This window comes from Dreissena polymorpha, chromosome 14, assembly GCF_020536995.1.
Source record: "Dreissena polymorpha isolate Duluth1 chromosome 14, UMN_Dpol_1.0, whole genome shotgun sequence".
NCBI lineage: Eukaryota > Metazoa > Mollusca > Bivalvia > Myida > Dreissenidae > Dreissena > Dreissena polymorpha.
In genome coordinates this window covers 65,473,347-65,755,576 of record NC_068368.1, presented here as the reverse complement: position 1 = coordinate 65,755,576, position 282,230 = coordinate 65,473,347, and the positions used below count along the sequence as shown (strand labels likewise).

Here is a 282,230-nt window from a genome sequence, read left to right as displayed (position 1 = left end):
CCTAATCATCATGTAATTTTGTAAAAACATTAGTTATGTGGATGTTTCGGACGAGTTTGAAAATGGTCATGATCAGTGAAAAACATGACCGCCAGGGAGTGGGGCAGTTTTCTTTATATGTATAAAGTGACTACATGTGAACAGTCTAGAAAACACATTTTTTCCCCAATCTTCATGAAATTTGGACATATCTTGGAAGAGATAAAAAATGGTTCAGGTCTGTTAAAAACATGGCCGCCAAGGGACCATTTGTTGTTCATTCTTCATGATACTTGGTTAGAACAATTGTTCCATTGATATCCTGGGCTGCAAAGAACAGATCATTTGTTTTTATCTCAGGTGAGCGACTTTGGGCCTTTCAGGCCCTCTTGTTATGTTTACCATATCAGTTTTAAATGGGCACACACTTGAAATTTCACAGGTATATACATCTTTATGAGCAGAAGTGCTACGCGAAAGAACCAAAACCCCTTTTTACTTTCAAAGTTATTGCCCTTGTGAAATGTCATGCTGAAATTTTGCCCAGGACATATCTCTTCTATTAAATGTGTTATCAGGACGAAATTTCATAGGTAGGAAGTAAGCTTTGTTAGAAAATCAAGTCTTAAAATGTAAGTGCCTAATCCATCTGGCATAGCTACATGCGGGTGTATTTCACTACTACTATTTAAAATCTCTTCTGCTGAAAGCTTGATGTGAATATACAAAACAGTATTCGAATCAATTGGATGTCTTACTTATGCGCGAACACATTTTTAAGACACATTTCTTTCGGATGTATTATATTGTCGGGATTTATGTTGTATATATAGTTGTTATTTCATGTTAATGGTCTACTTGTTTGTAAACTGTTATGAAACAATAAACACGTTTGATAGGGATTGAAACTGAGTGAATGAGTTTAAATGCATGTGATTGTCATGGTGTTCACTAGCATTATTACATTTCAATAAATTATTATTCAAATTAAATAGTACAAATTAATTTATATTATATGAATACAAAGAAGAAATTTAATAAGAATTTGTTAATTTGGTATCTATAAAATAATATGTGTATATTGTGAATGTTATATTGGATTTATTATTATGCAAGTTAATTTTTGCAAACATAGATCAATTACCGATTTTAATGAAAGCTTTACGAGAAATGCGTATCTCTAAGACCAGTAAATATACATTAATTCATTTGATGCTATACTTTTCAAACACGCAAATATAAACTTACTGATTTGCTTATCTCTAGCAAAGCAATATTTATAGGCAAATAAGTGTTTTGTTGTTGTTGTTTGTTCACATGAGAACAAGATTTTCATGCTAAGCTTGTGCGCATATTTGTATGCAATATTGAAGAAACTGTGTTCAAATTTTTAACTTGATGATATCTAAGTCGCTTTCAAATCAGGATCATGGCGTGCATCCCAAAACTTAGCCACCGTGTCAAATCTTTAAAAAGTTTTAAAAGTTGTTACCACTATAAACGCATCATTTATACATCAATCGGGATAAAACTTGGTCAGAGTTGTTACCACGATAAACGCATCATTTATACATCAATCTGGATAAAACTTGGTCAGAGTTGTTACCACTATAAACGCATCATTTATTCATCAATCTCGATAAAACTTGGTCAGAACATTTATCTTGACAATAACTACACTCAGTTCAAATCGGGGTCAATTGCATGAATCACCATAAATCACCATCTGGCAATATCTTAATCCAGTTCGAATCGAGTTTATGTTCATGAAATCATGTCAAATTCTAGAAAAAAAACTCGTAATCACCATAGACCCTAAAATTATGACTCAGACTGAAATCTTCACGAAACTTGGTCAGACTATTAAGTTTGCTAATATTGGAGTGCGAATCAGTCATGCGTAAACACGTAGGAAACCAGGTCATAGAAAACTGTTTATCATTCTTGCGTCTACATTTTTTTTCAATCTCGGTTAAACTTCATAAGAATGTTGATTTTGAAAATTTAGAAAACACGTTTAAATCTGGACAACGTGTTTCCAAAATACTAGGTCACCAGGTCAAATCTTACACAAACTGTATTTCCACTCCAGAGGCGACATTTATGTATCCGACTTGGTAAAACTTGGTAAAGATAAATATCTTGAAAATATATATGCAAAGCTTGAATCAGGGTAACGCGGCCCCAAAAATAAGAAAACCAATCTTACCACTGTATAAACCACATGTTTGACTCGAACAAAAGAAGACCCATTTATTACTCAATCTTGATAACACTTAGTCAAAATGTTTCTCCAGACAATAATAAGGCTATGATTGAAACTGGATCAAGTGTGGTCAAGAAGTATGCCATTTTGTCGAGTCTTTGACAATTGGTGTTCCTTGAGCTAATATAAGCACGTCTGCGGTATCATGATCCTCCCGTTCAATTTATAGTAACACAGACCTGACTTCGAACTGACTAGCCCCAAATACAAAAACTCAAGTTTGCTACTATTACGCGCGAAAACAGAATTGTAAAGGTGAAAATTGTGACCAAGTTCCATCAAGATTGCGAACAGAATTCGACATCAAGTATGGTATCAAGCTTTTACTTATATATGACATTGAGACTTGATTTTGAGACGCATGCAAAGTTACAACAATATCATACACGTGGCGTCAAGAGTGGTAAAAGGGTTTTTCTAAAATGTCAACTCTCGACTTAGTTTTTAGCTGCATATGGCCCAAATATGAATCAAACAACAACTTGCTACGATAAACATTCTGACCAAGTTTCATGAAGATTGAGTCATACATGTAAGCTATTGTGGTATAATTAAGATTTCCCTAAAACTTGATCCCCGACTTATTCTGACTTATTTTCATGCAGATCGCGTCATAAATTTGGTCTCTATAGGGATACTATTTTTTTTAAATATTTGATAAAGTGACCTAGTTTTAGGACGCACGAGACCTACACTCAAACTCGGCATGGGATGTCAGAATAAATATTCGGAAAACATTTCATTTTGAATATCAATTCACAAATATGGCCTCTATAGCCAAAACGATTTTTTTCTGAGATTTTCTGAGATTGATCCGGTGGCCTTGTTTCTGGACGTATATGACAAAGAGTCGAAATCTCTCTTTATTTGGTCAAAATAAACTTTCTGAGATAAACATTCATTCAGTCTCCTTAAGATTTAGTACTAAATGCGGCCGCTAAAGTGATAACCAGGTTGTACCTGGTGACTTAGTTTAAGTACACACTTGACCAAGATTCTCGATTCTCGATATTTTCAAAATACACAGTCTGAGCTGTTTCCAACTAAAAGATGATCCACATGACCAATGCCGACGGTGCTAACACTAGCAAAACATGAGCAATGTGTGCTTAGGTAAAAATGCTCGAGGAAATGGTGAGGCCTATCAAAACGTAGTCCGCACAGGTTAATCAGAGACGAAACGTTCCGCTTTTATGATATTTTCTTTTTAAAAATAGTTTCTTTTTAGTTAAAATCTAGGTTAGGCGGAAAGTGTCGTCCCTAATAAGCATGTGCGGACTGCGCACGTGCATTAAACCCTCTTTATACAGAGCACGGCCAAAATAAATCCTTCAACCACCGTGAAATGACTCATTCTTTGATAGTCGTTGTCGAGTAATACCTCTTTCAAACATGTAAAATGTGACTGCAGTTTACAAATCTTAGTAGATCATTATTTATTAAAGGGGCTTTTCACGTTTTGGTAAATTGACAAAATTTAAAAAAGTTGTTTCATATTTCGCACATGTTCGATTTAGTTATGATATTTGTGAGGAAACAGTAATACTGTACATTTATCATGCTCTAATATAGCCATTATATGCATCTTTTGACGATTTAAAAACCTGAAAATTATAAAGCGTTGCAACTCGAAACGATTGAATAATTTGGAGAGTTCCGTTGTTGTCGCTATATTTTGTGAAACTACGATGATTGCTTATATATAGCATAAAATACTTTCGACATTGTACGTGGAAGAATGGTCGTGGGGTCTTAGTCGCAGACTTTTTACGCCAGGACTCCAGGGGTCAGTGGTTCGAGCCCTGATGAGGGTTCCTTTTTTCTTTTTTAAATTTTATTCTTGATTCTTTACCGGAGAAAATATTTTCATTTCTCAATAGAAAGCATTTAATTACAAACTTCAAAACATGCAAAAATCTGTGAAAAGACCCCTTTAAAGGTGTGCCATCAAAGCTATATTTCCGTGGTATCATAGTTAAAATAAAAAGATGTAGGTGCACATAAAGAACCATACCGTTGAACATTGAACGCTAAGGTAGCTCTTCTTTCCATCAAATAATGGTTATAAACAATGTTTATAAAATAACGAAAGTTACGTCAGATTAGCAACTTCTTGTTAAAGAAATAGCGTACGTTCAAGTGTTGTTTATTTCGGCGATAACCAATGACTTGGGGTTGCGATTCGTAGGAAATTAACAACGTAGGAAATAAGCGTTTCAGAATATAATTATATATTTTGTCAAAGTATACACTAAAACACATACTATGACACATTTTACTAAGAGCAGACTGTCCACTGACACAGATATGTGTTGAATTCACTCCCCTGATAGTTTATATTGAAGACAGTGTACAGGGGAGCTTACTGTGATCAATTCACTCCCCTGATAAATTGTATCGAAGACAGGGTACAGGGGAGGTCACTGTGATCAATTCACTCCCCTGATAAATTGCATTGAAGACAGGGTACAGGGGAGGTCACTGTGTTGAATTCACTCCCCTGATAAATTGTATTGAAGACAGGGCACAGGGGAGGTCACTTTGTTGAATTCACTCACCTGATAAATTGTATTGAAGACAGGGTAAAGGGGAGGTCACTATGTTGAATTCACTCCCCTGATAAATTGTATTGAAGACAGGGTACAGGGGAGGTCACTGTGCTGAATTCACTCCCCTGATAAATTGTATTGAAGACAGGGTACAGGGGAGGTCACTGTGTTGAATTCACTCCCCTGATATATTGTATTGAAGACAGGGTACAGGGGAGGTCACTTTGTTGAATTCGCTCCCCTGATAAATTGTGTTGAAGACAGGGTACAGGAGAGGTCACTGTGTTGAATTCGCTCCCCTGATAAATTGTATTGAAGACAGGGTACAGGGGAGGTCACTTTGTTGAATTCGCTCCCCTGGTAAATTCTATTGAAAACTGGATACAGGGGAGGTCACTGTGCAAGTGTCATCTCATAAGCGATACAAGTTTTCATTTTGCGGTTCGTAAGACATCTGGTGTCACCACTGTCTAAGAAACGTCTTAGTTGTCTATCGTTAATTAATGCAAGCGCATTTTACATCATACTTAACAAACCTATGTTATAAATATAAACGTTTTTGCATGCGCCCGTACAATACATTCCAAATGATATACCTTATATGTACATTACAATAAACCTTAAGGTAGCTCATTGATGTTGATGTAATTATATCGGCATATTAGAAGCAGTCACTATTGCTAATCAATACTTTTTGCAGTCAAATTATATATAATTTAACAAATTCCACTCGTTTTAACTCCTGTCACGTAATTACACATTGCTCGTGGCGAACACACAGTAACAAACAAAGTTCATTTCTGTTTTCATCGAGATTTATTTCTGTTAAATATTTTCTAACACAACGCTTGCAAATGTTCACGAAAAACAATTTTACAGCGCCGCGGTCAGCATGGCCGCCACGTCAAGAAAACGTGACAAATCTCTAACCTCAGACTCCTTCTACTAACTAAAACACTGCATTTTATCCCCAGGTTTATTTACATAAAATCAAATTGTAATTCCCATTGTTCACCAAGGTCTGGGCTTATTACGGGTTGGTTACATTGCACCTTGGGAATTGACCGCCCGAACTGTTCGAGTTCTTACATGCTCATAGAATATTCTAAAACCTCATTATTCGGTGTGACATAAAACTTAATAATTGAATGTAACTTAATGTAAAACTTAATAATTGAATGTAACTTAATGTAACTTAACTTAATGTTGTATTTGCCTGTGAATGCCTGTGAGTTAACTTATATGGCCTGTACAAATAAGATTTTCTGTTGACCCCTTTCATGTGTACCGTTACAACGATAAATGAGGTAATAACAATCCTATATGTAAATAGGTTGACCTGTTCCGTCAATCAAATATCTGTCAGTTATATAATCCCTCAATTTCCTTATCTAAACATATGGTATTAAACTTTTCAAATTATTTACCCCACACTATATCATGTTTACTTGCTTATTGACAAACCTTCCAATATTTTAACTAGTCTTTACATGCACGAGATGAACTCTCAAATAGTTTGACTATTTTAACTTTTAACTTCTGCTTATGTATAAGATAGAAATATTGATGTAAATAATCTATAAACATTTCCTTACATATTAGTAATTACAATAGTTACTAATCAATTACTGAAACATATTATTAAAATATTTCCCTATTATTTAATCTATATGAACTTATTGTTATGTCACACTCCGATGTAACAACAATGAAACGTACGAATCACTGTTTAATAAAGTTTCAATAAAGATCATATAATGTTCATTTATGTACATATATTTTCAAAGTATATTTTCAATTTTCTTACATTATCACACATCTTTTTAATATATCCATAGCATCATCAAATGTGATCATGCTTCCTTCCGAGATCGTATTCGAGATCGTTTTCGAAAGGACATGTTGTATGTTTTCATCATGCATTAATTCATGAATTTTTTTCTGTAGTGCACGTCGATACATATAATCAGATAAATCATATGCGTTGACTTCTAGATACAAAAGCTCCAGTTCAGTTTTCCTCGTGTTGTACCAGAGAAGAGGCATCGGGTGTGCGATAATGGCCTGTCGTATCTTTGGCAGCCTCCGAATTATGTTCGCACTATCATCGATCATGTCCGTAAGAGTTGCTATCCATGTTTTTCCCTGCGCATCCGTTAGTGCACTGGCTGCCATAAGGTCCCTGTCTGGGATCATATAGTATGGCAGTGTTTTTGTGGACAGTGCAGTTCTCAGCTCCTGAAGTGATTGGCGCAGCCAGAAAAACAAACTCCTCTCATGAAACATCGACTGTGGGTTGTTCTCCGCTATCCACAAAACTATATTTTTCAACATAAACGATGTAACTTCTTTATGGCGTGGTTTGAGTACATCTTTTGCAATCATTTTTATCAAAACATATACTTTAACTTGTGTGTCGTTAAGATTTATCATCAATTCTACCTCACCTGTGTTGAAGCAATTCCTCCATTCAAAAATCTTATTTTCGCTTCCTTAAACCCAACAGGAGTAAGAAATGCCCCCATCGATACGACCTTTGCCACAATATCCGGTGGCGGCCAATGTCGAGATCTGGCTGCCCAATTCTGAAGTATGCTTGGACAACGACAGCGTAGTGCAAATACTGCGTCAACGTCCTGACCTCCAAAAGTGTATGGCAGAGACGGCCCCGAACGTTTATGGAAAAAGGATGTATGGAAAAAGGATGAAACCTGTATGGTTAAAATATTTAGAAAATATTCACTGCTTAACAGAACTTCCCCATGTCCATTATCGTACCCAGCAAAATACAGTAAGGGAGAGAAACCACGCTCACGCAGCAGTATGCAGTGACCAGGGTAACATCTCAGAGTACCCATTCTAAACACGTCAGTGTTCTCTGGAATCAAGTCTACGTCACAAGCAGCTTCTATGCAGTGGATAGATTTACACACAAGTAAGACGTCTCTATCACTTTCAAAAAATCGTGAAGTTCCCTCTGCCTTACTTCCGACAGTGATAATCTCGAAATCGCAGGGAAGAAGTGCATTGAAATTTATATCACATTGTCTATGACATTCCCGGCGTTTCTGTCTAAGCTCCTTTCCATACCCCAACATGTTCAAAATATTGCTTAGTTCGAAAGATGCATCTTCTTCGCTGATCTGAATAGAATAGCATTAAACGTAAATTATGTATGAATTGTTTATTCTTATACATATGGAAATTATTATCTTCCTCACTCGTACGAAAATAGTTTGGACTCTGTAATCATACATATTCATAATTGAAAATGTTGTCATTGCATTTGTTCGATGAATACTGTTTTGTCAGAAATAAGCTTGCATACCGAAAATAGAAAACGATTTCAAATCTTTGCGTCATGTTAGTTTTACATTGTATATTGTACATATATATTGGGCGATATAGAATGGCGTTCGTTGTCATTATGCCATTTATAATGGAATTGTTGTAATCAATATTTCATAGGTGTGTTTACAAAACCGATTGAAATGGTTTTGACGATACTTTCAACTTAATAACTAAATGCGTACCCGGCTACTGATAAGAATGTTGCAACCAGGCGTCCTGTCAGTTCCGGGAACATGTGACTGCTTAGCGCCTTCTGCCATCTGTAAAAGAATGAAATTTTATGCATATGTTTTAATGAAGATTAATATTTGTCGGTGGATTAGTAGTTGCGATACCAATTTCTGACCCTGTCCGAATTGGCTGGCTGCCAAAAACCAAATTCCCAAAACTCCGATTTACCACTTAATGCATGCGCATTAAAAGTAGTTCTTCGCAGTAATCAATTACCCGCCTTATAAATACAGAGCATCACTATATAAAATTACAATGTCATAAAAAGTGTAAAAAAATATTATTGAAGCAAAATTGCAAAGCATTGGCTACGACATTATTTGTTTACATATTCATGCGATAATAAGTTTCTCACTTGACGGTCTAGGCCGAAAAGAAACGAGTGTTTACGGAGATGGTAAGACGAATCTTTTCTGATACATTTTTTAAAGACCTTATATTTGGTTTTTATAAACATATTTTAAATTATTACTATTTTATTTTGCGTTAACAAGACATTCCAGAAAAAAGAAAATGAAAAAAAAAAACACACACAAATATTCACGATTATTCTCGGAAATAGACGAAGTAACCGGATATGGTATTTCACTACGCATATCGAGCGCGCAAATCGAGCGCGAAATGTTCTACGTGAGACAAAGTACACAATCTGTACACCGTTCTATATAAGGGAAAGTGGATTTTCTTTTGTATACACATTACAACGGAAGTGTGAGTGTTTTCCTGATCTGTTAATTATGTAATAAAAAGATATTTTAAGCTTTTGAAAATGATTTATTTGACGCCAACAATAACATTTTTTGCGGCCATGCTGTTGATGTTGTTGTATATCTTCACCGCCTATGTACACGAACCTCTACCAGATCTGTAGAGTTTAACAAAAGGTTATCGTTTCCACCACCAGTATCGTGTAGTCCTCCACCATGTCCACCGTCTATGTACACTTTGGTATATACATTAATATTGTCGTTTCTTACAGTCTCTAAGCTTCTGCACTCGACCGCTAGGGTCAATCCGTATAAATTCGGACAAAGGGAGAAATTCGGAAATACTTCTGCCCAAGCACACTCAATCTAGTCCCAGGCCTTCAGCGCCTACAGCGCTTTGATTTGTTAATACTTTCAGTTTGCAGTAAGAAAGTGTAAATTGAATTTACGAGAATCGAATAGTCGAATGTTTAACGCATGACGACCGATGTCGCAAAGTCATTTTTTTACAATGGCATGCCCAATTTGCCATAATGACACGAATCGTATTAACTAAGTGAATACAGTATATTATGTGGCGAATATAGCAAGTCGGTTCCATTATACTATCGTCAATTCAACCGTCTAATAACATGTGATGAAACAACAACAAAGTCGCGATGAATGACAGTCCAATTTAATATTCATTTCAAGTGCTTTATGTTAAGGTAACTTCTCCAAATATACAACAATTTTACATTTACAAATTCATCCATGTTTAAGTAAGAAAACAAACAGTTTTATTCCGTAACTGACTACATGCCTGGACGTTTTCTCTGTGCGTCCGCGTCTCATTCTATTAAGTAACTTGCCTAATGTGTCCATCCAAATCTATGCGCAGAGGGTGTCTTTTCTAACAAATCATGCACATATTTATTGAAAGATACCTGACAATCAAACAACATTCTGTATTCAATTTTTCGATTGGTCAATATAACGCCGCCATTGCACGTGCTCATTGTTGGTTGGTTGATTCTTTATTTTACTGAATAAATCATATACTATAATACTGTAGAAGGCATTGTCCTAGATCACATGAGCTTGTGCTTTGGTGTTTATTAGCGAATAATTTTTTAGAGGCATGGCAATTGCATTCTGATCATTTAGGTGTCTAATATGTATACTAATTAATTTTGACATCTTTTATGTATAACAAACTTAAGGAGAATGTGTGTTTTACGTACAAGTCATATTGCTGGTCTGAAAGCAATACATTCCCAACATATGTTGGCTATATGGGACTTGGACACTCTCAATCTAAAGCTGAAAACCCTGTTTGTATAATCAAATGTTAAATTTAAATAAATATACAATATAAGTAAAATAATAGCCACGAAAGTTGCGTTATATTACATTGCAATCATAGTCTCAATACAAATATAAGATTTAAAAAATTGTACTTAATAGTGTTTTTCACTAATAAAATTTATATAAATATACAAGTATAACCTTACTAACATTAATATAAGTGCTTAAAGATTACCTCTAGTTTAACCGCTGATACAAAATGTCAAAACTTCTTCAAATAGCTACTCATACTTAAGCGGCCATTCAATAAAACCACGTGACAAGGACTATCCAAATGTAAAGCATGATTACAGTGATTTCCAAAATATAAACCAACCATATGTAAAGTATAATAAGCAGTATTTTGACACGCCGTGTTAAATCCAAAGCAAATCAATAACAACTGACATGTACTGAAACTTAATAGCCTTAGAGCTTGAGGATTGTATTGAAATTTTCGGTAGTTGAATGCAAACGAATATACATCAAATTGAAAGGATTGTAAAGATATGAAATCCAATTTTAGAGACCTAAATACAGTTCCGTTTTGGCACAGAAGAAAACATATCGGATTTTTGTTAGATTATCGATTTTGCTTAATTTCTTCAGTCGATAATGTATTAAGCACACACAATGATCATTCAGCAATGATCACGAAACAGCAAATGGACCGTTACTGAAAAACGGTTTTGGTCGTACGAATATCAATCATTTTTGACAGTGGATATTTTTGAGAATCATTACTGAGTCCATGTCGTTCTTTCACATTTACCAAAATATGTATGCATTCATTGTGATATTCTTTAAATGTTACAACACCTAGTATATCATATATTGATATTGCCCTGTAATGTAAACACGCATGCACACACGCACACACACACGCGCGCGGGCGAATGCTATCATAAGGCACACACCCAGCGTTCGACTAGTGTAAACCTTTCTTATACAGCCTACTAGTTGTATTAATTAATAATTATTTACTACACCTTAATTAACCTGCATTATAACTATTTCAGACTCTTTTTGAAAAGAAAATTTCGCCAAAAAAATCAAATAGTGAAGAAAAAAAGTGTGATTCCACTGGGGATTGAACCCAGGACCATCTGCGTGTTAAGCAGATGTGATAACCACTACACCATGGAATCAGCTATCGAGAGCGGTTGTAAAAATTGTCTATATCGGAAAATACCGGGGACAAGCAGGTTACGTAACACTATAAAATGCATGGTTTATATTATCGGATTTAAATTCTAATAACATACAAATTTTGAAATACATTTATAAGCGTTTGATTGCATTATGATTTAAACTCTATATGTAATATGTTTTATGTAATATTTTGCGGTTAACCTTTTATATGTACTGACTACTATCTACAAACTGTAAAGGTGGCACAATTAACTAAAATATCTTCGGTTTATTTAGTTGTATTGGCAATTTGATGTTGTTGTTTTGTCGATTAATGGACGGCGGATTATTTTAATAATAAACACAATGATTTGCATATGTTGCAAACACATGTAGTTAACGTGTGGCTATGATATTAATGAGTGGAAACATCATTTTGAATGGGAAAAAAAAAGATAACAAAAATAACTTTTCTAAAAAAAATCACTATCAAATATATTTGATATCTCTAGTCTTATTTTTTGTCAGAAAAGTTGATACTTCGTAATAAGTTGATTATTTTTCATTCAAAATTATGTTTTCACTAATGCGTATCATAGCCACACGCTAACCACCTGTGGTTGCAAATAGATTTATTCATGTTAAAATATACAAATTCGTAACACATAAACCTTGTATAGTATAAGTTATAGCTGTATACTTATGATTGGCAATTCGTTATGTATTTAAGCGTTATCAACATAAAACAAGCACAAAACATAACTGTCTTTTATTTGTACATTTTTTTGTTGTATTTAATAGTAACATATTTCAGTCTCAATTACAACCTCGGTCAATGTACTTTTGTACACTTATGCTGGGTGATTTAAAGTTAACGAAAATAAGTTTGGCCGACCACCCTACCGTTTCTTGACGGTATTAGTTTAACAAATAACTAACGTTTTTGCTTTATGAATTCATAACCTTTCAGTTAAAGTTAGAACGTAAATAGTAAACTTAGATCTTATTGGCTAAAAGGGGGTAAAGTGAGCGCCGCCGAAAATAAATTTGTAGCCAGTGGCAATTGTGGCCACTGTTAACGCTATCACATATTCAGCATGTACCTTGTATTATTAATTTAGCATAGTTTGGAAACTTGGCTTTATGCATATGCGTGGAGTATCGTCCCAGATAAGCCTGTGCAGCCCGCACAGGCTAATCAGGTAAAATAATGAAATATTGTGTTTGAAAGAAGTTTCTTCTAACTGAAAAATCCAGTCTAGGCGTTCAGTGTCATCCTGATTAGCCCGTGCGGACTGCACAGGCAAATGTGTGACGAGACTTTATGAAAAAGCGAGGCTCAATTATTTAACAACACGCAGAGTTCAATGAGGCGTTTTCGCTGTTTGGCAAGGACGCGGACGGCACGACAACCACACGATAAGTTTATTACTTAGTTTAAACCTTTTTCCTGGGTTGAACCAGTACTTCGTGTGTTTGGGAAAGATCGCTCCCACTGTGGGGACCCGCGACCTTCCGGTCTCTATTACTTCTAGTATTATCTGATGTCGTTACATGCTCTCACATAAAACCTCTGCCATCGCAAGAAAATCCTACCAGAATAGGTAGGATGTAATATTTTTGTTTAAGTATAATATTATGAAAAGAAGTATCATCTTTCAATTATATTTTGAAAATAGTGTATAAATTTATGTTGATACTAGAGATAAATTACCTTATTCAAAAAAGTAAAAATAACAACGGTAGAATTATTGTAAAACGAGGCTAGGATATCATCACGTGGTAGATTATGAAGACAGAGATTTAATCCAGCTATGCAGGTTCCAGTCAAATATCTGCGCGGAGGTTGTAAAAGCGGCTGTAACTTCTCGTTGCAAATAAAGATCCGTCTAAAGAGTCAGTAATTATGTTAATTTGTTTTTTAAACTTAATACATGTATACGATGTTATATATGAATAGCAATCAAAATTTTAATCATGTGGTTTTTAAAAAATAGTCAGGGATGTTGCGTTTTCCAATATTTTAAAAATATTTGCAAATTTAATATTCTAACTAACATGACTGTTAACATGAATATATATCATGTCTCGTGTGTAGCGCTGATTATTTAGCCTTGGTCGATATCTCCTCGAGCAGCTAGACTATATCCCGTGCACAAATATGCCTTTTTCTGTTTCATAAAAATATATAATTTCCACATTTATGGGTCCGTCATGTAGATTTCCTCCAACTTTTTTCAACACCTGAAGTAGCACATCCCCATTTATCCAAGTTGCCGTGTAAAACACGACGCCATCATACGCAGGAATAACGAGCTGTTTTGTAATGTGAACAGCTGTCAATAAGCCCTTTGGGCATTGTTTCATAAATGTTTCATTGACATATATCACATACTATAAAGCATGTTCATATCGTCTCTGTGGCGCAATGGGTTAGCGCGTTTTGCTGTTAACCGAAAGGTTGGTGGTTCAAGCCCACACAGGGAAGTTTCTTTTCGAAAACTCCTGAATGCATGTAAAAAATATATTTTTCGTTTAACCTCCTTTTTGGTAAACATAACAATGTTGTTTAATTAATACATTTATATCCGAGAGCGAAATTATCAGATGGGTTGTTAATCAGATGGGTTGTTAATCAGATGGGTTGTTAATCGGATGGGTTGTTAAATTTGAGTAAATTGATGTCAGAAGCGTTCCGAGTGTTCGACAAAGATGGAAACGGTCAGATTAGCGTCTCGGAATTATGTCATTGGATTAAGGCTGACAGACACAAAAATGAGGCGGATGTAAATGGTTAATGTAAAGTGAACTACGAAGGCAACAATAATAACATTTACAACATTACCTACTACCACTAATGCTACTACTACTTCATCTACTACTACTACTACTACTTCTACTACGACTTCTAATACTAATACTTCTACTTCTACTTCTACTACTACTACTACTACTACTACTACTACTACTACTACTACTACTACTACTACTACTACTACTACTACTACTACTACTACTACTACTACTACAACTACTACTACTACTACTACTACTACTACTACTACTACTACTACTACTACTACTACTACTACTACTACTACTACTACTACTACTACTACTACTACTACTACTACTACTACTACTACTACTACTACTACGACTACTACTACTACTACTACTACTACTACTACTACTACTACTACTACTACTACCACTACTACTACTACTACTACTACTACTACTACTACTACTACTACTACTACTACTACTACTACTACTACTACTACTACTACTACTACTACTACTACTACTACTACTACTACTACTACTACTACTACTACTACTACTACTACTACTACTACTACTACTACTACTACTACTACTACTACTACTACTACACTACTACTACTACTACTACTACTACTACTACTACTACTACTACACTACTACTACTACTACTACTACTACTACTACTACTACTACTACTACTACTACTACTACTATACTACTACTACTACTACTACTACTACTACTACTACTACTACTACCTACTACTACTACTACTACTACTACAACTACTACTACTACTACTACTACTACTTACTACTGACTACTACTACTACTACTACTACTACTACTACTACCACTACTACTACTACTACTACTACTACTACTACTACTACACTACTACATACAACTACTACTACTACTACCACTACTACTACTACTACTTACTACTCCTACTACTACTACCTACTACCAATTACTACTACTAATACTACTATACTGCTTGCTACTAACTACGACTACGACTACTACTCACTACTACGACTACTAACTACTACTACGAGCACTACTACTACTAATACAACCACCTACTACTACTACTACTTACTACTACTACTACTTACTAATACTACCTACTACTACCTACTACTACTACTACTAATACTACTACTACTAATACTACTACTACTACTACTACTACTACTACTACTACTACTACTACTATTACTACTATTACTGCTTATACTAATACTTCTATGCACCCAGTCTGCGAATATTGCACCCAGCCCAAGTTTCAAGAACTAAGTCCGAGTATAATGCAAGCAGTCCGAGCATAATAACTCAGTCACAGTAGTGCATCCAGCCAGATTATGATGCAACCCGTTTGAGTATAATGTACCCAGTCCGAGTATAATTCAGCCAGTCCAAATCTAATGAACTCAGTCCGAGTATAACTCACCCAATCCTAGTATCTATCATGCAACAAGTCCGAGTATAATACACTAAGTCGGAGTATAATGCACCCAGTCCGAGCATAATGCACCTAGTCCGGGTTTAATGTATCCAGTCCGAGTATAATGCAGCCAGTCCGAGTATTATGTACCCAGTCCGAGTATAATGCATCCAGTCTGAGTATAATGCAGCCAGTCTGAGTATAATGCAGCCAGTCCGAGTATAATGTACCCAGTCCGAGTATAATGTACCCAGTCCGAGTATAATGTACCCAGTCTGAGTATAATGCAGCCAGTCCGAGTATAATGTACCCAGTCCGAGTATAATGCATCCAGTCTGAGTATAATGCATCCAGTCTGAGTATAATGCAGCCAGTCCGAGTATTATGTACCCAGTCTGAGTATAATGCATCCAGTCCGAGTATAATGCATCCAGTCTGAGTATAATGCATCCAGTCTGAGTATGATGAACCCAGTCCGAGTATTATGTACCCAGTCCGAGTATAATGCAGCCAGTCTGAGTATAATGCAGCCAGTCCGAATATAATGTACCCAGTCCGAGTATAATGCATCCAGTCTGAGTATAATACATCCAGTCTGAGTATAATGCAGCCAGTCCGAGTATAATGTACCCAGTCCGAGTATAATGCATCCAGTCCGAGTATAATGTAACCAGTCTGAGTATTATGTACCCAGTCTGAGTATGATGCAGCCAGTCCGAGTATAATGTACCAAGTCCGAGTATAATGCAGCCAGTCTGAGTATAATGCAGCCAGTCTGAGTATAATGCATCCAGTCCGAGTATAATGCAGCCAGACTGAGTATTATGTACCCAGTCTGAGTATGATGTACCCAGTCCGAGTATAATGCATCCAGTCTGAGTATAATGCAGCCAGTCTGAGTATAATGCAGCCAGTCTGAGTATAATGTACCCAGTTTGAGTATGATGTACCCAGTCTGAGTATAATGCAGCCAGTCCGAGTATAATGCATCCAGTCTGAGTATAATGCATCCAGTCTGAGTATAATGCAGCCAGTCTGAGTATGATGCATCCAGTCTGAGTATAATGCAGCCAGTCTGAGTATAATGTACCCAGTCTGAGTATAATGCAGCCAGTCTGAGTATAATGTACCCAGTCTGGGTATTATGTACCCAGTCTGAGTATGATGCAGCCAATCCGAGTATTATGCACCCAGTCCGAGTATAATGCAGCCAGTCCGAGTATGATGCAGCCAGTCCGAGTATGATGCAGCCAGTCTGAGTATAATGAAGCCAGTCCTAGTATTATGTACCCAGTCTGAGTATAATGCAGCCAGTCCGAGTATGATGCAGCCAGTCCGAGTATGATGCATCCAGTCTGAGTATGATGCATCCAGTCTGAGTATAATGCAGCCAGTCCGAGTATTATGTACTCAGTCCGAGTATTATGTACCCAGTCCGAGTATAATGCAGCCAGTCTGAGTATTATGTACCCAGTCCGAGTATAATGCAGCCAGTCCGAGTATTATGTACCCAGTCCGAGTATAATGCAGCCAGTCTAAGTATTATGTACCAAGTCTGAGTATAATGCAGCCAGTCTGAGTATAATGCAGCCAGTCTGAGTATTATGTACCCAGTCCGAGTATAATGTACCCAGTCCGAGTATAATGCAGCCAGTCTGAGTATAATGCAGCCAGTCTGAGTATTATGTACCCAGTCCGAGTATAATGTACCCAGTCTGAGTATAATGCAGCCAGTCCGAGTATAATGTACCCAGTCCGAGTATAATGTACCCAGTCTGAGTATAATGCAGCCAGTCCGAGTATAATGCAGCCAGTCTGAGTATTATGTACCCAGTCCGAGTATAATGTACCCAGTCCGAGTATAATGCAGCCAGTCTGAGTATAATGCAGCCAGTCTGAGTATTATGTACCCAGTCCGAGTATAATGTACCGAGTCTGAGTATGATGCAGCCAGTCCGAGTATAATGTACCCAGTCCGAGTATAATGTACCCAGTCTGAGTATAATGCAGCCAGTCCGAGTATAATGTACCCAGTCTGAGTATAATGCAGCCAGTCCGAGAATAATGCAACCAGTCTGAGTATAATGCAGCCAGTCCGAGTATAATGTACCCAGTCTGAGTATAATGCAGCCAGTCCGAGTATTATATACCCAGTCCGAGTATGATGCAGCTAGTCCGAGTATAATGTACCCAGTCCGAGTATAATGCAGCCAGTCCGAGTATTATGTACCCAGTCCGAGTATAATGCAGACAGTCCGAGTATTATGTACCCAGTCCCAGTAAAATGCAGCCAGTTCGAGTATTATGTACCCAGTCCGAGTATGATGCAGCCAGTCCGAGTATTATGTACCCAGTCCGAGTATAAAGCAGCCAGTCCGAGTATTATGTACCCAGTCCGAGTATAATGCAGCTATTCCGAGTATTATGTACCCAGTCCGAGTATAATGCAGCCAATCCGAGTATTATGTCTCAAGTCCGAGTATAATGCAGCCAGTCCGAGTATTATGTACCAAGTCCGAGTATAATGCAGCCAGTCCGAGTATAATGTACCCAGTCCGAGTATAATGCAGCCAGTCCGAGTATTATGCACCCAGTCCGAGTATAATGTACCCAGTCTGAGTATAATGTACCCAGTCCGAGTATAATGCAGCCAGTCCGAGTATAATGTACCCAGTCCGAGTATTATGCAGCCAGTCCGAGTATTATGTACCCAGTCCGAGTATAATGTACCCAGTCCGAGTATAATGCATCCAGTCCGAGTATTATGTACACTGTCCGAGTATGATGTGACTAGTCTGAATATAATTCATTCAGTTCGACTTTAATGCACCCACTCCAAGTATAATGCAGCAATTCCGGAGACTGAACCAGGACTCCCTCATGTTCAGCGGATGGGATAACCACGGAACCATGTAATCATTGTGCTTTGCCAGCTCTGTACTTATATAATAATGTTCGAACCAATGTGATGGTCCAATATTACATATAACATAGATGGACATATTTAACAAATAATATGTCACACATTAAACTATGTAAAACAATTCACTTTGGGTTATTTTTAATACTAAATTTTTGAGATAACTAATAAGTTTATGTAAATCATTATAATCGAACAAATTAATCGATCGCCTCTGGGTGGGCTTGAACCATTAAGCCTTCGGTTGACAGCCGAGTGCGCTAACAACATAGGTATTATATTAGACATTACAACGCTAGTTGAATGCGGTTTGCTTTTTGATTGTTGTGGTGAGTAGTAATTATGAGAATAAACACTATTGTCATCAACTTGTCGTTATCACATTAAAGAGTGTGTGTCTTTGAAACGGCCGAACATTTGTATGTCCGGTCTAACTCAGTAAGGTCCAACTGTAGAAGCGCTATATGAAGCATAAATATCTCGCTAACGCTTGGATTTATATTCAATATACAGCTGCAACGAGCGGGTCTATACTATACAGCACACTTGATCGCTGCAAATAGTTATGGTGATAATAAATAAGTCATGTTCATAAACCTAATTCCACTGGGCATTTAACGTAGCACCATCCCCGTGTAAAGCGTATGTGATGGCCGTTGGCTCAGTCCCACGAAATAGTAGGATGTAATGTCTTTCTGTCACATTATAAGTAATAACTACGTGAAAAGTTTCAGTGGTTTAAAAACTTGTTAATTAATACGTTCCGGTACATATTTTCACAAATGCATTGTACATTAATTTATGATATACACATTGACAGTTACCTGAACACATCTGAACATAACAAACAATTCTCCCTTCGTGGTCTTAGAGATGAAACGTGCGGTTAACAGACGAGTGCGCTAACATATGGCCCGGCATGGTTGTTTGTTAGTCATTTATACATCTATTGGTGTTCTTTTGCTTAAGATTAGCAACACGTCTTACATATGTACGTTTTATATATTCGGGAAATATGTTTGCAACTTCTCGTAAGTGTCCAGTATCTGGTACACAACACACTATTTTTGGAATATAATTAGCACATAGTGCGGAGGAATGTTTCAGCAATACATTATATGCTTGCAAATAAGCAGCTTTGCAATCTGACCCAGCTGTAGATTAACCTTGCTAATGTTCACTATACACTTGGATAATATACTTCACACAATGTAACTTTCACAATTTATAAACGCAAACAGACACGATAGGAACTGCAGAGTGGGTATATGCGTTGATTATGAATATTTACATTAAGTAAATGCCCACCAATGCTCGTTCGTAATAAAATTCATAATGATATCATATATGTATGTATATTTTGTATAAACATGTAAAGCACAGTCCGATGAAAGGCATCGACATAGAGATAAAAACGGTTTATAAGCGACTCTGTCATTAATTGTTATGCTAACGAGGAAACATTTTAAGAAACATCGATACCATCTATTTACCCTTTCTTTGAAAAAGTATGTTGCATTAATGAAATCAACTTACAGGCCATTTAAGTTGTGAAGGCTTTTTATATGTGTACGTGTTTAATTTCAAAACGAGAGCGTGGATACGCGCATGTCATCTGTACCAAACGCTGAAACATAACAGGCATTTGTTAAACATTTTTAAGTTAAATATATTCTTAGTGGTCTTTTATTAAGATGCATTAACACATATTAAGTTGCTCGCATGTGTTGGCCTTTTTGTAGGTTTGTCGTTTTATTGACTTTGTTTATACAATAGATAGATTCCAGAGGGGGTAATCACGTGATAGTCAAGATGGCGACGTCCATGCCGAGACAGTCATTTTTTCGCCGTTTTATACCCTTTATTACTTATGTATTCCGCTCACTTTCCAGCCATATTAGGAAGAATGTTACTGGCTTTTATTTCATAGTAATATTCGATCTATATCTCAGCTTTACTCGGTGCGAAATTTCTTAGCGGGATGACCTAATAAGGGCTTAACTAAAAAACATTTGCACCGAGTAAAGTCGAGATATAAAGCGAATTTAAATACGAAATAAACGCTAATCAACGTTTGACTGATATGGCTGGAAAGTGAGCGTCATTTAAATTACGTACATTCCACTTATTAAGAGGGAAGGATGAAACATATGAGTTGAATTTAGTAGCGTTGAGTAAGGCCACCGTGTCGTAGTGGATAGGATACCCGCCTAGCGACCGATAGGTCACGTGTTCGATACCCATCGTGGGGGCATTTTTTTCATTTTATTTTTTTTGCCACCGTTTGAATTGTATTCTTACTTATAAATGTACACACTACCTTCGCGTGTTATGTTATATAGCTATATGTTATATTCTTTATGAGATGTGCAGATGATATTAACCATTATTAAATGCAAATGTTTATAACACGACGATTATCATTAAAACATTTTATATTCGTCGATAGCAGGATATATCCATGAAAGAAAATGCTTCTGATTTAAAATGATACAGGGAAATTGAGTCTTAGACTATTTTCTTTTAATATAACTATTCTACGTCTATTCTTTTAAGACATGTATATAATCAACGGGAAACTTTTTTAAGTTTATTTATATGTTACATTTAAGTTGAAATATCGATGTTGAATGTATCTTGAAATGCTTTGCATATGGCGTTCAGGACGTAAAACTATGATTCTCATTTTGATCAGTCAACCACTGAATACATTGATACGTGTGATGACATCAAAGAATAAACAAGTGAAACGGTTCGTCCGAATTTTACATATGAAAAACATTATAGGTTATTAATTACTTCGCATAGTTTGCACATGTCGAATCAGTAATTGTTGTATGAAACATCTAGTTACGTATTAATGTTGATGTTATTTCTTGAACACATTTCTTGCATTTTATTACGGAGGGTGGACACATATATTTATACTTAATATGTTAGAACCCGTTTCAATGAGTTTTAACATAAAGTGATATTGTGAAAGGCAACAATATTTAACGATTTTACATGTCCTTCTATTAATAATGAGAGAGCTTATAAAACGTAATATTAATTTTTTATCTTATTTTAGACAGTCATGTTTCAATAGAGGCTAAATAAAATATCGCTTGTAATTGAAAAGAGATCTTTTTCGGATTACAAACGTGTCTCTTCAATAACTTTCGATTAAGGAGTTATGTTGTTTGTCCTTTTGTCAACATTCTTGTGCCAATCATAAACGTATAGCATTTTAATTAAAATCGAAAGGAATCGTCGAAAAGCTAAAATAATGATATGTAACATTATGGAGCGTGCATCGAACAACTCTGAAGTAACCGTACAATTTTATATTAAAAACTACACTAGGATTTATCTTTGACACTTGATATATACGGTTCAGTCAATCGAGCAATCTACCCTATAACTTCATGGAGATGAAGCGTGAATGATGCATGCATATCTGTAAAGAAAAACAATTATTGCAGATAATATCAATAACCCCAACTACAAAAGAGATTCGCTATAACTCTAAATAAGTGTTTTAATGTTTTAAATATTGTTTACCTATAATAAGGTTAAAAACACCTAAATACCATGTGAATTTGAGTCTACTTTTAGCGCGTAATTCATTCATAATAATAGCAGTGTTTTATAAGTATTCTTATGTTTTATAATTATTACAAGATATCAGAAATCAGATTGAAACAAACTCACATGTAGGCCAATAAGCAAACGCCATTAACGATGTCCCGACAGAAACAAAACGCACTCCCGTCTGGTAAAACTGTTCGCATTGGTTTAATGCCAATTTAAGGATTGATTGTATAACTGTATAAAACACATGTGCAACTGTAGCACATTTAACTTCCGCAGGTGGTGTTAACAAGGGCTGTCAAAGAAAAATGTATATTGTTACAAGAAGAGTAAGACCTTAAGCTATTAAATACACACAATCAAGATGCCATTTAATCACTCATCTAAGTTAAATGATTTCAATAGCTGAAGACTTGATCCGATGATCTAGGTTTTTACCATACCCAGCTTCAAACATGGCTTGTATTCTGTCAGAATAAACATTCTGACCAAGTGGCATTAATGCTGAGTCATATACGTGGTTCAAGATGGGTAACATGCTATTTTGTTAAACATTATACCATGTCTGGGTCATAAATGTAAACCCCAAGAGTGGTAAGAAGTTTATTTAATTTGATCGAGTTGCCTTTTGTTTCACGCACGTGACCCATATTCAAATACAGTCAATGTACTGTTAAAATGAAGATACATGTCACCTGGTAACATAGCTTTGGATATACCTGATCCAAACTCAAACTCAGCCTATAGTAAATCAAAATAAATATTCTTACCCAGTTATACCAGCATTTAGACATAGAGGTTTTTATCTTCTATGGTTTTGCAAAGATGTGACCTATTACCTAGTTTTTAACGTAAGAGACCAAGATTTTAACTTGGTCTTGAGAGTATTAAAACATTTTTGTATAAGTGTGACCTGGTGACTTTGGTTTATGACATATGGGATCCCGACTCAAACTTTGCCTAGAAAAAGTCAAGATAAACCTTATTATCAAGAATAATCGAAATCGAATCATGCATTTTGGTCTGTACATTGGTAATGGTGTTTTTACCTAGTTGTTTGGCCAATATTTTAACAATCAAAGTACTGAAAGTACTGGTTTGACGATGCTTTTGAAGAGGATGGATATATAGAAAATATTTGTTGGATTCGGTGGCATATCGATTTTCCCAGAAAAAAAATGCGAAAAATATCGATATTTTCACTGTTATTTTTCACTGTTTAAAAAAGTGAAATACCAGTTTATTTCACTGATAATTCTGTATAAATCACCGGAAAGCATAACATAAATAAGCATCCATTTAAGTTAATCTACATCACCGCAATTGTGTAATTTTTATTGCTTGTCATTTATCCACAGGCCAATAGTTAATGGTTGTGGTGCAATCGTTTTCGTTCTTGGACACTGCATCCCTTCAATCAGTTCAATGAAATTTATTTACCTAAATATCTCATATTTGAACTTAAAATTCTTTTGGGAGAAATGGTCCAGACAACTGGATAAAACAGCAACAATATGCTAACCCATTGTTTTTCGAGGAACATAATTTAGAATTCCTGTGCTAGCCCCCAATCACAGTATGTTGGGGTATAATAATAATCAAACTTTGTTTTTCTTCTCAAAAGATTGTCGTAGATTACAAATTGATGAATATATCATCCAAGACTACAAGTTTTAGAAAGCCATTTTTTTCATTTATTTTTATTGATAAACAAGGTTTTGTAACAATCTATACTATACATAGATAGCTTTAACAGCACAATGTGGCTCACATGAAACTGATTGTTTCCTAGTGGTGTTAACTAATTTTTCATGAAGATCTAGAAAAAAATAAATTGTGAGTATGAACAAACTATTTGCGTCTATCAGATCTAGTTGAGTCTTGTTACCAAGATCCTACTTTTATTTATTTGAACATTCTGATCAACTGCCATGAAGATCAGGTAAAACATGTAAGTTTTAACATGGATTTTAATGATTTTAGTTATGGTTCAACTGCTTGGAAGCACATGACCCACTTTGGAACGTGACCTGTTAATCACTGAGACTAGACCTTGTGACCTAAATGTTAAATATGCTACTTTCATGCTTGACTTTGAAATCATTTAAAATAATGTTCTAACCAATTTACAAGTGGATCAGATAGAGAATGTGACCACTGAAGTATTAACAGACCTTTTCTTATATTTGACCTAGTTCCCTAATTTTTGATAAAATATGAAAACAAAAATGACATAGAGGTGACTAGTTTCATAAGAATCTGGCAAAGAGGTGACACCCAAATTATCTTATGTGTTCACAATAAACTTTGGATAAAATACAACAAAGAGTGATAACAAAAAGTCACCTTGTCACATCATAACAAATGAGCAAAATAACCAAAACTATGACATCATATAATTGCTCAGTTACTTCCAATAACAATAAAATGTTACTTTTGAAACAAATACAATACCTTCCCTTTCTTACTACAGGCTGTTCTAAAACAAGATAGACCTGTATCGCTCACCCAAAACTCCTTCTATAGTGTCAACAACTTGTGTATGATTTGACTAAGTTGTAACTTAGCTTTAGCCTGCCAGGACCAACTTGCAAATTCAGCTTTTGATTTGATAAAGATCATTGTAAGCAATTTTCATGAAAATCAGGAAGATAATGTGACCTGTAGAAAGGTAAAGAAAGTTTTCTATATTTTAACCTAATGACCTAGTTTTTGACATACTACCAACTTTCAATCTGAAACTTTATTTCATCGGGATAACATTCAATTCTGTCCAATTTTCATGAAGATCTGGAAGAAAATGTGACCTCTGGAGTGTTCACTAACCTTTTCTGTGATTTGGTTTGTTGACCTAGTTTGGACCACATATGACCTACTTTCAAACTTAACCTAGAATTGACAGAAATGAACATTTACCAACATAAGACAAACAAGGGCTGTTTGTAAAATATGCATGCCCCCCATATGGGCTGTCAGTTGAAGTGGTAGCCATTGTGTGAATACATTTTTTGTAACTGTGACCTTGACATTTGATATGTAACCTGAAAATCAATAGGGATTATCTGCCAGTCATGATCAATTTACCTATGAAGTTTCATGATCCTATGCCTTGCTTTTCTTGAGTTATCATCAGGAAACCTTTTTACTGTTTGGAGTCACTGTGACCTTGACCTTTGACCAAGTGATATGAAAATCAATAAGGGTTATATACCAGTCATGATCAATGTACCTATAAAGTTTAATGGTCCAAGGCGTAAGCATTTTTGAGATATCATCTGGATACTATTTTGCTGCTTTGAGTCACTTTGACCTTGACCTTTGACCTAGTGACCTAAACATCAATAGGGGTCATCTGCGAGTCATGATCAATGTACCTATGAAGTTTCATGATCCTAGGCGTAAGCTTTCTTGTGTTATCATCCGGAAACCATTTTACTGAGTCAAGTCACCGTGACCTTGACCTTTGACCTATAACTCAATATGGGTCATCTGCGAGTCATGATCAATGTACCTAAGAAGTTTCATGATCATAGGCGTAAGCATTCTTGACTTATCATTTGGAAACCATTTTTCAAAGTTGAGTCACAGTGACCTTGACCTTTGACATAGTGACCTGAAAATCATTAGGGGTCATCTGCGAGTCATGATCAATGTACCTGTATAGATTCATGATCCTAGGCATAAACGTTCTTGAGTTATCATCCTGATACCATTTTACTATTTCGGGTCACTGTGACCTTGACCTTTGACATAGTGACCTGAAATTAAATAGGGATCATATGCGAGTCATGATTAATGTATTTATAAAGTTTCATGATCCTAGGCATAAGCGTTCTTGAGTTATCATCCGGAAACCATTTAACTATTTCGGGTTACCGTGACCTTGTCTTTTGACCTAGTGACCTCTAATGGGGTCATAATTTTATGCGAGTCATGATCAATGTATCTATGAAATTTCATGATCCTAGGCATAAGCGATCTGAGTTACCATCCGGAAACCATTTTACTATTTCGGGTTACCGTGAACTTGACCTTTGACCTAGTGACCTGAAAATCAATAAGGTTCATCTGCGAGTCATGATCAATGAACCTATGAAGTTTCATGATCCTAGGCATAAGCGTTTTTGAGTTATCATCCGGAAACCATTTAACTATTTCGGGTCACTGTGACCTTGACCTAGTGATCTCAAAATCAATAGTGGTCATCTGCGAGTCATGATCAATGTACACATGAAGTTTCATGATCCTAGGCATAAGTGTTCTTGAGTTTTTATCAGGAAACCATTTTAATATTTCAGGTCACCGTGACCTTGACGTTTGATATAGTGACCTGAAAATCAATAGTGGTCAACTGCGAGTCATGATCAATCTACATATCAAGTTTCATGATCCTAGGCATAAGCGTTCTTGAGTTATCATCCGGGAACCATTTTACTATTTCGGGTCACTGTGACCTAGACCTAGTGACCTGAAAATTAATAGGGGTCATCTTCGAGTCATGATCAATGTACCTATGAAGTTTCATGATCCTAGGCATAAGCGTTCTTGAGTAATCATCCGGAAACCATTTTACTATTTCTTTTTTTGTTAAACGTCGTCAATTATTAATTGTATATAGATTTCTCTATAGTTTAAAAAACATAAAGGCAAATATTTCTCATGTAAGATAAAATGCAAATAATTAATAAAATATTCCCTTTTAATCAGTATGTTGGTTTATCGGTCAATAACAATATCACTTTGAACATTGAATTATTTAAAAGTTATAACAAACATTTAATGTTCTCCGAACAAATGACTCATAACACATATAACAGATTGATAGGAAGATGTGAACAAATCAAGGTTGCTAGGTTGCCCGCCTAGAATGGTCCTGTTAGTATGGAAGTACTTGATATATAAATGTATTAGCCTGTCGGTGTTGTAAAGACATAAAATATTTTATGAATGTCTCAAAGTGTAGAATCATTTTGCATTTAGTAAAAGAAAGGCAACATATAACCCTTAAGTGGCTGACAAGAACTTGTGGCTAAATACAACTAAAAAGAAGCATTATGATTCTTGAAAATAAAAGTAAACATCATTATATATGAATTTTCTGATCGAAAGTGTTATTTTTTTGTGAACAGGGGAAGAATAAACAATATAATTATAAATGTTTTGGCGAAGTGATAGTATTATCATAGTACAGTTTTAGTCTAAAAATCCCGTAACATTTTTTAAATTTCATAACACCTTGTTGCCAAAAAAAATCATGAAAAATAGAATTTTCAGAGTAACCTATTAAAATAAAATAAACAAGGGCTGTTTGTAAAACATGCATGCCCCCCATATGGGCTCTCCGTTGTAGTGACAGCCATTGTATGAATATGTTTTTTGTCAATGTGACCTTGACCTTTGACCTAGTGACCTGAAAATCAATAGGGGTCATCTGCGAGTCATGATCAATGTACCTTTGAAGTTTCATGATCCTAGGCCCAAGCGATCTTGAGTTATCATCCGGAAAACCACCTGGTGGACGGAGCGACAGACCAACAGTCCGACCGACATGTGCAAAGCAATAAACCCCCTCTTCTTCGAAGGGGGGCATAAAAATGCTTTATATGACCTTAGATATTATTTTTGCAATCATTTTTCATCAATTACAAATATTTAAAAAAATACATTGTTTCATGCTACTCATGGTACCAGTTTTTTGTCAGAAAATTAATCACATTTAAAAAAAATGCATTACCCCTTGTTGCCAAAAAAATCATGAAAATATAATTTTCAAAGATATCCTTTAAAACAAAAAGCAAATGCCTTCTTAAACCTTAAATATTATTCCTTCAAGCATTTTACATCAATAATTTATGTTTGAAAAATCATTGGTTCATGCTAAATACTGTTTGATATACTGTAAATAATGTAACTACACATCCAAGTAGTGAGTCCATCAAACTATTGCAACCGAAACACCTGGTGTGCCAAGGCACCAGCCGAAGTCAAATGCCTTCTGACTTGGTGCATTTTACTATTTATATTTGTATGCATTTGTATGTGTTTGAAAAAATGTATAATCTTTAATGACATCTTCTGACCATGCATGTCCTAGATTTCAAAATCCAGGCCCTGGTCTGACACATTGGTAACATTGACGTTAAACTGTTACCAGGCTTCTGAATTTAATTAACCAGGTCACAGGAAAAGGGCAGTCTAATATGTATCCAATTAAACTATTTGTCATTGTCAGAAACCGCTCTTAAGCAAACAGCTTTCAAGCAACTGCAGGCTGAACTGGATCTAAACTAGCCACAATCGCCTCAATGTCTCTTTTACTGGGATATGGTTCATTTAACAATTCAGATTTGCAAATTTTCATTTTAGTTATGTTATTTTTAGGAAACAGTTTGACTGAACAGTTACCATGGTCTAATATAGCCATTATATGCATCTTTTAACGATTTAAAAATTATAAAGCGTTGCAACGCTAAACGATTGAATAATTTGGAGAGTTATGTTGTTGTTGTTTAATTGTGTGAAACTACGAAGATTGCTTATACTAGGTATAAAATACGTCAACCATTTATACTTGCCAGAATAGTCGAGCAGGCTAATGCGTTTTTACTCCAGGACTAAGGGGGTCACTGGTTCGAGCCCTGCTGCAGACTACTTTTTTTTTTAAAGAATTTCATTCTGGATTTTTAACTGCTGGAGCTTTTAATATCCAATGTTTACATTTATCAATATAAAGCATTTAATGACTTACTTCAAAACATGTCAAAATCTGTGAAAAGGCCCCTTTTAACATAATATCTACTCCTATAAATATGAGGTCAATATACATGGACTAAACGGTAAAATACGTCTAATTATTTGGACTGTAATGACATCAACTACTTAAATAGAAAGAAGAAAGAATTCATACTTACCAGTAATTTGAGTAAAGAGTTTGTATTCAATGTTGTATTTCAGGACAGCTTGGTGATATGCAAATCCCATATGACATGTTGATATCGGGTATCATAGCCATTCAATAAGTCGCAAAATGCTTAAACAAAATTTATAAAGCAAAATGTGACTTAAATTGATAACTACACGAGTGTTATCAAGTCTCTCGTGGGCGAAGCTATAAAAAGTGATCCATTCACATCGAATATATCCTTCGAATTCCATCCTTTGTTGTCATTAGCGGAGATTTAGTGAATAAATAATTCATATATCATAAATGACAGCTTCTAAATAGCGAAACAAGCCAATTTATGCAGTAAGAAAGTTTTGACTCGAGACTCTCATGGGGGCAGCTATTGTTGAATTTTGAAACACGAACGACAACTCTGCTAGGAGAATGTAATCAATGACGAGCAATCTCCTACGCAGTGGCGAATGCAAAAGGGAAGTAACTGAAAAATCGAGTTATCTCAATCGGACTGGCTCGGTCTTTTACATAGGTCGCCATTGTGAGAAATTTTTCTACTGGTTATGAAACCTTGGACGACGCTGTTCCAGCATCGTCAAAAAGCAATGGCGATATTTTTCTCAGCCACATAATTGTTAATAGTTTGATATCACAAAATGAAAGTGAAAGTAGAACTGTCAAAAATGACAACCTGTCAACGTGTTGTTTTTGCTGGCACGAGAGGGCGATTACACTCAATGTGTTTACATTTTGACCATAGGCTTTGTCAATGACCTTTATAGTATGGGTAGCTTTGATATTATTTATTGCTATCATGTAACTGCATGATTGTGTATATGTTTACAATACACAAAGCATAAATAATGATATAAATATACTGATTGAGCTTATAATAATCTGAGAACTATAGCCAGGTCAATTAAGGACTTTAAATACAATTTTGTGTCCTGATTTCATGAAGAAATGACCATGCATGTCCTAGATTTCAAATTCAAGGCCCTGGTGTGACACATTGGTAGCATTACCGTTAAACTGTTACCAGGCTTATGAAATTAGTTTTTATTGAACTATTTAAGGAAATCTAAATCAGGCACTGATTTTTCTTGTTTTAATACAGTCACAGATCAGTTGTGGCCTCTGGGTAATGACCATTTTTTGCTTACTTGTCACACCCTTAAAACTTTCCACACGTCTATAATAGCGAATCTGGATTTAGGTGATCTTCAGTGGTACATTTAAACTTTAGCTCTGTTACAAGAGTGCTGGTAAAGTCCAGTCACATATTTAAATCTAGGCCATGTCAGAATCAAAGTGTCAAAGACAAATGAAAGATGCTGTCATTAATTATTGTCCAGTTGTTTACTACTGCTGTAAGTTTTTATATAATATGACTGATGAACATCATGTGAGAGAAAATTCACATTATCATTGTAAATCAGGTTTAGCAACCTTTTAGATGACAAAGAATGCTAGTTTTCAATGTCGCTTCTGAGGATCAAACCCGTAGGGCTTATAGGAAGATTCTGAAATTTTCGATCCCTCGAGAGCAACAAAACCAAACATTAAGTCAAATATTGCCGACTCGGTTTTTTGAGTCGGTTCATGAGGGATAATGGAGCTTGATTGGTCATTGTCGGCTCTGGTACTACTTACATGTACCCCGGGTACTCTTAAGTATACTTATATGTACCCTGGGTACTCTAAGTATACTTACATGTACCCCAGGTACGGTAAATAAACGTAATTGTACTCGGTCCATATTAGACTGTAACCGAGTTGTATTCGCGCCCAAAATCCGATGTCGGCGCAACCGATTATCTTAAACACACTTTTATTCAAAAAACACTGCATCAACATGCTTTTTGAGTATGTGTTCCGATAATATAGAGGCCATTCTACAGAAAATTGACATAAATGTGTATATATAATTATTACAAAAAAATAGTCGACAACGACTGATTTAAGGTTAAATTTCCCGGGTACATTTTAGAATATTTACCGTACCCGGGATACATGTAAGTATACTTAAGAGTACCCAGGGTACATGTACGTAGTACCCGAGACGACAATGAACAATCGAGCTATACTGGAAGGTGCAACATCTCTCACGCCCCCTAGCATCGCCTTTAGCAGTATTCAATTCTCAACAGGAAAGTGCTGGAGTCATTGATCCCGAGGGACAAGAAAAACAATTGATTGTTGTTCGAAATAAATAATTTGATCAATGACAATTCTGTTATTTGAGCCAGGTCACAGGAAAAGCGCAGTCAAATCAGTATCCAATTCAATTATTTGTTATTGTCAGAAAAACGCTTTTAAGCAAACAGCTTTCAAGCGACTGCTGGCTGATCTAGATCCAAACTGGGCACAATCGCCTTAATGTCTCTTTTACTGTGACACAGTTCATTTAACTTTAAAATGATAAAAAGTACTAACACTAAGAAAGAGTACTAACCAGTAAAGAGTTTGAAATCAATGTTGAATCTCAGGACAGCTTGGAGATCTGCAAATCCCCGATGAAATGTTGATATCGGGTATCATAGTCATTCAATAAGTCGCAAAATGCTCGAATACAATTTATAAAACACACTGTGACTTATATTGATAACTAAAAATACCAGTAATCAGTATGCCAGTTTTGCCGTGTCAAGCTGTTACGATCCAGAAAGTCCTTCATTCACATCGAGTATATATCCTTCGAATTCCAACTATTGTTGTCATATGCGGAAATTTAGTGAATAAATAATTCATATATCCTAAATGACAGCTTCTAAATAGCGAAACAAGCCAATGTATGCAGTTAGAAAGTTTTGAATCGAGACTCTCATTAAGGCGGCCATTGTTGAATGTTGAAACACGAACGACAACTCTGCTTGGAGAATGTTATCAATGCTTCTACGCAGTGGCGTATGCAAAAGGGAAATAACTGAAAAATCGAGTTATCTCAATCGGATTGGCTCGGTCTTTTACATAGGCCGCCATTGTGAGAAAGTTTTCTACTGGTTATGAAACCTTGGACGACGCTGTTCCAGCATCGTCAAAAAAAGAGAAGAAGCTTTTAACACAGTGTTGATTTTGTCAAGATTGACATTCCTACGAAGTTGTATTAACATTGGGTCATAAAAAAGGCCAATTGATTTGTAACGAGATTTAATTTGGCGGAATAGTGTTTGAGGTAATAAGCTTATTGTAAGATTTTACTTGTTGATTTAGAATTTGATCGAATGTAACGTATAGTCAAACTCAGTATGGAAAAATGCACGAAACACATGCTGAACCATTTTTATCTAAATTAATTAATACATTTTGACTACTTATTAAGATGTATTTGCATTATTTGACTGGCGTGGTCTATGTTTAGACGCACGTTACCCATAATCAAACTATATGTAGATTAAGTCCAGATAAAAAATGACAACTTTTTCTTCAGAGTGTGTCATAAGAGTGATAATTAAGTTTTTCTAAGATCATAACACGATCTTAGGTATTTTAGCTATCTTGGGTTTTAGAAACAAGTGACAGATTCCATAAATACCTAGATATTTTCTTGTTCGAGTTATATAAAGATTGTGAACTAATTGTTCGACACGATTTTTGTGTGAAAGATTTTACAACGTGACCTAGTTTTTCAACAAAGGTTATTTAGCTTCAAGCATATTTTAGAAATGTACATATTTTGACGCGGTTTATCAAGATTGAGTTATATATGTGGCTTCCTGAGTTGTAACAAGGTTTCTCAGACCTGTTGACTAGAGGTTGGATTTAAGTGATTGTCAAGATCAACATGTTAACAAAATTTTAATATGATTCGAATAACGAATACAAATTGATGAATCACACTAAACACAATAGCTTACGTTGAGCACTTTTGCTCCGGTGAGCTTACAATACAATTGGTGACTCACATTCTTTATGTGTACTTTACTTATCATGCAACAAAGTAATTCAACACATATATTCGTACTACCTAGATTGTGAAAAGTAGCGAATCGGTAATAGTTGTTGATGTTTAAAATGACGTCATTTATTGTTTCCGTCCTTCTGATGTATTTAAGTATTTCAGCTATTTCAGCTAGAACATACAGACATTACTAATATTAATTTCTCAATCGACCTTGCAACTGTGGGGTTTGTTTTGTTTGGATTTAACATAAATATCTACGTCGGTTTCAACTGAACCATAACTTAATAATGTTTATATGCGGGGTCCGTTGAGCTGAGATCGCCATTTTCAATTTGTCGACAATTAGGGCTTACCTATACAAATGGTACGACCTGTTCAAGACCGCGTTATAGTTCGAAGCATACAGGTTAATTAAATATTGGCGATATTTAGTCACACACTATACATAATTTTATAATACTCGTTTACATATCACATATTATATCTTTATGTAAACTGTACTGTAGCGCATTTCTTCTCAAATTGCTTACATGATAAATTGTTTCTAAGTTATAACTTTGAATCAATGCGCCTTATAACACAGTTGTATACTTTGTCGATGAATATGTGTTATTGCTAGAATATGTTAATATGTTTAAGAACTTATCTAGTATATACAAATTGAGTGAAAGCGTTGCAAGTGCTTATATTGCTGCATATGTTATTTGTTTTACATTTGAACGTAGTGGTTGTATTCACTAAGTACAAAAAATGCTCTAATATTTGATCACGTGCTCGTTTTGTTTCCTTTATTTCAACAGCTAGTATACTTAAGTTAAAATAAGGCACATTTAGAAATTTAAAAATTGATACAAGTATATAATATATCAGTTCATGAATTTGTTAAATATCCTTACTAAAATTGTATATTAATCAGGTCATGTCCTTCAACAAGTATATTTGTGCATATACAATTAAAATCTTGAGGACCGGACGTCGGTAAACCTCGGCTTAATCATATGTTGCATTTGTTAGTGTCATTTGAAACATACTAAGTGAAATTTATCACACACATTAGTCTTAATTTCTGTAAGAAACCTGTTGTCAAACGTTGACATAACGTGCTTGATATGGCCTGCATAATTCCATGTTCCGAGTTGAATACCCGGTATGTTATTGTTTAGGAAAACGGACTACAATACGTAAAGATTCACCAAATAATTGTTTAAGAACTAAAGCAATGCAAAAAACCCACCACCAACAACAACACTTAGTTTCTAGAACAAACTCATAGATAGAAATGTCACTTGCGCGCACATGTTTGTCAAATACATGAAGTGCATACATACCGTCAAAAGTGTTTCAATTCAACTCAAATCAACTCAAGTCATGTTATTGAAAAAATACAGGTCGTTGACACAAAATACACGGTATTTGACACAAAAGATAACACTTGTTTGTAGATGCGAACACACCATCTTAATTATAAAATATTTCACTGTATTACATTGTGTTCATATTACAATTAAAATAAATCAGCTTATTGAATTTGTTTTCAAAAGATGATTTCAATAGTGTGTCATTCTCTGTTTTGCCCATCAGATTATAACAGTCATGTACAGTATTTCCACCCATTTACCAGTTATATTGAAATTCTCTACGGACAACATTACCACATTAAAAAAACATGTGGTATTTATAATCAATGATTTATACATCATTGTCGTAAAAACAAAAATAACAAATTCTCAAATTATATGCAACATGCAACTGGCTAGTAACGTCAATATTTCATGTGCGATTGGAGCATTTAAACTTGGCATAGGCTTGTTGATATTTTAGCGGAATTTCCAACTGCAACTAGGTTTTGGTATTAAGTAGCGATTTATAAATCTTATAATGGTTTCTCAAGATGCATTGCTAATGTCATTGCGCAATTTCGGGTGATCAATTATACGGTGACAAAAATTGCATACAAATACAAATACGTCGCCAACATCCTGAGAGATTCAGACGAAATCGAAGCCATATGTATATATTCAGGATTATACATTCGTTGTTTAGTAATTACGCGTTATCTACTGATATTAACATATAATAGGTTTAAGAAATATGTTATATGTCATCATTAACAGTTTACACCAATATTTAATGCAATTAACAAAATATGTTAATCGGCCACATTCCCCAAGGGAGATACATCTTTAAGTATTTTTCCTTATATGCACAAGGCGTTTCTAATTTATTTTGGACAGTTTCAATAGCATTTACATCTTCATATCCCCATATTTATTAGCCGTTAAACAATATTGGACCTACATGCTATCAAAAAGTAAAAAAAGAGTTCTTCAATAGGGAAGGTTCAAAAAGTCATTTTATAACTGTAATTGAGATTAATGCTTTTCTGCTTGTGAGCGCAGTTCATCTCGCGCCGCGTTCCACGATAATTTGGTTGTGAAAAATAATCTCATGTATTATTATGCGGAGCAGAACTGGTATTTATTTGAGTACCACGATATGTCCAGCTCTCGTTATTTCTTACAGCCCTACATTCCTAAAAACAATTACTTCGGTTTAATCTAAATTAATCTCCATTCAAGTGTTAATGCAAAATTGACCAACAACGTTTACCTGTTGTTGAAGTTAAAAGGCCCTTTCCGCACAATTAGCAATATCGTCCGTAAACGTGACGCATATATTGTCAGGTATTTCATTTGAAACATAAATTCCAGACCCACGTCTTTCACGTAACATTACTGATAATTGATCTATAAATATAGCAAATATGGTAGAACCGGTCTTGTCCCCCTGACGGATACAAATATTACATTAGACAACTCTGATATAGGTTTCTCTTCTTTGCAGCAGAATAAGAGACGGTTCAATTATGTACTTTAACACAGTAATATAGTGAGCTGTACATATATTTTAAGAATTTTAATGATTAACATTTAATTCCCTTTCTGTTAAGTGCTTGAAGCATTACAGAGTGGTTTATTTTATCAAATGCCTTTCTAAAGTCCATCGCTTGAAGGCAAAAAAACATCATCAATAGTTGAATTACCGGCCCGAAACCCTACTTGAGATTCATCAAATTCATTCTTTTCTTCCGTCCATTCATATAATCGTTTATTTTATATACCGGAACATATTATGCACATTATATTAGTTAATGAGATTCCACGGTTATTTCCAATAATATGTGTAGGTCCAGATTTGTGTATTGGACTTTATATTATACTGTGAACCTAAGTTTTAGGAAATCAACCAGAATCAAACATTCGATTAAAAGTAATACTAAGAAAGGTGTAGTATTGTGTTTTTTTTTATAAAACTCAGCTGGTATTCCATGTATGTCACTGCTTTTATTATATATTAAATTACGAATTTGAAATTCGAATTCTGAGAGTGTTGAGGGCTCATTTAAAGAAATAAGCAACAATGCTTGGTGATTGATCGCTGTGTAATAAACTACGAAAGTGGTCGTAGTATTAAGCTCTATTTAACCTGCCAAGTTTTATCTCCAAGATTGCAATTTTCTTTGAGATAATATTAATCCCACAAAATTATAAAATATAATATATTATTGGTTCTTGATGCTTTCTCTTAGAATGTATTGGCATGTTAATTTCTTATAGAGCCATAGGCTACATTAAATTTACTTAAGTGCTATGTATATTGCATAATTAAAACAAAATATTTAGAGGAAAGAACGGTAACGGAGGTTTAGTTTGAAAAGAAATTTCGATTTTTTAGAATTTGGAACGTCATGCAAAAGATTAAAGCAGGCGGCGCCATTCTTTGCATGGAAAGCAATATATGGTTAGTTTGCTTTTTTTATAAGTGCACAGGGCACAAAACCAGAACGTTGGTGAACGCTACATTTCGACGTTTATAAAGCGCCGACTATCCTGTCTAGCTAATAAATATTTGCGTCTGTCAATTTAGCCGTCCCTAATCATATATTAATTTGAGCAAAGGTATGTTTATTATATTAACACTTTCTCTTTCGTCCGTATTGCAGCGTAATATGTTAACTTAATTGCTTCCGATTGAATGTAAATACGGATTTTGACGAGAATGGAGTGTGGCATATTTTCGTATGGTTAAAATGTCACAAATGTAGAATGATTTAAAATATAACATCGGAAATAAAGGCTAATAATTATAATATCACTATTTTCTCTCTTTACCGGAATTCGCACTGAACCCCGTTGGGAGCAACATTTACTTCGCTATCTTAATGCTGTTTAAACTAACATAAGTACTTCATGGTGTATTTTAAAGGCAATTCAAGTAATGCAGACTTTAAATGTACTTTTTCGACAAGCATCGATGACAAGCATTGCAAGCGCTGAATGTATATATTTTTTGTTAGGTATGGTATTACTATCCAACCGCTGATTCTGTAGAATGACCATCAACATATAATATGCATACACTAAAATACAAACAAAATACAAACGAAGTGCTCCATGTTAGCTTATTTGGTGAGTCTATGTTCGTCGATTATTGTCGTTTGTGGTGCGTCGAACGGTTATAAGTTTTAAATTGCTTCTACTCTAAAGGCCACATTTTAAATCCAAGCTTAAAGAAACTTGGGCATAATGTAAATCTCTATAACATCTAGGCCAAGTTCGAATCTGAATCACGTGAGTATAAACCTAGGTCGCCTGTTCAAATGTAATAAGAACTGTGTTACCATTATATAGGTCGCAATTATGGCTTAATCTTGATGAAACTAAGTTAGAATGTTATCTGGAAAATATCAAGGCCAAGTTTGAATATGGGTCACATGTGTCCCAAATCTAAGTTATTGTGTCAAATCTTACGAAATACTTTTCAATAAGCAATATTCATGACTCAAACTTGGTGAAACGTGGTCAGAATGTATATTTTGAAAATATCAATGTAATATTTGCATCTTGGGTTAAGTTTATCAAAAATAGATTACCAAGTAAGAACATGCTAACCAATTTAGAAGCCATATGTATAATTTAATCTAGACGAACCTTGTTTTAGCCTATTTATCGAAATAATATATGTGCCAAGTTTGAATTTGTGTCAAATATGCTTAGTTTGTCTCATGGTTAGCTTAAAAAAACTTAATTAGAAATATAACTACCTTAAACTGCTATGATGTATGTACTGCTAAATGAGTTGAGTCGAGTTGGATTTATGATGAAACAACCATTTATGAACACAGCATACCAACTATAATACTGAATTCTGTATGTGTGTATAGAAAAGTAAAGAAAAAGTGTAGATAATGAAAACCTTTGTTTTAATAATCTTTAGTTAATTATAATATTATGGTGACAATTAGAGAAAAACAACAAGATAATTCCTTTATTCTCGAACATGATGTGGATGCAAACGTTGTCGGAAACAGGAAAGACACGGTCCTGTTCATGCGCAAACAATCAGCAACGGACATTCTACCAGTATACGGTCCCTCACTTTGATTGCTATGAGCTAATATTTTAAAACGTAATAATTCTAGTAACATACCGATAACAAAACTAGCTAAACATTTTAAATATTTAATAAACAAATCAAAATGTTCAACATCAATAAATTTAATAGTTGGTTCTCACTTTGTTCGGTGACTCACGCCAAGCAATACATGGATCAATTATAATTTAATTCGGAAACGACAAGAACAAAAGCACAACCTTGTTTTTGGCCTGGGGCGAAGCCCCTAGGCCAAAGTACTTAAACCGTTTTTTGGAATAAGCTGACTTGGCTGGCTGCCAAAACAACCGCGAATGAATGAATTTGGAAAAGTCCGATTTACCACTTGGCGGTCATTCATGCGCAATCAAAGAAGAGGGACCTATACAAACAAATAGGTCCCTGCAAAGAAGTTCTCAATAACCCGCATTGTGAATACAGAACATAACTATATAACATGAAAGTGTCATAAAACGTGCAATAAAATATTATTGAAGCAAAATTCCTAAGCATTGGATACGGCATAGGTTTTATTATTGTTTGCATATTCATGCGAGAATCTCACTTCCGTTTTATCAATGAAATTCCATTTTGATGACGATATTTTACGTTTCTAATCACGTGACCAAATAGTGGCATTTGATTGGTTTACTTTTAATGAAACGCTAAACAACCGTACAACTGTTAGCAATTATTGTATTCTTTTTCTTTTACGATGATTTAAGAAATGTCTGCAAAAGTGACGACGGTTGGGGGTTTTTGGTTGTGTAATTTGAATGTATTGGATTACGGCGAAATGTGTAAAAAGAGTGTGACTAGTGTCCACTTCTCGAAGAAGTTGACACTGGCTCGATGGACTGCCGACTGCGACAATCAAAGACACGGTTGATCAGCTGTACAAAGGCGTAAAACCTCTTGTATCTTGATCATTTTGGTGAGAAGTAAGTAAAATCCTTTCTTTCCGATTTCCTTGATATCGGGGGCTTCCGCCCCAAAACCCCGCGTTTTGATGGACTAAATGAATAATGTTGTGCCGGTGCCCGGTCTACAAAATGCGCACATACCTCGTGATTGGGAACCAGCGACAAATCGGAAAAGTGCATGCTGGGTAGCACGAGTTTGTACGGTCTCTTGTGCACGGGACGTTGATGTGAGTAGATGTGTTTATGTGCCTATGTCCCAATGTGAGTATTGTGTGAGGAATTGTGAGCCTGTATATTTTATATGGTATTGTATTGTATATGTGTGTTTGTAACTGTGAGCCTGTAACTGTGAACCTGTGCGTGTAACCCTGAGTACGTTAGTAGTTCCAGGGGGTTAAGCCTGTGCATGTTAGCCAGTGTCTAGCTGTGAGCCTGTGGGTATTGTATTATATTGTATTTTATGTGTGTTCGACACGTATTTACCTGGTAGGCCATTCCCAGAAGATATAAGTGAGTCTGTGACTGTGTATGTGAGTCTGTGAGTTGCCTGTGATTGTGTCAATGACACGCATTTCCCTGGAGGTGTATTCCCAGAAGTATATGTGTATGTAAGCCGGTGACTGTGTGTTTAAGTACGTATTTGCCTGGAGGTGTATTCCCAGAAGTATATGTATAGTTCCATTTGTGACGTGGACGAGCCGTAGCCGACGTGTGTCCACCCGCCGAGTCGACGAGTATAGCCGACGAGTATAGCCGACGAGTTCCCTCGAAGACGACGAGGACGATTGGTGCCATCCTGACGAGCATTCCAGTTGATGCCCATGTGAGTAGTTTAGTATCTTGTCGTTGCTAGTAATTGCTGTAGTTGTTGTGAAAGAACCCCAAAGAGCTAACCGTAAAAACGCTACAATAAAAATAGCGGACGAATTTCCTCTCAATATTTAGCTTGGAAACCTGAACATTTTCAAATATCTTGGGCCATCACTAAACATATTTTCTTCAAACTTGTACTCGTTGTTTATACTGACAACACATATTTGTTAAACATGTTACACAAAATAGTGGGCAGTATTTTCACAGTTATGCCCCTTTTCAACTCAGCAAATTTCTTTAAAAATGCAATATTTTCAAATATCTCCTTCCATATAAGGACATTTTCTTCAAACTTGCAATAGGTCTTTATACAGACGAGGCATATTTGTATGAAAAGTTACATAAATATTTGGGCAATATTTTTCAGTTATCGAGTTATGCTAGGGCAACAAACAACTGCAGTTAAGCGTTGGCACCCACAAGCAGTACTCTTGTTTGATAAATTACATTTGTTCTACTTATATCTTTGCAGATGTCAACCTTAGAAGAAATCATGAACATGGACCAAAGCATGCCCTATGACAAGTCTGCAAGGGGCAGAGTTGTGTTTGCAAGCAGTCCAGAGACATATACTAATGCCAATGGTGAGACAAAGCAGTCAAAGTCTGTTGCTATAGCAGATGACAAAAAAGCTGTGAAAGTTGTGTCGTATGACCCAACCCAATTCAACAAACTTGTTGAAGGTAAAACAATAATGTTGAGAAATTTCATCCGAAGGGATGGGTATATCATTCTAACCCGAACATCTAGACTGTTCCCAACACAAGAAATTGAAGTCCCTGACAGCAGAGTACAAGAGGGTAAGGCTCTTGTCAATCCACCAGCGGCTCCTGTGGTTTCATTGAGAGAAGCACTAAGATCACCTCCAAAAACCAAAACGACTGTTTGCGGGAAAGTCATTCAGGTATTTATATTACTTCTTTTCATTGGTTTATAATTTCATTATACCCCCACAAACGAAGTTAAAGGGGGTATATAGGAGTCTTGTCTGTCTGTCCATCTGATCTGTATTGGTTGTCCGCTCTCTGACTCGAATTGTCTTCATCCGATCTTCAACAAACTTGGTCAGAAATTTTATCTAGATGTCTAGGTCAAGTTCGAATATGGGTCATGCCGGGTCAAAAAACGAGGTCACGGGGTCACATACAGCATGTTGTATGCTCTCAAATTAAAGTAGTTTTCATCCAATCTTCACCAAACTTAATCATAAGTTGTATCTATATGATGTCTAGGCCAAGTTCCAGTCTTGGCATTATTTTTTTGAGGCACTAGCTTGATCAGACTACCAGCTTGGAAATTTCAATAGCCCGAATCAATTCTTACTAGCCCGAATTAGAGTTATAATTCTGTAACATTTGTAAAAATGTTAGTCTTGGACCTAATCCACTCCATCCGGTAATAATACTAGTGAAAGTGTCTAGAGAGATCAACTTACTACACTGTTCAATAAGCATCTACTCAATGAGTGCCCAATGGAGATTACCGATTTACTTCTGAATAGGCTTCTATAGCAGGGGTGTCAATTGTCCCAAATGTGAAATCTGGAAAATAAGACTGAGGGTCAAGTGTCGCACGTCCCCAACCACAATAAAGGGCAGAGCCCTTTATCTTTCTAGTTGCAATTACTGGTTAACCCTTTCAGTGCGGGAACCGAATTTTGAAGGCCTTTGCAAACAGTTTGGATCCAGATGAGACACCACAGAACGTGGCGTCTCATCAGGATCCAAACTATTTGCTATTCTGATAATATTCTTTGAAAAAAATCAAAGAAAATGCTAATTTTAGAAATTCAGCAGACAACATTTTAGCAGACGCCAAATTTCCCATCATGCAAAGGGTTAATATGTATTCTTTAATCTGATATTGTCAACTATTTGTTACACATCAACTGAAACTGGTAACTCAAGGATACAATGCAAAATAGTATAAACCAGACCATTCGTATCACCGCATCTGTATTCGTCATTGTAAATGTTATAAAGAAAGTCGAAAATAAAAAATAAAATAAGTAACATCGACGAAAAACACTGTATCCAAAAAAAGAATGCCCGAAAGATGTATGTGTTTTGCACATGAAGTAAATGTGCATATCGTTTAATTTCAGACAATGAAAACAAGTTTCTTAGAAAATCCGTAATAAATAGATAATTTTGTTAGCATTTGCTTTACAATATGTTAAGCTGATAGTGCAGTGCTTTACTTTGCAAATCGATCACTTAAAATATTTTAAGATGGTGGACATTGTTAGATTTTAGGAAAGTAGCAAGGACTTTTCGTCAGTTATCGTTCATGTATGGCCATCACCAGCCAATCAAAAATCAATAAATAAAAACCTGGGCACAATCGGTACCGAACAAACACAGGCCTTGAAGAATCCACTCGACCGCTCGCATATGCGAGTGAAGTTGACGGTCGGGCAAGTAAAGTTTGTTAAATACTCGACCGACCGGGCGAGTGCTGTTTTTCAAGTTGAGAAATATAAATTCAGTTCAGTTCAGAACTCCTGCCACATCGATACAAATTGCGAACAATTTTTCGAACGAACAAAAATAGGTTTAGTACACAAAGAAACTGCACTTTCGTTTTGACAATGAAAAATGATGTCACAGGCACATTAAAAATAATTCTCGAAATTGGCTGCACTCTTTTCATAGGTGTCAGCGCTCTATAGCTAATCAATTAAAAGTGAAAAAAAAACAGTTAAATATGATGGTCATTTCGTGAAGAATAAAATTTCATTTTAATGTAAATATCAATTAAAAAAATATACATTACTGGTTAATTATAATACGTATTATATTTAATTAAAAATAAACAGAAAAAATAATTATCAATTAACAGAATAATTCGTGATCAAAAGCCTTAGCCAAAATTGACCATATTGTAACCATTTGTCAATCAAGCGTGTCATTCAGTAAAAGTTCGTCTGAAATATTAAAACTCAGCATAGAAAAGGGTTCTATTTTGAAATATCTGAAAGACGGTGGAGACAGGGAACAGGAAGAAAGGTCATCAAAACGAGAAGCGGAAAGTACGGAGAAAAGGAAACAGGTGCAGAAAACATAAGTAAAGCAAATATAATCCATCAGATAATGTAGTTAATTTGTTTGCAGTTTAATGTCACTATGTTACGTAGGTTAAAAAGGTTCTGGTTGATCATAACTATAAATATAGATATATATTATTTTTAAATGCAGGGCGAATAGATTGAAATGAAAGGCGAGTGTTTTGTCAACCTACTTGCCCTGCAGGGCGAGTGGCTCTGGAAAAATTCTTCAAGGCCTGAAACAATTTCCGGAATGCCGAGGAAGCTATAACAATAGGAAGCTATTTCGGCCATGTAACTAAGTTCAAACACGAAAAAAGCACTTATACGATCGGGCTACTGGCTTGGAATTTTAACTCGACAGACGCAAAAATCATAACTCGGTCATCAGTCGAGTGGAATCCAAGACTGAAGTTCGAATGTGGGTCATGCCAGGTCAAAAACTAGGTCACAGGGTCACTTAGTGCGTTTTTCAGCATTCATCAAGGTGCTTTTGTGAAGGCAACATGCAAAACATTCTGTGTCCATACAGCATGTGGGGGTTTTCATCACGTCTGTGACAAAGCTCTAGTTTTCTCAGTTGTAAACCTAATTTAATTATACTTCCTAATAACACAGTATTTTGTGGAGTTGGAATAGGACATCAATATGGGACTATATTGTTTTTTCAACAGTGCATAATATGCAGTTTTACATGTTGTATTGATTTAGTTTGACAAATAATAATTAAAATAGATACTTTCATATATAATAGCATCATTTAAAATGTTTTTTTTTACAAAACTGTTATGTCTTCCACTTAAGTGGGGGACATATTGTTTTTGCCCTGTCTGTTGGTCTGTCTGTTGGTCTGTCTGCGCCAACTTTAACATTTTGCAATAACTTTTGCTATATTGAAGATAGCAACTTCATATTTGGCATGCATGTGTATCTCATGAAGCTGCACATTTGAGTGGTGAAAGGTCAGGGTCATCCTTCAAGGTCAAAGGTCAAATATATATGGCCAAAATTGCTCATTTTATGAATACTTTTGCATATTGAAGATAGCAACTTGATATTTGGCATGCATGTGTATCTCATGGAGCTGCACATTTTGAGTGGTGAAAGGTCAAGGTCATCCTTCAAGGTCAGAGGTCAAATATATGTGGCCCAAATCGCTTATTTTATAAATACTTTTGCAATATTGAAGATAGCAACTTGATATTTGGCATGCATGCGCATCTCATAGAGCTGCACATTTTGAGTGGTGAAAGGTCAAGGTCAAGGTCATCCTTCAAGGTCAGAGGTCAAATATATGTGGCCCAAATCGCTTATTTTATGAATACTTTTGCAATATTGAATATAGCAACTTGATATTTGGCATGCATGTGTATCTCATGGAGCTGCACATTTTGAGTGGTGAAAGGTCAAGGTCATCCTTCACAAGGTCAAGGTCATCCTTCAAAGTCAAACGTCATATAGGGGGACATTGTGTTTCACAAACACATCTTGTTTTTTTTAAATAATTTTCATAAAATGAAACTGTCCATGCCACACACAGTTGAAAACTACAATTAAAATGAACTTAAAGCTTAATAAGCAATATCCTATTACTTATTAAGCTTGAAGTTTAAATAAATCATTACAAACATAAATTCAATACATGAAAGGAACAGTTTTGTTTTAGAATATCAACAACACAATGTCCATTCCCAGTTTGATGTCTAATTCCAAATTCACATAATACAGTGTACTTATAATACCTTTGGAATTGGTTGCAAAACATGTCTAATTATTGCGATGGCGCTCATTTCATTTAAGTCCCCTAATGTGTTCCATACAAAATTACATAGTAGCTTACTGTATAAATATGCACCAACATGTTAAACCTGTTCAAACATGGTTACAAAATAGTCATCTGCCATATTTTGGATGGTGATTTTATGCATTTGTAACTAGCACATTTACCTTACACCGAACACAAAAACATGTATGTTTCCGGTTACACACTCAAAACAATGAGGGTCAGTAGGTTCGGATATTTTTTTAACCAGGTTTTCCGAAGGAAAAACTGGTTATAAGATTGGCGAATGCGGGCGGGCTGGCTGGCGGGCTGGCTGGCTGGCGGGCTGGCGGGCGGGCGGAACAAGCTTGTCCGGGCCATAACTTTGTCGTTCATTGTGAGATTTTAAAATCATTTGGCACATTTGTTAACCATCATTAGACGGTGTGTCGCGCGAAAAAAATTACGTCAATATCTCCAAGGTCAAGGTCACACTTTGAGTTCAAAGGTAAAAAATAGCCATAAATGACCTTGTCTGGGCTATAACTATGTCATTCATTATGAGATTTAAAATCATTTGGCACATTTGTTCACCATCATGGGACGGTGTGTCGCACGAAAGAATCACGTCAATATCTCCAATGTCAAGGTCGTCACGACTAAAAATAGATTTATTTTAAAACAAACTTACAAAGGGGGTTAATTTTGTTTGTTCATTTCAAAAGTTCAGTTTGAGTTGTCTCCCTTTATCAGATTTTTTTTCACAATGAAAACCTGGTTTTGTGACAATTTTGTCCCTTGTTTATATTTGGTTCGAAAATGTTCGGAATTATTAGATGTTCGTACTCATATTGTACCAACATGATTCAAATAGTTTAAATCAAAGTTACGAACAAAACAAATCAAGATATTACAGATGCTGACCATCTTGTGATAATCAAGTACTGTTTCACACTGGAGGTTACCGCACAAAACAAATCAAGATATTACAGATACTGACCTTCTTGTGATAATCAAGTACTGTTTCACACTGGAGGTTACGATTTCATTTAATAAAACACGGAAACATTTACATTTAAATGAATGCAAAGCTGTCAAACTTCGCATCGAGGGAACGATTGGTTTTTATAATTAAATAATAAAAAAACTACCGAAAATTAAATTACAATAATTTGAAATAATGTTTAAAATGTATTAACATTTTAAAACAAGTCGGGTTGTATTAGATATAAACATGACTGTGCCTTGTCATTGGATTTTTTTCCCCTACCCTGAATTCCAAAATGGTGGAAGATAATGGCAGCTCTGCCTTCTTGTCAAGCCACTACGCTTGAGCAGTCGGCCATTTTCAAAGATAGCGGCGTGGTTTAAAGTTCAGGCCTTTAAAGATCTTCATAGGGACCAAATAGTGTCAAACAATATCGTTGTTGTCCACTCGCGATTTTTTTATAAAAGAATTGCAGTCATGGGTAAACTCTGACGGTCGATCGGGTAACCGGAAATAAACATAATTTTTCGTTAGGCCTTATACAATTAACGCTCCATAAAAACAGCTCGTAATGACTAATCTTAACCCTTTTACACTCCATTTTTAGCTCATCTGAGCACAACATACTCATGGTGAGCTATTGTGATCGCCATTTGTCTGTCATGCATCATGCAGCGTCAACATTAACCTTGTTTACACTCTAGAGGCTACATTTATTGTCCATTCTTAATGAAACTTGTCTGTGGGTGTGTCTGTCCAAAAATGCTGCGTCGCGTGAACCTCCAAAATGCTTGAGCTAAAGACATGCAACTTAACAGGAATATTGGTCAGCATGTTGTATATCCTTCAAGTCATGCACACCATTTCTGACAGCTGTTGTCATTTTGCTAATAACTCAATATGTATGTAATCATGTTATACAGGATGAAGAAGAGCGTGACATCCGGGTAGGAAAGTCGAAAAGTCCGACAAAGATGAGAACAATTTACATACAGGATGAAACGGTGGACAGAGTAAAAGTGGCTTTGTGGAGAAACACTAACAAAAACGTCAGAACTGGGGATTTCGTCAAAATCACTTATTTGACAATACACACTTACCAAACAAAGTACACAACTGAAACCAGCTTCAATTCTACCTACACAACTTCAGTTACTGTAAGTAAACATTTTGACTGCATACTTTAAGGATTTTTCAAATAATTTAGCTAAGATGCACTAATGGTGGGCAGAACACCATGACAAGTTGCCTATTTTTGTGCCCCCCCCCAAAAAAAAAACAACCATGTCCGTCTGTTTGCTGTTCTTCCGTGCGTCTGAAAAAAGTTTGTGATATGCATATCTACACAAGTATAAGACCTTCACCCTTGAAACTTAAAAAAAATTATTGCTTAAAATGTAAATTTGTGCACCTGTGGTTTTCCATTTGATTTCAATATCTGAAAGCAGAGTAATGGCTCTCGACTTAGTAAAATTATACTTAATAAAGTTTGCGCATATCTATTAAAGTATAAGGCGTACAGTCTTGACACTTCAAGAAAGAAAAGACCTACAGTCACTGTCTTGAAACTTCTTAGCATTATTGCTCACTATGTGAAGTTGTGCATCTGAGTTTTATTTAGTTTTGTTTCAATTGGTAAAGCAGAGTTGTAACCCCTGACTTAGTAGAATTATACTTAAAAGAGTTTATTCCTACAGTCCCGAAACTTAATAGGCTTGTTGCTCATCATGTGAAGATTCGCACCATGTAACATTTATGGCCCTTGGTTAATTTATGTTGCTTTTAATATGAGAGACTTAAGACTTGTAAGATTTTTGCTAATCATGTAAATAATAAGCTGTGAAGGGAGGCACCCGTGTCCTATGGACACTTTTCTAGTCTATGTCAAGTCAATGCTAAATGTCACCTGTTGTTATTGTATAAAACTTTAAAAGCCAATGTAAAAGGCCTACTAATGGTATCTTGTTCCTGAGTAAAAGTATGTTCTATTTAGGTTTTTCCCAAATTCTAGATTTCACAACACATTCCTTCCCATTTGAAAGAATCCATCCAGTACCTTCCCCAAATTTTTTTGAAATCCCCGAGTTGCTCTGTCTAGACATAAAAATTAATTAGTATTCTTATAAAAAATCAATCTGATTCTACACAAGATTATCACGATTTAATTTAATTCAATTTAAGAAGCGTTCGACATTGTGTGGCTGACTTTAGATCACTTGCCTCTCACAGATGTAGGTTCCATCCTCGCTCTGGGAGTTGAATTTTTACGCCCCCCTTCTAAGAAGAGGGGGTACATTGTATATTGCTTTGCACATGTCTGTCGGTCGGTCGGTCCGTCCACCAGGTGGTTTCCGAATGATAACTCAAGAACACTTGAATCTAGGATCATGAAACTTCATAGGTACATTGATCTTGACTCGCAGATGACCCCTATTGATTTTGAGGTCACTAGGTCAAAGGTCAAGGTCACAGTGACCCGAAATAGTAAAATGGTTTCCACATGATAACTCAAGAACGCTTAGGCCTAGGATCATGAAACTTTATAGGTAGATTGATCATGACTCGCAAATGACCCCTATTGATATTCAGGTCACTAGGTCAAAGGTCAAGGTCACAGTGACCCGAAATAGTAAAATGGTTTCCGGATGATAACTCAAGAACACTATGGCCTAGGATCATGAAACTTGAAAGGTAGATTGATCATAACTTGCAGATGACCCCTATTGATTTTTTAGGTCACTAGGTCAAAGGTCAAGGTCACAGTGACCCGAAATGGTAAAATGGTTTCCAGATGATAACTCAAGAACGCTTATGCCTAGAATCATGAAACTTCGTAGGTAGATTGATAATGGCTGGCCGATGACCCCTATTGATTTTCAGGTCACTAGGTCAAAGGTCACGGTCACGGTGACCCAAAATAGTGAAATGGTTTTCGAATGATAACTCAAGAACGCTTATGCCTAGCAGGGTTCGCCAAAACTTGAAAAATCTGTCAGTCATTTGGACTGACAGACTTGAAATTTTTGTCAGTCCGAATCAGTTTCTGTCAGTCCCACTGTCCGACTAAACTATAACAGCAAAACACAACAAAAGAGAGTACCTTTTAGGTGTAAATTGGTTTTTATCAAATTAAAATACAATAAAAACATGTCCAAAGTCGATATAATGAAACAATTATTATATTAATAATAAACCACACATAAACCAAAGGCATGTCAAACTGTGTTTAGCCTCCACAGCTCTACAAATCCGTGTTCTTGAAAAGTTAGGGTGACATCCAATCAAGTTTGACTTAATTGCACACACCCATTCACACTACTTTGGATGACTTCAATTTCCGTTTATTAGCCAATTTCCCAAGTTATAAAACAACACCTATCGTTAAAATATTTTCTCTTAGCTGAGGTGGTTGATATCCAGGTTCAATTAAATTAATGTCTTTCACACCTATTACTTGATAGAAAGGCCCATGATAATTACCACCATCCATTCTTGTTGTCGGAAATAACACAAAACATAATGCTACAATCTACCAACAACAAATAAAGTTTTTAATTAACACATGTCCGAATTTTAAATTATCCGAAATATAGTACATTGGGTGGAAAAACTTCGTTTGATTTCAGAAATTGTTGGTATGTCAATTAAAATATATCCTTCCCAGAACAGTATAATAATGAAACTATTTAACAGAAATGCTCACAAATGACTGTTGAAACAAGTTTTCATGCGGTTTTTGTTGTGGAGAAATAAAATGGAACAAACAAAATGGCGGACGCACCCGGATGCTTTTTAAACAAAGACCGTTGATTTTGAACTCGCATGCGATAGTCAATTCTAATCCAACTTTAAACATCAAAACATCAAAATGAAGGTAACAAAAAAAGGATTTTGACAGAAGTTGAACAAAACGCATCTACCTTCTATTAATCCATTAGCACATTATACACTTTTAGTGATCTTTTTGAAACCATTTTTCATCCGATTGTGTCGGTCAGTCGGACCGATTATCTTAAATCACTTGTCGGTCCTGAGCAAAATTTGCCGGTCAGGACCGGCGGACCGACGGTTTTGGCGAACCCTGGCCTAGGATCATGAAACTTCATAGGTACATTGATCATGACTCGCAGATGACCCTTATTGATTTTCAGGTCACTAGGTCAAAGGTCACGGTCACAGTGACAAAAAACTTCCACCCAAGTGCCCGCTCATGATTAAAAACGCTCAAGGGGGAACCTTGGGTCTTTCTCCACCATGACAAGCGGGAAAAGGCGCCATATAGCCATTAAAAGTGTCAATGCGACGTTAAAACAAACAAACAACTTGTATTGTTTTGTTAATGTCTGATGCTGCCTTATCCTTGAAAGGTAATGTTTGTATTGCCATATGAAGTATTTCCTTATTTTTCCAGAAAGTCGAACAACCAACTGTACATGTGACACTTACAGTAATTGGTGCCTGTGTACAAGATGACGTTACAGAACTTCTCCTCAGTGATGACTCTGTGAGGGCAATTCCTTCACAATTATTAATGGCTGCCCTTCCAAAAGAACTTGAAGAAGACTTGGATCCAGAATCTTTCTTTGCAGAGCGAAAAACAAACTTAAGGCTGCAATTAAAAGGATCGGAAGTACTTTCAGTGAAACTTCAGTAAACTGTTATACATATACATGACATTATTCAGCATTCCTAGTTTACCTTGTTTTCCCTAGTGTTTTTAGCTCATCTATTTTTTGAAAAAAAATTATGAGCTATTGTCATTACCTTGGCGTCGGCGTCGGCGTCGGCGTCGGCGTTGGCGTTGGCGTCCGGTTAAGTTTTGCGTTTAGGTCCACTTTTCTCAGAAAGTATCAATGCTATTGCATTCAAACTTGGTACACTTACTTACTATCATGAGGGGACTGGGCAGGCAAAGTTAGATAACTCTGGCGTGCATTTTGACAGAATTATGTGCCCTTTTTATACTTAGAAAATTGAAAATTTTGGTTAAGTTTTGCGTTTAGGTTCACTTTTCTCAGTGAGTATCAATGCTGTTGCATTCAAACTTGTTACACTTACTTACTATCATGAGGGGACTGGGCAGGCAAAGTTAGATAACTCTGGCATGCATTTTGACAGAATTATGTGCCCTTTTTATACTTAGAAAATTGAAAATTTTGGTTAAGTTTTGTGTTTAGGTCCATTTTATTCCTTAAGCATCAAAGCTATTGCTTTCATACTTGCAACACTTACTAACTTTCATAAGGGGACTGTGCAGGCAAAGTAATGTAACTCTGACTGGCATTTTGACAGAATTATGTGCCCTTTTTATACTTAGAAAATTGAAAATTTGATTAAGTTTTGTGTTTAGGTCCACTTTATTCCTACAGTATCAAAGCTATTGCTTTCATACTTGCAACACTTATTAACTATCATAAGGGGACCGTGCAGGCAAAGTTATGTAACTCTGACTGGCATTTGGACGGAATTATGGGCCTTTTATAATTAGAAAATTGAAAATTTGGTTAAGATTTATGTTTTGGTCCACTTTACCCCTAAAGTATCATAGATATTGCTTTCATACTTGGAACACTCAAAAACTATCATAAGGGTACAGTAAAAGGACAAGTTGCATAACTCTGGTTGTCATTGTTACCGAATTATGGCCCTTTTTTGACTTAGTAACTTTTAATATATGGTTAAATTTTGTGTTTCAATCCACTTTACTTCTTAAGTATCAAGGCTATTGCTTTCAAACTTCAAATACTTTCATGCTATCATGAGGTTACTGTACCTGGCAAGTTGAATTTTACCTTGACCTTTGAATGACCTTGATTCTCAAGGTCATATTATTAAATTTGGCTAAAATTGCCATAACTTCTTTATTTATGATTAGATTTGATTGATACTTTGACGAAACTACTCTTACCTGACATACCACAATAGACTCCACCCAAACGGTCCCCCGTGCCCTCCCCCCCTCTCCCCCCCTCCCCCCCACCCCGCCCCTTCCCCCCCCCCTATTTTTTTTTTTTAAGATCATCTCACAAATGACCACCACACCCTCACACTATGACCCCACCCCCCCCCCACCCCACCCCCCCCCCAATTTTTTTTTTTTTTTTTTTTTTTTTTTTAAGATCATCTCACAAATTACCACCACACCCTCACACTATACCCCACCCCTACCCAATTTTTTTTTTTAAACGGTTATGTTTGAAATACCGTCCAACCATCGCACCCAAAAAATCCCCCCCCCATCGCCCTTCCCCCCCACCCCCACCCCCCCCACCCCCCCCCCCCCCGCCCCCGATTTTTTTTTTCGCTTTTTTGGAAGATAATGTAATAAATGTCCACAACCCCACACTATACACCCCTCTTCACTCCACCCCTCCCTCCTTTGTGATTGAAAATGAGAGTCCTTTCACCTTTAAAAAGAAAATAGATGAGCGGTCTGCACCCGCAAGGCGGTGCTCTTGTTTTTTATAAATCTCCTACTTTTTCATACTTTTTACAACAAGCTCCTACTTCTCCTAGTTATGCCCCCCTTCAAAGAAGGGGGATATTGCTTTGCACATGTTGGTGTGTTGGTCTGTCCGTCCGTCCACCACATGATTGTCTGATGATAACTGGAAATAGCAAAATGGTTTCCAAATGATAATTCAAGAAAGCTTACGCCTGGGATCATGAAACTTCATAGGGGCATTGATCATAACTGGCAGATGACTCTTATTGATTTTCAGGTCACTAAATCAAAGGTCACAGTGAAACGAGACAGTAAAGTGGTTTACTGGAAATAGGAAAATGGTTTCCAGATGATAACTCAAGAAGGCTTACGCCTGGTATCATGAAACCATCACCACCTCCACCACCACCTCAGTGACAAAAAACGTATTCACACAATAGCTGCCATTACAACTGACAGCCCATATGGGGGGCATGCATTTTTTATAAACAGCCCTTGTTCTTTTTCAAGTAACAAGTTTTAAAAACTTTTAATGGGCAAAAAATAATTTGATTTTGTTAATTTGATGTCACCTGGATATGTATACATGTATTCATAGGGTTTTAAATATAGTTGTGTTTGCTGTAGGTATAATGGCATTTAACATACCTGAAATTACGCATATAATTGCTTGATTTTGACATTTGCAAAGATTGCCAATATACAACACGAAGAAGTGATTAGGCAAAATTATTTTTACAATACTTGAGGCTGGACCCTACACATTCAGTTTAATTGGGTCTAGCCACTCATTAGTTATCAATAAGAAAGCAGGGAAATTTAATATTTGAGTTTCATCTACAGATCATGTGATGTAGCATTTATAGGTACAGGAAAAGATCTTTCAGTTATAAAATTAGAAGTTTTAAAATTAATAACAAGCTTGATCTTGTAAACAGAAAATCATTCATTGAGTACACGACTTTCCATTGATTAAATCTGGAACTCCTAACTTAAATTCTTCTAATTCATCATGTATGCTACTGGTTTCTCTTATATGATCAATAAGAATACTTGTAACATAATCAATGACTTGGTGCATATTTGAGGATGTTGATTGCAATCCACAGTCAATAAATTTGTTTGGTAGCATGTTATATTTAATACCTGACATACAGTTGTCCATTCTTATAAATGGTTAGTTTATTCATGTAATCAGCAAGAAAATTGACCTGATCCATTGTTGTAGTGCCGAAAAGTCCTTTTGAAAGTTTACTATGAAAGGCAAAAGTGCACTTTTACTTCTAGATAAGATTATGGTTGATTAAAGAATAAGACTCAATACTCGAAATTGTACACTTGTATTTTGCTCCTGTTCATTGTCTGAGGCTTTTTATTCGAGTCATCATGTGAGATAACATGTGACACGATTGATTGTTCACTTAACAAGCTGGAAGTGCAGGCACATCAAATTATTTTGTGTTCCCTTTAATTAAAGCATATTGTCTATTTATTAAAAGGGTGTTATTTTCAACTGCTAATATGTAAAGGTGATTTTCCTGTAAAAGACTATTTTTCGTCTTAACCATTTGAAAATTTAAGTGCGTTTGCCTTTGTTATTTAGCCCTTTTACATTTACAGTACATATGTTAATACTCATTCAAAAGACAGAGAATTACATGATACTATTCTTGTTCCAAACATTTAAAAATCATTTTGTAGAACTAGATTATTAGTTAATACTTCATTATACAAAGTTATATTAAGCTTTGATGTTTAAAACCATCAACTTCCATGTTCTACAAGTTGTTAATGCATTGTGTTCATTAAATTCATCTCAGCACTAAATACTTGTTCATTTTTATGCCCCCCTTCGAAGAAGAGGGGGTATATTGCTTTACTCATGTCGGTCGGTCTGTCGGTCTGTCGGTCTGTCGGTCCGTCCACCAGGTGGTTGTCAGACGATAACTCAAGAACGCTTGGGCCTAGGATCATGAAACTTCATAGGTACATTGATCATGACTCGCAGATGACCCCTATTGATTTTGAGGTCACTAGGTCAAAGGTCAAGGTCACGGTGACCCGAAATAGTAAAATGGTTTTTGAATGATAACTCAAGAACGCATACGCCTAGGATCATGAAACTTCATGGGTAGATTGATCATGACTCGCAGATGACCCCTATTGATTTTTAGGTCCAAGGTCACGGTGACCCGAAATAGTAAAATGGTTTCCGGATGATAACTCAAGAATGCATACACCTAGGATCATGAAACTTCATGTGTAGATTGATCATGACTTGCAGATGATCCCTATTGATTTTGAGGTCACTAGGTCAAAGGTCAAGGTCACGGTGACCCGAAATAGTAAAATGGTTTTCGGATGATAACTCAAGAACGCATATGCCTAGGATCATGAAACTTCACAGGTAGATTGATCATGACTCGCAGATGACCCCTATTGATTTTGAGGTCACAAGGTCAAAGGTCAAGGTCACGGTGACCCGAAATAGTAAAATGATTTTCGGATGATAACTCAAGAACGCTTTTGCCTAGTTTTCGATGTGTTGGTAACTCTGCCCTGCCTTCATTTAGATTGATCTCGGTACAATTTATAAACATTTCATTATCATTAGCACTTTGCTTTTTGAGTGGTTACTCCTCCGTTGTTATATGAATAATTTAGTGAAAACGTTAAATGTGTTAAAATATTGTTCCAAAATATTTTATAACACTCAATAGTGATGCCATCAGATTCCGGACTTTTGTTATTTGGCATTTCTTAACGAGCTTGTCAATATTCATATTCAGTTTGTAATCCTTCACATACTTGTTATTCCACTTCCTTTAAAGCATGATGTGTTATTTTAAAGAGGTTGTTATTTTCGACATTCTTTCGTTTATAGTGTTTCGCAAAATAGGCTTCTTCTATTATTTGACTTTTATTTGTTATGTCTTTGCCATTAACTTCTAGTCTGTGTATAGTTTTGTGTTTGCTACTACGTTTTAAAATGTTTGCACAGTATTTTGTATTGTTTTCATTGTGTTCAACATGCTGTGCCCGTGCTCAAAGTAATATGCCATTGAGGTGTGTGCGATAAATTCCTTCTATTATTTTTTTTTGGTGTGAAAATTTTCTACTTCAATGGAGGTGGTATAATTTGTGTTTCTTTTATGCATCTGTTTTTCAAGTGCTTCAATGACTTTTATGGCTTCATTTTCAAGTTTGTGTGTTTCTTTTTTTTTTTAGCTTACCTGAGCACAACGTGCTCATGGTGAGCTTTTGTGATCGCCTTTTGTGTGTCGTCTGTCGTGCAGCGTCAACATTTACCTTGTTAACACTTTAGAGGTCACATTTATTGTCCAATCTTCATGAAACTTGGTCAGAACATGTGTCCCATAAATATCTTGGACGAGTTTGAAAATGCTTCTTGTCGTTGAAAAACCTGCGTGCCAGGGGGCGTGGCAGTTTTCCTAATATGGCTATTATAAAACCTTGTTTAAGACTCTAGAAGTTATATTTTTTGTCCAATCATCATGAAACTTGGTCGGAACATGTGTTCTAATAAAATCCTTGACAAGTTCAAAAATGATTCCGGTTGGAAGAAAAACATGGCCGCCAGTGGGCGGGGCAGTTTTCCTATTATGGCTATAGTAAAACTTGTTCACACTGTAGAAGTCAAATTTATTGTCCAATCTTCATGAAACTTAGTCAGAACATTTGTTCTAATGATATCTTAAACCAGTTCGAATATGGTTCCAATTGGTTGAAAAACATGGCTGCCAGGTGGCGAGGCAGTTTTTCCTTAAATGGCTACAGTAAAACCTTCTTAACACTCTAGAAGTCACATTTTTAGTCCCTCACAACATGTTTCCCAGTAAAATCTTAAACGAGTTCGAAAATGGTTCCAGTTGAATGAAAAACATGGCCGCCAGTGGTCGTGGCAGTTTTCCTTATGTAGCTTTAGTGTAAAGTAAATTTTCAACATTCTTTCGTTTATAGTGTTTCGAAAAATAGGCTTCTTCTATTATTTGACTTTGATTTGTTATGTCTTTGCCATTAACTACTAGTCAGTGTATAGTTTTGTGTTTGTTTCTACGTTTTAAAATGTTGTACAGTATTTTGTATTGTTTTTATTGTGTTTAACATGCTGTGCCCGTGCTCGAAGTATTATGCCATTGAGGTGTGTGTGATAAATACCTACTATTATAATTTTTATGTCCCCCACTATAGTAGTGGGGGACATATTGTTTTTGCCCTGTCTGTTGGTCAGTTGGTTTGTTTACGCAAACTTTAACATTTTGCAATAACTTTTGCTATATTAAAGATAGCAACTTCATATTTGGCATGCATGTGTATCTCATGAAGCTGCACATTTTGAGTGGTGAAAGGTCAAGGTCATCCTTCAAGGTCAGAGGTCAAATATATGTGGCCAAAATCGCTTATTTTATGAATACTTTTGCAATATTGCAGATAGCAACTTGATATTTGGCATGCATGTGTATCTCTTGGAGCTGCACATTTTGAGTGGTGAAAAGTCAAGGTCATCCTTCAAGGTCAGAGGTCAAATATATGTGGCCCAAATCGCTTATTTTATAAATAATTTTGCAATATTAAAAATAGCAACTTGATATTTGGCATGCATGTGTACCTCATGAAGCTGCACATTTTGAGTGGTGACAGGTCAAGGTCATCCTTCAAGGTCAGAGGTCAAATATATGTGGCCCCAATCGCTTATTTTATGAATACTCTTGCAATATTGAAGAAAGCAACTTGATATTTGGCATGCATGTGTATCTCAAGGAGCTGCACATTTCATTTTTGTAAGAATTTCCTTCTACAATGGAGGTGGTATAATTTGTGTTTCTTCTGTTTTTCAAGACCTTCAATGACTTTTATGGCTTCATTTTCAAGTTTGTGTGTTACTTTTTTTATTAGCTTACCTGAGCACAACTTTCTCATGGTGAGCTTTTGTGATCGCCTTTTGTGCGTCGTCTGTCATGCAGCGTCAACATTAACCTTGTTAACACTTTAGAGGTCACATTTATTGTCCAATCTTCATGAAACTTGGTCAAAACATGTGTCCCATTAATATCTTGGAGGAGTTTGAAAATGCTTCTTGTCGTTGAAAAACCTGCGTGCCAGGGGACGTGGCAGTTTTCCTAATATGGCTATTATAAAACCTTGTTAAGACTCTAGAAGTTACATTTTTGTCCAATCATCATGAAACTTGGTCAGAACATGTGTCCCAATGAAATCTTTGACAAGCTCAAAAATGGTTCTGGTTGGAAGAAAAACATGGCCGCCAGGGGGCAGGGCAGTTTTCCTATTATGGCTATAGTAAAACTTGTTCACACTGTAAAAGTCAAATTTATGGTCCAATCTTCATGAAACTTAGTCAGAACATTTGTTCTAATGATATCTTGGACGAAATCAATTATGGTTCCAATTGGTTGAAAAACATGGCTGCCAGGTGGCGTGCCAGTTTTTCCTTAAATGGCTACAGTAAAACCTTGTTAACACTCTAGAAGTCACATTTTTAGTCCGTCAAAACATGTTTCTCAAGAAAATCTTCAACGCGTTCGAAAATGGTTCCAGTTGAATGAAAAACATAACCGCCAGTGGTCGTGGCAGTTTTCCTTATATAGCTTTAGTGTATAGTAAAACCTTTTTAACACTCTAGAAGTCACATTTATTGTCCAATCTACATGAAACTTAGTCAGAACATTTCTACAACCCATATCTCAGATGAGTTTGAAAATGGTTCTGGTCTGTTGAAAAACATGGCTGCCAGGTGGCGGGCCAGTTTTCCTTACATGGCTATAGTAAAACCTTGTTATAACGCTAAAAGTCACATTTGTGGTCCAATGCTTATGAAACTTGGTCAGAATATTTGTACTAATGATATCTGGGCTCAGATTGAAAATGGTTTAGGTCCGTTTAAAACATGGCCGCAAGGGGGCGTGGCATTTTTCCTAATATGGCTATTTAGTAATGTTAACACTAGAAGTCGCAATAATTATCCAATCTTCATGAAACTTGATCAGAACATTTATTCTAACAATAGCTCAGCTGAGTTTAAAAATGGTTAAAATACGTTGAAAAATATCGCCGCCCGGAAGGGGGGGGGGCAGTTGTCCTTATATGGCTTTATTGAAAACTTGTTGACACTATATTAGCCTCATTTATTGGCCAATCTACATGAAACTTGGTCAAAACATTATTTTGTCCCAATGAAATCTTAGCGAAGATTGAAAATGGGTCATATGAGCTTAAAAACTACGTCACTAGGTCAAATATAAAAAAAACATGTTGAAAGTCACTTTTTTGGTCTAATCTTCATGAATCAGCTTGCATTTGTCCAGAATAGTCTAGTTCCTTTTGCTCTCAGGTGAGCGCCTTAGGGCCTAACAGCCCTCTTGTTTTAAATGACTTGCATCTTATTGTTGTGTTAAGTATCTTGCCTTTAATTATTTCCCATAAGGTGTGTGGATTTGCATCTTTGTTATCTTAAACTGTATTGATTATTACCTGTTATATTTGTGTTTGATATTGTGTATCTTTTCAAAAGCTATTATTTACTTTAAAAAAAAGAACATTTTGAATAACATAATTGAAAACTACAATTACATAAACATATGGCATACAGTTAATCATAATGAAAAAAAAAATACACCTGGCACTCAAACACAAAACCAGCAATATTTTGGAGATAAGATTTTTTTAAATATGCGAGTCTATTGCAACATTATCGAAACATGCAACATAAAACCAGGATTTATGACTGATCACTCGATAGTTGAACTTTAACTGCATGAAATACAACCTGAAATAGCCCAAGGTACTTTTAAGGTTTCCATTTCTTTTATCTCTAATAATGGGTTAAGAACAATATTGAAATCCTCTCCGACTATCTATGTTCGGACCGTAAACGTTCATTAATGTTAATTGTGTTTCGTGTATTTTTATATCTATACTTGCTTGTCTGCCAATCATTATTACGTTCAAGTAATCCACTGTTATTCCTGTATGACTTTTACTCAGACAAGCAATGCCTTGTTTATTTGTATGTTGTCCGCTAAGATAAATATCTCCGTCCCAACCACTTTTTAATGTTTTTGCTAAGGTATGTTTTAGGTGACTTTCCTGTATAAAAAAGACTTATAATACCTTTTTTTGTCTAGCCATTTGAAACTTTTAGTGCATTTATCTTTGTTATTTAGCCCTTGTACATTTACAGTACATATGTTAATACTCACACAAAAGAACGAAAATTGCATGATACCATTCTTGTTCCAAACATTTTAAAATTATTTTGTAGAGCTAGATTATTAGTTAGTTCATTATGTCAAGTTATATTAACTTTGATGTTAAAAACAATTACCTTCCATGTTCTACAGGTTGTTGAAACATTGTATTCATTAAATTGATCTCAGCACTAAGTACTTGTTCATTTATTACGATGGTATTGGTAACTTTGCCCTGCCCTCAGAGTGATCTCAAAACCATTTTCAAACATTTCATTATCATTAGCACTTACCTTTCAAAATGCCATGATTGTCATTATATTGACTGAAAATAGTCTACCAGTCACACATAACTTAATTAATATCTCCCTTTTTAGCTCGACTTATAGAACAAAACCACCGCTATTGTCATAGCCAGGTAGACGGCGTCCGCGTTTGTTTAGTTGTCTGTAAATGTCAATTTCCGCAAAGACTATCAAAGATATCCTCTTCAAACTTACAATACTTGCTCAATTTCGCCTGTTTAGTCCATCCTGACAAGGCTGGACCATGCTCTAACTTTGTGGTTCATGATTGGATATACTTTATTTTTGTCCAAAACTCCCCTTTGGACAAGACCTTCCCACTGACCTATTTTATGATGACCTTGACCATTGAATGACCTTACCTTAAAGGTCGAAGTGTTTAAAACTAGATAAACATATTAAGCACGAGTATCATATAAAACCTTCAACTTCATAACATCAGCATACATGTACACTGTATCTGGCAGCAAAATAGCGTGGATCCGTTTACATTTACTACAGTTTAGTCACTACACTTCTTACCAAGCACCCTAAATCTAGCCCCAGGCCTTCAGCGCCTACGGCGCTTTGATTATTTTTGTAAGGGAAACAAAACGATGCCAGCGATACTGATAGCAACGAATTAAATTGGTATTAAGTCTGTTATATAATACGAGGGTGTGTGGTGATATTTGGGAAGGCAATATCCCGAACGGCATCATTAGATGGCAATATGAATGACCCGCTGCTGCGGAAAAGGAGATTGATTATCTGTGTTTTTCGACGCGATACGACGTGTCAAAAATGTCTTCTGTGTACGAGTATTTTCAAGTACATGAGGTCATTCCACGCCTAAGGCTGCACTGTATGTGGACCCTCAGTATGTTACAGCACTACCTAATAAACTAACCAAATTCACGAAAGTTGGGCGAGTTTTGAATTAAAGCTGCAATTTTCAGCTATTTAGTTTTGTTATTGAAGAAATAATCGACGGGCAACCATTGGTTATTGTTGTAATAACCAACGGTATGGAGTTGCGATTCGTAGGAAAACATGGTATTAGATCGAGTTGATAATAAAGGAGAGTCACGTGTATCTCCAACGTTTCTTCAAATAAAATATATAAATAAGTGGAAATTGTTTAATTCAATAAAATTATGTAACAAAACTAACAGAGCAAAGCACGTCTACCGCACTCTATTTCAACGTATTTTTCATGCAACGTGTATTATTGGACATGAAGTTGTTTGGCATCACCGGCTAAGTTTGAATGGAAGAAATTGATATAAATTGATTTAACAAAACAAGCTATAGGCGACAGCTCCGAGGAAAAAGCATGAAGGTTAGACATCACATAATCGATCTCCCAGCTGTTTCGTGGCCGTTCAGTGACTGGACTAAACATCCCGCCAACGATGTATCCATATATGCCTGAAGTGCAGAATAAAAACATGATATAATGCGCATTTGAATTGTTATCGTCTATCAACTATTCGATCGTCATGATGATAACGTTACTGCTCCTCGTCCTTCACCTCCTCCTCCTTTTCCTCCTCCTCCTCTTCCTCTTCCTCCTCCTCCTCCTCCTCCTCCTCCTCCTCCTCATCATCATCATCATCATCATCATCATCATCATCATCATCATCATCATCATCATCATCATCATCATCATCATCAGGTAGCGACTTTAGTTGAGGAGAATCAATAAGAAATGCACAGACCGCAAACCACCACCTTTACGGACTTACTATACCGCCCCTTATCTACCCACGGGGTTTAAAAGCGTTTTACATCCTTTGAACTTTAATGAAATTCATGAATACAATATAGAGATAAGGCAACAATAAATGCGCTTATATTAATGGTAACCGGGAGATCGTAAATATCCTTTCAAGAAAATGATTTCACAGGCTTTCGTTTTCAATGCTATTTAGACAAATTGTGCTACACGGAAAAAAGTGCGACGTGAACGACATTTTTAAATATCTTAGAATCGACCTATAAATGCATGATTATCTACATTTTGTTTTATATCACGGATATTTTATTTTCTCCGATCATGGCTTTAGTTGTTCATAACTTATTTTCCTAAAATATCAAAATAGATAAATATCTTAACATGTTGGAAAAGCTCTCAAGTAAAACGGAAATATGTTCTTATAGTTGATGCAGTATCGCGAAAAGTACAGCTGGCGAATATATATGGTACGATTGCACTCATACATTGTTTGTGTTAAAGCTCTAAGCAATAAAGTAAATAAATATGTGTGTTTTCTATGATTATTTTCTGTGTGAAATTAAAATCGTAAATTGTAAAATTCTGATTAGCCGGCTATTGAACAAATATATTCAATGGGAGAAAACTTGTGCTTCCTGCTATTTTTGCTGCCAAAGCAATAGTCTCCCTTGACAGCGTAATACAATCCAAACCAATCCATTATATTGACAGTAACATCCAATTACAACCTCGAATTTACGATCTTCATGTGATGATATTGAATCGTGCCGAGTGTAATAATTTTAAAACATTCCTTTGATAGTTTATTTATCATAAAAATCTAAGCTGATTTTATTTTTTTAGCTTAGTAATACCGTAAACACTATTCTAGCGATTGTAGCACAGTTTATGTGCGCTTTCAAACTTACAAGAAACAATCGACACATCAGCTGTATAAAGAGTTTTATTTTCTGCGAAAAGTGTATACGTTCGAAAAGATAGAAAGTATGTAATTTATTTATATTTACAAAATTCAAAAAGCACATTTAATACTTGATAAAGCACAATATGGATACAAGTTATGGAAATGTAGTTAATGTCTATAATAAAGCGAGAATTCAAGAGCAAACTATCATCATAACTCTAACAAAACAAAAACATAATTCATCATACAATGGTCGTTTTGTTACAAACATATACATTTACATGTTTCCAACTTTAAACTATAGTGCTCAATCTTAACAAAACCACATACACCGGACTTCAAACTACATTGTAAATTAGCGTATGAAATTAAAAAAGATAAACACAACTCTAAATTACGTATATGTTGTCATTTAGAATGGGACCAAGCAACGCACATTCCCCCAAACGCTTAATACTACCCAATACCCAAAATATACATAAATTGATATAAATCCGATGACATATAAAAAGAACGCAACGTCATAATTCATACATAAGTCCGATAATAAAGCATCACGTTTAATATCCACATTTGATATTTACTCGTACAATTGCTAATGTCTGACAAACATAAGTAACAAAGCAAAACATTGACATAAAGAACGTCCATAATCATGAATAACACCTTGGTGTCGCCGTAAAAAAACGTGGCTATGAGGCAGGACTTTTGAAATGGAAACAAGTTGCGAATATTCGCTATAGACAAATATTACATACATGCGTTGAAATAAAATCATTGAATAAAAATCTTCACAAACTAGTCTATGTAGGTTGTGACTTCATGTGAAACATTAACATTATCATGAATAATGTTAATGCGCTACAATACAATAAACTTGTACACATTTACACAAAAAAGTGCGCGATTTTCGATACACATTTATATACATACAGTATTTTACCCTGGTCAATTGTTCCTAGAGTATATATCAGTTGAATGACGTGTGTTATAGTGTCGTTATCCAATTCACAGGTGGTTAGCGTGTGGCTATGATATTAATTAGTGAAAACATCATTTTGAATGATAAATAATCATATTATAACGAACAATCAACTTTTCTTAAAATCACTATCAAATATATGTTATATATATATTTGATAGTAAAATGATTTTTTTTATAAAAGGTTGATTTTTCGTTATAATACGATTATTTATCAATCAAAATGATAATTTTACTAATAAATACCATAGCCACACGCTAACCACCTGTGATCCAATTCAACACTTAATAAAGCATGTATTCTGTTAAGATTTACAGCTATACAATAAGAGCTTTTTTGAGTTCATTCATAAAAACAGGCGTTCCAAATCATAGATAAATCACTGTTTAAATCAAGTCATCAATGGGAGAGTTCAGTTACGGCATTAATTAGAAAAGCACTATGTAGTCTATCAGTAGCACTTTCCTGAGGGCAGCAATGTACAGTCAGTACTTGGAGGTAAACCAGCGAGGTTTGAGAGAATTTTGATGTTATTTTTATGTAATCTTGTCAGCAATCGGAAAGGGCAGCAGCGAAATTGGAGTAGTTGTCAAAGCAACTGTGAATAAAGCAAAGGACACAGTCATGACAGACAACTTGAACTCCGCCTTCGGAGTAGTTTGAGAATTTTTGAGTGTAGTCTAGTCCATGGCAGACTTCCTGAAGTCAGCGAAATCGGAGAGCTCAGCGGGGAAATTGGAGTAAAAGTTAAATGAATGAAGTCAAGGACCAAGTCGTTTCATACAACATGAACTAAGTAATTGGAGAGCTCAGCGGCGAATTTGAGTAACTGATGAAGCTCTGAATGAAGTCAAGGACCAAGTCGTTTCATACAACATGATCTCAGCAATCGGAGAGCTCAGCGGCGATATTTGAGTAGATGTTGAAGCTCTGAGTATAGTCAAGGACACAGTCATGGCAGAACTGAAACTGCTCCTGAAAAATGAAACCTGAATTATATGAATGGTCTATGACAAGTAAAATAGAAAAAGCCCGCTAAATGTAGGTAATCTGATAAAAAGGTTCATTTTTTTCTCTTTTTTCAGATGCGAAATACTAGTAATATAAATATGTACGCATTGCATATACAATAGCGTTAACTAGAAAACCACATAAAACGAACGCAAATTATAAGGCGTATTTACAGTTCAGTGTTTTGCAAAGATTGTTAAAGATTCATGAACTAAATCAGTCTCATACAATGTAAACATAATGTGAACACATTGCTTATGAAAGTGTTTAAGAGGCATTCAAGGACTTACTAAGTTAGGGATCGCGCCCTTTCTTCTTGTCTTAACCTTCCGCACAGCGTTCGCTACGCTGACTTCATGTTCCATCTCCATCTTCTGAAGTAGATTGGCAACCACACAGAATAGGCCGCATTTACTGGCACCATCCCTGTAAACAAATGACTGAGCAATCAGTACACAAATATCGTGTATAACAACGTTGAAACAACGAGAAAAAAAGACGCCTTTACCTGCATAATTACTGTAATGCTCGCATGATCATTGAAAGGTAAATTTAACGGCCTAACGTATTTAATAGTTTTGAAAGGTAACATATGATATAGATTTCACATTAAATATGTAGCATGTAATAATTGTTTTGAATGTGTTGTCATTTATTTGGTCACTCGTCATACATGAAGGACCGGTTAGAGATGATAAGTCGATGTTCAATCTTTGCTTATAAGTGTTACTTTCGTACGTGCGTATAGTTCTGGCAAATCGCTGAATTTCATCAATATAGAACCTTAAGCTGCTAATAAGTGTTTTCTTTTCTTTCGCTTCAACTGAAGTTTGACTTAACTTATGTTTAAAGATAATATTTATGTATGGTAATAAATCTATAATATTGAAACAAAACATCGAATTATGGGTACCCTATCGCTGCAAAACAACAACAACAAAATGCGCTTACAGACAATGTATCAGAACTGGACGATCAGAGCTATTGGCTGTTACTGCGTCAACTTCTGCAATTAATCGGCGGAAATTAGCAGGAGAATTTGGTATTCTCTCTTCCGTGTTCCAGTCTGTAAACTCCAGGTACGTTAAAGACAATGACTCGTTGGCCTAGTGTGAGACAGAGCAAATAATTATAATTATTACATCAATCTTTTGAAAAAAAGTTGTATATGTCCTGTATTACATGAGTAAATGTCATTTGAATTCATTCTTCATAATATTTTTTGCGAATACATACAATGCACTGTAATTACGTTTTTGTATGACTTCAAACCTGATTTGCTCGATGCTCAACGGTCAGCATCCGTTTATTTCGGTACTCATTTGCATCTGTCTTCGAACAACGGACGCTGAAGATTCCATTCTTCAACACGTGATTGTCCGCAGGTAAGTAAACACCGATGTCCTTAAATTATATGTTTTACAGTAACAGCAAGTTGTTAACCCGCAAGCGTTCACATACACACAAGTCGATTGGTACGTGTTTACAGTTTTACTTGCATATTATTACCAATGTTACTATTAATGGTAACTATTTTAATAGTTTTAATTGTTATTTGTTTAGTATGACTTGTGTAGTGTGCCATATCTGAAACGTGCAATGGGTTAAACAATAACCGATGGGTACTGGTAACAACTATGTTGAACTGAATGTCATTCAATTAGTTTTAAAGCAGCACTTACCACAGCGTTCATATTTCCCGATTCCAAACTTACAATGCACGCACAGTTTGTTTGGACAAGCAATGCGAGGAAATCGATGACAGTGTTTGGTAAAGGTGTCTGTGCAAGGATGTAATTATTCTTTTTTTGGAAACTCTAAAAAGCATATACACAATATTAAGATATATTTATTTATCCGAGATAATACATTATACTATATCTATAACAGATAATAAAAAAGACACCTGATGTAAATCAGACCTTCACTTTATTAAATGACTTCGCTACGAATAACGATAAAGACCAGTATTTTTGTAAAAATCCAAAATAACATTCGTTAATGCGATTGATTTACAGATTGACAATATCTGTCATATAATTGTACTAAACTGCACCAATATAAGCAGCCCAAATCCTATTATTTGCAAAAACTATTCACTTGCATCAAATGTATACCTGCTTAAAACAAAAGGTGATTTGATACCGATATACGCAGCATACAAATTGCTCATCACATGGTAAATATAGAATGTTTAAGACAGCAGTCTGAGTGATGAACGTTTTTATTGACGATTTTTAGAGTTCGATGTTATATTTTCAGCCTTCAGAGGCTGGTAACGGTATTGTTATTTTTATTATTTTTAGAGCATATAATGAGAATGCAATACTGCTCCAGCTGCTGGAGTTTCACTTCTTTATATTAACATATACGTTTAATTATGTGTATAACTTGCGTTTAAACGCTAAGAAAATGCCTGTATACATCGTATACTTACTGAAGACTGCATTTGTATAATAGTATATAATGAGAATGCAATACTGCTCCAGCAGCTAGAGTTTAACTTCTTTATATTGAATTGCACACCAGTTTGATGTGTGCTGCGTGGATAGAGTAAACATATATGCTGTATGATGTGTATAACATAAGTTTCGACGCTGAGAAAATACCTGTATCCATCGTATACTTACGTTCCAAAAAACTGCATTTATATAATCTGTGGAACCTGGTTTCCGGTTTAGGTATAACTTTGGTCGATGCTCGTCACCTGTGATAATTGTTAATACTGTGAACAGAAACTATGATACGCATGTTTTGTGTTAACACATTTAAATTAAGACGTTATTACTGATGCTAATTTTGTTGCATATCATCCTAAAGATATCTGCATTGCAGTACACGATACAAGAAGTTATAATTGATGTTAATAATTGTTTTAGATGAGCGTTTATTGTTATTCATTGCCGTACAAGATAACGGGATCACTGTTATGTATTGTCGGGGATTTATACAATACCGAATATATAGTGGTGTGCAACCGCCTGGTGACTGTACAGGAAATTATACTGTTGATAAATATATAAACGCGTTCCTGTTATTTGCTTGTTATCATCCTAAAGTCGGATACACAGCATATTGGCGACGAGATAATAATACGAACATAACGTAAACTTCGTCATTTAAATCACACATGGACAGCAGAGGGGGTAATCACGTGACGAACAAGATGGCGACGTCCATGCCGAGGCAGGTATTTTTTGTCGATTTATACCCTTTATTACTTGTATTATGTTTTCTTATTCCGCTCACTTTCCAGTCATATTAGGAAGAAATTTACTGGCTTTTATTTCATAGAAATACTCGCTCTATATCGCGACTTTACTCGATGCGAAATCTTTTAGCGGGATGGCCAAATTAGGGCTCCACTTAGAAAATTTGCACCGAGTACAGTCGAGATATAAAGCGAATTTAAATACAAAATAAACGCTTATCACCGTTTTACTGATATGGCTGGAAAGTGAGCGTCATTTAAAAAATAAACAGAAGTAATAAAGGGTATAAAACGGCGAAAAATGACTGTATCGGCATGGGCGTCGCCATCTTGACTATCACGTGATTACCCTCTCTGTGGACAGTGTTGCGCGAAATTAACCGCTAGAGAGAAGGGCGTTGCCGAGAAGGGCGTTGCCGGTGACACAGTAGAATTCTACTAGTTAAGTTAGTCCGTTTGTGATATTGTTGCTGAATATGGTGGATGTCTCGATAAAAATGGCTATAGCTATTGGGAAAATAGACGTGTACGACCCCAGTGAGAACTGGATGTGCTACAAAGAAAGGTTAGACCAGTATTTTCTGGCCAATGGAGTTGCTAATGAAAAAAAAAGGTTCCAGCCTTATTGGCTCTGATTGGACCAACTACCTATCAGATTTTGCGTGACCTTACAACAACCGATTTGCCAGAAAGACAAAAGCTTTGATTTCCTTTGTGATAAACTCTCTAGTCATTTCATTCCTAAACCATTAACCATAGCTGAACGTTTTCGTTTCCATAAGAGAGATCAGAGGGAAGATGAGTCGCTAAAAGATTTGAACAAAAGTTTGAGGCAATTAGCTGAACACTGCAATTTTGGTGCAAATCTGAATGATCATTTACGTGATAGATTTGTCTGCGGACTGAAAAATGAAGGTATTCAAAAACGATTGCTCACCGAAAGTGATTTGGATTATGACAAAGCTGTTAAAATAGCATACACCATGGAAGCTGCCACGAAGGATGTCCTCGAGTTACATGGCAAGTCTGAAGATATCCATAAATTGGACAAAATACGCTACAGAAATAGGGACAAAGACAAAAGTCAAAATAAGGAGAAGTCCAATTCAACAATCAAACAAAAATTGCATTCATTGTAAACGCACGAACCATAATTCTAATGACTGTCGTTTTAAAAATGCTGCTTGTTTCGAATGCAAAAAAGGGTCATATTGCCCCAGTATGCCCAAGGAAACAAACGAAGTTACATCACATAGATGAGCATTCTTCACATGAAGACGACCAAAATAAGCATTCCACAGACGAAGAAGACTGCCTTTTCAGTTTGTCAAGTGCGGATAAAGAGGCACGAAGCGTGATTTGGGTTACCCCTATCATCAATGGAAAGACAGTAAAAATGGAATTAGATACTGGCTCCGGAGTTTCTGTCATGAATGAAGAGAATTGCAAAAAAAAAAAAATCTTTCCCAAAAAGAGACTATTACCAACTACCTTGACTCTAAAAACCTACAGTGGCGAGGTAATTATTCCAATTGGAGTTATGAAGTGCAAAGTGGTACTAAATGGTCAAAGGACAGTGTTGGACTTGTATGTTGTCAAAAATGGTAGTAGACCCTTACTGGGAAGAGAATGGCTGAAAGTATTAAAACTGGATTGGACATCAATCAAAACACTTCAAATTGATGCGACAATCAGGAAAGTTGAAGCTCTAAAAGATAAATTCAGGTCAATTTTCAACAAAGACTTAGGTACAATCAAAGGTGTTAAAGCACATTTACAACTAAAAGACACGGCTCAACCAAAATTTGTAAAAGCCAGAAGTGTCCCTTAAGCGATGAAGCCGGAAAATTGAAAAGGAGCTTGACAGATTAATCACTGAAGGAATATTGGAGAGTGTTACACATAGCAATTGGGCGACACCAATTGTGGCAGTTCCAAAAGCAAAAAATGATGAAATCCGAATTTGCGGTGATTTCAAAGTAACAGTAAATCCAGTACTTCAAGTGAATCAATATCCATTACCACGAATTGAAGAAATTTTGGATCCTTAGGCAAAGGGAAACGATTTACAAAAAAACATGAAAAATGCTTATCTTCAGATGGAAGTTGATGAAGATAGTAAAGAGCTCTTGACATTTAGCACTCACAAAGGATTGTTTAGAAGCCACAGATTAATGTTTGTTATTGCTTCAGCTCCTGCAATATTTCAGAGAACTATAGAGCAAATAATATGTGGAATTCCTGGGGTAAGAGTAATCTTGGACGATATGATTATCACTGGCAGTACTGAGGACATTCATTTAGAGAACATTGAAAAAGTGCTATACAAATTAGAAGAGTACAACATCAGAGTTAATCCTGACAAACGTCAATAACTCCAGAGAAAAATTGAGTTCTGCGGTCATGAAGTTGAACAAAAAGGGTTACACAAAACAGAAGACAAAATTATAGCGATAGTTAACGCATCAGAAATAAACAATGTCAAAGAATTGAGAGCTTTTCTGGGATTAGTACACTATTACTCAAGATTTATGAAAACTCTCTCAACAGTGCTACATCCGTTGCATCAATTACTTAAAAACGATGCGCAGTGGAGTTGGACAGAAAAATGCAAAAATGCTGTAAGAAAAGTTAAAGAGATGATCACATCATATTTGGTTCTGATAAACTTTGATCCGACATTACTAGTAATGCTCGCGTGTGATGCAAGTGCATATGGCATAGGAGCAGTTCTGAGTCACAAGTTATCAGATGGATAAGAAAGACCAATAGCATTTGCTTCGTGAACTCTCAACTCAGCTGAAAATAATTACAGTCAAATTGACAAAGAAGCTTTAGCTTTGGTGTGGGGAGTAAAAAAGTTTAATATGTACTTGTACGGGAACAAATTGACACTGATTACATATCACAAGCCACTGTTATCAATATTTAACCCAAAGAAGGGAATAAATCCCACATCAGGAGCAAGATTGCAAAGGTATGCCTTATTCTTGACAGGATATGTGTATGACATACAATTCAAAAACACTAAAGCTCACGGGAACTGCGACAGTCTGTCCAGATTACCGTTGAATGAAACCGAAGTGAACAATATAGACGCAACAGAAGAGTTTCTTAATCATATGATGGAGAAACTTCCAGTAACCTGTTAGCAAATAGCAAATGCTACAAGAAACGATCAAATTCTATCGCAAGTGTACACAATGGTAGCAAATGGAATGAGTAACATGGATATGTATGTAGTTAAAATTGAATTGAAACCGTACATACAAAGACAAAATGAACTTTCTCTTCACCAAGTTTGTATTATGTGGGGTTAAAGAGTTATAATCCCTGCAGCATTACACAGAAAAGTTATTGAAGAACTCCATGAAGGACACATAGGTGTGGTGAAAATGAAGTCTTTGGCTAGAAGCTATGGTTGGTGGCCCAATTTAGACTTTGAGTTGGAAAATGTGACCAAAAGATGTTCTGGTTGCGTGGCCAAAAAACCTAGCCCTCCAGAAGCACCCATCCATCCATGGGAATACCCTACAAAGCCTTGGTCAAGGGTACATATTGATTTCGCGGGACCATTTCATGGATATATGTTTTTGGTTCTGGTTGATGCATACTCAAAATGGCCAATTGTAAAGGTAATGAAAAAGACTACAGCCATGCATACCATAGAAGTGATAAGGGCTATATTTGTAGATTTTGGAGTCTGTCAAGAAATTGTGAGTGACAATGGTCCACAATTTGTCAGTGAATCATTCAAGCATTTTCTGAAAATTAATGGTGTGAAACATATTCGCAGTGCACCATATCACCCAAGAACAAACGGATTGGCGGAGAAATTTGTTCAGACTATGAAACAGGCGCTTAAAGCGGCTAAGCATGATCAAGGAACAATTCAGACCAAAGTTTCAAAATTTGTGATACAGTACCGTAATACAGAGCATTCTACCACAAAAGAGACCCCAGCCAAGTTGTTTATAGGTCGATCTTTGGTGACCAGACTGGATTTAGTAAAACTAAGTCTAAAAAGTCGTGTTGAAAATTAACAATAAAAGATGGTGCGATCAATCAACAATCGGCACTTCGAAATTGGTGAACATGTTGCAGTGCGTGATTACAGAGTGGGATGCGAAAAATGGACATCTGGTGCAATTCGTGGGAAAACAGGTCCGGTCTCCTACGAGGTGGAAATTGAGCCTGGAGTCATCTGGCGTAGGCACACAGACCAAATTCGTGCTTATTCGGAAAATATTCCTATATCGCGTTCCATCATACCCATCGATATACCAGTTACTGGAGCAATTAACACCGGTACTGATCCTTAAATGGTTCCTGAGTCGCATTCTAGAGTCACTAGTCCACCATCAAAACCGACTGAGATAGAAGCGTCAGTTCCATGCATACCACAAGAGTCATCCTCAAGTTAACGCTATCCCTTGAGGGAAAGGAAGAAGCCAGATAAATTAGATCTGCGACTTGATTACTTGTGTAAAGGGACATAATAATGCCCTGGGTAATCAAGAACGTTTGTCAGATGTTCATAGTTGATAAATTAAATATATTACTTGATTACTCGTGTTTAAAGGGACATAACAATGCCCTGGGTAATCAAGAACTCTAGTTAAATGTTCTTAGTTTTATGTTTTTAGTGTTGTTGTTTTTTTTAGTTAGATTGTGATGAATATTAGGAAATGTATTAAAAAAAAACAAACAACACACACTCCAAACTATAGTCAATGTAATAAGAAGAGAACATCTGACACTTAACGTTTGCCTCATGAACATCGATGTTTCAGCATGTTCAAAATATACACTGTGAGTGACTATAATACAGCACACGTATTATGTTCACATTAAAAAATACATTGTTTTATCTTAAAGACTTAAAGAACAGATTGACTATGTAACCTCTATAGTGGAAATAATGGTAATTTTATCTCATATAAGGGGGAAAGTATGTGGCATGTGGCATGTCGGGGATTTATACAATACCGAATATATAGTGGTGTGCAACCGCCTGGTGACTGTACAGGAAATTTTACTGTTAATAAATCTATAAACGCGTTCCTGTTATTTGCTTGTTATCATCCTCAAGTCGGATACACAGCATATCCTAAAGTCGGATACACAGCAATCACAGAACTTTGTTTGCATTTGTTTCGAAAAAAAGTAATGCTAGAAACAGTTATATATAGTCAACTTTCAGTCAGAAAGTATGTACCAATCATAAAAATTAGACATAATAACAGAAAGCCTCAAACGCGAAGATGCGGTGTATAAGTACAATTTATATCGAAGCCAAGCGCAAGTCCTTTGTTAATTTTTGGTTGTTGTTCTGTATTGTTTTCGTTTTAAAGCACACACATCTTTCAATGCTACATTTGCCAATTGCTCTAAAACTGATGGCCTATGTAACCTCTATAGTGGAAATAATGGTAATTTTATCTCATATAAGGGGGAAGGTATGTGGCATGTGGCATGTCGGGGATTTATACAATACCGAATATATAGTGGTGTGCAACCGCCTGGTGACTGTACAGGAAATTTTACTGTTAATAAATCTATAAACGCGTTCCTGTTATTTGCTTGTTATCATCCTCAAGTCGGATACACAGCATATCCTAAAGTCGGATACACAGCAATCACAGAACTTTGTTTGCATTTGTTTCGAAAAAAAGTAATGCTAGAAACAGTTATATATAGTCAACTTTCAGTCAGAAAGTATGTACCAATCATACAAATTAGACATAATAACAGAAAGCCTCACACGCGAAGATGCGGTGTATAAGTACAATTTATATCGAAGCCAAGCGCAAGTCCTTTGTTAATTTTTGGTTGTTGTTCTGTATTGTTTTCGTTTTAAAGCACACACATCTTTCAATGCTACATTTGCCAATTGCTTTAAAACTGATGGCGTATTTAGAGGGATAATGTAACTGATCATCAACCGAGTTTATACCTGGGATATCAGCTCCATCTCTGTTCTTGTCAGTACGTTTGGCGTTTCTTGCAACTGCTTCGGTTTCATCCGATGACCCGCACGACGCTGTCTCTTGTAATTGCTGAATAATATATGAGCGGATGATAACAGAAATATAGCTTATTGTGTCATCAACAGTTTACTATGGCTTAATAACTTCGACGGAATAAAAGCAAACACATATTACGTGAAATATGTTCCTGATTTTATCTTTTGATGTCGTGTCCATGTACAATTGGAACTTTCCACTGGAAACTGGCTGACATTCAAATGTGAGTGAATGGACAACGGCATGATGAAGATAGGCGTACTGTCCCTGGAAATGCAGGTATTGAGGTATAAATGGCATTTGCTGTTATAGTTTCTTACACAAAACATGCAATACGGTTTAGTTTGTACATGTACGTAGTTAGTTTGTATTAAATACGCGATTGTGCGTGAAATATTCCATTTGCGATAAACTGTTATTATCTGTATAACATAATAACAATAATGTGATGTCGATATGTTATCAACTTAGATAAATTATGTAAAATAGTTTTTGTATCAAACGTTTCCTACAAAGAAATTTCTGGCAATAGTCATATAGATGTACATGTAACATTGTTTTACATCAAACACAAAGAGTGCTTGTATTAGTTTTTAATAATATATTTATTATATATGATTAACGTTTTGAAGCTCCGTGTCGTTTTTTTTAAGGTTGACGATTGAATATTTAAATAAATACTTACCGCTGTCTGTACCATATTGGGCCTGTTTTGTCGCATGTTCAATACACAGCCAGGAATATCTATAGCTCCTTCTGCTTCTCCCTCTTTTGTGAGAATATCGATAGCAATGTAAGTACCTGTGCGCCCTATGCCTGCACTTTAACGGAAACAAACAAACATGTAACAAATGACATGCGAAATTGATGTTTGTTTATCGGCGTAGCTGGTAAACCCAGCTTTTCATATTAAATATTCGTTACATAACGGCAGCAGACCCGAACGAATACATTCAAAAAATACATTGGCTTTTTGAGAGAAATCCTCCACAACTTCTTTTATTATTGGTATACAGCGTATACGATTTAACACTGTTCAGTGTAAGGAATTCCTGACTACTCTTTGCATGTTAAGACGTCACTTAGACACAAATGTTGGCACAGTTTCTGTTATCTTCCCCGTATCCTTCTCGCAGAATTTCAGGGTCAGTACTCGGACATTAAAGGGAATACATTATGGACTATCGATAAACTTTGGAAACTTAGTATCGCTTTAACGATGAGAAAACAACAACTTCCGAAATAGTGTTGTGTCATGAAAACTACCGTTTATTTATCTAGCTACAAATGTTTGCAGTACTCGGCCAGTCCGTTTGGACATTGTTCCTTAAAGCCTGAATGGGCTGCCAATTTATTGCTATAGTGCTATAACACAGTTTGACTTCAATTTTCTATCGAAATGTATTGCGAAAATGGATCTTCTGCTATATGCGGCCAGCGTAGCTAATGCCCAGATTGCCTTTCTCGAAGTCTGGTCAATATATACCTAATGAGAGCATGAAGGCGTGCGTAATTTTGTAGCGGACAGCGTTCTTTTTACCAGACTGAGACTGGGCTTGAGCCACGCTGATCGAAACCCTTTATACCCATTTTCACAAGACGCGGAGCTGAAGTTGTGATTTGAATGTGTCGATAGAAAACTGCGTTTTAATTAAATATAAACATGCCAAATATTTGAATGCTGAAGGAATAAAATCATAATAAGCCTTGTGATGACACATCTGGTGTGATCTCCAGTAGTAAATATTTTATCTACGAACACTATTGTGTAGTTCAAATGTACGGGCACTGAAAAACAAACCTTTCATGCGGCGGATGAGCGACTTACAATAGAAAAAACTTACATTAAAAATAAAACCAATGTTTTCAATTTTTTTTTTGAAACGTAAATGTTCTAATTCTATTTTAAAGTCAGGAGTGCGCCGAATATATTTTAGATATTTATTTAATTGCTAATTATTTAAAAAGATAGAACATACCAATACCGTTCTCGATGAATGAGTGGGGGACTTTCATTCTCTTGTACGATTGAGACACACATACATATCTACACTCTCTGTCGTGTACCTGCAGTGCACAATTGTGGGTCCTTCAAGTGTCGCCGGAGCACGTAAAACATTCTGCCTGAATTCGATGATTGATGAAACATCTTCTGGAACATCTTTATCGGGCCACGATGTGAAATGTAACTGAGTCAAAGTCCGCGTTTGTCTTTCCTGAAATTCGTGTTAATGTATGTTATATATGCTTGCACATGCACAGTTTCCTTAACAAATACTGTCTTGTTTCTATTGTATCTTAAAATATGCCAGTTCCATTATGTCGATAACTTCAATGATAGCTCGTTGGTTTATAAATGATGTAGAATATGAATTAGTGCTAAACCATTATACCTTAATAACAGTAAACGTTCGTCGTGTAAATTCGGCATATTGGTGTTCACTCTGACATAACACTTGAATATCATCGTACATCTGAGGGGCATCAACACTGGGCCAGTACTTCTCGCACTTGTCTTTCTGTAAGAAAATATTCACGGGATGGATATATTTGGAGACACATATATAGCAATATAATTTCTTTAAAGCGAAAGAGCTCCTGATCAATATTTTGAGTGTATTATAATTTGTCCTTATTGGGGTTTATCAAACGAGTATGAAATTAAATATGCCTATAGTGAAGTGTTATTTTCATTGAATTCACCACTAATAAAAACATTATTTTTAGGTTAATACTTTCAATTTGTGTTTTTAATCATGCCATATATATTTAAAACTATTAAATCGGTCAAATTTCAAAGACATACTCACCCCTTCCTCTACCAGATTTGTGACCATAACGATTGTCTCCACGTTGTGTTGCCATGCCATTCTCCAGAAAGTCGCAAAATTGCCTAGTTGTTTAGACATGGGACCTTATATAGTAATAGTAAAACCAATTAATAATCTTCATATATGAATAAAAATACAATTCGCTTCAACTTAATCTATGGGATAAAAATATATATATTCCAAAGTATTTCATTATTCATGTAAAAGTAAAATAGCAATTTACCTAATATACAAAAAAATAAATAAATATAAAAGTCATATGTTAAAGCGGGTATATACGATTTTTTATATGTGTTTAATTGTAATATATTGATAGAATATGTTACAATTACACAAAATAGGCAAGAAAAATTATACATTAAAGCCGAATTTCATAAAATGCAGCAAAGACAAATTAGCGGCCCGAGCCGATTGTGACGTACATATTTTCCTACAATAACCGAAGCATTCGTCTTTGTATTAGGATTGGAGTTCGTGTTCGTGTGTCGTATGAATAGATATCGTTGCAGGAATTCAAATAAACCGTTAATCTAAGTTTAGATTCACATCTAACATGTATGATATACATGCTGGCGAATTCGGCTGTACAGACGTTTTCAATTTCAGAATTAAATATCTGGCTTATTTCGCATTTTTCGACACATGTTCTTCTTAACTTTTATTTTAATTTATATTGAAATATATATATAATTCGTTTTTTACACATTTTATATAAATTCATAAATATTTGACAAAATCGTATATACCCGCTTTAAGAGTGCGTGAGTAATATTTACCCAATGTTGCGATGTATTCGTTTCGCCTTTTGTAACCCTGACAACACAGCAAAACTGATCATAATTAACACTGAACGTATACATGTGTTTTCGTATTGTTTTCATTAGCAATGAGTTGTTCTTTACAACATGCTATACCCTGTTTCCAATATAATTCAACCATTACATATTTTTTATATTGCACATGTGTAATACAACATTTTAAAGCGTTGTCATTGGCTTTGTTTTCGTTTATTGACCAATCGCATTTTGTTATTTTGTTTTGTAAACGCCGAGGCATTCCAAATGACGTCAGGAAATGTAAACAACATTCGAAATTTATCATTATGTTTGCGTAAATATTTATTTAATTTGCTATTTAAAAGCATGTGATAAAAAAGATCTGACATTCGTTGTCATATCATACCATATTTTATTAAACTCGTCCAGGAAATTCGTAAGTAAGCTCGCCAAAGGCTCGCTTACGAACAAAATTCCTGATTTCGTTTAATAAAATATGGTACGATATGATAACTCGTGCCAGGTCCTATATATATTGAAAGCTACTATACATCAATTTCAAGTTTACTAAATTCACATGTACGTGTTGTGGCATAAGTATGAAAAGTTATCAATTCAAAATTCAATATTGCTTTGAATCATGTATTATACAGAACCAGACAGAATCAATTCACATCAAAAGCAAATAAAATTATTGTAATGTATTAAGTTAAATTTGATGATAACGGTGTCTTACGTCAATGAAACTAGCGTTGATATAGTCGGTGTCTCCACCTCGAACCTTCACCCTGCAGTCGTCATCTGTGATTATACCATTAAAACTAATGATTGTATACGTTTATGATTGAATGTTTTATCAAGTATAACACAAATAAAAGTATTGTTTCTCAGTAATCTGTGATGTGTATATTTTACCATTATTACGAATATCCAACAAGATGACGGGGATTTCATATTTGACGCGTTTTCTTTTTCCTAAATTTCAGTTGTATAGAGGATATCATATATATTATATATATATATATATATATATATATATATATATATATATATATATATATATATATATATATATATATATATATATATATATATATAATATATATATATATATATATATATATATATATATATATATGTATATTTCTGTTAACCATAAATCTGCGTCCCCATGTTAAGAGAACAAAAATTAATATAAATGTGCGACGCTGCATTTTTAACGGTGATGAATATGCTGTTAGACGTGTTTATAATGATGTCATTAGCACTGGCGCTTAAACATGTAACATATACGTGTTGCTGTGTTTGTTACTTGTGTATGTATACAAATAATATATGACATCTTGGTATCAAGTTGTTTGATTTGATGAGTGTGAATTTATTTCACCAACAAATGATGGCTTATACTGGCTTCCGAGTGATGTGACCTACCTCCAAACATAACTGATATAACAACTTCCTGTTAAGGGATTAAAATTGTAACGTAGTTCTAAATACACGATAAACGTAGGCAAAGTCCACTTCAGATTTCTTTGCGTTAAATTTCTACTTATTAACACAACACAACGTTTTCAATTGTTCGAGCAATACTCAAGATAAAACGCGGAGACCCGTAAAGGGCCTCACCCGCGACAGCAAGCAATAATGCGCCTTCTTTGTTCGGCTGCGCTCCTGAGACTGACTATTTACTAACAAAAAACGGAAGTAGATTTAACGTGTGCAATTCTGATTGGCCGTTTGTAAAGGTAAATATGAAGTATGTAACGGATATATAACGAATACATACGGAGTTAACCGATTTTTGCCGATCTTTATGATACGTAAATATACAAGGATTCATCAAGTATGATAAAGATCCGAAGTGTCCGAAACTAATTGACGTTTGATAACCCGATGCTACTGAAATATTGATCTAGTGAATGCCTTTTGAAAAAAGTATGAAATTTGGTTTCTTTGATACAAATTTCGATTATTTTATTTATTCAATAATTCCCCAAAGGGTTTGTTACGTTAAAAAATATATAACAGATAGCGTTTTATCAGGCAAATATAAATGTAGTAGTATGATAAAATTAACATAAAGGTATCCATAATCTTTAGAATAATCAACAAACAGTCATGCATTGATTGATATAATGTCTTGCGAAGCCCGATGAAATGAATAATCAAAGAGAGTGGGGTTTAAAATGAATTTCAAAATTATATTCTTTATTATATTAAGTAGCAATTTACTTACAAGGATAAATGCCTTTGTATCTGTTCTTGGCAATGTTTTCCTTCATTTGCGAAACCCGGTACTCTTTTAGAAGCCCGTACGGAAGTTTCTGCAAAAATAAACGAAATACGTATACCAATTAGTAATTGGAACTCATAAACTAAACCTGGCAAGTAAAGACATAATATGAGCTTATGATTTAAAGACCCCCATTATCGGAAACGACCGAAAAGCAGGACAGAGTGAAGTGCCATAACGAAATTACAAAACAACCACAAAACATACCTTTTAATCAAACTGGGTTTATTGCTTTGAAATGCTTAATTAAAATATAAATTTCAAAGGGTGGATGTTCCAAATTTTTTTATTTAAAGTTGAACAAGCATCACCTCAAACTCTTTCTTGAAGTAGTCCATATTTTTCGACATCACAAATTTATACAGTTCTGCAACTGATATTTTCAGTGTCTTTACTTTCTCGCTATTGTTGTAGTACACCCCTCCGTTTTCTTCAAATATGACCGCATTATTGCGAGCGATACTGTCCCACTCATCTAGGGATATGAGTAACAAGTGCAGTTGTTACATGAATAACTCGCCTCCTATAGTTTTAGGAGTTGCAATGTTACTATGTTTAAAAGTTATGCGTTAACTTAATTAATCATTTCACGTTCCCAGGATATGGAATATTATTGCACTTCATACATTAATGGAAAACAAGTATAAATAATAGTAAATATGTGTACTATATTCATCAATTCACGTTTTAGGATATGGACTAATAAAAAATGGACAGATAAGAAACAGATAATAAGAAAGGATAACAAATATGAATATGTGTATAACGATCTATGCTTACAAATTCAATTCGTTCACGCTATCCATTTAGAAACATAAGAAATAATAACGCACACATTACACGTACCGATTTCTAAGCTGTCTTCTGTTGTTATTGAAGTACCATCCCTTGGGGAGACCGGCTCAAGATGTCTTTTTGTGTAACCAGGGTTCTGCACTTGAACTGTGGTGTTATTTGCTTTTACAGATGACGTGTTTTCATACACCGAAACTGGATGCTCTTTGTAAAAAAATATTATGAGTATTGTGCTTTGATTCCGTAAAGCTGCACACATATTCAAGTTAAGTTTTAAAGTTTAAGTTTAATGTGAAGTTTTGTTTAAATGCCTACAATTCTACAACATCTCTACCAAACGCAAATCTTACCCCTGCGCGTGACAAGTGCATACATTGGTGCAGACGCGTTGCTTTCATTGTTTGATGCTACTGGAATGGTTTCATTCTTTGGGCCAGGACGTCTGCAAACGCATTTAATAGTAGTGTCACAATGCCATTGACACAATTCATGTTCAAATCTAAAAACTTAGATATGACGTCAAACACGTTTTATTTATGCCATAGAATAAAACCTAATTATTATAAATCACTATTATATTCAATTATATAAAAACTGAAAGAAAACACTTATAATACACGTATATTATGAACTTTATCATTAAACTGCAACCATTTTCGATGTGACAGTAGTTTAATTACCTTCTACGAAAGTAGATAAATAATACAATGATCACCACAAGAGCAGATATCACGCAAGCTGCAACTCCTCCTCCTATTGCTGCTACTGGCAATGTATCTTTACTATTTTCAAACTTGGGGGCTATAAACACAATCATACGTGTGTTATAATGCATAGTTTATTGCGTATAGTACACCTTTATGTATATTGAATCAAGGACAATTTTTCTGAACTGCTACATGGGCAACACATATTTCTATCGCGGCGTCCATCAAATCTGTGTTTGACTCACATTACTCTTGTTTCTTAAATTGTGCAAAACAAAACATCATATGATCTCAAGCATAATACACATCATATGTTTATAAGAAGTATGATTATTCAAACCTTCCATGCAGTCTTCTCCTTTAAACCCTTCATTGCACCCAAAAAGACATAAACCTGTTGCATTTGAACACCGCGTTTTGTTATCACTATGTCCACAATTTGTAGGGCATGGCTTCTCACAAGATGGTCCATAGTAATCATAAATGCAACCGTTTGTGCAAGTTCCATCAATTAGACATGATGCATTAACACATGTGTCACTGCAAAGCATATTGCAATCAGTACCATACATACTTGGAGATGAGCATTGTAAGCAATGTCCATTGTTCTGGTCACACACTGAGCAATTATTTGTGCAGGCAATGTCACATTTTGAACTCCAAAATCCTTGTTTACAACCATGTTTACAATTTCCATTTGAGTTATTACATGGATCATCCACACATGATTCTGAACATTTTGTACATAAAGCGTTTTTGCCAGGAAAATACCCTTCTTTACACGTTTTACATGCAAATAGGTGGTTTGCTTCCAGAATACAAACACTGCAGAAAAAGTCTCTATCGGAACATTTGAAGTCACATACTTCGCCATAATACCCATCTACGCATCCATGTGTACACTGCAAAGCTGTTTTACAAACGGAATCTTGACAGTTTGCGCTACACGGGCAACATGCCTCTCCATCCAGATAGTAAGTAGAATTAGTACACGACTGGCAGAGGCCAGAGGCGCAAAAACGTTGTGAACATTGACAATCCAAATTTGGGTGAGAGAAATCCGATTTACATATCGTACATTTTCCGTTGTTGCTGCAAGTTTCACAAGTATCAGGGCATTGGCTTTCACACTTTGAGCCGTAATATCCACTAACACATGCTGTACAGTTTTCCGCCGATAAACAGCTTTGACACTTAGGGGGGCATTGCGACTCGCAACTGTCTCCATAAAATCTGATTTTACATCCGTTAGTACACTTTCTGTCGTTTTGGCCACATATATTGTTCAAACACCCGTAAGCGCATTGATCAGCGCAATTGTATCCAGTGTAGCCATTCATACATGGTGAACAAATGCCGTATGGGGTGCTACAGAACTTATTCGCACACCAACTGCTACAAGACCGTTTGCAATCATCACCATAGTATCCGACCTTACACCCATATGAACAAGTTGAAGTATTCTGGTTACACATGTCATTGAGGCATCCATTAGTACATTCGCTGTTGCAATAGTATCCAGTGTAGCCATTTACGCACCCTAAACAAATACCGCTTGTTTTTTCACATATATTATTAGCGCATCTTATGCTTGGACAATCTAGGTGACAACGACTTTCATATTTGCCTGGTATACAAATGTTGCAAAGATCACCAGTATAATTTGATTTGCACAAACAGTTTCCCGAGCTTTTGTCACACACACCAGTGCAGCCTGGTGAACACTGCATAGAACATTGTGTACCGAAAAAACCATCAGCGCAACCCCAAGTACATACCAATTCATGGGGCCCGGTAAAATAGCAGTCGTTGTACCGACAATTTTGGCATTGTCCATGTACTGAAGAGAAAAAAGAGAGAACTATTTATACATATCGATATGAGTATATAGTATTTATCGAAATAACTTTAGTTTGTAATGTATCTAACAATTTAGTTTGAAATCGATTATTATATTTTCTTATTGAACACAAATGTATATAATTTTACCATTTCTGCTATTGATTATGTACAAGGAAAAGAGATACAACAACTTCATCTCGACCACTTGCCAGTTCTGAAAAAGATTAAATACCAAAACAAGTCCTCCACAAGAATATCAATTTAGGAAATTTTTGGAATATAATTTATACTCAAATTCAAATCACGATTTTCATAACATGTTTAGGAACCTTTATTGCACTGATAATTTTAACAAGGACACCGCATAACAGGTGCCACGCTCGGCTGCGAAAGCTTGTCAGCTTTTTTGTGATTTTTTTAGAGGTCACAATGACCTTGACCTTTGACCTAGTGACCCAAAACAGGTGTGGCGTGTAGAACGCATCAAGGTGCATCTACATATGAAGTGTCAATGTTGTTGGTGGAAGCACTTTGATTTTAGATGCAATGCAAAGGTTTTAGCACGACGCCGGCGGACGGCGGCCGTCGGACGGCGGACGTTGGACGGCGGACGGCGGACGACGAGCAGGCTATGACAATACCTCGGGTTTTCTCCGAAAACAGCCTCGCTAAAAATTACACACAATATTTAAATCGTTTTTCTAGGTCTAGATAAAGATGCAAACACACGTATGTCCTGTTGATTTTCCATTTTTGTTTATACAACAGAACAGAACAAAGCGGCGTGGATGGTAAATTGTAAACATACATATAACTTCTAATATGTTCACAGACCTCTGCTCAAGATGATTTAATTTGTCGATTTGTGTAGCATAAATTCGATACACTATACAAGGAAGATAAAGAATATGATTATGATTCTTTTGCTGTTGATGGAGATGTTTATGATGATAATGTGTCCAGTTATGGTAATTTTTAATGTAGCGTAATTGCACATTGTTCGTGGAGAACACAACGTAACAAACAACATTCATTTCTGTTTTCATCGCGATTTATTTCGGTTGAATATTCTCTAATACAACGCGTGCTAATGTTCGTGAAATACATTCTAACAACGCGGCGGCCAATATGGCCGCCACGACAAGAAAGCGTGACTGCTTTACTCGATTGTCTAACTAGGACTGTAGAATGTATCTCTTACAATAACACAACAACATTTTATTCCAAGGTACATAAACATAGAATTTAGATATTTCCTATCCCATTCTTGATTGGTTGACTGTACTTTGTCCTTGATCCACTTAACCCCACCCTTGAATAACTCTTGTTGATTGAATGGATGCTCATGCATCTATCACACGTCACAGCAGAAAAGTGCAATACACAATTTTCCACATTTGACCAATGTGTTCGTGATGGCCATGTGCAGATAATAACCTTTGGGAACAGGAGACCTCGTTTCAATACGCATACTCGACCATATAAACAAATGTTCTCGATGGCCAAACCACATTGGGAATATGAATCCACACTTCTATAATCAATTATGCAAGCCCCGATACATATTCAATCCGAACTTGCATCGTTATGTACCTTGGGAAATTGGAATAACACTATATACTCAATTATTTAAATTTCATTATATATCATATCTGAATTGGGACTTGTTATGTCTGTTATGTATTGGTTTGAAGTAATGTTGACCTACGAGCCAAATCGTTAATCAAGAACTAAGACTTAAACACCCGCAGCATACAGCTACGTTACATAAACGAGAGCGCCGAGGGCGTTAAAAGTCCATTTGCAAGATACCGGGAAATATAAGTTATGTAAAAGGAAAAAATGACTGAATGAAAATCTAAATGGCTTTCAGAAATATAAGTTTTTTTAAGAATAAGTTCACATCAATGCAACAAAAAGTGGTGAAATATTGCAAACCATCCTATATCAATCAGAAAATCAAAAATATGTATCAAGGGAGCTTGGTATTCTGCGAGTAAATAAATGCTAATGTTTTTCTTATTGGCTAGATATTTATTTATGCTCTTGTTTTAATTAACATTATCATAACATCATTACTATTTACTAGACTGAACGACCTTTTCATTCGGAAGCTAAGGTTAAAATTATCTTTGTTTTTCTTGTGCTGTTACTATTAATTTATTCATGGTTATATTGCTACGATTGCTTCATTTTCATTTAATAAAAAATGAACAATTCCTTGTTGTTTTTGCTGTTGTTGTTATATTTACCGACTTCTTTACATACGCAAAATATTATTATTTGACCCCCTCTTTCCGTCCGAAATCGCACGGTAAATGTTTGACGTCACAAAGTTTAACGATATTACAGCCTTGAAAAACTCGAAAGTCTTCAGCAAGAAACAAGACAATTATCTATCTGTTAACACTATTTGGAGTAACGTATCCAATGAATAAATACTTTGAAAATGTATGTTATCTCAAATTCAAATACGACGATATTCACTTTAAAAAAACAACATATAACTGAGCATGCACAATATATTAGGAACATATTTATTGGAAAGATGGCGTATATGGAACAAGTGGAACTTCGATAATTTAATAATAATCTAGTTTCCATCTTTGTTTTAAGGGAATAGTTCACCACAGATTTTGGCATTTTTTCAAATGACATTAGAAAGGATTGCTTACAATTATTTTAATGTTTTAATAGAATTTGTAATGTAAGTAAAAACACACATATGTTACCGGTATTCGAACTCGTGATGCCATGCACTGTAAACTGATGCTCTACCACTGCGCCACACAAACTTTAATCTTACAATGCGAAACATAATATCTATGAGAGAGTGGGTAATTACGTGATAGTCAAGATGGCAACGTCAATCCCGAGACAGTTATTTTTCGCCGTTGTATATCCTTCATTTCTTTTGTTTAATTTTTAAATGACGCCCAATTTACAGCCATATCTGTAAAAGATGATAAGCGTTTATTTCGTGTTAAAATACGCTCTATATCTCGACTTTTCTGCCCGCGAATTTTCTTGCTGTAATTAGGTCATCCTGCTAAGAATTACGCATGGAGTGAAGTCGAGAAATAGAGCGTATTGTCATACGAAATAAACGATAGTAACTTTGTTGCTAATATGGCTGGAAAGTGAGCGGCATTTAAAAAAGTAATACAAGTAATAAATGGTATAAAACGGCTACGACTATCACGGGCTAACCCCCTCTGTTTGAATCATATTGTTTACAATCGGAATTTTCCATGCATGCGCACTGACTGGTTGGTAAAAACACTGGTTTCAGTTACGTAAAACATGTATAAAGGGCTTTTGATCAGTCAATAAATCGATAAAAAAAAATCCAAAATAAACATTAAAACTTTAAAAAAAGTGCAAATATATATCATATTTAGTACCAATAAATTTATAATTATAAATATAATTTCCTTTTTCATAAAAAATACGAAGTACTTATAAGCATCAGAGTAAACTTGGTCGGAAGACCAAATACTGACAATTCCACAAAACAAAACAATAAATAATAGTATGACTGAAATAAATGATATTTCAAAAATAATTTAAACATATATTAATTTGATTATATATATAAATGGTGTAGATACTGTTATTTTTCACCAGCGATGAAAAGTGTAATAGGTGCATTTAATCAATTATAAAACAAATCCCTAAAAAGCGGAATACATTACATTTTTTAAATGTTAAGGTAATATTCTTTTCCATTGCATAAAGTTTCGTTTCGTTTATATTGAATGACAATATTAATAAATTTTAACATACAAACGGGAAAAAACCTGCATAATATGCAAATTGAACTGTTTTTGCGTGTGAACTGTCTTTGCGTGTATATTGAAATCTCTTTACTAGTGATAATATTTAATATATTTAACGCTAGTATGTTCGCCCTATTGTGATTGTTGTTTTCATGATGGTGTTTCTTACACTGCAGTAAAGAACAACCTTTACACGTACTAGCGGAGTTTACATTTGCCGGTACCCGTTTAATACCTTAATTGCGAAGCAATAAAATTACACGCTCTTTTAAATTTAAATTTATTAAACACTGCATTATTATGATTTAACTGGCTAATATATATACACTAGTTTTTGTTAATCCATTTCCGAAAAATGTCTTCATTTTGTTTTTAATTTTTAAATAGTTTATTGAAGCAACTATTCAGTATTTTGCTTTTAAAATTTGGCTTTAATGGTTGCTAAATAAGCGAAGAGATGACAGGGAACCGGACATTAGACCCCAAGGACATAAGCCCCCAATGCAAAAATGAACATTTGAACAATTGCCCCCCAGTAGAAATGACAGGTATGACATAATCCCCCCTATGCTTATTTTGCATCTGGACATTTTCACCCAGTGCTTATTTTAGAAGTGGACATTTGCCCCCCAGTGCTTATAACATATGTTGTTTCCATGAGTATATCTCTGTATTCGGATTCAGTATTGTGCCATATTGGGTGGGGGTGTGTGTGGAGAAGGGAGTGGACATGTTTTTCAGATTTATATAATTTACATTTATGTTTTTACATGGATATTGAGATTTCTATTAACTGTTAAAATTGACAATAGAAGGAATCTTATTTTAAGTTTAAAGATTTTTATTAGATCTACATAAATGGTTCCAGTCACACAATTAAATTTGGAATTAATATATATTTTTTTATTTATTTGTAATGATGATATAAGCATGATATAAGCAGAGGAAATGAATGGCTTGAACATGAGAATGTTAGTTTAAAGAAAATCATTACTTAGTAATGGTTCCAGACACATTATTTGGAATTAGTCTTTTTTTCTCTTTTAAAATGATGATATAAGCAAAGGAAAGTAATAACTAGTAATGAAAAAACACCTTTAAACTCAAAATAAGAATCCTTTTATTTTCAGTTATTGTGCATTGAATATAAATCTGAACTGTCCAATTTTCGATTACATAACTCGATTGAGCAGATAATCATGTCCAATTATCACCACATGATTTATCAAAACCTTTGAGATGATTATCCAATTACCACCACTGAAACATTAATTAGAGTTGTACATACTTTAATGCAGTTTATCACAAAAATGCAATTTATAACAACAAGTGTTTGCCTTTAATTGTTGTGATATGTGTTCACTTTTATCATCATTATTTGTACTTAATTATGATAATTATTATTTGATAATATAATCCTTTTGATTGATTAATAAAAACACAATTAACATTCTTTAAGATGTTTGTTTTATTTAAGATTAGGCAATTTAAATGAGTTTCTGGACCTTTTTATTTTAAATTATAATGGTCCAAGTTTCTATGATTATATATTTATGAGATATGACATAATACTGAATCCAAATACAGAGATATAGCCATGGAAACACCATATGATATAAGCACTGGGGGCAAATGTCCACTTTAAAAATAAGCACTGGGGGGGGGGGCAAATGTCCAGATGGAAAATAAGCACTGGGGGGCTTATGTCATACCTCTTATTTCTAGTGGGGGGAGCAAATGTCCAAATGTTCATTTTATCATTGGGGGCTTATGTCCTGGGGGCTTATGTCCTACAATCGGGATGACATTGTGGTATCATAAATTGTGTTTAATGAAAAGACACTCGTCTGCAACATGTGGTTTATGCAGGGACCCAAGTATAGGTCCTGGGTGTATAACACCATGTTTTCTTTGTAATTGTCTGGACAGTATCTGATCATAACGAGATGATCGGTTTGTGATGAAGAAAGGTGAAATTAAACATCGGGTTGAAAAATGCTGCAACAAAGAGTGTCAAAATTGGTGTGAACAATTAAATAAAACAATTACATTTATCAAGAGAATTTATTTAAATTGTAACAATGTTATTGTTTTCAGACATATAAAGGTTCAAATCAGTTACTATATGTTGCGTACATAAAATCGATCTATTTGCTGTTTGTTTTCATTATTATTTGTTTGCGTTTGTTAAATTTAATTAATGCTGAAAGAATTTCAATTTTTGAGAATGTTTTAACTTAAAATGGTCGCGAAGACGTGCCAAGTAGAGAGATTTTTGTGGTAACAACATAAGGAGCTCTTAGCTCTTAAAGAACACATAATAACAACAATATAATCGTTCCAAACAAAATATTTCTTTGAATGCTAATGTTTTATTCAGGAAATATAATAATAATAATTATAAATTATATTGATATTGTGCATGATTATCAATAAAAAGATGATTTTGTCAACCTTCTCCATATGCGCTTATATATATTCAACCTTCTTTTTGCAAACCACCGGGCGGAGTCTAAACTTTGCAGGTGCGCGTGACTACACTCGTCAACTGGTCTATAGTAAACGTTAAAAGCATTTGTAAAAAATAGAATTGTTTTACGAACGCCATTTGTTTTATTTTCTAAGAACGATTTTTTCACTAAACATTTTCTAAGACAAATTCACTAAAAATTGTGCTAGAAATAATATCATAAGAAAATCTTCGATAAATTCGTCTTTTTGATTTGTGGTTATTAAGTCCATTGGCAAGCCAATTGACAAAAACCATGAAGTAATAGGTTACAAAAAATGATTGAGATTATCCTCGCATTTATAGATAGAAAGTATCAAAGTATGAAAGAAATAGTAGTAAATGTCAGTTTGCAGATAAGCATGCATCTGCATTGGCACGCCGCATAAGCACTGCGTAAGTTGGTCAGATTCAAGTGCTAAACTCGTCACGGAGTTCCGGATGAACGGGCATTAAGAGACGTAAAATGCCTATTCGACAATGAGCAGTTGATATCCAGATACGCAGATCGAGAGTTTTTCAAGGAATAGCAACGTGATAACTCGTTTTTATTTTGGGTTTGGTGGCCGTTCTATGCGAGCAAATATATCGGCCTGAAAATGTTGTTTAACCTCCATACATTTAATTATGAATCATTACATTGATATAAGCCATCATGTTGACCCGGAACCGTTTTCGAAAATTTGCATTTATTCTAATATAAAGCGTACCCTGCGTTTCAAATGCGACGGCATAATTATAACATGTCAAGCTGTGCTTACAAAAGCAATTTTGCCCATACCATAAATATACTGGTCCCACAACGGCAATGTATGTTTTGGGTTACATGCGGACGTTCCTAGGTGTCTTTCACAGCCATCATAGTGAGCACAACATACTACAATCGAACCCATAATAAACAATTTGAAAACAGTCGAATTTACGTCAAATGAACACCGAACAGTAACAAGGTCCGGTTTCTTTATAATAGTTGCCGCCCTGAAATTTGTTTACAAAAATTGCTGGCACTGCGGACCATGGTATCCTGTTAGGCAAACATAGTATTATCTGTGCTCGACGTATATAACATCTCTGAACCAAGTGCTTTCAAAACATATTTTAAAGTTAAAATAGTTACAATACTGCAAAAAATATCAAACGTCTTAGTATAGCGGTTTTTATATATGTTTGATGTGCACGTTTATTTTTAGTGGCCAATATAAGCACTGGGCAAGAACGATTTGAGCAAACTTTGAAAGAGGGCCATCCAATGATAATTAATGTTACGTGTTTTAAAAGCGGCACACGACGCCTTTTAGAAACACACAATGATATCTCACTATTAGCACATGTTAAGCATGAATTTTAATTTCAACGAATGGTTAGGGCATCTCTTTGTTCTTAAGGGACGGTAAATACAAAAATAAAAATACTAATAAGGCTATTAAGGGTATATTTAGTACAAACCGTCAAGTGACGCTTTGTATAAAATTTAGCGGTTATTTTTATCCAAAAAATCATATCAGTTGTTTTAAATATTTGGGTAATTTAGTCGGAAAACAACACCACAAGGCTACATATGTCTACATTTATCATATCAACTATTTGAACTCAAATGACAATGTTTATAAAATCAACACAGTCAAATTTGCTTATAAGATTAAAAGGCTTCTTAGATCCTTATTATCACATTGTCTGCATGAACAAAATGGACGTTGTGTATTTAAATTTGGCTACGTTATTTCATAAAATCAAATTAGCTATCTTTACGGACTATGGACTATACAAACAGAGATCAGAAGGGGTAATCACGTGATAGTCAGGATGGCGACGTTCATGCTGAGGCAGATATTTTCCTCGTTTTATACCGTTTATTACTTGTATTTATTGTTTAAATGCCGCTCACTTTTCAGCCATATCACCAAGAAAGTTAGTAGCGTTTATTTCGTGTTGATATTCACTCTTTATCTCGACATTACTTGCTGCGAAATTTCTTAGCGGGATGATCCAATTAAAAATCCAACCTTCATTTTTTATACGCCCGTATAAAATACGGGACGTATTATGTGAAACCCCTTGGCGGGCGGGCGGGCGGCGGGCGGCGGGCGGAAGGCATCACTTTGTCCGGACTCTAATTCAAATTGTATTCATCCGATCTTCACCAAACTTGGTCAGCAGTTGCATCTAGTTGATATCTAGGCCAAGTTCGAATATGGGTCATGCCGGGTCAAAAACTAGGTCATAGGGTCAATAAGTGCATTTTCAAAGGGGCCACTTTGTCCGGACTCTATTTCAAATTGTATTCATCCGATCTTCACCAAACTTGGTCAGCAGTTGCATCTAGTTGATATATAGGCCAAGTTCGAATATGGGTCATGCCGGGTCAAAAACTAGGTCATAGGGTCAATTAGTGCATTTTCAACGGCGCCACTTTGTCCGGACTCTAATTCAAATTATATTCATCCGATCTTCACCAAACTTGGTCAGTAGTTGCATCTAGTTGATATCTAGGTCAAGTCCGAATATGGGTCATGCTGGGTCAAAAACTAGGTCAAAGGGTCAATTAGTGCATTTTACTTTGTCCGGACTCTAATTCAAATTGTATAAATCTTATCTTCACCAAACTTGGTCAGTAGTTGCATCTAGTTGATATCTAGGCCAAGTTCGAATATGGGTCATGCCAGGTAAAAAACTAGGTCATAGGGTCAATTAGTCCATTTTCAACAGCGCCACTTTGTCCGGACTCTTATTCAAATTGTATTCATCCGATCTTTACCAAACTTGGTCAGTAGTTGCATCTAGTTGATATCTAGGTCAAGTTCGAATATGGGTCATGTCGGGTCAAGAACTAGGTCATAGGGTCAATTAGTGCATTTTCAACGGCGCCACTTTGTCCGGACTCTAATTCAAATTGTATTCATCCGAAACTTTTAAACAACTTTTTATCCTGCGTCAAAGTGGTATGGGGGTATAAGTCACATTCAGTGACAAAGCTCTAGTTTGCAATTGGGAAGCAGCCGAATATCGGCTGTAATTTCTGGCAAAAAAAATCACTGAATATGGGTCATGCCGGGTCAAAAACGAGGTCATCAGCTCACTTAGTGCATTTCAAGCATTTAGCATGGTGTCCGCTCTCTAATTGAAGTAGTTTTAGTTTGATCTTCACCTAATTTGGTCAGAAGTTGTGTCTAGATGATATGTAGGTCAAGCTCAAATATGGGTCATGGTAAAGTTATCGAGTTGTCCAAAACCTTCAAACGGGCGTATCTTGTGACAGTTTGGCACTCTTGTTATTTATGATAACATTTGAACTTTTAGGTAAGGTTTATTGTACCCATGTGTAAGAAGGCAAGGGATAACACAATGATGTTTTATATGATTGTGAAGAATGCTCGTTTGTAGATTTTTCTTTAATTTACCGCAAAACATAATCAATAGTCATGTCTATTTTATTGTTCATGATAAAATAACAGTTTAATCATAATAAAGCTTCTTTTTTTTATACTTTTCTCATCAGTTTTGCTTAATTTTGTCTTTTGCGAGGCCATCCAAACATTGAATATGCGTAGTGTTTCAGAACCACGCGTGAATTTTAAACTGTAACTCTTTCAAAACTGCAAATGATAAATTATGCAAATGATTACAATGCACTATTTTAAAGATTGCAAACCCGTTAAGCGTGCAATGAATATGAAAATATGTGATTTCACCCTTTGAGATATTTCAGTCAACTGTTTACAACTAAATTCACAAACCTGTTCTGATAAATATACTCTTTTAAGCATAAAATAATTAAACAAACCCACTTACCTGTCAATACAACAGCGTGATAGATAATTTCTAAATAACGATAATACTCATTCCCAGCCATAATATTGAACATATTTGATTTGAAAAGTAGCACGTACGTTCTTCTTGATTTATCACTTTTTAAAGCAGATAAAATTCGTCCCAAAAGTTAAAGCAGTGTTTTCATGACAAATTCTATATGCCATATCTTATGCGATTGTTCGCAATTAATAAAAAGTTGGTTTAAGTAAATGATAGCTCCTAGGAATTTACAATGCATTCTACTAGTCTTTTTGTATTTTTAATTGTAGCCTGAACAACGGAAAAGCGAATAAAATTTATGTTATTGAGTGAGTTAACTGATAGAACGCGATGAAATTTCAGATAAGGCAATTAATAGAATAATCTACTTGTGTCGAAGTTGATCCCAATATAATATTTAATACACACAGCGATTACATTTAAATACATCATAGATAAACACATTCTTATGATCGGGCGTTTGAAAATCCCGTTTAATTTCCAAATGGTTATGCTGTTAATCTTCCAATTTGGTGGCTCACATTAAAAGATATGGTATAGTTGTTATAAACCAACATGTAAACAATTGCCATACACATACTTACAATCTTTTTTTATAGCAGATTATTAATGTAGCAAACAATAAAAATCCAGAAACAATATACCGTTTGTAAACGTACTCTTTGAACGTGACGGTGACTTGGTAAGGATTTGTGTCGGGAAAACAGTATTTGGACAAAGCGTTGTCCAGAATTGATGGGTTTGCAAATATTTTGACAGACGAAATAAACATGGTGCGAATGGATGCTGAGTAAGTAAAAGATGTAACGAAGTCTTTTGCATATGTGACTAGGGTGCTCATATGGGAAAACATCTGTCACATATAAGAACTATATCGGACAGTCTAGATCACATCGTATTTCGGCACAGATCAATGTAGATTCAAAACAGCAATGTTAATGCTGGAATTTATGAGGCGATGGGTAATACGCAACGACATAGTCTTTCATCTAAGACATAGGCATAGGTTTGAATGTAAATGCCAATACACGAGAATGGAAGTAAATAAACATTGCATTAATATATTTGGAATAAGATTCAGGTGAAGACATATTAGAAAAAATCAGGAAACAAATATCACGAGTAATAAGCAAGCATCCTTTGTTGTGTGACATTTATAAACGAAGATTAGTTTTGCAAACGGTCACTGGAAGTAATCATGGTTAAGCATTGAACAGAAGTATCTCGACAACTTGAAAGCCAACCAGCTTTATAATGAAATATGGCATATTAGGACCAAAATATATTGTTTGATGGAATTTTATCGCACAACTATCTAACTTTATTACGGGCAAAGTTGACGTCTTTGATAGCAGTTTATTAAGATTTCGTGAGCTTTCTGAGTTATTGTCTCTCTATTTAAATATTGAATTCGTTGATTTACGTTTATAGTACAAATTCAGAAAGTTGGCATCAAACATTATATGTCTCGTATTATAATATTATAAAAGTGTGTTTTAGCACATTTTCTCCAGTACCCCAGTCATTTTACTAATACATATGTCTATTCGTCATGTGTAATGGGGACGTCCATGAGAGTCGGTAGGGTGTTCGTACAAAATGTTTGTCTGCAACTACACTATTTGTATAGCTTGGATGAGTTTCCGAATGATTTTGAATAAGTTTTAAAAACACGACGAGATAGCATGATTTGCGCAAGAAATAGTTATTTAGTGTCCAGATCAAATCATAGCTGTGTGACAGTGTTCTAGTGGTGAGATGCTTGTGTAGGAGTCGAAAGGTCCCTGGTTCGACTCCCGCTCAGGCCACGGAATTTTCCTCAGCAAAAATTAACCCCATGCTTGCCCCTCTCTAACCAGAAGTATAAATGTGAAACTGTGAGGGAAATAAGCCAATGTGACGCGGCTTCATATTGCGCCGAATGTAAACGGACGACTTATATCTACCAGTGGTCGGGGATTAAATGTCAGAGTCGGTTGAATATGATTATAGTATCATACGAAGACTATACTACAAATGCCTTTGTCTTAACCTTTACAACAAATGTGAAGCTGTGTTTAACGTACGAACGTGATTTATTTATCCATGTTAACCCCTGACCTATATATATTAAATATATTTATCATTTTGTATTATTGTCTTGACTTGTAGGAAAATGTCAATAATATTTGCGTTGTGCGTTTGTGTTTCAAGTTCTCCTTACGTCAATTATCAGCATAAGTTATTCCATGTACTTACTCACAGAATGACGAACATTGGGTATAGTCTCCTCTCAAATATTAAAAAGTCATACTTTATCCCTTATGTGCCATTATTGTCTAACAAACATACTTTTCTTGTTAAGTGCTCGTACAAAGCAATAACTAGAAATAAACATATTAACTTATATCATATAAATACCAAATTTTATGTAATTTTTTGTAAGAAAATGAATATTTGATGTACTAGCTTTTCTAAACATTCATATTTGAGGCAAGCCTGTTTCCGAAGCCTTGGTTTTCAAGTATTTCTATGGTTTTCTATGAAAAAGTTTAAATTCGAAATTCATTATTTATTTATTCATTACAACCTTAAGTTCTCGTTAATTGTTCTTTTCAACTTATGAGTCAATTTGCGTACAAAAATAGTTGTTTTGTGAAAAAGAGTTGAACCATATTTTCAAGAAGGTCTGTTAATTTGATGGCCCACTTCCATATAACAAGTGATATAATTTGTAAACAAAACGTATGTCAATACGCAGATGAAAACTATACCATAAACTCTCTAATTATTTGTAGACTCGCAAAGTATAAATAATAATAAGACACTGTTGTTTTGCAAACCCATAATGCACATTATATACATTTAATGGGATCCCAAAGTAAATATAAATTGATCAATATTCTTTTTGTAAACTAAGACTAGTTTTTAAGACTTGAATCACACGCATTTTCGGAAGTTGACTCTTTTTAACAAATAAAAACACAATGAATGAAACAAACACACATAACCGTGAATACTGCAAAACTACAATGAATTTTTTACTTGCAATTATACATTAACGGTTATATATTTATATTAAAATTATTTTGGAATCAAATCTCCCCCCTGATTAAGCAATTGTGAAACTGCAGTTAAGTAAAAAAAAGTGCAGCAAAACTGTCTGCAAAAACGGGATTTATATTTAGACCGAACCGATGAAAGGAGCGTTTAGTAAGTTTATTCGAAATCATTTGCAAGCATGTCAAAAGAACACATACCGTCTGAAATCTGTTCTATGTTTTAAAGGGCTCGCTAACGTTTGTAAAATGTTTGTACTAGCTTTTGATCACGTGTTTTTGTTTCGTTTCCTTCATTTAAAAACGAGACCATTTTAAATGCAACACACCTTGATTGGAATGATACACCGAGAGGAAAACGATATAAAGAAAATAATAAATGTTCATGTTAAAATAGATCCGAAAATTGCCAACATCGGATACAGATTAATAAATGAGAAGACTAGTTGGGACCATTCGGCCGGCAGTAAACCCCGTTTTAAATCCCAAATAGTTGTATGCTATCAACGCTCTGATAGAGTGGACCACGTTATAAATTATTTAGTATGGTGTGTATCGCTGTATATGTTAAACAACCTCTGCAATGACTACCAATTAAAACATTTCATAATTTGAATAATTTTGCAGCAATTATTCAAATGATGCGCACGTTTGTCAAGGCCGAATCCTCCTCGTCAAAACAAACCTTATATATTGTCAATACGAGTCCTTACCGGCAACTGCCCAATCAAAACGTAGTATCAATTTCCATATGCCGAGCAAAATGAAAGATAATTATATTTGTACACACGATACTTGCCTTTAAATATGACGCAGTTAACAAAAACACAAACTAAATCATAGCATTTACATAACTTCCAGTACAGTATCGGTATGAACACTTACTTTGAAAATAAAATATACTAAATGATATACTTTGACTTTTGGCTACCCTCCTTTAACTATATACTGATGGGTGAAGGTCGAAAATATATAGCGGAAGATATATTTTGTATTTACTCCCACGAAAGGTTTTAAAATAATAAACATCCCACGTTTCTCGCTCATAAAACGCTGTACATCTAGTTCTTCATTAGTTGTTTCTCACCTGTTGAAAAAGTATTAATTGAATTAATGTATTTTTATATCATATTGTATATAATGCTTCTTTATATAAAGCGTTTCATATAATAAGGTGCTATTGCAATAAGACGTATGCTTAAGTAAACTACTCGGTTTTTCAAAAATTGATTTGAAAATTGCAAACAATAAATCAAAGTACTGACACTACTGGTGTGACGATGCTTTTGAAGAGGATGGATATAGACGAGTAAACGCGTGACGTCACGCCAAAGTTTAGACTCCGCCCACTGGTTGACAAAAAGAGATGGAATTCAAATAAGCGCATATAGTGACGATGAACATAATCATCGATTTTATTGATAATCATGCACTATCTCAAATATAATTTTATAAATTATATGTGAATAAAACATTAGCATGCAAGGAAATGCATTTTAGGATAGATTATATTGTTGTTATAATTTGTTTTTACTAAAAACGAACTCGGGAGTAGAGCACAATCTACGAGCTCAGTATGTGGTTACAACAAATATCTCTCTGCTTAACACATCATTAAGATTTTAAAAAAATCTCAGAAATGTAAATTCGTTAAGAATAAATTTAATTCAATGAAAGAACACAATGAAGATGAAAACAAACAACAAAAAGATCGATTTTATGTACCCAACATATAGTTCTGATTTTAATATGTCTGTAAAAACTTACCATGTTACACATTGAATAAATTCTCTCGATAAATGTAATTGTTTTTATTTAATTGTTCACACCAATTTTGACACTGTTTGTTTCATCATTTTAACCGGGTGATAAATCGCATATTTGTTCATTACAAACCGATTATCTTGTTATGATCGGATACTGTCCAGACAGTTACAAAGTAAACATGGTGTCATAAACCCAGGGACCTATACCTGGGGTGGCTGCATGCATAAACCAAAAGTGGCAGATGATTTTATGGTCATTAAACACAATGTATGATACCTCCATGTCATCTCTTGACATATTGAGCAGTTGCTTTAATAAAATGTGTTAACATATTTAAAAAAATGAAGATATTTATCCGAAATGCATTAGCAGGATTAAGTGTATATATATTAGCCAATTTAAGCATAATATACAGTGTTTAATAAATGTATATTAAAATTTTTTATGCAGTTTTACTGCTATACAATTAATTTATTTAACGATTACCGGCTAATATAAAATCGGCAATTACTTGTAAACTGTGTACGTTATAGCAGTGCATAAAACACCATCATACAAAACAAGCAATCAAAAATACTTGCGGGAACTAAATTAAATATATAGTGTTTTTTATCATGAAATGCTTGATTGTTACATGTATCACTCCTTATCACTTAGTAAAACAATTTCAATATACATGCAAAGATATGCACACTATGCAGGTTGTTTTCCATTTGTATGCTTAAAATTATTTATATTGTCATGCAATGGAAACGAAACGAAAATTCATTCAATGGAAAAGAAAATGATAAAATTTAACAATTGTTATGTATTCCGCTTTTTAGATCTGTTAATTGCACCTCTTACACATTCGATCGCTGATGAACAATAACAATATCCACACCACTTATAATTGTGATCAAATAAATATATGTTTCAATATTTTCGAAATATTATTTTGTAAACGTCTAATGGCGTACTATAAGAAAGAATACGGCTTATTTATTAATTTATTTTGTTTTGTGGGATTTTCAGTATTTAGTCTTCCGATCACGTTTACTCTTATGCTAATAACTAGTTCGTATTTTTATAAAGACGAACATTTATTTATGAATAAACAATATTGATACAAAATATGATATATTTGCGCTATTATTGAAGAGATTTGATGTTTATTTCGATTTATTTTATCGTTTTATTGACTAAAAAAAAGTCCTTTATACATGTTTTACATCACTGAAACCAGTGTTTTTGCCAACCAGTCAGTGCGCATGCGCGGAAAATCCCGAATGTAAACAATAACAATTTACTCGTCTATAAACGCATCAATTTAAGTTGATCTACATCACCACAATTGTGTATGTGGATACGAAAGAAAAAATTGGTACGAAAATTTTGGATACGAAAAATTTATGCCAAACAAAATTTGGTTAGGAAAAAAAATTAGAGTACAAAAAAAATGGTTAGGAAAAAAAATTGGGTACGAAAACAATTTGGGTACGAACAAAATTAGGGAAAGACAAAAAATTAGGTACGAAAAAAATTGGGGGTACGGGGACGTAGTACCCCTGGGGAACTTGACCCATAATCGCACATTCTTGGCCCTTTCCGGCAAACATCAGATAAGTACCTCGAAGGCAATAGTATGAATACACTTTATGGCGAAAGTCAACAAGACCTAGTAGGTAAAAAGAGAAATGTACTTTGACGTACAATATGTACGTCGAAGTACATTTTTTGTACTTCAACATACAAAATTGTAATTCGACTTACAATCTTTACTGACCCTTGAGTGTTAGCCAATCAGAAGACGCCTTACATCTGTTGCTTTTAGAGATATTTGATATTGAACATTATTATTATTATTATTTCTACCAAATGATGCGACTATCGACCGCAAACTAATAGATATGGATCGTATTTATTGAACATTATATTTTTTATTTATACCAAATGATGGGCTATTGACCGCTAACTCATATATAGTGTGTGTATTTATTGACATGGCGTGGCGGAATTATCCTCTGACTTATGCAAATAATGGTTAACAAATAAAACGACCAAACCAGGGAGGTTATTGTACATTTTTAATCACGTAATCGTTTGGTAACTGTTTGGTTACTGTTGGGAATTTCCTACACAGTAATGCGCTGGACCGCGATATTCCGTCCTGCATGGTAAATAAATATTCACAATATGCTTGATCCTTGTAATTTAAAAAAAGGTAACATGGAATCTTCTTCTAATGGGTGTATAATCTATTTAAATGCATTGAATACTCGAAACTTCTTTGTATTTTTTTTCCATTGTGATATTTTTATATTTTTAGTCCTCAAATAAAAAAAAGAGATTTTAAACATTTATTATGAATAAATCTGAAGGAAAAGCGGCTCATGAGACAAGTGTTTTGATCGGCTCTTAAGAAAATTTGTAAGTCGAAGTATAAACATGTACGTCGAAGTACAAATTGTACTTCGACGTACAAATAAAAACTTCGAAGTGTATTTCATTTTGTACGTCGAAGTAAATTTTTTGTACTGCGACATACATATTGTACGTCAAAGTACATTTCTCTTGTCACCAAGTAGGTCTTGTTGACTTTCGACCCAAATGGTACGCCATTCACATTTCGTAAGCGGTAATGCGGTCCTACCTTTGCGCGTCAAAATGTTAGCGAAATATGTAAACAAAGTGGTAGCCTGTCAGGAATGTTTGAATTAATGAAGAAAATCGTGTATTGATGTAAGTTTATTGAAGAAATGTACAGAAAATATGTTGAAGAAGCAATGGCGATATTTTTTTCAGCCACACACTTGTTTATAGTTCGATATCACAAAATGAAAGTGAAAGTAGAACTGTCAAAAATGACAACCTGTCAATGTGTTGTTTTTGTTGGCACGAGAGGACGATAACACTCAATGTGGTCACATTTTTTACCATATGCTTTGCCAATGCCCTTTATAGTATGGATGACTTTGTTATTATTTATTGCTATCATGTAACTGCATGACTGTGTATATGTTTACAATACACATAGCATAAATAATGATATAAATATACTGATTGTGCTTATAATAATCTGATAACTATAGCCAGGTCAATTAAGTACATAAAATACAATTTTTTTCCCTGATTTTATGAATACTTGAGATACTTAAGCACATAGAGTATCAAGATATGGGGTGATCAACAAATAAAAATGTATTTTTGATCTGTGTTGTGCCGCGAGGCTCTTTTTCCATGACTGTGAAAGTTAAATTTTAATGTGAAAAGGATGTCAATTTTTTTTCTGAAGTATTTCATTCAACCATTCAATAAAATGAACTGTTCTGCATATAATTTGCCATTTTGATAGGTGTTTGGAAGGTGATCAACAGGAGATGACCAGGGTGCCAGAGAAAAGGGATAAACATTTGAGATCTGGGGATCAGGGCTTCATATTAAAGAGGTTCAATGGTATACATTTAATGGAAATATTCATTTCCTGAAGCTCTGACGCTGGAGCTATGTTTATATATATTTAAACACACTGATTAAAGAAGTAAAACAATACAATGATACAACTGTGGGAAAATCATCCCCTCTAAACAACATGATACATATTTATGTATAATATTTTTGGATCTGGATTGGTACACAGCAGGACCTTTAGGTATGCGCCCTGCGGGCGAGAGATGGCAGTGACTTACATTTTGGATTTAATTTAATCACATAACATAATTAACATAATTAAAAAATACAAGTATAAAGTACTGTCATGATTTCAGTATCATTTAAATGATTTCTGTCAAGTTTATCATTCATATACATTAATTTTGTAAATATTGTCAATAATAGTATACTAGATGCAAACATATTTGAAATAATGCAGTTTGATATACTGTATATAATGTAACTACACATCCAAGCAGTCCATCAAACCATTGCAACAGAGCCACCTGGTGTGCCAACGCACCAGCAGACAAGTCAAATGCCTTCTGACTTAGTGCATTTTACTATTTATAACATCTACAATAGTTACAGATACATGTTTGCATTTGTATGTGTTTGCAAAAATGTATAATCTTAAATAACATCATCTGACCATGCATGTCCTAAATTTCAAAATCAAGGCCATGACACATTGGTAGCATTAACGTTAAACTGTTACCAGTCATCTGAAATTAATTTTTAGTGAACTATGTAATGAAATCTAAATCAGGCACTGATTTTTCTTGTTTTAACACAGTCATATATCAGTTGTGGCTTCTCGGTAATGACCCATTTTTGCTTAATTGTCACTACCGTAAAACTTTCCACACTTCGATAATAGCAAATCTGGATTTAGGTGATCTTCAATGGTACATTTACATTTTAGCTCTGTCGCAAGAGTGCTGGTAAAGTCAAGTCACATATTTTAAGCTCGGCCATGATAAATTTAAAGTGTCAAAGACAAATGAAAGATGCGTTCATTAATTATTGTCCCATTGTTTACTACTGCTCTGAGTTTTTATATAATTTAAATGATGACCATCATGTGAGAGCAAATTCACATTATCTTAGTATATCAGGTTTAGCAGCCTTTTAGATAACAAAGTTGGCTAGTTTTCAATGTCGCTTCTGGGGATAAAACCCGCAGCACAACCTCCTGCAATTAAAGACGAAACTCTACCACTAGGCTTTTAGGAAGATTCTGAAATTTTTCGATCCCTCGAGAGCAACCAAACTAAAATTAAGTCAAATATTGCCGACTCGGTATTATTGAGTCAGTTCATGAGAGGTAATGGAAGATGCAACATCTCTCACGCCTCCTAGTATCGCCTTAAGCAGTATTCAATTCTCAACACGAACGTGCTGGAGTCATTGATCCCGAGGGACCAGAAAAAAACACTTGATTAATGTTCGAAATAAAATCATTTGATTAATGACAATACTATTATTTGAGCCAGGTCACAGGAAAAGGGCAGTCTAATCGGTATCCAATTAAACTATTTGTTATTGTCAGAAAACCGCTTTTAAACAAACAGCTTTCAAGCGACTGCAGGCTGATCTGGATCCAAACTGGCCACAATCGCCTTAATGTCTCTTTTACTGTGACATAGTTCATTTGACTTTAAAATGATATCAAATAATAAAATAGAAAGAAGAAAGAAACAAACCAGCAGATTGAGTCAATACTTTGTTATCAATGTTTTCAGGACAGCTTGGTGATCTGCAAATCCCATGTTATATGTTGATATCGGGTATAATAGTCATTCAATAAGTCGCATAATGCTCGAATACAATTTACAAAGCAAAATGTGACTTAAATTGATAACTAAAATACACCAGTTTTGCCGTGTCAAGCTGTCAAGATCAAGAATGTCCTGCATTCACATCGATTATATCCTTCGAATTCAATCCATTGTTGAAATTAGCGGAGATTGAGTTAATAAATAGCTCATATATTATAAATGACAGTTCTAAATAGCCAAACAAGCCGATGTATGCTGTAAGAAAGTTTTGACACGAGTGTGAACATTCTCTCATTGGTGCGGTCATTGTTGTATGTTGAGGCACGAACGACAACTCTGCTAGGATAATGTTATCAATGCTAATCAGCGAGGTATCCCGATTAGAAAAATCGAGCTATCTCAATCGGACTGGCTCGGTCTTTTACATAGCGCGCCATTGTGAAGAATTGTTTCATGGTATGATAACTTAGATGAGCTGCTGAAGCAGCATCGTCAACAATCTTATACAACTGTATCTTGTGTTTGTTCGCCCTATTTAATGTTTTATTGTCATATTAATATAATTGTTGCCGGTCTTTTAGTATTTTAAACTTGTGTTTCTTGCCCAAACACGGTTTGTAGTTGGTATTAGTTTCAGCCGAATTATTTCTAGATTGGTATGTCTAACTATGTTCTGAATAGACCAGTTTCACAATACTACCGCTGTGGCTATTTTTAGATATCACGTGACGCGTCGAAATTCAGAACGAGGCTGAACGTGTACAGATTTGGCGGAGCATATCGCTGATTATAAACCATTTGATTTTTATTAATTACAATCGGGATTTTCATGGGCACTGACACTGGTTACAATTACGGCAAACATATGCATACATGAATGTATTGTTTAGTCAATAAATTGATGAGGGGTTATGAAATAAACATTCTCACACCTAAGTCATATTTCAAAGCCATAGTATATAGTACAACTAGTGTATACGTGAATATACATTTTATTTTATCTTGATTCAAATTCAAGATACCCATTGCCGTCAGAGCAAATGTGATCTGAAAAATTAAAATTGATAATTCACAAAACAAAGATATAAAAAAGTCGTATAATATATATAACTTATTATATAACTTAAATTCTCAAAGGAATGTTTTTTGGTCTGTACTATTTTTCACGAACGATCGAACGTGTACATGTTAAATGTGTGTTGACTCAATCATTAGAAATAGCAATAGAAAATGCAAAGCAAATTAACTATTTAAATATTGTGTCATTTTTCGTTTAACTTTAATAAATGTTCTTTTACAGTGAAGGACATAATTGAAGATTTTTTTTATACAGGTGCAAAAACGAACGTGGTGCAAACTGAACTGTCTATGCATGCACCTTGATTTCTCTTTAAACGTGATAATGTGTGATAAATATATGTCACATCATGTCAAAAATCTCTCTTGTGTGTGTGTGAATGTGTGTCTTTATTTTTCGGAAACATTCTTTAACCACGTTGTGGTCAATGAAAATGCTTTTTTAAATTGTGTTCTTCCATACACTAACGAGCACTCTTTATAAGACTATGTTATGACAGAGTTTTATTTTAGCTATACCAGCTAAACAGGTTTCCTGTTTAGCATAAGAGCTTATAAATATTTCAAATGTATTTATAAGTATAAAGCATATAATTATGTATCCGAAAATTCTTTCACAAGAAAAATCGTTCCTGCGCTTATTTTGACAAGGAGGATATTCGTTCATACGTTGTTTAACTACTCGGACATTCATTCCCACGCTATTTAGACATCCAGGGCAATCATTCCAACATTATGTTGACAGACCGGATATATATACTCCTACATTATTTTAACGCCCAGATTTCTGCAAGGTTTGGCAAATTACAGAGCTCAGTGTAAGTCGATATATTCGATTATGTTTTAACGTTTTCATTCTCATGATCGCGATAAAATCTTACACCAATATAAAGTATAACACAAAATATGAGAATATTATTTTTTTAACTATTTTAATAATGACATATTAAAATACCGGATAAAATGCCAGAGTGTCATATTATTTTGATAAAATGTGATAATAATGACCGGGATAGCAATTATTCAGGAACGAATCTCCGGGCTGTCCAAATAACGAAGGAACAGATGTCCGGGCTGTCAAAATCATGTAGAAACAATTATCCGCATTGTCAAAATAACGAAGGCACGAATGTTCAAGTTTTCAAAAAACATAGGAAGGAATGTCCGCCTGTGTGAAAAAATAGGCTAGGACGAATGTCCAGCATTTACTGTATTATTATGATTAAACTGGCTAATATCTCTACAGTATTTAGTTTTGGCGTTACATAAGTCTTAGAAATTACAACGTAATACTTCTTATCAAGATAAAACATCGGGGTACCATACATGGTGTTCAATGACCAGGCATCTACCACGGGTGGTTTATGACACCATGCTGTTATTTAGTATTGTATATGAGCATAACGAAATAATTGGTTTATCCGGAACACAGGGACTATTAAACCACAGATGCATCAATAAACAAGATAGATCTTTATTTAAACAGCGCGATAAAAAAGCTTTAACACAGCGTGTCAAATGTGTGAAAAATGGAGAAAAAACAAGTAGGGGCATTCTTTAATTAAGACAATTTATTTAATGGATTGACACTTAATATAATGTGAAGTACATATTTATAACTTAATCTGACAATGTCATATTGTGTTTTCTAAGTCGTTACATTGCCGAATGTTCAAACGAGTGAAAGGTTGAAATCAGATGCGGCGTTGCGCGGGACTATTGGAAATTTATACACGTTCAGTCTCGTTCTGGAGTTTTGCGAGTCACGTGACGTTGCGCTCTTATCAATTTTGGCTTATTGTGAAAAGGGTCTATTTCTAAAATATCACATTCAAACTCATTAGTTGTAACGTGATATCTACCTAAGATAGTTGGCATCATCTCAGTAGTTAATAAAACTTAACTTAAAAGATAAACTTTAACAAAACATGATTTATAGTGCTGTTTTCGTACTGATTGTCCTATGTCCTGCAATTGTGTCATCAAATAATTTATATTCGCTCGCTGATGTACCTGTTTGTCTGTTAAGCGGAGCTTGACGCCGCGTATAAAATCTGTTAGAAGGCTTGACATCGCGAATCAAACCTGTTAGGAGGCTTGACATAGCGCATCAAGCATGTTAGAAGGCTTGGCATAGCGCATTAAACCAGTTAGAAAGCTTGACATAACGCATCAAACCTGTAAGGAGGCGTTGAATTACGCATCAAACCTGTTAGAAGGCTTGACATTTCGTATCAAACCTGTTAGAAGGGTTAACTTCGCGCATCAAACCTGCTAGAAGGCTTGTCATTTTACATCAAACATGTAACAAAGCTTAATATCGCGCATCAAACCTGTTAAAAGGGTTAACACCGCGCATCAAACCTGTTATAAGGCTTGAAATTTTGCATCAGACATGTAACAAGTATTGAGACACAATGCATCCAATCTGTTTCATACAATAAGGCATTTGAAATAAACACGATTGGTTTACTTTCTTGGAACGGTTGATGACAGTGAATATTTTGTGTTGAAATAAGTTCACCGGCATTTCAAACCTCATATTTAACAATGCACTTCTCACATAAAAGGTAAAATACATACTGGACAAACTTGAAATACCAGATAAATTACAGAGACACACACACACGCAGGAAATAACTCTAAGATCACCGCCGATAAAAGGTTAATTAAAACACAAACGTCGGCTTAAACCTGTGAAAGGCATGTCAATCCCCAAACTTTGTCCGTAAATCTCAAACCACACTCAACAAAAACGTGTCATTACAAAAATCTTAAAGCACCGAGTTTTTAATCAAGCACCAATGAAGCTTAATAAAAACCGATTGAATTTCAAATTAATACCATTCAGATACCTTCGATTGTCATTTCGGGTGCACATTGTAGTACCTGGGCATAAATAAAATTCAACGCATCCTCACTTTTTGTAACAGTTATTCCTTCTAAACATCAAACTTTAAGATAAAACACTGTATTTATTTCTGCACTAATATTGTAAACTAGCTGGCATTCAGTGCTTGTTTATAATGTTCTAACTTACAATTCGATATCCGTTTATAAGTTTCACCTTATTAAATCTCAAATGCTTTAAACAAATATATTATCTAATATATTCAAGCAATCAAGTTTTCAATGTCATTTTTTGTACGACGGATTTGTATTGATTCAACCTGGTTTTTCATACGAAATTGCTGATAAACACATTTATTACAATCATGCTAGTGTTTTTTTTTCAACCATACATTAAAATACTGTTATCACATTCATATTAGCGAATAAAAGAACAATCTAATTTCAGATATTTCAATTTCAATACCGTCACTATATAATTTCAACAATTTTGAAAGAAATTAAGAGGTATAGTATATTCATTTATTTTATAATAATGTAGATTGAGACGTATTAAATTACACATAAACGTGAGCTTTAAAAAAAGTTTTCACAAAACAAAAATGATACATAAACACGCATACGTACTTAATATGTTTGTAAAGAATTTTACATACATGTTTTGTATAATATGTAATAACGGCCAAGTTCATACAATTTTGAAGCACTTACTCTTGCACTGTGAGATTGACACTTTCAAATATCAATAAATATAATAGTGCATACTAAATTAACATATTAAAGTCAAATACAAACATACACACATGGAATAAACTTTAATATGGGTGTAATTTACAGTAGGCGGTTTGTGTTATATGACACGCATCTACCGCGATTATAACACGTGCTTTCATAATTTTGTAAAATCGTCTGCTTAAAACGTTGATTTCATGTGATATTATCATTGTGCAGATAGATGCACAATGATAGATTTTAGTTCGCATTTTTTTTATTTGTACCGATCGGATAACAACCTTTTTAATATTTGAATTTGAATTATGTTTGCAATTAAGTTGGATTTGTAAATTTCTGATTTTTTAAAATTAACAATAAATAGAAATAATAATTTGGTTTTTAGCAATAATGAAACAGATGTTAATGAATCACATGTTTATCCTCCTAAAACATGAAAACAGCGATTTTGTTTCAACGATTTACTCACCTTTTTTACCTTCACGGCATATTTGTGACATTACTTAGTTGTGATGTTTGAAGTACAACTCTGGTTACATTAGATATTTATTTAGTTTATTTACAAAATATAGCTAAATGAAACTACCAACACATGAGTAATTATATGCGTAACAATACTTAAAACAGACACGTACTTTCTCTAAAAGGAAATATAAATAGCTTACAAAATATAATTCTTACAGCAGAAATAGCGAAAACACTTACAAGGTTCGATCACCGCCTTTGAATGGCCGATAGGTCTGTTTTAAAATTATGATAAAAAGGATGTGAACTATTACAAAGGGATAACATTATTAAGTTCGTTTGGGAAAAACTTCAATAAGGTCATCAACAATAGGCTTAAAAATTGGGTATAACACTATCATGTCTACATTGAGGCACAGGCAGGATTCAGGCAAACTATGGGAACTGTTGCTAACTTTTTTGTATAACACGGTGTCATAAATTATTTATTAAGTGAACAAAAAATAGTGTATGCCATATGTGTTGATTACATAAAAGGGTTCGATTATTTGGTGAGGAAATCATCTGGTATAATCTGATAAAGCTAGGCGTTAGAGGAAAAATGCTTGATATAATCAAAGCTATATATACACATGTGAAATCAAGAATTAAATTAGGTAACACAATAAGTAATAGAGATTTTTCCTGTGCTTTAGGAGTACGACAAGGTGAATCATCATCATCATCACCATTCCTATTTTCTATTTATTTGAATGACTTAGAAGAACATAATATGTTAAATGTTTTTAAAGGAATAGATATTGATATGCTGAAATTGTTATATGCAGATGATAGAGTAATTAAGGCAGAAACTTAAAAAGAACTAATTAAAGGTTTGGTCTTGTTAGAGAATATTGTGATAGACGGAAATTATGTGTAAACACAAATAAAACAAAAGGTATGGTTTTCCAAAAAGGAGGACAACTTAGGAGGGATATAAAATGTGTGTTCAAAGACCTAGCATTATAAATTGTTAAATCATTTACATACTTAGGAAGTGTATTCACTACAAGAGGATCGTTTGCAATTACTTTTGAAACACTTTCAGGCCATACCTCAAATGCTGTTTAAGCTTAACTCATATTTTGTAAATTATCCAACAAGTTCATTATATACCAAATTGGAGTTGTTTGATCAGCTTGTGTTACTTATTTTAAATTATGGGTTAGAAATCTGGGGCTTAACCGAGTCAATGGCAATTGAAAGCGGTCACTTTAAATTTTGAAAACAAACTAAAAGGCGTGAAAATTTTAACACAGAATAATGTTGTATATTGGGAACTTGGAAGAACATCCTTGATAGCTAAAAGAGCCAGTAATGTAATGCGGTATTGGTTTAAAATTATTCAGTAAGAATAAGTGTGTAAAGTGTATTTATAGCCACATTTGTGAAAATCTAATAAATAAACCAAATACGCATTCCTGAGCAAAATCTGTTTGTTATCTGTTGCAGACCTTAGGCTTTCACTATGCATGGCTAAAACTAAGGTGTAGAAGATGAAACAAGTTTTTATCCTTGGTAAAGTCTAGATTAAATGATACATTTATCCGAAATTGGATGTCAGAACTCAATTATTTTTCAAGAGCAATAAGTTACAGGCAGTTTTGTTAATTTGAATTGCATTTTACTAAAACAATGTTAGTTTAAATACGTTTATATCTGATCTTTGTAGATTAAGGGATTCATCTCATAGATTAGAACTCGAATTAGGCAGATGGCATATACCTAAAGCTATACTTTTTCAAGATTGAAATGTCAACATTGCAATGTTTGGAGGATGAATATAATTTTGTATTTGAATGTTCCTTATATGATGATAGTAGGAAATAGTATATAAATGAATATTTCTGAAAAAGACCAAACATAATACAATTTCTTGAATTAATGCAATCGGATAAAACATGTACCAACAGAAACTTAGCTATTTTGGTGAATAAAGTCAAAGTCAAAGAAACCTTTTTAAATATTATTATGATTAATTGTATATAATTCATTACTCAAATTTGACTTGTTGATGCGTCTTTGTTGTTTTTGATGTAACCAATAAATAGCATTGTTAAATGGATTCTAAATTCTGTTATCCAATTGTCCTAGACCTTTCCAGGTATTGATACTTTATTTAACAAATTACGAAATTCAATACTGATAACATGGCATGCCTTTATATATGTTATTATGTTTTGATTATGTATGCTCATGGACTATATGTCTATTGTATACACTTAATAAACCAATAAACCAATATTCTATTATTATAAGATAAGTTATACTATAAATTGACTCATTTTGTTGGTGAACAGAAAACCACCGGTTCAATAACCATGTAAGCATTATCTCAGTAAAGTGTAATATATAATACGATTTAATGAAAATATTGTACTATGAAATGAATGCTTTTATGGGTATGAATTACACTTTTAAGACCGTTTTCCTAGACGGTAACATTATATTTATTTTTATGTGTGTTATATCACAATGATAAACGTATAGGAATTTATTTGAAATACAACACGCGATATTGTTTATGTTATTGTAAGCTCTTAGAAGCAAAAAAAGAAAAAAAAGGAAACTTTAGAAATATTACAATGGTATTTTATGAACATGTTGAGCTATATGTGATTGTCTCAACCACATATATGGGTTTCTTGCATAATGTTTGTTTTCGTTCGCAACAAACCGAACAATTTAATCCATGATATTATATAATGCTTGCAATTATATCCGTCACAAAAAAACCGTGAATATATATAAACATAATCATCAAATCAGTACAAGAAAAAATAAACCTATATACGTTTAAATACTACAACGTCACAGACTATTTCTTTATAACGAAAATACACATTCTAAGCTATGTTAATTATTGAACATAAGTTTATTCGAACGCTTATTAAGTTCCGCTTGAGTTATCTCTTGTAAAACTGCAGTGAATTTAACTACCGCCTTTTGTTGTTGTTTTATTTAAACCATTCAGATAAAAAGCAGATACAATTCCTACCGAAATTTGCACTAGCAAAAGCATATGCCATGCAATCTTCCTCACTTAAATCGAGTGTTTGCTTATTAATGTAACATGTAGTTACTAGTTAATGCGCTCTTTTAGTTACTCGTCTTTTGTAATAGCAGCGTGAAGAGAAGAAAAACAAATAACACTGAGTTTGTGGTAATTCATTGATAGCACAAGGCAATTTTCAGTTATTTTTTTTTATAAATTTACTTAAGTCGAAGTTGATCACACCAGAATATATAAAACACACAGCGAATATACATGTTCTTAAATAAATCATACGTATAGAATGACAAATGCCTAGGATCGGACGTAATGCCCCCTTTAATTCCAAATTAATTGTGCAGTAGATCTTTCAAGTCATATTTTATTATCTGACTGGTATTATCGCTACTTTTATAACAGAAAACCAATTATAGATATAAAATGTCACATTAACACGGTGCTCATTATAACTATAAAATACATTGCATTTGGAGTTTAAAGCGGTTGGAGGACAATCTGAACTGTCACACATGCCCTGGTTTAAACCACAAACCATATTCACGTATAAACTAAGCATCGCACGTATCGAAAACTTTCAAAACGATATATTTTTCAGAAATCGCGTAGAGCAACATGGGCTCTAAATATGTCAGAAAATCGTAGGTTTCTATCAAAAGTTTAGGTCAACTAGTATTTTAAGGCTACTATACATATTTACAAATTATTAGTTAATTACATTCCTTAATATCTTTACTTATTTCCTGCAAACCGTTGCAACTATTTGGCCAGAAGCCTGACGGAAAAATAGTAGAACTACTATCTCTTAAATGTGTTAGTTTGGTTGCTCTAAAGCGTCCAGAGAAAGAAATATTATTAATGCCGGAAATAAATGCTTATCACAAAAGTTTGTGTTGGTTTCCTGTGTAATAACGCTAAAAACTTATCTGTAGGAAGTGAGTAATGTTGTTGATAAACATGTAAGAATAATGGAACTTTCGACAAATTATCAGGTGAAACATCCTGATAAACACCTGCCATTTTTTATTTCAGGCACGTGGCAAAAATGGCTTATACAATACAGAGCAATACATGCAATCCGAAATGTTAAAGAAGTCTCAAGACATCGCTCTCGACTTTTCATTTAATAGTAAAAGGCACAATTTCTGTACGTGACCAAATATAATGACCACTTGAACATTCCGGAAGTTTAATATCTATTTAAGTTATATAGAATATGTAAATGGTAACATAATTTAAATTATAAATTAAAACAGGAATCGTGACAGTGCCATGAAACTATATAGTAAATTTCTCAACGAATAATTAATTAATTAATTAATTTTCTGTAATATAATTAACTTTGCTGGCAACGAATGGATATAACCAAAGAACACTTACAAATACAAGACAACATTTCCATATAAACTCAAATTGTTTGGCGGAAATGAAAGTTAGGGCACCTTATATAAACAATAACAAAGCAAAACCTCCACCTCAAGTCAAATTAGTGTTTTTGTTGAATATCAATAGTATATGATAAGATAAATACATGTTGCTCGCAACATTTTACCTAAATATCATCTTGAACGCAAACATTTACCCACTTTTCTAATCGCAACAAGATAACATAATTCTTCTAAAAGGCCAGTCAAAACACTACTCCGTGGTCATTGACTCTAAATGACAACCCTGTTCACAAGTTAAAAGGTATAGTTCAATATATATGCAGTAGTTGTAGCGATATGGAATTATTGCACGAACGAAGAAAATAGCCTTCAATGATGATCCCGAATAAAAGTTTAATTCAATATTTGGAGAGATGAACTATGTATTTAGTCCTCATATGCAAATAACCTTAACTATATGATGTACTCAAAACTAAACCTAATCTTTCTAAGTTCAAACATCGGAATAATTTGACTTAAAGGTTTGCCACGATAATAGGTCTTAATCAGTTTATAAAGACTAAAAAGTATGTAGAATTTCATTCCATTATAGTTTGTAGATCTAGAGGTATTGAGTTGCTGCAAGCGAACTACGATGTCTAAAAAAGAACGAGGCACAACTCTGCTGAATTTCAGTTGGTATCGAACTTAGTCAGTGATCTCAAAAATTCTCATTGAATAATTTAATTGAGTGAAGTGATTATCTTTATAAGAAGCAGTGATATGTTGCGTGTTAACATTAACCACAACATTTTAACGACGGCAGCAAATAGCTGTAACGATTCTAAAAATAGTCGATCATGTTTCGTTGATGATTAAACCCAGGTAGCCAACACAGGTTGATATTACATTACTCGCTTGAACTGTCATTTCAAAATCTTAAATAATGGTTGAGATATTGGCGTGTTTTTTCATGTAACAGCACAATACTTGTGTATTATTTGAATTTCCCATTTACCTTTAAACAGCACAACTTGCACAGGTTTGTAAACAAAATTCCATAATACATTTATTTGTCAGTAGGAAACAATGGTAATGCGCCTTTAACATATGATGCGGTTAACTCCTTGCTAAAATGTTCGTATTTAAAATTAAAAAAAAATAAAAATGATTGCAATGTTCATCCTAATGAAATCAACTAGTGCTCTTTACTTAAGGACTTGCCATGTAACTTTTGATTGTACGAGGTATGGCTTTTTCAAGATGACGGACACGAAAAGGCATTTATTACAAAGTAAAACATAGATTTAATGACAGTTTCATTAAAAATTGAATGCGAAATTGTGTAACAAAACAGAGCCAATGTGTTTTAAAATATTGCCATTTTGAAATGTCAGCCTTATTTATACAGTTGTGCTTAATTAAAAAAATCGAACTAGTTTCGAAATTAAGATGCTCTTCATATGGATTGTATGTAGAAAGTGGGAGATGGGCTAACCCTTATTCCGTTTGCATAGGCGAAAGCAAGTGTAAAATGTGTTATAAATTAGAAGATGAGTTCCACTTTATTTTTATTGTAGAATGTTTTCAGAGTTAAGATCGCAGTTAATAACATTGAAAAATTCTAAATGCTAAAATGTATTGAATAAATTACAACTAAAATAAAATTGTGCTACACAAATAATGCTGCTATATATATTATACACAAATAATGCTGCTATATATATATATATATATATAAATCAATTAAAGTAAGGGATAGTAATACAATGTACCGGGTTGAATTATGAATGTGTTTAACGGTATTTCTAAATTCTCTCAAACATCTGCATACTGTCATGTATACTAGTATCAAAAGCAGGTGCTTCATGCAATGAATTGTATGTAAACTACAATATATTTGCTACATTGTTGTTATTAATTAGATAAATCATAAATTGACGTAATTTGAAACATTAAATTATCGATATACAGTCGATAGTGATTTATAGACGAGTCAATAATACATATGTGTATTGTTGTAATCAAACGTATTATTTCTGCGTATAATCATGAGCTTTTTACTGTTTAAACACTGTGCGCTTATTTTGCACACTTGGGCGTTTGGCTTCGGGATGTTATGTTAAGTTAATAAAATTAACACAAAAACTATCAATATGGTATTTCTATTGACCGATGCGTTATGTATTTAACGATGTAGACATAATTAATGGCAGTTGAAAATGAAATGACGGTTAGAACCAATTCTACAAGGCTTAAGCATTGTTTTATTTACAGGAGTAGTCCTCCATCGTATGTTTTAGACCTTTTATATATACTATGTTCTGTTTATAATATACAGACAGTTATATTGTGGATGTCAATTTAGATATTTATAAAACATTATAATCAGTATGTGTGATAAAAAAAATGGCGTCAATAAGTTACAAAAAATAAACCAAAATCACATTTGTATACAATGGTGTTCACTGTGGAGCAGAAATCAAGCATTTCATTCGTGTTAAATTTGAAGATAATGGCAAACATGAAACTAGGAAAACACAGGATTGTCATAATTTATTAAGTAAATTTACCAAAAGAAAAAACGGCGTCCATGGCACTTTTAAAGCTCGCTCATAGCTCTCTAACCTTAATAATTTTTAGACATTTAAGTTTGCTATATAAGTCTATACGGTGTATTCTAACAACAAAGATATGGCCAGTTTTTACAAAATGCTCAGGCTTTTAATAAACCTGGCAAAGGATAACTAAACTATTTATGCCATATACCAAAACATTCCGCTCTTTGTCTTTCATTCGAATAGGATTAGTTTGATATATAATAATGACCCCTTGGATGTGGCAAGCTAGAATAATTTGATCACAAGTTTTAGAGAACAACTAAACGATATTTAATAACATACATGAGACATCTGGCCATAGTGTTTTCAAATAAGAAAATTTTAAAGGTTGTCATGATAAATAAATTGATCTAAAATATGCAAACACCTGGGCATACTCAGTTCTTAATCCAAAGGAATTAGTAAAACACATTATGTAAGGACCACACGATAACTTTAAATAGAACTGTACAACTGTATATCATTGAAATTTAAGTGATTAAAAGGTGTGCGATTTAAAGTCTAGAGATATAAACAGTAAACTGGAACGATTTAAACAACTTTGACAGAGGGTAATCAAATTATAATTATGGTAAAGTTTTATGAAAAGCATTTTAGAACATGTCGTTTAACGACACTTGTTGAAAACAGACGGCATAAGACGACCGACGCCTTTAAGCCTTATGCTACAACTGCTCACTATGAGTACTTTCAACGAGTTTCGATTGCAGCCTTGTTATTTTAAAGGAAAAATATTTCAGATTCACAAAACGTCCTTTAAGTCATAATATTTGCGAGATAACAGTAATACTGAACATTTACCATCCATTAAAATATTAAATATAAGCATCTTTTGACGAAATAAAAAACCTGAAAATTATCAAGCGTTAACAACACGAAAAGATTGAATAATATGGAAAGTTCTGTTGTCACCGTTATATTTTTTGACACTGGGAGGATTGCTTATATTAAGCATGAAATACACCTCTCATTGTATCATCACGGATGGCCGAGTGGTTTACGTGCTACACTTTTACTCCAAGGGTCAGTTTGTCAGCCCATTTGAGGATTACTGTTATATATATATAGTTGTATTCTTGTTTTTCACTCGAGCTATTTTGTTCCAATAGTTGCATTTATCAATTTAATGCGTTTAAAGCCAAATGATAATATATGCCAAATCAGTGAATAAAATCCTTTAAGGGACGTTACATACACTTATAAGATTCTTCTAAGACAAAGAAGAGACTATTTATTATCTGCCCTCAAGAGATGTTGCGAACAAAGAGGCTACTTTGATCCATAAATCGTATCATTTGTGTACAATCCTCGAGTAATTTAGAACAAAGCAACAACAACAAGAGGTCAACTATGTCCTTTATATCATATCGACTTATTTATTATCAAGAGGCTAACTGGACACAACGGAATATGTGTCTTATATCAAGATATCAGGATGCTTCCCCAATGAGATATATGTGTTATTATATGAACGGGGAAATTAGTTTAAAAAAAATATTGAGCAACTAGGAACATATACGTAGGTAATATTCCATTTCAATCTTTATAGACTTTTCGATTTCATTCTACATTGAACACATAAAGTGAACAGACTATCATGGTGGCCTTATGTTTGCTCTTCATTGGCCTATTTTGGGATGACCTTTGAACCATTTGGCTTATGTATATTAAATATATTTTTGAAAAGGTAAGTTATATTGTTTTATATAGAGGTTTAGTATGTTTATTTGCAAAGTTCATGTTGTTTTCTAATTTACAGAACTGGTGACCCTCGGTGTTTTATTTCAGCAAAATATAGCTCAATCAAACTACCAAAAATATCAAATTGTTTATAGTAATTCCTTAAAAAGGAAATAATTACAATTTACTACATATGATTTTCGCAACAGACATAACGAATACACATTTTCTTGTTCGTTTACTACCTTTGAACGGTCGATAAGTCTTCGATAACTTGTTATCACTGGCATCTATTAATTCATTTTTACAGTTTTCATATTTTATAAATCAGTACAGCACAATCATTCAATGCATATTAACCGGCTTTCATTTCTGAGTAGTCGGATGATCATTAAATCTTGATTCATTATTTGATATTGTAAATATAGCGGTTGATTTCTTTTAATTCTGTGTTTAACACTGTCGTGTACTTCTGATTTAGTGCTTAGTTTCAAATGTGTACGTTAAACTTATAGCGCACAGAATGTTTCATAATTTTTTTAACCTAAAATTATATCATAAATAGTATGTGTCTCTCAATACTATTATATATTATTATTATTATAACGAGCATTTGGTTTCTGATTAGACACCCATCAGTTGAGTAATTTTATTGCTATTCATTTAGTTAAGTTTTTTTTTCATATAATATGGTATTATAAAATGAATTGTAGCATTAAATTAAACTTTTGCTAGCTTAAAATTGCGAATAAAGACATGTGTTGGACATTTCAGAATATTCAAATGATATGCTATTTACAAAGTGAGCTACAGGCGATTTTCTCAGGCAAATAAACCTGTTTTCGTGTAGTATGTTTAAACCTGTTCAAACAAACTGCATACATTTATCCGTGATATTATATCATTGTGGCAATTGTATTCGTAACACACAAGCCATGTGATAATTTATTAGAATATATCTATATTTTGTTATTTTAAGTTTGTCAATAAACTACTGTTCGTGATTAAAGTCAAGGAGCCAACATAATAGTATAATACATGCCACGCTTTAATCGTCGTTTCCAATTCTAGTTAAACTGCAAATAAGAATGTATGCAAATGATAACAAGACATTAATTCAAAGATTGAAAAACCAGTAAACGTAATATGACCTACACAAGTATGTGATCGTAATTTTGATATATTAAATACAACATTAATAATACTGCTAACAACTATATTCAAACACCTGTTCTGAGTATTCTTCTCTTTTTAACAAAAAATGATTTAAAGAATAAAATATCAACACACCTGTCAATATTACATAGTCGCCTACACTTTCTTCATAACAATAATACGCATTCCCAGCTGTGTTTATATATTGAACATATTAGGTTGATTTGGACAGTAGCACATTAAGTTCCGCTTGATTTATCTTTTGTAAAACTGTAGTGAATTTCACTTCTGCCTACTGTGGTGTTTCAATATTTAAACCGTTCAGATAAAATAGCTGACACAATTCGTCCCAAAATTAGAACAAGCAATTTCACAACATATGCCATGCGATTTTCCATAATTAAATTCAGAGTGTTTGCTAAGTATTGAAACATGAAGTTTCTATTAAATGACCATGCGCTCATTTAGTTTCACGTCTTTTGTAATAACAACGTTAACCATATAAAACAAACACAAATAAAATATGTATTTTTAGTGAATTTATTGATAAAACGAGGCATATTAGAAAAACATCAATGTTAATTATCTTATATATTTCGTTCGCCAACATCCTACTACATCCTGGCATTTCACCGCATTTTCACACGTAACCGGCCGGACCGTCTTTTCGATGTGTGGTTATTAAGTCCATTGGCAAGCCAATTGACAAAATACGTGAAGTTATATGTTACACAGCATGATTTTCCTCGCATCTATAGATAAAAAGTATCAAAATATGAACAAGATAGTAATAAATCTCAGTCTGCCGATAAACATGTGTCTGCATTGTCCCGCCGTATCAGAACTGCGTAAGTTTTGTGAGATGCAAGTGCTAAACTCGTCACTGAGTTCCGAATAAATGGGCATGAAGAGACGTAAAATGAGCAGTTGATATCCAGACACGCAGAACGAGGGTTTAAGATGGAATAGCAGCGTGATAAAACAATGACTTGAATGTGAATTACGCATATTCGTTTTTATTTCCCGGTTTGGTGGCCGTTATATGCGAGCAAATATAGCTGCATGAACATGTTGTTAAGCCTTCATACATTTACATTTGATGAATCATTACTTTGATTTAAGCAACCATGTTGAGCCGGAACCGTTTTCGAAAATTTGAAATTTATTATAGTACAAAGCCTATCCTACAGTTCACATGTGCCAGCATAATTATATGTCAAGCTGATTACCCCTGAAAAAATCAACACATATTTCGTACAATATTTCGAAATATAAAGTTAAAACATAAAAAATAATGTTCCTTATAGCAATAGAAAAAGTTCAACGCTAAAAGTGGTCTGGTAACATAGATTTAACGAGATACAAAGTTAGTGTTGTTGTGTCATATGAAAAGATATTGCTGCGGGCAACTAACATGGCATATGTTGTGCCACATAAAATAAAAACAAGCATTTTGTTATTCGTTAAATCTGTGTTACCATCCCACTTCTAGCTTTGATATTTTGGCTATATTTTTAAAGAACACTGAATTTTTTATAGGCTAACTTAATTTAACAGAATATTTTGCGAAATAGTCGTTAAATGCACAGATTACACAAATTAGGTTGGAGTGCTGGGACACACTCCGGATTTTCACATGATGCAGCCTCTGGTCCGGAAGGACATCATAAACCTCGAATTACAGACTTTTGCCAAACATGAACCTAGGTGAGTCATTAACCTCTAATCGGTTAAAGGTGGTTTTTAGATGTAGTCGTAGTTGTGAATTTGGTTAGCTTTCGTTTTTTGAATAGCCAACGTAACAGGGATAGGTTAACAACTTTGAAAAGAAGATGTGGTATAACTGTTGGCAGAATGTACCTAATTAGTCTACTACTCAGTTATTTTAAGGGTGAGAACAATAAAATGCTAAGGTGCTTTTTAGCGTTTTTTTTTCGCACGGGTGTGACGCTTGTATACCATTGACAATAAGTTCAACAAAACAAAAAACACCAGTAGTGCAATAGGTGTACGTTTTTGCGGAAGAATTTTTGCTTTGATATGAATACATGCAATCAAAATATTTTGTTTATATATTTTCTTGAACGAATTTATGCACGACGTGCAATCCTAAACATCATACTGAAATTTTAATAGGCCTGTACACATGCATGAAAAAACCCAATAGTCAACATACTAGCAAATCATGGGTTCTCACTGTTATATATGTGTCATCCGGACAGCAAAGTAACAGGTTCACCTTCATACAATTGATGTCATTCGCCTTAAATTGTTGTTAACTGTGTTACTTTTTAAAATTATAAATTGTGCAGATGTACTGTAATTGTGAACAAACGATCCCGGTGACATTATTTTAAACCTTCATTTTTGACTCGATAACATTTGTACTTTTTTGGGTAAGTTTACTGAATCCATGTGTAAGAAGGCAAGTAATAACACAATGATGTTTTATATAATTGTGAAGAATGTTCGTTTGTGGATTTTGTTTAATTTACCGCAAAATCTAGTCAAGAGTCATTTCTATTGTATTGTTCATGATAAAATAACAGTGACTAGTCATTTCTATTGTATTGTTCATGATAAAATAACTGTTTAATCATAATTGAATAGAGCGATTTCATTTTTTGAATAATTTTCTCATCTGTTTTGCTAAATTTTGTCTTTTGAGGCATATTTTTGAGGTCATCCAAACTTTGAATAGTCGTAGTGTTTCAGAACCACGCGTGAATCGTAAAATGTAACTCTATCAAAACTGCAAATGACGAATTATGCAAATGGTTAAAATGCACTATTGTGAAGATTGCAAATCCGTTAAGCGTGCATTGAATACGAAAGTGTGTGATTTAACCTTTTGTGATATTTCAGTCAACTGCTTACAACTAAATTTACAAACCTGTTCTGATTATTATACTCTTTTAAGCATAAAATAATTAAACAAACCCACATACCTGTCACTACTACAGCGTGTAAGACAACTTCTAAATAACGATCATACTCAATCCCAGCTACAACTATGTTAAAATATTTAACCTATTCGATTTGACAAGTAGCACATTAAGATCTGCTTGATTTATCACTTGTAAAACCGTAGCGAATTAAGCTTCCGCCTTCTCTTGTGTTTATATTTAAACCGTTCAGATAAACAAGCGGATAAAATTCGTCCCAAAATTGAAAACAGCGTTTTCATGACACATCCTACACATAGCTTCTAGTAATTTACAATGCATTCTTTTAGTTTTTCGTATTTTTAATGGCAGCGTGAACAACGGAAAAGAGAATAATTTTTTTAAGTGAGTTAACTGATAGAACGCGACGAAATTTCATTTAAGGCAATTACTAGAAAAATCTTCTTGAGTCAAGGTTGAGCACAAAAGAATATTTAATACACATATCGAACACATTTAAATACATCATAGATGGAGAATTTCTTAGGATCGGGCGTATGTAAATCCCGTTTAAGTTCCAAATGCAGTTAATCGTCTTATTTGATGGCTCATATTTTAATGTATGATAATGTTATATTTGTTATAATCCATGCCAATATATAAAAAATTGTCATACACATACAATATTTTTATAGCAAATTATTAATATAGCAAACAATGAAACTCCAGAAACAAAGTAACGTTTGTAAACGTACTCTTTTAACGTGACAGTGACTTGGTAAGGATTTGTAAAGGGAAAACAGTGTTTGGACAAAGAATTGCCAAGAATTGATGGGTTTTCACATATTTTGACAGACGATATAAACATGGTGCGAATGAATGCTGAGTAAGTAAAAGAGATGTACGGAAGTCTTTTGTATATATGACTGCGATTTTCATAGACCGATGCTCATCTGGGAAAAGATCTGTCAAATATAAGCACTATATCGGACAGTCTAGATCACATCGTAGTTCGGCACAGATCAATGTAGATTCAAAACAACAATGTTAATAATGGGAACTATGAGGAGATGGGTAATACGCAACGACATAGTCTTTCATATAAGACAAAGGTATCGGTTTGAATGTAAATGCCAATACACGAAAATGGAAGTAATTAAACATTGCATTAATATATTTGGAATAAGATTCAAGTGAAGACATATTAGAAAAAAATCAGGAACCAAATATCACGAGGAATAAGCAAGCATCCTTTGTTGTGTGTTATTTATAAACGAAGATTAGTTTTGCAAACGGTCACTGAAAGTAATCATTGTTAAGCATTGACTAACAGAAGTATCATTCGACGTATTAGACAACTTAAAAGCCAAACAGCTTTATCATGAAATATGGCATACAAGGACCAAATAAATTTTTTAGGGAATTTTATCGCACAACTATGTAACTAGATTACAGTGATAGTGGACGTCTTGGATAGCAGTTTATTAAGATATCATGAGCTTTCTGAGTTATTGTCTCTCACTTTAAATATTGAATTCATTGATTTACGTTAATAGTACAATTTCAGAAAGATGGCATCACACATATATAGGTCTCGTATTATAATATTATAAAAGTGTGTTTTAGCACATGTTCTCCAGTACCCAAGTCATTTTACTAATACATATGTCCATTCGTCATGTGTAATGGGGACGTCCATGAGAGTTGGTAGGGTGTTCGTAGCAAAATGTTTGTCTGCAACTACACTATTTGTATAGCTTTGATGATTTTCCGAATGATTTTGAATAAGTTTTAACACGAACAGTTAGCATGATTTGCGCAAGAAATAGTTGTTTAGTGTCCAGATCATTTCATAGCTGTGCGACAGTGTTCTAGTGGTGAGATGCCTGTGTAGGAGTCGGAAGGTCCCTGGTTCGACTCCCGCTCAGGCTACGGAATTTTCCTTAGCAAAAAATTAACCCCATGCATGCTCCTCTCTAACCAGAAGTATAAATGGGAAACTGTGAGGGAAATAAGCCAATATGCCGCGGCTTCATAACGGAGGACTTATATCTACCAGTGGTCGGAGATTAAATGTCAAAGCCGGTTGAATATGATAATAGTATCATAAGCAGACTATTAACCCATGCCTTTTTCTTAACCTTAACAACAAATGTGAAGTTGTGTTAAACGTACGAACGTGATTTGTTTATCCATGTTAACCCCTGACCTATATATATTACATATATTTATCATTTTGTATTATTGTCTTGACTTGTAGGAAAATGTCAAAAATATTGGCGTTGTGCGTTTGTGTTTCAAGTTCTCTTTACTTCAACTATCAACATAAGTTATTCCATGTACTTACTTACAGAATGAAGAAAACATTGGGTATAGTCTCCTCTCAAATATTAAAAAGTCATACTTTATCCCTTATGTGCGATTATTGTCTAACAAACATACCTTTCTTGTTTAGTGCTCGTACAAAGCAATAACTAGAAATAAACATATTAACTTATATCACATGAATACCAAATTTTATGTTAATTTTTGTAAGAAAATTAATAATTGATGCACTATCTTTTCTTAACATTCATATTTGAGGCAAGCCTGTTTGCTTTCCACAGGAACATAAATAATCAAATAAAAATGCAGACATATAATGCATTTGTTACGTAGATGATTACAAACATAAAAGAAACTCGACTCGGTAAACACAAATACGTAATAGTTTGGTATAATATTGCACACCTAAAGACGACAGTGTTTATTTGATTAAATTTAAAATAAAGTATATGCATTTATCGGGTATCTGTTGAAGGTGAATGAGACATTTGACTCGATATGCATCGAGGTATGTTGTGCGAATTTAAAGCTTTGGCAGTAAAAATTCATATAATTTGAAAGCAGTAAATTTATATCAGAACAAGCTTTTGTTTCCATTATATCCGCGTTTTAAAATCTTAAACTAGTTTTAGCCATATTGAAACATGCACAGTTCGTCCTGAGTTGGTAATAATAGTTATACATACACTTTCCTAAGCCTTGGGGTTCAAGTATTTCTATGGTCGTCTATGAAGAATTTACAATTCGAAATTCATTATTTATGTATTCATTACAATCTTAAATTCTCGTTATTGTTCTTTTCAACTAATGAGTCAATTTGCGTACAAAAACAGTTGTTTTGTGAATACTATTTGAACCATATTTTCAAGAAGATCTGATAATTAGATGGCCCACTTTCATATAAGAAGTGATATTTGTCAACAAAACGTATGTCAATACGCAGATGAAAACTATACCATAAACTCTCTAATTATTTTCATACTCGCAAAGTATAAATAATAATAAGACACTGTTGTTTTGCAAACCCATAATGCACATTATGGCATTTAATGGGATCCTAAAGTAAATACAAATTGATCAATATTCTTTTTGTAAACTAAGACTATTTTAAAAGACTTGAATCACACGCATTTTCGGAAGTTGACTCTTTTTAACAAATTAAAGCACAATTAATGAAACAAACTCATATAACCGTGAATGATGCAAAACTACAAAATGAATTTTTTACTTGCAATAATACATTAACGGTTATATATTTATATTAAAATTATTTTTGAGTAAAATCTTCCCCTGATTAAGCAATTGTGAAACTGCAGTTAAGTAAAAAAAAAGTGCAGAAAACTGTCTGCAAAAACGGGATTTATATTTAGACCGACCCGAGCAAAGGAGCGTTTAGTACGTATATGCGAAATCATTTCCAAGCATGTCTAAAGAACACAATACCGTCTGAAATCTGTTATATGTTTTTAAGGGCTCGCTTACGTTTGTAAAACGTTTGACTATTTTAAATGCAACAAACCTTGATTGGAATGATACACCGAGAGGATAATGCTATAAGGAATATAATACAAAAGGCTTGAAATAACGCATCAAACCTGTTAGAATGCTTGACATTGCGCATTAAACCTGTTAGAAGGCTTGGCATAGCGCATTAAACCTGTTAGAAGGCTTGACATAGCTTGATATAGCGCATCAAACCTGTTAGAAGGTTTGACATAGCGTATCAAACATGTTAGAATGCTTGGCATAGCGCATCAAACCTGTAAGAAGGCTTGACATTACGCATCAAACCTGTAAGAAGGCTTGACATTGCGCATCAAACTGTTAGAAGGCTTGACATTTCGCATCTAACCTGTAAGAAGGGTTAACTCCGCGCATCAAACCTGTTAGAACGCTTGACATTTCACATCAAACATGTAACACAGCTTGATATCGTGCATCAAATCTGTTAGAAGGGTTTAATCCGCGCATCAAACCAGTTATAAGGCTTGTCATTTTGCATCAGACATCTAACAAGACTTGACATCGTGCATCAACCATGTTAATAGGCTTGACGACGCGCATAAAAGCTTTTAAAAGTCTTAAGACACATCCCATCTAACCTGTTTCATACAAAAAGTCATTTAAAATAAACACGATTGGTTCACTTTCTTGGAACGGTCAATGCTAGTGCATATTTTGTGTTGAAACAAGTTCACCGGCATTCCTAACCTCATATTTAACAAAGCCCTTCTCACATAAAAGGGAAAATACATACTTGACAAACTTGAAATACGAGAACAATAACAGAGACACACACACAGGGAATAACTCTAAGATCACCGCCAATGAACGCTCAATTAAAACACACATCGTCGGCTTAAATCGTATGAAAGGTATGTCAAACCCCACACTTTGTCCAGAAATCAAAAACCACACACAGCAAAAACGAGTAAATACAACAATCTAAAAGCACCGAGTGTCAAATCAAGCAGCAATGAAGCATACCACAAACCGATTGAATTTCAAATTAATAACGATCAGATAACTTGTATTTTTTTATCATTTCGGGCGCGCATTTGAGTACCTGGACATAAATATTCTTCAATGCATCTTTAATTTTTGTAAAAGTTATTCCTTCTAAACATCAAATTTTAAGATAACAAGAGATGTGTTTGTCAGAAACACAATGCCCCCTTCTGAGCCATTTTGAAGCCATATATTTGACCTTTGACCTTGAAGGATGACCTTGACCTTGACCTTTCACCCCTCAAAATGTGCAGCTCCATGAGATACACATGCATGCCATGAAGTTGCTATCTTAAATATTGCAAAAAATATTACCAATGTTAAAGTTTTGGGACAGAATGACCGAGTGACAGAGTGACAGAATGACAGACAGCAGACAGGCCAAAAACAATATACCCCCGATCATTCGATCCGGGGGCATAACAAACCATGTATTTATTTATGCACTAATATTTGTAAACTATCTGCCGTTCAGTGCTTGCATATATGTTCTAACTTACAAATCGATATGCGTTTATAAGTTTTACCTTATTAAATCGCAAATGCTTTACAGAAATATAATATCTAATAGTTAAGCAATAAAATGTTAAATGTCATTTTTTGTACGACGCATTTTTTTTTATATTCAACCTTACTTTTCATACGAAATGGCTGATAAACACATTAATTACATTCATATTAGTAATTTGTTTTCAACCAATACTTTTAAAAATGCTGCTTAACACAATCATATTAGCGAATACAACAACAGTCTTTTTTCAGTTATTTCAATTTCAATACCGTTAGTATTCACTTTATAATTTCAACAACTTTTAAAGACATTAAGAGGTAGAGTATATTGTTTTATTTTATTACAATGTAGATTGAGACGTATTAAATAACACATAAGCGTGAGCTTTAAAATAAGTTTTCAACAAACCAAAATGACACATAAACACACATACGGACTTAATATGTTTATAAAGAATTTTACATACGTTTTGTATGATATATAACAACGGTCAAGTTTATACAATTTTGAAGCGCTAACTCATGTACTATGAGATCGACACTTTCAAATGTCAATACATATAGTAGTACATACTAAATCAATATACTTAAGTCAAATACAATTATGCACACACATGGAATAAACTTAAATGTAAATGTAATTTACAGTGAACGGTTTGGTTTATATTACACGCAGCTTCGGCGATTATAACACGTGTTGTCATAATGATGTAATATAGTCTGCTAAAAACGTTTATATATGTGATATCATTATTGTGCAGATAGATACACTATGCTATGATATATTTTAGTTCGCAAATTTTATTTTTTGGACCGATCGGATAATATGTTTTTAGTATTTGTATTTAGTACGTTCGATTTAAGAAAATTGATGAGCGATGCGTCCCTACTCGTACCGCACATGCAACGCGACACCCACATTACGTCAGTTTAAATGATCATTTGCTCTGCTATTTGACTTTGCAATAAACATATTTGTGAATATTCGATGTCTATGTTTTGACTGACTGAACTACTGAAAGAACGAAATGCAATCCTGCGTAGCACACGGGAACTTGAATCAGCCTGTTTTAATGACTGGAGAAAACCCAGCTTTCAACATACGATATCTTTGGTTTTAAATAAGAGGATTATACACGGCTGAGCCGGGCCGGGCAGCGATAATCGGACCGCAGGGAGCATTACGGCCCAAGGGCTTATTTATAATGACCCCGCAATGGTGATAATGGCATGAAAAACTGTACAAATGTGTTGCTATACATAGTTAGGTATGTATTATTGAGATATGTGTTTCAACTTTTTTAATTGGAAAAACATTCACCTGCATAACAGTGAGCAACCAGGAACAAACATTTATGCAATACCTTTTTAATGGTTGTACCAGTTTTTTTTTATATTTTACTCTACATTCGGCAGATGTAAGAAGTTGAGAACAAACAATCCTGGTAACTTTATGTTTGCAACGAAGTTGCATTTGTAAAGGCTAGATTTAAAGAAAATTGACAATGAAAAGTAAAAACTATTTGATTTTTTGGTGAATATGAATCACATTGTAATGAATCACATGTTTATCCTACTCATAAATGAAAACAGCGATTTTGTTTTAACGATTTACTCACCTTTTCTTTATCTACATTGCATATATGTGACATTACGCAGTTGTAATGGTTGAGGCACAACTCGGGTGACATTAGATATAGAGAATAACAGGTAACTGTCCCATCGTTTTGTAATATATCAGGCGAGGCTTAGAATAATATAACGGCGAGGCTTGCCGAGCCGTTATTTAATTCTCACCGAGCCTGATATATTACAAAACCATGGGACAGTAACCTGTTTTTCGGTTTATCATACCACATTTTCCTAAAAATCTGCAAAACAATCCATTTTTTATATTTAAAATGTACGGATTCCCGCTGATTTGGCTGATCCGGCCTTTACATGTTGACATGCATGTAGCAACGGCGTTCGAAAAGACGACACGAATAATCGCTTATTTTAAACATCGTTTAGAGAAAAAAAGGTTGCACTACGAATGGGAAGAGTACACCCGCTTTAGTTGTAAACGTCTTGAATTGGAGATAAGGAATGGACTGCAGCGACAAATTTAATCGAAAAACACACTTCACCAAATAGTTTGGAGACGCCACTTTGAAGATGTGTATTGAAATGGACATTTTGATGATGGGGTCAATATTGACATTTAGCGTGTACAATTGATTGTTTAAATACTTGATGATTAGCATACAGTTATCATTTGTCGTGGCTTTCTGTGTAACACTTGCGAGTGCAATGACTATATCGATATTTACGATTTATTGCTGACGTCATTTAACTTATGTAGTGCGGGCTTTTGTGATTTTTTTATAAAAATAAAGGTTTGTGTGATTTATAAGTTTAAACCAGAATAAAATATGTACGTTCTTGGTATCAAATTATGTGTTTTGTTGAACCTGATTCATGTTGATAGAAATTGTTGACTTTGTTGCAAATGCCACGTAACTCCAAACATTGACTGATATAAGAACTTCCTGTTGACCATTAAATATAAAAAAATATATCAGGCAGCGTTATATCAGGTAGATTTCAATGCGGCGGTATGAGAAATAATAAAGCTCGATCCAACTACAAACACAGATTAACTATATGCGTAACAATACTTAAAACTAACGATTACTTCATTTAAAGGTAAATATAAATAACTTACTAAATATAGGATCTGGCTCGAGTTGTCATATCATACCATATTTTATTAAATGAGTTCAGGAATTTTAAGGCTCGCACACTAACGAATTTCCTGGACGAGTTTAATAAAATTTGCTATGATATGACAACGAGTGTCAGATCTTTTTTATCACATGCTTTTAAATGAGCAAATTAAATATTTACGCAAACATAATGATAAATCCCGAATGTTGTTTACATTTCGTGACGTCATTTGACGTTGCAACGTCATTGCAGCAAAATGCGATTGTCCAATCGAACGAAAACTAAGCCAAATAAAACGCTTAAAAAGTGTATTACACAAGTGGAAGATAAAAATATTCGTAATGGTTATATTACATGTGAAACATGGTATGGTATGTGATAAATATAATTCTTACAACAGACATAACAAATACACCAACAAGGATCCGTAAACGCCTTCGAATAGCCGATAAGTCTATGCTGAAGTTATGATAAACAGTACGTTTGGGAAATTATTCACTAAGTTCATTAACACTAGGCTTACCTATTGGGCGGAACAATATTATGTCTACATAGGAGCTCTGGCAGCATTCAGGCAAAATATGGGAACTATTCATACCATTTTTGCATACATGTTGTCATTAATTATTAATTAAGTGAACAAAAAAGATTGAGTGCCGTATGTGTTGATTGCATTAAAGCGTTCGATTATTGTGTGAGGGATATCATCTGGTATAAACTGTGGAAGCTAGGAGTATTGGTAAAATGCTTGATATCATCAAATCTATGTATACAAATGTAAAATCAAGAATAAAATTAGGTAACACAATAAGTAATGAAGATTTTTCCTGTGCTTTAGGAGTAAGACAATGAGAATCATTATCGCTATTTCTATTTTCTCTTTATTTGAATAACTTAAAAACAATTTTTTATGTTAAACGGCTTTAAAGGAAGATATATCAGTATGCTATAATTATTTGTATTGTTATATGCAGATTATATTGTAATAATGGCAGAGACTGAGAAATAACTAATTTAAGGTTTGTCCTTGTTAGAGGAATACTGTTATAGATGGAAAATTTATTTGTTAACACAAATAAAACAAAGACTATGGTTTTCCAAAAAGGGGGAATACTTAGCATACTTAGCATTCACTCAGTTAAGTGTAAAATATTATACGATATGAAGAAAATATTTTTCTATTAAATTTCTATTTTTATAAATAAAACTGAAACTTTTAAAGACCATTTTTCCAATACGATATATGTATATATATATATATATATATATATATATATATATATATATATATATATATATATATATATATATATATATATATATATATATATATATATATATATTTTGTTTAAGTGAGTTATATCACATTGATAAACGTGTAGAAATTTTGTTTGAAATACAATACGCGATATTGTTAATGTTATTGTAAGCTCTAAGAAGCAAAACAAGAACAATCGGAAACTTCAGAAACTTTACAATGGTATTTTATGAACATGTAGAGCTATATGCGATTGTCTCAAGCAAAGATATCGGTTTCCTAAATTATGTTTATTTTCGCTCACAAAAAGAGCTTAATTTAATCCATGATAGTATATTATGCTTGCAATTATATTATGTCCAATACTCTTTAGTTAGTCATTTAAGGCAGTAGGAATCCAACACAAGGAAAAAATATAAAACGCTTGAATTATTATTTGAAACTCTATTAAAACTGCATAATGTCGAATTATGCAAATGATTTAAATACATTATGTTGCAAATGCATTAAACATACCATGAAATTCAAAAGCATGTTATCGTTATTTTGATATATATAAAATACAACTTAATAGTTCTGTTAACAGATTAATTCACGAGCCTGTTCTGTTTAGTTTACTTCTCGATACTTAAAATCATTACAATAAAAACTAAACCCACATACCTTTCAATACCACAGCGTCACATACAATTTCTTCAAACCGATAAAACACATTCCCAGTTATGTTTAACTATTGAACAAACGTTGATTCGAACACTTTTTAAGTTCCGCTTTATATATCACTTGTAAAACTGTAGTGATTTAAACTTCCGCCTACTGTTTATATTTAAACCGTTGAGATAAACAAGCAGATAAAATTCGTACCGAAATTGCACCAACGTTCTCATAGCATACAGTTGGGGACTTTTTTTAACGCAACACTTTTCAAACTTGAATATCTCTGTAATGAGCGAAGATTTTGATTTTAACTCTTACATGTGATTATTTGACTACATTCTGAGCAAGTTTATGATACAAATATTCACTCGTGACGATTGGACGCTTTAGCGTGTAGGGTATGTATTGTTTTGTCAGTTTGCACGTGGACATGGTGAAACGCAATATGAATCTAAATTTTATTTGGGTTCTTACACCAGAAAAACATAATACAAATTAAAACTATGTATGGCTCATATGAATATGCATAAGCACAACCGCGCATTTCGGCAGATTGCAAGCTACCTACCCCACGCGCTAAAGCGTCCGATCGTCACAGATAAATGATTTTATCGTTAGCTTGCACCGAATGTAGTCAAATGATTAAACTACAATTTTAAATGTACATCTTTACTAAGAAGAGATATATTCAAGTTTGAAAAATGTTGGGTTAAAAATGTATTCAATACACATGCAGGTAACCTGCAATTTGCCAAAATATTCGGTTGCGCTTCTAAATATTAATATGAGTCATACATTTTTATGTTTTTCTGATGTAAGAACCGACATTAAAATATGAAAGTGAAATAAATTTAGAATAATATTGCGTATCACCATTTCAGCGAGCAAACAGATGAAACCATACATATCCCACATGCTAAAGCGTCCGATCGTCAGGGATAAATGATTTAATTGTTAGCTTGCTCAGAATGTTGTCAATTAATTACATGTAAAAATTAAAATCAAAATCTAAACTAATAACCGACATATTCAAGTTTAAAAAGTGTTGCGTAAGAAAAGTCTACAAGTCGTCGCTTTATTGCTATAGTGCTCTATCTCCTTAAAAAAATGAGTTTTTTTGCTGTGTTCGTGAGAACGAAATCTTTAATATGACGTAATCGGATTCAATATTTAGTCGCCACAGAAGCTTTTCGATTTCATTTAGCTATATCTCCCACATTTTTACAAACGGGTGAATGCTGTTCTGCACCATCTCCCGGAGCAAAGTAGAATCCACGCTCAGATTAGCCTATCAATTGCCAAATATCTCGATATATAAAATTGCAAATAAAATGAGCATATAATTTACTTAATTTTAATTTAATTTAATTATATTCATAGTGTCCGTTTGCTGATAAACATTCCGGTATATTTGTGTCCACATACGTGCATAAATAAATGAGAAAATAAAGGTTAAACCTTTACATGCGTTTTGAATATTATGTACATTGTGATCTTGTTAAGATTTTGATCGGAAAGAAAATCAAATTCGTATTTATAGCCAATTTTGTTCCCAATATTATCTATGTAAACTTTTTAGAATTTCTTTTGATATTCACCACATGTACAGTGTTCCCAACGAGATAATATTTTTTCAGGAATATGGTAAAATAAGAAATGTTAAATATATTCCGATCCTATATTGCTTAAGGCATAACACTTTTTATGAATAAGCTTAGTACTAAATTAAGTTCTCACACCTTTCGATTCACATTTCGGTATGACCTGTTGATCACAGTTCGTCCTTGACTCGGGCCTCTTTCTTGTACAGAAAGTCGCATACGGACTGCAGACGACTCTCGGATAGCGCGAGAATGTCGTCACGTGACAGGTTTACGGCGTCATCAAGTGGAAGACCTCGTTTGGCGTCGGCGTTATCATCATCATCATCATCATCATCATCATCATGATCATCATCATCATGATCATCATCATCATGATCATCATCATCATGATCATCATCATCATCATCATCATCATCATCATCATCATCATCATCATCATCATCATCATCATCATCATCATCATCATCATAATCATCATCATCATCATCATCATCATCATCATCATCATCATCATCATCATCATCATCATCATCATCATCATCATCATCATCATCATCATCATCATCATCATCATCATCATCATCATCATCATCATCATCATCATCATCATCATCATCATCATCATCATCATCATCATCATCATCATCAACATCATCATCATCATCATCATCATCATCATCATCATCATCATCATCATCATCATCATCATCATCATCATCATCATCATCATCATCATTATCATCATCATCATTATCATCATCATCATCAACATCATCCAGAGGAACGCATCCAACTAGCTAAGACAAACGATGCTCGCATGTAAAGAAGTTTGTTGAGAAAAATCAATAAGAGATGCACCGACCGGCAACCACCACCTATACGGACTTAATATCATGCCCCTTATCTACTAATGAGGTTTAAAGCATTGAACATACTTTCTACTTTAATGAAATTCATGAATACAATATAGAGATAAGGCAACAATAAATGCGCTTATATTAATGGTAACCGGGAGATCGTAAATATCCTTTCAAGAAAATGATTTCACAGACTTTCGTTTTCAATTTCTATTTAGACAAATTGTGTTTCACATTAAACAAGTCCGACGTAAAATATATTTTATAATATCTTAGAGTCGACCTATAAAGGCATGATAATGTACATTTTGTTTTTATATCACGGATATTTTGTTTTCTCTGGTCATGGCTATAGCTGTTTATAAGTTATTTTCCTAAAATATGAAAAACAATCATTTAAATATCTTGAAAATTATCTAAAGTAAAACGAAAATATGTTCTAATATTTCATTAAGTATCACGAAAAGTAAAGATGAGCGAATTTATCTGGTACAAATGCACTCATACATTGTTTGTGTAAAAGCTCTTAGCACTAAAATAAACTGTCTGCTTTTTTTTCTCAGAGAAAGATGAAATATATAAATGAGAAACCAATTGAAACATGACTTTTTCATTGTGATGGCAAAATATAGCGTCAATTAAATATGATCATCCCGCCGTTGAACCAATATATATGCAATGGGAGAAAACTTTGCTTGCTGCCAGTTTTGCTGATGCAGTTGTCCCCCTTGAATGCGTAATAAAATCCAAACAATCCATAGATTGCAACTAACAAACATCTCGCACACGACCTTCATGTGATGATATTGAATCGACCCGATTGTAATAATATTAAAAACATTCCTTTGATAGTTAATTATAAAAAAAACTAAGCATGTTTATCTGTTTAGCTTAGTAATAGAGTTAACACTATTTTAACGACTGTAGCACAGTTTATGTGCGCTTTCAAACTTACCAGAAAACAACGGACACATATCAGCTGTTTAAAGAAGTTTTATTTGTTGCGAAAAGTTTAGATGTTCAAAAAAGATAGAAAGTACGTTATTTATTTATATTTACAAATTCAAGAAGCATATTTAATCCTGGAGCATAACAAATTATGGAAATACAGTTAATGTCTATATCAAAGTGAGAATTCAAGCGCAAACTATCATCATACCTATAACACAACAAAAACAGAATTTAACATGCAATGGTCGTTTTGTTACCAAAACATACATTTACATGTTTCAAACGTTCACCTTTATAGCTAAAACTTAACAAAACCACATCCACCGAATATAAAACTACATGTACGTTGCAAATTAGCGTATTAAAAGTTTCCTGCAGTTAAGGCACACACATCTTTAAAAACGTATATGTAGTCACTTAGAATGGGACCAAGCAACGCACATTCCCCAATACTAAATACTACCAAACACTCAAATATACATAAATTCACATTAATCCATAGACATATAAAAAGAAAGCAACGTCATAACGTATGCATACGCCCGATAATAAAGCATCATGTTTAATATTCACATGTGATATATACTCTTACAATTGCAAATGTCTGAAAAATAAGTCACGAAACATTACATTGATATGAAGAACGGCTATAATCATAAAGCACACCTTATTAAAGATGCCGCAGGAAAAAACCGTGGCTATGTGACAGAACTTTTGAAATGGCAAAAAGTAGCGAATATCTGCTCTAGAAGTTGAAATAAAATGATTTAATATAATTGTTGACAAACGAGTTTACATAGATTATTACTTCCTGTAGCACATTACAAGTATCACGAATAATGTCAAAGCGCTCAAATTAAATAAATTCGGACACGTTTACACGCACACTATTGCGCGAATTGCGATGCATTTTCATACACATACAGTCTATTATCCTAGAAAATTGTTCCAAGAGTATATATCAGTTGAATGACTTGTATTCTAATGTCGTCATTCATAGCAACACTTAATAAAGCATGTATTTGATTAAGATTTAAAACAGCTATACTAAAAGAGATTTTATTAAGAAATTCATACAAAACAACAAGAATAGTTAAAAATCATAGAAAAATCACTGTTTAAATCAACTGATCAATGGGAGAGATCAGTTTCGGCCTTAATTAGGAAAGCACTATGTTGTCTATCAGTAGCACTTTCATTAGTGAAGCAATGTTAAGTCAGTACTTGGAGATAAAAACAGCGAAGTTTGATATGATGTTGATGTTTTTTACGAAGTATTGTTAGCAACTGAAAAGAGCAGCACGAAATTGGAGTAGTTGTCACAGCAACTGTGAATGTATCAAAGGACACAGTCATGACAGACAATTTGAACTCCTCCATCGGAGTAGATTGGGAATGTTTGAGTGTAGTCTAGTACAGGGAACAGTGATGTCAAACTTCCAGAAGTCAGCGAAATCGAAGAGCTCAGCGGCGAAGTTGGAGTAAAGGTTGAAGCTCTGAATGAAGTTAAAGACCTAGTCGTTTCATACAACATGAACTCAGCAATCTGAGAGCTCAGCGGCGAAGTTGGAGTAAATGTTGAAGCTCTGAATGAAGTCAAGGACCAAGTCGTCTCATACAACATGAACTCAGCAATCGGAGATCTCAGCGGAGAAGATGGAGTAAATGTTAAAGCTCTGAATGAAGTCAAGGACCAAGTCGTTTCATACAACATGAACTCAGCAATCGGAGAGTTTAGCAGCGATATTTGAGTAGATGTTGAAGCTCTGAGTATAGTCAAGGACACAGTCATGGCAGAACTGAAACTGCTCCTGAAAAATGAAATCTAAATTATATAAATGGTCTCTGACAAGTAATTCGAAAAAGCCCGCTAAATGCAGGTAATCAGATAAAAAGGTGCATTTGTTCTCTTTTTTTAGATACGTGCTACTATTAATATAAATGAGTATGCATTGCATACGCACTAACGTTCAAGAAAAAACTAAATAAAACGCCCAATATCAGGCGTATTTACAGTTCAGTGTTTTGCAAAGATGGTTAATGATTCATAAACTGAATCAGTCTCATACAATGTAAACATAATGTGAACACATTGCTTATGAATTGTTTAATTTAGAGGAATTAAACAACTTACTAAGTTAGGGATTGCGCCCTTTCTTCTTGTCTTTACCTTCCGCACAGCGTTCGCTACGCTGGCTTCATGTTCCACCTCCATCTTCTGTAGGAGATTGGCAACCACACAAAATAGGCCGCATTTACTGGCACCATCCCTGTTAACAATACACTAAGAAATCAGTCCGCACATAGCGTGTATAACAACGTTGAAACAACGAAAAAAGTGCGCATTTACCTGCATTATTAATTTGAAGTTCGCTTGATCATTGACAGGTAAGCTTAACGACCGTAAAAATTGTTTTGTTTTGCAAAGAAACAACTGATATCTATTTCACATTCAATATCTTGAATGTAATAATTGTTTGGCTTGTGTTGTCATTTATTGGATCACTTGTCATACATTAAGGACCTGTTAGATGAAAATCGATGTTCACTTTGCTTATAATTGCTACCTCGTATTGTTTTGGCAATTAGCCAAATTCCGTCAATATAGAACATTCAGCAGCTTATAAGAGTTTTTTTCTTTCGGATCAGCTGAAGTTTCAATTCACTTATCTTTAAAGAGAGTTAAACATTTTTGCAATGAATTTTTAATAATGAAACAAAACTTTGAATCAGGGTTACCATATCGCTACAAAACAACAATAACAAAATGAGCGTACAGACAATGTATCACAACTGGTTGATCAGAGCTATTGGCTGTTACTGCCTCAACTTCTGCAATTAATCGGCGGAAACTAGCAGGAGAATTTGGTATTCACTCTTTCATGTTCAAGTCTGTAAGCTCCAGGTACGTTAACGACAAAGCCTCGTTGGCCTAGTGTGACACAGAGCAAATAATTATAATTTATACATCAATATTTTGAAAGAAAAGTTGAATTTGTCCTGTATTACATGAGTAAATGTCATTTGAATTCATTCTTTGTAATATTTTTTTGCGAATAAATACAACGCACTGAAATAAAGTTTTTGTATGACTTCAAACCTGATTCGCTCGATGCTCAACGGTCAACATCTTTTTATTTCGGTACTCGTTTGACTCTGGCTTCGAACAACGGACGCTGAAGATTCCATTCTTCAACACCTGATTGTCTGCAGGTAAGTACACACCGATGCCCTTAAATTATATGTTTTACAGTAACAGCATTTTGTTACCCTAGAGCGTTTATATACACATATAAAGTCGAGTGGGATGTAGTTTACTGGTATATTTATACTAATTTCAATTATTTTGATTGATATTTGTTGAGTATTATTTTTGTGGTGTGCCATATGTAAAATTTGCAAGGGACGAGATAATAACCGATGATGTAATTTTTACAATTATGCTGAACGCAATGTCATTAAAATTGTTTTAAAGCAGTAATTACCCCTGCGTTAATATTTGCTGATTCCAAACGTACAATGCACGCACAGTCTGTTTGGGCAAGCAATGCGAGGACATCGATGACAGTGTTTGGTAAAGGTGTTTTGCAAAGATGTAATTATTCTTTTTTTGGAAACTCTAAAAAAGCATACACACAATATTAAGATTGATTTTTCATATTTATCCGAGATAATATCTTATACTAGATCTATAACAGACTATAGAAAAAAGACCCCCGATGTAAATCAGACCTTCCCTTTATTGAATGATTTTACTACGAATAACATTAAAGAACGGTTACTTTTTTATCCAAAATAACACTTGTTAATGAGATTGATTTACAGATTGACAATATCTGTTATATAATATTTTACACTAGCATTTTACAACTGCACAAATCTGAGCAGCTCAAAACGTATCATTTGCAACACTATTAACTTGCATAAAATGTGTACCTGCTTAAACCAAAATGGGTTTTGATACCGATAGACGCAGCACAAAAATAGCTTATCACATGGTACATATGTTTACGACAGCAATCTAAATGATGAACGTGTTTATGGCCTTTTTCTAGTCAACATATTATGTTGTATTATGTGTCTAACTTAATGCGTTTCAATGCTCAGAAAACGCCTGTATACATCGTATTCTTACGTTAACAAAAACTGCATTGATATAATATGTTGATCCTGGTTTCCGGTTTAGGTATAGCTTTGGTCGATGCTCGTCACCAGTGATAATTTTTAGTATTGTGAGCAGAGACTACGCATGTCTTATGTTAACAAAATTAAATTAAGACGTTATAACTGATGCTTATGTGTGTTGTTTATGATACTTAAGATCTATGCACTACACTACACGATAAAGGAAGTTATAACTGATGTGAATGTTTGTTTTAGATACGTGTTTATCGTCATTAATTGCTGTCATTCAAGATCACAGAACTTTGTTTACATTTGTTTTGAAACAAACATCCGTAATGCTAGGAACATTGATAATCATCAATTATTAGTCAACAAGTTTGTACAAATCATAGAAAGAAGACATAATAACAAAAGCTTCAGAAGCGGAGATTAATTGTATAAGTAAAATTTAAATCGAAGCCAAGCGAACGTCTTTTGTTAATTTTTGGTTGTTGTTGTTCTTTATTGTTTCTGTTTAAAAGCGCACACATTATTTCAATGTTTCATTTGCAAATTGTTCTAAAACTGTGATTGTGCATCTAGAGGGCCAATTTAACTGAACATGAACCGACTTAGTACCTGGCACATCAGCTCCCTCTCTGTTCTTGTCAGTACGTTTAGCGTTTCTTGCAACTGCTTCGGTTTCATCTGATGACCCGTACGACGCTGTCTCTTGCAATTGCTGAATACTATTTGTAATAATGATTTTCCAAAATTGTATCATCAATGCATAGATTTGAAAAGGTTTAACAATTTTAACGGAATAAAATTAAACAAAAATTACGTGAAGTATGTTCCTTATTTTATCCTTTGATGTTGTTTCTATGTACAATTGGAACTTTTGTTTGGCCACTGGCTCGTAGTCAAATGTGAGCGAGTGGACAACAGCATTGTGAAAATAGGCGTACTGTCCCTGGAAATGCAGGTATTGAAGTATAAAATTAAAGAATATGGTCAAGTTTCTTCACTTTTACATGTGATACGATTTAGTTTGTGGGTAATTGTTTTGTATTAAATACGCAATTGTGTGTGACATACCCCATTTGCGAATAACTATAAATATCCGGATAACATGATATAAATGATATGATGTTGATATGTTATAAACTTAGATACATTATGTATACTAATTTTAAATTAAACGTTTTCTACAAAAGCAATTTCTGGCATTAGCCATATAGATGTACACGTAGATTTGTTTTAAAGTGTGATTGTATTTGTTTTGAATAATATAGTTATTAAAAATGAATATCGTTTTGACGCTCTGATGTGTCTTTATTCGAAGCTTGAAGATTAAATATTAAAACGAATACATACTTCTCTCTGTACCATATTTGGCCTGTTTCGTCTCATGTTCAGAACACAGCCAGGAACTTCTATAGCTCCTTCGGCTTCTCCCTCTTTTGTGAGAATATCGATAGCTATGTAGGTACCGGTGCGACCTACGCCTGCACTATTACCAAAACAAACAGAAACATGGAACAATTTCCAGGCGAAATTGATGTGTTTTTTTCGGCGTAGCTGGTTAACTCAGCTTTTCACCTTAACTGACCTTTACATAACGGCAGAAAACCCGAACGAAAACATTCAAATATTTAATTGCATGATTCGAGAGAAATCCCCTACAAATTCGACACCATCACTGCGTTGTTATACAGCACATTGGATTTAACACTGTTTAGTGTAAGGAATTCCTGACATTTCTCTGCGTGTAAACACGACACTTAACCACAAAATTTGGCACAGTTTCTATTACGCGTTAAAATCCATCAGACAGAATTTCAGGGTCAGTACTCGAACATTAAAGGTAATACATTATGGACGATCAATAAATGTTGGTATCTAAGTATCGCTTTGATGATGAGAAAAAAAAAACACTACCGAAATAGTTCAGCGGCACGATAACAACCGTTTAATTATCTAACTACAAATGTTTGCAGTACTCGGTCAATCCGTCTGGAAATTGTTTCTTAAAGTCTGAATGGGCTGCCAATTCTTTGCCAGTGAGCTATACATACCGCAATTTGCTTTCGATTTTTTATCGTAAAGGATTGCGAAAATGGGTCTTATACTATATTCGGCCAGCGTAGCTGATGCCCAGATTGCAAATAGCGGAAAGCGTAGTTTTGGAAAAGACTGCGCATTTGCACAGCCTGTGCTCTCGCTGAACACAAACCATTTAGGCCTCTTTTCGCATAACGCGGCTCTAAAAGTGTGATTTGAATGTTTCGAGAAAAAACTGTGTAAAAAATATTAACATGTCATATATTTCGATGGTGAAGAATAATTTCCCAGGAAGCCTTGTGATGACATATAGAAGGTATCTCAAATAGACGCAAAATACATTACAAAAAATATGTATTGTTAATTGTTAAAAGAGATGTTATCAACTGATCCCTTTCTCGGAGAATGAGGGACTTTCATTCTCTCTTGTACAAACATTGAGACACACATATACATATCTACACTGTCTTGTACCTGCTACGCACGATTGTTGGTCCTTAAAGTGTCGCCGGAGCACGTAAACATTATGCCTGAACTCGATGATTGATGTAACGTCTTCTGGAACATCTTTATCGGGCCAAGATTTTAAATGCAACTGAATCAGAGTCCGCTTTTGTCTGTCCTGAAAATCGTGTTTATTTATGTGATGTATGCTTTAACATGCATAGTTTTCTTAACACATACTGTCTTGATTCTATTGTATTATAAAATGCGTAAGTTTAATAATATCGATGACTTCAATGATATACTTCTTGTTTATTAATGCTTTATACTTAGAATTGGTATTAAAAAAGTATACCTTTATAACAGTAAACGTTATGTTAGTCGTTTAAATTCCGCATAATAGTCTTCACTCTGGAATAACACTTGAATATCATCGTACATTTGAGGGGCACCAACACTGGGCCAGTACTCCTCGCACTTGTCTTTCTGTAGGTGAATATTCAGGGTATAGAATATGTGGAGACAGATAAATAGCGATATAATATATTTAAAACGAAAAAACTCCACATCAATATTGTGAGAAAAATATGTCATAATTTTGCTTTTTTCCGTTCAGTATAGTGTATTCTCCTCGTGAATAGGTGTGGGTGGGTCGAGGGCATCCCACTTCACACCGTATTCGCGATTAAGCTTTATCAGACGAGTCTGAAATAAAATGTTATGTTGCTGTAGTGAAGAGCTAATGTTTTGGATTGAATTTAGCACTAATAACAATAAAATATTTGTTAAGGTTCATAATATAAAAGACAGTTTATTCATACCATATATTTAAAACGATTAAATCGGACATACTTCAATGGTATATACTCACCCCTGCCTCCACCAGATTTGTGACCATTTCTATTTTCTCTACGTTTTGTTGCCACACCATTCTCCAGAAAGTCGCAAAATTGCCAAGTTGTTTAGACATGGGGCCTTATAGTAATAGTAAAAACAGTTAATATACTTCATGTATGAATACAAATACAATTTGCTTCATATTAATATATATGATAAAATTATTATTCCAATTCATTGTGTTACTCATGTAAAATTAAAATAGCAATTTACCAAACATACAAAATATTTAAAAACAATTATTTATCAGTAACATGTCAAGAATGCGTGAACAATGTTTACCCAATGTTGCGACTTATTCGTTTCTCCTTTTGTAAACCTGGCAATGCAATAAAACTGTTCATAATTAACAGTGAACGTATATATTTATTTAACGTATGTTTTCACTTACAATGTGTTGTTCTTGACAACTAAATGTTTTTGTATAAAAACGTGTACATATGATAATATATTGGACGCTAATACTTATCAATTTCAAGATTACTATGTACACCTGTACGTATGATGGTATACATATTCAATGCATTATTAGAATTTGTTTGAAAATGAATTAATCGAAAAATCAATATTGCTTGGAACAATGTATTATACAAAACCAGTCAGAATCAATTCACATCAAAAGAAAATAAATTTATTGTAAGGTATTAAGTTAAATTTGATGAGAACGGTGTCTAACGTCAATGAAACTAGCGTTGATATAGTGGGTGTCTCCACCTCGAATCTGTGGTTAGACCATTACCTCTGATCATTGTTTACGTGTATGATTAAATGTTTATCAAGTGTTAAACAGCTAAAATTATTGTCACTTTGTTATCTGTGATGCGTATATTTTAGCATTTAATATAAAAAAGTGAAACTCCAGCTCCTGGAGCAGTATTGCATTCTCATTATATACAATTAGTTGGTCCTTTATTTAACCCATTATGCTTAGTGGACTCTCCCGTCCTTCTAAATTAGATCAATTTATTACCAAAATAAGAGATGTCTAGTATATGTTTTATATATTTAGAATATTTCTTACAGAAATTCCTTACAGCAAACAGCACAGACCCTGATGAGACGCCGCATCATGCGGCGTCTCATCTGGGTCTACACTGTTTGCAAAGGCCTTTTTTTCTACACGCTAGGCATAAATGGATAAAGGCAAGTGACACATTGCAAAAACAGTACAAAACAGCACAACAATAAACATCATAAACACATATACGAATAAGGCGAATATCCGACAAGGTGACGGGGATAACATATTAACCGCCTTTACTTATTTAATTTTAGTCAGAGGACAACGGGTAACTGCGCTAACATTGTGCATGGTTTCAGTTAACGCGTAAAATAAAAGAACGGCGAGGCTTGCCGAACCGTTGTGGTATTTTAGCCGGGCCTGACATATTACACAACAAAAGTTCAGTAACCTGTTTTTCTTCTGTTTATCATACCTATGCGTCCCTATTTTATAACAAATAATGAAACATAATTGCGCGGAGATGAATTTTAAACGGCAATAAATATAATAGTTGACCCTTCACGTGTTTATAAAACTGACATGAGCACTGGCACTTAAACCATGTTAAACTGTTCTTTGCTGTGCTTGTTGCTTTTTTAATGTATTGAACTATTACATAACAGATTGGTACATGTATAAAGCTTTTTGATTTGTTTATTCTGAATTTAATTTACCAAAAATGATGACTTTGCACTCCGAATGATGTGACATATCTCCCAACATGACTGATATATAAAAACTTCCTGTTAAGGTGAGACAAATATATAACATATAGCATTGTATCAGGCAAATATAAATGTAGTGGTATGATAAAATTAACATAAAGGTACCCTTAACCTTTAGAGTAATCATCAAACAGTCATGCATTTATTTATATAATGTCACGCGAAGCACATTGAAACGAATAATAAAAAAGAGTAGGGTTTAAAATGATTTTCAAAATTATATTCTTTATTATATTAGATATCAATTAACTTACACGGATAAATGCCTTTGCATCTGTTTTGTGCAAATGTTTGCCTTCATTTGCGAAACCCGGTACTCTTTTAGAAGCCCGTAAGGAAGTTTCTGCAAAAATAAACGAAATACTTATGTCATTTAGTAATAGGAACTCATAGACTGAACCTGCCAAATAATGGTATAACATAAGTTTATGAGCTGGGGAAAGCTACTAAAAGTATCTAATTTTCAGCAACGACCGAATAGCCGAACATAATGTAGCAACGTACCGTCAACACAAAACAATTCAAATACCTTTCTATACAAACGGGTTTATTGCTTTGGAACGCTAAATTAAAATCTGAATTTTAAAGAAGTTCCTAATCTAATTGGTAAGGAAATGTTAAAATGCTTCACCTCAAACTCTTTTTTGAAGCAGTCCATATTCTTTGACATCACAAATTTCTTCAGTTCTGCAACTTGAATGTTCAGTGCCTTCACTATCTCGTTGTTGTTGTAGTACCCCCCACCGTTTTCTTCGAATATGATCGCCTTATTTCGATCGATACTGTCCCATTCATCTAGAGATATAAGTGGCATTTGTATAGGTAACATGAGTTACTCTCCTGCCTTTGATTTATAGTTTCAAATTGACTATATTCAACTATTAATTAGTTTATGGAATATTATGAACTGCATAAATGAATGGACAAAGAGTGTAAAAAGTAAAAATATGTACTGCATTCATCAAAACACGTTTCTGGAGATATACTAATCGAACACTTCATAAATGAATGGAAACATATTACAAGAAACTATGACAAGTATACATATAACGATCTGTGTAAATATGCCATTCACAAACAAACAATATAATATTAAATGCATTCATTAGACATACCAATTTCTAAACTGTCTTCTGTGGTTATTGAATTACCATCCCTTGTTGAGGCTGGAATAAGACGGCTGTTTGTGTAAAAAGGATTGTGCACTTGCACTGACGTATTATTGGCTTTCACTGATGACGTGTTTTCATACTCCGAAACTGGATGCCCTATGTGCAAAATAATGTTTGGATTATATAAACACATATTACATTAAGTTTTTGAAGTTCGATAGGAAGATAAGTTTAAATGACTACGAATACAATTATACAATAGCTCTACCAAACGCAATGCATACCTCTGCGCTGGACCGATGCATAGACTGATGCAGACGAGTTGCTTGCATTGTTTGATGCCTCTGGGATGGTTTCATTCTTTGGTCTATGTGTTCTGTTAACAAATTTGATTACGATGTCATGCATTGTTACAATATATGCTGCTTACTTATTACATATATGTGGACAAATCACTTATTCAATATGTCATAGAATGCAATCTTGTTATTCAAAATAATTATGCATTCAATCAAATGCAAAACACGTGTAAACGTATTTTATGAACTTCATCACTAAAATGCCACCATTTTCGAAATGAAAGTAGTTTTCGACAATATACTATGTTTGCAACCCTTTCGATATAGGGTCAATTACCTTCTACGAACGAAAATAAATAATCCCACAGCTACCACAATAGCAACTACCACGACCGCTGCAACCCCTCCTCCTATTGCTGGTCCTGTATCTTTACTGTTGTCTAACTTGAGAGCTATGAATACAATAATAAGCTTTTATAAGGTATCACGTAACATATTGTATATGACATTGTTAAGGTATATTGAATAAAAAAAGCTTCCTTAATAAGTCTAAAACTGCCACATTAACAACACATATTAAGATATAGGTTTCTGTTTGTGTCGGACTCAAAATACATTTGCTTCGTAAATTATGTAAAACAAGAACAACAACAGCAACAGACGAGCGATTAAACATAATAAAATATTATTTTTTACAATAATTGTGTGTCATTATTTTAACCTTCCATGCAGTCGTCTCCTTTAAATCCCTCGTTGCAGCCAAACAAACATAATCCTGTTGCATGGGAACATCTGGTTACGTTAGCACCACGGGCACAATGTATAGGACATTGCTCACAGGATGGGCCGTAGTAATCAGAAATGCAGCCGTTCGTGCAAGTTCCATTCATATGACACGATGCATTGACACATGTTTTACTACATGGCATATCGCAGTTTGCACCGAAAACACTTGTCAGTGAGCAAGTTAAACAGTCTCCGCTATCCTGGTTGCATACTGCACACTTTTCACTGCAATTTCGATCGCACTTTGGATTCCAGAAACCATATTTGCAGCCCTTTTTACAATGTCCATTAGAACTATTACATTGATCTTCCACACACAATTTTGAACACTGTACACATGTACGCTTTGTATCAGGATAATATCCATTAGTACAGCTTTTACAAAAAGATGACTCAAGAGAATCCCCACTACACACAGAACATTCTTTGTTTATCTGTGTGCATTGGAACTCACACTTGGGTCCAAAAAAGCCATCTTCACATCCGTCTGTGCATTGATAAGCTGATGTGCATGTGCCATTTTTACAATTAATGTTGCACGGACAACATGTAGAGCCTTCTGCATAGTAAGTTGAATTCGCATAAGATCTGCACTCCGGAGACATACACAGAGTACTTAAACACTGACAGTTTGTATCGGGCCTCGAAAAATCGTCTTTGCATGCGTGACATGTGCCATCATAATTACATGTCAAGCATTTGTCAGGACAGCGCCTTTGACATGAATCTCCGCTTTATCCGTTCTTGCACGCAGGACAGTACGAGAGCGATGTGCAAGTTTTGCACATTTCAGGACAATTTTGATTACATTGCGATCCATAAAAAGCCTCTTTACAAGTTTGACATTTCGTCAAGGATGTACATGTAGCACGGTTTGTGGGGCAGTTTATCTCACACGACTATCCAAACATACCCGGCTGACAGCAATATGCACTGGAGTATCCCGGTTTACATCCCAGTGTACACACGGCATCGTTCTGGCGACATAGCTTGTCAATACATCCTTCAGAGCAATTGTGTGTACATTTAGTATCACGGTACCCGCCCATGCACGGTGAACACGCTCCGGATTGCTTGTCACATAATCCGTTTAGACATCCAACACCACATGAAATTTGGCACGCAGTCCCATAATATCCCGATTTACATTGCAAACATTCGTCGCTTGATACACATGTCAAGCAATTATTCGGGCATACATTACCGCAAACAGGTCCATAAAACCCTTGTGTGCAGGAAAAACAAGTGTTTTCTTCCATACAGGATTTGCAATTCTGTCTACACGTTTGTGTGCAATATTGCCCATACCGTCCTTCAATGCACGTCTCACACGACGGGCCTGAATGTGTTGGCTTACACGAGCAAGTTCCACTGCTTCTATCACAGGTATCTTGGCAACCGTATGAGCACGGTCTGCATTCCTTTCCATAATAACCGACCAGGCAAGTGTCGCATTTGTATCCAGTGAATGCTACATAACATGTACATGCTCCAGTTTCTTTATTACAGACGCCACCTTGGCAACCTGATGAGCAAGATAAATCACACTGCCTACCATAATATTCCGTTTTACATTCATTGCAATTTGACAAGTCTGTGCAGGATATACATCTTTCACTGCATTGATAACAAAACTCATTATATCCGTAATAACCCATAAGACACGTGTCGCATTTTCTACCAGTATATCCTGGTTTACAAGAATTGCAATAGTTCCGGGATGTGCATGATATACAGCTGAACCTGCATTGGTAACAATATGCGTACCATTGGTTACCACTTCGGTAATAGTCCAAATAAAATCCATCATTGCAATGTGTGCATTGCCCGTTATTACAATACCGACAGTTGGAAATGCATTGTGATTTTCCTTTAACCCAAGGCAGTCTTGGGTGGTGGGTAGGATCTGATAATGCAACAATTGAATGTTTGGTCACCTAAAACGCCTCTGGTGGATATTACCCGAATCATGTAATAACAAATCAAGACCCACTGAACATTTTTACGATACATGTACGTGTAATTAATTTCCGTGGATTTTTATTATTATTATACAATAAAAGGAGAGTAGGCACAAAGAAGTTACGATTGTGAAACGTAAACGATTACAGTGACACATTATCGTTTTTATTTCAAATGCATTCCAGTCGTTACTACGTATGTGTGCATTAGTTGACAATTCATTAGCAAATACGCTTGAACCGAACTGGAATCAATATAACCCGATACGGTAACTATTTACGCGGATGCATTTCCATATACGCCTCGAGGTCGTGAGAATGTAGTAAGAAATCAAAAGATCACTTAAATAACATCGTATCGCTTACTGACGAGTACTAAGAAATTGTTAAGATCGGGGCGGAGAGGCCCTGCACACTCGCCCAATACAAATATGACATTTATTTTACTGTATGCTATAATGTGAATACAGGCTACATCAAACAACTTTTGGTTTTATCGTCGTTTTCGTTCATCTCTATGCATTACATTGAACTAAAGCGTCTTGCACATCGAAAAGAACGGATGAACTGAAAACGTGATTAAATGTATGACTGACAAAGTTGAAATGCCATTAATAATATACATATGCATAATGAACTGACGGTGCCTTAATTTCTTTGATTATTTAGCAGCTGACATTGTTCTGTCTCACGATTTTCTAAGAATTCTATCAATTGTTGTTGTTCCGCAAATTTCAAGCGAGTCAGCTGCCTCATCGCGTCTCAGCGTGCTAAGATTCTGTTTACGAAATAGAATACCTGCACATTTATGAATACTGTCTACTACTCAATGGCAAACATAACCAAAAAAGTACATTGCGAACAAAACACATACTTATCGATACTACAGTGCGACAGAAGACTTCTTATAAGCAATTACATGTATATGCATTCCGGGTAATCTATAAATATTTTGAATGTGTTTGGGAATATTTCCCACTCGACAATTCACTTTTATAACAGCAGTGAATTTAATTTCCCCATAAGGGTGTGTGTGTATTGAAATCGTGGGTATAACAAAGAGCATTTTGAAAGCATATTCGAACTTGTATAATTGCGTTCTCGCAATTCATTCGGTCTTCAATACATGCTCATTCGTTTCAGTTCTGTTAAATTCCCAGCGGACACACTCATAAAATAAAAGCTGCGCCATGAGCGCATGATACGCCCGTCGTTCGCCAATGAAGTAGTAAGGTAATAAATAACCCTTTGAATCATTTTTTTACTTCAGTTTATTTGTATTTGAATACATGGTTTATTTTATAAGTACATGAGCATGGAAATCACGAAATTTTGACGAACAAAGTCCCATAACTCTGGAACGACAATTCAGAATTCCGTCAAAAACGAAAGGGGATCAGGGTTTATCAATATTAAGATTGTGTTGAAATTTGAAAAAAATCCATCGAAGGATATTTGAGCTACAGTAGGACATTCAATGAAATCACGAAATTTTGACGAACAAAGTCCCATAACTCTGGAACGACAATTCAGAATTCCGTCAAAAACGAAAGGGGATCAGGGTTTATCAATATTAAGATTGTGTTAAAATTTGAAGAAAATCTGTCAAAGGATATTTGACGTAGCGTACGACATTAACAGACGGACGGACGGACGGACGGACAGACGGACGCGGGGTATACCATAATACGTCCCGTCATAGACGGGCGTATAAAAAATCCATCGGGGGATATTTGAGCTACGGTAGGATACATGAACAACAATAACATTTAAGGTCACAGTGACCTTGACCTTAGAATGAATGACCTTGAAATGACCAGTGGTCATCTAAGTGTGCTTGCAAACCTTCATGTCAAGTTTGAAGACTCTATGTCCAAGCATACCAAAGTTATAACAATTTTAACATTTTAACATTTAAGGTCACAGTGACCTTGACCTTCAAATGAATGACATTGAAATGACCAGTGGTCATCTTCTAGTACTGGCCAATCTTTATTTCAAGTTTGAAGACTCTAGGTACAAGCATACCAAAGTTATAACATGAAATAAGAACTTTAACATTTTTACATTCAAGGTCACAGTGACCTTGACCTTCAAATGAATGACCTTGAAATGTCCAGGGGTTACTTACTAGTTCTGGCCAACCTTCATGTCAAGTTTCAAGACTCTAGGTCCAAGCATACTAAAGTTATAACAACTTTAACATTTTTACATTCAAGGTCACAGTGACCTTGACCTTCAAATGAATGACCTTTAAATGTCCAGTGGTTACTTACTAGTTCTGGCCAACCTTCATGTCAAGTTTCAAGACTCTAGGTCCAAGCATACCAAAGTTATAACAACTTTAACATTTTTATATAGCTACAGTAGGACATTCAATGAAATCACGAAATTTTGACGAACAAAGTCCCATAACTCTGGAACGACAATTCAGAATTCCGTCAAAAACGAAAGGGGATCAGGGTTTATCAATATTAAGATTGTGTTAAAATTTGAAGAAAATCTGTCAAAGGATATTTGACGTAGCGTACGACATTAACAGACGGACGGACGGACGCGGGGTATACCATAATACGTCCCGTCATAGACGGGCGTATAAAAAATAAGGAAATTGAATTTTGATGCATTGAGGGGAAATGTTAAAGTGTTTCGCGAAATATCTATTTATCGAGGATATTTTAACCTTAGCTCCATAAAATATGCTATTAGGATATCGTAACTTTTTTCAGGTACACTCTGGAATTGTTAAGTCAATTACGATTGGTTTAAAGGGGATTTTATACGAAAATATTATGTTAACGGTTTATAATATCTGTTCTGCTGATATTATGATATGAAAATATAAAACAACAGATACAACAATTGAATGTCGTACTTGATCACATTTAGGGCACACAATGTTGTATTTACAGGAACGTCGTGTATTTGACGATTTTATTGTTATTTAAATGCTATAATTCCACCAACCAGTCTAGTATTTATTCTGTTTTAATTATTTCCCGAAATGTTGCACTTAAGAACGTTGATGGATTGATTTATTTTATTAAAAAAGAATTTTGATTAGTGCTAACATTTTTGGAATTAAAAAAATATGCATTCACCTATAGTGTTTTATCCGGTTTCATTAGGAAACACGAAGAGAAAACATTTAAGGACTTGGACACAGTTCAATTATTAAGAACTTTCAAAGTCCCAAATATGTGGTTCAAATGGTATGATTCAGCTTGACAAAAGTGGTCTACAGAAGTGCACTATACGATCGGATGTAATGTGTTGTATGCTCCATAAGATGATATAGAAGTACATTTGGTCCATACATAATAGTTACATTTCAGTGTTAGTTGTCTTTATTTATATATATACAGATCATTTGATGACAAGGTACATTGCTGTTTAGACAATACATAAACTTGTACCACAAATAACTATGTAGTATTGGATATTGTGTTCATCTGATGGATTGACATGTTCAATCCTTAGCCTAAGGGCATACACCATGTATACCGTCGGTTCTTTCCATGTAGATCATTCAGTTAAATTAACATTTGAATATATTGTTAGCATACTTAAATTTTAATATTGCATATCTGGCAAATGCTTAGCTTTTTTAAAAACAGATATATAAATTACAAAAGAAATGCGTAGCGTAACAAGTTAAATATTATATTAAATATAGTATACAAAATATAATAAGAAGTTGAAAATTATAAACAACATAAATTTAATGTTATAAATGGGTCACGAAATTGGCAAAAAATCCCACTATAAGCACTATTTTACATACAAAGAGCCCAGTTTATTAAATAATTAAGGAATACATGCTTCAGAACAATATCAGATGACCGATACAGATCGTAATTAGATAACGTCAAAATAGACCAGAATAACACACCAAGTTAATTACACATTGCTTATCTCGCTAATTAAACATGTCTTGGCAGACGGCAGATTGGATGTTGTATGATTTCATGTAAATAGCGGGCTTCCTTAATTGTCTATCGCACACTTCGCTACTTTTGGGCACGTGGTTTTGAATTGTTCACGTCACCAGTGGATGTTCCAATCTATATTAATACACTGTTCTTCAGTAGAGGGAAGTAGAATCACGTACACGGCCGGACACTACGGTCACACAATTTGTTATTGTCATGGGGCCAATAGGCCGATACATTTAACTTTTTGTTAAGAATATTTTACAAACATTGGAAAACGTTGTGTTGAAACAACACATTTATTCACGAAATGATAACATTGCAAGGTATTGATTGTAATGATGTGAGAATCCTTCCATTGTTGTTCAAGTACCGTTTATAGGTTGCTATTAGAATTTCATCTATATTTTTCTTTATAATGAAGGTAACTTGTTTCTGTTGAATCCAGTTACAATCCTGTAGATTGACTGATAAGCCATTAATTTAGTCAAATAATGTATACTTCACTTGTTGACAGTTATCGTAATACGTGTAACTACTTACCCAACCTTTTTTTCAATTTGTCGCAATATTAACTATGTAGTGTTTGCTTTTTCATGCGATGCAATTTTGTGCTATATGTAGCATGTATTTTCCTTTATGTGAACCGTTATATGGTTTATAGAGGTGCATTCAACGTTTGACTACACGCATAGGCGTAGTGTGCCGTCCGCAAAGACAGTTTCCGTCTATTGTCAGAAAAGTTATAGTAAAACGACGTGAGTTAATCAGAGGTAAAAGGACCATATTAGCCCGTTGTCTTTACGACAATTGTTAGAAGCATGTCCGACACATCAATATAAACGCTTTCGACAATGTCAATTGCGTCGGTTGTGTTAACCTAGCGATCGGTTAAAACGCAAGGCCCTCTTTGTCGGAAACACTAGTTTGACTAAAACTCGACTTAAGGTCGATGAATCCAAGTTGCGAACGCGGCTTACACTTTTATGAAACCATTACAAGAGCGATATTTGTTTTTATAAATTGTATTCTCATAAGTCCGAACTTTTTTCTTTCATCGTATTTGGTATTTTTCAAACATCAACTTTTGGAGTATTGATACAGTCTCTTGTTTATTTGTATTGTGTAGTAAATATGATAAGACACGTGTGTGAGTAATGTTTAAAAATATAAGCCTTTAGAGTAATGTATATAGTTAGGTTGGAAAAAACGCTATTTTTCGTATGAAATTCGATTTGAAATATGTACCTTGTGTTTTTCGTTTTATGTGTCATTTTTGCTATAAGATGCTAACTGATTCTTTCGTGGTAAAATTGGACATTTGGGTTGACGCTGTTCCTTAAGTCAGTTGTGTCGCAAACACACATTAAACAGTGTTTAGGCAAAAGCGCATGTATCATACTTGTTAACGAAGTTAAAACAAGGCAGGTCACCCTATGTAAAATATAATGTATTATTTAGCCTTTACAAGATTCTTTGCTGGAAGTAAAACTATAAACATAATCATTCGATGGGAAAAATAACCCAAGTAGCTGTAACATCCCCAACGTTTAATCGTATGCTCTGGCAGTCATTGTAGACTGAACTCAGTGGGCAAACGGTCCAACTTATTACGGGTCAGACAGCCAGCCGGTCAAAATTGTTATTTTACAGCATACGTGGGCCCTCATTTCTGCTGTGTAACATAGTGCCAGAGCTCCGATATCTGTTTATGCGGAAGTCACTGTCGTAAAGGTTATACTTTCGCTAGCCGGACTTGTAAAACTGTACTATCGCAATTTCTCCAAACATAAAATCTGACTTGACTTAATGATCACTTGTGAATAGCGGTCGACTAGCTTTAGAGGTCAGTCTGGGTTCGTTCCGACAACAAATGTGTATGACATATAAGTATTAGGTCACTTTGTTTTAGCGGCCAAATGAGAGTATATTCCACACCGTACTACATTTTCCAACTGAGTTAGGCGGTCACAAGGCAGTCATATTTTGGTGCAAAAAGTAAACACTCAAATCAACCTACGTTGTTTTTTCTTACCTCTGATGTCATAGTGTCTATTGTGTGTCTATTTTTCGGCTTAATAATCTGATTGCGTGAACTGTTGTTTATGGGATAACTGCGTCCCATTGCGCAAACACAAATAATTGGTTGTAAATAAGGTTTGTATTAAACAAGGCGTATGGGTTTCGCTTAAAGTGTACAGATTACAGATATTGTACTATATAATAATACTACAAGGCAACAGACAATAAGAGTATTGCGTAAGTTTTTGTTTCCTGAATACACAAATACGACAAAGGTACTGAGTACATATGGTCACTATTTTAAGTTCGACTGATGGACAAAACAACAATCTGCTACGTCTAATTTTTTGCTGATCAACATACCGCGCAAAGTGACATGTGGACAAAGCCAGTGATTCTCTCAATTTGATATGGAAAATGCGGTCTACAGTGAGCAAACAAAAAATGGGATGCCGATAATTTTTTGTCTATGATTACTATGAAGAAATCTTTCAAACAAAGTAAGTCATAGTCTGTAAAACGGTTTAATTAATTATCGATATTTAGATGCCAGTGCGCTTTTAAAGCGCGGCGTAATACGTTGAGTTTGTTGTGAGCGAATATGTGTACACGTGGTGTAAATGTTTTAGTGGAGATGAGTATATGTTTTTTAAGTATTTTTTTGCGTGATGTGATATGTTGTTATCATTAAAAATGACTGTATGTGGATTGCAACATAGAGGTAACATAACAATTTACTCATTTAATGTCAATTTGAAAAGTGTGTGTCGGGTTTAAATTACAATGCTGTATATGTGTGATGTTTGTGTACAAACAATTTTTTATAAGCTTTTAATGTTTCTTTCTTTAAATGAAAATGATTCTAGTATTTGAACAACCGTGCAGGCAATGGTAATCCGCGTAAGCGGCCTCTTGCCTGCAACGGACAATTTGACCACTCCCATTAAATTGCCGATGTTCACAGGCAATCTTTTATATTTTACAGATAATTGCGCGCTGGTTAACCATTGGCAAAATTTCAGTTACATGTAATTACAAAGTGAAACTTTTGATTATTTTTGTATTTATAATTTGTGTTATAGATGAGAATATATCTTACTTGATGTTATTACCATATCGTTCAACCTAATTAAAAGTTAAGCTGAATGCAAAACACAAACTAATAGTGAAATGCATGTTAAATTTCATGCTGCTTCAAATGGTCAATAGTGATCGATGTGATATATCGTCTGCATGTATTTGGAACGCAATTATTCTCAAAATAGGTATTAATGTTAAAATTAAAGAGTAGTCTGATATATTTAAGCAGGATAAGGGCAATGTTTAATCCCTATAACAGAAGAGCACAACATTAAATAAAATTATATAAATTGCACACTTATTAAAGCGCACTAATACGTCAACTTGATTGTATTAAAGATAACTAACTAGGCAAACTGTGAAACTGTGCACCTCGTTAATTTATGTGGCTAACTGAACTATTTGATTACGGTTAAACTTACACATTCGAACACTGAACGTATTCATTTATATATTTTACAATTTAATGGTTTAAATAACCAATCACTACATTATATTCCAAAACGAAATTAACATACTCTTCATAATCTCAGCACCTCCGTCCATTGGGAATCAGTACAATTGCTGGTTTCGTATTCATATTCAAATGTAAAGAGCATAAAGCTAGGTTTTGTTCAAATACGCAAATATGAGCAGTCAATTTTTCTTACGCGTGCTACGTTTATGTTAAACTTAGATATACATAATCACAAAAGTCAATATTACGATCAACTAAAAACCTTTTCCAAATGTAATGCTTATCTTACGCGCAAGTTAGCAATTTAAATCATGCGCGAATACTTTAGCTATTTACTTTACAAACACAAAATATATTTTTAAAACGTCCTATTAAATAGACTTTTACGTGTATAACATCGTCTCGCTCGTTGATTTTTTTTTAAATATTGCGTTCAAATGTTTGCTTTGAATGAAGTAATGAGAATACACAAATATACCAATTTAGTTTACGCTATGTGACGCAATATTGAAAAATGTTTGGGATAAATTCCCTTAATAGCCTTACTAGGGACTACTTGTGTTAATGTCAGACTTTACAATAGATGTATAAGATTTTTTTTAATGTTTTAAAACAGTTATGTCATGGCACCATTTACGTAGAAAACATTGACACATAAATCAGAAAAAGAGCTGTTTATGTCCCAACATATAATATCAAAAAGTGAAAATCCAGCTCCTGGAGCAGTTTTTCATGCTCATTATAAACAATTAGTTGGTCCTTTATTTAAGGCAAGTGGCCAATTGCCAAAACAAAACAAAGTTGTGAAAAGATGGCAAATACTGAAAAGGCAACAATGCATTCAGAAAATTAAGCGAGTGTGTGTATTGAAGTACATACATAGTTAAATACTATACAATAATTATAAATTACAAGTTTTAATTTCGATATTAATGTTCTTATCTTTTAATAAGAACGAACCTACCTCTTATATGTTTGTCTACGTGTTTATGTGCAGATATTTACACGATACATAAGCAATTAAATTACACTGCAACAACCCGCGTTTAAAACCGGTGGTTGGATCGCTTACCATAGCGTATTAAAACACGTTCCTAACCTGTTTTAAGTAAAGTTAAGTTACTAAATTGTCAGTAAATACACTGAGATGTGACTTAATTTATTAAGTCTGTATACATAAATCCAGACAATAATAATGATATCGGTTAGCAGCAAAATCAAAAATAAATATTGTCGTTATTATCATATCGCTCGTTAGCATAATTGCTTTTGTCATCGTATTTTCTCTTACCAATTTCTAAAAGTTTCTGGTGCTAGTCATGCAATCCTTTAAGTAACAAAATAGTTCCCAATGAATTAGTAAGCGGATAAAGCTACGGCGTCAATACTTCTTATCGGACGTTAGAAACAACATTTGGTTGTTGCTTTTTAATTGCAGCAAGAAGGTAATCAACAGGGTGACAGAACGAGCCTTTCCCGTAAACAAAATTGGCGGTTTCAAGAACAGCATGATTTAAGGATGTTAACTAATGACTTAAAGTGTGATAAATAATTCATGTTAAACGTGTTTTCAATAAAGGCACACATGCAAGTATCGTTTAAAAACCTACATATACTTTTTATCCTTGTTCCATCGGTCCTTTATATGTGATGCGCTAATGTCAATTCATGCGATACTATTAATTATAGAAATAATGAGAGTTTTGTAATGCCACTATGAAATAGCAAGTGATTTCGTTTTTAATGCTGATGACATGTCACGAGTTGCATTATTTTTTTGTTCTTTGTTTGTTCTCATGATGGCGTTTAAATAAACGTCTTTTTTTATAGCAAGTAATGGAATAGTGTTGATACGCTAGTATATGAACGCTTATATATTTTACAACATGTATGCCACGAGCCCTACTCGAACTAGCTGTGGCTATATTAAATAAATTGCTATGCATTTCCGAGTTCATAGTATTCATTTCTGTATATACACATTTAATTGAGTAATTGCCTGATGAACTTATCATGTTTGAAAAATTCAGTTCATGTTCATTTATTGTCCGAAAAAAACACGTGCTCATTTTCAAATTAACGATACTAAGTCAATTAACAAAAACCCACAAAGAACACAAACAAACAAGGATTACAACATTAATTGTTAATTCCGGAAAGCCATTAATATATTATGTGATTTTGTTAATGTTTGTATAAGAGGTGTTTACAGATCGAACACAATAATTGTGGACTACTATTTTGGTGAAGTATCGTAAACTCTATAGCATGGGACTGTAAACAGTCGAGTGAAAAATGTTTATTCAACCATTATTTAAAGTTTTAATAAGGAAATTATTGTAAACATGATTTGAAATATTTGTTCAGATTTTTACCAAAACTCAAACTACATTTGTTATATACACACACTGAATTAATCGTTCGCGAATATAACAAATAGCTTGAAGCTCTAGCTTATTTATAGCGCATATAAGAGTTTATTAAAGACCGCGCTTGAACTGGCCTTTGAAACTTTATTTAAATCGTTCGTATATTCGGTACTTGTCTGTATCAATATAATACAGCAAAACACATGCATATCAAATTTCAGTTTTAGAGCATACACAATAATCTTTACGTGAATAAATGTTTTAATTCTTAAATAATTCTAGGCCCAGTTTGAGCTTATTAGCTCATTTAAACGGTTATAAGACTCTACTGTGTTTTCACAGACTGTTCCTAGGCAGCGACTCTAGATTAATTCAGATTTAATATGTGTTTAATGCGTACCAAATTATGAATTGTGTACAGTTGTATTTAGCCTTTTTAGGTATTGGCGAAGTACGTTGCGTTTACAATGTACATTTTGATAGGTGACGATAAATGTGTTCATGTATGTAAGTATGTTATGCATGTATGTGTCTTGTCTATTTGTTGGTATCTTACTGATTAGTCATTGGTTTCTTGCCACAAATAAATGTCCGCATTTTATAAAACGGTTTATTTCATGCTTTCAGTGTATTTGTATTCAAATTACAATGACAACAGCCGATACAGCCCTAAAATCGGAAAATAACAAATTGTGTTTGGTAATTATGAAGGATATTTTGTTTTCAAGTGTAGTTTTAACAGCATTTGGCCAGCACAGTTTTCTATCAATATTCATGCATGCATCGTCAGTAGTTAATGTATTAAAAACTATATTTTTTATCAAAGTATTCTGTGATCTCATGATTTTACACCATTAGTTAAGGGCTCATTCTTTGCAAATGATAGACAATGGGAAGCGACCAAGTTCACCTAGTACAGCAGCATTAGATGTTTGTTGACGAACACCAAGTATTTGTTTACAGAATTTTAAATGCAATTTATCAACCTCTGGCATATCGTAAATTCCCCAGACTTTGCAGCCATACGTGATAATTGGTGCTACCATTGAGTCAAACAGAAACAATTTAGTTTTAATATCTAATTTGATTCTACTAAATATTGAAATAAGGTTATTATATGCTTTGAGAGCCTGCTCATTTAGTGTTTCAACTGCACGTTTAAGTAAGCCGTTATAGAAAAATGTATTGCCTAGATACGTAAAAACATCTACTATTTCAATTTTGTCGCCGTTGAGTTCCCATTCGTGAATATTTCTATATTTATACTTTTGAAAATTGCATACCTTAGTTTTCCCGACATTTACCTTGAGACCCCACTTCTTAGAATATTCATATATACAATTTAATTGGTGTTGTAGACTATGGGGATCAGTTGAAAAAATTGCAATGTCATCGGCAAACATTAACATAAAAATAGATAACATATCAAAATCATTAGTACATAGGTTTGTAGAACTCAAATGCTCACCAATATCATTGATAAACATAATAAACAAAAGAGGTGACAAAGGCTCACCTTGTTTGACTCCTAATGATACATCAACGAATTCTGAGTATGACATTAAACTTGGGCACTTTATACAAGATTTCACATTTGCATATATGGATTTTAGCATATTTAGCATTTTACAGCTGATACCAGAGTTTACAAATTTAATCCATAGGGCATCACGAATGACAGTATCAAATGCCTTTTCATAGTCTACAAAGGCACAATATAGTTTTAAAGTATTTGCTAAAACCTTCTGAATAGTACTATTTAGAATAAAAAAACAGTCAGACGATTGATAATAAATCACTTTTTAATGACTCACATTCTTCACCTTCTAATCAATAAATACAGCGACTTTTTGTTTTAGATGGTTTACTCACCCTTTATACTTTCATAGCATATTTGTGACATTACGCAGTTGTTATGTTTGAGGCACTATGGTTGCATAAGATTTTAATTTAATTTTATCAACAAAATATGGCTAAACTACCAACAAATATGTAATTATATGCGTATCATAATTTAAACTGTGAAAACTTCATTAAAGAAGAAATATTACAAACTTACTTTATATATATTCTTACAACAGACATAATGAATATACCAAACATGTTCGGTCACCGCCCTCAAATGGCCGATAACTGTTCGAAAATTCTTATGGTTAAATTATTAATTTCAACTTAGCGCGTTTAAATTGTAAAATTGTTTTAACGCTTTTATAAATCATGTTATCATATTATAATTATTTGTGTTTTAATATTATTATTTCACGAATTTTGTTAGTCAACAGACAACCACTAGTTCAAATCCCATATTAGCATTCATTCAGGTAAGTTTAATAATGATAAATTATCATTTAATAATGATATACTATTGTATCATGAAAATATTGTAGTATTAAATTAATGTTTAATGAACATGTCTGAAACTGTTAAAGACCGTTTTCTCAAAGAAATCGTATTTTGATAAAATTATGTTTTATCACAATGATTAACGTTTAGGAACATTTCTGGAAATACATTACGCGATATTGTTAATGTTAGCTATTAGAAAAACAAACTTACGACACTTCAGAAACATTAGAATGGTATTTCATGAACATGTTGAGCTATATGCGATTGTCGCATGCGAAGATATCAATTTCCTGTATTTTGTAGTTTTCGTTCACAAAAACCGCCCATTTTCATCCATGATATAAATCATTCTCGCGACCATATCCGTAACACAAAAGCCGTGAATATATATAAATAAAAACATACAATCAGCACAAGAAAAAACAACCTATATACATTTAAATACCACAGCGTCACAGACACTTTCTTTATAACGATAATACACATTCTCAGCTATGTTTAACTATTGAACATAAGTTGATTCGAACGCTTATTAAGTTCCGCTTGAGTTATCGCTTGTAAAACTGCAGTGAATTAAACTTCCGCCTTCTGTTGTTTTATTTTAACCATTCAGATAAAAAGCAGATAAAATACCTACCGAAATTTGCACTAGCAAAAGCATATGGCATGCAATCTTCCTCACTTAAATCGAGTGTTTGCTTATTAATATAACGTGTAGTTACTAGTAAATGCGCTCTTTTAGTTACTCGTCTTTTGTAATAGCAGCGTGAAGTAAAGAAAAACAAATAACCCTGATTTTGTGTGAATTCATTGATAGCACAAGGTGATTAGATAATTTAAAAAAAATAAATTTACTTAAGTCGAAGTTGATCACACCAGAATATATAAAACACACAGCGAATATACATGTACTTAAATAAATCATACGTATAGAATGATAAATGCCTATGGTCGGACGTAATAACCCGTTTCATGCCAAATTAATTGTGCAGCAGATCTTTCAAGTCACATTTTAATATCTGACTGGTATTAACGCTACTTTTATAACAGAAAACCAATTATAGATATAAAATGTCACATTAACACTGTGATAATTATAACGATACAATACATTGCATATGGAGTTTAAAGCGGTTGGAGGACAATCCGAACCGTCAAACATGCCCTGGTTTAAACCACAAACCATATTCACGTATAAACCAAGCGTCGCACGTATCGAACACTTTAAAAAAACGATATATTTTTCAGAAATCGCGTAGAGCAACATGGGCTCTAAATATGTCAGAAAATCGTCGGTTTATATCAAAAGTTTAAATCAACTAGTATTTTCATGCTGCTATACATATTTACCAATTATTAGTTAATTACATTCCTTAATATCTTTACTTATCGCCTGCAAACCGTTGCAACTATTTGGCCCGAAGCCTGACGGAAAAATAGAAGAACTACTATCTCTTAAATATGTTAGGTTGGTTATTATTAAGCGTCCAGAGAAAAAAATATTAATAATGCCGCAATTAAATGCATATCACACTAGTTTGTGTTGGTTGCCTGTGTAATAACGCTAAAAATTTATCTGTATGAAGTGAGTTGTGTTGTTGATAAACATGTAAGAATAATGGAACTTGAGACAAATTATCAGGTGAAACATTCTGATAAACACTTGCCATTTTTTATTTCAGGCACGTGGCAAAGTGTTCATACAATACAGGACAATACATGCAATCCAAAATTTTAAAGAAGTCCCAAGACATCGCTCTCGACTTTTCATTTAATAGTAAAAGGCACAATTTCTGTACGTGACCAAATATAATGACCACTTGGACATTCCAGAAGTTTAATAACTATTTAATGTTATATAGAATATGAAAACGGTAATATAATTTAAATTATAAATTAAAACAGGAATCGTGACAGTGCCATGAAACTAAATATTAAATTTCTCAACGATTAATTAATTAATTAATAAATTAATTTTCTGTAACATAATTAACTTTGCTGACAACGAATTGATATAACCAAAGTGCACTTACAAAAACAGGACAACATTTCCATATAAACTCAAATTGTTTCGCGGAAATTGAAGTTAGGTCACCTTATATAAACAATAACAAAGCAAAACCTCCACCTCAAGTCAAATTAGTATTTTTGTTGAATATCAATAGTATATGATTAGATAAATACATGTTGCTCGCAACATTATACCTAAATTTCATCTTGAACGCAAACATTTACCCACTTTTCTAATCGCAACAAAATTACATAATTCTTCTAAAAGGCCTGTCAAAACACTACTACTACACTACCTTAGTCGTTGACTTTAAATGACAACCCTGTTCACAAGTTAAAAGGTATAGTTCAATATATATGCAGTTGTTGTAGCGATATGAAATTATTGCACGAACGAAAAAGATAGCTTTCAATGATGATCCCGAATAAAAGTTTAATTCAATATTTGAAGGGACGAACTATGTATTTAGTCCTCAAATGCAAACCTTAACCTACACTATATGATGTACTCAAAACTAAACCTAATCTTTTTAAGTTCAAACATCGGAATAATTTGACTTAAAGATTTGCCACGATAATAGGTCTTAATCAGTTTATAAATACTCAAAAAGTATGTAAAATTTCATTCAATTATATTTAGTAGATCTAGAGGTATTGAGTTGTTGCAAGCGAACTGCAATGTCTAAAAAGGAACGATGCACAACTCTGCTGAATTTCAGTTGGTATCGAACTTAGTCAGTGACCTCAAAAATTCGCATTGAATAATTTAATCGAGTGAAGTGATTATCTCTATAAGAAGCAGTCATATGTTGCGTGTTAACATTAACCACAACATTTTAACGACGGCAGCAAATAGCTGGAACGATTCTAAAAAAAGTTGATAATGTTTCTAACTGGACACAACGGAATATGTGTCTTATATCAAGCTAATAGGATGCTTCTTCAATGAGATGTATTTGCTGTTTTATCAACGGAGAAATTAGTTTCCCAATAAAATATTGAGCAACTAGGAACATATACGTTGGTTATTCGATTTCAATCGTTATAGACTTTCCGATTTTATTCTATATTGTACAGATAAACTGAACAGACTATCATGGTGGCCTTATTTTTTCTCTTCATTGGCCTATTTTGTGACGACCTTTGAACCATTTGGCTTAGGGATGTCTAATACATTTTTGAAAAGGCAAGTTATAATGTTTTATATAGAGGTTTAGTATGTTTATTTGTAAAGTTCATGTTGTTTTCTAATTTACAGAACTGGGCCGGTATTCATAAAGCACCTAAGGGAAAAAAATAACCTAAGGTTGTCATTTTGCCCTAGGTTTTTACCGTGTTTCCCTTAAATTTGAGGAAGTGCCTTGAGTCATATTCACAAACTTCCTAACCTTAGAAATACGCCATAGGTTCACCGTTTTTTCCTTAAAAGTTAAGGTACGAGACACCTCTCTTAACTCCAAAGAAATCACCTTAAAAATGGCGTCTTAGCGGACGTGTTTCAGAGGTTTTCGTCGAATTTAAACAAAATTTCATCAAACGTGTATGTTTTCTTCAACATTTATCATCGCTCTAAACACAGACTGATGTATGTACTCGAACGGCTTGAAAATCCGACTTTTAAACAGTATAACAACAAAAACTTTAGCGGAAGAAAATTTTTTGTCATTCGTCGTTGGACGTGATTTTCAAGCTTACAATAATAATTTGAGTTTTGTTACCATTTAACACCATTTCTTTGGATGAATCGATGATCATGTTTCAATAAATGGAAAGAATATGATTTTAATGTGAAAAAAGCAGGCGTAATGCGGTTACTAGATTTACCGAAAGCGCGCGCTTTCGGTATCGGTACCGAATGCGCATTGTCAGTACCGAAAGCGCACTGTAAAATGTAAATTATGGAAATAATCAGTTGACAAGTTAAATTTTCAATTAAAGAATAACTGAAAACATGTTTATATGTGCATTTTTCATTGAATATTTCGTAGAAATTCGATCTTAAGCGCGTTACATTATGTCAATTAACGCTGTGTCGGTACCGAACGCGCAATGTCAGTACCGAACCCGCATTGTATAGTGTAAATTACGAAAAAAAGTCAATTAAATAATAACCAAAAACTTGTTTATTTATGCAGTTTTCATGGACTTGATCGTACAAATTCGATCTTAAGCGCTACATTGTGTCAATTCACGCTGTCGCCCACTAAAACAGCATGCCGCAATGATGGCGGAAATCAATTGCGTGACAATAAACACATTAATAAAGCAACGAACGAGTCTTTTTCTGATTATTTGATGTTTTGTTAACCAACCTACAACTGAATGCTCGAGAAAGCAAGTGCATAGAAATATAAATTGTATCAAGATTATCACTTTTGTTGAAATTATGATCAGTTTACGTCGTATTTGCTCAATCAGAATTTAATATGATAAGTCGTATAGTTTGTGTAATTAACGTCATCAACAATGCAACCACAACCGTTTAAGCGATTCTAATTGAGTGCTAATTATCAAACAAATTTGATTACAAACCAACTCTCGTTAAGTCATTAAAATCATTACTTGTAATAATATATATCACTTCTTTATATTGTAGTATTTATCAAATTATTTTACAATTGCGCACTACGGTATTTTTTTTTAAAGAAATAGGAAGTGTTTGAGATCGCAATACTTGTTAGCATCCGTAAAGGATTAAGATGATGATACATTATTTGTATTTCATTTCATTTTTTTTCTCAAAAAATAAGTATACGGTCCGAACATAGCGCCGTTCACGATTTAACTGAATACGACAATGAAGTGATTTTCTGGAAAAAATACATCCTTAACAAAGTGATTATTGATTTTCGACCATTTCCTTCACAGTTTATGTATGGAACGCTTGAAGGCGCTATTATTATTGCGGACGGATGACAAATTCAGTTATCAACGACATAAGACACACATTTGTAACGAAGTACCTGATATTATACAAAAAGCAATATACCGGCTGTGGGTTATTTGCAATCGCATTTACAACTTCATTTTGCTTTCTTAAAGATATATGTTTAGGACTCATACTCGAAACGACGAAAATATGCGTAAACAGTATCTTTTTACTTTCGTGTTCGGTATAAGCAACTAAACATAAATCAACTGCGTTTTAGAAGTTTCAACGTTGAAATGTGACGTTTCGGAAAGCGAATCTAATTTACATATTATGAAATGACGTTTTTTTATGTTGCAATGTGTGTTTTAACAAATATAATTCTACGATCATTGCTTGATAGCATTGTAATTATTTTAGTGCAGTCAGACGTAATAGCCGCCGAAACGTACACCTACTACGTTTGTTAAGTGAAATGTCTATGCGCCGTTATTTTGCTAGATTTCGTATAACGTCTTCCTTATGAACTGCATAATGCTACAACTTTGATAAAAATCTTTAACACTCAATTCACCATTATTGTTGAGTTAATCATAACGCTTAAACGGACTAACTAATGTACATGGAGAAAGTAAATAAAAAACATTTTTTGGAGCAAGAAGTTGAAAAACAAAACATTACAGATCCATTTTGACTTCCATTGCAACCAAATTTAGGTTCGATGATGACAGCAAGATATTGCTCTCTATTAATTGAATGTTTGAAAAATTCGTTAGATTTTATCTCGAGGAGTTGTAAATAACTGAGGAAAAACTGGTATGACTGGTGCGGTATAAATCGCAACGTTTAGCTTTAATTCATGTATTTTTATTTTATATATTATTTTATTGAAGGTATTTTTGCCTTAAAATCGAATATTATTTTTAAGGTAATTAATCTTGTTCAATCTGAACGCTTCGGACAGTGAATTGTCCGAGGATTCCCGATTGTAATCTTGTTATTGAATCCTATGCAAATACTAATTTTAATAATTTTATAGATTTGTATAAGTAGGCTAGTTTTGTTATGTAGTCACGGTGATGGTCGAAACAAATATATTGCTATTACTGAATAAACATAATTCTGTTTAAGGTTGCTAATTATAAATGGACACAACAATATAGCAATAAAGCAGTCATTTGGGCAGTAATCCTATTTTTCCAATACAATATTAGTTGCCCGTGTATTGAGCTGATAGGATAGAGATCATCACAGCAGGTTGCTAATACACAACGTAGACTCCCACTGTTTTATTCGGTAGGTGAGCAATATGTACTGATAAGTGTCGGGCGATTGATTCATGTAAAAAAAAAGTGCGGTTTATATTTTCCTTCTATGAACATCGTTACTTAAAATGACTTACTGCTAGAGATTGACATTATTTTCTTGTATTATGGGAATGTAGCGTATTCGTGTGATTAAAACGCCTTGAAATTGGACTTTGTACGATGATCGATCTGTTTCTCAATCAGCAGATGACGAAACTGATTTTTACATTCGTCGGGCATCTAATGATAATCGAACTAACGCTTTTGGCGACAGTTTTCTGAAGTTATGCATAGCTCGTGATTTACGAAAATGTAACGGTCGAATAGGGAACGATGCGAGTGTTAGTAAATTCCCATATTTGACGAAATATGTTAGGGCGAAAGCGTGGTTAATTATTTGTTAGGCAGATTTTTGTCAAGATTCTACCGAATTTTCAAATCACGCACCACTAACATTTGATTTAAAAACGAATACAAATAAATATGTTCATGTAATAAACGCTGAAAGCTATAACGTTGAATGAGATAATAATTATAGTGTTTTAACGGATACAGGATTAAATCGCTTATGCCAGGACCTATGCCAACGCAAAGATTAATTAAGTTAGTTATAGAAGACATGCGATGCATATAGCGAAAAAAAAATATTCGTAGATCTATCAGTGCAGACAATCTAAGTGTAATTTTAACAAAAATCAATTTCTTAAAATGGAAGAAATGCGATTTAAAATCCAAAAGAATTTAGGAAACTTTTTTAAAAAGAAGTCATTGAATACCACGGGTGATAGATAATATTGATAAAGATGCCTCTGTGAACGTTATCTTCTTCAAATATAAGTGACGAAGAAGAAGACATGTACATGTATCATTTTCTTAATTAATGTATTACTATTTTGCACACGCACTGGCGTATGCCTTAGATGGTACTGGCATACTGATGAACTGACTGTAGAATGATATGTTCTTGTTATTATTTCAATATCGTTGCCTTCAATCCTTAACATATAGGCAGCGGTATTCTATGTCACTGACTCGCTGCAGAGTATCGATCTAGTGAAAAATACCGCATCACCGTTTATCGGTGAACTTAGCCTTCTGTTAGTTACCTTCACGTGTATCCTTTACCTTGTATATACGATGCATTCTGTATTATGTTTTTTGGACTTGTAAGTTGCATTTTGCATCTTGTATTGTCAATTTACTACGACGTCATGACATATTAATTTCATGCGTAAATATATTATTTATCGGGATAGGGCTCCACTAAGATTCGCCTTTCAGCCCAATCCTATGTCAATGTCATGTAACTTGTGAATATGTTACTATGTCGTAATAAATAAGTTTAAACCAAATAACGTTACGTAACATTCACAACAGGTACCATAGTGGCCAGAACAGAAATTAGTAAGTGGTGTGTAATCTATATTTATATTGGATAATTACATACATGTATTGTCACGAGTAAAGATGAAGCATAAACAAAACAATAGTGCCCATCACACAAACATGATTATTATTAACAAGATTTGGGTAGATTTGGGTATCCTTATTATTATTATTTAATTATTTTTATTATTAACATCTGTGCTCCGGCGTTATAATTTGTTTACATCTTCGTGGATTGTTAATGGAGTTTTTAACCCTCCAATAATTGATTTTTGTGTTCTTATCATTGGTTCTGTATTGTTAAATGTTACATGTTGCAATGTTAACATCGAAATGATATTAAAGACAACTAAAACTATTTAAAGCGTTTTCCTGTAATACATATTTCAACTGAAGTAAATAATGAATACCAGGACATGATGGAACAACATTTATAAATCAAATAACAAGTTTGCATTTCAATAAATTTCAACAATAGAGCAAATGTATCTCAAACTTTCAACAATTCACATTTTAATATGTGGTTTGAAACATTTGTATTAACAGTATGTATCTAATTCTCCTTTTATTGTATACATAACGCATATATCGAATGCGCTTTCGGTAATTCTATTGCGCTTTCGGTACATCAAGTAACCCGGCGTTATGTACTTGCGACTGGGATATGTTTACATATCTGACATTGTGGTTATGCTGTATCGCATGTCAGAATGTGTTTGTTTTCCCTTTCGCACTGAATGAATGTGTGTTTCATATCGGAATTATCGAGTAAGTACCAAATTTGTTTAATTTATTTATTTTCTAACATAACTGACAGCCGTTTTTTCAGCATGGCCAGACGTTATGTAACAGTAAATATGGTAATGTTCTTGATCAACATAGAACTATCAAATTACACTCATTAAACGCTACTGTCGCCGGGTGGTGAAAAGTGTGCGACCAATCCGGGACTCGAACCCGGGACACCTCGCTTACATGGCGAATGCTCTCACGACTGAGCTAACAGGGCCGCCACACATCTTATCACCAATCCCGTTTAAGTTCGGTACCGTGACATTCTCCCCTGCAAAGTTGGAATTCATCCTCGAATTTGAGTCACAGAGAACAGTGAAATACTGATCTCGACGAACCCACAGTCAAGTTCTATGGAGAACTGCATGCTAATGCAAGCGCCACGGCCCCCGTTGGGTGCCTTTGTCGTTATAATTCAATATTTTTATATATTTCAAGTTTTTTTTTCAATATGAAATGCAAGTAAGTGATATAATTAATTGTTGTCATATAATCATACTATATATAAACAGAGTGATTTCATTATGCACTGCATAATATATGCAATGTTAGAAATCTGCACATAGATCATTTAGACATGGCTGCCTAACAAGATCATTCTGAAAATTACAATGGAAATGAACATGGCCTTTGTTACAGGAATATGATGGAAACATTGTTTAGATCATTTTCACATTATTCATAAGTTATGATCACAGACCTATTCATGCGAATAAACTTGCATACTTAATTTAGAATTGTAAAGCAACGATTGTAATTGAACACTGAAGCCTACAATTTACCCCAAAATCATTTGGAATACACAATGTGGATGAAGTTCATGGTCTATAGTTTAATCTCCGTAATAACAAATGAATACTGTGCAGTTTTTTTAACTGAACATAGTGTAATTATTCTTCCTGCAAATGTGCCAACAGGACCTTATACAATTTTATATGGAGCTCAAACTTCCTCTTCTTAAGTGCATTCAAATAATGCAGATTGCAATAAAATAATAATATTGGAAATAACAAAATCATATTTTAATGATAACATTTGCATTTCATTTTCAATGATAAAGTTGATATTTTAAAAATATCTTCTTTTGTGTTTATTGAAAGATTTATTTTTATTTGCTTTGACATTTCTTTGTTTTTATTCAATATAAAACATACAATGTATACATGTATATACAAAGTGATACCATGTAGCAGCAATAATGTTCAAACATGTTATACAAGATATGCATATATATACTTTTTTGACCTTGTGGTTTCCTTTTGATTAAACAAAAGTTAATATGTATTTTTTTCTTTGGTTGTTTGTGATAGGTGTTTAAAAAAACCCAGAATAATTATGAAAAAAATCAGTTGCATAAAGTGGGTGGAAAGCAAACTGAACTTGTTATGAAAGTTTAATGTGTTTCCATTTATGTTCAATTATATGAAGTGTATCATTGTTGAGGGCTATTTCTTTTTCAATTTGAATCTTAAGTTTTAAATAATATTGATAAAACATTGTAGGTGTTTGTTTTCTGTATTTCATGCTGAATATAAAATATTTCATTAATATAATAATTTAATTCACAGCGTTATTAACCTCTGGTATTTTGAAGGTTTTTACCCCTAAACTGATGTTTAAGAGTGATAGTTTAAGATTTAATTCTTGTTTCTATAGAAAGGTTGTCAATTGATTCCATAGAGATTGAATATACTCCCAGAAAAGTTGTTATATTGTTTAATATGTTCACTACTTATATCACAAAGATTTGTGATGGATAGGTTTCACTTAAAAATATATGTATTTGTAGCTAGTTTATTGAAAAATGGTAAATATTGATAACACCACAAGTTAAATCATTAATATTTTACACAAGTTTATGTGATCTACATCCATGTGTAAATAATGTATGATATATTTTAACACAATACACAAATAATCAAGAATTACCGGTATTAAAAATAGCTGTTTATGAATGTGTATGCAAAAAAATAGGTTTAAACTTACTTATTAAAATAATGATCACAAAGAACAAGGCTTGCCACCGTATGATGACATATGCCCCCTTTTTCCACATTTTTCGAAACCTAAACGCAAAACCTAAACGCAAAGTGTGACGGAATTTCAGATGGACAAACGGACGGACAGTGCGATCACTATATGCCACCCTACTAGGGGGCATAAAAATGAAATGCACATATATCTATCATTGCTTTTTAATAAAAGAGATTGTGTTGGAAGAACTGCATTTATATGTACATGTAATCTTTATTAAAGTAAATATTGAAATAAGTAAACAAATTAATGTTGAATTTTATTATTTTGATTGCCAAATGATTATGGCAAATTTATTTTGTCAGTATTGCAAGCTATATAGATTCCATTACATACTTGTAACATTTTATTAAAAAAAAATATCAACATTTACTACAGTGTTTTAAGTTGTGCTTTTTTACTTGAGGAAAGGGCCCAGTCTTATATTTTGGGTGAATAATAAATCTAAAACTGAAAAAGGTGAGAAAAAAAATATTGAAAAAGGTAAAAGAAAAAAGTCCTTTAGACAGTTTTAAAGGAAGCACTTGAAATTGTCCATGTTATTTTGCAATGAGATATTCACACTTTTGTTCAATTTCACTGGCTTTCTTTATCGACAAGAAATCTCTAATTACATACAACAAATTGCCAAACATATATCCTCAATTTTACATAAATATACGCTTAATTGTGACTTTCTATATTTAATATCACTATCAGAATATGTTTAATCTTGTTTTTATGCCCCCTTCTTCGAAGAAGAGGGGGTATATTGTTTTTGGCCTGTCTGTCATTCTGTCTGTCATTCTGTCCTAAACTTTAACCTTGCTTAAAGTTTGATATCTTTTGCAATATTGAAGATAGCAACTTCATATTTGGCATGCATGTGTAGCTCATTGAGCTGCACATTTTAAGTGGTGAAAAGTCAAGTTCATTCTTCAAGGTCAAAGGTCAAATATCATTGCATGTTTTTGTCCCAAAACTTTAACCTTGGTTAAAGTTTGGTCATAACGTTTGGAATATAGAAGATAGCAACTTGATATTTGGCATGCATGTGTATCTCATGGAGCTGCACATTTTGAGTGCTGAAAGTCAAGGTCATCCTTCAAGGTCAAAGGTATACAAAAAAGGCGCAGTAGGTGCATTTTTTTTCTGACAAACACAGCTCTTGTTTTATATTGCTTTTGATAAATGTTTGTGCAAATCAACTACATCATGAAATGATGAAACATTTATTCAACCATTGCCTAAATATGTTATTGTTAATTTAACCAATTAAAAATTCAATTATTTCAATTCATTAAAAATTAAATAATATACTTTATTATTCTGTGCACTTAACTTTCATACCTAAAACTCAAAAAAAGATTCCACTTCATAATAAGCAATATGAAAACGCATGCAATATATGCAATTATAAATGGATCTTCTGAATGAACTCTTTATCAAATTAAAAAAATAAATTATGTATGAATAAAATATTTAATTATATTTCTATGCTCCCCAAAAATTTATTTTGGGGGGAGCACATAGTCGCCGCTTCGTCCGTCCGTCCGTGTGTCCGTCCGTGCACAATTTTTGTCCGGGCTATTTCTCAGCAACTAATGACCGGAATTCAATGAAACTTTATGGGAAGCTTCACTACCGAGAGGAGATGTGCATATTATCAGCGGGTTCTGGTCGGATGATTTTTCACAGAGTTATGGCCCTTTGAAAATTTCCATTAACTGTACATATAGTGCAATTCTTTTCCGGGCTATTTCTCAGCAACTAATAACCGGAATTCAATGAAACTTTATGGGAAGCTTCACTACAAAGAGATGTGCATATTATCAGCGGGTTCTGGTCGGATGATTTTTCACAGAGTTATGGCCCTTTGAAATTTTCTATAAAAAAATTCTTGCCCCCCCCCCCCCAACTACTGTGCCCTCAAGACGTTTCCTTTTATCTGAATATATAGTGCAATATTGTGACAAAAAAAACTTTGGGGAGCATCACCCGTCTCCGACGGTTTCTTGTTTTGCTTTGTAAGGCAGTCACTTCAAATATTGTTTATTATATCGTTAAAAAGTTTAGGAATAAAATTATCAACAATAAATGTATTTACATACATATTCAAAAGAACAAAGCCAATTGGTAATTATTTTTTGGTAAATCATTTAATTTTCTTAATAACAAAACTTACGACTGGTACCGTAATCTGTCAGTCAAATTGAAATCAGGAAATTCCAAAGTTTCTATAGTCCTCGCCCATCAATTTCGCGAAAAGGACAGTTTCTTGAATAACAAAATTCGGGGCTCTCTGCTTCGCCGTTTTTTTTCCAATTTTTTCCTGCATTTACTTCCGTGTTTTGTCAAAATGTGTGATAACGTTTGTTGTTGAAAAAGAGATCGCCGACAACAGCATAAAATCGACACAGATATTTTGAGACAACTGTTTCGACAGATGCCGGAAGCGTAAACCTTGTACGTTATGCACTTTTTTTATTAACTAGCTATCCACCACGTGAAATTTTACGAATTATTCTGACTACACTTTTGTCCCGTGAACGTGTTCCGCCATTTTGCGAGCACTACCTAGCGTCATTTTACTAAATATAGTAATATTTCTGAGTGAACGGTCAAGTTTAAGAACTATTTAAGAAACGAAAACACATTAATTTCCCCTAAGTATTTAAGGAACAATCTTACCTTAGGTGATACCTAAGGTACGTTTTGAATACGAAAGTTAAGGAAATCCTTACCTTAGGAAAATTGTTTGATAACTAAGGAAATTTTCTTCTTAAACCTTAGGTGCTTTATGAATACCGGCCCACTGGTGACCCTCGGTGCTTTATTTCAGCAAACTTTAGCTCAATCAAACTACCAAAAATATCAAATTGTTTATAGCAATTCCTTAAAAAGGAAATACTTACAATTTACTACATTTACTACGGTCGATAAGTCTTTAATAACTTTGTTATAACTGGCCTCTATTAATAATAATACGCATTGCCAGCTGTGTTTAAATATTGAACATATCAGGTTGATTTGGACATTAGCACATAAAGTTCCGCTTGATTTATCTTTTGTAAACTGTAGTGAACTGAACTTCCGCTTTGGTTGTGTTTATTTTTTAAACCGCTAAGATAAAATAGCAGATACAATTCGTCCGAAAATTTCAACAAGCAACTTCATAATATATTACATGCAGTCTTCCGTAATTAAATTCATTTAGAGTATATTCTTAGTAATGAAACTTGTAGTTTCTATTAAATGACAATGCGCTTTTTTAGTTTCTCGTCTTTTGTAATATCAGTGTTAGCAATATAAAAACAAATAAATGTTTTTTGAGAGAATTTATTAATAAAAACAGGCGAAATTACATTTCAGGAAATTGAGATAAAATGTATTTAAGTCGAGGTTGATCACAACAGAATATATACTGCACACAACGAACATATTTAACTTCATTCATAGATGGAAATTTTCTTAGGATTGGACACTTGCTAACTCCGTTTAATTCCCAGTTGATTGCGCAGTTAATCTTTGAATTCGGTGACTAAAATTTTACAATATGACTGGTTTTGTCGTTATTTTTTTTTTATAATTGTAAGCGTTCTTTTTTTAAATTTGTCACACAACTTCGGCAATAACTTATACAAATATGGGCGGCGCGAAGGGGAACCCACTGATGAAATTTGATTGAATTTCAAAATAGTATTAAATCGCGTTGTAAACTATTTCTGGGATTCTTCTTATGAATACATTAATGTTAACATATCAAATATCAATATATAAACGATTGACAAATATACATAAAATAAATTACAGCAGATTATTGATAACGTTAACAATGAAACTCAAGAAACTACACCAGGAGAATATATGTTGTTTCTTATCAAATACATTTATAACCAAACACCAACTATAGACATAAAATGCTTTCAACTGTGATCACCGCCTTGAAACGGTCAATACATAGCATTTTGGCAATAATCCCGTTTGAGGGCAAGCGTTCTGGCGAATAAACTATATTCATGTATACAACAAGTGTCGTAAGTATTGGAAATATATAAAGAGAATTTATTTTTAGGAAACCATGAAGACCGACATGTGCTTTTAAACTGTATTACAATTATAAGTTTGTAGCAAAAGTTTATAACAACTGGTATTTTTGTTATGCTTAACATATGCACAAATAATTTATATATATATATATATATATATATATATATATATATATATATATATTATATATATATAATATATATATAACTGTATTTCTTCTAAATACATGAAGAGCTGTACAAATAATCAGACAAAATGTACTATAGTTAACAAAAAGCGTAAGCATAAAATGTATACATAATACAATATCTTACACGTCGTCAGTGTTAAACATAGTTAACATTGACATTATAAACAAACTGAGCAAATCTATATACACATAAGTTTGAAGTCTTATTTATAGGCATGGAGTAAAATAAAGTACTGATATTTAAGTTACAAAAATCTACAATACATTCTGTTAAGTATTTACGATTACAGTGTCCGAGCAAGTGTGTTTCCTTTTAAACGTATCCCTTTAACCCACGATATAATTTTTTTAGCATTGAAAACATTGGCGGGCTTGTGTTGAGGACCGATTGACACACTAATACATCTGCTTGTGGTTCAAGCGGTCAACTGGACCATTGTAATTAGAAGTCTACCCCGCAAGTTTGAATGACGAGTGCAATCATGCGTGCCATGTGGGAATTATTATATGGGCAGAAGAACAATGAATGTTCAACAATATTTTCACACCATCTTGAGTACTTGTGACATTGTTCCGCGTGTAATCTTAATAACATACGCCCTACCGCTATATTGACTAAATTCACTATGGGCAGCATATGTAAGAAGTAAGTTGTTTTGTAGTTTCATATGTAAGAATAATGCAAATCCAGCAACATTATCAGGAAATAAATTCTTATAAACTCTTGTTATTCATTTAGTTACGGCAAGGTGTCGGTTGCCTATTGTATACAAGTCAATTTATGCACCACGATATTAAACAACTAGAAGGGCTTTCTCGAGACAGCGCGCTCAATTGGTATTCCGCTTTTATAGTATTATGTACATGTTCCGTATGTCACCAGATAAAATAACCACACAAACATATGAGAAGTATAATATATGTTTTAGTAACATAGAACATGTAAACTAAAATCTTACTCAGGTTATAAACTAAAACATGAAACGTAACAGTTCCAAGAAACTAAATTTTCAAATTTTAACTAATTACTTTTCTTTATCTTTATTAGCTTTGAAAGCAAAGTGTGCTTCAAATTCGTACAATAGCATTTTGCAGACCCCAACTCCTATACCTGGGCCACAACATGGGTCAGTATAAGAACTTTGACTATGCGATGATTAGTCGATAGCATAATAAACATGATTCAACTTGACATTAAATAACTCGCTAGATCTTTTTTTTCAAAATTCAACACAAACAGCAAAAAACATGTTTTACAAATATTAAGCGAACGTGCTCATTGCGTCATTATTAACACGTCAAACGACAAAAATTATATTTTTGCCGCTAAAAATGCAGCTTTTTAGCGAATTTTTATTATTGTTTTTAAATCTTGGACGTAGAGGTATTATTAACATAAATAGGTTACTGTGTGATCTTTTTGCAATATATCAGGCTCGGCACCAATAAAAAAATTAGTGTCAGGCAGTGTTATATCAGGCAGATATCAATGCGGCGGTATGATAAAATTAGCGATACGTAAATACATATATTTAAACCAACGACTAGTTCATATATCGCTAGCGATAAAAATTGTAACACACATTAATATGCATAAAGAAGTACCGAAATAACCATGGTAACAGACCAAACCAAGAGTCATCATATTTTTTTCTAGTTCTGACTTCCAAACATTACTTATCTTTCTGTGGTTAAATTATGGTGATGTTAGTGATGATGATTATGATCGTGATTATGATAATGACACTTTTTATTATGAATATTTCCATGGTGAAGAACTCAATCATGATGATCATTCTGGTGATGGAAATGGTAGGGTTTAAAATATAATGATGATGACGAGGATAGTGATTGTGGTCGTTGTTGAATGATAAATGATGATAGATGAAGATGAGGAGAATGGTGATTATACATATTTTGTCACAGGTTTGTAAACATTTTCGTAGTGAAATATATTATTATACAATAATATGCTTATAAAAACGTCTGCATTGGTCAACACATACGTTACCGATATACGCAATTTAAGATGATGCGAAAGTTATACAGACTTGGCAGTTTAGAGATTAGTGTTTTTGTCTACAAATTGGACATATCAATTAGATTAAATCAGATACGTAAATACATAATGAAATGGCGTTCCAAAAATGTGTTTAAGGTGAGTTAGTTGTGAAGAGTCGTATCAAACAAGAGGTACCATTCTAGTGTAATATATTTTATTTATTTACTGAGTATATACAATTTTGAGAAACCATTATTTGAAGAAAAAAAACAAATCACGTTTTATTTTATACCCAATAAACACCTTTCAGGTCCACTGATTCACAATAAGTGATAATTCTGACCGATTTATGATATTGGCATAATCAACGTTGCATTTTCATAAACACTGTTGGCTAGCTACTACGGAAACATAAAATACTACACCATATAAATTATTTTTTTTTCGAAAGTTTTGAATGAAATGTTTTAACAATTGAACGGCATATAATTCACGGGGATTTCGGAGATGATTGGCGTATTGGTTTTTTGTTTTCTACAAAACAAATTATACAGGAAAGTACCGTTTCTTAATTGTTCCACACATATATCGGCTCAAACTAATAATTCAAATCCTATAGTGCAACCTGCAATTTGCATTAAGTGATGCGCATACAGTTTAACATGTTTGTATTTGTTTTATAAACAGTTTACATTGATTTTAATCTCAATGTTTCGATATTACTTGTGGAGTATTAGCTCCAATTTTCAAGGAATGTTGATTGACTTTTTCTTTACGTACGTTATGTGCAAGACTAAGATACTACTTGGGCAAAGTGTATACCACATGCCAAACAACTTATGCGACATGTTAGTACATGCTGATCTTAGTACAATGTGTTAGATAATGGACGGGTTTTTAACAATGAAAAATAACTTAAAAGTAATTAAGAAGTGCATGGGGGCGTATCCGTTTCTAATTGATGCGTCATTTTCATAATAATAACTGTCCGATACTTATGTATGATTACACACGTGTGATTGAACGCTATTGTCTGTGTATGGTCATAACAACACTTTATAACCAATACAACGTTTGTCTGCATGTACCTATAAACCGATCTCATACGTGTGTTCTTCATTTAAAATTTGTTCTGGTGATTCCGAAAGACGATCGCTTGTGTTCTGGTAGTCAACGTGTGTTGTTACAACAGTTGTAGAGCACTCCATAGTGCCAGCGCTCACTATTAAAGATAAAAAACTGTATTTATAATCGGTCATTTTACCACATATACTGATTTCATGTCCTTGTTCTTAACATCTTTGAACTATTATACAAATTTATACAAATTAAAAAAAAACACTTAATATATATGTTCTTACAACTCATTTGTATGTCGTCATATGCATGTTCAGGGCGACCGTCATGTGTATCTCTTACGACATTATCGTACACTGGAATTCGATTCCTGCAATATAACCGCCGCATAGACTTGTTATTCTACTCTCAGTCAAATTAAGGCTCAGATTAATCACGAAATAGAAAATACGTATTCAACGTCATACAGAAAAGGCTCGGGTTTTCAAAAGTTGGTTTAAAAAGAATGCGTTGGGCGGTGTGTTCAATTTGTCATGCCTGGAAGGTACATTACCTTCGCCGAACGAATATCGATACTTCGACGACCATAACAAGAGCAACAACAGCTACAGCTGCAACTCCAACTCCTATTGCTGCTGCTGGTACTGTGTCTTTAGTGTTGTCTAACTTGAGAGCTATGAACAGAGTAAGAGCCTTTGGTACGCCTACTAAATGAGTTTTAAACACCAAACAATTCATACATTTTCATGTTACAGTGAGACCCATGTTCGGTTTAAATAACGTATTCTACTCTTTTTTGTTACAAGAAATTACACAAATGTGTTCATTATGTAATATAACGTAATACTATACTATGAATAACGCATATTTTATAGAAACTATTCTCACTTTCCACACAGCCGTCTCCTTCAAAGCCTTCGTTACAGCCGTACAGGCACAAACCTGTTGTACGTGAACATCGTGTTCCGTTGCCCCTTGGAGCACAATTCGTTGGACATTGCTCACAAGATGGACCATAGTAATCGGATATGCACCCGCGTTTGCAAGTTCCATTCATATGGCATGACGCATCAATACACGCGTTACTACATGACATATCGCACTTTTCACCGAATACGCCTGTCGATGAGCAAGTCAAACAATGTCCACTATTCTGGTTGCATACGATACACTTTTCACTGCAACTTTGGTTGCACGCTGGATCCCAGTAGCCATCTTGGCAACCCTTTTCACAATGCCCATTCGTACTATTACATTGACCTTCCACACACAATTTTGAACACTGTACACATGTACGCTTTGTATCAGGATAATATCCATTAGAGCAGGTGTTACAAACAGATGACTTAATAGTATTACCAATACACACAGAACAGTTAATATCGATCTGTGTACATGGGAACTCACACTTGGGTCCGAACAAGCCGTCTTCACATCCGTTCGTACATTGATCAGCTGATGTGCATTCGCCATGTTTACAATTAATGTTACATGGACAACATGTAGAGCCTTCTGCATAGTAAGTAGAATTCGCACACGATGTGCACTCAGGAGACGTACACAGTGTACCTGAACACTTACAGTTTGTATCGGGCCTCGAAAATCCGTCTTTGCACGTTAGACATGTGCCATCATTATTACATGTCAAGCATTTTTCAGAACAGCGTCGTTGACATGAATACCCGCTATATCCGGTCTTGCACGCTGGACAGTACGAGGGCGATATGCAAATTTTGCACATATCAGGACAATTTTGATTACATTTCGACCCATAAAATCCCTCTTTACAACTTTGACATTCCGTCAAGTATGTACATGAAGCACAGTTTGTGGGGCAGTTTATCTCGCACGACCATCCAAACATACCTGGCTGACAGCAATTCGCACCGAAGAATCCGGGTTTACATCCGAGTGTACATTCAGCATCGTCCTGGCGACATAACTTGTCAATACATCCTTCCGAGCAATATTGACTACAGTCGTAATCACGGTACCCGCCCATGCACGGTGAACACGCACCGGATTGCTTATCACATAATCCGTTTAGACATCCAACACCACACGACATTTGGCACGCATTCCCATAATATCCCGATTTACAGTGCAAACAAATGTCAAGTGAGTCACAGGATTTGCAATTCTGTCTACAGGCGTGTGTGCAATTTTTCCCATACCATCCATCAATGCACTTGTCACACAACCGACCCGTTTGTCTTGGCTGACAATCCTGAACTTGAGCTAAACATAAACGTTTTTTTAAAGCCTAACTTATAAATAGCGTCGCTTGATTTTACTTTTATGTTTACAACGCAGGACATAATAATTAATATATTACAGCAGAAAGGTGAAATACAAACATATATGTAGTCACATTTAATATATCAATTAAAATTGATATATACGGTAAGTAACTTACCTTGAACATAAACCACTGTCCACAAGCAGATAAGGAATGGGGTTTTCATAACGTGCGGATGTATGGTCTCTTAAATAAAACAAGCATCAATAATTATGTTCTCATAATATTCACCACAATTAACATCCACTTTAAATTGTATAAGCTGAATACATATGAAATTAGTTGAATGTAATATTCAATTTTAAACCTTTATTCGGCACAGAGTATCAATGATAATTTATGTTTATATATAATGGATCTCTCAAGGCGACTTTAGTCGCGGTATATTTATTCATGTTATAATCTTCCAAACAATTCTAAATAATTACTTGTAGTATGCCCATGGGTTAAATGAACAAACTAGTGGTAAACAATTGTTTTACACACACTTGCCATTGTTTGTTTCTATACATTGGTTAATATGTATTATCCTATCACGACCAGCGACTTATTTCTAAAAAGAAAGAAGGAAAACAACCCGGATGTTGTGAAAGTAGTTCCCCAAAAATGCCAATTATTTCGTTGGTAAAATGTATGTGCTTAAACGCGGGATCTAGCGTGTGCCAAACACACATCATGCTGGGCAATAAAATCACAATAATAATTTGTTTAGTCTTCACCTAAAGACGGTTTTTAAGTCTTCGAAAAAGTATTACCAGTGATACATGTTACATATATTTATAATTATCATAGTACAGCAAAAACATGTTAGAGTACCAACGTGTGAGTTGCTATGAAAATCACAGCCATTTTAGTAATTGTCATAAGAGCTGTGACCTCCATTTGTTTATGCTACTCCATATTGTATAACACGTATTACTTGATGCTTAATTTTACATGTGAACGTAAAAATTGTTATTCACAGAATGTTTAAATAATTGTTTAAAACATAATATTTCTTGACGACTTTGTACTGAAAAAAAACGCGTGTTCAATTACAACGTTTGCACGCAGTATGTTAAGTTTCTAATATAGTATAATGTGTTGTATGCATTGAAGTTTTATTCAAAATTATCAATATACAAAATATTAACTTGATAATTTGCATGTTTTAAATATTATTTTTCCAATTATAATCAAATTTAAGTAACCTTTTGCAAAATAATATAATATTCTACGTTCAGAATTTTAGCGATTTGTGTTTGAACTAATATAAATGATATGCGTGTTTACTCATCCGCAAATACACGAACCTTGAAAACAGTAGATATATCACTGGGATAGAGAAACTTATTAAATTCGGATGATCCGATAATTTACAATAGAAATATATTAGATTTCTTCGAGCGAATACACGTGTTTTCCTGTAATCTAATGTCTCGGCGATATAATTGTGTATTCCCGATAAGATCCGTCGAACAGAGTCATGTTTTAATCGATGAAATAGCACACACAGGTGAGCATGTGTTATTTTCATTATTGTTTTATTAAGTGTATGACATCGTTTTAACGTTAATATATATTAATTTATTCATTTACTTCAGCTAAAATTTGGTATTTTCATGTACAAATCATTTTTGATAACAAGGTTACTGCCAGTTGTTTTTGACAACGTTGTTCATTACACTTACACTAAACTTATTTTCGTAACATCCATTTAATAGCATGTTATTTCGGAGTAACGAATGTGCGTTTATGTGAATTTTTTTAGATACTTTTGTTTTACCCATACATATGTTCATTCTCATAAGGAACTAATGATAATTATCGGTCAATTAAGTCAAGAAAAACGGCTCACTCAATTTCTATGTTTGGGCACAGAACACACATACGCAACATTGTATTCAACTGCAACGTCCTTTAACCGCTATATTACATTAATACAATGTATTATTATATTTTGTAGACTCCATATTTTTATCACTTTTCGGCGGGTAGAATGACTTAGCATGTTTTGCGATACCTTGCTTTCAAAAGTGCTACCGATGAAGAAAGTAAACATTCCCTTGAATTCGCTGAAAACTGTTTGCGCGAAAAAGACAAACGGGTTATTTTTTTACGGATCACGAACGGCAACATTACTATGAACCTCGCGTAAGGATTTACATTGCTATTGTCCTAACATAAAATTTCTTGTATGGAAAATAACTCCCATAATGTTGAAAGTATTCAATTAAAACTTTATACATGGATTAAGGAAATTTTAAGGAAAGGCAGAGTAAAATACTCACATCTGTTTTTTGTATTACTACAGTTATGGCCCTTGGCTTATTTTCGAACTGTGCGTTTCTTGCGTGTAATATTTCTCTGCATGGAGAGACAAGCTTCAGACCAATCTTGTTATGATGATTTATGGCCTTAAGTCAAATGAAAATTACAAGAACCATGCCAATTTTACCATTTATATACAGAGTTCCTCCGTTTGCTTGTGTGTGGTAGATATTGATTAGTATTTAAACTATTTATTAAATTCTGGGTACAACCCAGAAAGCTGTATGTAAGGAATGACAATGCCACTACTTAACAAGAGCACCGCCTTGCGGGTGCAGACCGCTCATCTATTTTCTTTTTAAAGGTGAAGGGACTCTCATTTTCAATCACAAAGGAGGGAGGAGTGGAGTGAAGAAGGGTGTATAGTGTGGGGTTGTGGACATTTATTACATTATCTTCCAAAAAAGCGAAAAAAAAAAAAAAAAAAAAATCGGGGGGGGGGGGGGGGTTTGGGTGCGATGGTTGGACGGTATTTCAAACATAACCGTTTTAAAAAAAAATGGGGGGGTATAGTGTGAGGGTGTGGTGATAATTTGTGAGATGATCTTAAAAAAAAAAAAAAAAAAAAAAAAAAATCAAACAAAAAAATTGGGGGGGGGGGGTGGGGGGGGGGTGGGGGGGGTATAGTGTGAGGGTGTGGTGGTCATTTGTGAGATGATCTTAAAAAAAAAAAAAAAAAAAATAGGGGGGGGGGGAGGGGGAGGGGGGGGAGGGCACGGGGGATGGTTTGGGTGAAGTCTATTGTGGTATGTCAGGTAAGAGTAGTTTCATCAAAGTATCAATCAAATCTAATCATAAATAAAGAAGTTATGGCAATTTTTGCAAAATTTAATAATTTGACCTTGAGAGTCAAGGTCATTCAAAGGTCAAAGTAAAATTCAAGTTGCCAGGTACAGTAACCTCATGATAGCATGTAAGTATTTGAAGTTTGAAAGCAATAGCCTTGATACTTCGAGTGGATCGAAACACAAAATTTAACCATATATTAAAAGTTACTAAGTCAAAAAAGGGCCATAATTCCATAACAATGACAACCAGAGTTATGCAACTTGTCCTTTTACTGTACCCTTATGATAGTTTGTGAGTGTTCCAAGTATGAAAGCAATATCTATGATACTTTAGGGGTAAAGTGGACCAAAACATAAATCTTAACCAAATTTTAAATTTTCTAAGTATAAAGGGCCCATAATTCCGTCCAAATGCCAGTCAGAGCTACATAACTTTGCCTGCACCGTCCCCTTATGATAGTTCATAAATCTTGCAAGTATGAAAGCAATAGCTTTGATACTGTAGGAATAAAGTGGACCTAAACACAAAACTTAATCAAATTTTCAATTTTCTAAGTATAAAAAGGGCACATAATTCTGTCAAAATGCCAGTCAGAGTTACATTACTTTGCCTGCACAGTCCCCTTATGATAGTTAGTAAGTGTTGCAAGTATGAAAGCAATAGCTTTGATGCTTAAGGAATAAAATGGACCTAAACACAAAACTTAACCAAAATTGTCAATTTTCTAAGTATAAAAAGGGCACATAATTCTGTCAAAATGCATGCCAGAGTTATCTAACTTTGCCTGCCCAGTCCCCTCATGATAGTAAGTAAGTGTACCAAGTTTGAATGCAATAGCATTGATACTCACTGAGAAAAGTGGAACTAAACGCAAAACTTAACCAAAATTTTCAATTTTTTAAGTATAAAAAGGGCACATAATTGTGTCAAAATGCACGCCAGAGTTATCTAACTTTGCCTGCCCAGTCCCCTCATGATAGTAAGTAAGTGTACCAAGTTTGAATGCAATAGCATTGATACTTTCTGAGAAAAGTGGACCTAAACGCAAAACTTAACCGGACGCCGACGCCAACGCCAACGCCAACGCCAACGCCGACGCCGACGCCGACGCCGACGCCGACGCCAAGGTGATGACAATAGCTCATAATTTTTTTTCAAAAAATAGATGAGCTAAAAAGACGACTAAATATAGGTTAATAATTATGGAGGAATAACACTTGTAATTTGTTTGTCCAAGCTATTTACTTTTATATTAAATAAACGAATTGAACAGTTTTGTACGGATAATAACATTATTTCGGATGCTCAATTTGAATTTGGTAAACGGCGTTCAACAGTAGATCTGATTTTTATTTTGCATTCTCATGTTCAAACACCTAAATTAACATATGATGTTTTATGTTTAATACGTTATCATGATGAAATGTTTTGATTATATTTATAGAAATGCACTTTGGTCTAAAATTTATAAAACTGGTATTGGTGGCAAACTACCTAGAATTGTTAAAACATGTTCCAAAAAGTAAATGTGTAATTAAGTTTGCTCTTCTTGGAGTGTAGCATTGATGCAGGCTTAAGTATTGATGATATCTATTTGGTTTTGTTGATTTTCGATGATGAAATATCTATTAAATGTAAAACCCCTGCAGAAATTTAAACGCATTCAGATACTTTGTTTTCATATTGTTGTACATGGGTTTTAACCGTTAATATAACACACACAGAATAAATGGTTTTCCGAAAATGCAGGGTTTTATTAACAAACGAAAGATGGAGATATAATAGCCAACCGATACAAGTTGTTGGTGACTTTAATTATATAGGAACTCTTTTAATTACACTGGGAACTCTTGTAAAAATATTGAACATCTCAATGGAAAGAATTCACATATTTAACTGTGTTTTTTTCTGCAAATGCAACGTCTTTGATCTCTCGCCTAAAACTATGTGTAAACTATTCGATGCATTTGTAACACTCATACTTAAATATTCTTGCGTATTTTAGGATTATACAAAATCGAAAGAACGATAAAGAATTCATCTTAAATTTGGTAAAATATTATGAAAACGCAATGCGTGTTCTGCTGCAGTTTATGGTGAACTGGGCAGATATCAACTTGTATCCTCGGATAAATTACATTATTTCAGAAAGCCGCTCAGTACCCCCCCCCCCCCCATTCGTTAAACAAGATTCGATTCGATTCATTCATCCGGTTAGAGTTATTCGGATTGCAAGGTGTTACCGTCCTCTACCTTTTGTCTAGGTCATGCACGTTCGGTTACAGCAGCCTACTTATCTACTTATCAAATTGATCCCTGATCCTTTGGCGACATCCACTTGATCTACGCGAATTTATTAACAAGAGCAAGGGCTGATGAATAATTACAAGAAAAGCCAGCTTTGTCAGTTACATATTTATTAAAATGTTTTAATGTGATACCTTACGTAAACACATTTTATATTCTATATTTGAACAATAGAAAACATATGAGAGGAACAATACAAAATATAAATGAAATTAAATGGCCAAATGGCGGAATATAATTAACACCAGACTAGCACTAGAGTAAATAAACCTCAGCTATAGACTAGCACTATAACTGAGCCATGTCGAGGAGGCGACCGGAAGTACTGCCCTAAAGATAGCCCAACCCCAGATGCACTATTGATTTAGCTTCTCGTTTATGCAATAATCGCCAACAGACAATGCACACCATTCTATGCTATTTCGCAAATGTATGCAATTCCTATCTCATCGAACACCTTGCTGGATCGGAAATAGATATTATACAAGCGCAATCGCTAAGGCCACCGCAACCGGCCAAATAAATTATCGGTACGCCGTACCGTGCAACATTTTATACATGCGCAATCGCTAAGGCCACCGCTACCGACCAAATAAATCCTCGGTACGCCGTACCGTATGTTTTCAAGCCAAAAAGAGCTATTCCAGGTACGCCTAAGCACACCGTGCCATCGAGCGAGTACTAGAACACCAATACTATCCCGAAAATAATTTTGAAAGCATTCCTGCCATCCTCACACATACGAGCATAACGTGATAGGTGAAAACAAAATGCTATGTTTACCTCCTCCGAACGTATGTGCATAATTATATATAGTTACCTATTTATACTTTTAATGGTTCCGATCACCTCCAAGACATAGAATTTCCGCCACAAAAATAAATTTATTTATTTTCCCCCAAATTCTATGACATGTTTAAAACTAATTTTAATAAACACTCGCGCAACGAATTTAAATATATATTTCGAGTCCGACGTCAGATAAGTGAACGCCATCATTTCTGAAAAACCAGGTGTTTTTCCATACAATTATGCTCGCCGGAAATGCCCTTATAATATATTTAATAGATTCTAATTCGCTGATTTAAATACACGATAATAAATTCCAACGTAGAGTTATTCTTTACCAATACAGATTCAAGTTTATCATGAGCGATCATAGACAGAATCGAACATAACATAAAAATCGGTATATGGGGCTCTTTTATCCACGACAGGCCTTTGCCTGTGACCGCCCTGAAGTATGTCGCTTACAAAAAATATGTCCGAAATGCAGTACCATACGTTAATCCTATGATAAAATGACAACCCGAGAGCTGGCCATACTACAGCTAACCTATACAACTCCCTTAATTTATTAAATGAACATATCGCCGTTATATATGCTAATTACGTGTTTTTAGAAATGCCTTCGAGTACCAATTATTTAACTCTATATTAAATACATTCCATACATTCCACAAATAAGCCGACATCGGAGTTGCTGCCGTGTTCGCAAACGGGCCCAGTCTCCGAAAACGCTCTAACCACGTGACCATTGCATCATTGTTTACAACGCCATTTGCATGAATGATGAATAATAATGTCATTACCAGTTTAAACACACGCTGTCTTACAAATGCGCATTTCGTTTGAATCATGTTCAAAATATGTTGTCCCATAGTGCCGATTTAAGTCGTAAATACACTCCGTCTGCTCTTTATGACCACATTGTCAATACTCGTATAACCCGCCCATGTTAACTTTACTATCGACCGCTTGTTTTCACGTAGTTTAAATGTCAGCTTTAAATATCGTCTGCTATGATTTATTTTATCCTGTCAATATAAAATGCCCGTTAACGTTTAATTCATGGGCGCAGCACGTGTATAGTGGGTCGTGTATTTCCAGTTGTAATGCATTTTTCACACACGTAGCCACGTTTGTTTCGTACCGATATCGTATATATTATAAATGTAGATAACTTGCTAGTGTACAGGAAGAAAACTTAAAATATGTCTTTAAACGTACAAAGTATTAACATTAATGGATACAGATCCAAACACAAAAACACTGATTGTGCTATTTAGTAGTTCTTCCAACGGCTTCGGTCCATATACGGTTTGTGGCTGCCTGGCTGGTCACTATAATGCCATAGGGACCGAAGTGGAGTTTACTATTCCTGAAATAATCATATTAGAATAGCAAATGGGTACCGAGAACGAAAGAAATAAGTACATGTTTTAACAGCTGTCTTTACCTACATCAAGAAAATACTTCGCAAGCAAATTCTTATTAACATAAACGAAACAAAACATATATGTCGGTTGAGGTTAAAGACCTATAATTATAAGAGAATTCGGTTCAACAAAACAAATATCCCCAGTTCCAAGAATATAAATCAGGGTGGAAAAACAGTACGCAAACTGATCGCAGGTCACTTATTCAGCACCGAAAAATTATAAAAATCTATTATTACCAGTTAATTGGTCACTGATTCACCAGAAAAATATACCTATCAAATTACCAAAAAAAGGAGAAACAGATTAATACCAGTTAGCACTTTTGTGGAAAACTGTCTTACGGAAAGTCCGCCCGAGTTGATATTTCTCACAACAATTATAATTATATCTTTTTAATAATTAGTGCGTAACGCGGAAATGGAAATAAGATTTCACGAATAAAATTAAACACACGAAATAAACATCAAGATATCCTAATGTATCCAAAAGATCCTGAGTAAGAAATAAAATATAATCGGTAGTAAATAGGACCAGTTATAATGGAAGAGTTAAGCTTTAGAATGTGTCTGACGAATATTGATCAATTCTGGTCAGTTGAGATAACTAAATTGTTGTGAGAAATATTAACTCGGGCGGTTTTAAGCAATAATGCAAGATTAACATATTCGCCACAACAAATACATGTCGCTGTGTAAGCTACGCAGACACGTAAATTGGTACATCATCATTAGTTGGTGTAGGCAATATATAAATTCTTTGAATATTATCCATTCTAGACAGACTTGACTTAGATAAGATTTCGTTTGCATTACACGCTTGGGCCTCGTGCTTACCCACGTTGTGACCACGTGGTAGCCCATCGACTGTGCGAAAAATATCACAGAAATCAACAACCTCACCATTTGCGGCGTTATCGTCTGCGCGTTTACGTTTTGCAGGTGGCGCTGCTGCGACAGCCGCCTCTGGCTGTGGTCCAGGAACATAAGCTGCTGCCGGCTCTGGCACCGGCGCCGTTTCCGCCGCATTCCTTCTACGCCATCTGGCCCTTTGTTCCTTCGCCGGGGCCGGATCAAATGACGCCCGCATCCCCCGTCCCTCTCTCTGTCTGTTTCACTACGGCTTGCCTCACCCGCCTTCTCACGCTACGACCTCTACCCGACATTGTAGATTAACGTTTTATGGATGTGTAAACACAAGTTTCTCAGTCAAAGCTATTTCGCAAAATGAACGAGATACGTGAAACACGAGCATATATACCGTATAAGTGACGTCAGACAGCCACTACTGAAATCGATTTCACGCATGGTTTATTGTCGTCTGCTTGTATCTAATGATGTATACGAGATTTCAACCTTAATCTACCGGAGACATGTATTCGCTACTTCAAATAAAAGAAATTAATTTTTAAAGAAATTTATTTTTATTATTTAAATATCAGACCCTGTTCTTCGATAATCCAAACTGAGTTGGATAATTCAAACTGAAGAAAAAAATGTCGGCCGAAACTGAAACTGAAACGGAAAGGTTGGTGATTATTTTATCATTTCTTCTAATTTAGTAATTTTAAGGACCTAATTGTTCTTTACGTGTGATAATGAATGTCAGACACACAAATGCGTTTTGAATTTTACAATGATTTAATAGTTTTCTAGTACAAAACGATAAATTTATCTTCGGAAAATGACAATTTTCATGAAATACGACCTATGTGTTGAATTATTTACACGTTAATTTACAAAAGAGCAAATGAAACTGCAACAGAGATATGCAAAATAATATCATGAATGTCCTTTAAAATTTTACTTTAACACCTAGTGTGTTTCTGTGTAAAAATCATGTGTTTGCGGGACGGGTATAAAAGTTTATGGATAAATCCAAACTGATATGAAAATTTATTTTGATAATAACCAAACTAAAAATGGATAATGCACAAACTGCGATGTATTGAACATGTTTTCCAAAGACAGGTTGGATATTATTCTTTGAAAACAAATATGTATAACCCAAAACTCACACGATGTGTATAATGGAATATAAAAAATACGTTCAACGAACATCAACATTTATTTATTTGTTATTAGTGAACTCAATTTCAACGGAACTTTCATATATATATTGGGATTAGAAGTAAAATAAGCATGCGAAAGTTGCATTCAACGAACACAGAGATGCCATAACATGTGTTCCATGTCATTTTGGATAGCATGAAAAGCATAGAAATTTAAAAATGTCCCTTCTTATTATTTAATCACTTGATTTAAAGGGATTCGAGTCGAAGCTGCAGGTTAAAGTGGCACTTGCCCCGCTGATTCATGTATTTGTCACCATATTAGCGGCTTCGAATATTATTTGAAGCATTACTTATTTTAATTTTTCTACGTAATGGTTAGTTGTATTATGGATTTTAATTTCTTTCAGGCATTTAATGGACTCTGTACAATAATAACATCTGTAGTTTTTCTTTATATTCTGTTTTACCTGAATATAAGTCAAAATCATTTTTTATGATGATTGTTTAATAATGTGCTAAAATGCTTTTGTTGTCAGCAATTAAATAAATCTCGAAATATTTTACAAGAGTGTTCAGTTTACATTATTTTTTACATAAAGACATCTTGCAGTTTGGTCATTATCCATCGACTTCCTAATGTTAGTTTGGAATTATCCATACACAAGTTAGGTCATTATCCAATTTGTATATTCTTGTCCCAAACAAATACGAATATATTGCGTTCGCCAATCAAATTGTTTGCATAATATATGAAAGGTTAATACATAAGTCCAAGCATTAAACATTATCATTGTTTTTGCCTAAAACTTTCGACAATTTCATTTACTTGTTCCAAGTTTTTTCAAACATATTCATTTTATTTCGACGTAATTGCTTTTAATTGTTATGGGTTAATTAGCGCATTGTATCCGGCAAATAACATTTATGAAAATGAAAAGTTTATTATGTCACAACTTATCTTAAATAAACGTGTTCTTAGAAATAAATGACTGGAGTTTTTATTTATGTCGCCATTTTTTTCTTCAGTTTGAATTATCCTACTCAGTTTGAATGATCGTAATAATTGTGTTGAAGCTACCGCCTTTTGTTTACTTTTCAAAAATTGTAAAATCACTGTGTAGTACACATGTAAACAACGATTTTGTATAGCGTTGGTGTAATTAATTATTTATTTAAAAAAAACAACACGGGCTCTGTGTTATATAAAATGAAAGGTAATATAGGAACATACAGATGCATACTTTGTACTTGTATCGCGTGTTTCATGATTTGTCGTTTCTGGGTTCTGGGGCACAGTTATTTGTCCGGATAGTAAAATTTCTTTAAAGACAAGACAACAAATTCAGCGGCTTCTCCTGCCTTTACATCTGATGATGTCAATGCTCATTATTATATTAAAAAGTATTTTTATTGGCGATTTATTTAAAACAACACAAATTTCATATAATATGTATACCATTTTTTGCTGTATAGGTCAACTAATAATAATAAAGTCACTCTTAAAAGCCACATTTACTCTTATTCGTTATGTGCATAAGAAACCGTGTAAAACCGTGTTAACTCTCTAATTGATATTTTGCCAAGTTTGAAAATGGTTTCGGAAACATCTCAAAAGTTGCTGAAAGCAGTTCAGCTCCCAGAAGTCTCAAGTGAGTGACAGTGGGCCTCTTTGGACATCTGGCCCATCTTGTTCTTTCGTTGCTATAGGAAAACTATTTGACGACTCTAGCAGTCATATTTGTTTACAGTAACACTCTCATCGTGTAACTGTAGACATAGTATGAAATGAAAAATCAAAACCTAGAAATGTTGCTAGGCTTTTTTCCTTCTTTGAGAGTGGCATGGCCGAGCCATCTCACAATTTTGACGCAAGCAATTTCACAAATTTAATATATCCACACAATTTTAACAAAACAGCCGCTGTAAACGTTTAGAAATGGATTTTTTGGGCTCAGCCAAAAAACAGACATTTTACATTTGAAAAGTACAATTTATTTTGTTCTGTGTTTTTTTCCCGATTTCTCAAATTGCATTTGCGACTTAGGTAGTGGGCTTTGCGTGATTAAATATTATCATCCTTAATAAACTACATCATTGCTATTGAAAAAAGAAAACACATTTTATACAACCAAAGAATCTATGTTCAAAAAGTCAGCAATGGGCGGGGTTCACGATTTGTTCAAATATTGAGTCTCTTTAAACATATCAAAGTTAGATTTAAGCACGCAAGTTTAAAAAGGAAATTGAAAGGAAAATAATTTGACGAAAGTGAAAACAACTGAGTAATGAAGTGATGACCGAGAGCGAAACAATTGTAACAATCTGAGGTAAACTTGTATTAAAGTCCGTGTATTAATGTAACTATTGTTTGACGTTTGATTTTTTAATGAGAATTTTGTTTATCGATAATATATGATGTTTGGGCGTAGAAAAAGAACGCCCTGTGCTATGATGTTAGTTCTAGAAATGCCAAGAAGTCTAGTTGAGTTAAATTTGCCCGCTTTAATGCGCGACATAGTAGACATGTGACAGATATATCATTTCTGCATTCATCACAGTAAAAACGCAAAAGTAATGCAATAGTATTATGTAAGTTCCTAAACGTGTGTTTGTATTGTTAATTTCGTGTTAAATGTGCATAATTACTAAATAATGTTATTCAATTTAATGATCGCAAATAATGTAAATGAATTCGAAACTTTATTATTGTTTTGCGGTGATGACGTCATGAAAACATATTTATGTATTGTTCCTGAAAACAGGGGGGGGGGGATTTTTTAAATTCAAAATCATGTAGATTCAAAATAATATAAAGCTAAGTATTTTTTATTGAGGCAATAACCAAGGATTTGTGATTTCGTTGCGTGCTATGAATTTCAACGTATCGGAACTCCAAACCTTTGGTTATTATTTCACGATTTAACGATATGTAAAGCATATTTAACATTAACTCATGTTTATCTGGATTAATCAAATTACAAAAACTGCAAAATTTAACAGTTTGATGCCATCACAGTCGGAGCACACAAGGTTTTCACAACAGTTCATGGCACTAACAGCAAGGAAGATCACAGTTATAGTGCATATCCTGTGAAACAAACTTAGAATTTCGGTTTAGGCCAAAACAAATAAATCCTGTTTCTATGCACATAATTACCGTTTAAGTTGCCAATATGTTTATCTGAATAATATCTAGGTCAATGTTAAATTTGGGTGTGGTAAAAAACTGGTCAACACGTTCAAGGTTACGCAAATCTTGTTACAACTGTTAAAGCTACCCGTATGACTCAATCTTGATAAATTCGGTCAGACGTTTAATAATGACAATATCACAAAAAAGATAAAATCTTAGTCAAGCGTATTCAAAATATAAGCCACCGTGTAAATTCTTAAAACACTTATGGACATTATAAATGTATTATTTGTAAACTAATTCAAATGAAACATTACCTGAATGGTTTAGGGTCACTTGGTTTATAATAAATACATAAAACAAAGTCGGGGTAAGAGCTTTAAGGAGGATTACCTTTCAGCCCAATAACTTCTCCAATTTAATTTATAATTGTATACGTTTTAATGTACATTAACATATCTGTTTAAACCAACACAAATATAATTAATTGCAAGTTTGTATCATCAACATTTCCATTTGAAAATGAGCCCAAACATATAAATTTTACTAAAAAATGGTATAAGTCAATTTATATTTGACCCGCGTCATGCAAACATGGGTCTTAGACCTGGACACTGTCCGCGAAGTAAACCTTGCGTGACTTTAAACGGACAGGATAGCCGCTTATCAGATGCTCAGGCTGGCCTAAATCGTGATTGCATTGGAAGAAGTAGTACGCGTATTGACAATAGACCCTTTTTCGCATTATACGACTAAATTGATGTCGAAAGTGTATTTAACATGTTGTAACAATATAAATCTGTGTACAGAAATTTGAACATTTAAGGTGAACCATATATGCATTGTGTTATTTAACATTTACGTCATACACTTACATAAAAACTCTTTCTAATGCACTGGATCCAAAAACGGATGCAAGAACAGATAGTAGTAATTAAAGATTGGAGAAATATGCTGTTCAAACAGTACTAATTACATATTAAATATATTTGCGCTAGCGCTTTCGACTGTTCGTCTCTATAGATATCTTACAGGAAAGAAGAACATTAAGGACGTATTTAATAGTACAATGGGGTCCTTATCGCATATCGTTCTGTTTTTAGACGATTCACTTAGTAAATAAAGTTTATTTACTTGTGTTTGATCGATGGCGTTATTTTTCGTTCCGTGTCCTTAAGAGCGAGGCCACTTCAATGTTATTAGAGTTGAGATTGATATGGCACTTGAACATCTGCAGTAAACTTCCGTCTAAATTCTTCTTAACACTGGCTAGTGTTTAAGTTACGGCAAGATACACATACAACACATAACACAGCACGACATTCATCATCAAAATGATAAAAAAATTCTATTGCTTTAAGAATGTAAATAAAATTGCGTCTAACACGTTTGTATTCAGCCTTTTATATAAAACACTTTGTAAAGGTTATAATAAAAACGACACAATCTTATTCAATAAAACTGTTATTACGAAGAAAATTTTAGTCATTATGCAATGTATGTATTGACGAAAACCTACCAACCGTTGCTTTTATTAGTGAACACAAATATTGTCATGCAAAATAACAATAAGAAGTCGCAAAATGATAAAAAGCGTTTTGATTAAAAAACTTTCTCATGTAACACCATATAATACTAGCATCAGCAGTACTATCCTGTCAATTTATCGAGTTCAATAAAATGGCGACCGTAAAAGTGTTCGCTGTCGCGTGAAGTATAGATCTCGCGCATGTTGACGCGTTAGTGCGTTATTCGGATCCTAAGCGTTGCGCATCATTTTGTTTGTATATGTCCTTGAAAATACAAATGCTTCTCATATTACTAATAAGTTAGTGTAAGTGATTATAAACGATACAAAATATCGTCTCTATGTGGGCTTGAACATCCAACTTTTGGTTAAGAGCCGAACGCGCCAATCGAATGCGCCACATTTATTGAGTTGTACACATTTATCGAGAAATACACTTTAAACACACTTGACTACGCTTTGCTTTTTGATATCTGCGGTAAGCAGAAATTATGTTAAAATATTAAATCGGAACACTTTTGTCAGCTTGTCGTTATGCCATTGCATAGTTTGGTGAGTCGAAATGGTTCATTAGTAATTGTCTTATTACTGGTAAACATCTACTGATTATATGCACACATACAAAATACAAACATTCCTAATCAGTGTTTAACATATTTGATTTCATTTCAGGCAATAACTGATTTATAAACTCGTGGATATAATATAGTACTGAATATAGAGTATGAACACTAAAACACACACAAACCATAGTCACTATCAGTATTGCAACAATTACATGTCAGTTGTTAATGTTATTACTTAACTCGCTTACTGATTGCGCCACAGAAACGGTCATATATTGGCATATGCCATGTAAATTTACACGCCAAATGATGTATTCATATCTTTGAATCTATGATATTGTATTTTAAAGTTGTCAGTGTTAAACTGGTTACACATTTTTTTTCTCTAAAATTTAGCTATGAATTATTAAATTGACACTGCCTGACAGACATGTTTCAATGTATATAGTTATCTTCGTAGACTTATCGAATTAATTTGATGATAGTGTGGAATGAATTATATTATAATAATATTCCAAATTATGAAAATAAAGAAGAATACTTTTTTCAAGCGCGTATTTAATGGATATTTTATGCAAATGATGTATATGGGTGTCAAGTATATAATTGTGTTAGAAGCTCTACCAAAAGTCATATTAACACAAGGGCCTTGCGATGATGTAATACGATCATTAGAATAAAAGTGAACATTAAAAATGATTCTACTGAGAATTGAACACAGAACATTCCTCGTGTTGAGCGAATGTGATTGCTACTACACCATGAAATCGCTCTAATTTGCCGTAGCGGACTGAATGCTAGTATAATGCTAATCGAACCTATGTGATGACACAATCTTTGAGATATTTAACAAATTGTATATCGCAGACATAGTTATATCTAACAAACAACGTTGGTTTGTTATAAGAACCAACGCTTTGAGATAAATAATAAGTAAATATCAGTATAATGAGAGATTGTTAGTCGTGACCAATAAACAACAACAATAATATTGTTTTGATGAATTTTATCAACGATTATATTTGTCTTCCCCAAAATAATTGCCTGCAGAATTATGTTCAATATCCAGCTTCAACTTGTTAAATTAAGTTACGTTGAAAACTTCAAAGTCGACTGTTTCTACGAGACATCTTTTCTCTGGGAAACGTGTTTAAAATAAATAGTATTGTGTCTCAGAACATGCGAGGAAATGGTCAGATTAACAAAATGACATTTCGATTGCGACTACACACTCGTTGGCTTGTATGAATTTGGTATCGTGTATGCGAGGAACGTGTGCGTTTTCACCCTATCTATGTGGTGATCATCGCATACTCAGACATGGTCTGCCACGTTAATGCGGCTACGCGTCTAAGCGGCATCCCATAGCGTTTCAACAGCGTTTGGTCAATTTATGATAATACAAATAATTTAATCAACGTATTGTAAATGGTCTTCGCAAGTCATACTTACATGATTCATGTAAATGTATTCAGAGTACAATACATTAATTGGCAGATTACAAAAATAGGTAAAAAACAGATTAATTTTAGCTGTTTCATGACATGATTGTAGCTTATTAAATCTAACGTCATACACCAATATCTTAACCTGATTGAGACGGATTATTGAACGAGGCGGCTACCTTGAAGGTCGAATAAACTCTTATAATTAACAGTTTAAAGATTCTTCAATTCTCAACATCAATGAAAGCTTCGTAAAATAAAGTTAACCCTCAAACAATCAGTATTCATTATATCACTAGCTCATAGATCAACGCTAGAAGTGGACTGGTAACATTGATTTAACAAGATACAAAATGCTCGCTAATATTTGTGTGTGGGACATTATATTCCATTTGAATGTCCGAACGATATCCGAACATTTGCGAGCCAACGCGACACTGGCTTCGGGCAGCGTCAATATAAAGAAGTGAAACTCCAGCTGCTGGAGCAGTATTGCATTCTCATTATAAACAATTAGTTTGTCCTTTATTTAAGGCAAGTGGCCAATTGCCAAAATAGTAATAACAGCACAATACAAAACAACATTAACACATATAAGAACTAAGCTGGGCAGACCGCCTTGAAACGGTCAATGAAAAGCATTGGGGTTTAAACCGGTTTTAAACTCCACACTGTGGGAGCGTTCTTTAGATCTCCCACATAGACACTAAAGAAACAGACTCGAGAGCGTTTCATATAAGCCTTAGGCTTATTATGCAATCGAGCTTAAATAAATAGGTTTTTAAAAAACCGGTTTTCGAGCGCATAACCTCACAACTGGCCCAGAAATATTCATGGTACATATAAGTGTAAAGAAAATTTAACCTCATAGCATTGCAACTCAAATTAACAAATAATAAAAGGGAATTAAAACGCATTCAATTTTATTACCATTTAATTACTCTATGGTAGAAAAGAGACCAGAGCAACAGAGCGTCAACTTTTTGAGGAACTATGAAATGAAATTACGAACAAGTGTCAACTACATCCCTTCTTTTTAGAAAAATATTTAAGAATATAGCATCATAAAGTTAATATTTCAGATCAACATCGCGAAAATAAAGAAAGAAGCAGCAATAATGGGTGCAAAAGATCCATATTACATAGCTTGGTTGTTTATGTGACTGCTAAAAAATGAAAAAAATAATAAATAAATAAAACAAGAAACGCCCGTCAGAGAGAAAATATTAATAAAGTTTAACGCTATATACCCGATGACCTATGCATGTAGCCTTAAACAGTGAAAGTGTGTCGTATGACGTAATATAGAAGCGATGACACGATGACGTCAAAAAATCAATGTAGCCCAGAACAGTGAAAGTGTGTCGTATAACGCAATTTAGAGGCGATGACACGATGACGTGAAAAATTCAATATCACTAAAGGGGCAGCACTGTAAAAAAAATATATTAAAGGGGCAGTACTGTAAAATCGAATAACCAATACAACCAGCTTTGGTTATTGAATATTTAAGAATCAAACATATGAAATGGTAATTCCATTAATAATTCCAAATTTTAAGAGAAGAAAGATATATGAATATTTAAGAATCAAACATATGAAATGGTAATTCCATTAATAATTCCAAATTTTAAGAGATGAAAGATATAGTCATTCAAAAACCAACAAGCATGTGCTTTTAAGTACGTGGACATCAAATCCTTTTGATAAGAATGAATTAATTTAACTGAAAAGTTTAATATAAACATTTTCTTTAAGATATTTTAATTTGCGTACACCATTGAAAACATCTCAATAAAATGATGGGTTGGAAATCCAATAAGTTAAATGCCATTTTAAAGAAACATTATATTTTGATATAAAATCACCATATGTTGAGTGAAATTTAGAAAATCGTAGGTTATGATACAAAAATCCTTGTTTTAGCAATTTCTTTCGTTAATATACGATTACGATCATTAAAATCTTTAATACATGAACATACTCTGGCGCAACGTACCAACTGCGAAATGTAAATACCAAAGGATGGACCTTTAGGGATGTTACCATCTAGGAACGGAAAATTCACAATTTCAAAATCAAAGTCGTCCCGTTTATCGTATAGACTTGTCTTAATCATATTATTATTAATAGTAAGATGTTAGTCTAAATACGCAGCATCTGTATTGGATTTACAAGATCTATTTACATGTAAGACTAGTTCGTTCGGGTAGATTTTGTTAATATATTGTTCAAAGTATGGGTTATCTACATTAAGTATGTCATAAATGTACCTACTAGTCAGGATAAAACGTTGAATCAAATCTAGTTGTTTAGTTTTTGATAATTCTAACATAAAATCGCTTTCATAACAATATAAACAGAGATCAGCTATATGTGGCGCACTCTTAGTACCCATAGGAACCCCGATAATTTGTTTAAATAGTTTACTATTAAATTCAACGAACAAGTTATCCAGAAGAAAAGTAAGTGCTGCACAAAAGTCAAGACAAGTCCAAATGTTGTATTTATCAAATATCTGATTATTAAAAAAAGCTGTTTTAGTGTTTAAATCAAGATATGAACACTTCTCTATTGTAAATGTTTTTTTCAATCAAAGAAACAAGTTTGGATTTTATTAAAGTGTGAGGAAGCGTTGTATTTAGTTTAGAACAAAATCACATGTGCTTACTTGTGACACCTTATATTTTTTTCTTTTCAATGTTATCAATAACTTCTAAGGAGTTTTTTATTGACCAAAATAGGTTTATATTACTATTTTAATAAACTTTATCACAATATTTAGCTATATGATATCTAATAGCACTCAATGCAGATGTTAGATATATTGATAATTGCTTGGTGGTACAAGACACTGAATTAGCGATAAAACGACTTTTATATGGGGTTTTATTTAATTTAGGTATCCAGTAAAGTGATGGCGATTTCTTATCAGTAATATTAACTATTACATTTATTTTTTTTCCATTTAGCAATATGGTTGGCAATAAATTCATTAAGTTGCTTATTGTAATCACAATATGATGTAGTTTGTGAAAGTTCTTGTGAAATAGTTCGAAAATAAAACACTCGTCATATTATTATAACGTTATTAGCAGCCTTATCTGCAGGAACTATGACGAATTTAGATTTTAAGCCGTCAAGCAATTTACAAAGACTTTGTTTATTAAATTTAGATGAATGTGATAAGGCCGAAGGATTTGTATTATAAAAATATATCTTATTCATGACCATGCATCATACTTTGGTTTTCCATTCATTGAGTGAAGTCATTTTAGCATTTTCCTTCCTGAACCATTAAGTACAATATACCTATAATGATGTTTCGATTTTCTTAATGCAGTTATCAAAATCTATAGGAATAGGAAGTCTATACTTAGGGCCTCTGCGTAGTGAATTTCCTAGGTTTTAGTTTTGAATTAAATTAAGGTCGCCAGTTATAACATGTCCAACTAGACTATATACATAATTTGAACTAGAACAATCACATGATGTAGGACAATTTTGTATTACAATACTATCTGTTGAAATAGAATTATAATTAAACACGATACTTCTAACAAGTTTGCTATATTTTGTAGCAAATAAGTGGCGATACAGTATTACGGAAATTAGGGGGTATTAATCGACAAACATTTTTATCATTGAATATTTTAGGAAGATCAATTAAATCAAAACCTTTGTTACAAAGCTCAATTTTGATACGATTTCTAGTTTTGTTACGTTTCAATAAAAGGTTTAAGATAATAGTCGGTGAAAGATTCAATGATACAAGCACATTTATACAGTGGGTCGGATGGAAGTAAAATAAGTTTACATTTGTTATCAATATGCGCCAAAAAAGAAACAGAAAGACAGCAAAGTGCACTTACTAATTTATGTTCAAAGGATGATGTAGTTTCCCGTTTTCAACTGGAGTCTGAAAAGTAGGTCACTTGCATTTTTTGCAACTTGATGCATTTCAAAAGTATTTCTATCGATTGCAATTATTTGATTATCTTTCATTAGTGTTTTAGTTCTATCAGCGTTTACTCTCGTGCTTAATATTTGTAATTGAAATGATGTACCTGATCCTAAAACAACTGCACAATATAATTCTTAAAGCACCGTGATAATACATAAAAAAATCATGCATAAAGTATGCACATTAACGCAACCGAATGAAAACGATACTGACTTGAGATAATACGTAAAACAAAAACGGTGCTTAAAGAAATAATAATTGAACTAGCAATTACAAACTGTAGTGATAATTGGACCGCTTAATACGTTCGCCAGTCCTATCATTAAATATGACAACACTTAAGGACCCAACCTTAAGTGATGAGAAAATTTAATCGCACATCCTGGTTAACTTTTAAAATTAATGTTTTGGAAAAAGTATTAATTACAAGTACATGATATTTCTGAAAAGAAGCTCTCTATTAAAATATATACTTTATTGAAATGCGTATAAAATGCGATCCAGTCTACTTCAGATTGGTTTCCATCAATGCCCTATCATGGCAATCATACGTATGCCCATAATACTCGATTTATAAAGACGTCCAGGTTATTTTGTAGTGAATGATTGGTAAAAAGCAGGACTGTGTCACGCTGGGATGTGTTTCCAATTGAATTGAATGAAGTCGAAACACGACGAGAAAGGATACTTTGAGCAAACAAAGTTTTTAAGTATATAGTGTCATGATCATATTACTTCAAAACACTGACAGGTACAGATCTGATCGTAAAGCTGTAATGATTATATCAAACAATGAGAACATGTGTTAAACGTGAGATTCTAATTTTCTATTCAAGAAAAGAAGCATGACTTATATGTTTACCCTTACTTGAAGAATTATGAACATTGTGTTTTGTCGCGCCATAAGATATCATCCGCTATCTCGCAGATATGGAGAGTTTACAATCAAAATTTACTGTAAAATTCCAGCTCAAAATGAAAGCATGTGTTCCGCCATTATCAGAAATGAACTTAATTGATTATATATAATACAATGAATATTTAATGAGTAAGCTCCCCTAAACATGCTTATATGATGTATCGTTATTGCCTGCCTACCACATTTTGATTTAATTGTATAACTGTTAGACGGAAATTTTTACTTTTATAAAAATAGATTGTGTTTAACAATCGGATATTGTTTGTTAACCGAATGCTTAACTTATGTTCAACTTAAGAAGGAGGATGAAACATACGAGTTGAATTTAGAAGCGTTAAATAAGGTCACCGTGGCCTAGTGGATAGGGTATGCGCCTAGTGACCGATTAGTTATGTGTTTGTTACCCACCGTGGAGGCATTATTTATTAATTTAAAATGTTTGCAAACAATTAGAATTTTATACTTATTTATAAATTTACACAAAACCATTCGCGTGTAGTGTTAGAAAGCTATATGTTCTATTCTTTATGATATGTGCAGATAATCTTAACTTTATATGTTTATTACATAATAATTGACATTAAAACATTTTATTTCCGTCGATAGCGGGATTTATCCATGCAAGAAAATGCTTGTGATTTATAATGATACAGGGAAATTAAGACTTAGGCAATGTCCTTTTTGTTTAACTACTCTAAGTCTATTCTTTTAAGACAATTCATATTATCAACGGGAAACACTTTGAAGTTTATTTATATGTTAAATTTAAGTTGAAATGTCGATGTTTTATTTATCTTGAAATGCTTTGCATATGGCTTTCAGAACGTAAAACTATTATTTTTATTTTGAGTAGTCAATCACTGAATAAATTGGTACATGTGATGATATCAAAGAATGAACAAGTGAATCGGTTCGTTCAAATTATACATTTGATATTAAACAAAACATGATGGGTTCTGAATTGTTTCGCATAGTTCGCACGTACCGAATACTAATGATCTGTAAACATGTTTCAACACGTGTAGTAATTTATGAAAAATCTAGTTAAGTATCAATTCCTTTATTATTTCGTCTACATTTCTTGCATTTTACTACGCAGGGTGGGCACGCATATAATTATATAATATTTGAGAGCCCGTTTGAATGAGTTTTATCATAAAGTGATATAATGTAAGGCACCAATGTTTTGAGATTATATATATCCTTATATTGATATGGAGAGAGCTTAATGTCCATTTTTTCTTCTTTTAGACAGTCATGTTTCAATAGAGGCTAACGAGAAATAAAGATAGTAGAAATAAAATAGTAGCATATTGTTCGTGATTATTCAAGTGTAATGATTTTTGACATAAAAACCTTCAAATTGTATTCGTCACATTTTTTCATATGCTTGTGTCACGGTAACTGTCATTGCTCAGTTCAACGACAATCGGGTTTCACGCTTTACAATTGATATTTGCAATAACATAACCTAGTGCGTTAGTGTATCGTGTTTGTCTGTATGCAGTATTTGAAATATTCCACATATATTAACATTTACCATTTCGACCAACTAAAGAGCAACACTAGAAACAACTCCTTCATGAACACAAAACTCATTTCTGATAATTTAAGAACGGTCATCCGTTTTCATAATCGTTGCTAGTTATTAACACTCAACAGTTTTTCTTAACGTTCGTTATATAAAATCGGATTTTGCGGTTATGAACGTGTGTATTGGTGTTAACCTTTTTGAATATGAACATGTTGATTCTAATGAGAAACAAATAAATGGTATCGGCCAACATAGACAAGCTGTACGGCTTGCTTGACTTTAATGTTTTGGCACATAAAACAAGTAATTTACATTATTGTTTAAATATTAATGCTAAAATCTTTTCACCGACAACTGTGAGTGTTAAGTTTAATTAGATTTTATAGGGTCCGCATTTGTTTTGTTTTTTCAGAAAAAAAGAAAAACTGCACATGCCTTGGCATTGACCACTTACGAATGCGCTAGGATAAACGCAATTCATAGGATTAAACGGTTAAAACAGGATGATCGAAAAGTAATATTTTTCGGATCATAAACGTGTCTCTACAATAATTTTCAAGTATGGATAGATGTTTCATGTCTTACGGTAAATTGTCTTGTTCCGATTATAACTTCCTTCGTTTTAAAAGTGTTCTAACACAACGTTGTATTTATAGAGGACGTTGAAATCATTTGCATAATACAATAACAACAACTTTATATCCATTGTTTTTAGAGCATGTGACAATTTCTTATTTTTTAAATAGTCGGTTTTTGTTAGAATTATAATTCCGAAACAGTGAATGATTTCAAAAAGTGATATGGACCATTATGAGGCGTGCATAGAACACCTCTGAAGTAACCTAACTTTTTTATATTAAAAACGACAATTGAATTTATATTTGAAAATTGATATATATGGGTCAGTCATTTTACTCTTCAACTACACGGACATGAAGCGTGAATGATAAATGCATCTTTGTGAACCAAAACAACATCATACTCTCTAAATTTGTTTATGACAATATTGATAAGCCCAACTGCCAAAGAGATTCTGTATAAGTCTAAATTATATATTTGTTAAATCATGTATACCTATATTAAGGATTAAAAACACCTAAACACCAGGTGAATTTGAGGCTACTGTTAACGGCGTTTTGCATTCACAATTATATGATTGTTATCATTATTCTTATATTTGTTATTATTAAGAGATATCTAAAAAGAGATTGAAACAAACTCACATGTAGGGCAAAACGCAAGCGCCATTAACGATTTCCCGATAGCAAAAACACGCACTCTTCTCTTGTAAGACTGTTCCAATTGGTTTAATGCTTATTGAAGGATCCAATGTATTACGGTATAAAACACATGATCAACTGTAGAGCATTTATTTTCCGCCTGCGGTGTTAACAAAGGCTGTCAATAAACATTGTAGGCTTTTACATAAAGAGTAAGACCTTTGGCTATAAAAGGAACACAATAATGATGGTATTTAGGCGCTCACCTGAGTTAAAGGATTTCAATAGCTGAAGACTTGATCAGATGATCTAGGGTTTGACTAAACCTTACCCACATTCAAAAAGGGCTTGTATTCTGTCAAGATTAACATTTTGACACAGTGTCATCAAAACCTAGCCATACACGCGGTTAAAGATGTGCAACATCATTTTTTTTAAAGATTTTACATAGTGTTAAAACTCATCTGACCTTGATTCAAAATTAATACTGTCAAGCAAAACATTCCGATCAAATCTGAGTCATAATCGTGCCTCAACAGTACTAGGATGTGTCTATTTAATTTGATTAAGTAACCTTTTATTTCACGCACATAACCCATATTCAAATACAGTCTATGTTTTGCTAAAATAGATATACATTTTACCTGGTGACATAACTTTTGAATGTACATGATTCAGATTCAAACTCAGCCTAGAGTACATCAAAATGAATATTCTTACCCAGTTATATCAAAATTAAGACATGCATGTTTTTATCTTTTGGAGTGAGTCCATGGTTTTGCAAAGATTTGGCCTGGTTACCCAGTGTTTTAATGAAAGAGACGAAGATTTTAACTTGGTCTTGATAGTATTAAGATAAACATTCTCAACAAGTTTCACAGAGATTGACGAATAGATTTGTCCTCTAGAGTTGCAACACGGCTTTCATAAGTGTGACCTGGTGACTTAGGTTTTATACAAAGAAAAAGTCTAGAAATTATAAAACACAATGATCAAGCTTAATCGAGATGGAGTCATACATTTGGTCTCTAAATTGTTAAGGATGTTTTTCTCAAGTTTTACCCGGTTGACCTAGTTTTTTAAAACGTGAGAACAAGATTTCAACCCAGTCTTGATTTCGTCAAGATTAACATTCTTACGAAGTTGTCGTAATATTGAGGCATACATAAAGCCACTTGATTTCTAACAAGGTTGTGCCAAGATTTTACTTAGCGGAATAGTTTTCGGATGAATATGACCCAAATTTAAAAATAACCTTATAATTATCATGATAAACATTCTGACTCTGGTTTTAATACATAATTTATATGCGGGATTTAAAGAGGTAATAAGCTTATTATACGATTTATCTTGTTAACCTTTATTTTGAACGAATGTAACATAGAGTCAAACTCAGCCTGGAAAACTGCAAGATAAAAATGTTGTCCCCTTTTTATCTAGATACATTAATACATATTGACTACTTATTAACATGTATTGGTATTATTTGACTTGGTGACCTCTTTTTTAAAATCACATTAGCCAGAATCAGACTCGATCTAGATAACAAAAAAAATGACACGGATTTTGTGAGAGTGTGTCATAAATGTGACCTCTAGAGTGATAAATAGGGTTTTCGAAGATAATAACAGCTATCTTAGGTAACTAAGTTATCTTAGGTTTTGGACGCAAGTGACACAGATTCCAATAATACCTAGATATATTAATGTTCGAGTTATATAAAGATTGTGAAATAATTGTTGTCTAAAACGTGGTGACACGTTTTTTTATAAAGATTTTAAAAAGTGACATAGTTTTTAACGCAAAAAACTTAGCTTCAAACTTATTCTAGAAAATGTTTAATATACATATTTTGACGCGGTTTATCAAGATAGAATCATAACTGTTGCCTGCTGAGTTGTTAAATGTTTCTAAGACCTGTTCACTAGCCCTTGGATTTAAGTGATTGTCGAAATAACAAATTCGGCCTCTAGAGTTGTAAGAAGATACAAGTTGAGGAAGCACACTAAACAACGCATGGTTACGAACGAAATATAGAGGTTGATAACAATCACTTACATTGTGCCTTTTTTCAGGTGAGCTAAAATAACATTGGAGGCTCACATCCGTTATTCGCATTTACATATCATGCAACATGGACATTTAACGCGTACAGTCAAACTCGCTAAATTGGGGGAAATAGCGATTTACCAAATACATATGCAACAATTATAATTATTGATTCTTAAAATGACTTCATTTATTGTGTATGGCCATCTTGTAAATGTATGTATGCCAGCTCGAACATATGACCATAATTAATATTATGTTCGTTAGTGACATTGCAACTATGTGTTTGGCTTTATTTAAATTTCACATAAATATCTACGTCGGTTTCAACTGAACCATGAATTAATAATTTTCATATGCGGGGTCCGTTGAGCTGAGTTCGCCATTTTAAATGTGTCACATTTAGTGCTTACCTATGCTTGTGCTACGACATTTGAAAGTCCGCGGTTTATTTCGAAGTATTCATATTTATTTTTGTCAAAATGCATACATTTCGTCAAAAGTGTTTCAATTCAACACAACTCAACTCAACTCATGTTATTGAGAAAATACAGGTCGTTGGCCCAAAATACACAGTATTTGATACAAAAGATAAAAATGTTTGTAGTTGCGAACACACCATCTTAATGATAAAATATAGCACCGTATTACATTAAGTTCGTTTTACAATTAAAATAAATCAACTTATTGAATTAGTTTTCAAAAGATGATTTCAATAGTGTGTCATTATCTGTTTTGCCCATCAGATTATAAAAGTCATGTACAGTATTTCCACCCATATACCAGTTATATAAAAAATCTCTACGGACAACATTACCGCATTGAAAACATTCGTGGTATTCATAATCAATTATATTTACAGTATTCTCGTTAAAACAAAAATTACAAATTCTCAACTTATAGGCAACATGCAACTGACTACAAACGTCAATATTTCATGTGTGATCGGAGCATTTAAACTTGGAAAAGACTTGCTGATATTTAAGCGGATTTCCAACTGCAACTACCTATTGGTGTTAAGTAGCGATTTATAGTTCTTATCATGTTTTCCTAAAGATGCATTGCTAATGTCATTGTGCCAAGTTCAGGTGACGCAATCAATTATACGCTGACAATAATTGCATACAAATACAAATACGTTGCCAACATCATGAGAGGTTCAGACGAAACCGAAGCCATATCTTAATATTAAGGATTATACATTCGTTGTCCAGCGATTACGCTGATATTAATATATTATCAGCTAAATCTGTTATATGTCATCATTGACAGTTAACACCAATATTTAATGCAATTAACAAAATATGTCAATCGGCCACATTCACCAAGGGCGATACAGGTTTTTTCCTTACATGCAAAAGGCGTTTCTAATTTATTTTGGACCGTTTCAATAGCATTTACATTTGCATATCCCCATATTTATTAGCCGTTAAACAATATTGGCTATCATGGCTTTACCATGCTATCAAATAGTAAAAAAGGGTTCTTCAATAGGGAAGTTTCCAAAAGTCATTTTATAAATAAAATTGAGATTATTGCTTTTTGTGCTTGTGAGCGCAGTTCATCTCGGGCCGCGTTGCACGATAATTTGGGTGTGAACAATAATCTCATGTATTTATAAGCGGAACTGGTATGTATTTGAGTACCAAAATATGCTCAGCTCTCGTTATTTCTTAAAGGCCCGCCATTTCTAAAAACAATTACTTCAGTTTAATAATCTCCATTCCCGTGTAAATGCAAAATTGATCAACCACGTTTACCTGTTGTTGAAGTTAAAAGGCCAATGCCGAACAATTAGCAATATCGTCCATAAACGTGACGCATAAATTGTCAGGTATGTCATTTGAAATAAAAATTCCAGACCCACGTGTTTCACGTAACATTTCTGATAATTCATCTATAAATATAGCAAATATGGTGGAACTGGTATTGTCCCCCTGACGGGTACCAATATTACATTGCAAAAAACTCTGATATAGGTTTTTGTACTTTGCAGCAGAATAAGAGACGATTGTATTATGTCCTTTAACACAGTAATATAGTGAGCTGTACATATTTTTAAGAACGTTAATGAATTAACCTTTAATTTCCTTTCTGTTAAGTGCTTGAAACATAACATTGTGGTTTATTTTATCAAATGCCTTTCTAAAGTCTTTATATAAGCAATATAATGTACCCCCCCCCTTTTTACAAATATTGTTGAGCCATCGCTTGAAGGCAAAACACATTATCAATAGCTGAATAGCCGGCCCGAAACCCTTCTTGAAATTCATCAAATTAATTGTTTTCTTCCGTCCAGTCAAATAATCGTTTATTTTATATACCGGAACATAATTATTATGTACATTATATTAGTTAATAAGATTCCACGGCTATTTCCAATAATATGTGTAGGTCCAGATTTGTGTATTGGACTTTATTTAATACCCTGAAACTAAGTTTTAAGAAAATAGCCAGAATCAAACATTCGATTAAAAGTAATACTAAGAAAGGTGTAGTATTGTTTTCTCAAATATAAAACTCAGCTGGTATTAAATGTATGTCACTGCTTTTGTTATTTATTAAATTAGGAATTTGAAACTCGAATTCTGCGAGTGTTAAGGGCTCATTTACCAGAATAAAGTAACAATGCTTGGCGAGTGATCGCTGTGTAATAAACTACGAAAGTGGTCGTGATATATTTAACCTGCCAGGTGTTATCTCCAAGATTGCAATTTACTTTGAGATAATATTAATCCCACAACATTGTGAAATATAATATATTATTGGTTCTTGATGCTTTCTCTCAGAATGTTTTGGCATGTTAATTTCATATAGAGCCATAGGCTTCACTAAAATGTCTTAAGTGCTATGTATATTTCATAATTAAAACAAAATATTTAGAGGAAAGAACGGTAACGGAGGTTTAGTTTGAAAGAACTTTCCAGTTTTTAGAATATGGAACGTCATGAAAAAGATTGTAAGCAGGCGGCGCCATTATTTGCAGGGAAAGCAATATGTTTTTTTTGCATTTTTAATAAGTGCACAGGGCACACAATTCAGAACGTTGGTGAACGCTACATTTCGACGTTTATAAAGCGCCGACCATCCTGTCTAGGTAATAAATATTTGCGTCAATCAATTAAGTCGTCCCTAATTATATTAATTTGAGCAAAAGTATGTTTATTATATTAACACTTCCTTTTTCGTTCGTATTGCAGCGTAATATATTAACATAATTGCTTCCTGTTGAATGTAAATGCAGATTTTGACGAAAATGGAGTTTGACATATATTCGTATTGTTAAAATGTTACAAATATAGTAATAATTTAAAATATAACATCGGAAAAAAAGGTAAATAATTATTATATCACTTTTTTTCTCTTTACCGGGATTCGCACTGAACCCGTTGGGAGCAACATTTACTGCGCTATCTTAATGCTGTTTAAACTAAAATAAGTACTTAATGGTATATTTTAAACGCAATTCAAGTAATGCAAACTTTAAATGTACTTTTTTGACAAGCAAGCGCTGAATGTATATATTTGTTGTTAGATACGATATTACAATCTAACCGCTGATTCTGTAAAATGACCATCAACATATAATATGCATACACCAAAATACAACAAATACAAACGAAGTGCTCCATGCTAGCTTGTTTGATCAGTCTATGTCCGTCGATCGTTGTCTTTTGTGGTGCGTCGAACGGTAAAAAGTTTTAAATTGCTTCTACTCTAAAGGCCACAATTTAAATCCAAGCTTAAAGAAACTTGGGCATAATGTAAATCTCTATAACAGTAGGCCAAGTTTGAATCTGAATCACGTTAGTATAAAGCTAGGTCGCCTGTTCAAATGTAATAAGAACTGTGTTACCATTACATAGGTCGCAATTATGTCTTAATCTTGATGAAACTTAGTTAGAATGTTATCAGGAAAATATCAAGGCCAAGTTTGAAAATGGGTCACATGTGTCCCAAAACTAAGTCATTTTGTCAAATCTTACGAAATACCTTTCATAATTAAGAAGCAATATTTATGACTCAAACTTGGAGAAACGTGGTCAGAATGTATATTTTGAAAATATCAATGTAATATTTGCATCTTGGGTTAAGTGTGTCAAAAAAAAGGTTACCAAGTAAAAACATGCTCACCAATTTAGAAGCCATATGTATAATTTAATCTCTACAAACCTTGTTTTAGGCTATTTATGGAAACAATATATGTCACAAGTTTGAATTTGTGTCAAGTTTGCTAAGTATGTCTCATGGTTAGCTCTTTAAAAAACAACAACCTTGTTACAACTCTAGAAGCCACATTTAAGTGATTGATGTTCAATTTCAAGCATTTGTATTTACTGTTCTAAATATGATGGCGTCCGTCGAGAATTCCTCTATAGCTGGTATTTGGTCGGAAAACTGTCACTGATTGTTCACTTTGCTTAAATAAAATCATTAAAATATGCTTTAATCATGAATGTATGGGTATCATCGTATGAAAACTGTTTAAACTTAAACGCCTACTAGAAATAGTAGACTCACTAATACTGGAATTTGAATTATAACAACCTTAAACTGCTATGATTTATGTACTGCTAAGTGAGTTGAGTCGAGAAGGATTTATGATGAAACAACAATTTATGAACACAGCATACGAACTATAATACTGAATTCTCTGTGTTTGCATAGAAAAATAAATTAAAAGTGTAGATAATGAAAACCATTGTTTCAATAATATTTTGTTAATAAAAATATTAAGGTGACAATTAGAGAAAAGCAACAACATAATTCCTTTATTCTCGAACATGATGTGGATGCAAACGTTGTTGGAAACAGGAAAGACACGGTCCTAATCATGAACCAACAATCAGCATCGCAAATTCTACCAGGAAACGGTTATGCCGTATTCCAGTCCCTCACTTTGATCGAGCTAATATTTCAATAATTCTAGTAACATACCGATAATAAAACTTGCTAAACATTTTAAATATTTAATAAACAAATCAACATGTTCAACATCAATAAATTAAATCGTTGGTTCTCACTTTGCCCGGGGACTCACGCCAACCAATACATGGAGCGATTATAATTTAATTCGGAAACGACAAGAACAAAAGCACAACCTTGTTCTTATTTTTGTAAGGGAAACAAAACGATGCCAGCGATACCGATGGCAACGAATTAAATTGGTATTACGTCTGTTATATAATACGAAGGTGTGTGCGGTGATATTTGGGGAAGCAATATCCCGAACAGCATCATAAGATGACGATATGAATGATCCGCTGCTGCGGCAAAGAAGATTAATTATCTGTGTTTTTTCACCGCGATGCGACACGTCAAAAATGTCTTCTGTGTACTAGTATTTTTAAGTACATGAGGTCATTCCACGACTTACGCTGCACTATAGATGGACCCTAAGTATGCTCCAGCACTACCTTATAAACTAACCTAATTCACGAAATTTGGGCCAGGGTTGAATAAAAGCTGCAATTTTCAGCTATTTTTTTGTTATTTAAGAAATAATCGACGGGTAACCGTTGGTTAAGAATGTAATAACCAACGGTTTGGAGTTCCGATTCGTAGGAACACTACGTATTAAATCGATTTGATAATAAAGGTGAGTCACGCGTATCTCCAACGTTTCTTCACATAAAGAATATAAATAAGTGGATTTTTTTTAATTAAATACAATTGTGTACAAAACTAACAGAGCAAAGCAACTATATCGCAATCTATTTCCACGTATTTTTCATGCAACGTGTATTATTGGGCACGAAGTAGTTTGACATCACCGGCCAAGTTTGAATGGAAAAAATTGATATAAATTGATATAACAAAACAAGATATTGACGACAGCTCGTAGGAAAAAGCATGAAGGTTAGACATCACTTAATCGATCTTCAAGCTGTTTCGTGGCCTTTCATCATCAACATCATCATCATCATCATCATCATCATCATCATCATCATCATCGTCATCGTCATCGTCGTCGTCGTCGTCGTCCTCGTCGTCGTCGTCATCATCATCATCATCATCATCATCATCATCATCATCATCATCATCATCATCATCATCATCATCATCATCATCATCATCATCATCATCATCCACAGGAATTCATCAAACTAGCCAAAACATAAGACACTCGCAGGTAATGACTTCTGTTGAGAATAATCAATAAGAGAGGCCATGAGGTTTACAGCATTTTACATCTCTTCTACTTAAATGTTATTCATGAATACAATATAGAGATAAGGCTACAATAATTCGCTTATATTAATGGTAACCGGGAGATCGTAAATATCCTTGAACATACTTTCTTTTTAACAGCTATCTAGGCAAATTGTGTTGCACGGATAAAACAACGTACGACGTGAAAGAATTTTTTTTAAATATCTAAGAATCGACCTATACATGCGTGATTATTACAATTTTGTTTATATCACGGGTCTTTTATTTTCTCCGGGCATGGCTTTAGTTGTTAACTTATTTTCCTTAAATATCAAAATAGATATACTATTTATCTTGAAGAACACTCTCAAGTAAAACAACGAACATATGTTGCGATAGTTGATGAAGTATCACGAAAAGTAAAGAAGAGCGAGTATATACGGTACGAATGCACCCATAGATTGTGTTAACGCTCTTAGCACTCTAATAAACATTATGTTGTTTTTTCTCAGAGGAAGATCACACTTAATAAATAAATGAGTTGCGAATTTAAACACGATTTTTTCTTTGTGAAGACAAAATATAGCGTCTAAGAACATCCGGCCGTTGAACAAATATATCCAATTGGAGAAAACGTTTGCTTGCAGCTATTTTTTTGCTGCTAAAGCAGTTGTTTCCCTTGAGAGCGTAATAAAATCCAATTCAATCCATAGTATATTGCAACTATTAAACATTTACGATCGCATTTACGATCTTTATGTAATGATATTCAATCGAACCGAGTGTAATAATATAAAAAAATACATTCCTTTGATAGTTTATTTATCGTAAGAAAAAAATAACTTAAAAGCTGGTTTTATCTGTTCAGCTTAGTAACACCGTAAACACTATTTTAGCGACTGTAGCGCAATTAATGTGCGCTTTCAAACTTACAAGAAAACAACGGACACATATCAGCTGTATAACCTAGTTTTATTTTTTGCGAAAAGTTTAGATGTTAAGAAAAGAAGAAAGTACGTTATTTATTTATATTTACAAATTCAAGAAACACATTTAATACTGGAAAAAACATAACATGGCTACAGATTACGGAAAAACAGTTAATGTCTATATCAAAGTGAGAATTTAAGCGCAAACTATCATCATACCTATAACAAAACAAAATCAGAATTCATCGTGCCATGGTCGTTTGTTACCAACATACACATTTACATGTTTCGAACTTTAAATTATATAGCTCAAACTTAAAAAACCACATACACCGAATTAAAGACTACGTTGGTAATTAGCGTATGCAAAGTTGTCCCGCAGTTAAGGCACACACAACTTTAAAACACGAATATGTACTCACTTCGAATGGGACCAAGCAACGCACATTCCTCAAACACTAAATACTACCAAATTCTTAAATATACAATTCATATTAATCCATGGACACATCAAAAGAAAGCAACGTCATAATGTATACATCAGACCGATAATAAAGCATCATGTTTAATATTCACATTTGATATTTACTTTTACAATTGCAAATGTCTGAAAAACATAAATAACGAAAGAAATGATTGACATGAAGAAAGTCTACAATCATAAAACACAACATGTTAAAGATGTCGCAGGAAAATGAGACAGGACTTTTGAAATGGCAACACGTAGGAAATATCTGCTTTAGAAATGAAATAATTGAATATAATTGTTAACATACGAGTATACATAGATTATTACTTACTGTCACACACTACAATTATCACGAATAATGTCAAAGTGCTCCAATACAATAAATTTGGACACATTTACAAGCACACTATTGCGCGAATTGCGAGGCATTTTCATATACATACAGTCTATTACCCTAGTCAATTGTTCCAAGAGTATAATTATATCAGTTGAATGACTTGTTTTATAATGTCGTCATGCATTTCAACACTTAATAAAGCATGTATTTAATTAAGATTTAAAACCGCTATACTAAAAAAGCTTTTATTGAGAAATTCATAAAAAAACAACAACAACACGAGTTTCAAATCATAGAAAAATCACTGTTTAAATCAAGTGCTTAATGGGAGAGATTTGTTTCGGCCTTTATAAGGAAAGCACTATGTAGTCTATCAGCAGCACTTTCATGAGGGCAGCAATGTCAAGGTGGAGATAATAACAGCGAAGTGTGAGAGGGTGTTGATAGTTTGTTTCTCGAAGTATTGTCAGCTATCGGAAAGAGCAGCAGCGAAATTGGAGTAGTTGTCAAAGCCAACTTTGAATATAGCAATGGACACAGTCATGACAGACAACTTGAACTCCTACATCGGAGTAGATTGGGAATGTTTGAGTGTAGTCTAGTCCAGGGAAAGTCAAACTTCCTGAAGGCCGCGAAATCGGAGAGCTCAGCGTTGAAGTTGGAGTAAATGTTGCAGCTCTGAATGAAGCCAAGTGCCAAGGTGTTTCATACAACATGAACTCAGCAATCGGAGAGCTCAGCGGCGATATTTGAGTAGATGTTGAAGCTCTGTGTGAAGTCAAGGACACAGTCATGGCAGAACTGAAACTGCTCCTGAAAAATGAAACCCGAATTATTTGAATGGCCTCTGACATGTGAAATAGAAAAAGTCCGCTAAATTTAAATAATCTGAAAAAAAGAAAAGAGAAATGGTTATTGTTTCCTCTTTTTCAGATACGACCTATTAGTAATATACATTATGTAAGCACTACACATGCAATAGCGGTAAGTCAAAAACTAAATAAAACGAACCACAAAACCAGGCGTATTTACCGTTCAGTATTTTGCAAAGATTGTTAAAGATTCATGAACTGAATCAGTCTCACACAATGTAACAAAACGTGAAGATGTTTTAGAGCATTTCAACAACTTACTAAGTTAGGGATCGCGCCCTTTCTTCTTGTCTTAACCTTCCGCACAGCGTTCGCTACGCTGACTTCATGTTCCACCTCCATCTTTTGTAGGAGAGTTGCAACCACACAGAATAGGCCGCATTTACTGGCACCATCCCTGTGCACGAAAGACTAAGCAATCAGTCCATACATATCATGTATACCAAAGTTGAACCAACACAGAAAAGACGCATCAACATGCACACTTAGTGTAATGTTCGCTTGATCATTGACATGTAAGCTTAACGACCTAACGGTTTTAATCGTTTGTCAAAGTGATCACTGATATAGATATATATATATATATATATTTCACATTCAATATCTTACATTTAATAATTATTTTGCGTGTGTTGTCATTTATTTGTTGACTTGTCATACATGAAGGACTTGTTTGAGATGATAAATAGATGTTCACTTTTCTTGTAATTGTTACTTTCGTTCGTGCGTATTGTTCTGGTAGACCTCTGAATTCCGTCAACACAGAACCTTAGGCTGCTACAAAGTTACTAAGTGTTTTAATCCTTTTCGCTTTAGCTGAAGTCTCACAACACTTATGTTTAAAGATTACATCTTTTGTAATGAATCTATGATATTGAAATAAAACATTGAATCACGGGTACCATATCGCTGAAAAACAACAACAACAAAATGAGCTTACAGACAATGTATCATAACTGGTCGATCAGAGCTATTGGCTGTTACTGCGTCAACTTCTGCAATGAATCGGCGGAAATTAGCAGGAGAATATGGTATTCTCTCTTCCGTGTTCCAGTCTGTAAACTCCAGGTACGTTAAAGACAAAGCTTCGTTTGCCTAGTGTGACACATAGCAAATAATGATAATTTATACATTAATCTATTGATAAAAAGTTGTATATGTCCTGTATTATATGAGTAAATGCCATTTGAATTCATTCTTCATAATAATTTTTGCGAATAAATACAATGCACTGAAATTAGGAAAGTATGACAAACCTGATTCGCTCGATGCTCAACGGTCAACGTCCGTTTATTTCGGTACTCATTTGCCTCTGTCTTCGAACAACGGACGCTGAATATTCCATTCTTCAACACCTGATTGTCCGCAGGTAAGTATACACCGATGTCCTTAAACTATATGTTTTACAGTAACAGCACTTTTTTACCCGCAATTGTTCACATTCACATATGAAGTCGATTGGTACATGTATATAGTTTTAATTGAATTTAAAACACATTTTAATAGTTTCAATTGCTATTTGTTTGGTATGACTTTTGTAGTGTGCCATGTCTTAAATGTGCAATGGATGAGGCAATAACCGATGGTGTACTAGTAACAACTATGCCGAACTCAATGTCATTAAAATTGTTTTAAACCTGTACTTACCCCAGCATTCATATTTGCTGATTCCAAACTTACAATGCACGCACAGTTTGTTTGGACAAGCAATGCGACGAAATCGATGACAGTGTTTGGTAAAGGTGTTTGTGCAAGGATGTAATTATTCTTTTTTTGGAAACTCTAAAAAAGCATACACACAATATTAAGATTTATTTTCATATTTATCATTGATAATAAATTATGCTATATATATAACAGATAAAGCAGCCCAAATCCTAGTATTTGCAAAAACTTTTCACTTGCATCAAATAGTGCTTAAGACAACAGTCTGAGTGATGAACGTGTTTATGGACGATTTTTAGAGTTGTATTATGTCTACAACTTGCGTTTCAACGCTAAAAAAATGCCTGTATACATCGTATACTTACATTCACAAAAACTGCATTTATATAATCTGTGGAACCTGGTTTCCGGTTTAGGTATACCTTCGGCCGTTTCGCGTCACCTGTGATAATTATAAGTATTGTGAGCAGAATCTATGATATGCATGTTTTATATTAACACACTTAAATTAAGACGTTATTACTGATGCTTATTTTGATTGCATATGATCCTTAAGATATCTGCATTGCAGTACACGAAACAAGAAATTATTTTTTATGTTAGTAATTGTTTTAGATGGGCGTTTATCGTTATTCATTGTCGTTCACGATAACGGGATAATAAAACTGTGTTTACATATGTTTCGAAACATACATCCGTAATGCTAGGAATAGTGATATATAGTCAAGTTTCAATTAGAAAGTTTGTTAAAATCATACAAAAGCAGACAAAATAACAGAAGCTCTAGACGCGAAGATGAAGATTCATTTTATAAGAACAATTTATATCGAAACCACGCAAAAGTCTGTTGTTAATTTTTGATTGTTTGTTGCTCTGTATTGTTTTTATTTAAAGCCCACACATTCTTTCAATGTTACATTTGCCAATTGCTCTAACACTGATGGCGTATTTAGAGGGATAATGTAACTGAACATCAACCGAATTTATACCTGGGACATCAGCTCCCTCTCTGTTCTTGTCAGAACGTTTTGCGTTTCTTGCAACTGCTTCGATTTCATCCGATGACTCGCAAGACGATGTCTCTTTCAATTGCTGAATAATATTTGTAAGAATGATTTCAGAAATGTAATTTATTGTGTCATCAACAGTTTTAATATGGTTTAATAATTTCGACGGAATAAAAGCAAACACATATTACGTGAAATATGTTCCTGATGTTATCTTTTGATGTCGTGTCCATGTACAATTGGAACTTTCCACTGGCAACTGGCTGACATTCAAATATGAGCGAGTGGACAACGGCATGATGAAGATACGCGTACTGTCCCTGGAAATGCAGGTATTGAGGTATAAATGACATTGATGTTATAGTTACTTACACAAAACATGAAATACGGTTTAGTTTTTATCCCATTTTATACAGACATTGACGGTATAACACCACATGGAATAAACTAGCCTGTCTCCCACCTTGTTGAATATACATGTCGCGTGCACGGACTACTTTTTATTCAACCACTGAATGATGTTTCATGAGAAATCTCTAGAGTTGAGAAAACTTTGGCTTTAAAATTATAAATACTACCTACAACATTTAGATCTAGTCGAGAGACATAATTTTTCGCCATCCATAAAATGAATCAGCTGATTGATGGCGTCATAAAATGACATACTTATTGCGTCATTTTTGTGATGTCATCTTTAGGTGTATACAAAACAAGTATGCGATGTCTGGGAATAAAACATTGAAGACGCGCATTTTTTTCGTGTTTATGCATCGTGGATGTAATTATGAAAAAGTGCATATTCTATGGACTACTTACCTCGGATGGAACCGGTGAGACGAATGATTTAGATCTACATGTAGATCTAGCTTTTTCGTGTTATTGATTTTCAGAATGTGCGTGCCTATTTGGATGTGAAATTGTGCGTGTAGAACATACTGATGGGTGTACATTTGGGTTCAGTCGTCTATTCGAATTGTTTTGCTTTTGGATGTAACTGTAAGTAAACGTTAGGGTATTGTCTTTGATGAATAAACTTTGTCTTTGTGACTTTATCTAAGAAAGTCTGTTCAGTAAGAATAACCCGTTCGCAACAAGTGTTTCAAAGCGTAATATATAATTTTTACGGATTATCTTGTGTTTGGATCGCACACTAAAGGATGTGAAGGCTAGATCTAGACGCCATCAAAATCTGCAGCGTCCATGAACAAATAAGGCGAGTAGGCCTATAGTTTTTTTGATAATTTATGTTTAGAACGAGTCTGTGTGTAAATCTACATGTACATGTATGTTGACATCGACATCATTTTGTCAGGAGCAATCGCCGCCATATTTGATTTTGATAATTTTCTTTCGAAAAAAAAATGAATAAAATCTTCTTTTTGCGGTCGTAATGTATTCAAATGTGCATGATGCGTACAATTGAATCGAGGCCTATGGTGATGTTTTTTTCCCGTTGTACAGTTTGTGTGTGATTGTTTTAAAGACTATTTTGCGTACCAGAACAAATACATTCTATAACACTACGCATGGTTGCATTTGTTAGATTTTAAGCACTTTTAAGAATGAATTAAAATTATTGTTTAGGTTATTTAATTAGATATATTTATTTTTAATGTCACGTTGAAACAAATGGGATAAATAGAATACTAGGTTAGCTTTGAATACAGAGAAGTTTATGTTGCTCGGCTCGAACACCAAAAGCGCTCGCCAAGGCTCGCGCTCCCGGCGTTCTAAGCCTCGCAACATAAACTTCTCTGTATTCAACGCTAACCTAGTATTCTCTATGTACATGTACGTAGTTGGTTTGTTTTAAATACGCGATTGTGCGTGAAATATTCCATATGCGATAAACTGTTAATATCTAGATAACATAATAACAATGATGTGATGTTGATATGTAATCAACTTAGATAAATTATGTACAATAGTTTTTTATCAAACGTTTTCTACAAAGCAATTTCTGGAATAAGTCATATAGATGTACACATAATATTGTTTTAGATCAAACATAACGATTGCTTGTATTTGTTTTTGAATAATGTATTTATTATATATGATTAACGTTTTGAAGCTCTATTGTGTCGTTTTTTAGGCTTCAAGATTAAATATTAAAATAAATACTTACCGCTGTCTGTACCATATAAGGCCTGTTTTGTCGCATGTTCAATACACAGCCAGGAATATCTATAGACCCTTCTGCTTCTCCCTCTTTTGTGAGAATATCGATAGCAATGTAAGTACCTGTGCGCCCTATGCCTGCACTATAACCGAAACAAACAAACATGCAACAATTGCCATGCGAAATCGATGTTTTTTTCGGCGTAGCTTGTTAACCCAGCTTTTCAAATTAAATGTTCGTTTCTTAACGGCAGCAGACCCGAACGAATACATTCAAAAATTACATTGACTTTTTGAGAGAAATCCCCCACAACTTCTGCCACTGTTTGTATACAGCGTATAAGATTTAATACTGTTCAGTGTAAGGAATTCCTAACTACTCTCTGTATTTTAAAACGACACTTAGACACAATTTTTGGCCCAGTTTCTATTACACGTTAAAATCCATCTCACAGAGTTTCAGGGTCAGTACTCGGAAAGTAAAGGGAATACATTTTGGACTATCAATAAACTTTGGAAACTTAGTATCGCTTTAACGATGAGAAAACACAAACTACCGAAATAGTGTTGTGTTATGAAAACAACCGTTTATTTAGCTAACTACAAATGTTTGCAGTACTCGGTCAGTCCGTCTGAAAATTGTTCTTTTAAGCATGAATAGGCTGCCAATTTATTTCTGTTGTGCTATAAATAACACAGTTTGACTTCAATTTTCTTATGAAGTCTTATGCTTTATGCGGCCAGCGTAGCTAATGCCCAGTTTGCGTTTCTCGAAGTCTGGTCAATATATACCTAATGAGAGCATGAAGGCGTGCGTAATTTTGTAGCGGACAGCGTTCTTTTTACCAGACTGAGACTGGGCTTGAGCCACGCTGATCGAAACCCTTTATACCCATTTTCACAAGACGCGGAGCTGAAGTTGTGATTTGAATGTGTCGATAGAAAACTGCGTTTTAATTAAATATAAACATGCCAAATATTTCGATGCTAAAGGAATCCGGGCCGGAATATACGGGCCCGGATAAGCGACTAACAATAGACAAAACACTAACATTTACAATAAAAATTTATTTATTTGGAGACGTAAATGTTATAACTCTATTTCAAAGTCAGGAGATACGCCGAATAAATTTAAGATACTTATTTTATCGCTAATTATTAAAAGAGATGTTACCAACTTATCTCTTGCTCATTTAAATGAGTGAGGGACTTTCATTCTCTCTTGTACACATATTGAGACACACATACATATCTACACTATCTCTCTTGTACATAGATTGAGACACACATATCTACACTATCTGTCTTATACCTGCAGTGCACGATTGTGGGTCCTAGAAGTGTCGCAGGAACACGTAAGACTTTCTGCCTGAACTCGATGATTGATGTAACGTCTTCTGGGACATCTTTATCGGGCCACGATGTGAAATGTAACTGAGTCAAAGTCCGCGTTTGTCTGTCCTTAAAATCGTGTTAATTTATGTGATATATGCTTTAACATATAGTTGTCTTAACACATACTGTCTTGATTCTGTTGTATTATAAAATGTGTCAGTTCCATTATGTCGATAACTTCAATAATATACTTCTTGTTTATTACTGTTTTATACTAAGAATAAGCATTAAAACATTATACCTTTATAACAGTAAACGTTCGTCGTGTAAATTCCGCATAATCGTCTTCACTCTGGCAAGACACTTGAATATCATCGTACATTTGAGGGGCACCAACACTGGGCCAGTACTTCTCGCATTTGTCTTTCTATAGGTGAATATTCACGGTATAGAATATTTGGAGATAGATCAATAGCGATATAATATAATGCAAACGAAAAAACTCCACATCAATATTGTGAGTAGAATATGTTATAGTGTTTTTCCCAGGAGGGCAAAAGGGCATGACGCATTACCTAAAAAAGGGCATTTTAGCGCGCGGTTTAGGCAAAAAAGGGCAAAAACGTTCCCTGAATACCTGAATTACTGGAAAAAAACATGTAATCGCATCAAGAGCAGTTCTGGAAAAAATAACATATAAACAAGCACATTTAATGGTAATTGATGTATTTAATTTACTATGATTTATATTAATATATTTACCTTGCAATGTACATTTAAGTTCCATGCTGTTTCAATAAACTGTACAGCACAACAAACATAATAAAGCAGTATATGCATATGAATCTGATTATACACAGATCGACTAACATATAAATGAAACCATGTTTGTCTTATCCCATTTTCTAACAATAATCTTGCCAGATGTTTAAAATAACATTGCGAGTAAATTGATCGCTAAAAATATGCTAACACTCGTTTCCGTGACATACAACCACCGAGTAGATTACAAATAAATAAATAATGTTGTTGCTATCTAAAACATTTTTATGCATCGTTGATTATCACAGACATTTCATTAGTTCCTTCTTAATGTATATTCTCCATCGTTAATTCGATCGTTTACGACGTTATTTGCCATTTTTGCCGAGTCACAATTTAATTCTGTATAGTCCGCCATGTTGTTAAAATGTCAAATGATGTAAGCGACAGGTGCGCGTAGCAACGTTAAATCGTATACGCGATTCGCATTTTGTTAAATTAGTATACGTCACAGTAATTATTTCAATAATTAGATCTCATTATCTTAAAGATGAAAACGATAAAGAATAAATTTGTTTGTGTTTTTTTTTTAAATGTAATTATGCGTAAAAATTTATGTTTTGATATAACTGAATAATGCATGCAATGCACAATTGCCACGAGAATAACATCGAGGTTTTCATCAAAAGTCTCCGAAGTAACGATTTTATCATGGAGGTGAACACATTGCCGACCGAAAAGTGCGCTTGGTATAACATAGCCTCTGGCATTATCGATTGATACTGACACGGGGTTATTCACGCATGACTAATTCACAGCTTTGGAGCAGTCAGTAAGACCTACCTATAAATCGAGCACTGTAATAGATTAAATCTGCTCAATATAGTCAATTAGACGTTGATGTCGCTCGAGTAAATTAAGGACAGTCGGAGCGTCACAGACAATCAAGGACGCTGATTTTGCGGACCAAGTTAGGTCATAAGGCAAAAAAGATGTTATCGATAAGGGCGCGTGGCGAAATTTGCCTTTGAAAAGGGCAGAGTGGCTATCCGTGAGGGCGGCGTGGCTTTTCGCCACGCTAAAATAGCCTGGGAAAAACACTTATGTACGTATTGAGATTTTGTATTGTCATCCCTGTCCACACCGTATCCATTTTGAGCTTTATCAGACGAGTCTTAACTACAATATCATGTATCTGTAGTGAAGAGCTAATGTTTTGGATTTATCACGGATAACAACATAATATTTTTTTTGTGGTTAATACTATCAAAAACAGTTCAATTATACCATATATTTAAAATGATTAAATCGGACATACTCCAATGACATATACTCACCCCTTCCTCCACCAGATTTGTTACCATTACAATTTTCTCAACGTTTTGTTGCCACACCATTCTCCAGAAAGTCGCAAAATTGCCAAGTTGTTTAGACATGGGACCTTATAGTTATAGTAAAAACAGTTAATATTCTTCATGTATGAATACAAATACAATTTGCTTCATATTAATATATCTGATAAAATTATTATTCCAATTCATTGTGTTACTCATGTTAAATTAATATAGCAATTTACCAAACATACCAAATATAAAAAAATCTTTATCAGTAACATGTCAAGAAGGCGTGAAAAAATATTTACCCAATGTTGCGATGTATTCGTTTCTCCTTGTGTAACCCTGACAACGCAACAAAACTGATCATAATTAACAGTGAACGTATACATTTATTTTACGTATGCTTTCATTTACATTGTGTTGGTTTTGACAACTTAATGTTTTTGTTCAAAACCGTGTAAATATGATAAGATATTGGAAGCTAAGTATCAATTTCAAGATCACTATGTACACCTGAACGTATAATGGTAAACATATTCAATGCGTTATTAGTAATTTGTTTGAAAATGTATCAATCAAAAAATCAATATTGCTTTGCATAATTTATTTAACAGAACCAGATTGAATCAATTCACATCTAAGTACAATAAAATTATTGTAATACATTCAGTTAAGTTTGGTGAGAACCGTATCTTACGTCAATGAAACTAGCGTTGATATAGTCGGTGTCTCCACCTCGAACCTTCACCCTGTAGTCATCATCTGTTGTTAGACAATTACAACTAATGCGTGTATACGTTTGTGATTGAAATGTTGTATCAAGTGTTAAAAAGCTAAAATAAGTGACACTTAGTAATCTGTGATGCGTATATTTTAGCATTAAATATAAAGAAGTGAAACTCCAGCTGCTGGATCAGTATTGCATTCTCATTATGTACAATTAGTTGCTCCTTTATTTAAGGCAAGTGACCAGTTGTCAAAACAGTACAATACAACACAATACAAAACAACATAAACAAATATAAGAATATCCAACAAGGTGACGGGGATAACATATTAACTGCGTTTACTTATTTTTTTTCAGTTATTTAGAGGACAACAGGTTACTGCGATAACGTTGTGTATGGTGTCAGTTTACGCCTATAATGAAAGAACGGCGAGGCTTGCCGAACCGTTGTGGTATTTGAGCCGGGCCTGACATATTACACAACGATAGTTCAGTAACCTGTTTTTCTTCTGTTTATCATTCATCTGCGTCCCCATTTTAAAACAAATAATGACACATAATTGCACGGAACTGAATATTAAACGGGAATCAATATAATAGTTGACCCTTGACGTGTTTATACTAATGTCATGAGCACCGGCGCTTAAAACATGTTAAAATGTTCTTTGCTGTGCTTGTTTTTTTATGTATTCAAATATTACAGAACATATCGGTACATGTATAAGGCTATTTGATTTGTGTTAGTCAGAATTTATTTTACCAAACATGATGACTTTGTACTCCGAGTGATGTGATCTACCTCCCAACATGACTGATTTATAAAAACTTCATGTTAAGGTGAAACAAATATATAACAGAAAGCATTATATCAGGCAAATATAAATGTAGTGGTTTTAAAAAAATTAACATATAGGTATCCTTAACCTTTAGAATAATCATCAAACAGTCATGCATTTATTTATATAACGATGAAACGAATAATCAAAGAGAGTGGGGTTTAAAATGACTTTCAAAATTATATTTAGTATCATATTAAGTATCAATAAACTTACACGGATAAATGCCTTTGTATCTGTTTTTGCCAATATTTGCCTGCATTTGCGAAACCTGGTACTCTTTTAGAAGCCCATACGGAAGTTTCTGCAAAAATAAACAAAATACGTATGTCATTTAGTAATAGGAACTCATAGACTGAACCTGCCAAATTAAGGTATGGCATAAGCATATTAGCTGGGGATAGTAGTTACTAAATATATCTTATTTTAAGCAACGACCGAATAGCCGAACAGAATATAGCAACGTACCGTCAACACAAAACAATAAAAATACCTTTCAATAAAAACGGGTTTATTGCTTTGGAACGCTAAATTAAAATCTGAATTTTAAAGAAGTTACAAACCAAATTGGTAAGGACATTTTTAAATGCATCACCTCAAACTCTTTCTTGAAGCAGTCCATATTCTTTGACATCACAAATGTCTTCAGTTCTGCAACTTGAATTTTCAGTGCCTTCACTTTCTCGTTGTTGTTGTAGTACACCCCTCCGTTTTCTTCGAATTTGATTGCATTATTGCGAGCGATACTGTCCCATGCATCTAGAGATATAAGTGGCATTGGTAGTGGTAACATGAGTTACTCTCCTGCCTTTGTTTTGGATTTTCAATGTGACTAAATTCAATAGTTTATTAGTTTATGGAATATTAAGCACGCCATAAATGAATGGACAAATAGTTTAAATAGTAAAAATGTTTACTGCATTCATCAAAACACGTTTCTGGAGGTAAACTAATCGAAAACTTCATAAATGAATGAAAACATATTACACGAAACTATGCCCTGTATACATATAACGATTTGTGTAAAAATTCCATTTACAAACAAACAATACACTTTTAAATGCATTCATTAGACGTACCGATTTCTAAACTGTCTTCTGTGATTATTGAATTACCATCCCTTGTTGAGACTGGAATAAGACGACTGTTTGTGTAAACAGGGTTGTGCACTTGCACTGGAGTGTTATTGGCTTTCACTGATGACGTGTTTTCATACTCCGAAACTGGATGCTCTATGTGCAAAATAATGTTTGGATTATATAAACACATATTACATTAACTTTTTGAAGTTCAATTGGAAGATAAATTTAAATGACTACGAATGCAATTATACAACAGCTCTACCAAACGCAATGCATACCTCTGCGCTGGACCGATGCATAGACTGGTGCAGACGAGTTGCTTGCATTGTTTGATGCCTCTGGGATGGTTTCATTCTTTGGTCTATGTGTTCTGTTAACAAATTTGATTACGATGTCATGCATTGTTACAATATATGCTGCTTACTTATTACATATATGTGTACAAATCACTTATTCAATATGTCATAGAATGCAATCTTGTTATTCAAAATAATTATGCATTCAATCAAATGCAAAACACCTGTAAACGTAGTTTATGAACTTCATCACTAAAATGCCACCATTTTTGAAATGAAAGAAGTTTTCGACAATATACTATGTTTGCAACCCTTTCGATATAGGGTCAATTACCTTCTACGAACGAAAATAAATAATCCCACGGCTACCACAATACTAACTACCACGACCGCTGCAACCGCTCCTCCTATTGCTGGTCCTGTATCTTTACTGTTGTCTAACTTGAGAGCTATAAACACAATAATACGCTTTTATAAGGTATCACGTAACATATTGTATATGACATTGTTAAGGTATATTGAATAAAAAAAAGCTTTCTTAATAAGTCTAAAACTGCCACATTAACAACATATATTAAGATATATGTGTCTGTTTGTGTCGGACTCAAAATACATTTGCTTCGTAAATTATGTAAAACAAGAACAACAACAGCAACAGACGAGCGATTAAACATAATAAAAATATTATTTTTTACAATAATTGTGTGTCATTATTTTAACCTTCCATGCAGCCGTCTCCTTTAAATCCCTCGTTGCAGCCAAACAAACATAATCCTGTTGCATGGGAACATCTGGTTACGTTAGCACCACGGGCACAATGTATAGGACATTGCTCACAGGATGGGCCGTAGTAATCAGAAATGCAGCCGTTCGTGCAAGTTCCATTCATATGACACGATGCATCGACACATGTTTTACTACATGGCATATCGCAGTTTGCACCGAAAACACTTGTCAGTGAGCAAGTTAAACAGTCTCCGCTATCCTGGTTGCATACTGCACACTTTTCACTGCAATTTCGATCGCACTTTGGATTCCAGAAACCATATTTGCAGCCCTTTTTACAATGTCCATTAGAACTATTACATTGATCTTCCACACACAATTTTGAACACTGCACACATGTACGCTTTGTATCAGGATAATATCCATTAGTACAGGTTTTACAAAAAGATGACTCAAGAGAATCCCCACTACACACAGAACATTCTTTGTTTATCTGTGTGCATTGGAACTCACACTTGGGTCCGAAAAAGCCATCTTCACATCCGTCTGTGCAATGATAAGCTGACTTGCATGTGCCATGTTTACAATTAATGTTGCACGGACAACATGTAGAGCCTTCTGCATAGTAAGAAGAATTCGCACAAGATCTGCACTCCGGAGACATACACAGAGTACTTAAACACTGACAGTTTGTATCGGGCCTCGAAAAACCGTCTTTGCATGCGTGACATGTGCCATCATTATTACATGTCAAGCATTTGTCAGGACAGCGCCTTTGACATGAATCCCCGCTATATCCGTTTTTGCACGCAGGACAGTAAGAGGGCGATGTGCAAGTTTTGCACATTTCAGGACAATTTTGATTACATTGCGATCCATAAAAAGCCTCTTTACAAGTTTGACATTCCGTCAAGGATGTACATGTAGCACAGTTTGTGGGGCAGTTTATCTCACACGACCATCCAACCATACCTGGCTGACAGCAATATGCACTGGAGTATCCCGGCTGACATCCGAGTGTACACACGGCATCGTTCTGGCGACATAGCTTGTCAATACATCCTTCAGAGCAATTGTATGTACATTTGGTATCACGGTACCCGCCCATGCACGGTGAACACGCTCCGGATTGTTTGTCACATAATCCGTTTAAACATCCAACACCACATGAAATTTGGCAGGAAGCCCCATAATATCCCGATTTACATTGCAAACATTCGTCGCTTGATACACATGTCAAGCAATTATTCGGGCATACATTACCGCAAACAGGTCCATAAAACCCTTGTGTGCAGGAAAGACAAGTGTTTTCTTCCATACAGGATTTGCAATTATGTCTACACGTTTGTGTGCAATATTGCCCATACCGTCCTTCAATGCACGTCTCACACGACGGGCCTGAATGTGTTGGCTTACACGAGCAAGTTCCACTGCTTCTATCACATGTATCTTGGCAACCGTATGAGCACGGTCTGCACTCGTCTCCATAATTACCCGGCAGACACGAGTCGCATTTGCTTCCAGTGAATGCTGCAGAACATGTACATGCTCCAGTTTCCTTATTACAGACGCCACCTTTGCAACCTGTTGAGCAAGATAACTCACATTGCGTACCATAATAACCCGTTTCACAGGCATTGCAAGTGTACCAATTTGTGCAGGATATACATTTGGGACTGCATTGGTCACAACTATCGTACAATTTGTAATATCCTGGTTTACATGAATTGCAAGTATTATAGCCTGTGCAGGATAAACAGCCGTCCCTGCATTCTGTACAAAGGTCATTAAAGAGGTAATAACCGACCTGACACGAGTCGCATTTGTCTCCAGTGTATCCCCAAAGACATGTACATGCTCCGGTTTCTTTAGTACAGATGCTACCTTGGCAACCTGTTGAACAATCTAAATGACACTGCGTACCATGATATCCCGTGTAACAAGAATTGCAAGTGTTCCAGTCGGTGCATAATATACAGTTGATAAAGCAGCGTTTACAAATTTGATTATTATTTCGATAATAACCGACCTGACACGGCTGTGATTTGCATTGATCTACAACATAAAAATACTATGTTTCAATATTTTGACATAGAATGATAAATGTATGTATACGTTCAATCAGAAAATAAAAATAAAAAACACATTAACTCATTAGCGTTTACGAATCAATTTAAATGTATATAGACTGTTTTTACCTTGAATATGAACTGCTAGCAAAAAGTAAATTAGATAGGTCTTCATAACTGGGTAACTATATGTTATCTGAAAAACATCTATTAAATAAAGTTTTGTAGCATATCTATTTATAGGAGTATCTTACATATATGAATAATAGACAATAAGCTACCAACACTTCGTTATTTGTGTCCCTCTACAAATGTTTAAAAACTTCGGTTGTGGTTATATCATTCTATAATGTTTTTTTCGCACAAAACATTTTACATAAAGATTATAATTTGCTCTGCTCTAAGTTTAGGTAACCACCAATGTTAATCCCTTGTTTATTAAACGATACAACTGTTGTTTGTTTATAGAAGTTAATACTCTATTTGATTTAATTGGCATATATGATATTTTACCAAATGTTTAAAGTATCCTGTTTATGTTTAATTAATAAGATTATTTTTTACTTTCGTGGTAATACGAAGTTATATTTTCTTAGTAAATATAAACAATAAGTATATACACGCGAATTGTTGAATATTCCTTTTAAATAAGTCGCGTTGATGCGTAATTATTAGGTGAAGAAATAATTATTCCAGCACCATTCTGCTTTATAATGAATGTAGACGGTACCTGTATAGGGCTGCTGCTGACCTTACTACTATGCACAATTAATCTGGCCGTTATGCGTTGCAGTGGTCTTGCAGCTTTGTAGTACACGCTATAAGACAGACTGTTTTGTCAGGTATCATATGCTCACATCGACCACATAGAAGCGCAAAGTTTGTTTTGCGAATCAAATGAACAAACCGGTTTTATCTGTAAAATGTATTATAACAATTAAACTATACAACATAGCAATTCTTGGTAACACCCGCTAGGCTTAAATTTAAGGCCAATGGAAATTGACTATATAACACACAACGATACATGTACACACAATTATGCATAAATTGATTAAAACTGAGGTACCCGTCTTGCAATTGTCAATTAAAAGCATCTGAGTCTTAAACCATCACAATACAAATGTAAAACTAAACACAAATACGATAATGTAAGTTTAAATTAAATTGCAAAAAATAGAATAATGATTTAATGATTACACTTGTATGTGGCATGATGATACGAGGTAACATCCAGTCTTATTTAAACCACGATGTTGGTAAGATTTCAGAACTAATATATAACAGGCGGCATGGTTTCATTATGTATCTCCGGAGGAAGTCATAATAAACTGTATACAATGCTCTATAATATAGCTCGGATGTACATGTTTATGAACAATATTGACTGCCTTTGATGTACCTTGAAAGAGTGTTTTTAAAAAGGAGTACTATAGGAATACTATTTCAGAACTATTACTAACTAGGAAGTATCAAGGCGGAATTATTTTATAGCATGTGTTTAACAATTATAGGTGTTTGTCTCATTTTCTTAAAAAAATCAAAACTGCAAATGCTTAATTCAGATCTATAACATTACTGATGGAGTAAATCATTACTTAACATGTTTATACCGCCGCAAGCATTTTATGCGGAAAGAAATACATCAAATCATAACATCTACAAACTGAAACCTTTTAATTTCTTTCTATGAAACAAAAATGATCCTAACACCTTACCTTAACTTTAAAGTGTATGGATGTTATGATACCGGTTTAACTTGTGATCGGTTTGACAGGCCTCAATTTATTTGGTTCCTTATCTCGCGGTCTATCTGAGGCACACCATATCGGTCTGAATTTCTGTATTTAGTTTTGTTTTCTGCCAAACATTACATGAACTAGAGAAAACACAAACGCGTCACTTTTTTAATTTATTTCACCCACCAATTAGTTATTTAAACAAAATGTAAAAAATACTATAATAATTAATAACCCCTCCTGCTGCGGAACAAAAATGAAACAAATTCCATATAGACCAGTATTCAGTACGATTTTCCGAAAAATGAACGTTGATTGGACAATCGTTTAATAAAATAAGAAGACTTAAGATAGAAGTTCAGCCAAGATAAGCAGATCAAATTTCCTACCGAAGTATTGTCTTACATTCACGATGGTTCAATACGACCCAAAGTCGCATTGCTTTTGCAAACGGAAAGGCATGTCCATATGTAGGTAATTAATACTGATTATTAGATATAATAAGCAGTAACAAGTAACTACAGAAGTAATATTCAATATGTAATATATTATATATTTGATGATTTACCATCTTGTACGGTCGCAAACGTCAAATAATATTTGAAATTAAATTATCATTCTAAAATTGCAGTCCCTCTTTAAAACTATTTAGAATTATTACAAAAATCGATATGTCTTGACTTTTCATTAAGCAGTGTATATTGGATTTTGAATTTAGAACAAATTTAAATCAATAGTCATTATAAGGGGAGACATTATTGATAAGCTTCTAGTTCCCATAGTTGTAAATAATAGACTAGCGCATTGTAGCATGTTTTGGTCCTCTTGCTATGTTCATTAAGTTAACATATGTCTATAATTCAAAATTTGAGAAGGCGATATATGGTAAGTTAATCATAACAAATGATTACTCGAGAGTCCATCTATTAAACCATATCTCCATAAATAATACATTATACGGATATCTTCATTTTTTAACTGCATGTTTTCAAGTACATTTCGGAAAAAAATGGATGTTATGAAGATTTATTCAGACATAAGGACGTATATCAAAATATAATTTATACGGTTTATAATCATAAGTTCTGTTGATATTATGATATGAAAATCTAAAACAACAGAGAAAGCAATGCGATGTTGCATACATTTTTATTTTTAGGAACTTCACTTTGCAGTCGTATATTTAACGTATCATTAAAATGTAATGATTAAATGCTTTGGTTTCGTTTTTGAAAGCCGTTATAAGTCCACCAATAAATGCAGTATTTATTCAAAATGTTGCACTTTAGAACAATAACGAATTGATGGCATTTGTGAAAACGTTCTGGCGTCTAGTGTTAAGTTTTTTTTGTTTTTATTAAAAAATGCGTTTACCAATAATGTGCATCCTGTTTTATAAAAAAATTACTCATTCGATTAACGAACTGAACAAGCATACATACTTATTACTTCTAAAGAACGCTTTTACTTATATATTTTACAATCTGCAGGTTTATAATACTTACTTATTACTGACGTTTATTCCACAATGAAAATATTATACCCTTAATAATTTCAGCACCTAAGTTAAACTTGAAATAAGTTGAATTGCGGGTTTCGTGTGCATCGATCTATTTAAATGAAAAAAAGCATTAAGCTAGGTTTTGGCCCTTTGCGCAAATCACAGTGGTCAATTTTACTTCCGGATGTTAAGTTTATGTAATCCTTAGGTTTACATTATAACGAAGATCAATAGTACGGTTATATACAAAGCTGTTCCATAATTAGTACAGCTGTTTTTAAATCATGTGAGAATATATATAAAACAGATAAAAACTTCCTTTACTTTAACATGTATAATTGTTTGTCGCACGTTGTTTTTGATTTAAGTATTCATTCAAATGTTTGCTTTGAATGAAGTGATAAAGATACTAACATATATCAATGTATTTAAGCTAAGTGATCAAATATGCAAACTTGTTGGGGAAATGATTGCAAATACTTTAATAACAAGCCTGACTAGGAACTACGTTTTAAAATATTAATTGTACACACTAGTCTAATTATATTTGATTTAATCTTATAAAACAATTACGGCTTGCATCAGATATCTATTCATCTTAGTAAAACTTAAAAAAAAAAGACATTTAATGGGAGTCAATGTTTATAACACCATAACTGGCAAAAGTCGCAATTCGCAATACGAGATAATCGTAGCACGTTTGATTGCATTTTTGCATACTATAATCCAGAAAATTATTAATAATAAATCGAAACTTAATTGCGTTTTTATTGATAATGAGTAGGCATTTGATACTGATATAGACGAAGCTTATGTTTAATCACTTGTTTAAAACCATAAAGAAAACCTTATTCTAAGCTTGTCGATGTTGCGTTAGGAGTAAACAGTGTGAGCCATTATAACCTTTATTATTTATTTTATTTATTAATGACAGTTTTGAGTGTATAGATATTTATAACTTAAACGAAAAAAGATGTACGTGTATTATATATATTTTTGTGTTGTTATTTGCTGATGATATTGCATAATTTACTATAATTCCAGACAGTATGAAATTGCAATGAAATTATATGAATCGATACTCGTCTACATGGAGATTACAAATACACGTAAACTAAACTTAAATGTGCATATTTGAAATATGCGTAAGTACTTAGTGTATAGCTGGACTATTAATCAACATGATCTTAAAATTGTTGATGACTTCTGCTACTTGGGCCTTAAACTACACTCTACTGGTGAACTATCTAGAGCAATTAAGGAAAATAATGAACATGCCTTAGCAGATTACAATCATTTATTGTACATTTTGTGTAACGTGCAACTACGCACTAAACAAAACATGCTCTATTTGATTCCATTGTTTAGTTCTAATTATGTTATATGCATCTGAAATATGGGGAACTTACAACATTGTAGAAGACGAATTGAAGAAGAAGACTAAATTTTTACAACTATTCTTATTGTACGCTCACAATCTTCTAATGCCACTGTCTTAGGTGAACGAGGAAGATTGCTCTCTCACTTATACATGTATGCAAACAACTTTCCTCCAGCTTAAATTAAGCAAACCTGCATTCTTTGATGCACACTGTTTATAATGACCACTGTAATCTTAATACTGAAAATAATAAAAATGACACAAATGCAGTCTGGCCAATAGCTAAGTAATTATTAGGTACACATAGCATTCATGTACAATAACATTTATATTATCGTAGTAATCATTTCCCTCATTGTAATTATTATTATTACCAATGTATTTCTGTTTAATGACGTATAACCAACTATAACAAGTATCATGTAATATTTTTATAAAACTAATAACGAGTGTATAAGTAAACATAAACACAGCCACGGAGACAATATTTGTAGGATATCAATTAAAAATACATTTTTAAATTATTGCAAAACAGTGGCATATATTTGCATCTACAATAAAGTTAAACGTCAAAGTTACCAGTCTATATGAGCTGAATACATTTGCTAAATTAGGAAATATGGTGCTATGTGTTCGGAGGTTGTCTGATGTTCTTTAAACATCTGTTAAGCTCAAATTCGCATATGGCGGCATGCAGTGTACATAAAACAGAAGGAATAATGTGTACTTATATTTATTATATACCTGTTAAATGCTTTTAACAAAATACAGGTTGTATCAACCGTTGAAATAAAAAAATCCCGTATTACGCTACTCGCTGTTTCCAATTCCGTATTACCATACTAGCCGGACTACTTTGACCCATTTAATGACGTCACATTACACGCACCGAAAATAGAAATATGTTATACTACGAAATATATTACGTAGTACATCGTGTGACGTCATTTCTGTGATAAAACACAATGTCGGACGTGGTGTTTTTTAACAGTAAACTATGTGTTAAAAACATATTTTGGAGTGTGTGTTTATCATGCATAAATGTATATTTCGATAGAAATACAATAAAATAGTGTGGTTTAAACTAAGTTTCGATAAAGACATGGAAGATAGAAGTGGAAGTGCATATCGTTTAAACGTTTTTTGCTATAAACATCGGATTAAAGATGTCAACTTAATTGTTATACAAATTGGATTAACGATGGCATTAAGGTAAGCGTGTCGGAAACCTGTGTTTTCCCGGTCCGAATGTTTAGACGTTAATTTACATAAAATGTAGTCATACGCGTCTTAAATAAACAATGGCGTACCGTTTGAGTCATTGTTTTGTCAGTTTTGTTAAAGTAAAAAATACATTTGTTAACTGTTTTTGTTAGTTGTTTATATAATAAAAGAAATATTACGCTAGTCAATTGTTCCAAGAGTTTGTATCACTCTCGTGGCTTGTGCTATTTCGCATCACACTCGAGGCTCCGCCTCTCGTGTGATACGTCATCACACAAGCCACTCGAGTGATACAAACTCTTGGAACAATTGACTAGCGTAATATTCCGTATGTATTCCCTATCTACTTTGAGTGTATTTCTCTCAAACTTCTTCTACCTCCATGGTCTTTTATTATCATTGCAAGAAAATATTCTGGTGGTAATAATAAGCAGTTATGTGTATTAAATTGTGAAAATTTACCGTTTCATTGTCAATGATTTGATCTTGGAAGCCAACACAAGCGTATATAAAAAACCGCGCTGGAACTGGCATTTGAAACGTTATACACATCGTGCGGATATTTGGTACTTGTCAATATTAAAACAGATTAAAATAAAATCTTCAAATTAATGTTTCACTTTCAGTTAATAGCGAATAATGTTCACGTGAATAGAAATTGCATAAAATCCATTCTATTGCAATTTGTCAACAATTTAGCAAGACGATGCGCATAAAAAGGCTAAACAATAAACTGTGTCATAAATGCCAAATGTGGTCTGTCTAGATAATAAGGGTTTTTATTTTTATTTTAAAATTTGCCAACAAAAAAACCGTAAGATAATACGTGATATTACAGTTGATAAACGCTGGTAGACATGCTCACTAAGAATTACAAACTAGTGCTGACGACTTAACAGACACATTCAGACGTGAACTCTTTTTAAGAGAACAAGTACACAACAAAAGCAATAAATTCACATACCTGTCACTAGAGCAGCGCCAACGAACATTTCTTACCAGAAAAACTAAATTCACAGTTATGTATAAACATTGTCATTTGGTTTGGTGCTACGAGTGCAAAAGGATGTTCCGCTTGAAGAAGCACTCGACAAACTGCCGTCAATTTTGCTTTCGCATTAAAGTATGTTGGTATTTCAAAGGGCATATGGACAGAGAAGAAAGTAAGCTTTTTGAAATCATCAGCAAGCGTCAACATAATACATTTAAGTCTAAAATGAGTATAAAGTTTTATAGAGGTTGCTTTCTAATTTAAATACATGTACGAGATTTACATCATGCACTTTTTTCGGTTCGTTTCCTTAATATTTACAACGAGACCGTTGTAAATACAACACAATCTAAAGTGGAAATGAATGTACCTTGAGAGGAAATATCAGTTAATAAATTAATAAGTTATAAATTCATGATAGATAAGAATAATTCATTTAATGTTATTTAATCCTTAATAATGAACAAGTTACGCAAGACCCAAAACTCGTCCTGTAAACAATCCAAACATTCTGTCCAAAAAATTACTAACTTACGACTGACGAGTCAAAGGTTACCGCTTTCTATATACGTGGCACCTTGCAGGATACAACTATTAAAGTACGATCATTACCTTGGAATTGTACAAACTAAACGATAAATTTACTACGTTTTTTTTATGCTTTCCGGGTGTTTATAGAGAAATATCAGTGAATTTAAATTGATAATTCACTGTTTCAAACAGTAAAAAATAAGAGGGAAACTTATCTATAATTTTCATTGTTTTACCGGAACTATTTTGTTTACCCCATTGTGATCCCCTCCCATTCTACCAAGAGCGAGTAATCTTCAATGAATATTTGTATCAACATACGGAGTATCTTTCCTTGAACATACATGTACATTTCCGTCGTCTGCTTTAAAAGGCTTTACTCTGAAACTTAACCATGAATGACATGGACAACGATGAAAATAATTTAATGCGCTCGGATATTTTTGATTTTGACGATTATTTTAATGAAAATACAGAAAATCGTAATGTGACATCAAGTTAAGCAGAAGAAACAACAGCTACAGCAGCAGCAACAGTATCATAAACACTGTTACCATTAACAGAAACAAACCAAACATATCCAAGGGCTCTAGAAACAATTTATGCTGGGATACAGTCGTCAACAGTCTCTGCAGCAGTAACGGTCAAAGCAACAACCATGAAACGGCACTTCCGAACTGTCAATATTGACAATATCCTGAATGAAAATGAAAATATGAACACCAAAAAGAAAACAGTAAGTGACATAAAACGCTTCAACCAATTTCTTCTTTACAAACACGACTCAAGAAATGTTGAAAGTTGTCCTTCGCATGAGTTGAACAATCTGATTTGTGAACTCGTGTTGGGGGTTACAGAAAAGATGGAAGTGAGTACGAGCCCACAACACTGCGAGGCATCATCAGCTCAATTTACCGCCATTTACAACATAATAACAGTACTTTATCACTCTTTAATGACAAAGAATTTGCCAAAGTCCGGGAAGTAAACGAAAGGCATTGAATAAACAATGCTATGGGAATAAACCCAGAGAGGCTGTGGCACTTACAAACGAGCACTTCGAGGCAATGCATTCAGCCCAGACACTAGGAGATTCCCAGAGCCTTAATTCTTTCGTTGTGGATGATATGCACAACTCATTTTGACATGAAAACTGGAAATAAAATGCATAAACTCTGCTGGGGAGACGTCACACTTGGTGTTGATTTTGAGTCAGGCGAGGAGTATATCACACTACATACCGAGCGCCAGACCAATACCAAAACAGGGGAAAATCCAAAAAATACAAGGTGAATTACTATGTCTGAAACATTGAACTACATGCATCATATCATGTATTGCCTTTAATTCAAGTATTTATTTTAATAGTCATTACTATTAATGGCTTATTAAAATAGGGCAAAATTAATGTAAATGTAACATGCTTATATTTATTAATTATTTAAAATTAAAAAAATGATTTACTTTTTAATGATAATTATATAGTATAAAGCAACTTAGTGGAAACTTTTGAATAAAGTGTTACTATTTTATACACAAAGTTTAATTTTGTTATGTCAGTCAAACCAAGGGCTTACGCAGTCCCCGAAGAGCCAAACAGAGACCCCGTGCATCTGTATAAGCTGTATGCAGACAAACGGCCGATGGAATGAGAGGAGATGACAGTTCGTTCTTCCTCACACCGCGCAACAACACACAGCTAGGCTGGTTCAGGAGGTCAGCAATAGGTATCAACAAGCTGTACAGTATCATGGCAGAGATGAAGACGGATGCTGGGATAACAGAGCCCCGAATCACCCCATACAGGTAGAATTAATTTACATTCAACTCATTCGCATATCCCAAATAAAAAGGAAAATGCTCACGTTAACACTTACCTTTAAATTATCAATTTCGACCATTTGTTCAAGGTTCCTTATTTTCAGCCGGATGCCTTTCTCCATGATTTTTCCAGATCCATGCAGTGTACATGTATATTTGTATTCTTCTCTGGATGAAGTTTTTGAAAGCTTTAATTGTTATATGCATTGTTTTCGTTTGATTGTTTTCCAAATTAGCCATGACTATCCAAAAAATTACTACCTGTTCAGAGTGCCAGAAAACACTTGATCCAGAATTTGAATGATGAAAACGTCCCAGCTCATCAGATCATACAAATTTCAGGCCACACAAATGTCAACAGTCTAAATAACAATAGTGGGTTACACAAGGATCAATCAAAACAATTTTCAAAGACTCTCTTACATTCCAATCAAACTGCTACAGCAAAGCAGAATCTTCCTCCGTCTGCAATCTCGTCAATGAGTGATTTACCGATGGGAAGAGGATTCTTTGTAAATTCAAATTTCCACGGCAACTTTCAATTTCCACAGCTCTGAAATGGGTCTGTCACAGAAGAATGTGTTTAATCAACAAGTGAAATCCCAAAAACAAACACAAGTTTTGTGATGCTGATCTCCCCTTTCATCTCAGAAGCATGTACCCATCAATGCCTGACATTTCTATTAGGCTTAACAGTATTCTCAAACTATTAGCAAACCTCAAAACTGATAAAGCTGCTGGTCCTGACAACATGAAGCCAGTTGTGCTAAAAGTACTTCGCTGTCAAATAGCTACTATTCTCCAAATTCTTCTCCAAAAGTCTATATATTCTGGTACCTTACCATCTGATTGGACAAAGGGAAATGTGCCCTCCCCCCCCCCTCTATAAAAGCGGACCCCAGAGTGACCCATCAAACTATCGTCCTATTACTCTGACTTGTATTCTTTGTAAACTTACTGAACATATCATAGCATCTAACATCTCTGCTCATTTTACCAGATACAATATAATGCATGATCTCCAACATGGTTTAAGGGAGCGCCGTTCTTGCGAAAAGCAACTCGTCCAACTTGAAGATGTCCTTACGAGAACACTTTTTGCAGGCCAGCTACTCTTGTTCTACCGGACTTTAGCAAGGCTTTTGATAAAGTCAGCGATTCTAAACTTCTTTATAAACTTCATGAACATGGTATCAGAGGCTGTACTCTTGACTGGATCTGTTCTTCTTAATAGGTCGAACTCAAGTTGTCGTTCTGGAGGGCGAGAAATCTGATGAAGTTCCTGTTACATCTGGTGTGCCTCAAGGCTCTGTCCTAGGTCCCCTCTTATTTATTCTCTATATTAACAACCTACCGGATCATGTAAGATCCCAAGTCCGTCTCTTCGCTGATGGCACTACTGTCTACCTCACGATCAACAACTTAAGTGATTGCAACTAATTACATCATGATATTAACACATTGGACCAATGGGAAACCAAATGTGAAATGCATTTTAACCCACGTAAATGCCAAGTCCTTAATATAATTCCAAACATAAAATCAAACATAATTATATATTACATTTCCATATCCTTGAAACTGTACCAAGTGCAAAATACTTAAGAGTAGACTTATCCGAAGACCTGTCTTTCAACACATCAATAGAATATGTACAACAGCAAATAGAACACTTGGTTTCCTTAAACGTAACATCCAAACTAAAACAAAAAAGTTAAAGAAACTGCCTATAAAACTCTTGTCAGGCATCAAGTAGAATACTTGTCTCCAGTCTGGTCGCCATATAAAAAACACAACATCAATAAAATCGAAATGGTTCAGAGAAGAGCAATCAGATGGATAAATAACAGCTATTCCACTTATGAAAGTGTCTCAGACATGCAACTGTCAATCGGTATAAGATCTCTAGAGAGCAGACGGACTGACAAAATTGTCCACTCATTAGTAGCTGTCCCCGTCCCACTTATCTCGAAAAAAACCAGGAGATTGACTTGCCATACACATCCTTTAGCTTATAGGCAGATTTACACAGTTGCTAACTATTAAGATTCTTTTTTTTCCCAGCACAGTGTACTATGGAACAACCTCCCATCTGAAAATGTCCTCCTGCCCACGCTTGAATCCTTCAAGCTGGCAGTAAGCCAAATTTTATACAATTAGTTGCGGCAGAGTGTGTTTTAAACCTGATTTTAACTCTTGTCTATACATATAATAACACTTTCAAACTTTTTTCAGTCTTTCTTTCTTTGACGTCTCAATGTCAATTCTTTATTGTACAATGTTGTATAAATGTTTTTCTTGCACTGACAGCACGATCTGTTAATAATACTCGAAAGGGGAGTTAAACAGTATCCGAAGATAGATAGATGTATAGATAGAACAGCGAATGCTTCGCCTGTTTTTCCTGATCAACCACGCTACAAGCGTATCCGTATGATTCCAGACAGTGATAGCATGGATAGAACAATATTTTGTGATACAATTGACACGAACACTTACTGTTGAATGTGTTCCAGTTAATTCCATTTAATTGTTAACACTCCTTTCTTTGTGCGTTTTGTTAAAAATGGCGAAGGCATTGTAATCGTTATTTAGACTATAAATAGACTCCGCATATTAAAGGGATCTTTTTACGGTTTGGTAAATTGACAAAATTGAAAAAAAGTTGTTTCAGATTCAAAAATTTTCGTTTTAGTTATGATATTTGTGAGGAAACAGTATTACTGAACATTTACCATAGTCCAATAAAGCCATTATATGTATCTTTTGACAATTTGAAAACCTAAAAATTATAAAGCGTTGCAACGCGAAACGATTGAATAATTTGGAGAGTTCTGTTGTTGTCGTTTTAATTTATGAAACTACGAAGATTGCTTATACAATGTATAAAATACTTAAATTGTGTATACTCGGCGGAATAGCCGAGAGGGCTTATTCGTATTTACTTCAGACTAACTCCAGGACTCCGGGGGTCACTGGTTCGAGCCCTGGTACCGGCTAATTTTTTAAATTTTATTCTTAATTTTTTACTGGAGCTTTTAAGATCCAATGTTTACATTTATCAATATAAAGCATTTAATGACACACTTCAAAATATGCCAAAATCTGTGAAAAGGCCCCTTTAATACGCCAACATAACTTAAACTAATTGGCGTCGCACTGAAATGCGGCGACTCGTATGTAATACGTTGTTTTTTTCGCTTTTAGGAGGAGAAGTTATTTTACGGATCAATGTATATATTTTGTTGTCAGAATGTCTTACATAGTGGTGCTTTTTTGTGTAAATTAGTGTAAATAAGTACTGCATTTGTGCCTATTACATTTACTACAACATGTATTGCCAATCATGCAAAGCTAATTATTTTAATTAATAACTGATCACAGGGACTGTGCAATAATAAAATATCACAGGGACTGGGCAAATACGCAAACCGGTGAAACTTTCTGGTTTTGTATAAAAACAAAACATAATCAAAAATATAGTTATTTTGTGGTTTTTGTAACAATAGCGCAGACTTTTGCTGTTCGAGTTTTGGTTAACGCGTATTTTTTTCAATTTTACAAGACGACGGCGATTCCACGGTTTTTTGCTTTATTGATAACCGTTACACTACAGTCACTTATCAATATCTTAGTTAGAAGGTCATTGTTCAAGCGGTTTCGTAGTGTAGTGGTTACACGCTCTCTTCACATGTGAGAGGCTCAAGGTTCGAGCCCCAGTAGAATCAAAATATTTTATTATGTTAACTTTTTGTTTTGATGTAGACATTTTAGTTTAAATAAATATGCTGTTTTATTGTAACCATTTTTTGTTTTTTATATGCCCATTAAATATTTGTGTGAGAGGGTGGGGGGGGGGGGTGGTAAACACATTAAAACTTTTACATTGTTTTCATATAAATTAGTGATCACCCCCTATCGTAAATGAACAACGTAAGAATAAGTTCAAAATCATTTCCCCTTGAAGTTGAGAAAAATATTAAATTTCGCTTACAAGATGAAGCAGATTTTTTTAAAACCTACACAGTTCTGTTCCCTTAATGAAAACTGCATACGGATGCCAGTAAAAAAAGGAAACCAATGTAAATAAAATGAACTATGAAATATTTGTGAGTTACAACAGAAAATCATAGATAACGGTTATTTGGGGGTTATAACACAACATCATAGATAATGGTTATTTGGGGGTTATAACACAAAATCAAAGATAATGGTTATACCAGTATCTTTTTCTATTTTTTAAAATATTCGGCCAATATATTAATATTTACAGTAGACACAAAAATCATTCAATGTAACTTCATTGAGAGCCTTTTACACTGAAATTCCCGACGCTCTTTGATGCTTTGCATCAATCGTTATCTTGTTGTGTTATCATATGATTATTTATTTTTCGAATGATGATATCGGTGTTTGTTTCTTTTCACACGATATGTGTTGCATTGTTATTACAAAAAACATAGTTATTGTTAAACGTTTTGTGAACTATTTGCAACGCTTATTGTATAAGCGGTAAGGATATTTTGGAGCGCCCAATAGGGAATTAGTTTGAACGGATTGGCAAAAATATAAACATAATAATTTGTAAGCATAAAATAAGATTATTATTTGTTGGGTTGGGTGGAATATCGATTTTAATTCACTCGTTATCATAGAAAAAAATAAATTTTCTATGATAACTCGTGAATTAATATCGATATTCCACCTAATCCAACAAATATCGTCTATATGTTCAATTGTTTCTAGTCTATATTGAACGTGAACACTTACTTTCAGATTAGAAAACATGTAAGCTTATATCAATTAATCCCTAGGCAACCATCTTTTAAATTTACTTCTACGTCAGAGTGACATGCATGATGTGAGGTGAAATCGGACCGCTCGCATTAACTTATGAGCTGCATGTAAAATTTGCTCTTATGAACGATAGTGCGCAAAATAATCAAGGGCTCACGTGTTCCGCTTCTTAAAACCTTTACATATATTGCCTAATATATTGTCTTTCTCTCGTCGTGTACATCTTGATTTATTGAAAATATAATTATACAATAATGTATGCATTAATTGCTTATACCGAGTGCTTAAAATAATAACGTGAGATTATATATACGTATAATTAACACACTATGAGGTAAGTAATACCTGATTTTGAAAAGAAAGACAATAACAGTTTTTGTTCATTGGTTTATTTGCACTTCTTGATTTAAGTACCGTATCGATTTTAGCTGCAGTTATTTCACATCAAATAGTGTATTCAAATTATTTATCAATTGCCTATAAAAGTTTTTTACAACTCCTATGTAATTGATATCAATACAGCTTTTTGAAACAGACAATTATGTAAGTCTCTTTTAATCGTTGTATCTGTGTTTTCTTATTTTACTCTCAATTCGGCAGAGGTTAGTAATTGAGAACAAACGAGCCTGATGACCTTATGTTTGCAATGAAGTTGCATTTTGAAGTTCAGATATTTTAAAATTGACAACAAATAGTCATATATATATTTGATTTGTTAATGAAAAAGAATCACATGTTAATGAATCACATATTAATCCTTCTAATAAATGAATACAGTAATTTTTTTCAACGGTTTACTCACATTTTTCCTTTCATAGAATTTGTGTTACATTTGGCAGTTTTAATGTTTTGGGTACAACTTTTGTGATAGTTATTTTTAACAAAAATAAATGTCAATCAAACCACCAAAACATATGCTATTACAATAATTAAAAGTTAACAATTATTAAATATGTCAATCATGAAAAGGAAATCTTAACAACTACCTAAATATTTTTCTAACAACAGACATAACGAATACACCAAAAATGTTCGATCACCGCCTTTGAATGGCCTAAAAGTTATTATCCCCTGCCTATATTAATTATGCTTTACAAGACACATTTAACATTTAAAAAACCGCGAAAGCATTAAATGTTTGTTCACTGTGCGCGTTCAACTTGTAGCGCGCTAGATGTTTTTACGCTTTTGTAATCAGTGTAAAAGAATGTTCTCCCTGATTCAGCACTGGTAAAGATAACTTCCGCATTAAACAGTGTTGACAATAATCACGGGCGTTTTTGTTTCGTTTCGTTCTGCCAACAACGAGGCCACTCAATTGAAACACAACTTAAGTGGAAATGATGATACTCCGGTATGAAATAGGAAATGTATTTGTACTAATTGAACATTGATATGAACATTTTACAATCAAAATAAATGAACTTCAGAATACATATTGTATTGGTTGTTAGAAATGCCATGAGCATATACTTCAGCGGGATAATTGGTATTTATGCACAACCACTTATAAGGAAAAGCTTTGTGTCTTGATTTTTGCAAAAAGCGGCCACTATAATATATATTGCAGTTCACTCCTAGTTAAAATGTTCTTACTAAAAAAATAAAAGTATATATTAAAATTTTATGATTCAAACTTTCATCTAAATATAATCAACTAGTCATCTTTACTTAAGGACTTGCTTTGTAACTTATGGTTTTACGAGGTGTGGCTTTTTCCAGATGACGGAAACGATCAGGCATTCATTTCAAACGTTAAACAAAGATTTAATGATGAGATTTATTCCAAATTGGAAATTGGAAATTCGAAATTGTGTAACTAAAACAGAGCCAATTTGTTTTACAATATTGCCATTTTTAAAGTTCAGCCTTTTTATATATGTGCTTCATTAAAAAAATTGAATAAATTTTTCAAACTTAGGATGCTCTTCATATAGATTGTTTATAGAAATTGGGAGATGGGCTTAATCTTATTCCGTTCCTATAGGCGTCAGAAAGCGTACAATTTGAAATACATTAGAAGATGAATTCCACTTTGTGTTTGAGTGTAGGATGTAATCAGAGTAAAGTATATCACATTGTAAAAGGCTAATTGCTAACATTTATTGAATTACTTACAATCGAAATTAAAATGTTGCTTCAAATTTATTTTAACAATTGTAATGCATTACATTACGGCTATTATGTCACATGTAACTGCTCTATTTCTATAATGCATTGTACATTACGTTTAGACCAATCTTGTAGGTGGTCTGTATAGGGTTTATAAAATCCTTATTAGTCAAACGTCGTTCTCTTAATTCATTTTGCAATGCGTGTTTGTTTATCTACAGACACCGTGTCAGAATGTTATTTTATTTAAATTAAATAATGTACTGTTCCAGAGCCTTTGGTCTGCCTATATTTGCGTTCCGTATAGGTAGAAAACAAGGGTAAGAGCTAGTGCTATTGTTTAATGGTGAGTTATAATTGACGTGTATTGTAGTGCAGCGAACTGCAATATACGAACACTATTTTATTACAATAAAATATTTTGATATTTTCTGAAACATCTGCATACTGTTATGTATACTAGTATCAAAAGCAGGTGCCTCATGAAATAAATTGTATGTAAACTACAATATACCAGCTATATTCTTGTTATTAATAAGCTAAATCATAAATTTACGTAATGACACACATTAAATTATTGATAAACCGTCGAAAGTTATTTATAGAGAATTTAATATGTAATGATGCGATTAAGAGTATTATTCCTTTGTATAACAATGAAATCTTTACTGTGTAAACACTGTGCGCTTATTTTGTCAACTTGGGCATTTGGCCTTCTAGATTTTTGTAAATTTACACACAACCTTACAATATGTTATTTGTATTGACCGATGCATCATGTATTCACCGATGTAGAATAATACAATTAATAGCAAGGAAAAATGCAATCTAAAGCTTAGAACCAATTCTACAAGGCCTAGTCATTTTATAGGGTTAGTCCTCTGTCGTATGTTATATATACTATGTTCTGTTTAAGCAAGCAGTTAGATTGTATGATCGGCCCATCTAAATATTTGCAATCATAATTACCAGTATGTATAATAATAAAGGCGTCAAAACGTTACAAAGATACAAACCAAAGTCATAGTTGTATTATCTATACATTGGTATCCATTGTGGAGTAGAAATTATGCATTAGTGTCTTGTTTAATTTAAAGACAAGGGCATACAAGAAACTATGAAAACACATGATTATCATATTTATTAAGTGATTAAGTTAATTAACCAAGAGGAATAGGGCGTCCATAGCTCGCTCCCCTGAGTACTGTTATGAAATAAAATCTTGCTATATAAGTCTTTACGGCGTATTTAAACCACAAAGATATTGCCAGTTTTGACAAAATGCTCATGATTTGCATAAACCTGTCAAAGGATGACCAAACAAGTTATGCCATATACCAAAACATTTCGCGTTCGTCTTGCATTTGAAGAGAATTGCTTGTATATTTGTCAGTGACCCCCGGATGTGGCTGGGTAGAAGTATTTGATCACATGTTATAGAGGACAACTAAACGATATTAAATAACAAACATAACACATCTGGCCCGAGTGATTTGAAAACAGAAAACATTAAATGTTTAAGGTTGCTTTGCAGAGAAATTTGATCGTTAATATGAAAACACAAGGGCAATATTTTCTTAGTCCCAAAGGTATTAATAAAACACATTTGGTAAGGACCAATACAACTATCAATTCAATAGGTTTCAAGGCGTGCGCTGTCAAGTCTAGATCAGCAAGCAGTAAACTGTAACGGTTTGGACAACTTTGAAAGAGGGTAATTCAATGATGATTATGGTACATTTTTATGAAAATCCATTTCGAAGATGTCGTTTAATGACAAGTGTTGACGTTACATACACTTATAAGATGCTTCTAAGAAAAAGAAGAGTCTGTTTATTATCTGCCCTCAGGAGATGTTGTGTTCAAATTAAGAGGCCACTTTGATCCATAAATCATATCTGCTGTTAACAATCTTTAAGTAATTTGGAACAAAAGCAGCAATCACAAGAGTCTAACTAGGTATTTTTTATATCATATCGACTTGTTTATTATCAAGAGGCAAACTGAACACAACGCAATATGTTTATAGTATTAAGATATCATGATGCTCGTTAATAAATGGTTCACAATAAGATATATGTGTTATTGTATCAACAGAAAAAAATAGTTTACCAACACAATATTGAGCAGCTTTCAGTGTGGCCTTATTTTTTCTCTTTATTGTCTTATTTTTGGATGACCTTTGAACCGTAAGGTTAAGGTATATTAAATTTGAAACCCATTTAAGGTAGATGTTTTAAAAAGCTTCTTACATTATTGTGGTAAATAAGAAGTAAACACGAAAGAAGTATTGTATTATCCACTTTTTCTTTAAACCAAATATATTGACAAGTGAGTGACAAGAGCTATAGTTTATTTTATTACCATAAAATTGTAATTCATGTCGTGCACAACAATAGATCAAACCCTTTTTGCCCTTATTATTATAACTGATATTGAAAAGTGAATCATGTGCAAAACGACTATATATCATTTTAAATACAAAAAATGAACAACTATTAGTGAAAGCGAAATGGTGTTCCAAACCCATTACTATAAATCATTAAGGTAGCGCACCTCTAATGGGCACATATCCAAATATAATCTAATTAATTATTTTCTCAATCAGCATCATTTCACTGAACTACATGCAAATTTGTAGGTAGGCTTTCCATGCTCTATAAAAAAAATATACCGATTTTTTCAAAACCACCCCCACGCTCGGCGTTTGTCCAGTTTATTTTCACCCATGGGGTAAATAAAAGTTCCATAAGTCATTCAAATTTCCAAATATGGGCATGCAGTTGGTGTTAACAGGTCTAGTAAAGGTGTTTAAAGTTTAAACAAGATGAAATAAGTATTCTTTTACAGACATTTATTTTTTACAAATTTTTATCTATGGAAGAGCGCCATGAAATGTAAGTTATTTCAGCCAAGTAAATACTGAGTCGGTTAAAAACAAAATGTCATAAAATTCAAAATAGTATCATTTAAGTTATATATACATTAGTTTGATAAAAACGGAGGTATCCGTCTTGAAATTGTCAATTAAAAGCATATGAGGATTAAACCTGTTGAAATGCATCGCGAATTAGCCAAAAATAAAAACAAAGCACACATGTTTTAATAAACATTACCATCAACCATCGCAAAAAAAAATGTAAAAGCAAACACAAACATATTACTATAAGTTGAAATTAAATTGCAAACAATGGCATAATGATATAAAATTCAGCAGATCAACATCATTACAATTGTATGTGGCATGATGATACGAGGTAATCTCGAGTGTCAGTTAAACAGCGTTGTTGGTAATATTTCAGAACTTATAAATAACAAGTTGCAGATTACCGTAATGTAGCTCATTAGGATGCCATGATACACTGTATAAATGCCATATAATATAGCTTGGATGTATATGCACACAACTAAACGTCGTCGCATGACGAGAGCCAGTGGCGAAAAGCAACAAAGAGGCATTATATTATAGATTAACAATGATAGGTGTTCGTCTTATTTTCTTCAAACAATCACTACTGCAAAGTTCATGTCTAGTACTATACAATTACGATTGGAGTATAACATTATTCATATATTTTAAAGTGCCGCATGAAACCCATACATTAAATCATGACACCTACAAACTGAAACCAAACAATCTGGTTACACATTTTATAATTAATAAATGTTGGTATAAAAACATTTTTACATCACTAGATTTATACAAGAAAAAATACTCGTCATATGCACACCCCATAAAACAATTTATTAATGTTTTTTTACTGAAACTCAGAGCCTACGTCACTTTGAGTTCTAAATAAGATAATGCATATTGATATATTTGACTGATTCGTTTTAATCAGCACTTTATCTCGATTAGCTATTGGATAAGACTAACCGCCGCGCATTGTATCGCCTTCGAAAATGATCGCATAGATGATACAGAACCGAACATAACTGTTTTTATTTGTGAGCGGTAGCTCACAAATAATGTAGAGGCAATTTTGCAAGTAAGTCTGCGTTAAGTACGCTAGGAACCGTAACCCGTGACTGCCTGTGTGGATAACTGCAGTAAAATTAAGCAGACGACGAATGCTAGGAGCGTCTGCTCTAACCACCGCATCTGCTTGTTTATAGTTCCCACTGGTACACTACCTAGTTTGTATGATTCAAAAGTATTTAACAGCTTGTAAGACAACGTTGACCAGTCTAGTGTTTATCATTGAAATCTATACATATTTGCTGCTTTCACGGAAAACGTGCCTTAATGCATGTCAAATAAAATTAGCCTGTGCACACTGATTAGCTGTATCAATGATTTGAAAAAAACACCAAAACATCTCGACCTGTGCGTTAAGACACACTCTTTATTTTATAAATTTGAATGGGTTGTGGTCATTTCAAAATTGCGATATAAAAAGCTATAACATAATTTTGAAAACTGAATTGCGTATAAGATTATACAACAGCGAACAAATTCAGTACCTTCAGCGCTTTGATTTATATTCAGATTTAGCTATTTTAAGCTCTTGGTCATTTACATGCGTATTCAATAACAGCATCATGTAAACACGAAACATACATCATTTCGAAGAAAGATGAATTTAAAATATAAGAATAAGCATGTTTTCGTGAGAATGTTGTTATATAGCGACCACATTTTGACAAACGTTGTTTAATAACTGCAACACTTATTACATTATTATTAACCAAAGTTCACTAGTGAATTTTTGTTATTTTCAAACTTCGTATATAACATATTTTCTTTGTTTTATATTCAAAACTATGAGTTTTTAATAGGAAAATAAATTATTATGGAGTCATATGAAGCGCACATATAAGCGCATATATCCAACTTTATACTTGCATGTCATTTTCATTCGTAATTAAATAATGTTATAAATATAGCAATGTTGATAATGTTAAAGCTCCTTGATTTAAAATAATACCCAATCTTAGTTACACTTCATTGTAGTTAAGTAATGTTTTAGTATTATCCCTGTGTATACCGCCTTTGCGAAAACAAAACTATGGTTGATCATTGGGAATATGGTTCCTTAGTGAATATTAAATACTAGTTTGGTATTAGAGAGCAATCTATAAGGTCTAAAAGTTAAATCTCCACCTATATTCACTGGTCAATTTAATTTTAGCATAACCCAACGTCGACCATCTATGCGTAAAAAATATAGAAAATCTATAGTGATATTTGTTTCTCGAATGAAATAAATAATATCGTACGAGTAAGACAACACATCCGATATAATTACTTTAGCATCAATGCATTCAATTTAAACAAAATCAAAACAACAACACCAAAAATACACATAAATGATCATTCAACAATACTTGGGTATGGAAACAATCGGAGTACTGATGAGTGACCGAATTGATAATTTTAAACTGTAGACATTAAACTGTCTAGTAGTTGGAAGGCTTCATGACAGTATTTGGCCAACGTTTTAAAAAGTATTTTTATGTATGATTTGTATTAAGCGTACATTTGTGTGCATACTCGTATGGGTATAGAACTATTTTGGAATATATCCTTTCCGAATATGGCTATATATGAAGTGCTTAAGAACAAAATGAAAGTCGCCTTTAATATCATTTAGATTGCAGAGGGTGCATGTTTTATCTTGTCTTGGAACATTATTTTCAAGACCGATTTAACTATTTTATTTGTGAGTTGATTTATGCAATTCGGCCAATATATTCCAGTATTTTGGATTATCTTACTGGCTTATATATGCCTATGCTCAACAAATGCTTTATTTCTCTACATATATCAAGAGACGTTGAGTCTTCTAGTCTCGACCGCCATTTGCTTATATAAATATCGCGATGTCGGGTTCTTAGCTTGGGGATAAACGTTTCTAGTTGAACCATATAACCATATTTCATATAAATGATTGAAGTATTTTGCACAACTTTGAGGACCAGTTTGTTCGAGAGTTATAATCATTAATGCTATATAACTGGATATTTAAAATGGTATTTAGAACACAATTGTCTTGTTAAACAAATGAATCATTAAACAATATTTAATCTTTCTAATCTATCTTTACATATACAATTACAATCTAACAATCGGCTATACAATGCAATAGTTTTCATTGGTTAACCATTAAGAACCTATTTACAAAACATGCTGTGTACTCTTTCTAAAGAATCACTTTGATCGAAACCCCAAACTTCCGACCAACATTGTAAGACATACGCGTAAAAAAGGTTTCACATGCTAATTATTGGTAGTTCATTATTTTTATTTAAATACATTACTGCTTATAAGAATCGCTATACTTTTCCCGGAAGTGTTTTCATAGCTACAGCGAACGACCCACCGCTGGTAAACACCACCTCTAGGAAGTTGAAAGAGTTAAGCACTTCTGATAGAAAGGGTCGATATGGTTCTGATAGACTTCCGAGAGAGGAGAGGGCATGCTAGATACTATATTCAGGATGAATTCCACTTTAAATTATTGGCGTCGCTCTGGAGAGCGGCGACTAGTATGTAATGCATTTTGCTTTCGCTTATGGGAGGAGAAATTATTTTACGGATCAATGTATATATTTTTGTTTTAAGAATATCTTGCATAGTGGTGATTTTTTGTGTAAATTGGTGTAAATAAGTACTGCATTTGTGTCTATTACATTTATTACAACATTTATTGCCAATAATACAAAGCTAATTGTTTTACTTAATGACTTATCCACAACTGATCACAGGGGAAATATCACAGGGACTGGGCAAATACGCGAAACTTTTTGGTTTTGTATACAAACAAAACATAATCAAAATATATTTATTTTGTGGTTTTTCAAAATTGCGTATTTAGTGGAGAATCAATGTATTACGATATTTGACGACCTATCGCGCAAGCAAGTTTATTGGAAGGCGTAGTGGAACGAAAACGTACAATGTTTTAGTTTATTAATAGACATATAATAACGATTGCTATACATAGCTTCACCAAATAGCAGTACATAAATGATGTCAGCCGGAATAGCTCAGTTGGGAGAGCGTTAGACTGAAGTTTTTTACGCAACAATCATCTAAATGCCCCGGTTCACTCCCGGGTTCCGGCACGAACGGAACAGTTCGGCGGCTGACATTTTTTTTAGTCAGGTTAAAAAATATAATAAAGCTGTATTTTATGTAGACATTTCAAAATCCATTTTACCACAATTAGACATTTTTATTAAAATTAATGGATGCCGCGTGGTGACAACGTTAATTCAAATTTCTTACATCACTTAAATATCTTATAAAAAATACACGTGTTTTTATAATAACACATAAATGCAAACAACACATCTATTATCCATGTATTTTTATGATTGTCTATCATAGGCCCTAAGTTCTATCCCTACCACATATAGAGCGCGAAGCGCGACACGTATTATTGATTGTAAGAATGAGTTGCGATAAAGGAAGCAGCCGCTTATCAAGAAGGAGCTGTGTCCCAGCAACCCGTTTCCCTAGAGTCAAGCACTCCTTAGAGTTTTTTTTAAGAACCACATATAGAGCGCGAAGCGCGACACGTATTACTATTCTTGTGGTATGGGCCCTTTAGCATTATCCGACAATTACGTCCATAGTTATCTTCCTTAGAATTTGAAAAATTTTGAAATCGTTGTTCGAAGTCCAAAATTTTCATCCGATTGTTCCCAAACGTGCACAGGATTTTGTATCAATTAATAATTGACCCAACCCAAACTCTATATGAGCAATATCGGACCATACGTCCAGAATGATGTCTCTTTATATTTAACAATAAAAGTGCAAAACTGCTTGGTTAGGTGATTATGTCATCATTTTTCATCAGATTCTTTCCAAAATTACAATGTCTTCATATCAATGAGCATTTTTACCTCATTTAAAATGAAACATCGGGACAAAAAGTCCAGAATTGTTTTCTATTCGATTTGACAAAATAAACAATTTCCACTTGTTTAAAAGATTTCACAACTTTCGTCTGAATCTTTCCAAACTTCTTAATTGTTTTTTTATATCAGTTTTACTCGAACCGTATCGAAAATGATTAATATCGGAGCAATTCATCTATTATCTTTTACTGAATTTCAAAGTATTGTGAAATGCAGCTTCTTTACGCAATTTACAGTTTTCATTCATTTTTTTTCAAACTTTTACAGTGTTTTCATATCTATGAATACTCAACCCCTATCGAAAATGAACAACGTAAGAATAAGTTCAGAATCATCTCCCCTTGAAGTTGAGAAAAATATGAAATTACGCTTACAAGATGAAGCAATTTTTTTAAACCTACACAGTTCTGTTCCATTAATGAAAACTGCACACGGATGCCAGTAAAAAAGGTAAACCAATTTAAATGAAATGAACTATGAACTATTTGGGGGTTACAACACAAACTCAAAGATAACGGTTATTTGGGGGTTATAACACAACATCATAAATAATGGTTATTTGGGAGTTATAACAAAAAATTATAGATAATGGTTATACCAGAATCTTTTTCTATTTTGTTAAAAATAATCGGCCAATATATTAATATTACAGTAGAAAAAAATCGTTCCATTTAAGTTCATTGAGAGCCTTTTACACTGAAATTCCCGACGCCCTTTGATGCTTTGTATCAATACTTATCTTGTTTGTTATTGTTATGCAAACTAACGCTTCCAATGGAGGAAAAGGTATAATCATAACAGGCTTAGTATGTTTAAATTAATCCAGCTTATGAAGACCATAAAATTGAATTATATATACAATACCAAGAATATTGTCAAGTCGTTTGTATTGTATTGCAAAATTTATCATTCTTATTGATGTATTTTATAAGAATGCTTAAATGTAATTTGCTACTAGTCTTTTTATATAATTTATATAGCGTATCTTGTGTATTGTCGTTGTTGTTTGCATACTTTTATAGAAATGCTTAACTCTTATTTATCAGTAGTTATACTAATTAATTTAAAATCTATTTTGTTGAGTAATACTTATATTCCCAATTACATTACTTGTAAACAGTTGTATAGTTTTAATATTTGCAGTATATTCGGTAATAAAGTTTACTGGGTACAGGTACCAGGTAACTACCAGTTATTTTAGATGCATTCTGAACGATAATATGTGTAAGTATTGGTGTGTAGGTTAGAAATAATTTAGCAAATACACCTTTGAACCGGGCTATGATCCCATAAGCTTTCATATGATGATTCGTTTGAATTTCCTTATATTCTTTGGGGTCTTGAAAATACAGAAAGACGTGATGAGAACACTAAAACTGCATCGTGTCGTTCACTGAAGAGTACTCAGCAGTAAAGAGAGAGCTAAGGTCGACGACCTGCACACTCGGTATTACAGAAAAGGCCTTTATTTTACAGATAACTATGATATGTAACAAAACAAGCAAACAAGAAATTCGTTTTAAACGGCGTTTTTCTATATTTTTGTTTATAGACGATTGAACCGAATTTACTTTAACATCAGCAAGAACGCATTGGCGAAAAACTTGATTAAAGGTACGCGACGGACGAATTTGATAAACCATTTGTATGTGTGCACAGTGCACATTTGTCCCTTTATTTCTTAGATTATTCAGTAAATGACATTGTTCTATCATTACTTTCGAATAATTATATTTATTGTTGTTTGTCTGCAAATTTCAGGCGAGGCAGCTACCTCGTCGTGGCTACGACACTGTATACGAAACATAACAACTGCACATGTTTTACTACTTTCTACTACTAAAATGACAAGAATATTTCAAGTTTTACTCTGCTAACAATATGCCATTCAATAAATGGGAAAACATGTCTATAATACAGCACGATGGCGACTTCGTAAAAGCAATAAAGTGCAATTTTGCAACCAATAAGTATTTTATATGTGTACAGAGAAATCTTCTGCTTGATAAATCAATTGTAAAACTGCGGTTTCGTCTGCTGATGTGTATATAAATCTTACAGATGAAAAAGGGTTTTATGCATATAACAATTTATCTGACATTGAACAAGAGCATTCTCAAGGCACATTGTACTCGATCTTCAGTGAATCCTGAACATAAGTATATTATCACATGCTCAATCGCTTCAAATCGTTTACGTTAACTGCGAAAACGCTTAAAATAAATCAAACAAGGAAATGAAATTTTGATGCAAGAAGAGAAAATTTCCGTAAAGGAAATTACATGTAACTAATGTCCGTACTTATATCGAGACTGATTCGAACATTTAACATATTGTACTATGCAATTTTATAAATATAGCTAGTTGTAAGGATCGGGCGTCTGTAAATCTCGCTGAATTCGAGAATGGTTTAAGATTGCCAACGTTTTCATGAGTTTTTATGTTTGCATCAATAAATGTTATACTGGTTTTGTGAGACTGCGTCTGTTAAGTAAGATTTGAAACTGGTCATGAAAAATGTTCAAATCTCAAATGATTTGTTCTATTCGCTCATTCTACCGCGGCGAATATTACGCTCGAAAAATAGGGTTTAAACGGTATTGCCCCGGATGTTTCTCGCGAGGATATTCAAACAATATCTCCGTAAAATATGATATAATATAGATATCAAAATATAAAAACGAGATACATTACACTTAAGGAAATAAGAACAGGAAGAACGAGGAAGCGAGGGATGTCATCGGAACATGTTTATATGCTAACAGAACAAGAAGACTCGCACATTATTTCGAAGACTCCACCCACCTAAAGTATAGAATGATCGTAAGGACAAGGATTGTCATCTTAAGTGGATATTTCTTGTTTAAATGGTTTTAAAGGGGACTTTTCACGTTTTGGTTAATTGACAAAATTAAACAAATGTTTCAGATTCGCAAATTGTTGCTGTACTGATCATATTTGTGAGGAAACAGTTAATACTGAACATAAACCATACTCTAAAATATCCATTATATGCATCTTTTGACGTTTAAAAAAAACACACTGTGTAGGCTTACTTATATCCCTCCAAAGGACACAACTTACTTGTTCTACTGGGAAACGGTCTCGATATCGTTTCAATTACATCAGGCTTTTGATGCAATCGAGCCTAACCAAATGGGTTTAAACTAAAAAGTAGCGTTAACATTTGTTTCAATGAGCAACCGCATACTTCACCTAAGTTATGTGCGCATACTCAATATATTAACAATTCTTTATTTACATATTATCTCCGTTTTCTTTTTCAAATATTCACGTCCTAGTGATACATACACAGTTGGTCCTAATCTTTTGATAACTGCAATATTCATAAGCCACGCATATGTGCATATTTGACCCTTCTATGGTAATATGCATGTATTCTTATTGGTCTATGTACGAGAAAAGCAACGTATGTACCGTGATCATGTGGTTGTATCCCAGGTAAGTTTATTAAAGTCCCAATACTTGTTAAACGTTTCTAAGTTGTCTTAAGAACATGACAAGTATTTTATGGAAGTATTATCTTCATTCAAAACAAATGAAAAGCATATGTTTTTGTGGACATCTTTTGAAAAGAAAAATACTTAAATAGTATCCACTTACGTTCTTATACGGTAGACTACACTCGACCATGCATGTCGCCTAACATTCAACAATGACACTAAGTAACAACAGAAAACAAATGTTGACAGCAATAAACATATTTGAATCGGTCAAGGAGATACATATAGACAGCGGCTTAACAGTTACTCCACGTTTTGGTGATGGCGTTGGTCCGTGTTGGGTCGAAAACCGAATGTAATATGCTAGACATATTGTTTACATTAATGTTCGATACAATGCAACTTTTGTTGACTGATTTACAATAGAAGCGTCATGAGTAATGTCAATTAATTTAACTCGTAATCTGATATTTTAGGTTGCTGATGTGAAATGTTCACTTTGAAGCGTATTTAATTTAGCAGTAAATCCAGCAAAATAACCCATTCGCACTAATGTTCAATCTTAGTGTCACTAATAACATTGATACAACAGTTTAAAGTTATGCTGCAACGTGTTTATTGGGGATAATATATATATTTATACAAACAACAACAAATCGTGAGCTAAAAATACAAATTAATTGAAAAAAATGAATACACAATTTAACAATAAGCACTCTCCGCGTCTCGATCTAGACGACAAATACTGAGCGGTTTATAGGAGATACCACACGGTTAACGCTTAAGGTTGATTTTAGCATGTCATACATGTATATATAGGGGTGTTTACACATTTCCGTATCGATTACTCACGATATATATATATATATGTATATATATATATATATATATATATATATATATATATATATATATATATATATATATATATATATATATAGTCTTAATTAAGTATCGGATACGGATTTCAACGAATATTTATGCAGACCAAGTATACTATGAAGTATAATTAAACTGGTCAGTGACATTTGCTTTTTTTATTAGTGAAGGGATTTATATACTATGAATGTTTTTCATAAGAGTTTTTTACTCATAAACATAGCTTAGATAAGTCATTTTCACTATCATCTAAGAACCATTTTGCAAACCATTTGAATGTACACTTAACCATCAATTTACACACTAACATTCACGCGTTATGTTTCGGTCCAATAGTGAGTCAATTTGCGTATAACGCTCATGTTCTTTTGTCAATGAGATGTGTACATGATCGTAAACTTTATTAAATGCATAGGCGCGTTACACGACCATAGACATTAAAACAATTTATTGCTGTTGATAGCTGGATGTATCGATTAAAAAATAATGCTTCTGATTAATAGTTATTCATGAAAATGAGGACTTACAATATGTACATAATCAATGAGAAACAATATAAAGTTTATGTATATGTTAAATTTAATTAGAAATATCGATGTTTTATTTATGGCTTTCAGAACGTTAAACTGTGATTCTCATTTTGATGTCTATCAATTTACACATTGTTACAGGTGAAAATATCAAATAATAAACAAATGAAACGGTTCGTCCCAATTATACATATAATATTAACAAAAAATAATGGGTTCTGAATTTCTTTGCAGATTTTTCACGTATCGAATACTAATGATCTGTAAAAATGTTTCAACACTTGTAATCTATGGAAAATCTAGTTCAGTATCAATTTTGATGTTATTTCTTCTCCAAATATATTGCATATTACTACACAGGGATGACACAGATAGTATAACTTGTCAGAAGCCACTTGATTTAGTTCTATCATAAAGTGATATATTGTAAGGCAAGAACGTTATAAGATTATATATGTACGGAAATTAATAGAGCGGGACTTTTTTACAAAATTTAGTATCCAACTTTGTCTTATTTTAGAAAGTCGCGCTTCACTATGAGGCTAAAGAGAAATATAGATAGGAGAAATAAAAAAAGTGTATATTTATCGTGAGTATTGAGGTGTTATGTTCTTTTGACATAAAACTACTAACATTTTATTTGTATGCAGTATTTGAAAAATTTACAAACATGTTAACATATGTCAGTTCTATTATCTAAAGAGCAACACTTGACACATCTCTTTTTTCTAAATGTATTTATTGTGTGCCTTACACTCGTTTAAACCTTGAATTATTTGTTTTTATTATTTTGTGCAGTTATTACCTATGCTCATGTACAACAAACTCTTTTCTGATAATTTAAGAACGGTACGTCATTTTAAAAGCTTTGCTCATGATAAACACACAACGGTTATCATTTATTATATACAATCTGATTTTGCGATAGTGTACGTGTGTATTGGTGTTAACATTTGAGATAATATAAATATCTCGATTCTAATCAGAAAAACTTGATTTGTATCGGCCGACATAGTCAAGCTGAAAGGCTTGCTCGATTTGTTTGTTTTGGCACATAAAACAGGTGACATACGTTATTGTTTAAATGTAAATATACCCTTTAACCGTCAATTTGAAGTGTACTATTTAATAAGAGTTTATAGGGTTCGCGTTTTTATTGATGTTCAGCTGTTAATAGAAGAGTGCAAATGCATTGCAATTGATCACTTACGAATAAGCTACTAATTACTTACGTTATTCAGAATATTGAACAAGTTAAAAATGTATAATCAAAAAGTGATTTTGTCGGAACACAAACGGGACCCTACAATAAGTCAGGATTTATGTTGATTGTCCGTATGTAAATTTTCGTGTGCCGATCATATATTTCTTCGTATGGAACGTTTTCTAATAAAAAATTATTTATTTATAGAGGACATTGAGAGCCATTGCAGAATGCAAGAACAACAACTCCTTTGCCGTGGGTTTAATAGTAAATTACAATTGCTTATCTTACAAATAGTCAGTTTCTTGTATGGAGTATAACTCTGAAACAGTGAAGGATTTCAAATGCAAAAGGTGATGGTTCGCGACTTTGAGAGTATTTACGAGTGTTTAAACCATAACTCTCCTATGCGTTACATACAAAGTTAATATCATGTGTGCATGCATATATGTAAAGCAAAATAAAACAACATACTCTCTAAAGTTGTTTCAGACAATATTGAATGCCAAATGCTATTGAGATTCTGTATTAGTCTATATTAGAAATTGTTTTGAATATTTTACACCCATAATAAGGATAAAAAACCACATAAACACAATGTGCATTTGAGTCTACTTTTAACTGCGTAATTCGTTCACAATAATAGTATTGTTTTATTTTTACTTTTATATTTTTGAATTATTAAGAGATATCAGAAAAAAGGTTTAAACAAACTCACATGTAGGTAAAAACGCAAGCGCAATTAACACTTTTCCCGACTGCAAAAACACACATTCTGTCTTGTTAGACTGTTAAAATTTGTTAAATACCAGTTGAAGGATTGAATGTAAAACTGTAACACACAGATGTATAACTGTAGTGAATTTAATTTCCGCATGTGGTGTTAACAAGGGCTGTCAAGAAAGTCGTTGATTGATACAGACAGAGTAAGACCTTAAGCTATTAAAGCAACACAAAAATGATATATAGACCTCTCACATTTGAGCTAGTTGGCCTATTTTTTAAAACGGGAGAACAAGATTTTAACTCAGTCTTGATTTAGTCAGGATTTACATTCATAAGAAGATGTATTAAAATTGAGTAATAAACAAGGCTACTTAAGGTTTACAAGGTTTTGCCAAGATTTTACTTGGCGGAATAGTTTTCGGATGAATATGACCCTAATTAAAAAATTACCTTAAAATTAAATGATACACATTCTGACTAAGTTTAATACATATTGAAACTTATATGTTGAATTAAAAGAGGTAATACGTTTTACTTGTTGACCTAGATTTTGAACGAATGTAACATAGAGTCCAACTCAGTCTTTGAAATTTCAAGATACACATGCTGACCCATTTTATCTAGATAAATTAATACACATTGACTACTTATCCATATGTATTTATGTATTATTTGACTTGTTGACCTGTTTTAGACGCACATTAGCCTGAATCAAACTCAATTTACATTTATTCAATATAAAAAATTGACAACGTGTTTTTCAGAGTGCGTCATAAATGTGACGTCTAGAATAATAAATAGGTTTTTGGAAGATAATAACATCTATCTTAGGTAACTTTGTTATCTTAGGTTTCAGACACATGTAACACAGATTCCAAAAATACCTAGATAGTGTCATGTTCGAGTTATATAAAGATTGTAAACTTATTGTTGCCTAAAACGTGGTGACACAATTTGTTTAATAACGATTCGACAAATTGACCTAGTTTTTTAACGCAAAAGACTCAGCTTGAAACTTATTCTAGAAAATGTAAAATATACATATTGTGACGCGGTGTATCAAGATTGAGTCATACATGTGGCCTCTTGAGTAGTTAAAGTTTTCTCAGACCTGTTCAGTAGGCGTTGGATTAAAGTAATTGTCGAAATCAACATATTGACCAAATTTTAATACGATTCGTTAAACGAATTCGGCCTTTTGAGTTGTAAGTTACAGGTATAGTTCTTGTACATTACATTCTGGATATTTATTTGTTGTATTATTTTACGGTAATTTATAACAAATAATTGATATTTGTTTGGTTTGGATTTGCCTGTAATGATTAATAATATTATACTGTATATTATATATAAATAATAACATAGAATTTATTATAACTGGACCGCAGACTACTATATAATATCATATATTTAAATGAAATGCTTATTATTATTAGTTAGTTATGTTTCTGAAAATTACTGTAGAAATACTTTATTCCAAAATTACATATAATATTGTAAAAAACTGTGCATGCAAATTCATGTCATTACTATTTTTTTAATATTATAACATTTGTCTTACATATTACAGAAATAAAATTTGGACCGCCTTTCAAGATTGTTGGTTTTGAATTTATAACATCAACCACCAGGCAATGCATATATTTAATAATTAGCGTAAAACGCCGAAATAACATATAACGTATGAATAAAAACACAATTTGGTACACGAAATAAATATTAAGATAGTTTAACATCATCCAAAAGATCCCAAGTCTGAAATAAAAGTAAATCTGTAGTAAGAACGACCGATTTATAACGTGGTGGAGAATACGGTAACCATGCAAAACGAAGCCCAATATCTTTACGAGTTAATAGTGTCAAAAACCACCGATTTGAAAATCTTGCTTCATGATTTTCCTACTTAAAACTATTGTCAGCAATGTTAACTATGAAAAATTATGCCCAATATCTATACAAGTATTGATAGTCACAGAAACCTCACGGAGGTCGATTCGAAAATCGTGTTAAATACTTTAGAAATCATGATACCTACACTTCCAGACAAAAACATGTTTATTAAATAAGATCGTAATTAATCATTTAAATACAGGTTTTACACAAAAGGCTAAATACGAATGTGTTAGAAAGCAATTTGATTTAAATTCTTAAAGCAATAGAAAAGTTTTCATCGTCATTTTGATGACGAATGCTGTATAATGGTACTGTAATGTAGAGGTAACTTGCCACAACTTAAATACTAGCGTGTGTTAATAAGAATTTTGACGGAAGTTATTTTCACTGCAGTTTTACAAGTGCAATACAAATCGCAACTTCAGTTACAATTGACTTCCTTCCTTAAATTTCTTCTAAGTGTACATGTATTATAATATCCACTCCTGTTTGATGTGGCCTCGCTCTTAATATTAAGGACATGAAACAAAAAAAAATCGACATCGATATAACACTAGTAAATATACTTTCTGTTACTATGTGAACCTTCTAAACAGAACTATATGCGATAAGAACCACATTGAAATATTAATTCGTATACACGTCTGTAAGGTCTTCTTTTCTATATAGATATTTCTGTGAATTGCCATTGGTTCGTCATGACACACTCTATGCACAATTTAGCTTGTAATATGAAACTTCTATTAAGATATTTGTAAACAGTGGACTCTAAATTAAATAGTAAATGCATTATACACATACTTGAATTTTATTGTTTTATGTCAATACAGAAAATCATATGACAGTTCAATTCTGATATTAAATATGAACATGTGATGGTGCCATACATTAACACTACATTATTGACTTTTCATTATAAGAACCATTATGATCCCATCACATCACTAGATATACATTACTCTTGTTTACCGAAATTGAAAATCCGAGAATTAAAACTGCACGAAAAAGTCATTCAAACACCCGATTTTTCATGATGACGAATAGAAATGATATAGGAAGTTTACTCTGCTCTTACCTTGATTTACTTAGCGTTTTTTAATTCGGCCGTGGGGAAAAAAAACATGCCGATAAACATTGAAAGTTGGCAATTTACACATTAGATTACAAGGCGTAACCCAAAATTTTCAAAACCAGGCCTTAGTAGTTTTTATATAAGTGTACTATGTAAATGTTGAATAACACAAGGCATACAATGTTCACCTTAAATGTTTAAATTTTTGAATACAGATTTGTATTAATCCAAGTTTTAAACTGTCATTTTACGCACTCTTAGTATTGAAAGCCATACTGGAACTTTCGTCAGTGTACTACGGACTTCATCAGCAGAATGAATATCTAATGTTGGGAAACGTTAACACCGCAAATTGTCGGGATGAGCGATGTTAACGTATGATCCCAGGTGTGCGAGAGTTGGTATAGCCCCCGTCCTTGTTTAGCGCCGGTCTTAGTGCACGGATATAAATAGCCTCCTTGACCCCTCTCTCGAATCAAGATGGCTCACGGTCCAGAATCTTAACGTTCTCCATTGTGATTGCGTGGCCCGGTGTACAGTCATGTATATGCCTTACGTTTACATCGCTCACCCCGACAATTATCAGTGTTAACGTTTCCCGACATTAGATATTCATTCTGCTGATAAAGTCCGTAGTACAAAAAATGAATTGTGTTGGTTCAAACTTATATCTAAAGACACACTAAAAAGTTTACAATTACAAATAAAATAGGAGATGTGATTGGGCTGAAATATATTCCTTCTTAAAGCTATTTCCCTGACTTTGTTTTATGTGTGAATTATAATCCATGTGACCCTAAACCATTCAGGTTATTTTTTATTGGAACAAATGCATAAATAAGACATTTATAGTTTCTATAAGTTTTTAATAGGACTTGACACGGTGACTTACGTTAACAATACGCTTGACTTAGATCAGATCTTTTTGTTATACTGTCATAGTTATCAACCTTTTTTAATTTTTGACCGAATTTCATCCAAATTGAGTCATAATAATAGCTTAAACAGTTATACAATATTTGCATAACGTTGAACGTGTTGACCAGGTTTTGACCAACCGGACGTTCTTCTACGTCTTTACAGCATACATTATCGATCAACACAATTCCGACATGTTAACCGTACCGTCGAACATACTAAACACCATAGTGAATAACTTGTATACACACATTAACATGTTTATCTACGTGTTGTGTGTTGTTTTGTAAAACACATTTGTTATAGATTGAATTACAGTTTTCGCGTGTGCCATTTATTGTTTTCCAAGTTTAAAACCTTTGTCAATAACACTTGTGCAGTGTCACACGTGCATAGGAATTTCTTATACATCTTAAATAGTTTCAAGGGTTGACTTTTTAATTCATTTCATGAACATTCACTTTAACTAATTTCATGATATTTAAAAAGAAATCAATCAAAATTTAAACAAAAGTTACATTTATAAACGGATTATAATAATAGTTACACCCCAGATTGTTGCATTTGTCTCGCTCTAGGTCATAACTACATTACTCATGTATGTTTTTACTTTCGTCAAATAATCTTCCTTACTATTCAACTAATTTCCTTTTTAAAATTGCGTGCTTACATCTATCTTTGATGTCCTTAAAGTGACTCTATATTTGAACAAATCTGGTTCTCCGCCAAATGCTGACTTTTTAAACATACAATTTGGAGTTGTACCATACTTTATTTCTATTTTTTATAGCAATGGTGTAGTTTATTAAGGATGATGATACATTTAATCAAGCATAGCCCACTACTTGAGTCAGAAATACAATTTGAGAAATCAGACAAAGACAGAAAAAAAATAATTGTACTTTCAAATGCAACATGTCCGTGTCTGGGATTGCTGAGCCCCAAAAACATTTCATTTGAAGCAGTTTTCAACGGCTATTTTTGTAATATATTGTGGATATATTTGATTTTTGAAGTGCCTGCGTCAAAATTGTGAGATGACTGAGCCACGCCACTCTCAAAGAAGGAATAAAAGCCTAGCGAAGCTCCTAGGTTTTATTCTTTAACGTCATACTGTGTCTACGTAAACAGGTCGCAGGTGGTCGGGTGTGGTAGAATGATATTTCATTTAAAAGTTGTTTAAAATGAAAAAGTACATTGCAGTTGAATTGTGGACTAGTAAGAATCCACATAATACCATAATATGCACCACAATGTGTGTTGAAGCCGTGTTAATAAGGCAAAAAGGACTTTATTGCTTATTTGAAGGTATGCCAAGCATTGAAAAATAATGATAACAATTGTAAACGAAGTATTTTGAACGTACTATACAGTAAAAGATGGTCAAGGAGATAACGTATCGCATCGATGTATTATAACATTATGTGATTAAACTCTTAATGTCAGTCAAATACAAATAATTTGCATAGCGTCTTGTGAAGCTTGTTCAAAAAAGTATAATAAGTGAACGCATTGAATCCTAGAAAACAAAACACGCTTTAACTATGGATGGGTTTTCATACGCAAAATAGTTTTTTTCCCGGTATAAAGTCACAATGCTGGTATGGTTTACTTAAGTGTGTGTTTCAGAAATCACTTAGTTTAAGTTGAACATTTCTCATTATGAATATACTAGCCAGCCTAAAATCTTCCTTGTTAAGGAGAACACTAATTGCTATTAACAAGAGGTTGAAGTGTGCATACATGTACATGACTCTGAAATGAACCACTTGATACAGAATTAAGAATGCGCTTTGTGAATAACACAATAGCACAATGTCAAACTTATTTAATATTTTAGTATATATAGAAGAATGTCTAGCTTAAATATTCAATGAAAAAGGAATTTGGTATTCAGACTGAACTGTGTGTGACGTAGTATTTGAAACTGATAATAAACATACACAAGTCCTTTTCATTGTTTATATTGATTAATTTATTTTGATTGCAATCTAACAAAACGTTGTCTAATGTTCGTAAAATATTCTAAACTATAAGTTAAATGAAATGACTTTTGGCACCATGACAATAACAAATTGTGTGACCGCAATGCACCGTTCCATAATTTTACCCCTACACCGGGTAACGGTAGTTACTGTTGCTATGCCTCACAAGCTTTCATCAAAAATGGCGGACTCCGCAGCCTCTGCATCAAATTGCCTCAACCATATTCCTGAGAATATCTCTATAAAATTCCTCCGAAACAGCCAAAATGTGGGCGTTAGAATAAAAAAGGACCTTGAACTAATTAAATTATTTGACAATTTTCTACCAAAAGTGACGGTCACGACAAAGTGTTGGTGGTCGATGAGGAAAAGCGAAAAGCCTCACGATCTCCACCTGGATACAAAAAGAACTTGCCAGCAAATAACAGAGTCGTACTGTAATTGCAAAGTTGGGTGAGAGTTATTTCTGGCGGAAAAATCCGGTTTATAATATTTATTCTACTTAAACACTCATGTGACAGATGTAAACAAGCGCTCTCTGTGTAGTAGCTATCTTCTTTTTCAAACGCATAATTTTCCTCCATATCGTTTACGTTTATTATCGATACATCATCGTTTGGACATCAGAAAGTACTGTTTGGACATCAGAAAGTACTCATTCAGCCATCGAGTCGTTGACATCTGGAACTCGTTACCAAACAGCGTCATTACAGCTAGATCAATAAAGTCATTTGAGGCAAGACTTGATAAAAACTGGAAAAAACAAGAAATTGTTTACAACTTTGAAGCAAAACTCTCGACCGGAAGAGATAAAGAAAATGAAGAGCTTGAGTCAGAGGCTGAGGGCCTTCTTCAAGAATTCATCTAAGGTAATCTAAGGATACAAATTCACATTGTGTAGTTTAACAATCTAATAAGTTATACTGTTTGTAGCATAATTTAAATTCATTCCTTGATGTTATTGCAGTCTGACCTGACACTATATTTATTCATCTGCTGTCAACTTCACTTGTTGATATTGGTTGGCATTCACATGAGCGTCGACCAATATTAAAGAGCGATTTGTCAGCAAAGAAGACTCTGATCTACATGTATACTGAATATATACTGATGGCTAACCCCTTCATAATTTAGTTTTCTCATGTCAGTGCAATACTATGGTAAGTGCTCTTACATTAAACAGCACTTACTTTAGTATTGCACTGATAAGTGTATTTTTTTGTATTATTTGTTTATTAGTGTTTATGTATCTTTCGTCAAGTCAGTGCAATACCACAATAAGAGCTTTTAAAATTTAAAAGCACTTACAGTAGTATTTCACTGACCTGACAGTTTATACAATTTATCCCAGATAAACAGGTCACTGCTCCCATATTATCAAGTCACTGCAGGGATTTAAACTTCATAATTTCAAAGAAGTGCCTGATCAACTAAGCTCAACAAGTATTCCCCAACAGTGGAATGTTCCGAGGGTTGAGAAGATTGCCCCCTGTCCCATAAATCATGTGGTTGTTGCCAAACCAACAGAAGTAAGGAGGAGGAAACCCGTCCTGTGTCAACTTCAAGCACATACAGAGTATGTTCTTTTTTCACATAAAAATTGTATACAGAAGAAGTGGTTAAAAGAAGAGTACACACATAAGACAACAAGTAATCAACATTCATTTATTATAGTTGTTCAGGTATTATTATGATTCAAACAACATCAATATACAACTTTGGCACAAATACAATGCAAAGAGCTGCATAATTCCTGTAGAATGAAGTATACATATACATTTTTCAAAGTTGCAGAATGAAAAGATTTCTCATCGTGCAGCTTAACCCATTACATGTACTTACATTTTAATGCATACGCAACCTCTTCCAATTTGGGCAAGTCCAAAGTTTGTTGTTTTGGTTAAGGGTTAAGCATGATGTCGGTTTTGAACAAGTTATAAAATCTAAATTCATAGAAGCCCAAAAAAATCTATTAGAAAAACTATGTTTAGTTGCATACATAAAAACATAGGTTACTGATTTGCTTAAGTTGAGAACATTGCTACAAAAGGAGAATTTGCTCATTATCAGCCAATTCTCCTTTTGTCTTTATGTTTATATACATTGCATCTAGTATTTTAAAAAGGCTAAATAATGTATAGACATGCATTTTATTAACATTTTGTAGATTGAAAAAAAGTAAACGATGATGAGATTAACAATTTAAAGAGGGCATCTGGAACACCACTGGAATATATCCTGTCTACGAAGAGACCCATGGTTCAGACTAGACTTGGAGCTGTACAGCTTGGATTAGTGTTATCCTATCAGGTAGAGTGAACCGAGAACATTGGTTTGCTGTTAAACACCTGGTATCGGGTTATATCTCATTTGTTGTTACAGACGACTCTCGAAATCATTGAGATAAAAGGAGAAATTCCTCAAGTTGAGCAATTTCTCCTTTTATAACAATGATTTCTAGCCTACAAAATCAATTCCTTCATATCTATTTCAATTAAATTTGTCATCTGCAACTCCTTTCAATGTATTACAGTCCATAATGTGTCGTTTGGTAAAGTTGAAATGTCTCCTTTAAATATTGAAAAATAATTTTAAAAACTCACTGTAAACACATTTTCTTTGATGTGAAATTGCATAAATATTTTCTCCATAAATACCCATTTTAATCCAACTAATTTACATTAAGATTTACTTATCTTTCACAAAACATTCTGATGTAAAGTTAAAAATGCACAAACTGTCCAGATTTTGTTTATCTGCTTAAAAAGTGATGTAGGAATAATGTGGGACAGAATCTTGTAAGTTTTTACCTTTGCAATAACTCTTTTAATATGTACTCTTTGTTTTGCAATCTTTTGAGTAAGACATGTATTAGACACAGACATTTGTTCTGAACATCTTAAAAAAGGAGGAATAGTAAGCTGTAAACCAATTTCTTCTAATTCACATTGTATGGTAAATCCCTTGTCTGCCATTATACCATCATATTGCTTTATTAATCCATGTTCAATGTAATCTTTCAATAATTTAAAGAATCCACTTTTTTCACAAATTAACTTGTCAAAAATACAGCCAGTAAACAATTCTGAAATGAATATTACTGTTCCACATGGATCACATCCTATTAAAGCTTTTAATGTTGTTGATGACTTATAATCAATGTACATTTGACTTTGTAGACCTAAAGCATTTGGGACCTGTGTTTTGAATTCAGTACCATCTATAATAACCAATGTCGTTGGAAAATCATTTTTAAAACTAGTTGGCATTCTTGAAATGATTGTATCTCTATCAGGGAAAATTGAAAGTTGACCAAACTTAAAGTACATTAAATCTAAAATTGTATTGAGAACTACACCGGCAGATTAAAGGGATAAACAAAATCTGACAGCTAGATCTTTCAAGCCAAAATCATGTCTTAATCTGCAGAGTAAAAGAAATAATGCATTTTCATTGCTCAATGTTTTGTATCATTTCTTTTATATTTTAGTTTGACAGCTGGATTTGTAAACACAACAGAAAATAGAACTAAGAAATTTACATATGATATACCAGTATAATATACAAATAAATTCTTTAAGGTCTTTTCTCTCTGGCTAATTCCTTGTACTGTAAATGGCTGTTGTCTGCTGGACTGTCCCTCAAGGCATTGTACTTTTCTCTTCAACTTATCGCATTATTTTTCCTTTTCTTTCAAATTCTTATTGAGGGATACATTCTCCTCCTGGAGAATGGTTATCTGTGTCAGATTTTGTTCTGTAATATAAATACAAATGTATAATTTCAGACAAGAGACCTCTTAACCAGTGTACCAGTGGAAAGTTCTGGCTGTGGTAACCTAAAAATAACCAATAAAGCCCCAATGACGCTGCCTGAAGTCTTTAGGCCACTACAATATTACAATATAGGTACAATATTACACAGCAGAAAACCCTTAGGATCTGGAAATGTGTACAAGAGCACAAAGTGAATCTAGGCAGTAGCATGATGCTCGAAAAAACAGGGTCACAGCCTCAATGTTTGAGGAAATCATGAACAGAAAGACAGCCCCAAATAATAAATTTCTTAAAAAACTTTTCTGTCCCAAAATGACTGAGATTCATGCTCCATCCCTTACATATGGTAAAAAAATGAATCTAAAGTAAAAAGTTTATATCTTTCCCAATACCCTGATCGCCATATACATGAATGTGGTTTTATTGTCAACAATGAATTTCTGTTCCTTGGGGCAACCCCTGATGGAAAAGTATGTGACCATGGCCAGAGAGGCATCATTGAAATAAAATGCCCTTACAGTGTAAGACATTTGTCAGTCAATGATGCCTGTGAAAAGATAGACTTCTATCTACAAAAATCAGATGATGAAATAACATTAAAGAAGGAACACCCTTACTATATGCAAGTGCAGGGTCAATTTATGATCTCTGGTTTTGACTTTTGTGACTTTGTAGTTTACACTCAATGTCAAACCAGCTTATTTGTTGAGCGCATTCTTCCAGATATCGATTTTATGAAGAGTATTAGGTGATTTTTTCTTAAACTATGCTCATCCTTTCATTCAGAGTATTTCCTATAATGATCATAACTATACCTGTTATAGATAAATCAGTTTGGCATCCAACGCTTTTCAGAAGTGTAGCAGCGTACATTTCCTCAATCACATCTACATTCCTGAAAACCAAATCAAATACAGTTTTAACTCATTACTATACAATAGCATGATTTTACGTGTTTTTTGCAGACGACTCTAGAAAGTATAAATGGAAAATGATAAATTGCTCAAAATTAGCAATTTCTCATTATCCAACTATACTTTCTACTATATTCATCAAATACAGTTTTAGCCCATTACTATACAATAGCCTGATTTTACAAGTTTGTTGCCAACGACTCTAGAAAGTATAGAGGGAAAATGAGAAATTGCTGAAGATTGCTTAAGATGAGCAATTTCTCCTCATCCCACAATAATTTTTACCCTACAAATCGATGTTGTCATATTGTATAAACATTTGACAAAAAAAAGATAAATATATTTTGCTACATTTTTAATTTATTGTGTTAATTTATTTTATTTATTCATTTATTAAATTGTTTTTAAACATTCCAGCCAGTACAGTGATTCAAGCCCTCATGGGTCTCTTGTTATGCTATGCTTGTTTGTTGTAATGTTAACATGTTTATTGATAAATTTAAACCAGTTTTAGTTATTAAATAACTTCATGATTTAACCAATATAAATGCAATTTATGGCTCACGCAAATTCACAAGTGTTATTCATTGACTGATGTTTGTCAGCTGAATAAAACATGATGAATTTATTGTGTTTAAATAGAATAAAGGCTCATGAAAGGACTCATTCTTTGTCATCAATTATTTCCTGCTCAGCAAAGCGGTATTCCAGCCTACGCCTCTTTAATGGTTGCCGTGTTGGGGTAGCCATACTTCCATCAGCTGGAATTGGATCTGGGTACCTGTCGGTAGGGCCCATCCTTCCAACAAAATGTTATCAATATAGAAAAATAAGTTTCCATTAATTATTGTGCACCCAGTGTGGGGCTCGAACCCACGACCACTGTAACACTAGATCAGTGCTCTTCCAACTGAGCTAACAGGGCGGCTGGTTCTTTCCCCCACACAAGAGTAACTATACTAATCGTGTAACGACAATAATCCACGCTCAATATTTTTTTTTAATTTCCAATGGTCATATATTTAATTTAAGGATGGCAATCCTAAGCAAATTCGTAACCGGTTAACCTGTTTTGATATTCGAGCGGTTAACCGGTTAACCGCCTGTCTTTGTACCACATACATAAAAAACAACATCCGAAAAACGTATGAGTTTATAAACAATTTTTCATATGCTTGTCGGTGAACTGTGATATTTCTTTGTTGTAATCTTAGCTTCAAGTCATTTACACATAATTATTGTTCTACATCTCGATCAATAAAAGCTAGTGCAGAATTTGAATTGTGTTGTGTTTTATTAACACCCATTATCCTTTAAGAATTACATGCATTAACAGTTTGTTAATTAATAACAATTGTCAATAAGCGTGAATATATTTTGCAACAGGCAAAGCGTTAAAGTTCGCACTAGTTTTTAAAACAAAAGTGATCGGGTGTAATCAGTGTCACGCTGTTTTGATTTTTATCAAGAAATGGTAGTCAAAACAATGGCATACTTCACGGCACGTGTAAATTGTGACATATCATATGATGCAAAAAAATATTGTAATTGACTCGCTTTCTGAGCCAGTCATCTTTTTCGGAGTATTTACATAGCAGTCCAGTGATGTCCGCTTTACTGGAGATGGCTCACATCGAAATTCAGCGGGGTGTTTAAATCTCATGTGATTACGGAGATTGGATGTACCCCCATGCAACGACAGTGTCGTTGGGCATAGTATGCATGTAGCTGATTTCTTGTCAGCAGCCCGTTTGATAAATTTCCAGGCATCCGATGATAGAGGCATGATTATAGATTGTCGCTTTACTTTTTAAATACGTGCTTTCTGATCACGTTCGACCGACTTTATACTGGATATTCATGTTGATGTTCTATTTATAAAAAAATAGGACATATCGCAGTCAAATGTGCTAATTTACAAGCGTAATTGGTCGGTTTATAATTTAAATTTATCAATATTTGAATAATTGAAACACACTAGACTGTAAAGTGCTAAACAAACACACTGCAGAGTAGGTGATCGTGTGCCTGCTCATGATACCGCTGCACCCCGATGGTTTACAACTCTAATCGCTTTCGATCCACAGGGGGGCATCACGGGGTGGTAATTGCCGATAATTGGCGATCAGATTAGCGGATTAGCCAATACAGTGAAATGAAGTAAAACAAAACTAATGATTTGAGCATTAATTTCGTTCAACAAAAAATACGTTTTCTGCAAGAGTAACCGAATATTAATTTTGTAATCGGTTAACCTCCTTAAGAAACGGATAACCGGTTAACCGGTTAACCGTTGCCATCCCTTATTTAATTAGAACTATATAGAGACTGAATTTGGAATTCTCGATCGGGCATCAGTCAAATTGCAGCATTTAATACGATAAGCATATTAGACGACATATAACCTATGACTAATCATTAATGGACCAGTCCAAATGTTGTTGTATTACTATTTTATGAGAAACGTTGACAAAACTTTTAGTACCTGTGTGGTTTTAACCCCTTGATCAGTAAGCCCACAGTCCAACTACATCACTAAAGAGTTATGTTCCTTGAACAACATTCCCTACACTTATTAATTTATATTTCAACGAAGCTGCAATCAAAAGTCTACAATTCGGATAATGTAAGTTGGTGGATAAGTAAGTAAGTAAATACATTCTTTATATAAAGAGTGTGACACATTTAGTTAGAAACTAATCTACATAAACTGTTAATATATGCTCAATTTGCCAAGCGATACACGAAATATATTCTTTTATTTAATGCATCACTTAAAACATTATTAACTTGAGCCTACCGTTGAACAAATCACTTTGTTCTTGTTGATCTTATCTTACATAAAGCTGGTAATGCGGTCTTTCACAGGCCTTAATCCACCTCATACACTTCTCAATATTCGTTTTAGGCTTTGGAAATGTCTTGAATGTCACTCCCTTGAACCTCTCTGGATATCTGCAATCCATCGTGCAAGTTCCCCACGCACATCGCCGAACCATTTCAGAAATAATCATTTTTTTAATGATAGTTATACGTTGCCAAGTGAAAGCTTGGGAGCACAAAATGGCGGGTAGTTACAGGCTAGAACGCAGTGAATAATAGACACCTCGCTGATTGGTCAAAAATATCGATTGTGAAACCGTGCATATCCGGCCGTGCGCATGAATCTGAACACTCTACTGAAGAACAGATTATTAATATAGATTCATTGTAAGTCCACGATTTACATCCTCTGCATACCCAGGACATGTCTAATTAGCGAGAAAAGCAATGAGTTTCTAACTTGGTGTGTTCGTCTGGTCTAGTTTGACGTTATTTATTATATGCCATCTGTATTGGCCATCTAGCATCATTCTGAAACATGTATCCGTTAATTCGTTAATTACCTGTGCTTTTTGTATGTAAGATATTGCTTATAGTGGGAATTTGCCAATTTTGTGATCCGTAATAACATTGAATTTCTGTTGTTAACTATTTTCCAATGCGTATACTATTTAATATACTGATATTTAATATACTATTTAATTCAATAACATTTTATATGATATTTGTTTAAATATTATTTTATTTTTGTTGTTGATAAGTTACTTTGTTACGCGACATTTGCAAAACTAAAATATAATCAAAGCGCTGAAGGCGCTGAAGGACTGGGGCTAGGTTAAGTGTGACGTAAAATGAATTTAGGATGTTTTGTCCGAATTTTTCCCTTAGTCCGAATTTATACGGATTGACCCTAGCGGTTGAGTGCAGAAGCTCAGAGACTGCAAGAAATGACAATAGTTGTGTATATACTACATTGTACATAGACGGTGGAGGACAACACGATACTGGTTGTGGGAACGATAACCTTTTGTTCAACTCTACCGATCTTGTAGAGGTTCGTCTACATAGGCGGTGAAGATATACAACAATAACATGGCCGCAAAAAAACTGTAACTGTTGGCGTCAAATAAATACCTTTCAATAGCCTGAAATAGTTTTCTTTTACATAATTAACAGATCAGGACAACACTCATACTTCCTTTGTAATGTGTATTCAAAATAAAATCCACTTAAGCCCAAGTCTCACTTTTGCCGGTAGAGCCCCGGTCCATCCCGGTTTGCTAACGCAGGTCGACCGGTGAGGACCGGGATGATTCGTAGCGTAGACATTTTTTAACGCAATCACACTATTTGCCAGTGCCGCCCCGGTTGAAGCCGGTCAACAGCCCGGCAGAGTCCCGGTCAAACCGGACTGGCTACGGTTTATCCCGGTCAAGCCCCGGTTGTCGCCGGTAGTGCCCCGGTGAAAGCCGGCAGCGTCCCGGCACCGCCCCGTTTGTCGCACCGGCATCCGACCCCGGCAGACGACGGCAACGCCCCGGTTTCACCCCGGTCGTCGCCGGTAATGCCCCGGTGGAGCCCCGGTGAATGCCGGTGGAATTCCGGCATAGCGCCATTTTTCTTATGTACCGTAGCTATACCGGTACTCTAACGGCATTCATTAAAATGGAAGAAAATAAAATAGTATGACAAAGTTAACGCTTTCTGCAGAAGATTGAAGGTGTTGACATGTTGATTTTCTCTTCTTTCTTCGCAAATTTCTAAGTATTGTGGTATTCTGCATTGATCATTAAAGTTTAAATACAATTCACCGTAAAATATTTTTTTTTTACATTTTCAGTTTTGAACCCCCCCCCCCAATTGTTTTCCTCCATTTTTTGTGAACCATTTATTTACAAAATTCACTCTCATTCATCCAACTGTTGAACAAACAACACTTTTTTAGTATGTATTAATAGATAAATGCATAGTATATACAAATATGATAGTTTATAACATGTGACAAAAAAATAAAGAAACAAGGGCTGTTTGTAAAACATGCATGCCCCCCATATGGGCTGTAAGTTGTAGTGGCAGTCATTGTGTGAAAACGTGTTCTGTCACTGTGACCTTGACCTTTAACCTAGTGACCCGAAAATTAATGGGGGTCATCTGCCAGTCATGATCAATGTACCTATGAAGTTTCATGATCATATGCGTAAGCATTCTTGAGTTATCATCCGGAAACCATTTTACTATTTTGAGTCACTGTTACATTGACCGTTGACCTAGTGACCTGAAAATCAAATGGGGTCATCTGCCAGTTATTATCAATGTACCTATGAAGTTTCATGATTCTAGGCCTATGCATTCTTGAGTTATCATCTGGAAACCATTTTACGGTTTCGAGTCACTGTGCCCTTGACCTTTGACCTAGTGACCAGAAAATCAATAGGGATCATCTGCCAGTCATGATCAATGTTCCTGTGAAGTTTCATGATCCTAGGCGTAAGCAGTTTTGAGTTATCATCCGGAAACCATTTTGCTGTTTCGAGTCATTATAACCTTGACCTTTGACCTAGTGACTTAAAGATCAATAGGGGTCATCTGCCAGTCATGATCAATGTACATATGCAGTTTCATGATCCTAAGCGTAAGCATTATTGAGTTATCATCCTGAAACGATTTTACTGTTTCGAGTCACTGTGACCTTGACCTGTTACCAAGTGACCTGAAAATCAATAGGGTTCATCTGCCAGTGATGATCAATGTTCCTATGAAGTTTCATTATCCTATGCCCAAGCATTCTTGAGTTATCATCCGGAAACCATTTTATTATTTCGAGTCACTGTGACCTTGACCTTTGACCTAGTGACCTGAAAATCAATAGGAGTCATCTGCCAGTCATGATCAATGAACCTATGAGGTTTCATGATCCTAGGCCTAAGCGTTCTTGACTTATCATCCGAATACCATGTGGCGGACGGACCGACCGACATGTGCAAAACAATATACCCCCTCTTCTTGGAAGGGATGCATACACATTAACAAACAAGTGATGTCATCATTCTTTGAAAACGAGAAAAATTGCAATCTCTAGTCGCGAGTCTTTTTCTAAATAAATTGTAAAACAAGAGCTGTCACCATAGGATGACATATGCCCCCTATAAATGATTTGATAGAAGTTATAGCATTTATCGAAACCTAAACGCATATTTCGAAAACTAAACGCGGACCCTAAGTTCAAGGTCAAGGTCACAGGGGTCAAAATGTTTGTGCGTATGGAAAGACATTGTCTATATAAACATGTTTACCAAATATGAAGGTTATATCTCAAGGGACATAGAAGTTATGAGCATTTTTCGAAACCTAAACGCAGATTTTGAAACGTAAACGCAGACCCTAAGTTCAAGGTCAAGGTCACAGGGGTCGAACTTTTTGTGCGTATGGAAAGGCCTTGTACATATACACATGCATACCAAACATGAAGGCTTTATCTCAATGGACATAGAAGTTATGAGCATTTTTTGAAACCTAAACGCAAAGTGTGACGGAAAGACGGTCAGACGGACAGTTGGACAGATGGACAGTCCGGTCTTTATATGCCCCCTTTTCTTCGAAAGGGGGCATAAAAAACATGGCAAAAGGAAATTACAATCTTCGAACATAGAAATCATCTAAAATGTATGCTTTAATGAAAAATAACGAAAACAAGAGCTGTCAGAGGACAGCGCGCTCGACTAATCGAGTGCTTGACAGAATATCATAAGCCATCATGGGGAAATAAATTCAATAAGGTCAAGGTAATAGTTCAGGTACATTTTCAACAATCTATTGAACATTTGTTAAGACATAAAACAAACTAAAAGATTTTTTTTCAAGTTTGATAGCAATAGCTTGGGTGGGATATTTGGATGGCCTTTCAAAAAAAAGTAAATTAATATAAAAAAAATTCACCATGTTTCAATGAAAAAAATATTTGTTTTGGGTTGGGTAGGGGGATGGGCGGTTGAACGGGGGTATAATGTGGGGTGTGGTCATTTATTAGACAATCTTTCAAAAATATAAAAGGAAAAAAAATGTGTGGGGGGGGGCGGGGGTGCAGGGATTCTGGGTTGGGGCGTGGGGTATTGTTTTGTTTGGCTGGAGTCCATTGTGGTAGGCAATTTAACTAAAATTTATTCTTGTGACCTAGAGAGTCAATGTCATTCAAAGGTCAAGGTACAATTTAACTTGCCAGGTACAGTACCCTCATGGTAGTAAGAAAATATTTGAAGTTTGAAAGCAATAGCTTTGATTCTTTAGAAGTCAAGTGGATATAAACACAACATTTAAGAAAATATTCAGTTACTAAGACAAAAAAGGGTCATAATTCTTACAAAATGTTTGATGCAGTTGTCTGCTCTTGTTTATAGATTGGGGTCATGTTGGTAAAACAGTTTGCAAAATATGAAAGAAATATGTCAAGGGATATTGAAAATATTTGAGGTGGTACGCAAACTTTAACATATATTTATCAATAATAAGCATATTCTTATTGGAAAAAGGGCCATAATTCTTACAAAATGCTTGATACAGTTGTCTGCTCTTGTTTATAGATTTGGGTCATGTTTGTAAAAAAGTTTGCAAACGATGAAAGCAATAGGTCAAGGGTAATTGACAATATTTGGGGTGTTACGCAAACTATAACATAGATTTACCAATAATATGCATATTCTAAGTGAAAAAAGGGCCATAGTTCTTACAAAATGCTTGATACAGTTGTCTACTCTTGTTTAAAGGTTGGGGTCATGATGGTAAAGAAGTATGCAAAATATTAAAGCAATATGTCAAGGGACATAGGAAATATTTGGGGTGGTACGCAAACTTTAACATTAAAAATATGCATATTCTAAGTGAAAAAAGGGCCATAATTTATACAAAATGCTTTATACAGTTGTCCGCTCTTGTTTATATGTTGGGGTCAAAATGGTTAAGAAGTATGCAAAATATTTAAGCAATATGTCAAGGCACATACTAGGATATATTTGGGGTGGTACGCAAACTTTAACATTTGCACGCTCACGCCGACGCCGGGGTGAGTAGGATAGCTCCACTATATATATTTCATATACAAAAGGCTTTATAATAATAAGCTAAAAATGGGGGTCACCAGTGAAAACGAAAAGTTCCCGCTTTACAATCAAGGTTACCCCCCTTTTCCAGAAACGCCATACTGAATTTGAGATTTTTATATGTGAGCGTGAAGATGAGCTAAATGTTCCAAAATTATTATAAATAGATAAAAAAAAAGAGGAAAAGCCTATAATAAACTCGTAAACATACAAACATACATACATCTCATATATCATGTGTGAGATGGAACCTACTCAGTGCAGTAAGATTTGCTAACCTTGTTTGAAATTGCACGTGAAATGCGTTCTTCTATAAATAAGACTTGAACATGTTACAGGACAATAAGAACATTAATAATTAAGTAACAAGGCACATTTAATCATTCAATCAAACACGTTTAAAGGAAAATAGATTTATCAATTTATCAATGACTAGTGAATCTGATACTAGTGATATTAAACATTTAACTTATTATGACAAACAAAGCAAATACATGATTGTCGTGGTATTTCTTTGAAGCACTTCGACAGGTTGGAATAAGTGTCTCCAAAAGACGCTTGGCATTGGTGACCCCGGGCTGACCGTCATAGTTATTCATTATAAAAATGTTCTTGAGACCATCGCGTTTAAAGATCATTTTAAGATGCATAAGGTTGAGTCCAGAGCCAGCTATAATATTTTTGTTGTTGCAGCATTGAACACATGACTGTAAACCAGAACACTCAGTGACTGCAAGTTCCTAGCTTTTTTACGGGTTGAATTTGAGACCATAATCTGTATGGTTTCATTTTCCTCCTGCACAGGTAATCAGCATACAATGTATCACTGAAAAGATAACACCATTGTTCCTTTGAAGGTGATATTTGACTAGTACATGTAGTTATATTCAGTCAGGTTCATAAGAACTTCTATAAGTTTCAGTCGAACAAAATTATGCATAATTGCAAATTGTGTATGAATAATTTTAACCATGTTTATTGATTAAAATAAAAATATTTGGTCTTTTCTTATTTATTTGGCTTCAATAAGCCTTCTCATAATTGTTTCTATAAATTGACAACATTGTCTTCATGTTATTTAACAAACATATCATATACAGATGTCAAATACACAAACAGTTTTTGTATCTCTCCGTCAGATAATGCGCCAGCTGCTTTAGGATTGTTTCCTAAAACAAATAGAGAGGACTTTAATTCCTGTTTTTGTGAAACAGTCTTGTAAAAAATAAGTCGCGGACTGTTCAAAATTGTGAAACAAATGAGTCGCAAACTTTTTAAAATTGTGAAAAATTGAGTCGTAATCTTCTTGAAATTTTGAAAATTTGAGTCGCGAACTTCTTGAACTTGTGAAAATTTGAGTCGCAGAATTGTAAAAAAAAACGGCCATTTTCACAGAAAGAAAAAAGCCCTGGTATATACATGTATAATCATTGTCTTCACATTTTACACATAGTTAAGGCATAGATATTACCAGTAATAACAATAATAGCATTCATTATAAGAAATTGTTGCTTTCATTTTTTTAACAAAAAAGGTAAATAGAAAACATTTAAAATAGAAATGAAATCAAGAAAATTAAATTAATAGTAGATAAATTTAATATAATGTTTTTATTCAATAATGCTGTATTCTTCACAAATGTCATGCCATATTTATTGTAAAAACAGTGATTAAATTTACATTTTCTTTGTTGTTTTAGATTTTTCTGCTTTGCTTTTAGGTAGTCACGTGAGAGGGAAAATTCTGCACCACTGTTCCGAAAGATAGAGTATGGGTACTTTGCTCTTTAAAGTTTCCGCTCAATGCTTCTCACGATGCTACGCAATGTGACAGGCTTGTATTCATCACCATCATTCTTGCTCATGGAGAGCTGATATGTGGCAAGATATTCATCATTACAGTCGACTGATAAATTGTGGATTGCATTACTTTCGCCAAACTGATTGGCAAAGTCTTCCTCTGACATAACAACTTCCTGCATTAAACCGTCCCAAACGATGTCAAACTTACCATCATCCAAAAATTATAGCATACTAATGTTTATTTATTGTATTTATATATGTTTTTTATGTTTAAGTCCTAATTTTCAAAAGAAATTAGCTTTCAACTAGCCTAATAAAACACACTTCCCGTGACAAAATTGGCAAACTGTAGCAAACGACAATTGTAACATTAAGAATAATTTATTATTTAAAATTAATTAACTAATTACTGCATATTACATTTGGTTTTATTGTGAACTGTGTTACTATTATATTTGTACTCTTTTTAATAATGTTATTGTTTGTTGTATTTGCTTGGTCTGTTTATATTTAGTGCTGAACTTTTTACATATCCCTTGACTTTTGATATTGGCATATGACGGCGTGTCAAAAAAGTAGTCCGTTTGTTACATGACGTCATCAGCATATACTCTTTCATTCTCAATATTCTGAAAAGACGTATTTTTTCTGTTTTTGTTGCTGTTTTTGGATTAAATGTAATACGTCTTGGTATACAATTGCTTGTTTTGATTTATCTTATTCAGTTTTACAATAAAACAAAACATTGTTATTAAGTCTTAGTAGCCTCCACACATGCCTGATATATGAACTTCCTGTTGACCATGGTGTAAAAATATATCAAGCAGCGTTTTCAAGCAGATAACAATGTGGTGGTATGATAAAAAGCATTAAATAGGTTGGCTGCAAATGACGTAATGCCAAAGTTCAGATGGGTGTAAATGCTGGCTTGATTGACGGAAAACGTTTCGTATTCTATGAACATGAAATTTTGTACTTTTCGCCTATGAGGTTTCTTTAATAAGCATTCGTAAAACAGTCGTTTGGTTATTTATATTAAAAATATATTTACATCATTGACGGATAGGATACATCCCCTGAACTTATGGGAGCTTATTATTCACAGATGTGAATATCAGATACATTTGTGATTTTGCCCAGCTTTTGATCGGAAAGTAAATCATATTCGTATGTGACCGATATTGTTCTCAATATTATGTATGAACACATTTTTATATATTTTCGCGGAATTCACCATATGTTCCAAACGAGATCATATTTTGTCAGGAATATAATAAAATAATACATGTTTAATATGATCCGATCCTGTATTGCTTCAGGAAGTACACCTATTTATGAATAAGCCAACTACTTATTGCCAGTTCTTACACTATCCGATTCACAGTTCGGTATTGCCTGTTTTATCACATCTCGTCCTTGACTCGGGCCTCTTGTTCAGAAAGTCGCGAACGGACTGCTGACGACTCTCGGACATCATCATCTTCATGAATCGCCAATTTTAAGAATATTTTTTCATTTTGTAGGCAAAATATAGCGTCTTTTTAATATGATCTCCTGGCCGTTGTACAACTATATCCAATGGGAGAAAACTTTTGCTTAGTGCTTTTGTGCTTAAAGCAGTTGTTTCCCTTGAAAGCGAAATTAAATCCAAACCAATCCATATCATATTGCAACTAACAAACATTTACACCCTCGCATTTACCATATTCATGAAGTGATATTGAATCGAACCGAGTGTAAAATAATTAAAAACATTCCTTTGATAGTTTATTTAATCATAAAAAACTAAGCTGGTTTTATCTGTTCTGCTTAGTAACACCGTAAACACTATTTTAGTGACTGTAGCCTAGTTTATGTGCGATACCAAAATTACAAAAGAAAAAAACAACGGACGCATATCAGCTGTATAAAGAAGTTTTATTTTTCGCGAACAGTTTAGATGCTTAAAAAGATAGAAAGTACTTTATTTATTTATATTTACAAATTCAAGAAACACATTTTATTCTGGAAAAAGCATAACATGGCTACCAATTATGGAAATACAGTTAATGTCTATAACAAAGTGAGAATTCAAGCGAAAACTATCATCATATCTATTAAAAAAACAAAAACAGAATTCATCATGCAATGGTTGTTTTGTTACCAACATAAAAATTTACATGTTTCAAACATTTCCCCTTATAGCTCAAACTTAACAAAACCACATACACCGAATTTAAATCTACATTATAAATTAGCGTATGAAAAGTTTTCCCGCAGTTAAGGCACACACAACTTCAAAACACGTATATGTAGTCACTAAGAATGGGACCAAGCAACGCACATTCCCACAAATACTAAATACT

The 282,230-nt window shown here is 33.9% G+C and overlaps 3 protein-coding genes, 1 long non-coding RNA gene, 2 other non-coding genes and 1 pseudogene across 8 annotated transcripts; 2 read left to right on the top strand and 5 right to left on the bottom strand.

Moving 5' to 3' along the window:
• Window positions 1–11,484: 11,484 nt before the first annotated feature.
• Window positions 11,485–11,557, bottom strand: Trnav-aac (transfer RNA valine (anticodon AAC)). Its single transcript has one exon. It is a non-coding gene; the product is annotated as a tRNA-Val (tRNA).
• A 29,223-nt stretch (window positions 11,558–40,780) lies between these two features.
• Window positions 40,781–50,789, top strand: LOC127858194 (uncharacterized). The gene is made up of 3 exons (XM_052395165.1): window positions 40,781–41,208; window positions 47,024–47,257; window positions 50,512–50,789. The coding sequence occupies exons 1-3, from the start codon at window positions 40,798–40,800 to the stop codon at window positions 50,752–50,754; spliced, it is 888 nt and encodes a 295-aa protein (XP_052251125.1). The 5' UTR covers window positions 40,781–40,797; the 3' UTR covers window positions 50,755–50,789.
• Window positions 50,790–53,569: 2,780 nt separating this feature from the next.
• LOC127858752 (uncharacterized) lies at window positions 53,570–55,027 on the top strand. Its single transcript, XR_008039038.1, has 2 exons — window positions 53,570–54,595; window positions 54,872–55,027. It is a non-coding gene; the product is annotated as an uncharacterized LOC127858752 (long non-coding RNA).
• An 8,871-nt stretch (window positions 55,028–63,898) lies between these two features.
• LOC127858111 (receptor-type tyrosine-protein phosphatase mu-like) lies at window positions 63,899–131,230 on the bottom strand. The gene is made up of 22 exons (XM_052395008.1): window positions 131,122–131,230; window positions 83,320–83,386; window positions 81,671–83,170; window positions 81,304–81,424; window positions 80,974–81,065; window positions 80,675–80,827; window positions 80,140–80,303; window positions 79,772–79,859; window positions 78,272–78,336; window positions 77,536–77,572; window positions 76,739–76,842; window positions 76,322–76,447; window positions 75,996–76,144; window positions 74,614–74,749; window positions 74,067–74,195; window positions 73,859–73,961; window positions 67,322–67,398; window positions 66,374–66,508; window positions 65,964–66,095; window positions 65,643–65,797; window positions 64,982–65,117; window positions 63,899–64,655 (listed from the first exon to the last, which is right to left on the bottom strand). Exons 2-22 carry the CDS (start codon window positions 83,366–83,368, stop codon window positions 64,563–64,565), a joined length of 3,744 nt encoding a protein of 1,247 aa, XP_052250968.1. The 5' UTR covers window positions 83,369–83,386; window positions 131,122–131,230; the 3' UTR covers window positions 63,899–64,562.
• A 4,957-nt stretch (window positions 131,231–136,187) lies between these two features.
• Window positions 136,188–229,156, bottom strand: LOC127858108 (multiple epidermal growth factor-like domains protein 10). 3 transcript variants are annotated; one of them, XM_052395007.1, is made up of 21 exons: window positions 228,970–229,156; window positions 226,766–228,826; window positions 226,380–226,494; window positions 226,028–226,119; window positions 225,747–225,899; window positions 225,263–225,426; window positions 224,884–224,971; window positions 223,802–223,866; window positions 223,410–223,446; window positions 223,105–223,208; window positions 221,307–221,432; window positions 220,983–221,131; window positions 219,678–219,813; window positions 217,744–217,872; window positions 217,535–217,637; window positions 216,911–216,987; window positions 216,528–216,662; window positions 216,137–216,274; window positions 215,821–215,975; window positions 136,662–136,797; window positions 136,188–136,338 (listed from the first exon to the last, which is right to left on the bottom strand). In XM_052395007.1, exons 1-21 carry the CDS (start codon window positions 229,013–229,015, stop codon window positions 136,246–136,248), a joined length of 4,302 nt encoding a protein of 1,433 aa, XP_052250967.1. In that variant the 5' UTR covers window positions 229,016–229,156; the 3' UTR covers window positions 136,188–136,245. The 3 variants fall into 3 exon arrangements, with proteins under 3 accessions (XP_052250967.1, XP_052250966.1, XP_052250965.1); XM_052395006.1 differs by lacking the exon at window positions 136,662–136,797 and adding an exon at window positions 215,142–215,277 and having other exon boundaries at window positions 136,217–136,338; window positions 228,970–229,155; XM_052395005.1 differs by lacking the exons at window positions 136,188–136,338; window positions 136,662–136,797 and adding exons at window positions 213,229–214,821; window positions 215,142–215,277 and having other exon boundaries at window positions 228,970–229,155.
• A 36,930-nt stretch (window positions 229,157–266,086) lies between these two features.
• On the bottom strand, window positions 266,087–273,133 carry LOC127857441 (uncharacterized; annotated as a pseudogene).
• Window positions 271,020–271,092, bottom strand: Trnat-agu (transfer RNA threonine (anticodon AGU)). The gene has a single exon. It is a non-coding gene; the product is annotated as a tRNA-Thr (tRNA).
• Window positions 273,134–282,230: the final 9,097 nt, after the last annotated feature.

Excerpts from the sequence above, each read along its gene's own strand:
- LOC127858194 (XM_052395165.1), top strand. The coding sequence starts at position 40,798 with ATGAACATGGACCAAAGCATGCCCTATGACAAGTCTGCAAGGGGCAGA. Across the intron at positions 41,209-47,023 it reads TTTGCGGGAAAGTCATTCAG|GATGAAGAAGAGCGTGACAT; the intron begins GTATTTATATTA and ends CATGTTATACAG. Across the intron at positions 47,258-50,511 it reads CCTACACAACTTCAGTTACT|AAAGTCGAACAACCAACTGT; the intron begins GTAAGTAAACAT and ends TTATTTTTCCAG.
- LOC127858111 (XM_052395008.1), bottom strand. The coding sequence starts at position 83,368 with ATGAAGTTGTTGTATCTCTTTTCCTTGTACATAATCAATAGCAGAAAT. Across the intron at positions 81,425-81,670 it reads AGGAGAAGACTGCATGGAAG|CCCCCAAGTTTGAAAATAGT; the intron begins GTTTGAATAATC and ends TTGTGTTTATAG. Across the intron at positions 65,118-65,642 it reads CCAGTTCTGATACATTGTCT|GGATGGTGCCAGTAAATGCG; the intron begins GTAAGCGCATTT and ends ATTTGTTTACAG.
- LOC127858108 (XM_052395007.1), bottom strand. The coding sequence starts at position 229,015 with ATGAAGACCTATCTAATTTACTTTTTGCTAGCAGTTCATATTCAAG. Across the intron at positions 225,427-225,746 it reads AGAAGACAGTTTAGAAATCG|ATGCATGGGACAGTATCGCT; the intron begins GTACGTCTAATG and ends TTATATCTCTAG. Across the intron at positions 136,339-136,661 it reads AGGGCGCAATCCCTAACTTA|GAGCAGTTTCAGTTCTGCCA; the intron begins GTAAGTTGTTTA and ends TTCATTTTTCAG.